The 212,828-nt window shown below is 43.4% G+C and overlaps 1 protein-coding gene across 5 annotated transcripts; it reads right to left on the bottom strand.

Moving 5' to 3' along the window:
- Positions 1-2,647: 2,647 nt before the first annotated feature.
- On the bottom strand, positions 2,648-174,257 carry RUNX1 (RUNX family transcription factor 1). 5 transcript variants are annotated; one of them, XM_031051404.2, is made up of 8 exons: positions 174,023-174,257; positions 172,713-172,826; positions 77,990-78,243; positions 72,804-72,960; positions 55,609-55,713; positions 38,055-38,246; positions 11,099-11,278; positions 2,648-7,371 (listed from the first exon to the last, which is right to left on the bottom strand). In XM_031051404.2, exons 2-8 carry the CDS (start codon positions 172,765-172,767, stop codon positions 6,878-6,880), a joined length of 1,437 nt encoding a protein of 478 aa, XP_030907264.1. In that variant the 5' UTR covers positions 172,768-172,826; positions 174,023-174,257; the 3' UTR covers positions 2,648-6,877. The 5 variants fall into 5 exon arrangements, with proteins under 5 accessions (XP_030907264.1, XP_030907266.1, XP_030907265.1 ...); XM_031051406.2 differs by having other exon boundaries at positions 11,099-11,260; XM_031051405.2 differs by lacking the exon at positions 174,023-174,257 and adding an exon at positions 173,014-173,112.
- Between the last annotated feature and the right edge of the window lie 38,571 nt (positions 174,258-212,828).

Raw genomic sequence — 212,828 nt, 5'->3', positions numbered from 1 at the left:
TACCACAACAAGTCAACAACCATTTGCATTCACCCTTACTAGCCTCTCCTTACAAACAGCAGCCTCCAGCCTAAGTCTTCATCACCTTCTTTGCCCTTTCCTCTTCCTCCCGCTCAGGCAGCCAGAGTGGGGGGATTGAGCTGGCCTTTCTCAGCTGCAAAGTGGCATGGTGGGGCCACCTCAAGTGCCCAGGGATCCCAGAGGTCTGCCTTCACTGTGAACTTCTTGCTAGTGAGCTCTCAGCTTCCCATGGCAGGGAGGAAGGCAGAAGGGCAGGAGAGGTCAGCTGCCCATGCTTCCTCCCTTGATCCTGTAGGAGTGGGTGCCGCTAGTCTGGAATGGCACAACCACTGTGAAAGCTGGCAGGCGTGGGGTTAGGAGCGACTCACCTCAGACCAGCTGGCCAGCACAAATGCCTGAACTGCTGCTGTCAAGAAAGAGACAGCCTTACTCACAAGGATATGCAGCCTCAGTGTCAGCAGGATACATGCATCCAGTTAAAATGGCCGTGAGAGTCTGATGCCTTACTCTCCTGTACAGTCTCTCTGCATAGTCTTCAGAATCTAGCAGCAAATACTTCTGTTGGAGATGTCCTTGGTTGGGTGATATGGTTTAGTGTGAGGTGTCCCTGCCCATGGCAAGGGGGTTGGAACTAGATGATCTTGAGGTCCTTTCCAATCCTAACTATTCTATGATTCTATGATTTTTGGTTTTGTTTTGACTGTCTCTATTTGTGGCTTCTTTTCCTGTTGTATTAAAGTAAGAAACTAATTGTGTGCTCTACTTCATCATCCATCTCTAAAGAAGTGCTCTTGGGGTGCTCAGGGCAAGGAGAAGAATCAGCAGGGTAGACCCTTGCAAAAGTGTAACTGCAATGTTGTTAGGATAACCTGAGATTGTGCCAGAAAGAAATGCTGGGTGGTCATGCTGTGCAGGGTAACCAGTAACCATGTCAGTGTGTGTTAGTATTTCTAATCTCTAAAGAGGTACCTGGAATTCAGCTAGTTAACTGATTTCTCTGAGTATGTTGGCCCTAATACTAGTTATCTTCTGAGAGATGGAGTGCCACCTGACAAGTTGTCAGGAAGAAAAACAACCCATCTTTAATAATTTGCTTTGTAACTTGTTTTTCACTTCATTGAGAGTATCTTTGCATATATACATTATTGTGTAGAAGGATGGTATTGAGAGCTTCTTCAATATAATGCAGTATGATGCGTAGGGCCAATACTTGAAGATTAGATATATATCTATATATGTATAGATACTTCTACATACATACAGATATATATATCTAGAGAGAGGCTTTCAGACTGAACTTTCAATATTGACCCTGGGTTGGTTTTTTTTTCTCATTTTGAAAGCCTTTTTCTCCCATATTAATGTTTCATTAACACTACTGTTTCATTATTTATTTAAAGAGAAAAACAACCAATGTATCTCATAAATAATATGACCTCAAACTATTTGTTTTGGTGATCCTGAGGTAAGGCTCAACTCATCAATATCAAAAAGGATCAAATCCAAGAGCCAAAAGATTAAGGAAGAAAAATAAAGATCTGTATATGACCTTGGAATATTGAAATTTAATCAAGAAAACAGATATAATGCTGTTACTAGGATTCTGTATCTGCAAAGTCTCATTTCAGTCATATTTTGATGGTCCTATTGGATTGCAGACCTTTTGCCAGGTCAGTCCACAGCAGGAAAACGTCATGTTGTTAAAAAAAATAAAACCAAAGCAACAAAAAAGTAGAAGTATTGAAACATATTTTTGGTGTGATACATATACCCTTTTTCTGATGGTTACTTTTTCTCTGAAAGAGTTGTTTTCTCCCTGATGAAAGAACATACTAGGCCAATGTGGATACTTGTCAAACATTTTATTTGTCATTCACACTAATTATGATACTGAATTTACAGAGGAAACTGTGGTACAAAGAAAGAAAGAAAGAAAGAAAAAAGAAAGTCTTCATTAGAACTAACGCAGCAGTCCAGCTGCTCTGTGTGCTAGTTGTAATGAATTCTCCCATGGCGCTGGACACAGCCATCCCTATGTACAGCAAGAGTCTACTCTGATGTGGTATCTAGAGACTTCCTGTAGTGGGGGAAAAAAATCTACCCTATTATTTTTTCCTATCTGGTTCCAAAAAAACAGCAGTCCTGTCCTGTTCCTCCCTCCCACCCTCCCAAAATTAAAATCCCCTGCAATCAAACAAAAAAAGCAAACTTCCAGAACCTGTTACTTTCCCCTTCTGGAAATGTTCAGCATGACAGTGTCAAGGGAAAATGTGACTCCTGCAGGATGCTGCAGCATCTGTTTTGTAAACATAGCCAGCAAATGCTGAACAAATGCACTTTGCTGCCATTCTGATAGGAGCACATCTCCTGCTGTGTCCTCCCCTCAGACTTACTACACAGCCGCCTCAGACTGAAAGTTTAGTTTTTGTTTTAAAGAAAGATGTAACTGTTGAGCCCAGAATACCACAAATAACCCACAGATTTTTGCACATTCATTTCTCCCCTACCACAAAAAAGTGAAGAATGTTGAATAGAGACCATGCTATAACTGTTTACAAAAGTGAATAAAATGTCGTTTATCTTGAAGCCTAAAATAATTGGGAAAGAAATAAGTCTCACTACAGTATTTAAGCAAACACAAAGTAAGTTCATTAAAAACACAGAAAAATGAAAAAAAATGCAGTGTAATTACAAGCACTAAATATTTTGCTATGAAGCTTTTGAAATCTATTTACATACATAAATACAAGTAACTCTGTTGATGCAACCCTTTTAGGACAAGGAGAAAAATGCCAAGTGATCGGTACTGACCAAGCAAGGTTAACAAAAATGAAATACAAAATGTTACAATGCAGGAAAACAAGCGTTTTGCTCAGCTAGAAAAAGGATCCACTTCTCCTGAATCTTCAAATACACCAATAGAAAAGGTCACCCAGAAAGCAGTAATGAATGTTTCAAGAGTGCAGGCAGTTCGGAACACTTTGGCAAAGGCTGTGGGCCATTTGGAGGAAAGGGGTTTTCTCTTTTCCAGCAGATAATTTGGCATAATTCTACAAATCAAATCCTTCATAGCAAGGATGCACTCTGCATCTGCTTCCTCCTTGCACTTAAGCTCCTGTGCATTGACCTGGAAGTGTAGCAGGAACTGTTGAAGGGGGTATAAATGTGGTTTGAGAGCAAAGTTATGGGCCTTACAGCACATAAGACCTGGGCCCTGTATTTGAAGTTGTTTGGTATGGCTGCATCTGGATGAGGAATTGTGTCTTGTGAAAGGAACACACAAGCTTATAGTAAGGATTGCCATTAACCGCATTTCTGTAGGGGGGAAGGTACCTATGGCACACTGCTGACTGCAACTTGTGAACAGAAGCACAATAGTTCTTTTTTGGTTCCATTCAGTTACTGGGATGATAAAACTATATAAATATTTATATTATATATAAATATAAAAATATATACTTATATACTATAATTTGGAGACGTGTGAATGGAGGAGATGCTTTATCCAAATGTCCTCTTTCTGCCTGCTAAGTGCTCTTAAGATACAAGAGGAGTGACACGAGAACATTTTCATAGCCTTGAAGATCTTTCTTTGCTCTCCGTAGTAGACAGGGGATGGCTACAAAAATATAGATTTGAGTAAACTGTGGTTTCTCCTAAGCACTTGTACGAATACACTGAAGCCCACAGTGATTAAACAGGCTAATTCCAGGGGATAATGAACTTAGTTTTTCCTCTGTAAAGAGGGCACTGCTTTGTGCTGTGCTTGTCATACACGTTGTGGTTAGACTCACAGGTTTAGTTGCTGGCAGTTACCACAAGTGACGCACTGGGAAATCCCAGGGGCTTTTTATATGTCAGTAAAGACACAGGGTAAGTGTGGCAACCTGTTCTGCAGTTTCTCATCCTGTTCACACTGGGAAGAGTAAAACTAAACTTCACTTTTAGGTCAAATGTAAAGAAAGTAGATGTGTAGACTTAAGAAACATTCAATGGAGGGTCTAATCTCCAGGGTGAGAGATGGCAACTCCTCATTCTTGTAAATCACTGATCTTTCTGTTTCAAAAATACTATGGGCTAGAAGGGGACAAAGGACTTTAGCAGAAAGCAGGCTCTGTTGACAGGCAGGCCTGGGACTGTACTGACCATATCAGCTGGGCTGGAGTCACCTATGCGATGAGGCATATGTCTCCTTGGATGTCCTCCTCTCTCCCTCCCTTTGGGGTTCACACTCACAGTACTATGCACTTGGGTGGTCCAGTCACAAGGCAGATGTGAGAGCTGTAGTAAATTATGATTTTAATTGCACAGAGACAGAGATGTACGAGATGCATTCTGCAACAGAGCTACTGTTTAGTGATGAAGGACTTTTTTTTAGGCTACAGAAGAGGTGAGATTCCAACTATGTAAATGTCACAAAAGGTAGGGTCTCTATTTCTGTATTCAGCAAGGTCTCCATACTTCCAAGATAGATCTTAAACTATTCTGATAAAATTTTGATGTTTTCTTCCTTTTTTGTTCAGAGCAAACTCTAGAAAATTACAAAAACTATTACACCAAATGAAAAGTAAAAGGCCATGCATGTATTTTAACAGGAACATTTTGAACTTTTGCTGAGATCTCTTGAAACACTCCATATTTTCTGCACAAAAATGACCTTATTGACAATGTAAATTCTTCAATTTGTAACTTTTCAATACCAAAGTGCTACTGCATCTGACTTAAACAAAGAAGCAAAATTATATATATATAAAAAAAAAGAAAACTTGAAAAACAAATGGTTTTAAATAAGTCCAGCTGTTTTGCTGCCTGCAGCCAAGGATCTTTTTAATTTGAATCCTTTAATTTTTTTTTTTAAACATCAAACACTGATCTGAAGTCCTGCTTTCAAATACTCTCTGAGTTGACCTGCAATTGTTTCACTCATTTAAAGAGGTACATTAAATAATAATCAGCTAATTTGGAACGCACACGTGTCAACATCAGCAGTTTGTAATTAATGAGTAGTACAACAACTGCCTTCAGACCAAACCCTCAAATAAAATAGTGCCATAAACTTTACAGTGACATCTGATATGTTTGTGCTGTAACGATGGGCAACGCTGACGACACTGTATTAAACATGCAGTTAGTATAAGCCTTGCATATTTGCTACAGGACAGAATATTGTATGCATCAGTCTTAAATACCCTTCCTCTTCTCTCAGAAGATGGTGACAGAAGAACCGTTAAGGCCCCTTCTTTGCTAGCCTGCTTTCCAGATGGGCTAGACACCCCTGTTCAGTTCAAGTTATTTTGTGATGCAGGAACTGATCTATTTTCCAGTGGAATGGAACATGGCTTTTGTACTCCGCAGAAATCTTGGCTCTGCTGAGCTGGGAGCAAATTCACTCATATTCCATCAGAGCCAGGACTTCACCCTTGCCATGCTAACTGCGTGTTGGCTTTCACCTTTGAAAGCCTCAGAGGCCTCCACTGGTGCTGTGAGGAAGCCTGGACAAGCTTTGGAGCAGAATGGGGCCATATGGCGATCTATTTAGTTAGGGAATATTGAGTCTGCCTTACAAAATATGTACATCTTGATTACTGATCCTGAGGGTCACCACTGGTGACAAAGGAAAAGCAAGGAAGGAGTAGGGAGAGATGACCTGACTGTATGGGAAGGCACAGAAATTCGCAGGGATTTTGGTGCCTAAATCGTTTCATTGGGAGTTGGGCACCTAAATGCCTTTGAGTATCTGAGCCCCGTTAGCTGAGTAAAATGAGAGGGAGATAATTGTAAACAATATTTCTAGGTCATTAGGAGGTCACTTTACCCATCGTTATTCCAGCTTTTTTCAATGTGATAAATTTGACTTTGGCTGCTACCAAAACAAAGGCAATTGCTGATCTTTTTTAATATAGGCATATTTAAATAATAATAGTATCAACAAATACGAAAAGTCTAAATATCAAGCATAAATATCAATGAACTCATCAAAGTAGTACAGTAGTTGAAAATGACCCAAGGCTGTAGCCGTTGTATTAAAAAAAAAAGTCCAAGAGAAAAAAAGTTAAATTAACTCATTGAAAAAGGGGCTGATTCTTTCAGTTGACAAAGCAAGAAAGAAGCAAGCATGATGGAAACAAAAAAAAGAACAAAATCTTTTTCTTTTTGCAATTTTTAAGGTGCCAAGAGAAATAAAACAAATTAGATGCAAAGCAGGATGAGCTGCATCCTAAAAAAATATATCCCAAAAAACAAACCCCAAACAAAACAAACCCCAGCAATAAAAAATTCCATATTCTTTGGAATATACAATGTGGTTAAAAAAAATTAAGAAAGAATGAAGTCCAACATATAAAACCTCTCATTCACAGCATTGCTAAAACAGAAGCGTTCACAGTTTCCCTCTGGGAATCTTCCTATACTTCCTTACAGTTAATATGTCCATAAGATGCAGTAAACTCACTAAGATCTTTTTAGGCTTTAAATCTTAAAAATAGAAGTGAACCATAACTCTCTTTAGGGTTGTGGAGACCTTCAAGCCCAGGCATGCTGGAAAGCCACAGGCCTGGAAACAGACTGGGTACCTTTCTACCCACCCTCACTACCTCTGGACCACCAGCTCAGGTGTCCTCCTTTCCAGAAGCTCAGTCCCCCGCAAGGGATGCTTTGCTTCAGCGACATCACTTCGACAGGGGCTGGCTAATACATGCCACTGCTCCTGGGAGCACTGACTTCTGGAGGGTTTGCTTCTGAAAGTGATGTATGAACCTGGCAGGGCCCATAAGCAAGATGGGTGTTTATGGGATACCTACGGGCACCGAGAAATGGAAAGTACATTAGTCCTGACCCATAACTACTTAAAATTCAATCAGTATGGTCGCCACACTGCTTCCTCTAGCCTTGCTGTGGTTGCCATGTTAGTGGGGGAGTTGCTGTGGCTCCCTTCTGCCTCGACCACATCGCTTTGGTTGGGGAGGTTGGGGTTGAGAAGTGTCGATCCTGTGGAGGCATTGGTGCAGGGTGGGTGGATGCGTGGGGGAGACCGATCTCCCCCCGAAATCATGGAAAACTGATAGGAGCCGGCGGAGGTTCCATAGTAGAGGTGGTAGGAGGGCGAGCTGGTCTGGAACGGGCTGCCCTGGGCCTGTGATGAGCCAGGGTAGGGAGGTGGGAGGTAAGTGTGGTATCTCGTGGCTGTGGACATGGCAGACATACCGATTCCTATCCCTGAACTGACAGGCGTTGGCGTGTAGGTGAATGCTCCCGGGTAATGCATTCGAGGGTCAGAGATGGAGGGGAGTGCAGAGAAGGAGCGGTCGATACCCACTCGGGGGTCACTGAACGCCGTAAGCTCAGAAGCACCTGGATGATGGGGAAGAGAGACAGAGAACTGTTGAGCTGGCATAATGGAGGCTCACGTGTTCAAAGAGATAACCAGCATCCAAACTCTGGCCTATGGCTAACCAAAGCAGCCAGAACAGAGTTATCCGTCAGCTGCTCTGGAGAGTCACTGTAATGTTTGTAGGTCTGGATGTTTTGGATTAATTTCTGTAAAGCAGCAATTAAAGAGGAGTGCCAAGCTCCTGCCCTGTTTTTTATGTGTATGTATTTACTCTTAGAGACCTTACAGCACATGGAATTATTTATACTTCCAGAATGTCCTCATCCTCAATGGGTGTGTGAGGAAGAGGGACACACATCTCAAGCTGCTTGCCCAGCCTCACTTGACTTATGGGGGACACTGATGAGACCTAATTATAAATTGTCCAGCTTCTGCATAGTCCCTCATTGCACCCAGTTTTATTTGCCAACTCAAATGGGAAGCTCAATGAAGCAGAGATTGTCCCTCAGGTACATGAGCATGCACAGGCAGCATTTACACACGAAGTTTCAGCCTACTTCTCAGCATTTAGAGGGACGCTTCCCCACTGACTCTCAACACTACCAAAGTCAAGATAAATCAGGTTCACTTAAGGTCTTCATATCTGGGTCCTCATATAATGTCTCTGTAATTGTTACTAACTTCTCCAAATACTGGCTCCAATGAGTAAGCAATAAAGAACAATAGTATTGCGTTTTTAAAGCAGAATGATGTATTTGAGGGTTGGCCTTTTTATTTCCTTTCCTTTGTGCTAGAAGCCTTTCCCACCCTGCCAAGTGAAATGTTTTCTAGGACAGTCAAATTCTGCTCCGTGCTGTCGGACATCAGTGGAAGTATGTCCAGTCCCACCATCTCCTTCCCTGGTGCGCAGGGATTAAACAAGCAGAGCACATAATGGCATCTTTAGGAAGGATCTTCATCATGACTCAGATAAATGGAAGGTGTCAGTCCCTGCAGCTGGCAGCTATGCACGATTAAAATAACAACAATAATAATTAAGAAAAAATCTTTCCAGAAGACAACTTCTTCTATCAGACAAGGCGTGGAGTCTGCAGAAGAGGAGCCATGTGCTGAAGGAAATACTCATGAGAAGAAGCAGAGAGAAAACAAAGCTCTTGGCTCTGACCGGATTTAAAGCTAGAGCAGACACACTGCAGCGCCAAGTTCTGAAAGCTCGTCAGCGACACAGCCAGCACAACTTGATGAATCCTTATAAATTTCTTAGAAAAGCTCTGACGCATGCTGTATGCTTCCTTTCTGACTTGGCCTCCCTTTTTTTTTCTGGAAGATTAATGGGACCCTGAACACATTTCCTTCCCCTAGACCCTAGCACCTTTAGATTTAACATGGCAAGACACACTATGGTATAGAATGGCAGGAGCTTCAGAGTAGCTAAGGTTGAAGGTAGCATCTGACAACCTGCCAGATTTTAAATGGTACTTCCACACCTCATTCCTGAGAAAGAAATGAAGCTTCTCAAAGTTGCCTGGACACATCACTTATCAGATGAGGGTTTTTTCTTCTCAGTTTGGCAAAAAGAGGAATAATGAGACTTAATGTCAAGATATTTCAAGCAGGTCCTATATTTTTGCTTTTTCTTGTGAGGCACTGTGTCTTTATATGGTAGGGCCTAGAAATTTGCCTTTTGTTCTGGAAGGAGAAATTTCTTCACTAGACAGCAAGGGGGTGTGACAGTAATTGGACTGGAGTTAAAATACTGTGACTTTTTTTCTATGACTATTGAATGACATTTGATAGAGATGTAACATTTTGGAAGCATTATAAAGAAGCACTTAAGATGTGTAGAGATGAACCCCCATGTACAGAATTCAGACAGGAAAGAAAAGGATACTGACATGAATGGAGCTCTTCTAGGTTCCTTCTCAAGTGTTGAAGAAAATATGCCTGCCACGAGGTAAATCACTTTGACACGGGCACAAAATGCACCTGTAAGCCCTAGTGCTCGTGCTCTACCTCCATGCTCACCTTGTACCACCAAAGAGACACAGAGTTCAGTTACTCCACGTTTCCATGGCTGTCTTCTGTCAGATTGTGCATTCCTGGGGCAGCTACCTTTGCTGCCTTTGGTGCTCATACTGCACATGGCACAACAAGAGCCCTGGTACAAAATGATGACATTTGGGTACTACAGCAATGCAAAAAATATTGCCTTTCAAAATTCAGTAAATTCACTTATTTGAGTGCAACCTCAGTCGCCACACTGGTAAAGGTAAAATGTGATTAACATCTCCATTCAGTCTGAGTCATGTATCCACACCTACCAGTACACATGCATCAGTCACCCCTGTAGAGGGTTTGAAAATCAAAATAGGTGGCTAACATTGATTTCAGAAAATTTTGTCTGTCAAGAAAAAATACTTCTCTAAGTAAAAAACTTGATGAAATTACTTGTTTTACTTTAAATTTTCTGGTTACTGTAGTAGAATCCCAGACTGGTTTGTGTTGGAAGGGACCTTAAAGCTCATCCAATTCCAATCCCCATGCCACAGGCAGGGACACCTTCCACTAGACGAGGCTGCTGAAAGACCTATCCAGCCTGGCCTTGAACACTACCAAGAATAGGGCAGCCACAATGTCTCTGGTTAACCTGTTCCCGTACCTCATCACCCTCATAGTGAAGAATTTCTATGAAGGAATTTCTATGAATTTCTGCGAAGATCGTCATTCATCCTTCTCTGATTTCTATGTTTTTGCATTTTGCCAGTGGAAAGGAGTGCAAAGGGAGGGAAACACAGGAGAGAAAATAAAAAAGGAGTCTTTTCATTTTGAAAGAAGAGTGTGTCAATAGAGAATTTTATAGACTTTTTTAAAACAAGAAAATTCCTACATTCAGCTGTTTCTAAGATGCAATTAGCACCCAGACCTAACAAATAATTTAATTTTGGTGGGCATCATTCCTGTCACTCTTTCAAAGCAGGCTGTGTATGACAACAATAGAACAGGCTGGAGCACATTCAAGTGATTCTCTCTGATCTTAGAAGAAGCTCTGAGTATTCAAATGAGAGCAATATGTGTAGCCAAAGAAGATACGCTTTCAAAAGCTGTATGCAAATCTGAATTATATGGCTCTCATTCCTGCTGTTAAACACACACATATTGGTTCAATATGTGTGGATTAGAGTCAGCAGATGGTCAGTTGAGTATGGTGGAAACCGGGGGTGTAGCTTTCACTTCCATGCTGTATTTTCACGTTAGCTTGTAAAGTTCTGCTGTACAATTTGATGAAAATGTGACAAAACAATCCAGTGCAACACTAAAAGTGTCAAACCCCACCATCCTGCAGTCAGTGTGTCCACCCATAACCTGCTGTGCTCTGGTCTGAATTTAGGGCGAGGGAAGAGAACAGAACTGAAATATCTGTGGCATTCATTTCTCGGTAGACAGAATAACTCTTCAGCACGCCAAATTATCTTTATAGTTCTATATATTTCCAAAGTGCTGCTTTCTCCTCTTTCCTGTTCTTTTTTGACAATGATATATTGGGTCCCAAACCGTATTTCTTCACTCTTTGCCCAAATCCCAGCAAAGTGCTAGAGAAGGCTTGCTGCAGGGATTGTGCAATAGGCTTCACTGCAACTGGGGGAAAGCTGTGGCAGCATCCTGGGACACTGCAACTGTTTTGCACTGGAGTCAGCCTCAGGGTCTTGGTGAGGCTCAGTGCAGAGGGACTATCTTTTAGGTACTTACTTGACAGCCGGCTGGAAAGCTCTGCGGTGAGGGATGTCATGCCGCTAGCCCTGCCAGGTGATATTGGTGTGGCGGGGTGCACGGAGGGGGTGGCAATGGAGCCCAGGTACTGGTAGGACTGGTCATAGGACCATGGTGGAGACGGCTGTACTTGCCTTGTATCTGTAATGAAAAAGAGACCTATAGGCTGTTTTGAATGACAAAACTTTGCAATCAAATATGTGAACCAAACCACATGGTGGAAATAGAAACTTAAATGCCAAGGTAATTACATTTCAGTTCCATAATCCTCTTTGTCAAGAGACCTTCAGATGAATTGCTTTCTAAAATACTATTTGTGCATCTGTGAGTTTTGGTGGGTTGTTGTTTTTTTTCTTGTGAAGCTTGTTGGTATTTCGCATTGATGGTAGGCAGGGAAAAGCGGTCAGGGAAAAGCAGATTAAGCTTTCCAATGTGAAAGACTATTCATTGCTGAGATGCATTAGTATTTTGGGCTGTGTATTTGCAGACCTATTAGCCAAAAAGGCATGTGGTGCATGGCACCAAGGAGACAAGAATACTGAACTGTGAGGGCTTCTGTGCAGATGTGTAGGTAGAGAATAACAAAATGAAAATATGTGTGTGTGAGAGAGACAGAGAAGGAGAGAGAAACTAGTGTCCTCCAGAAGACAGATGCCTAAGTGGATAATTAGGACTGGGGAATCGGACTTCCTCAATCTTCTGAAATTGCCAGGGTGAATAAAATGACCAGGTATTATGTACATCTATTTTGTATATGCTAAAACACAGAAATACAGTTCACAGTGATGGATACATCTACTAGTAGTGGCTGAACTTCAGAAACAGAAAGCCTTAAACAACCCCTATGGCTCTGCTAGGCTGAAAATGCAGACAACACGTAAGTACAGGCTTTCTGTAGAAACTGCTGCTTCTTGGAAGCAGCATCTCAAAATGCACAGATGCGTAAAACATTCACAGAAAAACACTAACCTATTATTTTCGAGCCACAAGCCTAGTTTGGCTGACGTTGGAAAACAGAGATGCACAGCAAGGAGTTTGCCCAAACCAGTTGCAAAAATGCAGAAACAACTCTTTTCTGCTTATTTCATCTTTGCATAGGAAGCTGGTGTTTTTCAGTGTATACAAATGACTAATTTTTGTATAAATCAAAGTGAGAAAGATTCCCCCCCCCACCTACCCAGAAATCTTTTCCTATTTATAGTAAATCTTTTCTAGTCTCTTCAGCTCTAAGAGCATTCTCCATCAGCTTCATTTAGCTAATTGCCTTTTTGAAAAAGAAGCAAATGTTGGATGAACTGCTTGCAGATAAAACTGATATCAGCATGGAAGGGAAATCTCCCAAGTCTGAGATGAAGGACTTTGATCTTCCATCAGAAAGCCCATCTGGAAATTATTATTTTGTTGTGCTTTATGGAGATGAGTTTTGCATTTTGTTTGTTTCATCTGTTTAGAAGGGAGGATTTATAAAGCTTTAAAAAAAATTACTACTAAAGTCACTTGCAGAATAAAGTAAAGTCTTGTAAAGAGTTTTCTGCTGAGTAATATATTCAAACTCAGATATTATTAATATTTAATTTTTTTCAGGCAGACTTCCTTAAAAATAAATTCAGTTGACTCATGCTCTTTTAAAAGCAACATCCAATTGCATTAAATGGACTTCAGTAGAAACAAACAAAAAGACAGAGGCACAAAGCCTGTCTTATTCTGACTTACAACATCATCTCATTGTTAATGTATGGTCAGTGTTTATTAAAGATGACAGGGAGACAGATGAGGGAATTCAGTCTCCAGGGTTAGCATTAGGATAAATACCACAAAGCATCGACAGAGTAAATGTTGTAATGGCATGACACTGTGTTTCAATTCTGAAATGGGGTTAATTAAATAATTACTCCCTTATTTCAGCACAAAATCCCGCTGATTTCATTTCAGCAGCACAGCCAAGTACTTGAATCCTGATACTGGAAATCCTGATCCCCCTTGTGGTAAAGAGACCCCAGCCCAAGGATGGAAACTCCCTTGGCTTGTCTTCCTGCCCTAGGAGACTAAATGTCCTCTGCCAAGGCCAATGCTTCACCTGACAGAGCCTCCCCTCTGTCACCTCCCTTGCAAGGGCTCTGTTTGACAACGTCACTGCAGAAGCCACAGAATCTCTTTGGCTGAAAATGTTTTATCCTCTGTTTTCAGATGCTCTGTCCTCAGATCCTAGCACTGCAGAGAAGAGGGGAGAAGTCTGTCCAGAGGGGTCTGGGTATGCTTGAAGGGGGTACTGCCATCAACCCCGTTTTTTATGATGAAAGGAGAGAATGTACTCTCTGTTTTCTCCTGTTACAAACTGTCATTACATGGCAGGGCAGCTCTTTCTGCCACTTCTCTCTCATTTCTTACATTGCTGGATCTTCAGGACAAGAGACGTGGTTTTGTCCTGTACCTTGCCCAGTACGTGTGGGATCCTGGTCCATAAAACAGACCCAAGTGCAATAAACACATGACCAACAAACAGTAAGAAGATGCAGAAAAAGCCGCAGCAGCCACTGCAGCAGCAGAAGAGGAAGCAAGACTTTGTCATGGGTTTACTGAACACTGACAAGGCTAAATTGAAATATAGTTTATTTCTGTTAGTGCTACCAGAATTGGCTTTGTGCTGTGTCCTGACTAGAAACTGCATAATGGGCCAAGTACACGTCTAGTAACATCCAGAAAAAGGCTACCAAGGTATTTGAGCTGCTTTATCCATTTGCTGCTATTACTGACCTCTGGGGTACTCAAAACAGTGACAGACAGCCCGAGAGACCCCCATTATTAATCTCCTCATCCCATTAAGTCTTCTTAAGTGAAAGTTCAAAATACCAATCAATTTTCCATCTCTGTACCTGTATTCTCAGTCCCTGTATTTGCTCTTAAAGATTGGCTTTTTGACATCAGACTGGTTAACCAATTGCAATCTATATAGTGATGTTAATAGAGAGCATTATATTATATACACATATTAAAGCAGGTTGTGCTTATATACACATATTAAAGCAGGTTGTGCTGACTAACCCCAGGCATCACCTTTGCTGTTTTTTAATAACAAGTGGAGGAAAGTATCACTGTAATAGCATTTTTATGGCACCATTTCAGTATCAAGAGGCAGACTCAGCTCCCAGTAAAGGCAAGGTTTGCATTTCCAGCAGCTTCAGTAGGATCTGGATCAAGGGCCTCAAATAGCATTTTATTTTTGTGATATCTGCTTTTCTTCAGCTTTCAGGTTAACTGAAATTAAACTGGAATGAGTTCAAATTTGCCACAGGACCAGGCTGCACAAAGAGTCAGCAAACACTTTCCGAATCCATCTCTTTTCTGCTTTGAAAATAACGAGGTGCACATCTCAGAAGTCAGTAGCTTGGCATGGGGAACTGAATGTGTGGCTTTGTGTGGCTGCAGTTGATTTGGAGAAAATATGCTGCAAATGAAAGGGAGCTGCTTCCCAACCCAGAATATCTGTGAAGAGATTTGCAGGGAGAGCTACTTCAACAAAGGGAAATAGCAGGGCTTTGGGTCCACAGTTTTAAAGCTGAAGAGGATTCCAAAATCGTTTTAAGAGCAGATCAAAATAGCACGAAACTAAAGAAGTTGCTGCAGTTGGTGATCCATGCCCAATCCTCCCAGTATTCCTCCCATTAGCAAGTACTTTCCATTTCTGCTTTTTATGGTGTGAGAAAATGTATTTAAAACATGAAAACAGTTATTAATTGCAATAAAACACTTCAGGGCGAGAATTATGGTGCAATAATTCACACCTTGCTGCGTAGTCACGAGCTCTGGGCCTCTAGCCTCATGCCTAACAAGCTATTAAGCAGAAAGTATTGAACCATCTTTCATGCCTCGTCATGTTTTATTGCTGCAAAAAGGCTGCGTTCGGCTTGTTGTTTTTTTGTAAAAAAAAAAAAAAGAAGTTGTAATTAAGCTGTACAAATGTTGCACAATGCTTAATAGTTTAATGAAACTGGCTTTGGTCAGAGACTCAGCGGAAAAAGAAATCAAGCAAAGATACGAAAAGAAGAAAGCTGGTGTCCCCACTCCGCGATGCTCCCCTGGTCCTCATGTCAGCGCCGTGCCCGTGTCAAACAGCTCCCGGCCGCAGGCGGTGAGCTGCTCCGCCGGCCGGGGTCGGTAGGTGGCGGCGGAGCCCGTGCGGGCGGCTGGCAGCCCCGCAGCGCACACCCGCCTGCCGGCCCCGCTGGGCACGGCTTCCCCCGCAGCCGCCGGAGCCTTCACACGACCACTGTGAGCGCCTGGTCTCCGTTCCCATCCGGGAAGCGGCACAGCCGCTGCGCTGCACTAGTATCTCTGGTAGGACCGGCCACGGGCGCCGTGGTTATCAGGGGGCACGGGAGACATGCCGACACCCAGACGCGGAGATAGCCTTGTAGGGCATGGTTAAGCAGGGTGAACAAACACCTGCCAGGCAGTGGAGCTGTCCTGGTATGGCATAGGGCATATTTTGGCTTCCAAAGTTGTTGATATTCGGGTGCAAAAAGATGCTCAGAGGACAAGATAAACTATGACAGTGGTGAAACACCGGCAGAAGTTGCCCTAAGAATCTGTGACTGCCCCATCCCTGGCAGTGCTCAAGGCCAGGCTGGATGGGGCTTTGAGCAACCTGCTTCAGTGGAAGATGTCCCTGCCCATGGCAGGGGGTTGGAACGATATGAAATTTAAGGTCGCTTCTAACCCAAACTGTTCTGTGATGGGTCAAGACCTTGATCAAACCCACAGCATATCTGCTGAGCTCATGCAGAACATCATTTTGTCTATAAAAATGATCCTGAGCCAAAGGGACATAGATATCACTGGGACATAATAAACATGAAGTCCTGGGATAACGTTTCTATGTGATTCTTTTTTCAGAGGATAACACACTTAAAAATGTAAAAAACAGCATCCCCCCTCTCCCTCCAAAAGAAAATGTGGTGCTGTCAGGCACTTGGAGGGTATAAATCAGCAAGTTTCAGTGGGACTGTGGTGATTTGCAGTACCAGGTTGTTCAGGATTTTACTTGACATGACACCTAAAATATCTGTCACCTCATAATTTCTGTAGAACAAATATAACAAATCTATACCAAGCTGTCTAAAAGAAAGATCCTGTAACATAGAATCATAGAGTCATAGAATAGCTAGGGTTGGAAAGGACCTTAAGACCACCTAGCTCCAACCTCCCTGCCAGGAGTAACATCTTACATTCTGATCAGAATATTATTCTTTTAACCATATTAAAAGCTTTAAGCTTAGAATTCAAATCTGATAACAGGTTCCACTGTACCTATGAGCTGAAAGGAAAAATGCTTATGCGGATGCACATGGCTTCCACTGGGCTGGATCCCACACACCTCTGAATGTGTTTTCTGCCCTTGGAGCACAGAGAGACTGTTCTCAATGTGTCACTGCAGGTCAGACATTGCTGCCTGCTCCCAGCCAAGAGGCGCTGCGTGGCCAAATCTCAGTATGATACAGCATGTTCCTGGAAGCTTCGGAAAGGAGCAGCAGGATGTGAGTCAGTACGCCGTGGCGCGAGCAGGATGGTTCCGGAGCCGGCAGCGGCCCGGGAGGGAGCAGGTATGGCTTTGACTCAGACAGGCTGCCCATCTTTCCACCTCCCCGTTTGTGCTGGGCTGCACTTGCACATGGGCTGCCTGCAAGTCCTGCCTCACCCCTCTGCCTCAGAAATGGCACCTGCCTGTTTGAGAAACTACCAAACTACCTTCTGCAAGCATTTGTTCCCAAGCCAGGGTAAGGGGAGACGGAGGAGTCAGCGCTGTGTACCGAGCAGCTAATTAACCACTATCTGTGTCAGTGAAAATCCCCCCATCCTCGGCACAGCGAGATGAATTGCGAAATAGCCACTGCTCCTGCTGCCAGACTTTTTTTCTCAAGTTGCAAAAATTTCTGTCAGTCAAAGCCCGAAAGTCGCATAGCATCGAGCTTTGCAATTCCTCCACCAGCCTGGCAAGCACTTTAAAAGCAGCAACTGGCAGAAGACGTGGGGTGAATGAAAGCTGGGATTAGTTTACTGGTGTCAAACTCGGAGGCAGACAAGGAGAGAGTCGGATCGTTAACTGCTTTGAAAGGCTTTTCTGAGTGTGGGATTTGTCCAACTCCCCCCCTCCCTGGCCTGATTTGCTAATCTTTCCAAAGGGAAACAGTTTTTATGGTGTGACTTTCCCTTCCTTTGAGTGTAAGGCAGGAATGGTCTTGATTAGACTTGTTCATTCAGAGAGGTGTCTTGCTTAATAGAGGAAATGGACTATGAGCACAGAAATACTCCATGCAGCTTTGTGCTCATGAGAAAGATGCCGCCTGCCTAAAAACTTCAGTTCAGCCTTTCCTCCTTCCCCTCTCTGCCAACATTTCTTACATGCCTGTCTCTGCCTTTTCATCCCACTAGCTGTCTTGCATTACCTCCTAGCTCCACCAGCTTCAGGTGAAATTGAGAGAAGTACAATGGACGGTGGTCCCGCATGAGTCTGACCTAGTCCCTCTCTGAAGCACAGAATCCGAAATGACTCAATCTCCCTCCCTCACTCACTCGGGACCCAGCAAATCCTCAGCCTAATGCAGCACTGTGAAAAGGTGTGTCATCTCCCGGCAGCTGAAGGAATTAGTCAGTAGCTTAAATAAGGGGGACTTTCCAAAGGACAAGTTCATCACTGGCAGTGGCAGCAGCCACACAAGGCTGGTATTCTCATACCTCTCGGTGCTGGAACATGAGGAGCTGGAAAATTACAGAGCAAACTGTAAAATTCCACCAACAGCCTCTTCACCCTGCAGGGTGGTTTTCCTGTGGGTGCCAGGCTGTGGAAGCCACTGTCACACCACAGAGCCACCTCCCAGCACAACAGCTGGGAGAGCGGCACGTTTCACAGAAGCGGATACAAGCTCTGATTTGCCCCTAGGGAAAGTTCTTTAAAGCTTCCTAATTCCCACTGGAAATTTATAGGAGATGAGCATTCAGTCCTCCCTGTGGCCTTGAAAAGTCCCCCCTAGATTGCTAACGGGTGACAGGACTTACTCTGATCGAGAACAACAGTGACAGAAATGTTGAGTGTCTGCAACTTTTCAAGTTGGGGGCGTGGAAGTACTACCTAAATCTACAGCTATTCTCTGGAAAAGAGATCTTTTGGCAGCAACCCCCTTTCTCAGCATTTGCATTCATTTTATTTCAGTATTAATCTGGTTTGGGGGAGTACTGCAAAGGCTAGAGAAGTCCTAGAGGCATTTGAGACTCTAAAAAAACTCTTGTGGGATAGGAGAATGAGGGGGTTTCTCCACACTCCTGAGAATAAAGAGGAAAAATACCAGCCTCAAGCAGAAAGCTTGCAAAAAACAGTTGCTGAGGCTGTTTGTCCTGCTGCGGTGCTTAATGTTGATGCAGAACTTCCCAAAGCATGCTAGGTGCTACATGGACATATAAGTGAGTACCAGCCCCTGAGAAGAATCGAGTGTATAGTAAAGATGATAATGGGAAAACAGAGACAAGGAGTGGTGTGATTAGATGCTGGTGAGCAGAGCACCAACTCTACTTTTCATTTTTTACTTTGCATTCAGTTTCTGTGTATCCTTTACCCCGCCTCATCTTCCACGCTAGCTCCTTGCTTTTCAGCACTACACTAGAAGGGGTCTTGAGGACAAAAAAAAGCAGATCTGCCAGCGCCTTTGAGGATATGTCTTTTAGTGTCTAATACAGTGAAAAACTGAAGTCTTGCATGAAGATTTTTTGCTAGCTTTTCTTTAGAAATAGATGACAGGAAAGGAAGAAAACCAAATGTTTGCATTTCCTTCGCTGTCTTCATGTCCATGGCAAGAAAATCAGTGCTCCAGTCATAGAATTACTTATAACAGTTTGGGTTGGAAGTGACTTAAAAAGGTCACATAATCCACTTCCCCTGCAGTGAGCATAGATATCTTCAACTATACCAGGTTGCTCAGAATGATAGTAAGACACCTGGAGATGATACCAAAGACAACAGGAGAAAGCACCTGTGCTAGCTGTATATATTTTGGGGCTAGAACATGAAGTCTGTATTCCTTCAATTTAAAGTTGTCTGAACGAGCTGCCTAGACTAGCAGAACTGTATATGCACAATGCACCTTAAAGAAACAAGTAGTGTTTCTGGTAACTGGCTATAGGGTGGGGGTCCCCTAAAAAGCTTCTCAGGTCTCATTGCTAGCTTGGTGCCTAAATAAGGAAGTGCAGACAACTCCAAATTCCAAACTGTGAAAACTCTGATTGCACAATCACCGTATGTGCTGCCCTAGCAGGTTAGTACATAAGCTGCTCAAATGAAATATAAAACATCTCTCTTCCTGAGTAAGCACACTCCTCCTGGGCTGGCGTCACTGCCGCTTTGAAGAACATGATGGCATTATGGGCAAACTGCAAAGTCTCTGGGTGCCAGTGACATGCAGAAGTTGGAAGGCTGAGTTTTGCAAATTAAGGATGCATTGTTCTTTGTCTTCGGAGGTATGAGTCACCCAGGAGAGCTGCAGTTATTTGTTCAAGAGGGAGACTCCATTCCACCACCTGTCCTTCTCTTCCCTCCCTCTCCGCATCAACAAGGAATGAAGTAAAAGAATTCAACCTTGACTTTCCACTCTTTTGGCTCCCCCGGCAGAGACATGCCACCAGACTCGATGTCACTGTAGTGTTCTCTCCTATTTCCAAGTGTACTGCTAAAGCACAGACTGAAACAGTGAGGAAATCAGGAACAGATATCACAGAGATGTTGGCAGCGAGTGGACTTCACTTTTTGTCCCATTGTGCCCAGCCTGGGAGGTAGCACAGTGCAGAAAGCTCCGTTGCTTTGGGTGGAAGGATGCCAGTACAAGCATATACATGTGTGTACATGCACATACACACGTGTGCATGCATATACACTTGTCAGCTTGCTGCATGGCTATGCAGTTTCCTCTAGCTTCAGCGGTACTAGGAAGAGAGCAGGTAGCGTGCTTCTGGGAGAGCATATTGATCTGTGGTGACTTGTACAGGGACTATGGGGTAGGATGTGCTGGGGAGTTACTGCTCGCTTTTCCTTCTCAGTAAGTCCACACCTGGAAATCACATCTACCCTGAGGCTGAAGGGAATCACATGGGGACTGTGGAAGCTTCCCCTGACCTACCGCCACAGTCTGTATGACGAACCCTGCAGGACAGTGGAGCACCTCTGTTTCTGTCCCACTTGTCCCTTCCTCAGCTTCTCCCTTCTGCTGCTCTAGGTCCCAAAGGTAAGTACCCTCCTCTTTACCTTTCCCTGAACCACTGTAGGTAGGTGAATGCCCCCCAGCTAATTCATTCCTTGATCCTCACACTGCCCCCTGAGGAAGGGTATGATTGCAATCCTCATTTTAGCAGGCGGAGAACTGATGCAGAAAGCAAAGCTTCAGTTCAGCAGAGAACTTGGGGCACAGCTCAGCACCTGGCTGAGCCAGAGCACATATGAATTACCTGATGTCACCCTGGCAGGGAAAGTTCACCTGTAAAAACAGCTTTGGGGAAAGATATCTACTTTGTGCTAGTTAGCTCACATCCTGAAAGCAGACTATCTGACGTGTTGGGGTCAGGTGGGGTACAATGCTCACTGAGAAGCAGGTCAATTAGCCCATCTCACTCCTGGTGAAAGTGGCTGCTTTCAGCCTGCCTTGGGCAGATATATCGTGCCCTGAAAACACAGACACAGAACTAGGCTGTTGATTGTGTAAAAAGTATAATGCTGACTCCTGGTGTCCTGGCTCTTGGGGAAGGATACATCCTACCTGAGAGATCTACAATGTAGGTGTCTACCTCTGAGCTACCTGTCTAGACTCTAGACTTTATAGCCAGCAGGGTAAAACAGATTCTTGTGAGGTGCAAGCAATTTCATCCTAAGGGAGACATCTAAGCCAAGTCAGGAGGGTGAATCACACCCAATGAACAGCTGTTTCTCTCTCCAGTTGCAAAGATACCAGATGACTGTGTCAGAGACACACAAAACATGGATGTCTAAAGTTAGGTGAAATGAATCACAACCTAGTTACACCTCCAAAGTTTCTCTTTCATAGGTTGGAGCAAGACCAAAGGAAGTTGAGAGATATGTCCTGGGCCACGAGCTGAAGTCACACTGAGTTTGCAGATACAAGATTAGCTGCACCTTCCTCTCTAGGGCAGTACCCTTCATATGTGTTTACCTGACCCTGCTGGTCCTGAGAGGGCATTGCTGATCATCAAATCATAGAATAGTTAGGGTTGGAAAGGACCTTAAGATCATCTAGTTCCAAACCCCTGGTGCTCAGCCATTGCCTGAGTGGGATTCTGCCTTAAGATTTTCAAGAAGGCAGTCATGAATGAGTTTATGTCATAGTGAAACATTTCCTATCTTTGTGTCTAAGTTTCAGGATAATTAGACATGAGGCTGGAAGTTCCCTGGATGGATTATTCCCACTGGAAAACCGAAAGAAAAGAGTTGAGTTGAATGAGGAAGTCTCTACAGTCCACTGCTAGACACAGTGACAAGGGATGACTGCAGTGTGGCCTCAGGTATCTTACAGGTTGCTCATGATGATGTGAACTAATTACTCCATTCTTTAGCCTACAGATAAACAAAAAGTCCTCATCAATCTCTTCTTTTACACTTCCAGTGCTTCCTCCTTTTTTTCAACACAAAAGCAGTGGAAGAAAAAACTCACTCTCTGGAGCTTACAGTCAGTCACTTTATCCACTGCAAAACACTGACCTTGATGTGAACTAATTAGGTTTGCAATAGATTATTAATACAAGTCAGTAAGGTGAAGTTTTGTCAGTATAAAAGAGGCCTTTGAAGATAACAGCCATTTACACTTTCATGATCTCATCCCAAGTGCTCAGAAAAAAGCCTATAAACTAATAAAGTAGGATTCATCCAGGGGCACTCTGCACACACAGCAGAGTGTCACCCTACAAACCCTTATTCAGGATGGCAAATGAGATTTGCTTGGATTCTTTTAAATTCCAGCACAAATCAGGATTAAAACATCTTTTGGTAATAAGCAGATCTCTGATGATCTAAAGACACACTGGTTCATTTTATTGACCTAGAGAAAGTAAGTGACATATCAAATGCAACCTTCATACTTAAACAACTGAGGTCACCTTGAGAAAAGTGATACTGAGCCCACTGGTATGAAACCTCCCTCCAGAGTGCAGCTTTGATTTACAAGGTGAAGTAAGGTCTTCAGTCTTCTTCATGCGAACATATATTTGTAAAGTCAGTTTGACTTAGAACGATGCATGGGTATTTTTAAAAAGGAGGTAACTAAGAAACTGTTGCTCATTATAGTACTGAACTAAAACAGACTTGTTGAAAACTCTATTAAATGATCTGCTCCTCTAAACTGTCAGGCTGGTTTTGAGGAGATCTGCAAAACCGAAATGGAAAATGAGTCAAGCCTAGAAGTATGTGCTGAAAGCCCCAACTCACTGGGTTGTCAGGAGCATTCAGCCCAGAAATACATTTAAAATACCATTTAAGAAATGCTTTGCTTCCTTTACAAAATCCCTTGGCACTTGCTGTGTAGCCTAGGAATGCAGCATCCTGCTGCGCTGTGGCCATCACTGATTCCACCCAACCTATGGCCTTGGCGGGTGGCAGCAGGACGTCTCTTCTAACTCCCCCCTGAACCAGAGAGGCTGGAGCAGTACAGCCAGGGAAGAAAGGTTAAAAGGCAGGTAAAGACTGATCTCCTTGTTCAACTTTTTGCCACAGTTACGGAAGCAGGAATGCTCAAGACATGCACTATGTCTCAGTAAGTTAGCACATTCACTCTGCTGGCTGTATTTAAATGTTATACTGACTTATCTCAGAGCAAGCCAGATCTAAATATGAAGGACAAAAGACAGAGGCAGCATGAGCCTTTAAGTTACAAGTGCTTCTCTGTTTACGGCTACCGAAGAAACCAAGAAGAAACTCAGCAAATCAATACGCAGATGTGTAGTACGTCTGAAGCATGGTGTCAAAAATTATATCCCTGAATAAGCAGGCACAGGGCTTTGAGCATACAGGACTCAGCCAGCAGTACCCTGGACACATGCTCTCCATCAGGGTGGTCAGGGAGGGGTCTGCCCCAGACAAGGAAGGCAAGATAACATGTGACACCCATCAGGGTAGCGAGACCTGAAGGAGACAGGGGGGCACATGCTGATACCCCAACTCCTGCACACCTCCCTTCCCCTTCTCCTGGTCCCTTCCTGGTGCAACCAGGCTGCCTGGAAACCGTGCACTGCAGCCCCAGACTTTGTGAACCTACGCCCCGATCATGATTTCTGGTTTGTGTGCAGGCAGGTGTTACCAGAATGGGTGGAGTGAGGAATAACAGTGTTGAAGGAAAGTTGTAATCCGGTATAGAAAAGAAGTGTCAACACATGTCAAATGTTGCAAAATGTCCCCTTGTGGAAGAAATAAAGTAATTCCCAGTATTAACCAACAAACAGCTGTTGTGCTGCCAGGCTGAGGAAGATTTCTTCTTGGAATAGGAAATGTGTGGTGTTTTATACAAAAACCAGTTTTGTTTCACTTTCTGCATTAAACATCTTAAAAATTAACCTTTAATGCATTAAACACTTCTGAACGGCTTGAAAAGTCTAACTTGCTATAACCTCTTTTCAGATTACCCCCTGTGACTGGCCTGCCTGCTCAGAAATACCATGTAAAGTTGTTGTTCCCTGTTAGCAATTACGAACCTATGGAACACTGGCACATCAAAAACTTTTTGGAAACTTAGCTAAACACAGCTAAACCCAGTGAATGTGCTGAACTGAGCAGTTTGAGACAACTGCGCCGTGGCAAGTAAGATCACAGGTCATCGTTATAAGCAAAAGGAACTTTTTCCCATTTAAGAAACTATCTCAAAGCTAAACATAATTGTGATGCGTAAACAAATACTGAATAATTATTTAAGTAAGACCAAACAAGGCGTTTACATAGAAATCCAATGGGAGGGCAAGAAACGAGGTACTTGTAGGTTATAGGTTGTTGGCTTGGTCAGGGAGAAAAACTTCCATAAATTGCCTTAATTGAAGTAATTTTTATGTCTACATTTTCAGTTTTAAAAATTGGCAACATTTTGAGACAATTCATTGAAATTCAACCAGAGATATGCATATTTGTTGCTGTTGTTTTTCAGTTGTTAATATTTAGGGCCTGCCAGAGAAGCAAAACAAAAAACCCCTTCATTTATTTGTGCAGCTCTTTAATCTGTTTAAATTAATATGCTGTGTTACTCATTTTTTCCCCACCGTGATCCTAAAATGATCACTTAGCTTCACTCACATTAGGCTCTCCTGCCAGTGAATTAAGTATGAAATGGTTTATTCCCCTGCTCTCCAGCAGCTCTTCCCCCATTCTCACATACTCATTTAGACAGTCTGAATTTAAAGATAAGCTGATGATGAGACACTAGAAGGCAAAAACAGACAATTACCTAGGCAAATGTTTGAAGGATTTGGGCCCTGCGGCAAAAATGCTGTTTACTGAAGACTGAAAGCGCCATTTCTACTTAGTACAAGCCAGTGTGTCTGAACTCAGCAGTTCTGGATAGTGGCCACCAGTGGACTCAGAGCAAGGTTTATAGGTGCAAGATAACATCATGCTCCCGTCTGCATTTCATCACCGCAGGGCCTTTTTCTGTATTCTTAAACAAAGGCATGCAAGTACCAACAGAAGAATACTTTACCATCTGTCTTTATATTCACTCATTACATAGTTAATCATTTATTTTTATGCTGAAGACCACCCCGACAAGGCACAAGGGCAAATCCTCAGCTGGCATAGTTAGTAGAGCAAGGCCAACTTACATTGGCTGAAGACCCTTTTGGTCTAATTCTGCACATTTCAAAACTCACTGCATTGGAGCAGGGTTGCTCCAATTCCAAACACTCACCTGTTTTCCTTCCTACTTTCCTCCTTGAAAGATGTTTTGAGGCAAAGAATGGAGCCTGCAGTAAGAATCAAGATGAGGAGGAACAAGAACACAATCCAGCCCTCCACCTACCCACTCCTACCTGCACAGCCCTGGCGATCCACAACCAGTGATGGTGCTGGCAAAAATGGACGAGATCACGCTAAAAAGCATAGAAAAAGGACATGGGAAAGCTGCTGAACTGCACAATATGACTTTCACTTGGACCCCTGGACTCAGACGCAAACAGCACCTCAGGAGCTCTGCCAGCTCCAGAGGCTTCACGAGCCTTGGCTGATACATGGCAAACAGGTAGGAGGGGACAGCCTGGAAGGCCACTCTGCATTTCCAGGCTGTTTCAGCAGTAGGGAGTGAACTCTGGCTCCAAGGCAATGCTCAGCCACGTGCCTCCTGGCTTAGCTGGTGAAAAACTGCCATTAACACAACAAATGGAAGGGAAACCTGCATGAGACAGGCCTGCAGCCCCTGCCTCCCTCTGCCACCCGCTCTCAGCAGGAAGCAGGGAACAGCAGAAGGGGCAGTAAAAGGTTCTAAAACATTACAGTTTCCACACAGAGGCACATTTAAAACATCTGTGCAGCAGACTGGAGGAGGAAGAGTGGATGGAGACTGCAAGGGCAAAGACGGATGATCAAGAAAAAGGTCAGACTCCTGCCTTCACCTTGGAACAGAATGGTGTCAGGAGGTAGGCTGATCCTCCACCCAAACTGAGCTACTTCAGTGCCAGGAGGTAGAGGATCTCTGTCATGCTGGCATCTGAGCCCAACATCTTTCACAATCTCTTGAGATCTCAAGAAATGACCCCAAAATGCTGGGTTAATGGCACAGGTGATAGGCATACTGATAAGAAGGTATTAATAGTGCTAACCCACTTGGAAGTAAGATTTCCAGTAAGATTGCCACAAACTAGGTGCCTATCTCCCATGCCTCACCTACCAGGCACAGTCCTACAACTAAGACCCTGGAGACCAAGCCTTGATCACATTTAGCTGCTGGGAGTAAGGTATATTTTCCATAAGCTCTCTATTGGCTTTGTTCTATAACTTTAATTTTCCCATAAATAAAAGAGGAGCATGATGTACCCACGCATGGGGAACATGTCTTGCGAGGAGACAGCATTTCCTCAGTCCTCCCTTTATTTTTTTTTCCTTCTTCAAATGTGAAAAATAAGTTGTATGACAGCCCTTGGTGGAGATGTGTGCAACAAGGCCTTCATTGTCTCAGACAGGTGTGAGATTGGAATTGACTCAGTGCCAACAGCCCCAGTATCAGAGCCAGCTCTGTGAGCTGAAAACATACACCAACCATCCAGTAATACCGCTGCAGCCAGCCAGAGACTCAACAATTTAAGGCTTAACACACACACAACATAAATCAGATGAGGATGTACCAGCCAACCGTCAGCTTCTTGGGCAGATGCCTGCAGACCGTCTGTGCAGATCAGACCTTGCCTGTTTCGGTTATTGGAAACACTTTTTTTTTTTTCTTTTTCATATAAAGATGAGAGGCTGGGTGGAGCAGCTGGCTCAGACACATTTACATTTGCCCTATCTTGCCCCAACAGCCCTCCTTTGCTTGCTGGTTGGAGGCAGTCCTTCTTGTAAAGTCACTTTATTCCAAGTGCAGGAGGGAAGGAATTACATCTTGGGGAAATGTTTAATGTACAAATACAAAAATCACATGGACATACACTCAATATGCACCACCCTCATGAAACAAAACTGTTCCTTTCCATGGGAGTTTAGGAGGCTCTGAACATGATCAAACAAGCACAAGAATTAGCACAGCTGTTTTTTCTTTCTTTCTTTAGTTCTTTTTTTCTTTTTTTTTTATCCATGGATACATTTCCTTCACTTTTCCAGGAAAACCTGTTTTTGCACTCTCCTCTCTGCCTTCACTTCTCTCACCTGCTTCAACCTAGTCCCTGCTCTACACCTGACCGTGTTAGTCACCCCAATGAGGGCAAGAGAGGGCAGTGCTGGTGGCCTCCTGCTCCTCCCCAAAGCTCTGGCACGTGCATAGAGAGATCCCATGTGGCACCCTGCCACCTCTGGCTTGATCACTCAAGGGTGACCCACAGATGTGCTGGTGATGGCCAGGCCCTCCGCTGCACCCAAGGCACCTGGCAGACCCCATTCCTCCTCGTTTCTCCCTGCACCCCAACAGCTCAGATTTAGCTGATCCCAGCTGAAAGCCCTTCTGCAGCTCCTCAGTGTCCAGGAGGCACATGGAGCTCTTGAAATTCATAGCACTGATGAGCAGCACTCACAGTCTGTTGCTGGGATGAGGGTGACCTGCAAGAGGCTTCCCTGGGACAGGGCTGACTCCTGTGGGTCCCAGGCAGTTTATCCCCTGCCACATCTACCCGTGCAGTGTATCTGCTAGCTGAGCAGCGGGAGAGTGCTCACAAGGGTGGAGGCCAGGGAGTGCCATCAGCACAAGTGCCTGGCACAAACACCCATGTATGTGTTTAAAAGCTGAAGGAAGCTGAAAGAGAGCTTTACAAAAAGTTATTTGCAGAGGAGAGGTAAAAATTACAATACACTAGCGATCCACTGCTATCTAGGTGAGTGTTAGCTGCCAATCTTGGTTTACACTCACTTGAAATGTCTCCCTCCCTTCTGCGTGGTTCCTTTTCAAGTTAACACAAATGTTTATTTTATAATGTATGTCAGAGCAGCATTGCTTTCTGGTAGATGCCTTCCCCCATGAAGTAATTAATACTGAGTTCAAATTTGCAACTGGTTTTACATGTAAAATTGCTCATGTATATATAGGTCTGAATGATATCAAAGAGACTACTCTGTCGAGCAGTTATTCATATACTTTACTGCAGAATGAAGATCATCATTTGGACTTGGGATTTTTAAAATTAAGTATACTTCAGTAGTATTATGCAATGAGAACTGAAATCATCATAAATGCCACACTTGCTTAGCTAGCTGTAAATCACCTCTACACTAATAAAACAAAGAAGAGCTTCTGACAAAATGTGGCCTTTCCCACATGCCAAAGGATAGAGCAGTCTACAGCAATTTCTCTGCATAGTGGAAACTTCTCAATGAATAAAGCTGTGAATATATAGCTTTTACCTGTGAAAAATATTTTTGGTTTCATTGTTTTTTTGTTGTTAACAACCACCTGAATTTGATCTGCCAGATGCTAAAGGAACCTGAACTGGACAAGTCATACCTAAAAGTTCTGATAATTGTAACTTTAAAATTGCAAAGGATGCAGACTACAATGGTTCATATTCTTAAAGCATGTCTAGTGATCCAGTTCCATTGTTGGGTACCTAATCAAAGGCATTCAAAACATCTCTTTTTGCAGATATCCAGGCTCCCTGAAAGGGCCTGGAGTTGAGCACCGGATCATGGAAGCTCCCCGAATCACTGATCTCGAACTGAGTATCTTGCCCAATGCAAATAAACCAAGTGAAACTCTGAAACAGACCTGGCTATTTTTTGTTGAAGATCGAGCCGAACCTGACAGCAAACCCACAAATTTTTAATAGATCTCTGTCATATGCTTTTGTTTTTCAATGCTTTTAAGAGAAGAGCTGTATAAATAGAATGAAAATGGTCAGATGGAGATGATCATCTATTTAACTATATAATGTGTACTTCTCCACATAATTGATTGAGTTACTGAGCACATCCAAGCCCATTGTTCTTTGCATGTGAACAACCTCCATTTGCTGGGGTCATCATATGCTGAATACACAGGGAAAACTTATTTATAAGTTTGCTAAGGGTGTACTGTGTACTCAGTTATGTAAAAGGAGCCCTGTGAACCCTCTAACCACGTGGGATCATTAGAGAAGATCTGGTTGATGCAACATCTTGTTAAAGGCATGGCAGCGGAAAAGATGAGGGCATGCCTGCACTTGATGCTTCGAAAGGAGCCCCCTGCCCCTCGGATAAATTGGGCTGGTGAAGAGAGCGAGATTTATCCACGTGCTGGTCCTCCAGACTCCAAAGCCTCTTGCTGCTCTGAGCATGTGTAGTTGCTGAGCCTCCAGTGGAGCTAGAGGGGTTGATTTCACACCATCCAAATCCAGCTGTCCACACCAACTCAGACCATGCGTGCTCTGTATGGTGAAGTGGGGCTTTCGCCTCAGCAACAAGCATTTGAATACTAGCTTATGTGCTAGTCTTGTTTCCTCCTTCTTTGTTTTCTAGATGGCAAATAGTATGGGTGTCTGTGGTCAGTCTGCTCTAACCCCTCAGCATTTCCAGTTTGGAGAGGCTCAGTTCAGTATTTGAGGGAAGAGAATATATTCAATTACAAAATCAAAGTGGTATCTTCTGGCATGTGGGCAGCATCTGCTGAATAATAAGCTGGTTTCAGTGGGTGTTTGTTTTTAGGGTAAGGAGCTCTTATTTATTTTTTGTTTGTTTTATTTACCATGGAAGGTAATTTGAGCTATGGTATCAAAACATGTCATGTTCTGCCAAGAGAGGATTAAAGAGGAGAATGCTATGGAAAGAAACTGGGTTTGTCAGTAAAGAACTGAAAGAGATTCTACTTACTGGAGTTTTGCAATCAGAACTTTTAATCTTTCTCAGAATTGGGCCATTCAAAGGCTGAGAATGTTGTTCAAGGGCCAGTGAAGAATAACCCCCAAAGAAGTAGCTGCCTCAAATACCAAAATGTTATCAAACACATGACCATGCATTGCCATCCAAAGTTCAGGAGAGTGGAAGCACCTACCTCTGGGGCAGGCAGGGATATTTGCTTTAGACATCTACAGCATACATGCCATGATCTCATATACATGTATATGAGATCTAACACCAGGCAAGATAACTGGTGAACCAGAATAAGGTGTTCCCATGGAAAAGTTAGAAAGCCCAGTGACACAGCTAATCTCAATGAAGATAGAGATGTCCCTTGAGGTAGAAAGTCTTTAAGCTGCCATCCTGAATGATGCTGAGCCTTCTCAGCTGCCCCAGAAACAAGAAAGAGAGAAGAGTGGGCAGATGGTCCACCTTGGAGGGGTTACTCCAGCACTCCTGTACCATGAGAGAGCTGAAGGACCAGGAAGTGAGGCTGAGTAAATCACCCTCTTCTCCAGCGATCACAGTGACCACCAAGAGCACTAACATGAGGCTGATAGCATCAGCGCAGGCACAGGATTCCTGCATTGGGTCAGAGAGCAGCTCCACTTTTGCAATGACATAACGGAGAAGGGACTTTGGCATACTAAGTGGCAGATGACAAAACCAAAACAAACCAGAGAGGATTGCTGTGCAAGTCAAAAATTGAACAGGGGATACTTGTCCCTACCTGCAAGCTCTGCTTCTCTTAGCAGCATCCATCACCTCAGTGTTGTTCTCATGTGGTAAAAGACATGGACTGATTAATGAAAAATAAAACAGTGTCTGGGCATGAGCTGCCAAATTTTATAACTGCCAAAAGTTTCAGCTAGACAGTGAGAGGGATTTCGAAGGGCATCTACATAGCTGTCACTGATTTCTTTGTGGCTTAGGTGGTTGGGCACTATCACAGATCTTGTTAAGACACCTTTCTGGTGTGCTAAGTTTTTCTAACTGCTCTGTAAAAAATCAAGATCTAAATAGCTTTCCAAAAGAATGACTTTGACAAAACTTATAATGAAATACAGCTCTGTAAAGTTCTTGATTTCTGCTTTAAAACCAAGATTTCCTTGTCTTTAGTTGAAGTCATCCTTTAGGATGCTCTGTGGGGATGACAAAAGGGGAATAAAATGCAGAAGAGAAGTCTGTGTAATTGGAGATGTTTCCTGGGGTCTAAAAACATATTTGTTGCCTTATCTACTGCTTTCTTAACCTCGGGAAGTGCCAGGCAACTGGAATATGAAGATTGGTATCTTTCAAATATATCGACACTTGGAAATCTTCTGGATTAAACAGCATTGCATAATTCTTTCCATTAGTGTCTTCAGCTGATGAAAAAGCTGAGCAATTTCAAGCCCTTTCTTTTTTTTCTAGAGCTGAATGTGAGGAGACAAGGAAGGCTCTTGAGCAAGGCTTATGCCCTGGAGCTGGGCATGCTGCCTGCAGTTGGGAAGGTGTTGAGGAACTGGCTTCCTCACCTTGCTCTGCCCCAAGTGGGAACAGACAGAGGAGGCACAAATCTGTGGCTGAAGGGGATGAATCCTTGATGTGTGTGGAGGGGGCAGCAGGACAAATTCCTGCCACCCTCAGATGGGAAAAGTCTTCCCTATAGCAAGCAAAGCATGAGGTCTCCAATGCTGGTGTTGTAGAGACTGAGCTTCTATCCCAGGTGGGATTTATAGAGAGAACTGCTGAAGACCTGGAGGTCCACATGGGAGTAAGGAGTGTCACTGGGATCCAACAGAGGAAAGATTTGAGAAGATCCCTGAGCATCCTCCTGCCTGTCCCAGAGAATGACACATCTCTTGTTTTGCCTCACTAAAGCCACAGGTGCAGAGAATTGGTTGAATGGAAGAAAATATGAGCCCAGAGAGTATCTCCTGAGTCCTGCAGCCCCGCCACATTTTGTGTTCTGCACTTGCATAACATGGCAAGATCTGGCTTATATTGCATCTTTCTGTCTCTGATAGCCCCCTGGAAGGCTGCCAGGGCTTCTCTGATACCTAGGAACCATCTTCTAATTTCCAGCCTAAATTCACTGATGGGCAGTTTACAGAACAACCACTTGTTCTCAAGCCAACACTATCCTTCAGCACAAATGGTCCTCTTCCCTCTCTGATGTTGAAACTCTCTGCTGTGTTTATTGACTGTAATTATCTTCCCTCTCAGCCTCTGTTTTGGTACACTGAAAAAACTCAGCTCTGCTAAGCTCTTCTTTAAAGGAAGGTAATTATTCCTCTGGTCATACTAACAGCCCCCTTTGCATGCACTGCCACTCCAGTTAAACTTTTCTTGAACACCAGATGACCATTACTTCTTCTGGACCTCAGATGAAATTTGTCTAAAACTTTCTCTACTGCTATTAATGCAGTATCACACCTATAGAATCCCAAAATGGCAAAACTGGAGGTCCACTTCTGGGAGGGGAGAAGGGAAGAGAGGAGATTTCTAAGTCTACACAGTGGGAATTCCTTGCAACCACTCTCATTCCTGGGCTGCTGCTGGCTATCACCAGCCCTCTCGTGTGTCTCAGCAGAACCAGCCCTGCAGATAAGCAAAGTCTTGGCAGAGATAATGTGTCACCGTAACAGAATTTTATCCCTGTCAAAATTACTATTTGGAGAGGACCCAAATGGCATTACAAACTTTACAAACCAAATGGAAGACATGCCTCTTGCTGTAAGGAGCCTATTTCCATGTGGGATGAAATGACTGTATAAAAAATGATGTTGAGAGCTGGAGCTGAGAAAAAATGGACACTATGTAGCTGTGGGTTATTTGGTTGTATTATGCGTATCCTGTGTATAAGTTTACCAGACTGATATTTTCCAGTCTATACAATATATTCTGTATATACTATAACCTCACAAACATTCTCCAAGATACACATATGGAAGGTGTTAGTTTCACAGCAAAACAAGAAGTCTCACTTGGCCAGAAATGCTAGACAACTTACTTTTGTGCTTCTGCGGTTGGCAAGAGTCACATTTCTGCTGCTCCTTTTTAGTTTATGCTTTAGAGCAAACTTCCTAAGACATGCTCCAGTGTGGTCAATATGAGAAACTCTCGAAAAAACGGGAGCATCTGTGCCTGCAGAGCTACAGGATGGATTCAGACAGCCTTAAATAGGAGGTTTATATAAATTTGTTAGTAGGGGGTTTGAAAGGGGAGGGATTTTTAACCAGAGTGGACTTTATTAGACTGAATGAAGAATTATTTTGTGTATTTTAATACGGTTCACGTGCTTTTGTACTTATCTTTTCAGATGCAAGCTGGCTTATGACATGATAAATAGACAACAGGGTGAGTCTGCCGCTAATGACACCATACCCCTTGAAAAGAAAAACTGCGGAGGGTTACCCATGGCATTATATAAAAGGTTTATCTGTGAATCAAAGAAACATACTGTACTTTCCATCAAAAAATATTTCTCTCTATAAAATTTCCTTTTTGATAGAGCCAGTTGGAACCCTTCCAGCTAAATAGATTTGTTTTGCAAACATTACTATTTCAACAAACTTCATGCAACCTCCCGGTGATTGTGGCACTTGAGCTCTGGTTCCACACCACTGGTGTGGCTTCAGCTCCTTTCTTTTCTCCACACAAGAGATGTTTGGTGGCATTGAGAGGAAGGCAAAGAAGAAAGACCATCTCTCTCCCAGCACACATTCACTGCGTAGGCTGCCCATCCCAGGAGAGGTGAGATGGAGGGGATCTCCATCAAAGGGGATCTCCCCTAGCTGCAAGCAAAACATGCGAAACCTGTCCCTTGGTGGGGAACCCACATGCAGGACTGGGGAGACGGGATCTGCACATCCAGGAGAAGCAGCAGAGCTTGGCAGCCCCGGCTGAGCTGATTGGAAATGATGTACGTGCTGCCATCTTCCGCACTGCCCGCACTGCCCACTGCCAGCACTGCCTACGCTGCCTGCACTGCCTATGCTACCGGCACTGCCTACGCTGCCTCCACTGCCTGCTGACGTGCTGGCGCGACTCACCCCTTGCTGCTCCGCCAGCCAGGGGGAGGCAGGAACGCTGCCGATAGGAAGGGTGCCAAGCTCAGACAGCACTTGCTTGACATGCCAGGGAGCGTATTTTGGGACGGAAAGGTCAGGTGGCTAATCAAGTGGAAACGGGATGATACGCTGTTAAAGCGCCATGTACTTGCTCTGCAAGCACGCTGGGTTACGGAAAGATGGGGAGACACAGACGTGTCCAAAGAGAACATAAACATATTGGCATTGAGCACACTGCACAACAGAAAGAGTTGGCAGGTCCCTGATCTTCAGAGCATGTTTAGCTCTTTTGGCAGGGAATTACAGGCACATCAATCCAGATTCTCAAAAGCACCTGAAAACTACATTTTGCAGCAGCAAAACACAGAGGCAGAATGACAGCCCTATTGAAGCCTGCTCTGAAACGCTGCTCTGTGAACAATTCTAACTCCATTAACCTAAGGCCTATTGAGCTGATTTAGAAATGGGAATATTATAAATCGAGACAGGATACCTCTGTAGTCAGAACCAAGCCATTTTAATTCCCCAGGCTTAAATGCCGTCCTTGACTCCACTCCTGTGTTTCACCTGCTCATGGGAACCCTGATAAACTTGGGCTGGTTTTGGCAGAACAAGATTATGATAGCAAGGACCTTGAAATGTCTCTTAAACAAAGTATCGTGCACCTGGAGGAAGACAAAAGGCTGGTAACAGAATAATCTCTCAGTCGTTACTTTTCATGCTAATTCAAAGAGCTGATCTTTAAATGATGTCACTTGCTTTGCTATCAGTGCTAATTCTGCTGCATTGCTTAAAGATCTGTCAGCAATTTTACCAGCTTCTTGTTTCCAGGGATTTTAGGCTTGGTCATAAAAGTGTGGTCCCAGCTGAAACTTAACATATACAGTTTCAAAATTTTAAAAGGAAGAAGAAAAAAAAAATGCAAGTGAGCTAACTGAGATATTTTTAAGGCAATAAAAGCATAAAAAGAACCAGAAGCGTGGAACACAAAGTGATTACAGTGATTATGTATTCTCCTGAGAGAGGAGAAATAGCTTTATTTCATTTATTTGTTTAACCTATGGGTAATCAATAAGTCACCAGTTAGAAGCATTGTTTGGGCTAATTTGGGGGAAAAAAATGAACCTATTTAATTGCACGTTTTTGCATGATATTCCTAAACCCACTAGTTAAACATTTATTTATGTAATTTATGAACTCAATATTAATGCCTCCAAAAGAACACCTTCTTGGCCCCATGATTTACGTGTCTAAAATATTTTTATTTGCCCTGAAAAAAATTGTACTCTAAAGGAAGCCTATAAATTCCTATTTATGTAAAACTCTTGAATTACAGATCTACCTACTCTGGTTAACAGCAACCACTGTAGAATTAGTAATTGTGGCTTTAGTATCTGATTCAGGCTGGTGTTAGAAGAAACTCAACCATAATACACAGATAGATAGATAGATTTATGGCTCTTCTCTATATAAACTTAAATGCTCATCGAGGGTTTTGCCTAAACTTTGCTAAACAACACCTCAGAGCAGCTCACATGTCTCTGTTTTCTTTTCTCCTCTGTACAAAGGAAGGGGTGAACTAAGGTTGCAGCACTGACCAGCTTTGGGGCTTTAACTGAATACCCTCACTCTGTGCCTGTGAGTCAAATCCTTTGACATTACATGCTTGGTACTGGCACAGCGTAATATTTCAACTTAAACCATGTGTGATGTGGTGGAAGCTTTTTCTCCCCCTCTGTTCCCCTTTGGTCTGTGAATTGGTTATGGTTAGATCTTTTAAAAGAACAGGTGTACTTTCTTCCCCCTTGTGATACGAAAGAAGCATAAAACTCGATTATAGCAATTTATGGTCTCTTAACTTGCTTGGACTTGTATCCATGACACAAGCAGCTTTATGCTCAAATTCAAGACTTAGTAGAATAGGAAGTTAAAATTAACCTCAATCCTTTTATAGATGAAAACCTCAACAAATAAACAGTGGTTTAGTGGCATGGCAACCTGCCCCTTTAAATCCAAGAACTAGTCTGAGATGTCTATTTTGAGTTAGTTTTACTTTTTAAAAAAAGATAATTGGACTTGGATGAATAGAAGAGTAGTCTGTGATTCATACTGGTGCGAGTTAAGCAAAGTTTAATGCTACTACTTGGAACTTAGCAACACATGGGGTTTGATGCTTCATTTTATGCCTATATAGAAAGCACTCTGTGGTTTCTTCAGTGAGTTTCCACACAAGTGTTCCAGGATGCAAAGATAGGTATAGCAATACTATGGAGCATGCCAGAAGTGTTTTGTTTTTAGAGACCTGTGTTCTGAAATGTAACACTGCTTATTAAAAACAGAAAAAAACAAAAGGAATATCCCAGCTCCCTAGAGTTCACACAGGAGATCAGTCTGAAAACCGATCATACTTTAAACACTGAGTTAAAAATTATGGTCTGGAGCCTAGTCCTTTTCCCCACTGTGATAGCATGACCCTGGAAAGACAAGCCCTAGAAATTAAAAGGTGTCTGCAGCAGAGACAGTCCCAAATGAGGGAGGTTTCAGTTTGGGGCTTATTTTACTGATAGTGACTGCAAGCCTCAACAAGTTGCTCAATGGATAACACACATGTTTCAGCGGCTGAGGGAAAGGGGAAGCAGGAGAAAGCAGCCTGAAGAGGAGCATATCAATGAGGGAACACTAGAAGTTCAATTGCTAGCATTTTCTGAGCTACGTCTACAGGTGAAACACATTAAAATCTGGTTTGCAAAGAGCAAACCAGAGCACTGTACTGAAACTATTTCTGGAGAGAGCAGCTGAATCCATGTCCGAGCGTGAAAAGCCTATCGCTCTGAAGTTGTACGAGCAAGGACTTTCACAGGGAACCAGGGAAGAGGCATACTAGACGTTAAACTTGATACCCTGCTAAGCATATAGTGTTCCCAAGAAGCTGAAGAATGCACGTCTGAGACCGATACCTCCACCCACGTAGCCACTGGCTGCTGAGTAGCCATAATAATATGTGTGTTTTCTCTTACAGGAACAGAGCTGTGCACACCAGATGCAAATCACAACACTAACTGAGGGGACTGCCAGGGCTGGGACTGGATCCTTCACCTGACCTGACCTGGCATGGCTCTGGAGGGGGAAGGAACTGGGTGGTCCTTCCAACTGTCTTTTTGCCCACCTCTGTCTACATTACAGCACATGACAGCATATTGATTTATTTCCCATGCTGTTCAAAAATGCCTGCTTCTGCTCACAGCAAAGTCAGCAGCCCACTTGCAGTAGATTCCACTTGAGCCTAAGTCCTTCTCAGCCTTGGGAATAACAGGATGTAACAAGTGTTTGCCTTAAGTAACAGATAACCTTTTCTGCATGCAATAAAGAGTACCCTGGTTTTAAAAATAAATACTGAAAAAAGAACTAATTCCAATTTGCGATAACTATTTCTTCCCAAAACCCCAGCAGAGAACCTCAGCTGAGGCCATTTCATTCCAGTTGGAAGAATAGAGGAAAACTCCAATAGGAAGTGTGTTCACTAAAACTAATACTGTTCTGCATCCTCCCTTTAGTTGCAATTCACTATGAAGCTTCGTTTTGATACATGTTTTGCAGAACACAAATCAGCTGATGGTTTAGTGACCTGATTCATTGCTCACCGAGTTTTAGTTGATCTTAGGGACAGAATAGCTTTTAGGAGAGACGGACTCAGCTCTAGTGGTGGCAGGAAAGATTTCAAGCTAGAAATCTTGGTTTCACTCCCATCATCCGAGCCTGAGCCTCGGAGGAAATGGTTCCTGAATCACTGTTCTGCACTTATCATTCAAACAACCACCAGCTACAGAAGTAAGTTCAAACCTGACTGCCAGTATTAAAGTCTTAGCACTAAGAGGCTGTCTTCAGGGGTCAAAGCACTTTGCAAAGCCTTCTTTACTGCTGCCTTCCTGGAAAAGGCCAAAGCAAGGAATTGACAGTATTTCTCTCTCATTCAAGCACACAATGTGATTGATAAATACCCATCAGGAAATACACCTATACATAGAAAAAGACCTGGCATGATGCATCTTTGCAAGAAAACAACAGCTTTCAAGTTATTCTGGTTCTAGCATAGATGAGGTTAACAAACACCATGAGCTGTACTGACACGAGGAAGATGAAGCAGTACAGACGCCTTAACACCTGTCAGGTCTTTAGAAAAACAGACATATGTTAGGAAGCCCCTCCTTTCACTTGTTAAAGGCTTTCACTCATTAAAGGTGGCCAAGGGGAGTCTAGCAGAGATGGAGGGGCTTGGGGGGCAGCGAGCCCCATGCTCCCCAGGCTTGTGGAGTGGAGATGGGCAAGTGGAGGGAGGATTTCAGGTACTTACCCTGAATCTGACTCTGAGGCTGAGGGTTAAAAGCAGTGGTGTGGTTCAAGGAGGCTCGTGGGTTGGGTGTGGGGGCTGGGTGGTGTGGGCTGACCCTCATGGCCGTACGACGCAACTGCTCCAGTTCACTCAGGCGCTCTGAAAAGGACAAGCTCCCGGGCTTTGTCTGATCATCTATTTTCTGACGATGTCCTATTGTGGGAGGGGGGGGAAAAAGATCAGAAAATCTCACTGACACATGAGGTCTGTTGACTTATTTTATCTTTTTTATATTTTTTTAATTTATTTTTGTCTGTTGTTTCTTTTCTTTTTTTTTTTTTTTTATGCCCCTCATCCATTGGCAAAGTACCTAACGGTTAGTGGCCATCCAAAATCAAACTGAAACCACCTCTCTGCAAGAACAGGAGACACAAGCAAGTCATGCATTATTACTGTATTGTGGAGTCTAATGTGAAGGACCAGATCCACTGAAAATTTCAGTGCCTTCTTGCACCTCACACTGGGAAAGGAGGTGCTCCTAAAAGGAGGATTGTCTGTGCAGATGCATAAAAGGAGGAAACATTGAGTGGCCCGTCTTCTAAACCTGCATTGGAATAACTCCTCTAAAAGTTCAGTCCCAGATTGTCATAAGGTGCCATAATTAGGTAAGTATTATGGGGCTATACAATAACAAACCCAAACAAGTCCAAGTTTTTGATCCTTTTGTAATGGATTTACAGACAGAAATACGAAAGAAACACCAGAAGCTGGCAGAATTGAAACTGGAGTAATGAAGTTTCTCTTAGTGGCATCAGGAGCTTCAGAAACGTGAGGTCCCACCAGATATCTGCCTATACAAGTGTAGATGCTGACATTACAGCACCGGCCAGTGCACAACAGACTTGGTCATGGCCATGCAGGAGTTACAGCACTCCCCTGGAGCACGGTCCCCATGAAGCTACACTGCTACGGCCCTGTGAGGCTGGTAAGGAATAGAGAAGGCACAGGAAAGGCCCAGCTCCAGTGCAGTACCAGGGCATGTCCAGGTTCAGCTGGAAGGGCAGAGACATCCCATCATGGGCAGGGTTGGTTTCTAGATAAGCCTTAGTTAGCCACAGTGAGCAGTGAGCAAGGACTAAGGTAATGCATTTCTAACTGTTGCCTGTGGCTGCTATCTACACTGGGATCTTTCATGTGTCAACCTGCAACCACAAAGACAGCACACAGAGTATGCAAGAAGGATGCCTTGTCTCCCCTCCCTTTCCTCCCAGAGAACACTGTTACCCTGACAGGAATTCCATGTCAGATCTGTAGCCCATAGATCAAAGACCTTTTTTTCTCCTCTTTCCCTTGAAGAAGGTGGCATCATGCTTGGTTTCTGCTGAATGCCATAGTTTACTGTCTATCTGCTCCCAATTTTCGTTTTCTTGGCATGAAGAGTTGCCTCCTGTAGCTTTCTTTGCATTTCCATCCCCCCCACAAGTACATGACCAGTGCTGTTCCTATGTTGAGTCCTCTCTCAACACATGGCTACAGCAGTGAAAGAGGATGCCACAAAATCCCTAAAATAATCCACCGTGCCATATTCCACACATCCCCACAGTGTTTAACACATAAACATTCATAAACATCCATGAACATCCAGCTTCCAATTTTGAGTATTGGTGAGTAAGCAGCAACAGATCACTGGAGAGATCTGTATGCCCCTTACTCTACAGAGCTCTCTTTCACGCTGCCCGAACAGCTCAGTCAAGACACAGGACCATTTTATGCACTAAAAGGAAAATGCACATTTAAAAGCAGTTCCCAGTAGCTGCATTTCTAAAATTAAATTTTATAACTTGTATTATGGTTCCAAATCGCAGTGGCTTGCGTTTCTTCCTGCTGCCAGGCCCTTTGGCACAGCTTCAACTGTCTCGGATTCCACACTGCGCTGTGAGTTATCCCAAGGGGGGAGGGGGGGAATTAAAATATAAAAAGACATATTATATAGTAGCAGTTTCGTCATTGAAGAGACCCATTAGGGCTTCCAAAAAGAAAAAAAAAAGGAAAAAAAGGAAGGGAGAAGTGAAGAAATATGAAAAAGACTTTTATCTGACATTCTGGTTGGTCAAGAGCAAACACTTCATCTATCAGCAATGCAAAGCTGGATTCTGCCTGAAGCCTTGGGCTCCTGACCCTGGGCTTGAACGCAAACACGCAGAGTCATACATGAAGTGTAAAATACCTCATACATTTGGATTATTTCAAACTTCAGCAGGCTGAACCCTGGCTTGCAGAGCCAAGAGCCAGATCCTTCCAAATCCTTCCCCCCAGTGTAATTTATTCCTAATTTCAAATTCCGCTCAAACATCTTCTGCTTTCAAGGGAGTGCATCAGCACCGAACTTGACCCCTGCTACCCTGCCTTCTCCTCCTACCTTCCTGGTGCTGCCCTCCTGGCATCTGGAGTAATGTCTGCCTGGCATGAAACCAAGCAACCCAGCAGCACAAACCTGTGTGCTTACAACCTCTCACAGAGGTGAGCGGTTCCTCCAGAAGCCAACAGGACAAGGGCTGCATTAAGGCTGCTGGGGCAGGATTAATTTTCCTGCTTTGAAACCAGCTCAGGCACTAAGTTTGTGTCGAGCTGGCACACGACGCTGGGCAGGGCAGGCAAACCCGAGCTCGCTCCCAACAAACCAAAGAGCAGGCGGCAAGCAGGGCACATTAACCCAGGCACAGCATCCTCCTGAGGTCACTGCAGGGCACCCTGTTCCCAGACCAGCTCCGTCTGGGCTGATGGGAGTATCTCTGCCTGTCTCTGCTCTGCTCAACCACAGAGTGAAACTCCTGGAGCCCCTCACCCAGCCCTGCTGGATTTTGGGCACTGAAGGGGGTGTCTCGGCTAGCCGCCTCTTGGACAGGGTGTTCTCCGTAGCCTGGGGGTACCAGTGATGCATCAGCACACTCAAGATCTGTCTCATCCCTAGGGCTTGTGGAAATTCCACTCACACCATTGCATTCAGGTAAGAAAGACCAGTGCCAACAGGTTCCTGCTCAGGGGAACTCTGTTGTTGTTTTTGTCCCGATATTGTAATTTTTGGAGGGAGCTACCTAGAATCAACGCCAGGCACTACTGTCACCTCAAGATGTAGCTCCAAAAGTGGCTCTTCCCACCACAATCAGTAGAGCTATTTAACCTTTTCTCCCTTGCTGACTGCTGCAGGTAGCAACACAGAACCTGTTTTGCATGAGGGTCTGCAGCAGGGAAGTGAAGAACTGTGTCAGAAAAATCTAACAAATATAAATGGGTTTCCCAAGCCACTATAAACTCACAGGCAGACCTGTGACTTGCATCTTTATGTTTATTAGCTTTACTTTGAAGTTACTTTCTAAACACCTTGCTTAAAGAGCAGGCAAGTTATCCTCAGTTCAGCCCAGTAAAGCCCAGGACTATTATTATCCCCATTTCACAGGTGGAAAACTGAATAACAAATAAAGGAGGTGACTTGCCCTTAGTCAGTCAGTGACCCTGTGGCAGACACTGGCCTCCCAACTCAGTGTGGTGACCACAAGCCCAGGCTTCCCCTGTCCAGGACAGCAGTGTGTTGCAGGATGAAGAAGAGTGGCAGGAAGGGCCTTGGGAACCAGTGTGGCTCTGCTGAGCCAGCAGTTTGGCCACAAGGATCTGCAGATCAGATGGTACTTTATGGAAGTCAATCAAACATCCAGCTGCTGAATGAAGAAGACCTTGTCCTACAGCTCCTAGAGAGAGCTTGCTTGCCCTGAGATGGTACCACTGTCTTCTTTCCCTCCCCATGGTTTTTGACAAGCATCAATCTGCAGTTACTAGCAGAGGAAAGAAAAGGGCAGTATTTTTTTCCCTTGTGCTGCAGGGACAGACAATGGAATAAACAGGACATCCAGCCTGCCTGGCTAAACCTCAGGGGTTGGGGGCTTTTGGACTTTTTTCTTTTATCCCTTTCAAATACTGCCTCAGTGAGGTCGGGCAGACTTTTTTACACTGAATATTAAACAAGGAGTGAAGAGGAAACATTAGCTTTTCCGATACTTTTACAGCAACGCCAACATGAAAGTACTTTCCTTCTTAATGGGAGGGAAACACAGTTTTATAGACTTTAAGAGACTGCGGAGCACTCAGCTTGGCCTGCAGCCATGTGGTTGGGCTTCTGGATGTGGAGATGACAAGAACAAAGTGCCTTGGCAGCCCCTGTTTTTGCATACATTGGGTTTTCACTGCGAATGGTTGCTTGGTCTGGGTTTCACCGTGGCTGGCCCCATGGAGAAAACAGCACCAGCGGACTGGGATGCCTCCAAGTGAGGAAAAAGAAACAGGTCTCCCATTACCTTAATTTTAACCTAGTTTGTAAGTGTCACTAGATACTCTTCAGATTCAGAGGGGGAGAAACAGGTAAAACAGAGGCTGAAGAAAGGCATTTTTGCTCTCATTCTGCCAGCTGAAGCTACCAAAATTCCTGTGGGTACCCAATGCCTTTCTACAAGTAAACACTACTGGAATGCATTAATCGACATTTTTCTTCTCTTTTCATCAATTCATAGGACAAGTACACTCTTCTATGCCTTGCTCTCATTCACTCACACATCTACTTATTTGAGCATCGGGAGGTACTAATGCTTGCAAAAGATTTGAGCTTGGAGTACCAGGTGTCTGATGGAGACTCATTGGCTCATGGCTGCTGAGCATCCCAGCTAGAGGTAGACCTGAACACAAACACCACAGGTTTCCATGTGCATTATCCATAAGTTTTCTTGCCAAAATCACCAGGGTGTACTTGTGTGGCATGTGTAAGGGGAGTTTAATTAAGTGGAGCCCTTTCTCCCAGAGAGGAGCAGAATACCTCTCCCTCTTTTCTCTGCCTCCCACCTCCCCTTTTTCCTGGGGGAAATGGAAACATTTCACACCCAAAAAATGGATCATACACAGGAAAATAACAGCATCTGGCAGACATTGTTGAAGTAGGGAGTGATTGATGAGACCCAACGTTTTGGTTTGATGAAAGCTGGTTGCTTTGAAATCATCTTTAATACAAGCATCTCCACTTTTCTGGGCTGTTTGTGCTAAGGGCTTTGGTTTGACTCCAGCTCTAGTGGGGTAGAAAATAAGCCATGTTTCATTGTGTCCAGTTAATAAAGTGGTACACATTGTTTTGTGCCATGGTGCTAAAATAAATCCAATTATTCTGTACATAGTGAAGAATGAGAAGAAAATATACTCTTTCATGTTACGGCAGGAAGTGAGCACACTATCTTTAGCGCAAAAAATTATCCATTCTTGCAAACAAAAGTGAATTAAAGTATAGTGCTTCTATATCACTACCAAGCTGGGAAATGCTTGAATATCAGCTATCCTGCTCACAAAATGGCTTTTTTTTTTCTTGCTGACAATAGAAATAGTGCTTTAAGGGCATAAACCAGTGCCAGATATCCCAGATATAAAATACTCTTTTCCCTTGATTTCCTACCTGCACAGAAAAACCAAGTAGTATAACTTTCCTAGGACTCTGTTTGCTGTCCTTTCAAACAGACCTGATCTGAACCTGATCCTTAGCATAATGCACCAAACGTTGCTACGTAGCAGCCCACCAGGCTCAAGGAAATCATGATTGAAAATAAAACTAATCTCTACAGTGGTTTCCTCTCTAGCTTCCATCAACTGAAAAAGACTTATACTGCACTCAGGCATTAGAAGGATCAGTACAGGACAGTATCAGAGCTCACCAACCTCTTGTATAGTGTTAAAAAGAGAGTAAGTAAAGAGATCCTAAAAATTAATTAGTCACACTGTAGGATATTTTCTCCTTCCTCAGCTAAAAATATTATTGCTGTGGTGAGGAAAACTAATGGCGATGGTAGTCAGAGCTTTGAGTAAACTCATCAGCAATTATATCTTTCTGCTGTTTTTCTTAAGTACTCCACAATGCAAACCTTCTTTCCAGACAGAAGGAACATTGTGGTAGACAGGATATTATGCTCAATGTTTTCATGCCATGTCTGTAATTACCAGCAGAATCAGTGTTGGTCATCAGACCTGACCTGACCATCAGCATGAGGTGCTGGGAAACGTATGATTGAGTCTGGATATTACGTGACTCGATGACCAGGCTGACATCCAGCTGTCCTTAAGAAGCAGAATGCCAAGCAACACCAAGCACAGACAGACTGAGACGGGAAGCTCTTCCACATGTGCTTCTCCTATCAGCTCCCTGGCAAACCTCACACTTTCAGTGTCTCTGTGGAAAAATCTGCTTGTTACTCTGAGTAGCTGCAGGCAGACTAGATGTTTCAGGTGCAGTCCTTTGCTGAGCATTTAATTTTTCCAGTAGGTGATCCAACTTGGCTGCATGTTGAACAAGTGTCCAGTGATACAGCAAAGTGAACAGTGAGTTACACGGCAGGGTCCCTGCTTTCAGATAACTCCCCACTTTTCCCAGGGGAAACCTCAGGTAGCTACTTGCACCTCTGTTGGGGTGTAGCTGCCCTACTGCAACAGTGTGCACCCTGAGCTGTTTGGTGCATATTTTCCTACACAATTTAACAGTAGTTAGACAAAATTTTGGAAAGATTTCCTTTTTTCTTTTTTTTTTTTTCCATAGCACTTGTTTTTTAAATCAGTGCTTCTTTAAAAACCCCACACAAACACGCTCTAGGTAGAGCGAAATTTGCAATGAGAGGGAGTCCTGCCCCAGAACAACCCCCCCTCTCCCAGCAGGCAGGAGAGTCTAGATCAAGCCCCTCTGGCCTGGCCTATATTAGAAAACAAACTTCAGTTTCCTATTTTCCAGGTGAGTGACCTAATTGCAAGAGGAGAGCCCTTTTCGTCACTGATTCACTATCCAGCTGTGTCAGTAGAGTGGGGAATGACCCCAGGAAAACGGACAAGCGGAGGCTGGCACGCTGACTACAAGACCCCAGGCTCCTCCGGGTTGGGTCCATCCAGCTCTCTCCCTGCCTCCTGATGAACATGTGAAAAGCCTCAAGTCTACCCTGAGGTACCACAGCCAGAAAAAGCAATCTCAACACTTTTTGCGAGGCAGGAAATAAGCTTCCTCTCCCCCAGCCCTGCTGCTGAGGCCTGTGCTGTACTAACAAACAGCAACGCACAAATACATTTCCACTTAAAACACTATTATTTTGCTTGCTGTGGGTCCACCAAAACTTCTGATGAATCCCACATATGTGTGTCTTCTATTTCTGTCTTGGAAGTGAAATTATTCTGTGGGTTAACCCCAGGAATTAGGTCATTGCAATGAAGTAAAAGTAAAGGAACCAAGTGTTACGAGTTTGGAGGGAAGAAGTTGTTCATGAAAGTTAAATTAGTCTGCAAAATTATACCCTTCGTTTTCTTCTCCCTTTCCCCCATGTCAATGTATATACTTTAAAAATCCCGACTCCTTAACAAAGTTTGAATGACTCCCAACTTAAGCATTACGTTGCCAAAAGCCTCTTTTGTTTCTTTATAGTTTGCATCTTCCCACACGTACAAACTGCCATAAGAATACCCTCCAGCCATGGGCTGAGACATCATTAGTCGAAGATATGTACGAAAGAGTAGGTGCAAAATGAGACACAACCAGGCAACCAACAGCTCAGCGAGCAACCAAGAAAAATACAGGCACAAAAAGACACCCCTGTCCAAAGAAAATCTGCAGAAACACAAGGCTCAGACAGCAAGGACTGAGACGCCATTTGAGCAGCCTTTGGGAGAAGGTTGTCTCTCTGTTGAATACCTGGGACCAGGGTCTTAATTCAGGCACCTTAATCAAATGTTAGCTTTGGTGGGATGAATCTGCACCCCTGCCCTCAGCCTGAGTGGGAAAAGATAGGGATGACACCTTTGCCACCTTTGCAGTGCCATGCAGAGGACATACAGGAAAGTGAGTTGCATAATCATGGTTTAGGAGGTCAGAGAAACAGCTTAGATAGAAACCTGTTTCATCAGGTGAATGAAATATCTCTAGACAGTAAAAGGTCTCCATCATTCAACCTCAGACAGAGTTGAAGAAAAGACCTGCAACTTAAAGGTCAGGTCAAGTGGCTCACTGTCTATGTAAACCAGGGGAATTTGGCAACACAAAAGTAAATTTACTCCCCATGGATGTTGACCATTCAGGCTTTGACGACTTGTAAAAAACTTTGCTCCTGTCTAAAAAGAGTCCATAGCTGCTCTACATACTTCCCTTGAACTAAAGACCTTTGCTTTTACCAAGTCTGGTGACTGGTGTTTTCACATAACAGCTGAAAATACCTGTTTTTTCGGAAGTAATGGGTTTGGATATTTTAATCTGTAGTTTCTAAGCAGTTCCTCCTCTGCACTAATCCTCCCTTGTGCCTACACAGGACTGCAGTTCACTGGAAGCTCATAAATTTCATGTGGTTCTGCTTAGTCTTTATTTTAGATTCTTGAATCATTTTTTGCTTTCCTCATTTTCTTTGCAGCTGCAGAGAGATATAGTAAGCTACTGTACAGCATTTTGAAAGCAGGGCCTCTGAGAAGTTTCCAAACTGCATACAAGCAGGTTATTCTTTGGCTTGTTTTCTTTGGCTTGGTGTTAGCAGTACAGAATGAGTCAAACAGTATTAACTTTCAAGAGGGAAGTGGTGTGGTCAACCAAAACTGTTTGCGGCTAGATTGCAAAGATAGGTAGAGCAGGTAATGAAGAACAGCCCATAATGCAGGGTGTAGGTAGGAGAGGCAGACGGACTCAGACAAACAGAATCCTTAATAATTAAATCAGCACTGTCGCCTTAATTTTTCTGCAGCTTTATGCACTAAGGTTATGACACAGCCTGGCTTTTCTGGACTGGTCAGCCTTGAGAAGGTGGCCTGGTGCATGTCGTGTTTAATGGACTCAAACAACACCACTCTTCAGAGGAAGAATAAAGGTCAGCTGCTATAAAAAAAGGAAAAAAGGAATATATCAGCTTCTCATTTACGGCTGCTTAAATCCTTTCTCGTGTCTCCTCCCAGTTTTACATGTTGTTCCTTATCTATTCCATGATTAAAGAAGGCAGAGGAGATGTTTCCATCCTTCCCTCTCTTTAGGATGTGCTTCAGTTATTAACAAGCACACTGTGCCCTCACACAACAGACAACTCCTTCTTTTACGATTCAGAAGCAGAATCGAAATGGCCTCTCTCAAGCACTGCTCTCCCTCATGTTTTGCACAGACCCGTCCAGCACTGACACAGGAACAGTCTGACCAGGATTTATCATTAGCACTAATAGAAAATGCATTTACTGATTACAATTCCCAATTGTTAGCAGACTAGCAAAGAGTGAGGGTACAAATGGAGATGCAGCGAAAAATCATTTCTGCATTCTTCACAACGGGTGGCAAAGGATGAAGCAAGAGCCTGCAGTGTTTTTGTATGGGTTTGCAAGGTGGAAACTGCTGCACCTTCTGATAATCATGGGCAGGAGAAGCTGGGAGGGACTGTAGCACAAATGGATTTTCACCTCTGCCAGTTATATTCCAAGAAGAAAATAGGGCTGCTCACTGAAAGTGCCACACAGCTTTATCCAGCCCTTCTCTTAGACAAGTGTTGGTTTGCTAAACCAGTAGGTAAGGCAACTCCTCAAAAGCAGAGGCTTCAGGAAAAGTCCTGCACTGCTAAAAGCTTGTTTAGCAAATGGGAGCACCTGATCACTCCACACAGGGGGAAAGTCTCTCTTCTTTCTCCCAGCTCCTTTAGGAACCTGAGGAAGAGAAGGCCCTCTCTCCCCCTCCTCTGGTGAGCAGGGGGAAGGAAGTGGGTTGCAGGGGCTGTCGTGTTCTGTTACCCTCCAGCACATTCCTGAAGGAAACTTGCACTGCAGAAGGCATTCGGTGGCCAATCCTGGAGGGACAGCGGGATTGCAAATCCAATGCTCCAACAGCCCAGCTTTGCTAGCTAACCTCCTTCTAGGGAGAGTAGGGGATATATGACCACAGAGACAGCTCCACTGTGGGATTTCAACTACAAGTTCATCCTTCCCTACGTCATGCAAAGCCCCAGCAGCCTCCTCAAACCTCTCATTTGTTCCATTTAATCTCTGCCATTCAAAAATCCTTCCTTGATGAAGGGACATGGTGGATGAAGGACTAGACTCAGAAATCTTTGATTCAGAGCACAAAGAGCTAACTACTGAAAAGATCATTGAACCAACTAGGTTGGTAAAGACCTTTAAGATAATCAAGTCCAACCATTACCCCAAGACTGCCAAGACCACCACTAAACCATGTCACTAAGGGCCTCATCTATGTGGTTTCTGAACATGTCAGTGAACTAGGGTCTTCCAGCACACAGTCACATCCCCTATGGCCAAAATACTTGCCAAGGTTCTTCATATTAATGTTTTTCTTTATACACACACACACAATTACAAGTGACATGTATGTATTCAGTCTTTTTTCATATTTCTATGGAAAACACCCCCACCCCCAAAGACTTGTTCACCAGTTTTAGCAGCTACAAATTCTTTGCAGGTAAGTGCAGTTGACAGGAGAAAGTCAGACCTACTGACTGCTTAGGAAGCATATTCAGAAGCAATATACATTCACTTAATTCTGCTTTTGCCATAGTTACAGACTACCTGCCCCCTGATTTCAGCAGAGCTGGACAGAGGCTGTATATCCCTTTAAAATCCCACCATAGGTAAATACTTAAAAATACTCATCACGGTCTTTGTAGTTGCCCAGCCAGTAGGCAATAAAGTAATGAATAAATGCAAAAGTAAAAGGTTGACAAAGACAGAAAAAGTGAAAGAAATGAAAAATAACTACCTACCTGTTTTCATTTTAAAATCACAGTAATTCAAGGCAGGTGGAAAAAGATCTGTGTGGGATTAAGTGACTCAAAAAAGGAGTTGAAATCACTTCTATAGGATTGGGCCAGTCTTACCACTGTTTCTAGCCCACTCCACAGCAACTCCGGTTTCCTGTTTACCTGCTTTATGCAAGGAAGGAGCCTATCCTGTCAACACTTCTGTGTATCTTCAAAAAAGCCCAGCCAAATAACTAGGTGAGCAAACATACATGAGCTACTGTGCTCCCAGAAAAGCAGTCTTGACACAAGATTTCATATTCCACATATTTGGCAATTTTATTGAACTAAAATGATGAATTCTCTGCCTCACATCACCCAACATCAACTCCCCTAAGTGACTCAGCAGTGAGAAACAGAAATGCCAGGGAAAATAATCCTGTTCCACCTTTTCCATATGGAAAAGAAGTGTCTGCACCATGAAACTTCAAGGATGCTGGTATTAAAAACTACTGACATCCCACCTGTTGAGTAGGACAAAAAGGATCCCCCCTATTGCTGTTACACAAGAGAGTGCTGAGCATTCATACAAATTGCACAATTCTTTGCACATCTGATTGACAGAGAACAGCCAGCACTGGTTTTAGGAGCTGTGGGTAGCTGCTAGCTATTTAAAATCCACATAAAATATGCCTTGCCTGGACCTTGTTTGCACTGAGGGATCTTTGCACTGTGGTAGTTACAGCAGCTACTGGTCTTTGCTTTTACTGTCTTTACAGCTCGTGGGCAGCATGCCTGCTGGTATATCTGTATGATTTCCAATCTGAAACCAACTGCTTGAGAGCATGGGCACTGTTTCAGGTTTCTGTGCCAGTGAAAGCCCTGGGGTGGTCAGGCAAGGGGACGTGGAGATCTCAGACAACAGGAAGGTGCTGTGCCAGCCCTGCCAGCCACTGTGAAGGGGCAAACCCCAGCACAGAGCTGCCTCTGCCCCAAGGGGCCTGCTCCACCTTCCCCTCATGGAGGAGAAGGAGCTTGCTGAGCAGCTGGGATTTGGGGTGCAGGGAGGTCTTTCTGGGATGCAGGGCACCCAAAGGCTGTGGAGGTGCGTGGGGATGCTCTGCAGAGCTGACTGCACCCAGACATGCGATCCCCGTCCTGTTCAGCAGGCAAACTTTTAACATCCAATTTCAGGTGGCCCTGTGCCATGTGGTGTTCCTGTGCTATACGGTCCTGTGCTAAGCCAGAAGGCCCAGTGCTCTGTCACTGGAGTAATTCAGGCTCGCTGTGTGAAACTGCATGCATTATGGAAACAGGCTGATTTCCCCCTCACTCTTCACTTTTCTTCAGAAAACACAAGTCATAAGGGGACAAACTGCTCTCTGCTCTTTCACTCTTTGTGTACTTTCAGTATGAAAAATGGGCTGGTGGCATGCACAGCTTTCCCAGCGTGGGGAGACGTGCCCAACCACAGGATATATGCTTCAGGCTGTTGTTTCCTTGCCACTCTGGGGGACTGTGGAGCTGGTCTGGCTGCCAGGGGCCCACTAGGACAGCCCTGCCTGTTTAGAAACAGCTCCTTTGGTCTGCAAGCATGCCCTTGCAATAATACACTGCTTTATGCTGTTTAAATTGATCTAGTTGCTCTGCTCCTTCCATCCTTCAATGAGACATACACGTTCTCAGGAAGGAAACCAAGAGCAATCCCTTACCTACTCATATCCATTTAGAGACAGCAACACATCAAGTCACATTGTGGGAACGGGAGCTAGTGATGTTTTGTAACCTTCCCCCTGCTGCTGCACTGCTGCATATAACCATTGCACAAGCCAACTACAAGTGTCCTCAGAGTGCACTCTTAATTTAAGCACTAGTCCACCCACATCAGTGTCACCCAGACAATAGGACACGGGGACACAATCCACAGGCACAGACCCAGCAGTCAGGCAGTGCACAACCCTTGGCTTTTCTTGCAGTCCATCCCTTTCTTTTGTCTGTACATGGTCTATTTAGGTTGGAAGCTCTTGGAGGTGAGTTCCTTAGCCAAGATATTTTAAAGGGTGATTAGCAAAGTTGGGTTGTGATACTGAGAGGGTGGCATGCTGTGGAGCATGCAGATAGTGCTAACAAAGGCAGAAAGGAGTCCCAGTTCATTCCTGTTATATGGGCAATCAACTTGTAAGAACCACCTTTACCTCTACACATTTTCTGCTAAGTAACCTTTAGGCACTGTAAGTCTTCAGGTGAATGGAAGGATCTGATAAGCCATCACTGAAATTTATATGGTGGGTCTCTTCCCATAACACAATGATTCATTTTCTCATGGTTTCTGAACTGTGTGTTGGTATAACAGTTTCCAACAGATGGAGGCACTTGCAGCAAGCAAGTGAAAGCAAGAAAGAAATTAAGGCGTTTAGTATTATTTCAGCTGAGATAAAGAAGTTTTTTTGAGAATAGCCTGGCTGTTCCTTGCATGAAAGGCTGAAGGTGGAAGCAATGTGAAATCCTCAGAAGAATCATTCCTTCCCAGCCTGACATGTGCAGTATTCCCTGCTTCTGCCACGGGACAGGGGATGCTGGCCCCTCACCTTCTCTGCTGACTCCTCTTCTAGAAGCTGCTATGGGAGTCTAAGTGTGTGGGCAAAGGTTGGACGGGGATAGCACTGGCAGATCAGGTGCACTTAACACCACCAGCCCTTGGGATTCCTTAAAAAGGACCTCAGGCCAGGCAAGGGGGTCTTTGAAGATCCACTTTGGAACAGCTACAGGTCATGGGCTTTTCTTGAACCTTACAAGTGATGAGATCACTTAAGATCAGGATCTGGGGGTGCTTTTAATTGTGCTTGACCAAAGGTGCACCTGCACTCCCTCCGGCTACCTTTCCCAGGAGGCAAAAGGAAATTTCCATTCCTAAAAGGGACTTCTTGGGCGAGCAGCTTTTTAAGCTCCTTCTCAAATCCTGCTCAGCAATATTATTCCCTCTCTGCTCCTCAGCATCCTGCCCTTTGACATATAAATGCCAAAAAAGTATTTGGGAAAACCAAGTATCCAATGCAGGATAATCACATTTAATGTCCAGTTTAACCTTCAACATCTCAGGCCCACTTGGTTTAAATCCATGTAGCCTTCTCATTCTGCACCATTTTCAGGCACCTGGTCCATTAGCAAATCTTTCAGAGCTATGTAGGTTAAAACAATTCAATGAGAAAAACAGAAAGAAGCAGTCAAAAGAAGAAAAACCTAATTTTTCAGCAGATGTACACAGTAGGTCAAATGGCCTAAGGGAGATATTTAATTTAAGAGTCATACTATTTCTACCAAGTTTCCTAACCAAAAGTATTTTCATCAGGAGCACTACTCTTGATCTGGTTACTGCTAATGATTTTCCCCATGGACTTAGCTCATAAAAACATAAATTGCTTTATGAATCATAGAATCATAGAAGTTGGAGAAGAAAATGATGGGTTAGGTCATCTTGCCCTTCTCACTGACAGTGCAGTATTATTTCTTTTTATATATATATAAAACATACATATATATATATATGAAAATAAGCATTTATTCAGAGCTGTGGAATAAAAATGCTAAGTTCAAAAGAGTTTTTAAAAATACATAATGAAAGCAGTGGAGGAAGAACCAGATTCTTAAGTACTTTGGCTCTCTGCAAGCCATGACAATTTGATGGGAAGTATAGTCTGGATTGGCACAGACAGAAATTCAGTGGCATAAAAAGGACAATGGTATAAGTCCTATGCACAAGTAATTATCACAATTGTAAATGCAAACCTGGTAGTTACATAGGAAAATATCCTGCGGGGCAAAAACCCAGCCTTCACAGTAACCCTGACCAAATGTTCAATGGGACATGCAAGAACCCAAAGTCTTCAGGCCTTTGTGCAGAGTGAAGGTGGCACATGTGGTCATACACACCATGTTACTGTCACCTACTGTGACATCTCCACACATCCCAATGAGCCAAAAAGCCTGTGCTTTGCATATTTGCTTTTGGAACCTTTGGTTTGAGTATTTTTCTGTTTTCCAAAAAATGGTTTCAAATCCTGCTTTTATTACTTTTTGAAGCTTTTTCCCCAAGCATACTTAGTTGAAAAGGCTGTCCTTGTGCATTAATAACCCCCTCCACTTTGAGAATCCATCTAATGCTGGCTCAGAAACTGCTCTTGATCTGACACTCTCTGAAGACAAAAGAAAATGTTTCTATTATTTCTTCATTTAATCAATCTTAGAGGTTTTTAAAAAAGGTATTTCTATGTCCTGTAAAGTTCATTAAAAACCGTCCTGGTGTGAAGGTCTGACTGTTGTCCCAGATGGCATCCATCCTCAAAACTGGCCCCTTACCTTCCAGCATTTTTCTCAGAGAATGCAGGCACTCAGGAGAACTCAGGCTACCTGAGAATGACTATAGACATGCAGTAAATGAATCAAAACTGCTGCTGGAGTTGGTTTTGGACTTCAGCATATTTCTTCTAGATCTCTGTGAGACAGCAGTGACTGATTTTGTTCCCATGACTCTCTTCCACAGATTTCGTTTGAATCAGGACACCTTAGAAAATACACCTCGGTATTTCTGTAACTTCTTCAGCTCAGGCAAATGAGTGAGGCATGGATTTGTAAGTATGAACATTCCCAAATACCGATTTCTGAAACTAGAAACACTCCAGCAGTTCTTATTCTGATTCTAGTCTCAATGCAAGAAGGCGGATAGCATTTGAAATCCCTTCAGTACACGGCATGCATGTTTTGATATGTCTAACCGCAAATCTTGTGTGTGAGTTGCGCAGGTTAACAGCCCTGTAATCTATTTCTGTACAGGTTACACGTGTAGCCTGTGATCTAATTGAACTGAAGCAAAATAGGATACACCCACCAATCTAGAGCATAGAAAAATAAATGAGCAGCCCCAACCCTCCAGAACTGCCTCAGAATGGAGAATACATTTCTTTTTTAACTTCACAGCCTATGCTGTGTCTTGTCAGGCCAGTCTGTCTCAGTCAGGTGTATGAAGAAGAGAGGAGATACCAGACAGATTGCAACAGCCACCGAGATTCAGAAACCCTTGGTGAGAACTCAGACTGAAGGAGTTTGCAGCCCACTTAAAAATGAATCCCTTCCATGCTGCATCACGAATGACTTGGTGATAATGGGAGCTGTGCATTCTTGCAGAGGGGGGAGCCTGACCTTTCCCTGATACGCCAAAAGCCTCCTCCACTATGCAGCTGGTTTGCCTACGACAAAGTGAAATCATTTACAAGGAAGCTTTCACATACATTTGAGTCGGGGAGATGTGTATGTTGCTTCAGTATGTATTGTATCTCTACTTCCTTTTTAAAATGTAGCATCTTATTAAATATTAACTATTACACCAACTGAAGAATTGATTTACAGCAGCAGCTATGCCTGGAGGAGGATTTTGTTTCTTACCATTCTAGCGACTCATATTAAAAAAAACTAAGGCTTGTTTGTTGTCTGCAAACTATGAACATGCTCAGGTTAATTGCATACGCAAATCTGGAACTTGCATATACAAATATCTTCTGCTATGTGTGTAGCTGCCTGGCTCAACAGAGATATTTTTTTAGGGACAACTCAGCCACAGTTTTCCAAGAAAATAAATTCAAACTAAATAAGAAGCCTTACCCTGGCAGCAGTATTTGTCTTAAATTCTGGCCTCAAATCCAAAGGTATAGGTCAGATATTTCCACCAAATGCATGCAATATCATGATGCAACTCAGACAAACAAAGGATAAAGAGCAAAATGCCCAGGCAAGATGTGAGTTTTCTAAGCTATTTTAGTTGAAGCTTCAGACCTTTTTTTTCTCCCCCACAAATCCCTTCCCAGTTAAGCAACCCCAAGCTGTGAGTCTCATTCTCTAGTGGGTGTTTGAATACTGCTGCTCTCTTCTCCAGGGATGATTCCACTTAAGCAACAGCCAGAACTTGTGCCAAACGTGAAGGAGGAGTGCAAGAAACTAACCACAAACCTCAATTTACATCAGGGCATTTTGATAAAAATATGAAAATGCCCCATTCAGGCTAATGACTGAGGTTAATGATTGCCTCTGGTAACAGGCAGTGCATATGCTGCAGAAGCACCTATACCTGCCCATCTACTCCACCCTCACTTCACCCCGCAGACAAAACAGCCTGCCCTCACCACCAGAACAAAACAACTGCCTGTGTGAGAGGTGCAGGCATTCCCATGGAGATATCAAACATGCACCTCCTCCTTGTACTTAAATCTTTAAAAAACTGAAGGAAAAACAAAGAGGAAAGATTGTCTGCCTGTGAAAAAGGGTGCTCCTAACCTATAGGACAGCTCAAGGTATACAGTGAACACAAGGCAGAAGCCAGGTGTCCTTTCTCAGGCATGTATTTATTTTTGCAGGGTGGCTCAGCTTGAAAAGTTAGATCAATGACATATTGGTTTCCAATGTTTTAAAATCCTCTTAACATCTGAAAGGCAAGACTAGCAAGAAATGATGCATAAGAAGGTATATGCTGCCCACCTTTCACCAGCATCCCTTCTGTCAGCTTTTGGGTATGATCCAAGGTACCAGTGGACAAATACTTTAGATATGCAGTGCAAATCATATTCTAGATCAGCTGGACACCCGTTAAAAACAAGGCTTTGGGAATGCATAATTAAAACCATTCATAGGACAGCCTTGGCTTAAAACATAGCCACTGCCCACATGCACTGGATATAGCTGCATTTCATGAGGCTGGTGATGAGCCCCTACACTAAACCATCAAGCTGGTCTTCTGCAAATGCCGTCATTAGCTCACTTACTTCTGGGTTCGCGAGGTCCGTCCACGGTTATCTTGATGGCTCTGTGGTATGTGGCTACTTGTGGTGGATTTGTGAAGACTGTGATAGTCAGCGTGAAGCTTTTCCCTGCAACAGGAAAGAAAACCATTACTGAGCATATGTGTAGGGAAAATGTGTACTCCCCATTTCAGATAGCACTCAAACACACCAAATGGCGCTAAAACACCTTAGCTGTCCATAATTTAAGACAGACATGTGCCCAGAAAGCCGGGTATATAACCCCACAGCTGCCTGGCACTGGATGCATTCCTTTTGTGGCAACTACTCAAGGCTTTCGGGAAAAAAAATTAATTTCTATTTAAATGATCTACACTTTGTTTGTAAAAAGGAGGTTACCCCCTACCAGTTAGAGTTTATCTGATCTACATGACTGCTGGTACGTTATCTGTACTTTGTACAGCATATTAGTTCAGAAAGGCTCAGAAATCATGTCTGACTCTTCCAAAACTGCCATGGGAATCTGATCAACAGTGCTTGTTAAAATTAAAGAGAACTGGGTGCTCAGATCCCCTAGGCAGATCGTAAAATCCCACGCCTTGTGGTTGGAGCTAGCATTAGATCAATTCCATATTGCAAACCAGAACCCTTTCAAAATAATCAGCTACTGCAATCCCAAGAAACAAGAGAATGGAAAAAAAAATAAATCCCTACAGCTTGTCCACAGAGAATTAAAACATTTTATGAGGACATAGCGGAGCATTATGCTTAGTTGCTTTATTATTCTGTAAGAAAACTGTGAAGGCCTTTCAAAATTGTTATGTGCATGCCACAGCTCTGAGTTTGGAAAAGTACTCATTTTGGTGGCTGCTGAGGAAGGTTTTGCATCCCCTTGTGACTCAATGTATTCAGATTCTGCTACTCCTGGATTTGCTTTTGGGAAATGTTAGCATTTACTTCAGGCCTTTTTAAACAACAAAAGTTAACATTCTGCAGCTCTGATAAGACCTCATACATGCATTCATTGTGGCTTTGGTCTGGACAACAATACAAACATTGCCTGTCAGCAGGTTTAGCACAGTTATCTGAGCATCATGGAGGACTCAGATACTGACAGGAATCTTAGTTATCAGTAAGAGACATCAAGGGACATCACCCCAAGTTAGATAACCAGGAACTATTGTAAGAAAATTAAGGCTCTCCTCCTTTGGGCAATGCTCTGTGAGCTTTCCCATACAGATCAGCCAGCTTCATTTTACCACTTGGTTCCAGCCCTCCTGAGTGCTGAGTTCCTTCCCTTTTAAGAGTTCACATTTTTATTGTTTGCTTCATTTATCTATATAAATAAATACAAACTTAAATATAAGTATAAATATAAATGCCTGCCTCTAGCAGCAATATTCCCCCTACCCCAACCCATGCACATTAACTTGCAATTCAATACGTCTCTTAATGCAGTTCCAGCTTTTGGTGCTAATGGTCTGCATCAACATCACAATGAACACACATACACAGCTGTTACTGGAAACTGTCCTCATCACATCCCTGTGAATTAAGGAGGTATTCTCCCCACTCTGTGGATGAAGAACTGTGGAGAGATAAAGTGTCTTGGCCACGATCTCACAGGAAGCCTGTGGCCAGCGATGCTAACCACTTTGGCTGCTGCAACTAAATACAGCTATAATCCTGAACCACAGCCCTGACAAAACAGAAGCTGAAACACAAGCATGGCAAATCCCAGGTCAGTCTCTTCCCACCTCCACGTCCTCACTAGAAAGCAGTCCCTGAGATGGAACAAACTGCAACAGAAGCAAAAACCATTTCAGATCCTTGTCTCAGGGCCTTTGGACCTCAGCTCATGGGTCCTACATCTACCCAGACCAAAGATGTCTGTGTCCTTGACAGTCTTTAAATACCAGAAATAGTTTATTTCCAGAAATAGTTTCCCTGTATCATTATATACAACATCCAGATCACTAAGACTGAAAGAGAATTTGAAAATATACTTTATTCTTTTTACTAATCTGAGGTATTTCCAGCTTGCTTCCCATTTGTGGTTTTGGCTTGTTTGTTTTTTTTTTTACAACTGCTGATGCATTAGGTAAGGTGTTTCTGCTGTTCTGCTAGACTATGTAGTCCATTTATTTCTTTAGATGTTGTGGATTGATTTTCCAGGTAGAAAAGAAATGTGCTATAAAATTGTAACAGTGGTGAAATGTAGTAAAATGTGGCCACAGTAGCAGTCTACAAGAATAAAGAAGAGGGAGGTGAAGTTGCTTTCAAGATTTTCTACAGAACAGACTAGATCTCAGAGACTGTATATGGTTGTGACACAAGCTGGCAAAAGCAGGAAGATACTTGGCTTACTTCTTGTTGACAGAAGACTATTCATTAACCACATACTGGTTAACCACAGGACTATATAACCATAAACCTATGTGTCACTCATTGCTGCTTACCAATAATTCTGGCTGTGTTTTTTCCCTGGTTATTGTGATTCATTTGCATTTAACTTTATTAAGTGGTTTTATCACTTTTATTCATAGCTTCTACATTATTCATCCTTTATGTGTCTGGTTGACAAAGGCAGATTAAAATTAGAGGTATTGTTAGTGAAATCTGTGTTTTATGGATATACCTGTTTTGGGATGACAGTAGGACTATAGACATCTCCTCTTTGCTTTTATGTATTATGATACAGCCATGATACAAATTTTTATTTTCAACACACTCTTGCATAATACACTGACACACAAGTGCAATGCATATACACACGCACATGCATATGCAATGTGCAGCAGACTAAACTGGTTGAAGTAATACCAGATTAGTCAGTGGAGGCTGTATTCAGCTTCTCTAGCACTTCAGCCTTTATTATATGCCATGATTTCTGATGCCTAAGAAGTGGACCTCATAACTGTTGGCAGAAGACCTACACTGAGCACTTAGTGTTTCTGCTCAACTCAGGAAGGGATGGATGCCACCAAAACAGCCTGAGTGATGGACTAACCTCTCTAGTAAAGTGGGACCAAACACCTCAAGAAGGCATTCTGAAACACTGGCCTGATTTGGATGCCTTCAGTAGTCATGATGACAATTTGATGATGCCCTAGCAGTCTCAGCAAGATGGCATGTAGCCCTTCATGAGCTAACATCAAAATCTGAGACCATCTGTGTTAAACAGCCCCATGAACCTACAGAAAGCCATGCACAAATTAGCTTGGGTTTGTGGTGCATCCCTCAGTATACTGAAGCAAATTGCTACTGTGTCATCATGGGAGTGTCTGCCAATGGTGTGAGGGCTGATAGGTGATGTCAATATCAATCTGTGCCTTGCTGGGGTGCAAGAGTCACTTCAGAGGCTGTTGCTGTCTCTGTAACTATCCCTGGCAGTTCCTAATATTAGGCACAAAACACCTCATGAGCACAAGGATTAAATTCTCCAGATGTGGGATAGGGCTCTGCCTTTGGAAACCCTTCCCACAGTCATCAAGCATACCATCATAAGTGTAAGGGCAGAGCACAAGACTCACTGCTGCCATCAAGTCTTCCCTCACAGAGTAGGAAAAATTGCTTGGTAATGTTTATTTTTGCAAGAGCATTAAGCCAGAACCATTCTAGAAAAAAAAAATAATGGAAACAGCAGCATTTCTGGTCAAAATACAATACTGACTTTTGAAATGATACGTGGAGACTCTGTTGATGGGCTTGCTAGAGGCTCTACTACCAAAAAATCCCTCAGAAGTCATTGCTGATTTGACAGCTGAAGTCAGATGGATTAAACAAGTTGTCCTGAGCTCATGACTTTACAGGATTGCTTATGAGATTCCCTGATGCTGTGCAAAGCTGCAAGAACTGAAGAGGAAGCACAAAGCATAATGTTGTCTGCCAGCACTTGCTCAGCAATACTGTTCCTGGACCAGCAAAGGTGAAGATCAGCATTTGATCCTTCAAGCATTTGGTCTTTCAAGGATTTGATCAACCATTGATACCTTCAAGTATTTGAAGGTATTGTGCCTGTGCACTATACTGCAATACAGGAACCTGAAGTATGTGTTCAGTCTGCATCCCATCTGACAGAGGCTGGAAGCAAAATGAGCAGTGAGCTCACATATAGCATGATAAGAGATTATTTAAGTGGTCCCCCAGAACAACACTGAAGGGCTCTAGAGGGAGCAATAGGCTTGTAAGTCGTGGTCCCTGGGAATGTTTGAAAGGAACCAAGGGGGAAAAATGAATCCCAAGTGACAACATGGTCACATGAAGCTCCTGTGTGCTGATTTAGTCATCCTGAGCAGTAGTTATGACCAGATGGATCTGGGGGAGGGAAGGCACACTTAAAAGTGGCTGCATGTGCAAATGCAAAGGGCAGTGAGAGTAGACACACTTTAGGGAAGGGAGGTCACAGCTTGAATTTACTACTTCATTTTAATCCACCTTTCTTGGGCAAAAAAAGAGACATTGATTCCATTTATGAAGGTTCATCCAAATGAGGGCAGAAAAAATGAATTAAAGCTCCCTAAGTTTGCTTGTGGAAGGGGAGAGGAAAGGGAGGCCAACAGATGATGTGGTTATTACAGTTACTATCTTTTGCTTTGGGGATTTATTCTGATGAAGTGTCATTAGACTTGTTTTGTTGGTTGGTTGGTTGGGTTTTTTTTTTAATTGTTACAGTAAATTATTAAATGAAAAGAAGAAGAAAAAGGAAAGGAGCCAAGAACGCTTGTGCTGACAAGGACAAAAGGTATAGCTGGAAAAATATGAAATGTAATACACAAATGCAATACAAATTATATTACAGACATTTCTATTATATTAGTGAGAGACTTCCAGGTTCTAGTAAGAAAGATTATGATACTTCTTTTTTTTTTTTAAGCCAGCTTCTACATTTTAGTGCTTATGTACTTACTTTTATTAAACCATGCTAAATGATCAATTTTATACATCTTTACAGTTTCTCACTACATCTTCCTGGGTATCTGCCAAAGTGAAGATGTCTACTGCATTTTAATAACATATCTGACTGTATCTCTGGGCAGGATTTAATACAAACACACACACATATTCATTCTTAAATGTCGACCGTTATACACTGGGGCAAAACTTTGCCATTCTTATCACTTAAGCCCCTAAATGCTCCAATGTAATCAATAGGACGAGAAGGGCCAACATAATTTGACCCTTCATTAGATAACTGCTGCTCACCATACAAGTGAAGTGTTTTTGTAGGTATCCAAGTTGCAAGTCCAATTACAAAATAGCTGTCCTAATTCTGCGCTCAGGTGGTGACCCTATTCTACTGCTCCCAAGACAGTTTCACACAGCCAGAATCTAACTTTGCCTGTTGTGCTTGGTCCAGTGGCTATTTCGTCAGAAAAAAAGCTGCCACTGAAGTAAGCTGCATCAAAAAATAACATCATTTGTTTACCATCAGCACCACAGATACCACAGAATTTAAATAGGAGAAAAAACTGTTATTCACCTCATCTGCTGCAAATGGTTTACAAAATCTAACTGCCACAAGCCAACGGTCCAAAGAGTGAAATGCGAACATGGGGAGAAGTCAGCAAATTCAGGTGATGGCCCAAAAAAGGCAAGGACTGCCATGCAAATCACTTGCACCTGTAATAGATCTGTTTATGTGTTTATATGAATGTTTTGTAGGTGCAAACATGTGTCAAGTTGGAGATTTGGGAAATACACATACTCGATTCCTGCCAAGCCAGCCTGGGTCAGCATAAATGGTATACTTTTGAACATTTCTGTCAAGTGTCTCACTCCAGGAAGTTCTTATACCTGTGTTTACATAGCCTCTACTTACCCAGAATGAAATCTCCATCATGTTAAATCAATAGGTGTTTTGTTCTGGATTTATATGGAGCCAAGTTGTCATGCAATGACCAGAAGCGGCCCTGCCGCAAACTTAGACCCAGCTATGAACTACTGAATTTGCTTTGCAGTAAATTTTGGATATGCAACTTGCCGCTGCAGGAGTGTGGTTAGCACTGGCTTCTCCCCTTCCCTTCCCAGCTCCCTGCAGCGTTACCAAATGCTTAAGCAAGACATACACTTCACTCTCTTCTCCTCCCTGCTCATTCTCCAAACATCTTTCCTGGCTAACAAGTAAATGCTATGGTAGAAAGCACCAGAAGAACCTGCTTCTCTTGCCATGGCTCTATGAATTCTGGAGCTAGAAGGCTAGAAGAAGGTTGTGTCTGGGGTGGAATCATTTCAAGGCATTATTTTGGTGAAGCACATGTACATTTAACCTAAGGCAACACAGGAACTATATTAAGCAACCAAAATTACATAACTGAAATCAAGTAACATTAATAGAGACGCTGCCAGCCCAAGAAGGCATTAAGACTGAATTTTACCTCAAGCCCATTATCTGGGTAGGGGTAGTCCCTGGCACTCTTCTGGAAACTGTGTCAAAAACATAACCCTATGTCCGCAAGCTGTGGACATGAAATAATTAAGTAGATGCAGAAGCTGGTTCTATACTCAGTGTAACTTAGAACTGCTAAAATCCAGCTGCCTGGGGTCCTCAGCAGCTATTCCAGTGGACACATACTGGTGACAAAGAGCAATGTTTCATGTATGCCCCCTGTCATTAGGTATACTAGGCAGCCTGTAAGACCTGTCACCAATGCTGCATGTTTCCCTATGCACTGGAGAATTCCTGAGCAGGTAGCAGGTCCAGAAGTTGCTTGCCCTGCCCTTTGCTGTGCTACAATGGTACCAATGTTCAAATCCCTATCCTCAGAAAAAAAAACATCCTCTTGTTGGAATGAACAAAAAATGACAGCACGCAGCATCCCAAAACCATGTCACTGTCAATTCCAAAGTCCTGTATTTGCTTGAATGCTGCTTTTTATCCATCATGGTAGCAACTAACACCTTTTGGATTTGATCTGAAGCCCTCTGAAGAGTGATTCTCCCTTGCACAAACATGCTCAAGAGTTGCAAGGGTGGAACTCGGCTCTCTAAACCGGCCACACTTTTTCTCTCTCCTTTTGGGCAGATGTTTACATTTTAATTTGACAAGAGTTTGTGTGCAGCCAGTTTCACTTCTGCACTGATGTGCGGTTTCACTTCCCAGTCCCATGTGCTGTCATGATGACACCCTCCAACACCTCCTCCCACCCCACAGGGGCCTCTGTGCTAATCCCTTCCCTGACAATGTGTGTAAAAGTGCAGCTGCCACTGCTTCTGCTGATCCACTGGTTGCCTCGAAGGCACCTGGTGGTGAGGCTCTACTTCAGAAACCCGGATTTAAAATGCACTCATTTGAAATGCTCATGTCTAAAATGTTAGGCACAAGGCACCAGTCTGAGCTGGATTCCTTCAGGTTCCTTCCCTCAGGTTACTACTTCTACTACCTTCACACTATCATTTCACTCTGCTGAAGTGAATGTGCTTCATCAGAGATGCCACAAATTAGCAATTTATTCTGTTTAGAGAAAAAAAAAAAGCAAAGTGCCAGTTGAGTAGCAGGAGATACCCAGTGTGGGTACTAAATGGTCATGGCCGTTTATCAGAAAGGGAGCTGCAGCAGAAGACAGGTAGGAGAATAAATTTGAGCCTATAGGAAAGGACATGAAATGAACTAACTGAGGAGAAGAGGCATAGGATTAAGAGATTTGGGATCGAGGTGGCAAGAAGGACATCTCCGAAGATAGGGTGTCCTACAATAGTCAGCTGAAGGTGACACCCAGTAAACATAGACATTAGTCACTTTTGGATGTCATCATCAACAGTCCGCAAACACACAAAACCACCAGGTATTCTGCCTATATTGTGATGTTGTCTAATTTCAGAAGAAATAATATTTTAAGCTGCGGTAGGAATTTGGCTGGCAGGAACATTATTTGTACTTTAGCATCATCAGGTCTAAATCCTATGTAAATATCAGCTTTTGAGCTTTCTGATGGAGATGGCATATGTATACATGTGTGTGAGTGTGTGCACCAGAGTTACAACAATGTCTGACAATATATAAAGAAAATGTGCTTTTCCATTCTGTCTGAAAGACAACCAGGTGACCTATTTTAATTGAATTTTTAGGGTGGGATGCCTTCTTAGACTGAAAGCCTGCAGATCAAGTTTGCAAAATGGATTAAGGCATTAAAAGACTGGGATGGGGGGGAAGACCTTTTAATGGAAAAGCCAAGCAGCCTCTAACTATAAGTGGAGTTGCTGCAGTAACCACTATAAAATTCTTATGAACTTGGGTGGAGACAATAATTACAGCAGAGGAAGAATGAGATGCTATGGGATGCCCAGCCTCTGTAGCAGAGTAGCAGTAGAAGGAGATTACAATTTGAGTCTTAAAATGCAATGCTTATTGTCTAAATATTTTTAAGAGGTACCATATACGTAATGTATACAAATGGCATGTCACTAATGTTTAAACACAGATCTTGAGAGTACAATTATTTCTTCCCCAGAAATGACGCTAATAGAAATCTCTTATGCCCCATGAGTAGGCTACCCCAAAAACTGAACCTCTGCTTTCAAGCCATGACCTATAGCATACCAAGGAATTTCACTGTGTTGGTGTTTTGTTTTTGTTTCACTTTCTCAGTGCAGTATCATTTTAGTTTTAAATGAACTGCTTCTCTATACCAGAGCTTGGGCTGTCTATGAATAAGTATTCAGGAATGACTTAGCCTCCATGAAGTGCGTCCAGCTCTAGGGCAGAAAGAAGAAACAATCATTCAGCAGACTGCTATGTCACTGCTGGATGGTTCAGGGAAGAGGAAAAAAAAACAAAACCAGGAACACCAGATGGAAAGGACAGTTCAAAATGAAGTGACTTAAATGCAAAGCTACCACCTTCTCACAGAAAATGCCTTGGGATTTTTAAGCCTAATAATAGTTCTTAACCCAGCTATAATTTCAAACCATTAATAAGCTTTTTGAGGCAGAAATTATCACCCACACTTTACAGGTGATGACAGAGACATGAAAAGGTTAAGGCCCAGATTCACAAGAGGATTTAGCTGCCTGAAGTGGGATTCAGGTTTGATTTAAATGCTTAAGTCCAAAATTACACCCCTCACACCTCCCACCCCACCATCCAGGTGGTGCCTAGCAACAGCCATGGTGGATACCTGAGGGGGCTTTCCCTGCTGAACATCCCCATGCCCTTAAGGCTACAAGATCAGCCTCCAGGAAGGAGCATCTCAGCATGGTCAGCAGGCCTAAACCCACAGTCTGAGCCTTTCTCTGACCCTTCTCCTCCGGGAGGTTTGCTTCAGGAGTTGCTGCTCGGGGCTCACCCACTGACAGCCTCTCATGGTGGCTGTTTTAAGCATTAATGGCATTTCCCCAGGGAAGGTCTCTCTTTTGTAGGCTGCACTTCAGATGTACATTTCGCACCTCCCTGAGGGACCATGGGCAGGTGGCTCTGGTGGGGTCAGAATCCTCAGCACTGGTGGCCCCAGTGGCTGGAGGTCCTCAGGAAGAAGAGGTCCTTCAGGCAGAGGGACGCTGCATGCATGGCTCTCAGGGCTGCTGGCTGCAGTGTTTGGGGTGAGGAGAGCACCTTGTTCCACTGTCTTCTCCAAGGACTTCTGTATTTGAACCCAGGATTTCTTCATCCTTCAAAGCCCTGTTCTCATCCTTTGCCTAACCATCAGACTAGGAAAACCTTGATGTAATGGGTGTTGTGGTTTTTGGCAGATCCTGTTCTGAGGCACCTTCATTTCGTGGTGCATTGTCCCGTGATCCTAGAAAATGTCCTTTGAGACCTGGATTTTGTCTCAGTTCCTCCCCCTTTTTCCAGCACTGGATTTCATTTGGGACCAGCCCAATTCTGGCTACCTGTCCAGCCAGGTGCTGGCATACCTCAGTGCTCTGGTACGGTGCAAGACCTGGGAACAAATGTGTTCCTTGCCCTAGGGAGCAATGAAGACCTCTCGGCATGGCTGCAGGCAGAGGCACCAGGTACAGGGAACAAGGAAGGTGTGGGTTCACTGGAAGAGCAACATGCTGCTCTGAATACAAAAGGCAAGGAGCACTTTCATGATCATCAGGGCCATTTTTGCAAGTGAGGGACTTCCGCCTGCAGTGGCCTAAAGCAAGTGAACACCAAAATACAACCTGACAAGTCACTTCTTCAGTAGCTAGCTGAGCATGGGAGTGTGCACTGGGACTGTTTACTCAGAGTTCATTTTCTTAGAGGAAGGACTCCTTGTGCTGTCATTACGCTAATGCAATGCACATTGATTTCATAGCTCGGAAGAGGTCTGGGGTCACTCGATGGATATCCATACAGTCAGTGATGGGGGAGATAACACTGCCATTATGAACTCGGAACCTGCCAAGTTCCACCAGAGACAACGTCCAAACATAGAGCAACCCCTGTGACCTCAGATACGGACGTGGTTTCACTGGAGTTGTGGTGTATGAAGTCTAGCCTGTGGAAACTTTGTGGCCTTGGCAAAGTGCTCTCTCCAGTTCCTCCCTAAACTTCAGGGAACTGATGTGCATACACACTGTGCCAAGCACTGCCTCACTGAAGAGCTCTTATGGCATCAAGGCTTCAAAGCAGCTGCTTCCCTTTGCTTCACCTCAGCCTCCAGAACCTCCTCCCCGTGCACTGCCTGCTCTCTCCCTGCACCACACGGCAGGTCGCTCCCCATCCCCAGAGGGAACATTAGGAAAGGGTGGGAAGAATTTAGGATAATTCCTAGTAGCACACTCTGAAGCCAAAACCTGCTCCTGTGATAAAGGCTCACAAAGGAATAGCAACCTGTACTGAGAGGCAACAGCTCTCAAAGGGGACAGGCAGGAACAACATCAATAGAGGAAAGAGGACAAGCGACAGATTGATGCGGGACAGAGATGAAGGGAATAAGGCCGACTAGGAGAGGCTGAGAAAACTGTTGAAATAATGATGGGAAATGGGAAAAGTAGGAGGGAAGCAAAAGAGTTGGACCATCACACAGTGTTAAGGTAAAAAAAAACAAGGCTATTTTTTCTCTGCTGTTAAAGGGTTTTTTAGAAGGGAACAGAGACTGATTCACACTGCTGAGGGTTTACGCACATGACTATCCTGGAAAAGATTCTCCTGACAGCAATTGTAAGCCCAAACAAATTTGTAAGCATCCTTGCTTCTGCTAATCCTGAATGAGCTGACAAGGACTGCATGCCTTAGGCCAGTCAGCTGAAGTTCACTAGCCAGCCCTGAAGCCAAGGCCCTAATTCATCTCTCAGAATGATTTTATTTTGGTGACAAAACAGCAGCTGTTATTTGAGCTGTATTACAGGTACATACATATACAGGTACATCAGTATGCACAAAAATAAGTATTTTTTTTTTACCAGAACTCATGCAGCCTCTGAGGAAGGCACAGCAAAATAAATAAAAAGAAGGAAAATAAACCCAAAGGAAAATAAAAAGGCAAACAGATCTCTTGAAACTATCTAGCCTTTTCATCTCGAGAGGTACTTCTTTTCCCATAAGTAGTATCCTCATAAACCCAATTCCTGTTCCTTTTAGCATAGAAAAACAAAAAAAAAGGAGAAAATGCTTGGAGGACAGTGTCTGCCTCATCCTCATCATTACCCGAGTTTCAAATATGTACAAGCAGAGCTCTGCAGAACCAAAAAATAGATTTATTGTTATTGGACTGAGGGCAGTGGTTCAGCACTTGGCATGGCCACTGTTTACAGCAGTAATGCTCCCGGAGACAGGAAGCTCTCCAAATCACTCTGCCATTATTTTTCTCCTGTTGACGCTTTCTGATCAAGAGTTTTTTCGCCCAGACGAAATCTGAAGTAACCCAGCGGAGAGTGTTTGGGAGCTGGCAAAGCCAGCCACAGTCATGCTCAGCCTCACAGACCACATGATGTTTTTCGAGTCAAACCCCCGTGCAGAGATGCATCATACTTATACTTTCTTACACAATCAGCAATTCATGCAAACCCGGCTGCACGTAGCAACTGTGTGCCGAAGACGACTCAGGCGACACTGCTGTAGTGAGAAAGTCTTCTTCCTTCCCCTCCTCCTGCTATTACGTCCCTGCCAAAGGCCAGCACAGAGGCAGTGTAGCTTTGAAGGGGCTGGGTTTGCTGATCAACCTAAAGCTGACACAGGCTATTTGGCCTGAAATAGCCATAAATTCCTCTGTACCAGTGCAGGGAGTCTGCACGGTGAATTCTTCCACAGCTACTTGGTTTACACAGAAATCTTGATTAAAACTAACAACACAACCAAGCAACCCTGAATCACTTACACATAAATCAGTGCTCCTGGCCTGATTGGTGGGGGGAGAACCCTGTGATAAACATCTACCCTCTAACACACACCAGGGGTGAGCACCAGTAGCATGGCCCCTTCTTTTGGTTGCTTCCCTTTCCCAAAGGCCATGCCAGCCTTGCCCGTGCCCAGCACAGTAGCAGGGTTGGAGGATGACTCAAAGGAGCTGACCATTTCCCTACAGCCAAACCACCTTCCTGCTGGTTGTAGCATCCTGATAGCACCACATAGAATCATAGAATAGTTAGGATTGGAAAGGACCTCAAGATCATCCAGTTCCAACCCCCTGCCATGGGCAGGGACACCTCACACTAAACCATATCACCCAAGGCCTCATCCAACCTGGTCTTGAACACTGCCAGGGATGGAGCATTCACTACCTCCCTGGGCCAAAGTATAAATAAGTGGTTGGTTTTAAACTCAACAAATTGACTCTTATTTCAGTTTTGATTGCTGCTGGATTTCTTCTATTTTTGTCCTGCCTGGCAAGAGCGGCTCATTGTTACTCCAGTATCTGATACTGCGTCCCCTGAAGCATTCCAATGGCTTGGACCAGAACCCAGAAGACTGCTTAATACTGATTTTTATGAGCCTGTTGAATAGCCTCCTCTTCTGTTTTGCACATACTTTTAACAATTTTGAACGCATTTAAGTAAAAAAAGAAACCAAATTTTAACAAAGTGCTCAAATAATGCAACCACAAGCTGAAGCTGCACAGAAGGAGCAAAATTCTGACTTCAGAAAGACTAATTAAAATAATTGGACTCAGAATCCAGGCCAGTGATTTCTGGAGTTTAAGTATTTTTGAGATCCCAGCCTAAAACTGATTTTATTTCCACAAAATGATATCCAGATGGAAGGTTCCTCATAGCAGAAGCTTCTGGTTATGCTTAGTAAACTCTGTCTCTCTCTCTCATGTTCTCCTACCAGCTACAACTGTGAAAAATGAGTATTTCTTTAGCTCTGTGGAAACTGAAAACTTTCACAGAACTTATTCATGACTCTAATCCCAATAGCGGGTAGGAAACATATACATAGGCTCAATTTTCAGTCCTTTCCAAGACACAGATTTTAAAAATGCCTTGCTGGAGGGCTATCATGAAGCTCCAGCTCTTAGCTTTAGATTGAGATCTCCTGCAGCAAGCCAAGACAGCTCCCCTTTTAGCTACTATTATGATAACCTATTAATAATAATTTTAATCTGGAAAATATGTTTATTTGTTAGGGTTTTCTTAATGTTATGTTCTACAAAGACGATAGTTACTGGGATTAATGATTCCATGAGGAAAATATGTAATGCCTACCAAGCCATGAAGCTTTCCCTCTCCAAAATAACTATTTATTTTTAATTTTATCCAATGAACCTCTATGGTGTCAGGCATTTTGCATCAGATTTATTTCATCAGAGTAACCTAAACTGGTTCATTATACACTAAGAAAACAGTAGTAGCATTTTGAAGTTTGAAGTGTTTATGAACAGAAGGAGAAAAATAAAGATTAGTTTATTTTAACCAGGCAATCAGGTGAGGGCGGCTGAGATTGGCTGAATTTTAAAACTACGTTTTTCTTTCAGAAAGTACTTACCAAGCTTACAAGCCAGACAGGCAGGTTTTCCCAGTAGCATTCTCAAACTAGGGTGAGGAATAGTAACTCTGGAGCTCAGCCAATTCCAGTGTAAATCTGTTTTGCTCAGGAAAGTGAGCCAAATTGCTTTTCTACAACATCTCAATGTCTTGGGTGACCTGTGATATTCTCAGCTCCCATTCTGGGTGTCAAGAAAATCAAGTGTCCTTTGTTTTTTCTGTAATTCTGAACAACAGTCACCAGCAGAGCAACACAGGGTAACCGCTGGCTGTTAGATGTGAAAGGAATGTTGGAACGCAGCTTGGTTCTCTAAGCTTTGGCCAGTGTTTTGGTGCATCTGCTCTGGCCAACAGGCAGGAGCAGACCCCCAAACGGGGAATCGCTGTAACTCTCTCACAGTCAGCGCAGAGCTACTTATGTGAAAATGTGGACAACAGTCTTACGTTTGAAACAGCCATCGGACTGTCTTGGTAGATTTCATGTAAAGCCCCCATAAGGAAATTTAAACTATTTATCAAGACTGTCAAGAATGACAATTTCCTACTTTCTTGTAAGGGAGAGAGTGGTGGCTTGCCATGAGTTCAGCAAGGCTTTTAATGGGGATGATGGTTGCATCTGCACGATAACTGATGCACAGGGAACTGTCACTGGTCAAAGCTGTTCCTTATTCTCCAGCAGGGATTTTAAATCACCTGAGATACATGCACAAAAAACATCCACTCTGACTGTAACCAACATGAACTTTCAATCACTGTTCACGTAATATCGCATTATCACTGGTGGCCACTGAACTTATTCAAACTCAAGTATTACACAGCAAACAAAGTTTCTGTTAATTTTCCTCTACTGAAGTATCAAAGGAAGCAATGCCCTTTGAAGCAGCTACCTTACGCTTTAGGTTTTATGCAAGTTCAACAGAACAGCACCTCAGAAATCCCGTGCCAAATGCACACAATCCCCACCTTTTGAAAACAAACCCCTGTTCCAGGAATAAACAAAAGCATACATTAGTCACTCGTTCCAAAGATGGGCAGCCAGTGGAGGTGATGAGATTTAACCTCGAAGACTGACTAATAGCAAGCAGCGTTCCTAAGTCACTCCATTGCTTAAAGGATCCCAAGTACCCGAATACGATACAACAAACAAGTTTTATGTCAGTGCACGAGTGATCAGCTACTAGCAACTACTTACAGCAGGGTAAGGGGCTCAGGGGTGCTCCTCACCAAGTGTTTCTGTACGAATAGGGACTGTTTAATCTCAGCCACTGGATTTTGACCTTGAAAATCACACAGTTCACTGTTATGATTTCTAGCTTCATTACCATGGTCAGGAACTGAACTACAGGTTTGTTTTTATTAGCTTCTCCACCACTTTGCCAGCTATTCATTTGAATCTTCTAAACAGTCATCTCTGAATCATAATGCAAATTCCATTTACTGAAAAGGTGGTACCTTTAATATAACAAATGAACATGTTTAATGACTGATACTTTTAGACATTACAGCATCTCTCATGTTTTCAGTAAATGGATATAATTTTCTCTGCATTACCCTATTATTATTCTTTGCTAGCATTATGAAGCTACGTTCTCAGCTGCGGGTGTTTTCCACCAAGTGCATTTTGAAGACAGCCCAAACAACATGATTTTAAAAGACATCTCCCTCTGCATCCTCAGCTAAAAATGCTGCAGGATACAGAGGGATGGGATTGGCATTTTATTCTTAAAATGTCTTTACTGCTTGCACCTATGTTTCAACAGGGCTGTGCTCTTCCATAATTGCTTACTGCATTTACATTGGAAGAATATCTACAGATGCATTTCACTTCAAAGGCAAATAAAGCCTATTGTGTATAATCAGGATAACTTCCTTGGTCTGAAGCCTGACCCATCTCCCATTTGGAATAAAACATTTTGAGAGTGAGTGAGCAGAAGTGGGTCACCTTTGTAACTCTCCTGAGGCATGCTCATAACTCTGTGCATGTTTGTAAGGACTGTGCATACAACCACACATCAGGATTTGGCTCAAATGCTCTCATGGGGAGAGAGGGAGCCCTTAGTACTCAGTCTGATTCACAGAGATAGCATCGCACAACTTGCTTAAAAAGGTAGCATATAGAAACTTACTTAAGTGCAGTAGACACTATCATTTTGATTTGTGAATGTACGGCACTGAATTGTCCCTAAATAACTGCTGTGTTTGGAACACCATAATGTTACATTCTGGTTTTACTTAAAGATACAAATGAAGCAGAAGAAAAATACGTAAATAAATATCATATGGAAGATGTGATAGTTTTTCATTCTTGAAGCTCACTGGCTTCTCTTCTGTGGGTTTGACCGAGCCCCCATGATCCATGCAAAGGACACCACTCACAGCAACAAGGGCAGTAACGCAAGAGAGTGCTTAAAATAATCTTGTAATAGAAAGGTAAACACAATTGCTCAGAATTTATGGGGTTTAAAATTATGGACTAGAGCCAGAGAGTGAAGCTGCAAAGGGTCCTTCTGTTGATTTTATGGGCTTTTGGATCAAGCTTTGTACACCTGCTCTCTCGTATGCGACATGAGACACACGTGTCAGGTACTGACTGCAGCTTCCTAAAACCATTTAATATAGTTCTAGCTTAAGTTAACTTTGACTCTTATTTGTTATTTATGCTTATAAGGCCTTTTTATTTACATGCTGGTAATTACTGGTTATTACAGAGATACAGAAAACCAGACACTAAACTCATCTGCTTTGTTTTGATTTATCCTATCCATTTTGCAGGAGCACATTAAATAACACAACTACTTCATATTGTTCTACATCTATTTCAGAAAACAAAAGCGCAGAAAAAAGTGTCTAGTGCTTTCATCAGGTGGTGATGAACCCGGAAAACTTTTAAATCTATGCAGAAATTACTTGTAATTTTAGGTTGAACTCACTTTCTTGCAGAGACCAGCTTTTGCAGAGAGTGTGTTGGAGCCCTGAAATGGTCACGAGTCTTTACACAAGCTGAAAATTCTCATTTTAAATTGAAAAACATGCTATTTAATCTTGAACATGGGTAATACTGTGCTATTCTAAATTTGATGGGCCAGCTTCTGGAGTCAGATGTGATTTTCTGTCTATGTGAGGTTTTTGTTTTTTTCCAAATGAGATTCCACTGTTTAAAAACTAAGGTAACGCAGAGGACAGGCTAGGATAAAACAAAGAAAAACATACAGCTAATTCTGTGCCTTTGGAACTGGCCTACACCAGATTCTGTGGCATTCCCTGCTGAAGAAAACTCCATAGACGGCATCTTCAAATTCCCTCCATGTAATCTGAACTTGACATAAATGGTGAACATGACCCAAGTGTAGCTGAGAACAAACACATACCTCTTCCACTTCTACCCACGAATCGGAGGTCATTGAACCTTGCTACTTGGTTTTTCATGGCAGCTGTGGCGTTTCTGAGCTCTGCAGAGTAGTTTTCATCGTTTCCAGCCATCACCGTTACGAGCGTCCCATCGGGCACATCTCCCAGGGCCACCACCTACAAAATCAAGGGGCACAGAAGCCTCAGCTTCCTCACGTGACATTTAATTTGGGGTGCAGAAGATCAACAAGCAACATGATAAATCAGAGAAAAACCAGCACCAACAAAAAATCTATGTAGACTAAGAAGCTGCTTGGGGAATCACTTCTGTTCCTGGTTTGCTAGGAACAGAAAATAGAGCTACAGAAAAGTTTTTACATTGATGCACCCCTGAGCCGCACAGTATAATGCATGTACACCGACACAGAAAATAAATGAAATAGAACTTCCCAGATATACTTCTGTAACTGTCAATAAATAAATTCAAGTAACAGGAGCCAATTCTGGTTTGATTTACATCACTAGCATCACTTCTAAGCTCCAGTGGAGTCAGCACAACGATGGAAATGTAAAACCCCAAAGAAAACAAAACCAAACAAACCATCTCACGGAGGCAGAGGGTCTGAGTCCCCACAGCTGCATTAGTTCCTATGTTTTTCTCCTGCTGCTCTGAACAGAGCTGCCCCAGCACAAATTCAGAGTGAGTCCAAGAAAAAGCAGGCCTCAGTCGAATGTTTAATCACAACTTTCTGAACAATTTCTTTTTTCCTATAGAAGCCTGAAAGCAAACCATTGACTTAAAACCTCACCCGCAACCTGATGGATGGAAACCGTGATCTGAACTAATGAAATCTGCCATCGCTCAGCCAAAGGTTTTCACCTGCTCTGAAATGTTTGTGCTGTAGCTCCTTGGTGCCATCATCTATCAAACAAATATTTAGGATCACAGGATTTGCTGCATTTTTGATGCAGTGTCCCAAGAGATACAGAGATTTCTAACCTTAAATTTTCTGACTTATGTCTATGATTTTAAATTATGAAAAATTTATCTTCTTGAGCAGGACTGAATTCTCAGAACAAGTTTACCCTGCTACAAGGGAATGGGTATCTGGTCCTTCTCTTGATTTACTGTGGCAAAAGTAAGAGCCTGAATTAGGTCCCCTACCATACTTTTTTTAGATCCCGTTTCTGTTCCCCCAATTAAGTCTATTGTAGGAATCTCAGAACTACTACCAAAAAAAAGAAAAAAAAATGAAAGAAAAGAAAAAGAAGAAAAAAAATCTCACTAGTTTTTATTTCCCCTTTTGCACATTCTAAGAGGAAGTAGTCCTCTGAGTTGCAGTTCGATATTTTTCCTTCCTCTTAGCATTTTTTAGCTTATGTCCATGCAGTTATAACTGGCTGAAACTTACCATAGCCCAATCTTATTTCTATTAGTTTCTAATTACACTTGTTCTTTCCACACAGGACCAGTGGCGTCTTTACTCAGTCTGTCTTTGATGCTTACTGCCCAGCCATAGCTACCTCCCATAATATGGGAAAGGTCTCCAGTCACAGGTATTTCACAGCCTTTCCTTCTATAGGAGGCTGCGTTTCTCACTTCCCTGCTCTCCCATTTGTCACCGATAACACTTATTTTCACTTCCACATGCAAACTTAAAATCACTGTGTCAAAATTCCCTCTTTACGTATCTATTTTAACTTCCTCTTTCCCATTCCTCTGCAGCCCAGTCTTTTGGGTTTTTGTTCTCTTCTGTATGCTGTAATGCATTTCTGTGGCCTGTGCTACACTCAGCGTGTTTTTCATGTTTCCCTGATCTTGGCATAAATGACTCCCTGCTTGAACACTTGAAGCTGGGAAGTCTTCTCTTTGCACCATGTTGTGTCGTAAGTCACACTGCCCGGTAAGATCAGCAACTGCAAACCAAACACACTCACCCAGTTCTTAACAGTTACCGTAAAGCCTTAATGCATGCACATATATTAAAGGCACAAGAAAGGGAAAGGGGAAAATCAGGGCATTACCCTCTCCTCCCTGCGATACAAATATTTGCATGTTTGTTTAAGGAAATATATGCTAGCATTTTAAGGGATGAAGAACCTTCATGAATCCAAGGGAGCTGTCTCTTACAGGACAAGGATTTTAAATCTCTGTTTTCAAATTACACTAAAGGCAACCTCAGCAATAAGACACATGAAGAAAACATTAGATACAAGTATAAAAACTACACAGCCCAGAAAAGAAACCAGACTTAGAAATCACAGACAATAGAAACAGAAATACAAACATTTACATTACAAAAAAGACTAAACAGATAAGCTGGGACTTGCTGACTGGAGTTATCTAGCACTTTGTTGTAGTCTTTAGCTCTTAAAAAAATGCATTTTCAGAGAAGCCAAAAGAGTATCACAGTTGCAGTGCTGCCGGGTATCTAAATTACCTACTTCTGCTGCATCAATCAAACAAAATTGGCCTTTAAAATAAAGATTTAGATTCTTTCTTAACAGCGTTTGGACAATTAATCTATATGGCACCTTATTAGAGTTATTATATATTATTTCCTAAGTTTCTCGGAATCATTATTTAAGAAAAAAAATGTGTGGAAATGATCACTTTGGTTTGAAATGACATCCTGATCCTAAACTCGTGAGTAAATTCATAGTGAGTGAATTTTTCTGAGGAAATGTGAACTCTTTTTCTTGACACAATGGGTGTTAGCAAGTACTTAATAAAACTCAGTACTTTTTTTTTTTTTTCTCAGACGCAAATAAGATACCAGCATAGGAATGATCTGAATTTTCCAGTTCGTGGTCCAAACGATCTTAAAAAATACACCTTTCAAAATGACTTTGCGAATACTCAGAGTTTCTAGCGAGATGGTTTTGTATGTGGCAAACTATTTCGGGACTCACTGCTCAGCGCTCCACAACGGAGTTTTGGCATAGGGGGTGAGAAGCAGGTACCTCCGAGCCCACCGCTTTAAGAAACGCTCTCCTGGGTTTTGGGGCTGCTTTTACAAGCGTATTTCTAGGTTAAGCTCTCCCAGTGTTACAAACGCTGGCTTTCCTCTGTTTGGAGAAGCTGACCCTTTCCTCTGTTTGCAGAAGCTGGGAGCGGGCTTGCGGCTGAGCGCGGAGGGCAGTGCCGGCCGCGGGCGGGGGAAAGGAGGAAGGACAGCAGCGTGGGCTCTCTATCAAAACCAGTTCCCCGCCTTTGTTTTTCACATAACCAGGGCAGCCGCCGCCGCTGGGTTTCCCCGTGCCCGGGGAGCCGAGAGGCATCGGGGCCCGGTCGCTGCCAGACCCTACGGCACCGGGGGAAGCCGGGACCTGGCGGCGGCACCCCTTGCGGTGAGCCACCTCCCGTCGTGTGTGTCCGCATCCCCTGCCCTGTTCCCCGCCGGGAGATGACAGGGGCATGGAAATGGCCACGCGTGGCCTAGCGGGAGATGCCGCGGTGGCCTCCGGCCTCAGGGAACCCCCTCGTAGAAACACCGTCCACGTTTTGGGGACTTCGCGTGTCTCCCTTCCCGACGGGGCGGAGCGGGTTTTCACGCCTGTTCCACACCGTAACTCTGCCTTCCAGGAGCAGAGCTTCCCGACTAATTAGCAGCAGTTGCCTAGTGCGTGGGTGACAGTGTAATAATTAATATAAATGTGTGAATTTAGGAACTGACCCTGACGATTAGTTCCTCCCGTTCCCCAGACTCATATATGCGTAAACCAAGAAGACTCTCTAGACACACTTCTCCCTAAAACTTTCCTCCCTAAAGACGCCTGTCTCCTCAGCGGGATTTCCCAAAGCTCTGGGAGGTGATCTGATTCCCTTCTCCCTCCTTTCTGTTCCCGCAAAACGCCATCTGAAAGACTGGGGTCTGCTCACCTCCGAAAAAGTTGTGCTGAAGCCGCTGGTGTTTAGCAATGACCGCAAAAGAAAGCGAGAAGTCAAATCCCGAACCTAAATTTAACCCCGGGGCTCCTAGGAGCTGCATGTCTCTGCGGCTCCCTCCTCGGAGGAAAGGATAACAAGAATAATTATATTTTCCTTTCCGTGCTCGGAAGCGTATCTACACCAGTAGCAAGAAACCCACTGCATTCAAGAAGCCTGAGACAGACCCAAGCCAAAAAAGAGTGTGATCAAAGGGGTGTGGAGGGGTGAATTTTACTTGAACCCTGCTAACGGGACAGCAGGCCGGGAGAGGGAGAAAAGAGCAGCAGTTATTCCTTTTCCTTCCCGCAGCCGGCCGGGGGGCACCGCTCGGCAGCCCCGGCCCCGCACCGCAGCACAGCCGGCGGCGGCCCGTGGCAGGGGTTGCCTGGTGTCTCTTCCCCCATCTTTGATTCCGTATTTACTTGGGCTACCAAGTACGGATTTAGCAAAGGGAACAAGGGACATCCAAGCGGTCGCAGGGTCCGTCCAGGCTAGGCCCTGAGATCTACTATTCTTTTAGAAACATCCAAAAGAAGCAACGTGTGTTTTCCGCAGAGCTCCTGGCAGCCTGGCCCCGACCGGGACCTGGTAGTGCGTCCGCGGTGGGGGGCGGGTGTCAACACCGGCGGGAGCCCCGGCAAGGCGTTGAGCCGCGGGGCTGCCCGCAAAAGGACCCGCCGCCACTGCGGGCGACTTCTGGGGGAGCCCGGGGCTCCTTCAGGTCCGGGACGCCTGCAGCCTCCTGCACCGTTCTGCGCCCTGGTCCCTAGGACACCCAAACTCGTCGGGCCTTGCCTTTCGCCTTATCATTTTTTCTCTCTCCAGCTGAGCCGCCTTTTACTACCAAAGTTATGAATGAGCAGCAGAGGGAGGCAGCAGAGGGGGAGCCCGCCCAGCCCACTACGTGCCCCCGCTGCCGCCGCTTGCTGCTGCCCGGAGCCCGGGTGAGAGCCGCGCCGCAACTGGCAGCGACCGCGGAAGGAAGAATGGGAAGGCAGAAGGAAAGACAGAAGGAAGGACAGAAGGAAGAACAGAAGGAAGGACAGAAGGCGGGAGATGCGGAGCCAGCTGCCACCCGCCGCCGTCCCCGACGTGTCCTCTCCGGCGCAGAGAGCCATCCCTCCCTGAACCCAGTTGGAATACGGGTTCAACCCGGGGGATGCGCGCCCTGTGCCCCCCAGCTTGCCTCTCCCTGCCCTCCCCGCCACTCCTGTCGTCCTGTCGTGTTCCCCCCCCCCCCCCTTGAATCGCGATTTTGGGAGCCGGAGAACGTACCTTGAAGGCGATGGGCAGCGTCTTGTTGCAGCGCCAGTGGGTGGGCAGCACGGAGCAGAGGAAGTTGGGGCTGTCGGTGCGCACCAGCTCTCCCGGGTGATCGGCCAGGACCTCCACCATACTGCGGTCGGCGCCGCGTAGCTTCCCCGGCAGCGCGCCGCTGTGCTCGGCGCCGGGCAGCGGCAGCGGCTCGGTCATCTTCCCCGGGCTCAGCGTGGTGGAGGGCGGCGTGAAGCGGCGGCTGGTGCTGGTATCTACGGGGATACGCATCACAACAAGCCTTTTGAGTAAAAGACCTCCACAGAGTTTTTACAAAACAGCGAAACGAGCGGAACTCTTCAGCGATCTGCTCTCTGGGGACCAACATAAACGGATACAGGCAGAGGACCCGGGGGAAACTTGTTTCTACGCCAGTCCCCAAAGTTAATTTTTTGCTGAAGGCGGCTGAGATAGCGAGCGCGCCGAGACTTAACTCTTGGCTTCCTGGCGCGGCAGAGCAGATCACATTAATCCGATAAGTGAAAGGGGGGTCGTCCTTGCGGGGCTCTACCGCAACGCCAGAGCATCTACTCTGTGGCCGTGGCGCAGAAAGTTATCGGGGGACAAGCTCCTTTCAAACTCCCAAGTACCGTGGAAAAACTTAGGCAAGTCACATACAAGACGTGGTCAGAAACACATGCAAAGCCTGGGCTTCCCAGGGAGTCAGTTGCCTATCAGTTTCTTCCAGGTGATTTCTCTGCAGTCCCAAGAGAAAACGAAATACATCAGCGTCTTCCGTAGGCAAAAGTTGCTCTTTAAGAGAGGGAATTTCGCGGTCAGTCTTCAGAGAAGGCGGTAGGCGAGCTAGACTGCCTGATCAAAGGTCAGCTGGCTACGACTGCATCTATATATTCACGTACACACACGCCCGCGCACACACATATACCGTACTTCATAAAATATTTACAATACAATCTGTAGAGAATTTAAACACAACAGGAATCCATTAATGTTCTCTGCGAGACTTTTTTTTTTCAAGCAGCCTTGAAAACGAGCTTCAGTAGTTTGGTTCGCGGTGCTCTAAGAGTAGTCGTGTCATGACCTTTCAATCATCTTTGCGCAAAAAAGAAAACAAAAACGGAAAGCTCAGTGCATGGTATTCAAGCTTTAAATCTGTCTTTGCACTTGTCTTTGGTGTAACGTCTTTCATCAATTTAAAGAAAGGTCGCAGCCGATCTCAAGCTCTGAGGCTGAAAGGTCCACAGCTGAAACGTGGGTTTGGGGATGTTGGTTAAATTGTGGGTTCTCTCTGTGGTTTTGTGTGTGCAACAGCGCTCTCTCTCTCCCACTCACGTCCTCCTCAGCAGTCAGACCAACAGTCTGCAACAACTTCGGCACTCATTGCCAATTCTTTTTTTTTTTTCGGTATCTGAGGCAGTCTTCCTCTAATTCGGCCACAGGAACCGGCTGCTTAACAATATTTTAACCGCAGCAGCAGGTGGAAGGCTGCTTTCGGAAGCATGGCTTTTCCATCGGCCGCCTCCGGCCAGCGGGACGGCTACTGCCAGCCTGCGTGGAGAGCCCCCGCGCACACACCGAAAACCAAGAGCAACCAACCAACAACAGCAGTAATAAAACCCCAACCCGATTAAGGGAAAAGAAAATAAAACAATACCAAAAACCCCAAAACCACTACTTTGAACGAGTGAAAGCTTTCCTTCCGCAAAAGAGGAGGTGGCGGCAGGCGGGCGGTGGAGGAGCCGCTCACCCTCACGGAGACGGAAAGAAGCGGGGAAGACCAAAGCCCCCGAAGTTGCCAGCCAGGGTTAGAAGTGACAGCCTCCAGCCGGGACGACAGCTCAGAGGAAGCCTATTTCCAACAGCGGAGAGGTCTCGGGTCTTCACGTGAGCCTCAGGGAACGCAGCCTTCCTGCCGCCCGCCCGGCCAACCACGGCGCCCGGAGCTCCGCCGGGCCGGGCCGAACCGGGCCGGGCTCTGCCGCTCCGCTTTAGGCCGGGCTGGGGACCGCCCCGTGCCCCGCTCCCGCCGCCACCGCCGCCGCCGGTATGAATGGAGGTGGCCGGGAGCGAGTCGGCTGCGGCGGGCGGAGTGCGGAGGAATGTCATTCCCCCGGCTGCTTTGCATACGGGGAGGGCGCCGGCCAATCACGGCTCTTTCCGGGAGCAGCCAGGGCGCGGCCGCGGCCAGGGTCTCCTGGAATTGGCGCGCCCGCCGCCGCCGCTACCGTGGGGCGCGGGGGGTGAGCGCCGGGTCGGCGGGACGCCGCGATCACCGCAACCAAGCCCGCGGGAGGGAGGGAGGGGGAGAGGCCGGCTGCGGCTCCCCGAGCCCACCGCAGCTCCCCGAGCCCACCGCAGCCAGGGCGCTGGCTGCGAAGCCCGACGAGGCCATGTGCAGGATGCTCCGCGACTGCGGTTTGCCAGAGGGGTGCTTAGGGGAGCCGGAGCGACCCGCGGCTCTGCCTGCTTCTGGTGCAGGTCTCGCTTGCTCTTCACTTGCGGACCACCAGTCCCTGAGGAGCGGCCCGTCCTGCAGCGCCGCAGACGCCGCACCCCGCCGGGTAGCCCCGCGCCCCCTCCGGGAGAACTCCCGGCAGCGTTTGCTCCGGGGCTTTTTCTCCCCGCTCAGGGGGAACACCAGGGCCAGCGGCCACAGAGGAGGCCGCCGCCGGGCTGGCGTCTCCCTCCCACCCTGATGCTTCCCGTCCCCGGACAAGGATGTGGCCCCGAGGAGCGCCCATCGCCGCTCTAGTTGTTGGGGCGGCCGCCGGGCCCTCAGCCCCTAGAAATTCCCCCCTCCCGACACAGCGCGGCAGAGGCCGGGCCGGCGGGCGGGCACCTCCGGGCTGGCGGCTCCTGCCCCACTAGCCAGCCTGGGCCCGCGGAGCCGGTAGCGAGGATGCTGGGTGGAGGCGTGGCTGTCCTTTCGGGCAGGGTTGGAGTTGGTTTGTTTTTTGGTTTTGGTGGTTTTCTTTCTTAGTTTTTCGTGTCGATCGCGGACGTCGTGGGCTCGCCTCTGGCGTAACCCAGGCTGGGAAAGGGGCGATCCCGACCCGGTGCCGCCGTCGCGGCATGCTCTTGGCCCGGGTTCAGGGTTCCCTCCGTCAAACTTCCCACCCCTCGCCCCCCCACGTGTTGCCTCCTCTCCCCGCTGCGGTCCCGCCGTGTGCCGGCACGGCCGCCCCTCCCCAAGGCCACCCGCAGGACGCCGCCTCCGCCAGCTCAGCAGCCGCGGCCGCCGCGCTCCCCCGGGGACAGCGGGCTTTGAAGGGGAGCGACAGCAGCTGCGGCGGGGCGGGGGCAGAGCGGCCGTGGGGTGGGAGCTGCTGCCGAGAGGATCGCACCCGGGGAGCCGGGCTGGGAAAGGACCGCGGAGAAGGCTGGGGCTGCTGCCCGCCGCTGCTGCTGCCCGCCGCCGGGCCTTGCGCAAGGGGGCTGCGGCCCCCGGGGAGGCCCTCGGTGCAGCTCTGCAGCGGGGCCGGTAGAGGGGGCCCGCCGCCCGCCGTCAGCACGGCGCAGGGCACCTGGGGGTTGAGAGAGGCCGTGGGGCGACCCCCGGGGAGGGCGGTCGTTGCCTGCTCGGCCCGCTGCGGCCAGCGCGGCCCTTCCCCTCCAGAGCCTAGCGGGCTCTGCCGTCCCGGCCCGTCGTATCCCTTGGGACGCCGCTCCGAGGAGAGAGCTGCTTTGAGCGGCTGCTGGCCGGGAGCCCCCGGCGGCTTCCCCACAGGGGTGCGCAGGGCTGGTCTAGGACAGGACGTCTGGAATCCTCGAGTTTGCCGACACACTTGCTTTGGAAACGCTCTGGAATTAGGGAAACCGCGTTTTGGCACACCGCGACCTGCGAGCTCCTGCATGTACGCTACAGGGCTGACACGCAATTACACCGCAAGCGGGCTGAGCGCCTGGGGTGCCTAGAACCTGGCTCTTGGCTCCCTGGAGCCGGCCGCAGGTAGAGGGATGCGCTGCCGACAGGGCTCCTTGCGCCTAGACCCGAGCAGCCAAACTGAGTTCGGGGAGCGGCGCTGCCGCTTCCCACCAAATTCTGGGTACAAGTGTGTGTCAGGTGTAAGGTTACTAGCACACCTTCAGTGCGGGTAAGGAGCGCCTGCCCCTCTGCGTGAGGGTGCAAGGCTTCTGCTGAACCTCCTCTGCCCCGGTTCCCTTGAGGCGGCGCCGAGTCCCGAGCTGCCCATCGCAGGGCTGTTATAGATTCATCCTTGCATCACCCTCGCGTCATCCCCCTTTCCCCTCTGCCAAAGGACGCGGGTTCTTAGTGCCGTCCCATCCCTCTCCCTAAATCGCGGCGGTGGCAGCGGCGGAGCCCGACGGAGCTCAGCCCGCTCTTGTACCCCGCTTGCAACGGGTCTCCGTCTTAAACAGCCGAGCTTCGTACAGAAAACTTTCTATTTAACACCAAATTTCTATGGTTTGTGTGCGGTTTTCTCTTTCTCTCTCTTTTTTTTTTTTTTTTAATTTCAGTCTCTTGTACTGTTCCTGCTTTCCTGCATGAAATTTATTCCGGAATTAAATTATTAGGGAGAAGTTTCTATTTTAAGGAAAAAAAATAATCATACAGACAAATGGGTGTTATAAACGACAGTTTAAAAGGCATCTGGGGTATATTAGTGGCCGATAACTTTTTACGGGCACTGTAGAGATAAGAAGAGTTACTTTACTGATGTACATACATCTATATACATCACCTAAAATGTGTAAATGCGCATATAGTCTTTGGTTGGTTTTGTTGTTTTTTTTTTTTAGTCAAGAAGTAGGGTTTAATTTATGTTTAAATTAGGGTATGTTGAGCCGAATTTCACTCGCTGTTTTTCATCCCGTCTTAATCTGAACTCCTTATTATAAATACAAAATAAACCTGTTTTATTACACACGTGGATAATCAGAAAGGTGCAAAATACCACGATTTAAGAGAAGACACAGAAAATACTACATCCTTCCAGTTCTCTGTAACTGAGCAGCATTATCAATGCTGAGATGAAGGACGTTCATGTAGACTAAAGGTGACAGTATTCTTTTTTAACTACACAGAAGGCAAGCTTTTGCAGGTAAGTAAGAGAGGCTGGACAAGGAAATACTGTGACGAGGATATTTTGATGCAGATCGAGCTAAATATTTTACATGCTTGTTAACATTAACTATACGTGGATTGTTGGTTTTGGGGGGGTTGCCTTTTCCCTCGCCAGCTCTATTTAGTTAGTTTAGCTAATTCAATTTATCGTCTTCCTCCTAATACTATTTTTGCATGACAAAGAGAGGAACTCTCATAGGATTTTACTGTCCCCTTACTACAATCGTGCAGGTACTCTGGAAGAATGGGAATGAATGAGTTAAGCAGGTTGCTGGAGTATCGGTGATAAGCCAAAGTAAGGAAACGAGGCAGGGTATTTAGAGCTGATGTTTCTTCTCACATGGCAAGGCTTTTTAACATCCCTGACTCTACAAGTTGCTCTCGAACAGTCATGCTTTTTTTGTAGGAATCCTTTTGGAGAGCGAATTGCAACCGGTGTTATAACTTCACCAATTCACATTCAGCACTGCTTACATTTGTATTTTGACATCAATTTATTACAGCCGTAAACAAACCACAAGTGAATCTCTATCTACCTTGTTTTGCCTCTGTCGTACAGGATTACTCGACCACAAAGCACCGACCTTTTTACATAATACAGTTAAGCAAAAGCTTCGGAAATATGAGAGGGAGCAGCAATTTAGGGATGAATTTTAAACAGCCTAAATTGCAAGGGTGAATTAGAGCCTGAACGCAATGCAAGTTCCCACTGCACAGGTAAATACACCCTGGCCAAGTAGCAGCAATGGACACTTGTTTACAAGGGTTTGGATTTGTGCAGGACAGGAGAAAACTTGCACAAGGCAAGCAACAAATCATTTTGCTAAAGGAGAAAAAAATGCAGACTGTAATAGTGATGGCATACGGACCATGTGAGCACAAACTGAGAGAATTGGCTACAGACCCTAATCTTGCCCGCACTTAGAAACATGCCCAACCCTATTCTTAGCAGCGTTTCTGCTGAATGCAATAGAAATCTCTTTGGGGAATGCACTTACACATACACTTAATTGTTTGGAGCATCTGGGCTTAAGGTGGCATTATTCAGTGGGTCAGCTCCTATCACTTGCACCTGAATTAATTGAATATATGTCCTAAAATGTTTATAGTGGTGTAAGTGTGCCTTGTTGCTACTGGTGATGAACCTGTGTTAATGCCTGTGAATGAAATTTGTATGATCAGGCTTCTGAATTGCACCTGCAAATATTTGTTGAATAGCATTTACCAATGTGGATAATGCCACTGACTGACCTTAAAAAAATTGCTAGAGTAAATTACTTTTGGACTACAGGAATAATGACATATTGCACAGAGAAAAGTAGTCAGTAAAGAAAACGGTAAGATTCTCCTTAATTCCTGCAGTGATCTTCCACACACAAAGAAATGTGCATATTTTAGCCTGGTGAGTAAAGTTCACGTATGCTGCCACCAAGAATGAGATGTGAGATGGCCAGTATGATGCAGCGGAAACGTGGCCAGGACTACACAGGTATTGGTGTCTTGACTTTCCTCTGTTTCAGGAAAACCCCTCCAGGGATCCCATCTTTGATCTCTGTTAACTGATAGAAGGTTATTTGCTCTGGAAGCAGGGAAACTGGCTGCAGCTCAGTTTATGCAAAGCAGAGGTGCTGTGAGGAAAGATGAAATAACATATTCATTTGATATCTTTAACCTGGGCATCTAATTACTTGTGACCCAACTTCACCACTGAAAAAAATCCCAAGGACTCTCCATCCTCTTTAGGACCTCTGGGTGATAACAGTGATCAAAAGCCTCTCTCATTTTTCCTGGCAGAAGCTGAGAGCCTTTTTCTTTTCAAATAGGCAAATCCATGCTCTTGTCACTCACAGTATTTTAGAAGGTAGACACAACTCCTGTTTTGAAGACATGGGGAATGATTTGCCTGAATAGTCAGCATGTTACCAGAAACATACATGCACATACATGGACCTACATATGAAAAAAGCTGTCTTTCACTGTTTTACCTGCCTCATCATTCAGAAACTGCAACCCAGAGAGCTGCATCTCTTGTGGCTCAAACTATCAACTGGTGGCAGCAATGGGCAGGAAGCAGGGTACACCTCAGGAGGAACAATTTGCAGGAGAGGCTAAACTGTGAATTTGCATCCAGCATTAACCCCAGCTGGTCCTCCTAGGGTTTGCTGGGTCAATGGAAAGAATGAGTCAAATCACCAGCCAGAGGATGAGCTCACAGTGGGACAGAGCCCTAATAAGATGAGCTGTGAAACACAATTCAGCTGACTCTTCCTAACAGCGTGAATGCAAACTCAATGCCCAGCAATACGATGTGCCCAACTATGTGAGTGATGCAGCACCTCACCAGTGCCACCACCTCTGGAGACATTTCTCCACAGCATCCTTCCTCCCCATTTCCCCAAGGGGGACATTCAATAATCATGAATTTACTGCAGCAGCAACCCCTGTTGATACTTCCCCCTCCCTTATTCCCCTTAGTCAGGCCAGCTCAGCTCTTCTGGGAGGTTTGTTAAGGGCCAAAGCCAAGGCTTGGCTCATTCTTTGCTCACCTGCTGTATGTGCCAGCATAAGGTGAGCAGTGTATGCTTGCTGCTAGCACACAGATCCAAGGGCAACTGGCCCAGACACAGGGAAGGGGGTGCCTCTCTCCTCCTCTACTTCACAGGGAGCATCCCAATCTGGCTTTAAAGATATTCATTAGAATATGTCCAGTAAGACAGCTTTCTCCATGGTCTTACACAGCTGTTGGTAAACTTGTGGGTAGGATTGGAGACTGGGTTAAAGTTTCCACTGTAAAATACCTGTCACTGGTCTGCCTTGTGTATGCTACCCACGAAAGGGGGCACTGTGCAGTCAGGGTAACATTTGGGTAAGCAGAATAGGCTATCTGGAGGTACAGAAGCAAAGGGTCCTGTCTAGAGCTGAGGAATCACCCAGTCTTGCTTTCTCAGCACTCAAATCCCAGGGGGAACAACAGATTTTGTCCTAGCCACTGTGTTTCTGGTTGTATATCAGTGAATGAGAGAGATTACAGAGGAGGGCAGCTATGGTGATTAAGGGTCTGAAAGGAACTACCTATATGGAAAGATTAAAGGAATTAAATGCATACATATAATTTGGAGCAAAAGGGAAGCCAAGGGGACAGCATGACTGTGGTTTACAAGTACATGAAAGACAACTATGAAGAGAAAGGGGAGGGAATGTTTTCATTAGCTAAAAATGATAAGACAAGAAATAACAGATGCCAACTGAAGTAAAATGAGTTCAGATTTAAGAGCAACGTTGATCCTAAGATCAAATAGGCAGGAGGATATGCTCCCAGGGAAGCTGCAGATTCAACATCACTTGAACTTTTCATGTCAGAGCTTGACAAGCACCTTGGAGGGGAAAGTTTAAGAAACAGTAGAAGCGAAGCCAAGAAGCACCAGGATGTACCGCATGACCTAGAAGCCCGGATGATTTTGAGGCCATTCTAGAGGGCTGCAGAACAGAGAGACACACAGACACTCAGAGGTTTTGGATGATTTCTTTCTCCACACAGATTAAAATTAAAAGCGGGGTGGGGGGAAAGCTAAGTGAGGAAAATTAGTCATTTAATATAATTCTGCTGTGGCTAATCCCTAGAGCAGAAGCCAATTACATGAAATACTTAGGAGTATGGGGTGGAGAAGGGAATTGTTGAAAAGCTGCCATCTGGTATAAGAACTTGCTGGTTTGGAGTCTTAAAAAATACGCATTGTGTGCCATTATACTATGCTCATTACATGCCTAGATTAGTGCAGATAACATCACCCACACCTAGTATTTTCTGTGGCATTTTAGGTACTCAGGTTCACATCATAACAACCTCCAGCACTAATTGTAACATTTGGGCTTTTGATCTTCTGTTCTGGTAGGAGCACTACAGATGCCTCATACCAGAAAAATGGGGAAAAAAGTTAGAAAAAGAAAGAACTCTGGCTCCTTTGGTTCAGGACATTTAAAAGAGGCTGCAAATCTGACCCACCTTGACAGCAGGAAAACACTGGCATGAGGAGGATTCTGCAGATAGCACAGAATTAATATAACTACTTATATATTAGTTATATGAATAGTTATTAATATAACTACTTATATACTTATATATCTATTAATATAACTATTAATATAGCTACTCCAGACCCTCGGAAGGTGAGGGCATGCCGGCAGATAGGAACCACAGCTCAGCTGTCAGCTGGCCCTGAGTGGTCTGGAGAGCTCAGTTCATACTGGAGAAACACTGATGGCATTTTGATTTATGCCAGTTGCTGTGCAGGTAGGCACAGACTTTGCTCCTGCAGTTAGTGGTGACAGACTTGACTGAGATTCAGGTCACTGAATGTACTCAGCCTAGCAAAAATAATTTACTATAGCTGTGGTGCCAATAGGCAGAATGTAGTGATAGCATTCACACTGTGTTTGATCCAAATTACTTAGTATGGGTTTGCCTTTTTTGGAGTCAGTTGGTTTGGTTTTCAGTCCAAATTAAGTATGAATTATAAATGATTGCAAAAGTTCCTACAGGGTCATAAACGGGAGATTGAAAGCCTTGGTGTACTCTTGGAACACAGCTCCTTCCCCAGGCACCCCCACTGCACTTTACTGCTGACCAGGGAAGTTCTGGGACATCATCCATGGCCTCTTGACTCTCATTCTGCCAGTAAAAAAAACCTCAATTACATGAGAGTTCTCTGACATAAACATTGGTTTTCTGCAAATAAATAAGAGATAGAAAAACTTTGTACAGAAGCCTAAATCACCACTAACTTTGGCCCAAATTTGAGACAGTGAAATTAAGACAGAAAGAGTTTTATATCACAAAGTGTACTTCCATTATCCTTCTGCACAAGGGATTTGTTGTTCAGGTCAACAAGTTGCAGAGATGCTTTGATTGTAAGGAAGAGGGGCTCCTGACAGCATAACAGAAAGGAAGAGAGATGGTTTCCACATGAGGCTTCCTCCCTCCCAGGCTTGGCAGAAGGAAAGTTGTAGTCTTGCAACACTGGATGCTAACTGCATCCTTTTTCTTGTTCCTATGCTATTTTCATCATTTAGAAACTGTGACATACTTGAATGATGAAACAAGAAGTTTCAGAAGGAAATGATAATCTTATTCCCAGTATGACACTGTGATGCTGAGATACTTCATTAGGAAATGCACTCTGTGAAGGGATGGCTTTTCTCTGCTCTTTCTGTCTCTTCCTGCCTTTCATCTCTTGTTTTTAGGGGTTAGGATGGGTTTTATTTCTCTCTGTTTCCCCTTGTTCCATCACCCATTGGTGATTGGTGGTGGGGTAAATGCTGGTAGCTCATTCACTGCTCATGTGGGAGTACTCCATGCAGTGAGTTTGTAGAGCAGTTCCAGTAGCTGCCCAACAAACTGATGGAAATGAAAGGACTGGGATCGCATTCCCAAGGGATGTAAGCATAGGGGTTTCTGTGAGAGGCTATTGCGGTTCAAGCTTCAAATTTCATTTGACTGGATGAGACAGAAACTGCCTTTCAGTCTCACATCCAGTTTGCTACTTCAAGTACAGCAGATGGTGTGAAATAGAACTAGTTTACTTTGATATTTTTGCAGCCCTCCAGGAAAGGGAGGCAGTAGCCTTGCCATGTGAGCTGCAGCAGGAGTTGCCATGTTTTAGAGAGGGATTCTCTGGGAGATAGATTGTTGTTCCAACCCAGAGAGTCTCCTAACACACAGCTAACATGAAACCTCTTGAACATGAATCTCAGTGTGATTAGGAGTAGTAAATCCCAGGTACCTTATTTCTGTAGGAGGCACAGACAGAGATTTGGTTAGAAGATGTTACTCATCCTGTACTAGGCTTCTCCTAACATGTCTCAGATGACACAGCTGGTCTCAGCTGCACGAGGCCCTGCGTGTGCCCCAGTCAGCAGCTGAGCCTGGTCCACATCTCTGTGCTCTGCACTGGCCAGCACATTTTACGTTTAACCCTCCTCAGCACAGCTATGACTTCATACACAAAACAATGACTTAATGCAGAAAAGGATTCTGTTTCTGAGCTGTCAGGGGGATCATGCCTGGGACTTGCACCGCAACATCCCTTCATTGAACCAGAGAAGGAAGAAGAAAAGCCTGACTGAGATGCGAAGGCACTATTAACCACACTCCGCACCACTAATGCATTCTTGCAGCCACAGACAAAGCCATAAGTTAATCTCCTAAATTGTTTCTTCTCCACTTAACATCCCACCTGCACCTGACTCTGCCTGTGCTTAGTTGGTCTGAGCTTGGGTTTGCTAGTGTCAGCCCTGTACCAGCTGCCCAGGACCCAGTGGGGAGCAGCTGTCCCATACTGGCCAGTTTATCAGCTGTAGGGTGCATGGGCTAGCAACTGGAAAAGGTTCATGTTGTCAGACACTCTTGATATAGACCTTATTGACAGAAATGCAAATAGAAAAATATTTAGATCATTTAGATCATTTTGATCCTGATTAATAATAAAAACTCCATCTGAAAAGCCTCTTACTTCTAAGGCAGCACCAGCATTTGCTACATAGACACATATAATCTTCTGCTGAACTCCTAGTAAAATGAGTTTTCAGTTTTAGAATGAACATGTGCTTATGAGACAAGGACTAGGAAAGAGCAGCATAGAATCATAGAATAGTTAGGGTTGGAAAGTACCTTAAATCTATTTCCCACTCCCCTGCCATGGGCAGGGATGTTTTCTGCTAGACCAGGCTGCTCTTATCGCTGTGTAAGGTTATAGTTTTTCTTTTGGTTTGATAATATAAATCTACTGGAAATATCTAGCACAGGTGTGTGTGTGACATGCTTTATGTAGGATGCACAGTCCCGGTGTTGCAAGACCTCTCTGTGTTAATGATGCTTCAATATCAGCTGCTCAGAACTATATGTAGATGCTGAATGTTACTTGTTTCTAACGACTAGTGAAAGGACATGATGCTCAGCTGGTCTCACTGGCAAAGCAATGCCTGTGCCAACCAGCTGATGGTGATGCCTGTGTATAATAAGTGAAACTCAGTCTTTGAATGTCTCTGTGTATCTCTTCCCTGGGTTGCCCTAGGGTTTATAAATGACAGCTACAGCTAGATATATCGCCCTTCACTAAAATCTTACATGATATCCTTGGTGGCACAAGCAGGGGAAGCGGGTCTGCAGGCCAAAATCTGTGTTCCTTTCAAGATGTGCCATCCCAGGGGTTTTATTTTTGTTAGTCTAAGGACTAATTTTTTTCCAAATTATTTCATTTCTTTTCCATTTTTTTTTTCAGTGTTACTTTCCTTCGGTACTGCAATTACAGTCTAACCATGAAACTGGTTTGCAATTTGATTATTTTAGGGGACACTTAAGCTGGTGTAAATGTTTGCAGGAACTGTCTGTGGCAGTCAGTTAAATGAAGACATTTCAAGACATTCATGCCCATGATAGGGTATTCGGAGCCCCTTTACAGACCTCTGTGAAGATCTTCTGGTGGCACTGGACCTATCCTTAAATTTCTAAGGATAACTCAAAACAGGTCTGGATACCCTAGTACAGCAGTACTAGGGATGGGCTCATTTTTAAGGTATAGGAAAGGCAGCTCATTCTTTAGTCTCAGCATCACTGTCTGTGTCACTCTCTGTCTCAGTGTCACGAAGATCAATCCCTTATCAGCATTGTCCCTCTTTAAGCTGCTGTTCCTTCAGCTCTCTGTAGCCTAAATCCTCATTTAAATCTAGTGTAAATTCCTGCTTCGAAAAGCAACCTCCAGGCAAGGTATGACAGTATGCCTCTGCTCAGATGGGTGGGCAAACCCCAGTCCATGTCCAGTGTTGATCAATACTTCACTCTGTGTGGACACCTTTTGTGGGGCACAGCAGATTAATGCCATTTGGATGGATGGGGCAAAATGACTGCTTAAATTGTACGGGAAAGTAAAGATCACCTCTCCACCAGTGAGTGCAGGGGAGGTGGGGAGAGGCTTCCTGGAGAAGTCATGGGGCTCCCTCCTTGCAAGTCCTAGGACGTGGTTGGATAGATGGCCTGGTTTCATCTGGGATAGAGTTAATTTTTTTCACAGTAGCTGTGTTTTGGCTTTAGTCTGAGAACAATGCTGATAACACACCAATGTTTTAGTTGTTGCCAAGTAGTACGTACCCTGATCAAGGTCTTTTCAATCTCTCATGCTCTGCCAGTGAGGAGGGAGCAGAGACAGGACAACTGACCTGCACTAGCCAAAGAGGTATTCTATACCCCTATGGAACATCATGCTTGGTATAGAAACAGGGGGGAGTTGACCAGGAGGGGCCAATTGTTGCTCAGAGATGGGCTAGACATCAGTCAGCAGGTGATGAGCAATTGTATTGTTCATCACTGTTGTTTGTTGGGGTTTTTTATTTTGCTTTCCCTCTCTCTTTCTCTTTCCTAATTCCCTTTTCTTTATTGTGAGTAGTAGTAGTAGTATATTATACCTTAATTTAATTATTAAACTTCTTATCTCAACCCATGGCTTATATCTTTTTCTGATTCTCTTCCCATCCCAGTATATGTGTGGGAAGTGAACAAGTGGCTGCATGGCACTTAGCTGCCAGTTGGGGTTAAACCATAACAACTATCTCTTGCATAGCTGGTGTAGGGCACATGGGCTCCACAAGGCACAGAGGGATGGCCTCTGTTCATTAATCATTGGGATCTTCCCTCTGGCAGCCACTAAGCCAGAGGGGGTGTCAAAGGCATCCCTGAACCTTATGACCTGCAAGCATGGCAGGTATGATGGGATGTGACAGGACATGAACAGCCTCCTTCTCTGTGCTTTGCCTTCCATTGGAAAGAAGACTGATGTGTGAGTGCCCAGTGGGAGGGCTGTGGGTGTCTGGACAGCCCAGCCACCCGTGTGACAGGCAGTAGGTCTGCCCTGAGCATCAGCTTTGGCAAAGCTGGACCTCCTGAGTCTGCCCTGCTACAGGACTTGTGGCCAGTTTGGGAGCAGACTGCTGCTCCCACGGAGGCTGAAGGCAGTGTTTCCAGGGCTGTCAGTCTGGCATCATTCACCACCAGTAATTGGACTTGAAACAGGTGCAAATAATTGCTTCAAAAGTGTCCCTTTGTTTTAATGGAAATCATCACTACTCTTCTTGGGTGGTTTTTCTCTTAAGCACTTTTAATTTACCAGGTATGACATCTGCTGCCTTTGATCTCAACCACAGATTTCCCCAGGTCATAATGAGGTGCAACTTGGTTATCAAAGCCTCCGCTCCCACTTGTCTGAGATGAAATCTGTGCTCCAGCAAGAGAACAGAGTGCGGTTTGGGGAGAGGGAAGGGAGCAGACAAGGTGAGTCAGGTCTCCCTGCCTGTCCCAGGTGGGGATGCTGAGGAAGCCTGCCACCCTTTGCCTCTTCCCTTTTGATGCCTCCTGGTCCCCTGGTAATGATGCTGGGCTTGGACCACCATAGGGCTGTCCCCCCATGTCCTGAAAGTGCCGTGCAGTAGGATGATATTTAGCAGGGTTTAAAAAAACCTGATGCCTCCCATGTTCCCTCAGCTACGAGGTCCTCCATGAGCCTGGTTTTCTGCTTACTCAATTCTATCTGTGGGGCCCTGATTTGTGTCGGGGTAGGTGAGAAGAAAAGCTGTATTTCCATATCTTTAACATCAGTCTTGTTACAAATGTGCCCTGAAATATACCCTAACCTTATGGAATATTCAAGAGCATGAAATATTCTTTCCAGCAAGTCATAATAAATGACTCCCTGAATACCAACTACAATGCACAACTCTTAAAAGGAAATTTGCTGTAGAGTGAACAAAGCTTAGCAAGATTAGCTTAAGATCTTATTTGTCTACTGCTTTACATTTACAGATGTTGCACATGATACCCAGTGGCACAATGTGCTGCCTATGAATTGGCAAGTTCTTTTTAAAGAGAACAGAATATTTTAATCTGTTTTTCCTCTAGTTCATTTGCACAGTTATGAAATTAGGGACTGTAAATGCCATAGCTTTAGCTTTGTTAGGCAACAGACATGTAGCAATATGTTTAAACCGTTCTTAGCCAACACAAAGCATTCTTGCATGATTTTTTAGGTGTGAATTACCACCACTAAATCAAATCTGCACATGACAATATTAAACAAAGGTAGTCTAGTCTATGCACTGCACAATAATGTCTCATAACGTTGATTTAACATTCTATTTGTCTACCACATCTTTGGTGGCCTGCCGACACCTGCATCTGTTAAAAGCGGAATCTAAAATACAGCAAATGTTTCTAACTTGAAGCTTATACTTGTCCTGGGTAGCCAGCTCTGGATGGCCCAGATTGAGCAGGGGAATTGGACCAGATGCCTTCCAGAGGTCCTTTCCAATCTCAGCCCTTCTGTGATACTGAGATCGTTCTGTAATTTGCTTCTTATTCCATGCTCTTAAGCAATTATGAAATTAAGATACTGATTTATCAGATGCTATGAAAAAGATAACCACCAAGAATCCCTGTGACTTACAAAGCAGAAAGCACCCTACAGACATCAAAATTTACCCTAAGCATGTGTCATAATACCCCAGACAGGTCAGAAAAATAATGTCTCACTGTTTTCCCTGCTTTTGAAAAGCCTAATAAATCACCCAGCCATGTGGCAGGCTTTTCCAGCACTTGCACTCTATGTGAAGCTCTACAGAAGCAAACCAGGGAAAAGCCAGACTTGTCCCATGGGCATGGCACTTGGCTGCTCCTCTGACAGTCACAGCCTGCACATCACTTCTCTCAGCACTGTTAAGACCTCAGTGTCAGGCTTTATCTAGTGCTTGTGTATATTGCAGAATGATTCAATGCCATCTTCCCAAGCTCTCCAGAACAGAAACAAGTGGTGATCCTCTCAACTTGACACTGATTTAGGAATTAGTGGAATTCAGAGTTCAAGTGGTTCATGGACTATAAATCAGATGAAAATTTGTCCCTTCACCTAACTGCAAATGGAAACATTGCTGCAGTTAACGTTAACAGCAGCTCCCTGAGGAAGGTGCCATGTCAACTTGCTAAAGGATGGGATAGGAGAAGAAAAGTGAAGGAATCCTTAAGTAGGAATGAAAAAGAATAGGTTTTCCTTTCTTCATTCCCAACTTTCATCCTTTTGCCTTCATTTAATCTTTTAAAATCAAAACCATAAAAAGACTCAAAACTTTTTTATAAAGCTCTTTTGCAGACAGATATCAATTTGTTCAGTTCAGTAAATATTTAGCAGAAAAAGAGTCACTACAAACAAAGCTTATCCCAGAATTATAGAACAGAAACAAATTTCAGAGTATGCCAAATATTAAAAAGAAAATAGGATGCATTTCTTTCTGCACAATGTGCAAGATGTGCCAGGGATGCTGGAAAAGGCAGTCCTGTTCTCTACAGATACACAGCAATTAATGAGTGTTCTGTTAAAATTCCTATTATTTTATCTAAATTACCATTGTGATAAAAAGTTATGTTTGGCATTCTCATGGGAAAATTTTTACTCCATGGTCATTTTTGAGGGATTAGAAACTCATCAAGCATAATAGACTGAGACTTTAGTTTGTATAAAAGAGCATCATTAGTTATCATAACCCTGGGACTCAGACCAATTGACAAAGACCATTTGCATTATCTGGTTCTCTGTGATCACTTTGCTATTGCAAAGCTGCAAACCGTCGAACATTAAGTGACATGGGAAGGGCATCTCCTTCCACCATCAAACTCAGCAGTGCGATTCACTCCAGCTTTGGTGGCACCCCCATCCCCTGTATTTGAAATAAAAACTGTTTTGGAGTATTTCCTCTGAAGAAACTGATTCAGTTAAGAACACTTGCAACACACTTATCAGGCTAGTGAAAGCCCCATACGTATTCAACTGTCTCATGGAAGTTAGTGCACACGTATGCACACAGTGAGAGATTTCCTTATTTTTCTCCAATAGAAATCTGTTCCTCTAAACAGGTTTTTTTTTTCACCCAATACTTTCTATTATTTTACAATCAAGATTTCTATTTCATTACAATGCAAAGAAAAACTTTTTTAAAGGAAGATAAAGAAGTCATTACCAAAAAAGCCAGTTGCTGCTCTGTTTTTCCTCATCAGGTACATGGTCCAGGATAGAGAAGACATACCAAACTGCCCGTGGTTCATGTTTAAGCTTATATGAGAGCCAAGCAGTGGATAGACACTGCAAAACACCAGCAGAAACTAAACAAGACAAGGGGAGAGCTCTTCCTTTTCACTTCACTCTTTCTCTGCCCTAGAGATCATTATTTAACATGAGCAAATTGAAAAATGACATGCAGCCATACTTAGTACGTGGTTTTTTTTCTTCCACTAACCAAACTCACATGAGACTTCCCATCTTTCTCTCTCTCCTCTCCCTCCCCTCCTTTCTCTCTCTCTTTTTTTTCCTTTGCCTCAGGCATTTATAGGCTAGTAATTTTCATTTAGCTTCTCAGATGATTTTTCTCTGCTCGATTAGAGTGGAAGTGGATGAAGATTTAAGTTCAGAGTTTTGCTGTTAGAACCCGGGTTGGGATTGCTCCTGTTGTTTCAGCTGATGCATTGCTTCAAAGGTGCAGGGGTCTACTACCAGTAAACAGAGTAATGATATGGAGAATGATTCTTTCTGCAGACTTGCCCTGCTCAGAGTATTTTGTAGACACTAACACCAGACAGTGGTATCATGAGAATGCCTCAGACTATAAGGAGGATATTTTTTTTTTCCAGTAAATACACGGGACAGTTCAAGCTCAGACTCTTTCCCCCTGTACATGGGAATAATTCCAGGGACATCCATGGGATGGGAATTTTGCATGCAAAACAGTAACAGAAGTTGGTCATTGTAAATATCAGTATCTGCAAAACTTGAAATGTCTTCTGTAGGGGAAGTGATATACACCTCAGTTCTCTGGCATTTAGGAGGAAATAACCCTTCCTAGAAGTGTGTGAGTGTACAAATACTATTTATGTATGAGCCTGTCACATTTGTCACCAAGTGTAAAATTCAGCAATTTCATAGGAATTCATAGGTCAATAGATACATGGATGAATGGAGAAAAGGAAGGATAGACAGGTAGAGAGATTTACAAAACTATTAAACCAAACTCCAGAGTTTAGTCCAGCTGTTTTACAAGGCATGCTGAATGCTGCAGTCACTGAACAAGCGCAAAAGGCAGCTGAAGGACAACCAGAACCTAGCTAGCAATGGAGATTTACAGAGCATCTCTTGTACCACAGCAGCGTAAAGGCTCTGTGCCCTCAATGGCCCACATGGTGATCACCTCCCTCTCTGTTTCTTTTTTTTTATTATAAGGACAGGAGTCTTTGCTGAGATATAAAAATTATTTCCTCTACTTTTGCACCTCTTCTTTTGTAATCCGTTTCTCCTCCTAGATTATGGAGAGATGGCTGTAGACAGTGGTAAAATGAAACAAAATCAAGTAAAAGCAGCTGCATCTGAGTAGACAAAAAGAAATATTGCCAAATGCATAGCTGATATGTGGGCTTAGTTTATTTTGGGTTTTGTTTTTTTGTTTGTTTTCTTTTGGTTTTTTTTTGGGGGGCGGGGTATTGTGTTTTCCAGATTCCTGGATGGGACGTTTTCTAGTGAGAACAGGGAATGATGCATGTGGAAATGAGAGACTGAGAGGTTTACTAAGGATTTGCTGCTGGCCAAATGTCACATTTCAAGTAAGGACCACTGGTAGCATTTTAAGTATTATATTATATAAAATGCAAAAATCTCACTTTTCAGCATATGGCTACAAACCTATAGTCCATACAAACACATCAACACATGCAACGTTGCCTATGAGGAAAATTTTGCATATATTTAATATGTTCCAGGAACGACTAAAGCTGGGATCACAGGGATTGTTGCACCACAGCCAGTATAAAAGGAACAATGAAATAAAATGGACTTCTGGGAACGGCTAATCCAGAAACTGTTTGGGGCTGTTAGAATGTTGTTCTTGTACCAAACAGGAAAACAATAAGTGATATGTTATTTCCCTTTCTTAACACTGATTGAGTAAAGGAGAGACCTGCACAAGAAATATACTCCTTTCCCCAAGGAAAAGAATGGAAAAAGAGAGAAAAAAAAAGCAACCAACAATAGGAAAAACCTACAGAAAGACCAGTGACATGAAATGAAACAGCACAATATCTCCTGCTCTAGCAACTCTTACACAATCCTGGGTTATGACATTATTCAACTGCCACAGGAGGACCTAAGGCAAATGTTTCATCAACTGCACAGCAAGATGTTTCCTGGGCTTTGCTGACAGTGGTTCAGCAGCAATGCAATAGCCCCTCTGTTACGGGGCAGATAAAGCACCCCCCACTAGCTGCTATCTACGGATGCTAACTCTACAGAAAAGGTTCCTTCTTTCCATTCCTCTATATAGTGTAATGTTTGAGCTTTTGAAATGTACAGATCTTTAGCCCTTGTCTCCCTCCTGTTTCTTTTTTTATTATCAGTTTTCACCTTCCTTTTCCTATTGCTTGTTGCCCATCTATCAGAGTGTGAGCAACTTCTGGGCATTTACATAAAGATAAGCAATGGTGGGGCTATGCAAGATACATGCATGTTATCGGAGAGGATGGATCTCCAGGGAAAACTGAACTGCAGACATAGGATGGATTTGGGTTTCATACTTTTCTTCCCTAATACAATACCTTAGTTGGCAAAGAATTGAAGAGATTGTTAAAGACTTTCTTTACCACTTTCTTCAATTTGCTTATTTTGGGATTCTAGGAAAAACCTATCTGTGCTTTCAGATGAATGCTTTTTACTCACAGTGCGTGTTGTGTGTTCAACAGTGCAAAGTCGGTCAAATGAGCATGCAAGTGAAACCCCAGCTAAATTTTTATTATATCAGCTGTATTCACTGTCCCATTGGCCACTTTTCAGCTGCATGCTACAGTCTTAGCCTGGAGGTGGTAGAGACAGAAAGGAGGTTATGAAAGCCAAGAAAAGCAATAATCATTGATTTGTACATATATACTGCAAATGTTGCTCCAGCAGTAAATTGTGACCCAGTACTTATGTAAGAAGAGGTACATTTTGGCAAGGAGTTAGCTTAAAACATGAAAATCTGTTTTTCTGGAGGTTCTAAAGACCTGCAGCTCTCATGGACTTCACTGAAGCTATCGGTGTACAGACCATTTGGCAGTCAGGGTTGTTATAACTTTTTAATCCCAGTAATCTGAGGCATTGCACAAATTTCAGGATTAGCCCTTGGGAAGGTTTACAATTGCTATTCAGTCTGAAATAAAATGGAAGTAGCTGAGAACACTGTGCCACTGATGGTGTCCCATTAGCAGGTAATATGAAAAGTGAAAGTGGATTAATGGCTTCTGTTTTCCAACTAAAGTGATGTTAGCCATACATCTTTCCAAAACTGTGAAAATAGCCCTCTTAACAACAGCAGGTTTCCTGAAGTTGTGCAGCTTCTTGTCTTATATATTGCTCTTAACATCCTCACGCATAACTGTAGGATACCCATCCAAATAGCTCCTTGTTAACAATAAAACCTTTACTTCACTGAATATGCAAGACAGAATCACTGTGAAATGACTGGGTGCCCACATGCATCCCTTTATGTACCCTACAGTAATCTTTACATTTCTCAAACACAAGGGTCTGGGCTGCTCATAGAAAATACGTGTTTCTGTGGGCTGTGCTATGCAAAAACATCACACGAAGAAAGAAATATAATCTGATGTTCCTTTCCTATCTTAGCATCCAGCCTATGTCAATCTTTTCTTAAAGACCATGCAGAGAGGTTATCCAATAGAGCACAGGGAATTTCACTTTATGAACAGAAATATGTTTAGGGTTCTCTGAACTGAGCTGAATGACTGACATATTTTAAAAAGCACAATGCAGACTAGATAAAAAACTGAAGAGGCAAGTAAGAGTGAAACAGGATGGAGCGCACGTCCTGTTTTCAACATGTAACACCACCTTTAACTAGCTTTGAAGCACTACATCCTCTTTGTAGAGCATTTAGCAACCACCTTCTGAAGCAGGTTGTTTTTCTGGAAGCGGGATGTCAGGGACATTTGCCTGTGTTCCTGAGGGGATTGCCAAACCTGTGGACAAGGGTGGATTTCATTGAAAAATACACATGGCTACTGGGAAAATACGAATGTCAGAGTTTTTTCGGACAAGGATAATATTTTTGTGCACTTTCACCATGCTGAAGCTGGATGCGTTCTCCAGTGAAACCAAACCCTGTGAGACGTTCGGAACAGCTAAGATTTCATTTGTTTTGGAGTTGCCTCCTAGACATTTGAAAGTGATCAAAAGCATGTTTATCTTTTTTTTTTTTTTTAATGACATGAGTTTTCCTTCCGTTACTGTCTCCTTTCAATAAAGTCAAAGCATTGTGAAATGGGTATTTCTAGAAAAGGAGGGAGCCTTGCAACCTGGGAACATGTTTGCTGACTTGCTGCTCTGGGAGCACAGTCGCTGGGCAGCTGCCTCCCTCTGCCAGCATCCACCGCTGCATCCCTCTGCGGCAGTATCAGAGGCGGTAGCAGCGCACACTCTACACAGCGCTTGGGATCCTTCTGCATTGTGTGGCCACCCCCGTGCTGAGCCCTGCGGCAGGTCTGCAGGCTCAGGGAATCACGTCTCGGGGCTGTGCTGACCAGGAGAGGGAGCTTTGCAAAGACCTGGTCAAGCAACGATGCCAGCCCAGCTAACCCGTGCCATAACCAAATACCGGTTCTCCGTCCACCCTGAGTGCCAGGGTCTCTGCCCTGCTGCCTTTGCAGTAGCTGTATCTACACCCACGAGCAGTTTGCATCTCTCTCTCTGATGCTGAGACTACTCCAGGCTTTAATTACACAGCCACAGGGAAGAGGTGAAAGTGCCCATTGCCTCCCCCACCACAAGCCCTGTGCTTTAGACAAAATCTGAGTCCTTTACATGGGACTTCCTCGGCCAGACTCAGCCAGAATGAATGCAGAATGAACACATTTGCTGTCAGCTCAGCTCCCTGACTCTGCCTGGCCTCACACCAGCACAGAAGTTAGCCCAGGAACTCAAGACTGGTGTCTAACCTAATTAGAAATATGGGACTGGCAAGAACACTGGGCACATGTGCCACAGTACAGCAAAAATGCTAAAGAAAACCACACCTAGAAGCAGGTATGAAGATCTTGCTCCTCTTGATTGCTTGAGGTTTGCCAAGAGACCTGAGACAGGGCTAGCTGAGAGCACATGTCCTGTCTGTGGTACTTTTGTGCTCCTGCGTGCAGCTTCAAACCTTCAACCTTCCCAGTGCACAGGGGCTTGCCTGGGTGGCCAGGACTAGCCATACCCAGGAGGTGAAGGTTGTGCAGTGCTAGCCACCAAGAGAGCAGCTGGTTCTCCCTGCCTCTCCTTCTGGAGTGGGTCCCATCTGCAGGAATAGCTGAGTACAACTGGAGCAGGGACAGGACTGCGGCTTCCCACATCCAGGCAGGGATGCAAAGGCTAGAGGCAGCCTCTAATTTGACCCAGCACCCTACCCCAGAAGCTGAAGGATGTTTTCCATTCAAATCTTGTACATACCTTTTTTTGTGAAAAGCTTTAGTTTTGAGGAATAGACATTTTCTGACAGGAAAAAAGAAAAAGAAAAAAGGGGTGTGTGTGTAAAATTACCTGCCATTTCTCATTTTAGCTGGAAGGACAAATGTGATCTGAGAGTGCATCAGAGAGTGCCCTGTCAAGTATGGATTATGAATTTGAGTAATTTATTAGACTTCTTCAGTGCCAGACATCTGCCTGGAAAGCACCAAACTCAGGACCTCTGTATCTGAACCCTGCAAAGCCAGAAATACTACAAACCATGAAGACAAGGAAAACCAGGCACCGCAGTTACACCATGACTCATTAGCTTTTGGAGAAAAATCTTTCCCAGATCTACATTTAGCCATCTGTCAGGTCTCAAATGCTGTTTGAGATTTGATGAGTAGTTCAAAGGCAGCTCTGAAACCCACAGGAAGCGAACCATGGTGTCTGTGCTGTAGCTGCTGCTGCATGAATGTGGAACCTGAACCCATTGTTTATTTGGGTAGTCGTAGCACCCTTGTGCTAGACACATTGCTGTGTCTTCTCCAGCGTGCCACCCAATGGGAGATCCCTGTCTAGGGTGATGGAGAGGACAAACCCCAGAAAACCTGCGATAAGCATAGGGTTGCTCTTAACTCCCAGTCCAATCCTTCCCACAGCTCCTGACAAAAGGAAGAGAGAGAAGGGTAGGAGAAAGAAGAGCGAGAGCCATATTTCACAGACTTGAATGAGACACTTTTGCTCTCGGCCAAGCTGAACCAAGAACATCCATCTTTTTCCAAATATGAAAGGAATACCATAACACATACCATCAGCTTTCCATTACCCCAGTGCACAAGCCCACCCTGCACAGCAGGGACCATGATACAGCCTGATGAGTCTCAGTACTGGCGGCACTGATGGGATAACCTTCCAGATGTGCTCCCTCTAAGAAGACCTACTTGAGGCCTCCAGACCCTACTCTGGAAAGCTTTACCATCACAAGAAGGGAAAAATCAGAAGCCCAAGCCAAATCGCACCTCACAGTCACCTCTACACTTTCACTGATTTCTTCACCCATGCAGCATCTCCAACAGACCAAGCTATGAAGAATGCAGAAAGCTTCATGATGATGATGTCCCATTAAGGCTCTTTCCCTTCAGCATGCCAGGGGACAGTCCCAGGCAAAAATCTATAACAGATGATGACAGGGGGTACAGAAAGTCTGAGCAGGTCCCTTGGTGGATACAGAAGGTCCTTTCTGCCCTTCTCACACTGCTTTGCTTGTACTTTCTTGGAGCTGTGTCTGCCATTATTCCCATTTTGGAGGTGGTTGTACCTTTGAAGAAGGGAGTTGTTATAATTCAGGCTTCTTAACAGCTGTAGCCCTTACAAATTGCTGCTGCCTTTGCTCTGGGAGGCAGCATCCTTCCCATTTTGTACCCTCCACCACTCTTTTGGTTCCTGTTTCCTGCCCAATAATGTTGATAAGGCTTCAGGGCAGAAGCAGCATTTTGCACTTTCTTCTAAGACAGAGTTTCAGTTGAGGAGAAAACTCAACCTTGCTTTCTTTAATAATTCACATGGCAGTACTGTGTGGATACTCTTAACTGCTACTTAAAAGTAATTAATTGATTTTCTGACATATCAGTTAACAATGTATTGCACTGACATGAAGTTGTGATTCTGCTGTTGATTGGCCTGGATGACTAGATGCATCATACTTGGTTCAGGAGCTGAGCTTAAAAGACTCTAAATATATTCTGCTATAAAAGGAAAGACATTTTACATGCAGTGTTGTCTAAAACTTGAATCCATATGCTGCCTCCAATGCTGTCAGAGTGAAGTATTTCATTGTTATTTACAGTAGACTGATAGTATTTAAATTTAGAACATCCGGTAGGTATGAAAACAGAGTTTCTGTCAGCTGGAGACAATTGTACATGTTGAACTGCAGAAAGGAGTCTGCAGAAAAGCTTTATGTGTGCATATATTAGCCAGTCTGGGAGACGTGGCTGGAGCATCTCCTTTCTCCATACTCAGTTGCCTAACCTGCCTGAAACGCAGCAGCACTACAGATATATAAATGGATGAGTCTGAAGCAGGAAGTCAAAAAGACAGAACCCGTTTCTGGAGATTAACAGGGGTTTATGCAGCTTTTTTATCTTTATCTTTATTTCTAATAAACTCCAGGGCTCGGTGGCAAGCAGGTTAAATAAATTACTGTGGTCAAAATGTTCAAACCAGCCATATTCTTTTTAAATAAAAGACCAGCTTTTTCTGGCTTTAATGAAATTGTGTGAGGAACTTAAGAGCATTTATTATGCTCCACAATCACAAATTCTGAAATCGACTGAAATGTTTAATTGCATAGACTTGGAAACTTTGACCTGGATAGATAGTATGTGGGGGATACTACTGGAGATATTTTCATTCTTTATAGAGGATATGAGCTTACTTGCTTGTGATCTCTGCTTTGATATAGGTAATCCCAGGATAACTTAGAAGATCAAATCCCTAACTTTTATGTGTTCCAGAATACTTCACATGTTGAGCACTTTTCTGCTTCTGTTCTCAGAGTCTTTTTCTCTCCTTCCTTCCCTTGCTCTGAAATACCACAGAAACAAAAGTTGAGGAAGAATTCTCCTCTAAAAGTGTTCTTTTAATAGATACTTTATAGATATTTTATGTTAAAGTGTTTGTAAGGAGAAGTAGTACTTTCATTGTATTAGCTGTAAAAATGGGGGAAAACCAAGAAGCTTTCTGGTGCACAAACCCTTCTTCAGCTATTTATATCCATATTTACCTCAAGAAAGCCTGCCATTTTTATCTTTTGTGTGTCAAGAATATAAGAACATTTCTTATACACGCTCAGCCTTGTCACAAGATCTAGAAGCTGCTACAGGAAATTAACTTCACCAAGACCATCCTGTTTATGCAATTACAGTATTAGCTGACTTGACTCTATGTATACGGCACAGAACAGAGTCTCACACTGCAAAACAATCTCCACCTTCAGAATTTATCACAGCCCTGTCCTGAGATTTGGTCATTAAAAATGCCTGCAACCCTGTTAAAACTTATTTTAACTTCAGAAGAATGATAGAACAACAGCAGATTCAGGAATGAGCATTTTGTGGGGAGCTTAGCTTCTGAATAAATGAGTTTTCAAGAAGAGCAGAGGTCATGAATTATTAACGGTAGATGGGAGAAAGTGTCAAGATTTTGCTGAAGTCATGGATTGATTTTCTGACACAACAATTGAAAAGATGTGAAAGCAGCCACTTGGACAGTAGTGTCAGATATACGATCCGCCAGTAAATGGGATTCCTCCTCTCACTTACCAGTGCTGCTCATGCGCCATTGATTATGCCATATTATATATAGAGAGCCCATAGTAATCCTTACAGGGAAGAAAGAGCGAGAAAAGTAGGCAACAAATTGTGGGGTGGATGGATAAGTAAAAGAAAATGGACTAAAGAAATGCTGCTGTACAGAGCTGGATAAAATGTTACAGCCAAAATATTATCTTGCCCACTGAGGTAATGCAGACTCAGGCAAAAATAATGTTTCATGATTTTTTGCCTATTTTTAAGCTACTTTGTTGGAAGAGGAGTGAAAAATATAAAAATAAAATATTTTACAACTGTTTTCAGAATGAAATTTTAAATTAAATGTTTTTTATTGAAAAATACTTTGCATTTAATTTTATTTTGAAATTGTTCAAAAAGCCCTGGCAGCTGAAACCTTAAATCTTAGGTTTTTTTCTTTGTTCTAGAAGAATTTTTAAAGTAATTTTCCTAAATTCTCAATTATTTGCTTTGAATCGACTCAAAGTATTTCCTGAGGTTTTCCATAATTATTATTTTTTTCCCCCACAGCTAGCACTGACAGAACAGCTACAGTCATTTTATCTAGAAACAATTCACCTTTCTGACTGTTCCTGTCAACCAGAACAGGGATGATGAACATCACTGGTCGCATCATTTCCAAATGCCATTTTCTTCTCTCCTCTTTATAAAAGTAGATGTGGAAGAAACAGCATAAACAGAAAGGCTTCCTTACCAGCCTGACCAAAAGTCAGAATGAAAACCAATTATCTTCCAAGCCTTTATCTCAGTTTAGTGATTTAAACCCCAAACTCACAGAAGAATGCAGAGAAATGTTATTACTGCAGCCCAGTGCAGGTAGCAAAGGCTTAGGAGCTTTTATATTATCTCACTTATTGGAGAAAAAAAGGCATATTCTTTTCTAGAAGTAATTGTAGGCTTGTGAGAAGAGCAAGCGGCCTCTAGCCTTTATGTGACTGCTGCCCTCCCCCTGCTCACAAATCACTTGCCCAAAGGAGGAAAATGAAATGTATTTTCTACTGGAGAGCTGGGGTTCCAAGCTCCTGTGTCAGTCTTGGGAACCTGAAGCAGCAAGCAGGATAAGTACAAGTCTGTCCTTCACAGATTTTTAAGTATACTACTCTGCAAGGCAGGAGGTAAACAGATTATGGAAACATCAGAAATTTGCTGAATGGTGTCAGATTTAAGGCAACAGACAGCATTCTGGAGCTGACACTTTCGTATCTTAATGACTCCAGTTTCATACATGTCTTCTTTAAAAAAGACTTAGTATTTGTTATCATCTTCTTTCTTTGTGATCTTCCATTTTATGATTTAGTAACAATCTGCTGTTACTCAGTGGATTCAGTGGAAATGATGATCCACAGTGGAGTCAGACATCAATTTTCCAATGCAATAGTTTTTACATGTTGATTTATCAAGTTCAATCTTTTAATGAGTAAAAGGACCTGATCCAGACAAGTTTCTTTGAAAACAGTCTGAAATTTTAATAGTTGACATCATGTTCCCTTATTTTTTATGGGAAAATAATACTTTCTGTTTTGAAATATTTTGAAATTAAGTTTGTGATGGTATTTCCAGTGGTTTTAGATTAAACACAGTATATAAATATGAGTGGCATTTTATATTTATTTTTGTTTTACGAAATACTTCACTGGGAATCTTGTTTCAGTGGAAACTATGCCCACGCATGTGTGTGGGGAGGAAGATCTTTTCACCCAGCTTTGCCCTAAACATCAAGACTGCCTTCAGAATCACTTTAAAATGGATCCTGGCATTAGGTGGTGCAAACCACTGTCATGATTCACTCTGAATTAGTTTAGGTGAGAGCAGCAAGGATTAGCATCCTTCTCTTATGCTGCAACTTCCCTTGAGGACTGATTACTGCTTTCCTTCCATCCATAGAGTGTGAAGAGGAAAATTACACCAGAAACTATATATGCTATCCTAGTAGCAATTCAGCACTACAGGCTTGGTGAAGAAGGATCCATAAATGTGGTAAACCTGTTTGCCATCAATGGTGAGAAGAAAATGGGATGTAAGGTGGCAACACATTGTGGCTAGCAGTGTGAAGGTGAAGCACTGGCCCCTACAGCCCAGGCCCCTGCCCATGCTAGGGATGAGCCCTGGGAAGTGGTTCCTCATACCAGCCAAGTACTAAGACTCCCTTCTGCAAAGCCTTAAGCAGGAACAGTGCTGACTGACCTCTTTGTGTAAAAAGGGATTTGCACAAGAGCCAGGCGCCAGGACAGAGGTTTAAAACAATGGTAAGCTTATCTGCAACACAGAAAGCCAATGACTTTAGCACAGTTCTGATGGCAGATAAAAGCAAGGCAGAACCCGGCAATAAAAGGGGACTGAAGAGACAGTCAAGAAAAACTTAGAGCACATTGGAAGGATAGATTAATGCTAATTTTGCAAGGAAATATGCTCCATAAGAGCAAGGCGATGATAGGTACTTTAGCACTGAGCAAAAGGTGAAGATCCCAGTGCAGAACTGTTCAAACTGTATTGCTGCATTCCAGCAACAGCTTTATGTTGCAGGCAAAGCAGCCTGCTTTGTGTTTTTGTATGTTGCTGAGGAGCTGCCTGTAGAAGAGTGTATTTGGTGGTCTTTGTTCAGTTCTTAGTGGTTTGTATCCCGCCACACATCTGGCTCCTTTCCAGTGGAGCCTCAGTACTGAACAAAATCATTTAACAATTAGCATGAAGATAGCAATATTTCCTTCTCCAATTGGGTGGTCTATTTCATAGCCAAAATGAAATTAGATCCAGGAAGTGACAGGTATTTCTGTGGCTAAAGCTTGATAGCGCTGAGCAGAAAGTTCAGAAACATGTGTAACACAATTCCCAGGAAGACAAAGGCTGAAAGTTTGCAAATGCATGCAAAGTAATGAAGGAAGTAGCACAGAGGAACACTGTAGCTCTGGAGAAAACACAGGGTGCTAATGCATATTTCCATAGCATTTTTGCCCATTTTAATTTGTCCAATACAAAGAGTAACCTGGACAGAAAAATATGTATTGTGCACATGCAGAAAGGATGTAAGGAAAACCTAATACCTGGATATGAAATGTTGGAATTTCAAATTAAGGCTTAACTACCTCCGTAACCATGAAACACACCATGATATCCACAGTCTCCCCGAACTGCACTTTAGGGTGAACTAGGCTACAAGTGCGCAGAACACATGATCCTTTCTTGTCAAACCAGTAATAATGGTATTAAAAAAATGATGACCAAGAGGGTGAACCACTTAGGCACAACCCTGCCTGCTTTTTGTATGCTGCATCTTGCTGCTGCTGTGACCAGCATTAAGGATTTAGTTCCCTCCAGTGAAGAAGGGCAGGCCATGTTCAATGGGCTCAGTTCTGGAGGGAAGCGCCTTCTTCTGCTGGTCCATGCAAATACCACTCAAATTTTCTGAGCTCCTTCCTTGCCAAGAGGCAGTGGGGTGTCCTGCAGAGCAGCAGCAGTAGGTAATGGTCACTGCACTGCCATGCAAATCTAGCAGGGGGGTTGCTTGGCTTCCTGTATGTGAAGCATTTCCACATGCCAGGTGTAAGCAGTCCAGAACTCTATGGCTACCAAACCAATAAGCCAGATACAACCTCCCTGTCATTACAATCAGTATGGCAGCAGGAAGATCCAACACAGCTCCTCCTCCACGCAGGGTTTTCAGATTATGTATCACAGTGAGCTTCCCAGTTTTCCACATGGATATTCCCCATTAATGTTTGCTGGTGGTTGGTGTGAAAAGTACTTAAAGTTTCGTAAAGAGAGCACTTGAGTTTCTGCTTCTTGAATGTAGTGGTCTGACCAGCAAGACAACAGTTCAAAGGGAGTGTAAGGAGGAAGAACTGTCAGCTTGATGGAGCTAGAGTAACAGGAGCCCACATTTCATTTGCCAAAAGTGATTGCTGTCCATTTCATCATCCTAGAGATGATGGGGGCATTACCTTGTATTCATACATAAAGGGAAAAGTGAAAACATACAGAACATGTAGTTTAAGATACAGATGCTGAATGTTTGGAAAAGCTGGTGACCTGTTTTAAGCACGCTCACTACAGACTGATTTCTCAGCAGTTTCTCATAAACAGACTTTATCTTTTGGTCTGACAGAAGTTGAGGTCCAGATAAGTAAGACTGATGGCATTCTTGGCAATATTTTATAAGTTTGTGCCTGCATTTCATGTCTGTCTGGTAAATGGGTATGTTTTGGCTGAAATCCTGACCCCACTCAAATGAATGGCAAAACTCCTCCCTTCCTTAGGTGATCTTCTGGCATGAGAGATGTGTTTTATACGTTCAGGATTCCTCTGCCTGCTCAGATTAGTGGCTCCCATCTCAGTATCACTGCTCGGAGCCCAGCAGCTACTGGGATAAGCTCCAGAGTGCTCACAAAGCATGCAAGTGGCTGCAGGGCAGCATCAAACCCTCACTACAGCAGATATCAGCTGTGCAATCTCCTGTACTGGACATCTCCATGGGCTAGTTATAAAGACAGTCCTCAGCAATAATATAGATGAGGCTGATCTTTCTAGCGACAGGAAATGGATGGAGTGACCTCTTGAGGTCTCTTCCAGACCTGCTCTTCGAATATATTACTTAATTTTCTCATAAATTCCTACCAGCTGGGTTGTGATCCCCCTCTTTGAGCTCACTGAATCAGGGACTGGTTGCTGACAGGAGCATACAAACCACTGCATCCATGCGTGTGCATGTCCATTTGTGTGACTGTGAGCACACTAGTACACATGTGTGTGTGTAGTGGGCTACTTGATCTCCATTTATAACAGTCTTTGCCTGTACTCATCAAAGACGGAGTGGTGAACAGAGATACGATGTAAAGGACACTGTGCTCACTTATTTTATACATTTGTAATCTCTACCCAGAATGCTTTTTTTAACAACACTGTCATTTCCACAAAATGTTTCAGATTAGAGAAGATCTTGGCTAAATTTAGCTTTTATGGAAGAAAGAATAAAACATAATTAACTGTTTAAAGAACAAAACACAAACCACATGAAGCAATGAAACTTGTTGGCGAGAAATCTAACAGTAGTGCTTGGTAGCAAACCCATCTCCTGTGGAACAGATGTTTGGGATTTTACACAAAAATAGAAACTACACTAATGTCAAATGGTTTATTGCCTGAAAAACTGACTAACATTTAAGGCTGGTTTTGGGCACCACAAATTTCCAGGTCGTACAGAGACACCACAGAAAGTGGAATGAAATTAAAGCAAAACAGCGGCAGAGAAATATTGACTTTTTTTTTTTCTAAAGCAGCTCCCCAAACTAGCAATGTCTCTTCGCCTTCAGGCAGCTTTTAGTGCAGTCTGAATGGCTAATTATTGCCAGCAGTGGTGGAAAAGCTGGTTTGCAGGCACTTTACCCTTGAAGTATTGGGCTCTGTTTTCAGCAGAGCTGTACACAACTTCCTATAAATTCTGCTTCAATAGGCTTGTTATGTCCCCACCCCCTGGTTTTATAAGCAAATATTGGGACTGTTACTATGATAAAAGTAGGAAAACCCAGCAAACGCCTTGGTTGGTTGTCTCATTTCTCATCAGGAGAAGAGAAAATCGGTGGCCTGATTTCCAGGGGTGACTCAAACTGTAAGACAGAAATGCCTCTGCCAGTCATGAATATTGTGGCTTTTGGTACCCTAGCAGGCTGGGGTAGGAAGCTACATGAGATGGAGCACCATCCATTCATGCCAGCTGTAATATTTTTCAGAGCCTGGATGAATTCATCATAAAGAAGCTTTAAAAATACCCCAGTTTTGGGCCATTAGTTCACAAGACATCACCAGTGTAGAGCTTTCCTAGACACTGTATTGACTGTGAAAAAGACTTTGTGCATGTAGCCCATGAGTTAAACCCACTAGAATAAAGAGAGATGAAATACCCAGCAGACTCTGCATGAGTTTTCTAAGTGGGTGTTCATGTTTTATATCACCATATGATACTGTGCAGCTTCATACAAAGAAAGACATCAGTTTCTGCCACACACACGCACACACACACGGACATGTACACGCTCCCCAGAGCTAAACAGATGTCACACCAAGCCCACATCTCACCAAAATTTTCCAATAGTCAAAATAGAAAACATCAGGCCAAACTTAGCCTCCTCCAATGCGTGCACACACACCACTTTCACTTTGATTCAGTCTTTTTGACATATGGTTTCCTCTCTCCTCCCTCCTCCCCTTTCCTTAGTATTTCAAACTTGAGAACATATAATAAATTGAATTTGAATACTGCGGTGCAGAGGACACTAAGGGAAGGTGGGAAAGCCAGAAGCAGAGTTGAAGTTTCAAAGGGTAGACCAAAACCCAGCTCCTACTGCTAAGGTGAGCAGGAGTTTCCCAGGGGTATGAGCCAAGTGCGGGAGCTGTGCCATGATCTGACACCAGACCTGGACAAGGAGAACAACGCTCAGACGCACACCTCTCTCCTGGGCAGTTCCTGCCTGCAGACAGATTAATTTAAGGAAGGCACTGGCTTGCTTATTCACATGACCAGGGTGCATTTATGGGTGCTATCACACACACTGATGTATTTTTGTTTGTTTACTTGGATGCCTAGAGCAGTGAGAGGGTGATAGGCATGATGACAGACACTCCAGAAATCCCCAAGACCTGCTTGTAGGGCAAATGTCGCATGCTTTCCAGGAGCCATTCAGCATTTTATCATCTTATATAGGATTAGACCATAGCAACTACACAAAAGGCTGAGGTGCTTTTGAAAGTAAATGCTTCTCGGATGTATGAAGGGAAGCAGGATTTGTTCAAATTGCAAAGATGAAACTCTGTTACTGCTGCTTTTGAACTAGGAGATGTTTATTGAAAAGCTTATGTATAGCACCATTTTCAGCTCTTTTTAAGTTTGGAGAAGAACAAGGCAAAAATTGGGAATTTGTTTCTCACTAGCTTGGTGCAGCTTTGCAGATTCACTCGACACCAGCTTTTAATATTATGATGGGGGAAAAAAAGTGCAGCCAAACCCAGCCCTTTCAGCAAGTAGGTAGAATTAATCAAGGCAAGTTTGTACATACCAAGGCTGAATCTGGTTCATGTTCTGTCTAATATCTAAGCAATTAGATTTCATTATTAAATTGTTTAGGATTAAATTTATGTTTGGAAAATTATTCTTATTTAGCTGTACAAGTGAAAAACCAACAACAAAAGTCCAGGAGCCACTATTCTATTTTGCACTCATATTCCACTTTGGATACAACAGAATTTTGCTGAATGGAGGGAAAAAAAGTGACGCTTTCATAGTCTGAGCTCTCACTTCCTGGGCCTGGAATGAAGCTGTACATGTCCATTTGCTTTTCCAAATTAATGAATAAATTAAAAAAAGCTGACAGTGCTGAACTCTACTTCTTTGGAACTGCATCTTATAATAATATTGGCTCCAAAACACTGCTGTAAATTCTTGCGTATTTTGTTCAACTTTACTTCTTCTCATTTGCAAATTTTATATCAGTACGTAAGTTTGTTATGGCTTTATATCCTACGAGCATTCAGCCAAAAGAAAAAACTCAGGCCAATACAAGTGGGATTTTCAATATCTTGTTATTTGCCTTTGCAAATGTGAAGATCCTTTGAACACTATTTGAGCAGTATACACAATACTAATTTTCTTTCACATATCTCTCTTCATCCCAAAGAATTTTGTTAAGCATTTCTGATCACAGAGGATTTGGAAGCATCAAATAGGTGCAACCACATCTGAGGTGGAACGCCCAAGCTTTTTAACCCAAAAAGAGATAAATTATTCAGCAGCCTGCAGGGAGAAGTCAGGGGAAGGGGTCCTACAAGCCCGGTGCAATGTTCTGATGCAAATGCATGGTTTCTTCAAGCTCTGTGTTGATGTACTAGCAAAACCTCGTGCCACACATCTAACCCACAGGATGCATCCATGAGCACAGCTTTTGCCTGGCTTATGCGAATGGATAGCATTTCAGCTACAGGTAACAAAACCATCTATCCACTGTGATGTGCATATGCTGAACCTTCTCATCCATGTTCATGTATGCCACTGCTTCTGCAGTGTGCTCTCAGATTAAAGTGGTGGGCAGTAGAGCATTCCCATCCAGGGAGTTCCCCCTAGCAGACTCCTCTTGGCTTTCACTGCTATCCCCCAACACCAAATAGCTGGCTGCACCCAAGGTAGCATGGGTGACTGGAAAGGATATCTGAGAAAGCCAGTGAATCAGGAGTGATGAATAGACTTTAATTATCTGGTATATAATTAATAATAGTAGGATCCACTCTAGCTTAGGCTCCAAATCCTTTAGATGAAAGGAAAACATAACATGTGGTCTCCCATGTGCTAAGTATTTGCCTGTCCTTGAATGTCCTTGTTAAATGTGTTCTGAATTAGAGATATCTAAACACCACAAATAACTGTATTTTATTGTACATATCCATTAGTAACCAAAAATAACCAGAAGCACCAAATAATAAAGTTAGAAATAAAAACAAGGGCAGCCCAGTGGAAGATGCTTGCACTAAATCCTGAGGCACCAATGTACCCTGCCTGGGGCTTTTCAGGAGTCTGTGAGTTATCCTCTTGCCCTTGGGCATGGGGATGGCACACCTGCCCCCTCCTCATCATCCCCCTGCTGCTCATCGGGCTCTCTTGGTCTTCCTGGAGGCCAGACACAGGTGATCACAAGGGAAGAGCCACCACAACAGCCATGTGGATTTTTAAAATTTACAGTTTTTTCGCAGCACAAGCTGCCCCTTTGGGGTTGCTGCTGGTGACAAGAGCTCATGCACAGGCTCTGTCTTACTCCCATCCTTTCCTTTGCTCCTTCGCCCCATTGCCATTGGATAAATGATTCCTCCTTCGCCACCCTGCAGCATCTCCAGGCGGAAGTAGCCCTTTGTTGCATTTAAACATTTTGTTTGGGAAAATCCTGAGAGCCTGTTTCTTGCAGGTGACTTGTGAAGAAATTATTTTTATTTACAGAACTGCCCTGAGGCTGACATGCCTCTACCTGTGTGCTCCTCACTAATCACTTTTGCCAATATGTTTTTATTCGGTGACTTGCCTGTCTTATGATGATCCCATACGCTTTCCCTTACAGTCCAGACATTTCCTTGAATGTTTTCAAGATCTTTACCCTGACTAATAGACCTTTTTATCTCCCAGACTTACTCTTAAAATCATTGCTTCTGCATGTGTGATGTTATGTTGATTACAGTAAAACTGGAGAATTCTCTTAAATGTCAGGCTGTCTGCTCTGCTGCAAATGACTCCCTGCTTTACTCACCCCAACTCTTTTTGAAGGTTGCTTTACTAAAACCAAATAGCAGTAAGATTAATGTAGGGATTCTTATTTTGTAATGGTCTGGAAAGCTAATGATAATTTTATTGTTTGATGTTTTGTTATAGACAGTATTTTTGGTGTTTTTTAATGAAGATCAGGGATTGGATTCTTTAATGAAAAACATATGGTTTAACTCAAGGTTAGTAAGCTAAGACTGTCTCTGTGTCCTACAAAACTATGCTAAATCCTTTGATTTATGTTTGGTATTTTGAACTACACAATACAAATATCTTATGCATTCTGGAGATACCAGAAGAGAGAGAGAATATCTTTAGAGTTCGTACATCAAATAATAGACACAAATATTTTCCTTGCAAGTATGACCAAGCCTTCACTCCTTGCATTATTGTTAGGGGGATTTACAAACTTTCCTTCTAAGGGTGACAAAAATGTGAACTAATTACCACAGTAACCACACTCCATTTATTTGTCCCTGATGCTTTTACCATAAATGAAGCAATTTCACCCTCATCATCTCATTCACTTGCTTTCTGTTTTAGTGAAGAGAAACTCCTCAGTATTGAAGACTCAGGGCCTAAACAGAGAAAGAAGTAGGGGCTTAAGGCTATGCAGGGAGTAAAAGCTGTGTAACCAGGACTGCTATTACAGAGAAAATACAGTAGGATTAAACTAGATGAGTTACGGTTGCAAATGAGTTTATTAAACTGATGTAGATGAGGTGTATACATATCAATGCAATTTTTTTTCAGGCACAGTTTTAGCTTAGTAATTTTAAATGCTGTGCATGTGGCATGCTTAGTGCATATACATTTTCTTGATAAAGTCTGGAGTGTCTGGCTGGATTCCACAATTCAGTCTAATCCGTAGGATGGTTTTTTTTCTGGCACCAAAAATCAACCAGATTTTTATTACATTACCTTTCCAAACAGAAACACTTCCTCTTTGTGTCTCTATCAAAATATATGTCAGTGTTAACATCACTGCTATTTGCAGAAAATTACAGATCGCAGAAAAATTGTGCAGAACTAAAAAGAACAGAATAAATAACTGAAGTAAAAGGAAATGTTTGAGGGAAAACCAGTAAATATGCTGTAATTATTCAATGCAAAAAAACCCTACCCAAGTCTTTAAAAATGGCAAATGCACCTACAATCAGAGCAGCATAAAAATGCTGAGTGCAGCAGAAAATGCACAAAACCACATTAGCCAAATTACTGCAAGTTCAAACTTCAGCTTTTGGCAAAAGCCTCACCCTCCAGTACCCTGGTTAGGAGAGTTTGCAGATGTCACTTGTGGAACATTTTTTCTTATTTTTAGGCTTGAGCCGAAGCACATTAACATCAATCAAATTTTCCTGTTTATGTCCATGGGTTTCTTTAGGCCATATTTAGCATACTGAAACACAAGACTCTGTTTTAAGCTGTTGCTTACAAGGATGACACCAAAGTGGCAAAGCATTAGCATTATATGTTCCCTATATTTCTGTGTATTTTGTTAAACCTAAAGCAGTAAGGACTTTTGATTACCTCCATCTGCAAAGTTACATTTTGTGATTACTTGCACCCAGGAATAATAATTATAGTCTAATAAATCCTCTCTTACGTAGAGTGTTTCATACAGTTGTGGTTCACATCTCAAAACTCACAGAGAAACTGGCAAGGGCTCTGGCTGAAACTCAGCAAAGCACTTACATGTGAAAATTAATAATGTGCTAAGGTTTTGTAGTGATGATATGGCTTAAAAACATGCTTAAGATCTGTAAAGCTCTTCAGTATTGTGCCGGAAGGTGCTGCCCTGTGAAGGGGAGCTCATGTCAGAATGAACATACATTATGCTACCCCCACATCGCTCTGGTTTCTAGCAGCTCCTCCATCATTTCAGTAGTGTGTACTGTTGAAAGCCAGGAGCACAGCACAGGGGCTTTGGGAAGAATAACTCACTGCTGGTGACCTTTCCTTTCAGGACACGTCACTGTGTGGGGGCCTCGACAGTGGCATTTGTAATGTCTGACACTGTAGCTATGTTTCCGCTCCATCTCCAAAAGCACGGTACCACTCTATAGCTGGGAAGCTGTGGGACTGTGTGACACATGAACCAGGGCCGTGCTCAGACCCTGACCAGAAGCTCTCCCTCTTTGATGTCTTCTTTTTTTTTTTCCTTTTTTTTCCCCTTCTTTTTTAAGTTCTGGTTTAGAAGGTGGTAAATTTCTAATGTTTGAAAAGCAATTGTCACACCGCCATGCACGTGAGAGGAAACAGTGCAGACCACCCGAATCCAATCCTTTATGTGGACATTTAATCTCCTCCACCAACATCAAAGCCCTTGCTCTGACATCCAGTTGCATTGCCTCATGTGAGCTTTCCAGTTTGTTTTCTCTCCCCTCTCCCCCCCTCCCACTCTTTTTTCTCCTCACTTGTTCCACTTAATAATGCTACTCAAAGGGGTAGCATTTCTCATTTCTCCTTCTGAAAGGGCAAATTTTTTTTCTCATTTCTCCTTCTGAAAGGGCAAATCCCCTCTTAGATGTACATATAGATATATATATATTTATATAGTACATACATGTATATGTATATATGGTGTGTGTGTGCATGTATATTTGTATACACTATATGTGTATAGTAGAGCAGTCTGAGCTGGGGTGAGCAGTAGCCTCCCCTAACCCAGTTGCTGTATCAGGGTAAGGAAGTGCAGGGGTACTGCAGGAGATGTGGAGGAACAGGGTGGCCAAGGAAGGGACATGGGGATGCCAGGACTGGAGGCCAGTGGTGTGCTGGCCTCCTTCTCCTGGGTTTCTTGAGAGCATCAGGCAGGAAGTGTGGGCAGCCAGAACAGGCATGTGCCCCCATGGTCCGTGTTTGGAGGTAGCCCAATGTGCCTGCCAGTTGAAAGGCAAAGATTAAAGTCACCTAAACTGGAATGGGCTTGGCTTGAAAGGGGTGAGCGGGTGAGTGAACTACAGAAAGCACTTCAAAGCATCGTACTGCAGGTTGCTTGAGAGAAGAGAGGTCTTCCCACACAGCTGTTGCCTGGAGAGGGGGACCAGATGGATGTAACAGAGCTGAATAGTGCTCACCAAAAGATCCTCAGCTTCAGAAACTGAGGGACTGTTCCTTCCACAAAATACCATCAATAAATGAAAAGTATTTTTTTTTTTTCACAAAAGGAATAGTTTTGCACCTTACAACCAGGTAAAGCTACCCCTTTGTGTAACATTATTAAGTGGAACAAGTGAGGAGAGAAAGAGCAGGGGGGAAGAGGGGAGAGAAAACAAATTGGAAAACTCACATTCCAGTAATTCTAATGCACCCTCACTGTGCTATTGCAATGTACAATACCTAGGTATGGGACTTGGAAAGTATCTCTTGTCATGTTGGCTAGCATGACACATTTCATACTTGCAAATTAAAATGGCTGAGAAAGTATGCAAGAGTGAGAGATATGAAATTCAGGCTCCTAAGCTTCCTCTTACATGATACAAGACTCTCCGAGACATTTCTGTTTTATCATTGCAGATGGAAAATGGATTGCATTTCTCATAGTTGCTTTTGTGTACACAAACTTATACAAGCACACATTGCATATTTCTACACACATTCATGTATGTGGATATGCAAACACCCAGAAAGACTTAAAAAGCAACAGTGAAGCCTATGATAACACTGTAGAACTTCTAAAAAGATTAGGAGGAAAAAATATTGCACAAACCTAAACTCTCCACTGGTTTCACGTGAAGTGTGGCACTCAGAGATGAATGCAAGATAGGAGCTTGGTATCATAAAAATCAATGTATGAGAGCAAACTCAGGGAAATTACTCATGCAAGTAAATTACTAGCAGGTACAGGAACTGGATGGATAAAAAGCCAGACACTTTGCTACTAATGCAGTGTCTGACCCTGGAGTATCAAATGTGAAGACTACTATCCAGTCTCAGCAGGCCACTTAGCTCACTGCAGTAGTATTTTGTAGCCAGAACTGCAATTACAAACATCCCTTTTCAAGAGAAATGAATGCTGTGTTAATTTGTTTGCAAACTACTACAAATATGCAGAAGTTTTCTCAGCTGCAGGTTGCAAGCATTACTGTTGTGTACATGTGTGCAAAGGCTGGATCCCAAAAATGTAAACAGCAAATACAGGATTGATTTTCCCTTTTGATCTGTGCTCAGGATCAGAAAAGAGAATTTTGCCTTTGGTACACTAAGTAGGAGAATGAAGAACACATCAAGGAAAGCACTTCTGGATTCTGTTTTTCCCCTTCAAATTCCTTTTGAAGTAAAATTAGAAAGCAACACCCGTGTGTGGTAAAGTAAGGGGTATGTTTGCTGGGCCACACCAGAGGCTGACTGGGGTTACGACGGTGGGGATTTTCCTTCTGTTCCAGGAGAGGGGATTTTGCCTTTTCAGGTGTAATGGTTGCACAACATCCCTCTCTGTCCCCAGAGCGGTGACACTGTCAGCATGTGGAATGCAACAGCACTGTTCCTGATTTCCTCAGGTCACACTGGGTCAGAACCCCATTTGCAATAATTCAGTCACTGATAAGGGAGAGGCAGGAGAACACAAAGCACAGGCAGAGAAGGCAGCTGTAATACCACTGTCTCTGCTGATGGATGCTGGCTTCCTGCATGTAGCTGTGTGCTATGCCCTACAGACTGTGCTAGCAAGTGTATCACTATGAGCAAGAGCCTTCTCGATTTTTCTGAAATGCATAAACTAGTCCTAAAGAGTTCCTAGCCAAAGCTAAACTCTATTGGTTTGGCCAAGAAAAGCTGTACTTGAGAAGGTTCTAAAAGGGAGCTGACTCAAAACCTTAACACCTGAGAGAGGCAGCAAAGGGAAAAAAGTTGGCATACTCGGTATTGATGTGCAGCAGGATACAGAAACAGCAAACACTCCAGTTCTGAAATCATCACGGAAAAGTTCTGAGTGGAGCTGGAAACATCTTTATCTAGTGAGAGCAGGTATTACATGGGGGTGAACTGCAATTCATGAATTTGAATAAAATTCATGTATAAATTTAGAAAAATGGGGAAACTGTTTTGAAGCAGTTAATTTTATTTTGACTGTTATAAATGACATTGATTTGTTTTTTTTTAATTTCATGAAGGTATTTTTAAAATTAATATTTTGACTCTTCATTGTGATAGTTTTTGTTTGCTTGTGTAAAGGCTGGTCCATGGTAAAGAAAGTAGAAATAAAATAAGAAAAGTATAAAACAATGCTAACCAAAACCAAACATTTCTATTCAGGTTGAACAAAAATATTTTGCACCAACCTAAATTAAAATTTTTTAGGTTTGGTTTTTTGGTTGGGTTTTTTTTTTTGAGAGTTTGCTTTTTACTTTTTTCTTTATATAAGAAATTAACCCCCACATTCATAAGTTATCCAGCTGCTCTGGATGAATGATTTCAGTCATGATAAATGTTCAGCAAGGTGGAGAGTTTGCAGCAAATCTGGCTATTTCCTCCCATATCATGTGACTCAGAGCTTGAGGAAAAACCTGCCTTTAATTCTGTCCCATCCTCTCAATAAATCCATGCATGGTGTATCTCTCAACCCAGGAACTAGCCCCCTAAAAGGAAGCATTATTATTTATACCATAAATGAGTTTAAAGACATCAACATAAGGCTAAGGATTGACAGTGTGGCAGACAATATTTATGTACAACAGAACACTATGAGTTCACACTTATAACTCTGAACACATGGTCAAGACATCTCTTTTAGTAACACAGACAGAATGTATTTATAAATATGACTCAAGAAAGACTGATGAATGAGGGAAACTATTCCATCTTTTATGGAAACAAAAATGCTCCTGCCTTTCAGGCCATAGGGAACACTGAACTGTGAACAGCCCCTTCTGACTATGAACTATTCAGCCCTGCCACCTTGTTGTTGTCTCCGAAGCTTAGTTTTAAGCAAAGGGATGTCACTGATTTAATGGGTGCATGGTTTTGTAAACACATGGGGTGTGAGTCTACATGGCAGAGATGACCTTAACCCTGGGGATACCAGCACCTAACACTTGTGCTGGACTGGGCTGCACACACTGTGAGAGAAAGAAAAATAAAGAACATTTTTGTTGTGGCCATTCCATACACTGCTCCAGCAGCTCTTTAACTTGGGGTGTGTGCACTCTGACTATGTTTGCATTACAAATAGTGCTGAGCAACAGGGGTAGGCCTGTAGGAAGAAACTGATGGTGCTGTAGCCTGACAGCCACACTAGTTGTGTTACAGAGGTGTTCACTTGAGGCTAGCCAGGGCCCATCAGAGGCCAGGGCATGCACCTGAACCCCTGGTACCTGTCTTTCCATTCTACTTTAGCAGAAAGGGACCCACCTCATGCTCACTGAGACCCCTCCTGATGGATGGCTGGGAGAAACCCTTCAGAAGTGCAATCCTGATCACAATAAAATGCCAGTTAAGGTCCATCTTTGCCCACTAACATTGTGAGGGATAAAAAGCTGTCTTTTGAGGATGGAGTCAGTTTTGCCCTCAGAACCAATTAAGAGAGCTGGAAATGGATCAGCATTGTGCCAGGAGCTGAGCGCAATGCCATCAGATCAACCATCACCTCTCCCTTAGTTCCTTGCTGCAACACTAGCTGCAGAAAAGACAAGTCCCTTTTTCTCTTGATAGAGTACATATTTTGTGCTATCACTTGGAGGTCTTGTAGCTCATTGATGGTGCTTTCTGAGACAGAAGTACCCCACTTACACATCAACACTCTAATGCAAAATGCAGACAAGGCTGTCTCAAAATAACATGGTAAGACTTAAATGGAGGATTGATGTAAAACATTATGATGGGCTGCATATTCAGTAATGAAAAACATCCTGGAAGCTGATGAAGGAAAAGGTCATTCGCATACTGCTGAAATCCCTTAAGAATCTTAAGGCTTTGCTGGGTGCATTGATGGATATGTGTTAATGACCATGCAAAGATGTGGTCTAAGGCTGACCACCAGCCCTCAGCCCTCACTGCAAAATTATTGACAGCTATATTGCTTATTCTTGTAGCGGTTAGAAAACGAAATGCCTTTCTCTAATCAAGTAATTGCATTAAGCAACTGCTGGGAACATTTTGCTGCTGTTGGTTAATAGCCTAGAAGTCAAGTGTATTTCATATTTGTTAACTGTCAGGAGTAGTTTTGTTCACATTTATTTTTGAACTAAAATAACATCGTTACTGCTTCTGCCCTTCCAAGTAAAACTTTAATGTTATCTTTTTTTTTTTTTTTTTTTAAATTCAACTAGTAAACACACTTAAGAGAAAAGTTTGGGCCATCTTCAGCCCGTCTGCAAGAAGGAGTCAAACAAAGGTATTTCTGGGTAGAATTAAATACTGAAACAGTGAGTCTGGAATAATAAAAGTAAAAATGATACAAACCCAAAACCAATGACACAAAACAGCTGTAACTGAAGCCATGCAGCTCCTGGCACACTTTGTATGGCTAAGAATTTTTATTGTCCCTCTTTCTCTCCCTGAGGCCACTGGGTGCAGCGTTTGCAGCCCAGCTGACTGCTGTTGGGTGGAAGGAGCCACAGCAACGTTTCCTTTCTGGGGTCTTGTCATTTCAGTGACTACCAGGAGACACTGTGGGCTCCAGTGATCGATGTCTGTGTGACAGAAGGGAGAAGCCACTGTCCTGTTCAGCTCATGGTGATCTCAAAGGCACCCTTCAGCCATAAAGACCCAGCCTGCAGCTGCAGGGAAAAAAGCAAGCAGCTGTTGCTAGGTACAGGTGACTCTGGGTGTCCCACACACCTCCTGTGGAGCTGTGCTCCAAAGAGAGGTGGGGCATGTCCTGAGGAAAGCAGACCTCAAAAGTGATGCTCTGGTCTACAGTGTTGTCCTTGGTGCTTGACAATCACCAGGATTGCTTGCCAGCTCTGGACAGTGATTTTCCTTGCCTATAAATGTGCTCTGCTGTTAGTATGGATCTGTTTGCTTTGGTAATATGCTCCTCTTCTTGCCAATAATGTTACAGCTGTATTAACCTGAAGTAGTTCTCTCCAAACTGAGGAGAGATTAATGATAGTGCAATAACCCCAAATGACAAAGACAAGATAATTATCAAAGACAAGGATGCAGAAATTTGCAAAGCAGCACAAGCATCTTCTGCTACCCTCACACATTCATTAATTTCTCATAGTGGCCTATTTGGAAATGCTCAGCCTATAAAATGACTAAAAATACATACTGCAAGACATCCTCTTATTATTGGTATATGCATGGCTCATCATCTAGACTGTACATTACTTTAGATAGGATATGAAGTAATTAATTACAATAACAGTAGGAGTGAAAACAACTTGGAGTGTAAAATGGGGCCAATAAGGACATGTAAAGTACATGACACCTGACCACCCGCCCATGTTCAGTGGTGTGCGAGGCTGAGGTTTGACAGTGGATCAACACAGCTGCCTGTCATGCTGATACATGAAGAAAATTGACACTGTAAGCTGGCCCCCAGCTCAGATATTCAAACCTGCAAAAGGTCTAAGTCATCACACAAAACGGACTAGGAGCCGAGCCCTCCCATGTCTGCCAAAAGTAAAAATAACCCAGAAGCCCTGCTGACAGTCCTTGCTTGTGTTCTTATCGCCTCGCTGTATAAGTTTGTTTAATCTTCTCCAAATGAGAAATGCAAGGAAAAAATGTTTTGAGAACAAGTAAAAACATCTCTGAGCCCCTTGCATTGTTATTGTGCTCTCTTATTTAACAACTGCAAAAGCTGGTGTTCTTCCTGAGTTCCACTTTCAGCACATATCTTAAGGATGTCGTACAGTTTTTGAATGTTATTTTTCTGCTCATGTGTTCTGTACTTGCTCTGAAGTTTTCTTCTGTGAAATTGCCCAGCTGCTTGAGTGTCCCTTCTACAGACCAAGATGCAGTATCTAAGGCTGAACTTGGAATGCACAGTGAAAATGTAGCACAGCTGATCTTTGCTAAAAATATCCGCTTCCAATATATATTATTTAGATGTGTTTTCTAAAGGATTTTTTTTTATTATTTGTGGGTTGTTTGTTGTTCTTTTCTTATCAGCTAAGTTTCTGTCCTGAGCAAGTTGTTATTTAGGCATTCTCAACCAGCAAGTCAATTTGGTTTGTAGGGACTCCGGCTGGGCAACTGCTCCCATAAATACAGCAGCCAAGATGCAGTTTTGAGAGCAAGCACAGCTGCACCCACAAAACCTCTCCTGCTTTGTACCTAACTGGCTAGAGAGAAATAGCTTCGGAGTGTTTTTCCTGTTTATAACTGGGGAGCTTCTGTCTTTGTGGTCAATATTTGAGGACCAAAATACCTACTTTGGTTCTTCACCAAACATCAAATCTGTTTTCTGTCTTTAAAGGAACTTCCAAGCCTCCCAGAGGGGAGATGTGAAGGAAAGTCACAGATCCAAGAGTGCAGTCAGTTGAATGAGAGATTGTGTTTTAGTAAAACTGATGATTATGATAGATCTGGAAGCCCTCCTGGGCTTCCTGTGTGCTAAGCCTGCTTTAGCTGGGGCTTAGCAATCAATTAAAGTGCTCTTACCCAGTCACTCCTGGCCAACAACCACCCGCTCCTGCAGCCCTTTCCTAAAAGCTCTTCTGTGGCAATCGTGCTGATGAGACTGATGGGAAGTGGCCACCCAGCAGATGAAGCTGCAGATACAGCCTCTCTGTGCTGGACTGCTGCTTCCTGCAGAGGTGGTGGGGCACAGGCTGCTCTGGAAGCCCAGGGGCTTTCTGCAAGTGTGTAGGTTGATTTTTCAAAATTCAAATTTCACATTTTTTGATTGAATTTATGCAAAATCACAGAGGGAAAGTACAGCCAATCTAATTACAGAGGCAACCCTGGAGTATCTAATTCCATTCATTAAACTGACCATGGAATGTTCCTGCTGTGCTATTCCTAGCAGAGAACAAAAGTGCTCTATTGCTACTTAAAAAAATCACTCAGCTGGGTGAGTTCTCAGGTCTCAGCTTCTTATATGATGGAGATGTTCAGCTTGCAGAGAAAGTTCAGTGTCAATTTGACTTGTGTATCCCCAGGAGTACAAACCTCTGCCTTTGTTAAAAACATCATTAAAGAGATTCCTAGATGAAAAAGAGATTCCTAGATGATTTTTGTTTTCCAAGAGGAAATGGCTCTGGAGAATGTTTACCACACATTCAGTGTTCCAGTTTTTGTGACGACTGAGACATTTCTGAGAAAACATTCGAAGCAAGCCCAGGAGAGCAAGTGAATCCCCTGGCAGGGCAGCCAAGAGAACAGCGTATGCTGAAGGATGAGAGACAGAAGGGGATTTTGGGGAGAGGATGAAATTCCATAAGCCGAGCTCCGCTGCTAACCCTTTTGCTAACAGCTGATTCCAACTTCTCAGACCAACCAAGAGAGAGAGAAAGAAAAGATGAAAAGAGGAAATATAGGAAAAGGAAATGAAAAGAGCTTTATTAGTAAGGTTCTTCTCCTGCCTGACCCAATTATCAGATTTTGCATTTAAGTTTAAGACAGTAGATCAAACAACAAGAGCCACTTTGTACTTTTGCCAGGAGACCATATGATATCTCTCAGTGACTCTCCTGCATGCCAGAAATAAGAAACTGTGCCTCCAAGTTAGTTTGTCTTACATATGGTGCAATGTGCAAAAAATAGCAAAATTCATAAATGACTGCACTCATGGATGATGTCCAGGATTTATGGCACTTTATCAGCTAGGGTAGGGGGAGAAGGAGGAAAAGGAAAATCTAATTATAAGTTTCCACAGATAAGCTAAAAAGGAATGAGAACTGAAAAAAAGTCGGAAGACTGGTGTCATGCTAAGTTAGCAAAAGCAATCCATTAGTTATTTTGAATGAGCAGCTTACAATGTTCAGATCCAAATCTGCTCTGAATATTTGTGTATTTTTGCATGGATGAACAATCTGTTATAGAAATTAATCTGAAAACACCCAGAATTAATTATAGCAGCTATAGTACTGTGATACCTTATAAATGCTGAGGTCTGTATCTCCTTGAAACCCTTTCTCTAGGTTGCAGCATTTCATGTTCTGGGTATTTCAAGGCCTGAGTAGGATTTGTGCGCTGAATGAGATAGGGTACACCTCGAAAAGTGGCTGTCATTTTTTCAGCAGTACTTTTGGTAATGCTGGCAAGAGCTGAAACCCCTTCCACTCTGCACCGGGGGGGGAGTGCTCATTGCTCTGCCATGATGTCTGGCAGTTCATAAAATAACATATGCTGCTTTCACTTGTGCAAACAAAAGCAAAGAACTGCAAGTTAACAGTGCTTAAGCATATCCCTTTAAACAAAACCAGAGGCAAATATTTCTGAGAGATTTTATGATAGGTTCTTCTGAAGATGAGGTTACTCACCTCCCTCAAAAGATGCACTTGGTTTTAATGCCTGTACTTATTTTCACCAGCTGATTGTGACACTATGGCACATTTGTTTCCAAGGTATTTTTAGTTTTGATGCATTTCATTAACACCTGTGTTTCTGAGAACAGTTCCAGCTTTGTTTTCAGGAGACAACTGTAATCTTGCATTTACTATCCCCTTTGGGCTGGAAGCCACTTCTAATGGACTTTATTATTACCCACCACATTCCTCAGTAGGAAACATCTAGTCTGAACTTGGCTGTCTTGGTTCTAAACTTGTTCTACAGCTAGCCTTTTTGGAAACAAAGGCTACAACTTTTTGTCCTCCTGTTTTGCCTACTAAGTCTCACTGGAGTTTAAACATATAGTTTCTTTGCTCTGTCTGCATTAACCAACAAAGATAACAAAGCCTTCTTGTTTTTATAATTTCCCTTTACACAGATGTGTACACAAATAGTTATGGACAACCATCTTGCTTTAACTAGATTGCATGTAGCCACTTGTATTCCAGATGTTTTTGCATTCTGTTTTCTCCTGTTGGTGAACAGAAAAGACTCTGCATGTGTTTGTTTTGATAGAAGAAGAATGAAGGAGTTCTATAGAAGTATATAAATTCATAAATACAGTGAAGAAGGTGAAGGAAAAGATAATTCACTGTTTCTCACTGCACATGAACAAAAAGTTATCAGGTAGCTTTTTTGTAATGACCTAAAGCAGGACATTTTCATATGATTTTAATCATAGAACTTCTGCCACAGGATGCTGTAAAGGCCAAATTAGAAATTAATTCAAAGGGGTTTAAGCATCTTCACAAAGAACATGCTTGATGGACCCATGGAAGAAAAGGTATGTTACTGTCTACTAAGCACAATAATCTATGTGCAATTTTCATCCCAAGAAATCCCTACACTGCTGACTGCTGGAAGTTGTGAAGGGCCATGAGTGCCAAGTCCTACATATCTTCCATAACCGTATACTGCTGACCATTGATGACCCTTTGGTGTCATCCCACATATTTATTTTTATGACTTTGGATAGTAGGAAGGGGCAAGACAGCCATGATGTATGGGGTGAGACAACCTCTCATGCATCAGTGGAGCTATAAAGAGCAGTTCCACTCTTTAGCTTAGAGTCAGAGGTTGCCCAGGGAGGGAAAATCTTTATTTTCCTTCTCAGTAATCAAAAAGACTTCCTCTGCCCATTGGATTTTGCATGAAATCCTTTAGTTTTGCCCTTGCTGGAACAAAGATGACCATCACATCACAGCTGGGAAACTTTCCCCTTAGCTCACATCACCTAAACTAATGGGGAGAAGTTTTGTCTCCCAATGACTGATCTTGAAGGAGTCTTTTGGAGGGGTATTCACACCTTGGCAGATGAGTTGGTGTCAGCCTTGATGGGAAATGGCACGTGGACACTGGTGGCTGAGATGATGTTCACCCATTCTTACCACTGCTTTCCTGAGCTGGAAGCAGATGTCTGGGAGGTGTGTGCATGCATGGGTGAGAGTACTACAAATAACTCCCTTGAAAACAAGCACAGCTCTACAGCTGAGGTCTGGGAGCTGCTCCTTATAGATTAAGGTATCCTGGAATGATGTGGAAAGCTATTCCTCTCCATTCACCCTGTGGGTATCATTATGTGGGACAGTTACTTCACTGTCAGGATGACTGGTAACTAACAATGTTTGATTCCTTGCAAGTCAGTATAGATTACAGACTTTGCTCTTAATCCAGTACCAGTCCTCTCTGTTTTCTTTCCACCTCATCCATAGTGGCATCAACACTGACGTGGGTCTGAGAAGGAAATAATTTTTCTTGGAAAGATTTTGGCTAGTCCATGACAGCTTCTTGTGTTGCAGAGTTTTGTGTTTCTTGGTTAAAAGCATGCTCATCATTTGCTTTTTTTTTTCCCTCCTTTTCTCATAAGCCACGTTTGAATAAAGAAACACAAATATATAAAAAACAGCTGTTGAAATGTAATTAAAGAACAGACAGGGCCTTCTGCCAGGCCTTCTGAAAGAAATGAGAGCTTGCTCATTACTTGAACCTTCTTCTGTACCACGCCCAAGCACCAGGATGCCGCTACTGAAAGCAATCTCTGCTTGCCTACTGGGAATAGACAAAAGCAGATACACAGCGTGCATTAGCAGCACTCCTGTCATGTGACTGGCTTCAGTTTGATCAAAGGAGAAGTAAATTACATTTTCATTTATACTAAACAACAAGGCTGTTTTCTTCCAAAGCAAATGTTGAGGAATCCGTAGCATAAAGGAAGCCATACAGTGCCCTCTCAATGTTGTTTGATGTTTCACAGTGACTTCAGAGCTGCAGAGAGAAAAGCGTGAAATGTCCCATGGTATCTGGAGAAGTAAGGATAGCTGGCATCTTTCTATACCATAAACCCAATTCTCGGGTGGTTAACCACAGGCATATTCCTTCACTTGAGGATAGTTCTTTCTCTGAATCTTGTGTCTCTAGAAAGTCTGTGTGAGAGCAGATAATTGTGTTGGACTACTAGGAATCGATTTGGATATTCCCACTAGCTATCTAGTGCCCTCTGAGATGCCTTAAGGAGTCCAGGATGTCCACCTGGTGACAGCAGACAGTGACCCATTGGGGGACCCTTGCCACAGGGCAGCCATCCTAAGCAGCAACTGGAGGCCAGCTGGAAAACACTATGGAACCTCAAATAGCACCAGATGCCTATGAGAGGGCAACAGAATCAAGACCGTGGTGGCATTAGGAAATATTTATTTAGGGACACCCCTCACTAAGAGTAATTCATAACCCTGTTAGTCCTTGCAAGAAGAATCTAGGCTTCGGCATTTACTCAATTAGACAGCATGGAGCCACTGACAGCTACATATCACTGCCTGTTGATCAGAACTGAAACTTTTTGCCTACAGAGATCAAAGAAACGAAGGTTAGCCTCAAGAAAGATCAGAATACAATTTGCAGAATCAATGAAAAGAAATCTGAAAGAACTAGCCTATGCCTGAACTGCACATTGTGGATGTAAGAGGAGACTTCAGGAGCTGTAAGGAAAAGGTAGGCTCATCTAAACCATGGAAGTGGCAGAGAACTTACATAAAACTTTTCTAAATATGTCTCAAATTATCTGCAAAACAACTTTCTGCAAGAATCCCCAATCCTCTCTTGGGCAAAGCAAAACAGCTGAGAGGGAAAGCCCGTGTTACAACATTTCATGATTGCTTTGCATTTATAGCAGTGCAACACAAAGTTTTATGTTATGTATAATACACACGTGTATATTTATCTATTGACAGATGCTGTACATTTCTCTGGCCTGCTCCAAAAGTCTTGGCTGCTACAGTCAATGCACTGAACTTGAAAAGGCCAAGGAAATTCAAAAAACAAGGTGATTTCTGGAAACAATAACCCCTCCAAAGAAACGGGGCTGAAATTCAAAATGAAGCAATCTGGAATTTTATTTCTGTTTAATGTTGTCTTCCAGGCTTACCTCTAATATTCCAGAGGGAACAGTTTTTCTCATGACTGATGGAAATTTAAGTCTCCTCATAGGAAGGGTTTCCCTTCCAGATTTTTTTTTTTTTTTAGAAAAGGCATCAGACAACACAACACTGTGCCAAAGAACAGATTTTTCCAAAGATTTGTATGGAATAATCACTTTGTTTTACATGGCAGACAAAATCTCCACTGAAAGGAAAACACAAAGATGTGGAAAATGCGCAAACTGGACTTACAGGTTTAAGAGCCAACTGACGTTACATCTGCAGAGTTGGAAAGCTAGAATTATTCATATGCTAATAACTGAAGACTCAAATATAGGCAGTGAAATGTGAATACATCAGAAACCTCAGGATTAAATGTAACCAAAAGGTTAAACAGTATGGTGTGGGTGTCATTAGAAAGATGCAAAGGTGAATGTTGCTGGGAAATGTCAATGGCTCATGAGATCACACAGAGGCAATGTCCTCCTTCCAACACCATTTTCAAAATATAAGCCATAGGTAGTTTTGCCTTTTACCTAAAATATTTACAATTAAATGTGAAGAGCCAGGTCCTTAGCAAGGACAAGTCAACAGGTTTCCATCCTAGCAGCTGGAACATGTCACAATGTCATCCTGCCTCATTCAGCAAAGGTATGAAATAAGTTCAGCTACTTCCAAGCCACCAGGAAATCCAGATTTTATGTGCAGAGCTCTGCCTCCAAGAGTGGCAGGAGTATTATGACTTTTATGATTTATCTCTCCTAGGAAAAGCATGAAAGTTTCCCCTTTACACCAAGGCTAAATTTTGCTGCTTAGGCACCTTGTAATAGCCTTCCCATGAATGCACACAGGGAAGTGAGAACCTTTTCCCCTAAGGCCGTGACTCTTGCACTAAAAGGTACACTACAAAACTTTGGTCTGTCTCTTTTGTCTTCCCATGAAAAGATTGCCTATAGCTGGAAGCTGGCAACTGTGTAAAACCAAAAAATACCTTCCCAGCCCCTATTCTGCATTCACTGGTGTGTGACTGTGTTAATATTGATTCATTCAGAGCCACATATAGAACTTTCTCTTATGGAGTGAATTCACAGTAGATCTTTAAGTGTTCTGCAAACAAGGCAAGTATCTCTACACATGGGAAATTGAGTTATAGGAAGGGGGATCTTATCTGCCCAAAGTTATCCACCAGCTGATTAAAACCAGACTATCTGTGAATATATGTTATTCCACAGTAGCAGAACTTGATCCTTTAGAATGTGTTTTGAAGAATGGATTTATGGAGGCAAGAGAAGAGAATTATTATGGGCTTGCTCCTGCAAATATGTTGAGCTCTCTAACTCCAGCCCTCAACAGTGCTTAAGAACAAACCTGACTTTAAGAAAGTGAGTTGTCCCTTTGACTTCTGTGGCACATAATGATGTGCTGAAAGTTAAACATGTGCTTGCACATGTGCTTTTGCAGGACTGAGCCCTTTATTAGTCACCAGTGCACTGCTACACATTCTGCAGATTGAGAAAAAACCCAGTTCAAACCACAGAAAGCTCACTGATGGATGGATGGGCTTGAGGGGTTCTCACAGCCACTGAATGAATAATGAAATCCAAACTGGCAGGGTGTTAAGCTGCACACATCAGAGCTCAATTCAGAGGCTAGTCCAGTGTACAAAATAATTTCAAAGCGCGATTGCTACCTGCCTTGTCAGATACAGTGAGACCTGAAACCACAAGGAAGAGCAAGAATTAAGAAGGTATTAAGAAAACCCTCGTTCCAAGGACTTGGAGCTCCCGTTTTTTTGTGGCAGAGACACAGGGCTTAAATTAGGTTACTTCCGGCACAGATGTGCTAAGAGGGGGAGAACGAGGCAGGAAACTCAGCCTCTCCAGCGTATTTATTTAGACCAGACATCATCTGCCCTGGACATGATTTGGAGAGTTAGGTGAGGACAAAGAGCAATGCTGGCAGAATTAATGTTCGCAGATGTGTGGCTGCACAGCCCAGAGCCTCCAGGACCCAGCACTCATGGGCATCCCCACCACTCAGTTATGGCAGGAGTGTCCCCTCCATCACCGTGACCATGTGCTCTGCAGAGCCCCAGCCAGCTTGATGCAATCCTTTCCCAAGCACGGCCTGAGTCACAGAGGATACCGAACTGGAACTGTATGGGATATGTTGAACGTTGACCCAACACCCAAAATAAAATACCTCCCTCCCACTGCTTGCTGTCTCTCCTTCCCCCAGTCTGGAGGAGGGCTGTGAGAGGGAGTGGGTCCTGCAGCACAACCCCAGGCCAGCACATCTGGGCTGGGGAATCACACTGTCAATGGCACTAGCCAGGACTCCTAGCTGGGATGGGATTATGCTCTAATCAAGCACAGACAACGCTTTTGCACATTAATAGCACTCCAGCAGCAAGTGCTGACACCATTATTAGTGTGCATAATTCTCTCCAGTGTGGTTGTTGCCTTTCATTTAGTTTTATTTTCTCTCGTGACTGACTGCCTGACTGCTTAAATGCTCTTAACGAGGCTCACATGTGATGCAGCTTGGGTGGGGAGGATTCAAAATTCAGTTTGGCTACTTATCCCAATGATGTGGGGCGGCACAACATTTAAACAGGGGCTAGCTAATGTCTTAAATTTCATATATTCCATAGCACAAGGCTAAGATTCATGCATAGAATAAACTTACTCTGATTTGCAGGGAAAGAAATATGTATTTCTATGCCACAGATTAGTCTTTTCTACCAAGAGCATGTGTGTCAAAACAATGTCAGCTACCAGCTGGAAGTGAGTACTGAGCCTCAGATTTTGGGTAGAAAAGCCCTGGCTCCAGAGGACCCTTTTGACCATCTTACTGCAAGGCAGCCACAATGCATTCATAGAAAGGAGAAGGAAAAAAAGCAGGAAGAGAAGGAAAAGCCTAAAGAGAGGAAAAAATTACAGGCGTAGCTTTGTACTAACAGAGTTTATTTGCTCTTCTACCTTGTAAGTACAAGTAAGCTCTGTGCAGAAGTCTGCATGGAAAGACTCCTATGGGGCACCCCATCCAGAGGGAGAGGTTTGAAAACCAGTGTAGACTTATCACAGCCTGAGCAGGGTGATGGGAAAATCAGAACTGGCTGGAATGCTTTCGTGGCCATATCAAAGGTGCACAGATTCCTTTCTCCTCCTGCCCCTAGCAGTGTTCCCAGCATGCAGAAGAGGTACTCGGAGGCAATAGAAAATGATGGGCACAAAGTGCCCCAGACCTTGCTCCTCTTTGCTTTTTGCTGTTTTTTCCCAGAGAAATGGGATCAGCACTCTTGGGTGGGAAAAATGCCATTCTCCTGGTGGGAGAAGAGAAACCCTGAAAGCTATCCGAAATCACAAAAAAACTAAATAATTCTTTTTAAAAAAGAAAAAAAATCCACAATCCCTCCCTATAAGCCCCTTAGAATACTGTCACAGGTAAGATGCACTGAAGGCAGTGAAAACAAACAGATTGATGTGTTGACAGATGATGGGTGATTTCTTAGTCTGAGAATAACCTGCAATAAGCTGCAAGCTACTTGCCACTGTTTTGGATGGTCAAGTGTGCTTAGATGAGATGCAATTATTCCCACAGCATTACCATTTTCTGAAGCACACTTCCAACAGCAGGTAAAAGAGGCTCACTGGCAGAGGTCTCACAGCATTTGCCTTGATGCCCCACTATAGCAGAGTGACCCTGCCTGCTGCTGCTGGCCTTCATCAGGCTTTGAACTTGAGTCAGTGCCAGACTGACAAGTTTTGTTTAGTCCAGGTTGGCTGTCCCGCAGGTTCCCTGCTGAGCGAGGGCCAGGCCAGACACAGTCAGGTCTTTGTTTGATGAACTGCTACCTAAAGATGGAGTTAAGTCCCATTTAGTCTGCTCTATGGTCACAGCCTGTGCCTCTACTGTTTCAGAGGGCAGCCATGTACAGGACAGAGAGGGCTGGTGTGCTGCATGGCAGCCCCTGTGACCTTCTGGCCAGCTGAGCTGCACCCAAGGTTGTCCTGCTGGGGGATCCCAAGGGAAAGAGTAAAGGACAGTAAATCTGCCTCCCAAAAGGCAAAAAAGCAACACTGAAACCAACCCTCATCTCAAATTTCTGTTAAACCTTGGGAATATGGAAGTTGCAGAGAGGGGATGGGGAGAAAGCTGGAGGTTGAAGTTGCTGTGGTTTAGTTATGGGTTTTGAGGTTATCCTCCCAGAAAACAAGCACACCAAGCACCTCTGCTCTCACCAGTCCCACCACCGTCACTTATGCCAGGCTGCACAATGCGATGCTGCTCAGATGACACCCCTGTGTCACAGTCCTTCCCTGTGCTTCATTGGTAAGTTGTAAATGGTGTGCTTTGTCAGGCCAGCGAGGTGGAAGGTGCTGATTTGATGCTATAGGAATGTGCTTTGGATAAAAGTCAATATAAATGTTTACTTCTGGATGTGGGAGCTCAGGTTAGTAGCTGGCTCCTTCCAGAAAAATACTAAGTCCTGACTTCTAGGCTGGCGGATGCATCACTGGTTGATGACCAGGGGGTGGGGGATTGCCTTTGGAAACTCCCACACCAGAGGAGGGAATCCCCACTTCCTTTCAAGTGAATCTAAAAAACATTTGGGGACCCAGCTCGGCTGAGAACATGTTGCTTCAGCAGCAAGCTGAAAGTTTCTGCTTTATGCTCCCACTGGAACAAATCAAAACCAAATCAAAGCAAGGAGTGCTTGCACTCCAACACATGCTGCAGCCACTGCTCCCATCTGCTTATAAACCCGTGGATTTTTGCTAGAATTTTGTTCTGGATTTCATCTTCCCACTACACTTTGGATTTTTGCTTTCCAACTTGTTATGGTCTTGCTAATCTCAAATCTGTATCAAAGCCTGTGGAAGAGTCTCTCGCACAAGCCCTAGCTGAACGCATTCTTTCTGAGTCACTTCTTGCTGCTTTTAATGCTAGCAGTGGCTGCCACCAGCGAATGTTACTTGACACAAATGACACTGCATTTTCTCTGCTAGGTAATGGAAAAAACCATAACCACAACCTCTAGGAGATTTTTCTACTGTGGGTTTCCTAGACACGAGTAGGTGGCACTCTAATTAGGCATTTCATTTCAAAAACCAGCATGGAGCATAGGTGAGATTCACCTCCAGTACCTGCTCAAACCATGAGCTCAGCATCAGGCTTGTAAAGAGCTACCAATTAAAGACAATGTCAGGGGATAACTGACATGGGAATAATGTCTGATTCCCAAACAGACTCTTGGTACCTCAGCAGCTCCTGAGAGCAGTACAATGAGATGCTGGGTGGAAGATCCACCTTCAGATTTCTGAAGGAAAATATATCCTTCAGGGATCACTAGGGGACCTTTCTGGTGCTGAACCAAGACCAGGTTTCAGTCTGGCATGCAATCTTAAGGAAAAGCAACAGAGAAGAGGGAAAACCAGCCACGCTGCAGAAGGATTAGGGCTTGTTCACATAATATAATAATAGTAATAATAATGTGTGGCTCTACATCAGGATGGCCATTCAGTTTTTGTTCTCCAAACCTAGATCAGCTTGCAAAGTTTCTGCTATAGTGCTTGGATGGGGAAAGAAAAGCTTTTTGGACAATAAATGACTGTCTCACAAGGAACACAGTGTGCAGTACATGTGCAGGCACTCGAACAAAAATGCAAATACAACTCTACAGTCTCCAGCTATTCCGGTCTGAAATAATTGCCAGAAAATAACTCCGTTTAGTGAAAACAAAAAAGATGCTGCTGCTCAAGACATTCTCTTAACAAGCTGTTTGCAAAATCAGTTGCTTTTTGCATAACTGAGAACATCTACATGACCTTCATGCAAACAGACCCCAGTCCCCTGCCCCTGCTCAGGGCAGCCTGGACATAAACCTCTTCTAGCCTGGCAAGGTCTGAGGGGCATCCTCAGATACTGGTGAGCCATACAGCTCCAGGCCAATTAATGTGGACTTATGGCTACCCTGTCCAGAGCTGAATTCAGCCAGCTGAGAGCAGGGAAAAGTCAACATGGGGTTGTGCAGCAGCAGGTCTGAGCAGGGCGTTGCAACCCAGCAGTGCGAGAGCTTTGTTCCCCAAAGAGCTTGGGAGCAACCTTTACTTCATGATAAATGTGAAGACAGCAGTCAGTTCCTTTAGGGTTGAAATAAGAAGATCCCAAAGCCAACAGAGGAGGGACTATGAGAGACGAGTGATAGCAGGATGCTGCAAAGAAAAAAAACACAGCAGCTTTTAACATGGATTGGGCTGAGAGAAGCTTGGAGCCACCTTCAAAGAAACCATTGTCTGTTTGATCCTTGCTAGGTTCAGGGAAACAAGGCTTTGCACAGTGTTTGTAAACAAACAGGATTACAGCAAACAAATATTGGGCTCCAACACCAGCATCTACTCTTACCAGAAACCCGCTCAAGCCCCCTGGCTGCCATTCTTCCCACCCAGTTAGGAAAGACGGGAAGGAAATCCTTGCACCACCAATGTCAGCTCTGTTGTGCTCAGCAAGAATGATTCTCATCAGGTGAACAGCCATAAGGACCAAGGTCCTTCTTAGTAGTGAAGCCACAGAGCTGACTATATATCACTACCCCTCTTACCCACCACCAAAACCTCCTGCAGAGTCTTCTCCTAGTCTGCAAAGCTGCATTAAAGCACTAAGCTAAGATGTCTCAGAAGGGAGCCTGTTTCCCGACCAAGAAACTCAATATCTCCAGCCCACACATGCCTCTGCCCCTACACACTTCTCTACTCATGGCAAGACTGGCCAAATAGGCAGGCTTGCTTATAAATCAGGATGTCCAGCAGCTGTCAGAGACAGGAGTCCTTCACTGAAAGCTTTCTCCTGACAGCATTTAATTCAGGAAGCAGCTAGTCTGAGTGTTTCACCTCTCTTTAGCTGCTAGGATATCATGTAAGGACAGAGGTATCAGCTAAGGGAGAGAGATTTAGCTTGTAAAGGCACAGCAAAACCCTTCAGCTTGACCTGGAAAGCAAGTGGAACTTCAGCCAAAATCTTGTTCCAATGTATCTGGGTAAAAGCTGAATAAACTCTGCTAATTTCCTATAACAAAAAAGGGTGCATCCAAAAGCATTTTCATAATTTTTGAAAGTATTAAGAAAACTTTATCTACTCTCATTAAGCATTAAAGGATTTTTTTAATTTTTATTTTTATAAATACAAAGAAAATTAAAATCATCTGGAGTCTAAAATAGCTCTTTAACACAGACTGTTTTGGGTATGAAATCCATAAGCTTTACAAAACTCATCCTGTACTACTCACTGAGATGGACTGATCAAAGAAGTCCAGATGACTCAGACTTCTTCCTTTCCTTCAAAAGAAATGGCTGGCTGCAAAATATCTTCTGTTTTCTATGAACAATTGGTTGGTCATCCTCCCTGGTAGTCAGTAGGCTATTAATATATATACTGCAGTCACCCTGCTAATGAGCTTGCACTAGTGGAAATGCATTTTGGGTCTGGTTTATGAGATCATATCGCAAAGCACAAGGGTAAACTGGAAAGCACCAAAAAATTGTAGATAACTGCCAGCATCTTTGTAAATCTCTGCCACTGGCTTGCATTAAACATGTCTCAGACTTGGTATAAGAACCTCAATGTAATCAAGAATGTGAACTTCAAAGTGCACAAGTTATTTCAGACCAATTTCTTCTTGTGGATACTTTCAGTGGACATCAGGGCAAGGCAGTTTGCTTCATTTTCAAAGCGTGGTGCAATTAATTCTTTAGTTACCCCTCTGATAATTCCTCTACAAACAAGATCTGGCATGGGAGTAGAGAGGCTAAAGCTATTACAGGATAAGAGACTGAATAAAACAACTAGGCAGTTTCCAGGTCAGCTCTGCTCATACCTACGTTACTGGAGAAAACATGGTAATTTTGAACCATACTTTGTAGCAAACAGATGACTCCTCAAATAGCTACCACAATCACCTCAACACACACATAAAAATAAATTCAAGTTCACTCTGTATCTCTTCCTATTTCAGTGTAAAAGTTGAGAGAACAGCTACCAGCAAACTATGGAAATAAGTTAAAAAATTTTAGGCAGAAAATACAGTTTCCAGTGTGGCTAATTGCTGTAGTCCACCATACTTAGTTATATAGATATGGCTAATTGACTAAGACATTTTTATAGTCTGCTGATTAATTGATAGTAAATTCATTCCTTTTTTTCTAGGGTTTCCTAAAACTACCCTCTTGAAAATAAGAATGCTTTTTTATGAGAATGCAGATAATACTACTTACTGATACTTTGTACATATATTTCATTGCTAGAAAAGCTGTCATCTCCTTAATAGTTCAGAACTTTCTTTGATCTAAAAAATCCTACAATTCCCACCATGCAACAGAAGTTTTGTTTTGTTCTGTAACATTTAAAAAATAGCAAGTGCAGAGAAATTATTTTCTAACTATGTGTGTATTTTTAACTATTGCGCTAAGCTATGGAAATAAGTTCTACTAAAACTAAGTGAACTAAGACTTATAAGTTGATCATACTGTTTGCACAGTTTTAGATGGGGTGTTCTGGCCAGGGTTTAAGATGGAGGTGCCAAATCTTTTCACACAGGCCGTTCACATGGCAGGTCTAGCCCTCCTGATAGGGGGAGTACTGGGGAGCTCATGGGCAATCCCAGTCTGTGACAACTTGAGCCCAGTTCTGTTTCAGATACAGATTTTGGCAAACATGGATGACAAGATGCTGACAGCTCACTTGTCATCTACCAGTGATGCTCCTGTTGGTGTTAGCTAATTTAAGAAAGCGGGGGGGGGAGGGGGGAAATGTATCCCAAACAAGATGCTCTCTAGAACTGCTGGCACTGAACAGGACATATTTCTAATGTCACTTTTTTTATTTGTAAGAAAACTGCCTGAACTGTAACCAAAGTTGAATGCTGACAGCAATTCTGCAGTTCAGAAGGGCACCAATCCAAAAGATAATAGCCAGTAATGAGGGGATAAAAGTCAGAAAGCCAAACAGTGGACAGAGATAGGTTTCTTGGAAGCACATTTACAGAAACTGGAAAGTTTTTGCTGCCCAGCTGTACACTCTTTGGGGTTTAGCACTCCAACTCTGTCTCCTTGGAGTAGTGGAAGTGAGTCAATTATGAAGTGATTGGGATAATTAAGTACTTTCCTAGAACTAAGAGGAACTGTCAGCCTGTGGAATCCCATACATTTCACCTGCAGGGCAGAAGAGGTAGATTAGATAAGAGAGAAAGAAGGTGGACCCATCTTCAAGGGTTTTACATCCTTGCCAAAGTTTCCTTTTTTTTAAAGCCAAGGGAATGCACTGCTAAGAATCCTTATGATCATCCTTTTCAAATCCTGTTTTCCCACATTTCATAGTTTTCTCGGTTGAAAGAACACTTACATGTGTAACTTATCAAGGAGCACCATAAGCTTGGTCTAGATTTAGCAAAGACTCCTGTGACCCCATGGGGTAGGGCTTTCTCTCTAAAAGGGCAAGATGGTAGTCCAAGGATAACAGAGCATGGAAAATAAATGGTCAGCAATCCTAATCTACTGGTCTCAGATTCCCCAGTCATGCTGTTGTACAGCAATTTGCCTGGGTGCAAAGCTTAGGGTGGGATATGTCTCACCTAATTTTAGCTTTGTCTTGTCTAAGCCAGTCTAAACTATGCTCCCTTTATAGTCACTGGAGGTTAGAAAGGCACTGCCAGAGGGTGATTCAACCTACTTATCTTAGAGACTTATCCTGTGATGGGAACAAACCCTATATGGAGGTGCACCTTTCCCTCTCTCTCCCCCCATTAGTCAAAGAAGAGAGAAAAGACTAACTTGAGCTGGGTAGGTGAGATGAGCCCCATCCATACATCTTGCTATTTTACAAGTCTCCCAGAGCAGCAGTCAACTTTTCCTGTGCATTTTTTTGAACTTGCAGTCTTCTGGCATGCAGATCCATAGCACAACTTCCAGACATGCAGGACCGACATAAATCTGAAATAGTTATTATCTATTGTACATGCAAAGTTCTTTTCAGCAGCTGTACAAACTGATCTAACAGCATTAGTGTAATGACTAGGAGACATTTGTTTTCTGACCTTCCTTTTCTAAGGCTTAACTTCATTATGATGATTATGGCTACCAGTGAAACAATAACACAGCCTCTCAAACAGTAGACAATGTAATAAATTCCCCTAAAACTTCCAAAGCAATTGCACAAGGCTTTAGATATGAACCCTCCATTAGAGTCAATACGAATTGCATGGCTAATGCTCCACACACTTCTTTGAAAATGTGTCCTAATTGTTTTTCCTGTCTGCAAAAGAACTTACTGCACCCAAGTTTAATATTAAAAAGAATGACATGTCTATGGGGGCTGAGGTGTATCCTAGGTTATGTACACAATGCCAAAATGGCAGTGAGATAGATATCTAATTCAGGGAATATATACATATGTCCCATTTTAGACCTTTTGGAGCAGTGAGACAGCTGGTAGTGAAATCATTGGTACACATGCAAGTGAGTCAGAGAGGAGAAAGGGTAATGGGAGACTCCCACAAGTGGGAAACTCAGTGGATCTAGACATAACTATGCCAAACCAATTTACAATTGCACATAGTTAAGCCATGATTTGCACTTTGATGATGAGTGAAAAAGAAGGGAAAGGGCTGCCTGTAAGACATGACTCATCCATTTCTTCTGCTTGAAAAAAAATAGGGGGAAAGAAAAAACCCACCCTTGTGAAAGAGTGCTGCTGCATGATATCACCCATGGTAGGAATATACATGGCAATGTTTCCTGTAAGTCCCAGGGCCACAGCTCTGCCGTTATCTGCACCCAAAGGAGCATGGCCAGCTGGGGAGTGAAACTGTTGGATGCTGAACTCCAGGCACATCCTATTTATGGGACGTAGATGGACATGGAAATAACTGAGGGCCTAATTTGGTATGTTAACATACCTGAGAAGAAATCAAACCTTTTTTTGTTTTTTGACATGTGTGGAAAGAATGTCCTAAAGTGTTCAGGAAATCCTCCCTAGATTTGCTTTGGACAATGTTTCTGCCCTAAATAATCTGAAAGCCTTGGAAAAGTGACTGCAAAGGGGAAAGCACATCTTTCTCCTGAAAGCACAAGCAGTGTTTCAGAGAGTAACTGCAAAGCCAGAAGAGATGTCCTGCACTGAAACAGAGGAACTGACAAGTTCATCTTGAAATACCCTAAGTGGCTGCACTTACTTAAACAAGTACTTAGGGACAGACTCATAAATACAGCTGAAATACCAAAAAAAATCCTTGGGACAGTTTCCTAAATGCCTTTATAAACTCAGGGGTTAGGTGCCAGCAAGTTCAGCTGGGCGATTTCAGGCTGCTGCTGCTCCTTGCTATGAGGCTTTCTGAACTGGAGGTTTCTACCAGGTTCTATCGCTGGACATGAGCATGTGCACTGTGGCCAGTTACATACCAGGCAGCCACTGTGGCCACCTGGGAAATGTCCTCTTTTTGGCAGCAATGGGGCATCCCATGGGGTATCCCATCCATCCCTTGCACGGTGGTAGCCTGTTCCACCACCCTTAGGCTGCCTGTTTCCTTTCCTGGTACCACACACCAGAGGGCAGGAGGTGACCACACAGCCCAGGGCCAGGGCTTCTGCCCTCCTTGTCCCCTTCTCAGGTTTAGCATGGATTTGTAAGGGAGGCAGCCTGTACCTCCCTGCACTTTTACCTCCTGCATCCTTGATTCAGCTTGTAAAAAGACTCACAACTGATGGAGGCTACAGGGGTGACCCAGGTCCTCTGCTACAGCAGCAACCACAGGGACTCCAGGGAACTAACTCCTTTTCTGTCTTTTTTCCCCAAACCTTCTGATCTTGAGTGAAAGCTGCCAGCCAGCCACTCCTATGCCCCGGACTGAACAAGGTACACCACCTTAGGCAAGATATGCCATACCACACTTACAGAGTGTGCCCAAGCCCATACGAACAATGCCAGCAGTGACCTTGTGATCACTCTCCATACCCTACGCCATACCCTACATGTGATTTGCAGCATCAGTTGGGCAGAGTTTGGTGAAAGCAGAGCAAACAGGGGTTCTGGTTTACCTACAGTTATTTTCCATCCCCCAGCCTCATGGTGGTGGCCTTTTTCTTCTACAGGGTTTTATGCTGTCAGACTGCATGGTAATGAGATCTTTTTAGCAGGGGTAATTTAAACTGGAAACTAAAATGAATTTTATGACAGGTCCACATCCTTGTGTATAGTCTATTCTTCTCTAAATGTGTTCTCCCTTGCCAAAGAGTGGTGTACTGTATTCAAGAAAGTAAAATGAAACTCCTTACAGTATGGTTGGGATTTCTATTTCCAGGCACAAAACCAAGGCAAGCCGCACTTGACACTTGATACCCTGACACTGTAGGTACTGTAAGAGATGTGTGTATAATCAGACCAGACCTGCTGGATAATCACTGTGGACTAAAAGGGAGGAGGGTATGGGGTGGTGGTGAAAGGGTAAGAGGGAGGTCGAGAAAACACCATGGGCCAGAGACCCAGCACCATGGTGTAACAGGCAACACATGGGTGGGGAGAAGTAGAGATAGCCTTGTTGGGGAGCCAGCTGCAAGGTTTACAGATCCCCTTATGCCACACAATACACATCAGAGCAAGAGACAGAACAAAGATGTTGCTTTGGAGCATCCTCCATGGACTAAATTCTTACCATAATCTTACGGAGAAAGCATGTGACATAGCTGAAATCAGAATAAGGGGGTAGGTTACTTCTACATCACAGAGACACCTTCTCCCTCACACGCACTTGGAGTTTAATTATGATGACCAGTAAAGAATTATTGCAAAGAACAAAGACCAAATCTGCTTCAAAAAATATAGGTAAGTCAGAGGTGTAAGATAATTGACCTAGAGCTAGCTTTTTTGGTCGATGCTTTTCTGTTTTAATTAAAGATGGAGCCTCTGGGTTCTTCCTGGCAATTTTTTTCTTCTTCTTATCTTAAATATTTTCCATCAATTGTCTTGGAAGCTCCCATGTTAATAAGAATGTTTGTGGTGTTGGCACAGGTTAGAGTAAGAAATCATCAACAATGGCACCAAAGCATTAATATAAAGCAGCATTTTTGTGGCTGTGTGAATTTAGTGCTTGTGAAGAGTGACTCACTGATAGCTGTGGAGACTAAGATCCTCAGTTAATCCATAACAGAGAGAAAGTAAACAGTTCTCCCATTTGCCATTGCACACAATGCATCTCCTTTTGCAAGGACCAGTTTCAGACATGAGAGGAGATGCTGCAGAACACAGACAACCCAGTCTCTGCTGGAACTGCCAGCAAACAGATCCACAATTAGGATATGAATCTGTGCATCCATTCCACAGAGGAGCTCCCTGATCTAGAGGAGAGCTTGTGGCACTTGGTCATTCCTAAAACGTTTGCTGGATTGGCTTTGCATGCCTTATACCATTCACACCAGAGCCATGGTGGCTTCTCCGTGTCCAGTGTGGGCTCACTATTTATCTGGGAATGGCTGCTGGGCATATGAGTAGCAATCACCTTCTCTCTGTTGCTGAAAAGCTTCTGGTAGAGTGAGCCAGATTAGAGTACAGGGATGTTTTGCTTGGTTATACTGCTACGTGCACAAGCAAATGTGCAAGGGCTTGCGTGCTTTGCAGTGGCAGCTAATTCCATCAGTCCCTCAGGAAATAACATCTTTATTTTTAAGCACGCTGCAGGCTTACACTGAAGTTGGGTCTGCTGTTGGGCTTCCCCGGATGCAAACCCACTGTTATTATCATGTAGCTTCTGTTTTTGCACATCACCAGAGCTTTCTCTTTGCTCATTTCATGTAAAGATGGAGGCTCCCAGGGGCAGGATCTGTACCTTTGAAGTGACTCTCACGGGACATTACAAATCTCCCTGGAAATCTGCCACAAACTGGTTTATTTTTAAAGGTTTTACTTTTTGTCTTAAGAGCAACAGCTTGTCTGCAGTCCTGGAAACACCATTAGGGGTCTGTGTGACTCAATTTATGACTCAGGAAACTGCTTATTCTGTCTTTCAAAGCACCACATTTTTAGATCCAGACTTCAGTCAAATTGAAGTCAGATCAAGCTGATATTTTCCCCCTTCTCTGAGTAATCTAATTAGTCTGCACATCTGGAAAAAAAAAAGGAATAAAATAAAATAAATCCTCACATTATACAATAAATAACTACTGGGTTACTTACTGAACACTCAGATAACATGCTTATTTATCCCACGTCTCACTTTGAAAAGGCAGTTCCTCTTCACACTGATTGTCCAGTACTTGCAGGCATTTTAGAGGTTAATGTGTCCACAGATATGATGTGCTATGTCCTGACATTATACTCAGTAGTCCTGCCTTAACACTGGCAGCACCTCCTGAAGTGAAGCTACCACAACCTCAGCATTTCGAGCTGTGTAAGTCCTTCCCTAGACCAGACTACACAATACAACGAACTCACTTTGGTACAAGAAACATGTCATTGCACAGCCTCCAGTTTGCAAAGCATCTTAAGAAACGTGGTTTTGTTTTAGCAGGTTACTCTCTCTCCCTTCCACCCACATTGTCCCTTCAACGCAGCTGAACTAGTCGAACTAGTTGAACACAACTTTGTAGCTTTCATCTTTCTGTTTCTACCTAAGACAATTTTCACAATGTTAAGTTCTCAAAACAGAATACTCCTCTCAAGATGAAGATGCCCAAAGTTAAAATCCTGTTTCTACAGCCTGTTCTAGCTTCAGCTTTGCACTGAGTCTCTCACCAGCTTCCAGGATGACCTCTTTTCTCTTGTGAGTACAAGGGCAGAACGGTTTCTCATGCTCTGTGCCCTCCTTGGTCCAATTCCATGTTCTTGCAAAAAGAAATAAAAAATAAAGACAGAAAAACAAAAGCCCATTTGTTCACCTAGTGATTTAGTAGGATTCCAGAAAACCCCTATCAATTCTAGGCTCTCCTCCATGTTCCTCTGCAAGGGGCTGCAGCCTCTGTGCCAGGGCTGGGGAGATGGGCAGGCACCAGGAGCCACAGCAGTGTGGTTTCTGTGATGGTCGGTGCTGCACGAGGTGGGGCACGCAGGCGGGGGCAGTTACACCATAGCACAAAGCTGTAGACAGCCAGCAGTGCAGTTACCCAAACCACAAACGCGTATGTGAGCATACACTGTGAAAGGTGGACCTCATTCTTTCCTCACAGTGGGGGATCTCAGCAACAAGAAGCTCGCTCTGCAGGGTGCGTGCTCCCCTGTAGGGTGATTTGCAAAGACCTATGTGAAGTGTTTACATAGGTCCCTTGGGGTCTCTATGTAAGCCCCTCAGAGGGGACCCATAGGGCTGTAGCTCTCCTGGCAGCCTCTCAGTCATGGAAGCTCAAGACTGTATGATCTGTCTGCAGCCATGTACCTATGCAGTCCCCTTCCTTCCAGCCCCATGGCTGCTGGGTTTTGTCTGTCACCAGCACCTGGAAAACCAGGTCTGAAAGTTTAAGGTAGTGGTAGGGGGTTGTAGCTGCTTTCCTTGCTATGTAATAGGAATATGTAAATATAATATATGCATACAAATTCTAATATAGTACATCCAAAATTAAATTAACTGCTGATTGTTGAAAAACTTGCATTACTCACGAGTGGCAAAACCATTGACTGAGGTCATTGCCATCCAATACCAATAACACCTTTATACCACACCGACACGCTTTCCGCACAGAACACACAATTTGCTGGAAGCCTACTTTAAAACTACTGGTTTTAGAACCACCTCTAGGCAAGATTTTCCCCTCCCCCTTTCAGTTCAGACAGCTTCTCTGTCTTTTTTTTTAACCAGAAATCTGCCAAGTGCAGATATGAAGGAAGACAAACCCTTTCCTTTCCCCTCCCCCTGGATAAAATATCACAGAAACCTGCACAAGTGACCTGGACTAACTTTTTTTTCTATTACTAAAGCAGAGTGCCCAGTTTAGGGAAGGGATTAGGTGATGTGCTTGCTAGGACAGAGGACAGGGTGATGGTGTGCTTGAAACAGTGAGGAGTGAGAAAACTTTTTGCCGTCAGAAGGCAATTTGAAAGAGGAGTCAATGCACACCATAGGTCTGAAGTTGTTGCCCTTTGCCTGACTAAGGAAAAGAAACCTCTGGAAGGAGAGGAAATAAGACTGTGGTAGGGAAAGCCCTGGCTTCCCTCCATATTACTTTTTTACAGTGGTGCTGGAGAGGGTAGCAGAGGGGTTTGGCTTTTGCTGGCTCTCCAGTACTCAGTCCCAGCCCTCAGTAGCCAGGAGCAGCCCAGGACCTATCATCACACCCAAGTAATGCACCTGTGTTACGAAAAGCAGTCACAATTTCCATCACTGAGGGGTGCTGACGTGAGTCCTGCCAGCTCCTCTGGCTGCTTCCCTCTGCTTCAACAACATTGCCTCTGTCTGGAATAGGCATTACGGGATGAAACTGAGGGGAACAAAATTGAGCTGAATAGGAGGAAAATTTGCTACCATATAGCCTATTTAGACTGCAAACTTGTCTCCCAAGGGAAGTGGTAGGAAGCACCGTAGCTTGAGTCATTTAAAACTACACAGGACAAAATGATCAAGAAGGCAGAGTAGGAAACTATCCCTCTTTGGCAGCAGGGGAGCTTGGATCTCTGCAGATGATGCTAGTGCTGAGTTTCCAAGTGGCTATGAAAACATGACGAGGCCAAGAGGAAAACATCCACTCTGGGCCTTTAAAAACAGAGCAGCTGAAGTCTCTTGATAATTCCCAATGATTAATTTTTTTTTCTGGCTAACCTTGCATATGCAGTCTGCTGCCTACACCTCAGCTGCTCGTTGGAAAACCAAACAAAAACACAAGTGTGAAGTACTGAGCTGTACACTTAATTCCTGGCAGTGCAAGAGTCATCCAGCCTGGGTTTGCAAAAAGTATTTTCCGGGTCTTGTGCATGAGTCTGCAGCCCTGGCCTCCGGAGGACAGACCCCGTATCACCCCCTGCTCTAGGGTCCTGGTAATGCTTTGTGTCACTGAAAATATGGGGGGAGGTTTGGGATCCAGTTAAACGTTTAATTCAAGGCCAAGTTTTTTTTGCTTTGGTGGAAATAAGTAAATATTATAAACTGTATATAAAATACATGGGATTTTGTTACAGTTTGGATTAACCTGAAATGGAATTAAAAAAAAAAGAGTTGGACTCGACCGCTTATGCTGTTTCCTCAGAGATCCCTCCTCAGCCAGCTTGGCTTTAACTCTCTGCTTTGCACGAACTTCCTGTATGATTTTGCACGAGACGGTTATTCCCTCTGTCTCACTTCCCCTTCAGAGAAATGGGAGGTGGCAGGTCCACACTTGCCACTCTTTGTCTGTCCATCTTGCTTGGGGTTACCAACACCATAAGGTAGGACCTGCCTTACAGTCCTTTTAAACGCTTTCAAGTTACGTAAGGTCCAGTCTCTTAAGCTCATCAGTACCCATCTACAAGGCAGCCAGGGGAAAGGCAGTAAAATTCCTTGTGCAGATATAAGTGGATCCTTGGCTGTTTCTCAACTGGCTCCAGCATTCACCTCCACCATGTCTCTTCTAGACTTCCTTGCCCACAGACCCAGCTGCCACGAGCCAGCAGTGCTTTACCACAGCCTTTGCAATCCCTACCCCTCCTGCACTTCACCCTTTCCCTAGCATCCCCTTGGAGACCCAGCACAGACTCACTCCATCCAACCCAGTACTTGCTCTTGATGAAGTAATAACATAATTAGTGTATACTCTAAATAGTGAGTAAGCACATGCTGTTAAATCAAATGAACAGGCTCTAGTGATTATGGCATGATAATTAATGGTTTGAACAGGACAGGCTTAGAGGGCAAGATGAAATTTCACTGTCATAGAACATCAAACAGACATGTACATAAAAAGAGCCACTGGCCCAAAAAATATAAATCTCATGATGGTAATAGAGATGCAGATGCATGGCTCTTAGAGGGAAAGCTGGTCGTGTGTGCATTGAATAACAGGCAATTATCGGTGGTTTTACTGTTTGCCTTAAAGAATGTAGAAGAGCGTCAAATGGAAACCTGATCTGCAGGAGGCAAAATTGTACGGCATCCTTAACCCTGTACCAGTTTGACTGGACCAGAGTCCTGTTTATTTCCACTGTCAAATTTGCAGTTACCTAGTGCAGAACCATTTGACTGATCAGAAACTGACGAAACATACGCTGAAACTACGGTACCTGTGAAAGAAGCATCTGCACATCCTTGCTCACAAAACTGCTGTCCCCAGCAGGACTTGTTGGCATGGTAGGGAACAACATGTCCTGGCCTGGCCAGGAGAAAGCACAGAAGCATTTTTCAGTCAGACCTTTTCACCTCTTCTGGTGGGTCCCACACTGATACGGTGTTGTTACCTTACAGTCTGAGCAAAAAACCCTCAAGCCGTGAGATGTGAATTTATTTGCCATATTTGGCAACTGTGCTCTCTACCCTAGAGAAAGACCAAGGTATGAAAGACACGATTATTCATGTTTAAGCATTGGCCTGTGAACTAAATGTTAAGTGTGTTTACCATGAAGTGTTACAACAAATAAAATATTTAGAGAAACATATTTCTCAGCCAAGTAATTTTGTTGCTCTCTATGGTATTTACGGTACTAACTTTTGAAGTTGAGATTAATATTTATATTCAAGATACAAGCACAAATGGAAATCAATCCATCTTTTCCTGTGTTTCCTACAGGATATGGTGGTGTTCTGCTGACCCTATATCTGGCTGGAGTTATCATTCCTTTTAAAGTTACCAGGTGCCCAGTGATGGCAAATACAGACTGAAATGGTGCCTCTACTAAAAAATCCAAGGAGAACACATACTGGGATTAATTTGCTTATAACCTCAGGCAAACCGTTTTCATTGGGATGTTTCAGTATTGTTTCCTTGAAGTTTTCCCTCCTTCTCTATGGTGCCATCAGTAGATTAGATTTATTATTACTTTTTTTTAAACATAGCTCAAGTGGTTTAAATTGGGTGTATCCTTTCACTAAAGAATGCACTGATTTTCAGGGGATTACAAGTGGTCAAAACCAGACAAGTTTCACAAAACATCTGAAATACGTTGAAACAGAACATCTGGGTACTCTCAATGCTAGCTTAAAAAACAATTTCTATCTTGAAGCTTTACTTTCCCCTTTCATTTTTTTCCCTCTCTGTAGAGTGAGATATACTGAAAGAATTCCTCATTACTTCTTTCTCCCATTTGTCTTTTTTTTTCTTTTGCTATTCTGCCAGTTTGCTAAATTTCCTTTATTTTGAAGGTAACAGATTCATTGAAAGAAACACACATCTCTGTCTCTGGAGCTACAGCTTTTAAACTTCAGTGTAAAGTCTGAGACAAAAAGGAGAAAATGAAAAGCTGGCAACTCCAATCATTGAATTCAATGTGTGTGTATGAGAAAGGAATTAAGTGGAAGAAAAACAGTTATTTAGAATTCCATGAAAAATTGTAAGAACACCCCCTTAGGCTTATGACTTGTCATTTCTCTTTTAAAAAGAACACTTCATTAAAGACATATAATGAAAAAATTGGATAGATACATTCAGTGTATTTTTAGCATTATGTTTTCACGGAAAAGAGTTACATGTTTATTTGAAGCTAGAGAGTCTTTAGGATCCTTAAAGCCTTCATTTCTTATGCAGTTACCATTTCTAGGCAGCTGGTCTCTAGTAGGAAGGCTTGTCTACTAAACAAATGGGTTACTTTTTTTCATTGTCTCAAATAAAAATCCATTATATATTCATAACTCCATATATCCAAGACCTTTTCAATTTATTTGAGGAATAAAACCGTAAGTAATTTAAGAAACATTGTGGAAGACTGAAAGAGCTGAATAATCCTGCCACCTATTTATTCTACCCATGTAAATCCTGAGCACCACCTATCACAGGGGTCTCTATTTTTCACACGATGCATAATTAAAGTTACAGTCAGGTGGGAATGTCAAAAGTTTTGAAAGCCGTTTATGGCTGAAGAAGCCCCTATCCAAGTCAGGGAAAACATATCAAGCTTGCTACATTTCTTACATGTTTTCTTCAAGTACCTGCAGGTTGCCTTTCTGGGGGAGAAGATATGGGAACGGAGAGATTTTTGGCTGGGTGTGGTTATGCTTCCACCTTATGAGGCTCTCATTTTTTTTTAAATCAGAGACTGCACAAGATGCTTCCATCTCTGTTGTATCTGCAGCTGTGGCCAAATTCTGAAGCAGTCAAAGCCACACTTATTTCAAGCTGAGATCTGACAAGAATAAGGGATTTTTCTCCAAAACTCATCTTCTGCTCTCCTTCCACAGCACTTCCATAGATATAGTGTGGGGTGGCTCCTCTGCAGGCAGCAGCTCAGGGTCTTTCTGGAGCCAAGGCCCCTTCCCAGCCTTGGATTCAGAAAGGACATGGAGCAAGCTTGGCACCTTAAATACCTTTAAAAGTAAGCAGAAAATGGACTCCTAATTCCAGCGGGAACCTCTGGAAATGTGAAGTTGTGCTCCTAAGTAGATCAATTGTTAAATACCACTTCAGAGCTGCACCATAACCTCCTGCTGCAGTCACCTGTAGCCTGTTCCCTATGGAAGGACAAATCGTGCCTGGTGACTAAGTATTACCTAACATTTAAAACCTCATGTTAACACCAGTGATCAAGATGCATAAAATCAAAGCCTTGGCACTCTTCTCAGCTTGCTTATAAACTAGCTCTTCTTCTTCGGCAGTGACACACAAAGTTTCTGCCCCACACCCCAGCTTTTAAATAAACTGTTGAAAGCCACAAAAGTGACCTGAACTCTTTTTCCTTCAGAAGCCTAACGATCCTAGGGAGCAGCTGGCCTGAAACATGAGTCCTGCACCCCACGCTCTCTTTTGTGTGAGCCCTCCCAGCTAAAGAGTGGGTTATTGGATGTCCTGTGGCAGGTGCTACTGGATTAAAGGGGCCAGGAGCAAACTCTGAACTGTGGCTTTTTTGCACTACTTAAGTAAACATTGTTGGCTGTGTAACTCCTCTTATCTCCTACGAGGGATTTGGGATTTTGTAGCAGAGTGGGTTTGGTTTTGTACAACAGTTTTGTTTTATTCAATGCAACTGAGAAATAACATACCTTCATTCTGAATACCTTCTGTGACACTACACTGTCAATTCACCCATGAAGAATGAACAAAAACATCCCCAGACTTGAACCAGCCCAACAGTTGCTTTTGACAAGAGTCACTCCAACCTGCTCTCAAAGTGGTATTACAGTAAGGGCAAGAGGACAGCCTTATTTCTCCTGCCTTGTGCCCTGGGAAATAGAATTGGAGCTGTAGCTAATCCCTTTATCAAATGAGATGCTATGTTTTTGTACTGAGTAGGGGACCATGGCATCAGAGCAGTAGAATAATAGGAACTGGTCTCCTGACCAGTGGACATGCAAATCCCATAGCTGGACTCACCGGGTCATGTATTTACAGAAAAGACCAAACTTTCCATGCAGCAACAGGGCTGCTGCAAGTAAAAGGAAATTTCTGGGAGCCCATTTCTTTGCTGTTGAGGAGCACATGAACTTGCTTTGCACTTCAAGGGAGCTAAAGCCTAGAGAGGCATTTTTATGTTGGAGATACAGAGAGGAAAAGTGTGCTCCAACTCCTTCCCTGTCCCAAGGGATTTTTCTTCAGCAGCTTCTTCTCTCCTTTCCTCCTCACCTTTTTCATTTCTATTTCCCCTCTCCTGCTGATATTTCCTCTCAGCTAAAACTGATCGCCTTTTTTTCCTCCTGGCCCTTGTGGTTCTTCCTCACCCCTACAAAACCCTCTCTGACGCTCTTTGCATTTTTCCTTCCCCATGAGCATCTCTGCTGCATGTTCCCCAAGTGGGAACTCACCCAGAGGAGAAGCTTTGCTCAAGCCTTCTTGTCCAGACACTATTGCTTACTTTTCTATAGCTCTGGTTACACAGCTTGCTTTTTTTCTGCTCTAAATGCAGAATCTGAAGAGCCGAATTAGAAAACATGACCTGAAGAGGCAGGGGCAAATTCATAAGGAGAAGAGTCATGTCAGTATTGCTGATCCTCCAGAAATTTCTCCAGTGTGAGCTTCACAACTATTGCTGTTCTTATAACAAGCATATTGTTTGCATTAAGGAGGGAATTATTTCATACTGATAAGAAAAGATAGCTAATTCAGCATAGTGGGAAAACTGTTTCATAGAGGTCAGAGAGATCTTTTGTGTGTTTTAAACTAGGAATAATAGCATTTAGTTAAACAGCTCTCTGTGTTCACATCTTTTATGTCTTTTTTCCATCTACAGCTGATCCATCTCTGCATCAGCTGCATCGTTTGGCTTTGGAACCAAGGTACATGAAAAGGGGAGCTTGCAACAGCATCTCCTGCCCAAAGCAAACGCACCTGTCCTCAAGGCAAATGAGGCTGCTCCCTGGCAGCTTCCTCTTAGACAAAAGGAGAAACTTTCATCTAATCAAGCGGTGCCATCATATCAACATATCAATGCCTCCCCACCCCCTGCTCCTAACCCTCTGTAAGGCATACCCGGAGAGCAGCAGGGATTGCCCTGAAATCCCCTTGGCAGAGTTGCACTCAGTGCCCATGTTAGTTGCTTGCAGCCTACCACAAAGCCCAAAGTACACAAACAGTCTGTGCAACACCATGCGTTTCCTGATTTACTTCATAGCAATCCTACCTGGGCTGATTCATGGTAATTCATAGAATTCAGGTCCTTGCATTTCAAGGACTTTTCAAAATACATGCTCTAGCACTGAACTGAAAACTCCTGACTACCCAGAGGCATTCACCAAGCACACAACAAGAGCCTTTGCCTTATGGGATCTAGGAAGCCTTGGATCCAGGCCACCAGCACCAACCACATAATGCACCTGGAAGAAGCAACCCCGCTTTGCAAACCAGAGGACAGCATAAGCAGCACTCTCTATACCTTCCTGTTGCACTGACAGCTGACAAGGATGGGAGCTTAGTACATTAGTTGACCATAGGTTTGCTGTGCCTAATGGGCAGCTCATCTCAAGATTTATCCAGCAACTGCTTCCCCTCTAGCAAGATCCTTCCTGGCTCCTTTCTCACCCATGGCCTGCTCCTAAAATAACACAGAATATGTACATGAATTGCCCTCTCTCCTTTAAAGACATTTGAGGTATTAGCCAGGCTCTCTGGGAAGGGATGTATGCCTGCTGCTTCTGCTTCATCTCATCAGCTCACAGAAGGTCTGGACTTCCAGGTTTGCCTTCATGGCTTCACAAGCAATGCAATGAGCTTCAATATTGTTAATTAAAAATAAGGGTTAATTAAAAATAAGGGTACATTCGTTTGAGACCTGGTCTTTATGGAAAGAGCTGATTTAGAAGAGCTGACTGTAGCAGCTGCCAAATAGACTTCATCCAAAGTACTGTCTTTTAGAGGTGGTTTTGCACCTAGAAAACCAGGGATGCCCACAAATAGCCTAGGAGGGATCCATCTTCATTTAAAGGGATGGTCTGAAACTGCTGCAAAGGCTTTGTGACAAATTCTCCAGAAGAGGTGTGTTACTTCTCAGGTTCTAATGAAATCCTTGTGGAATGGCTTTGTCAGGCCCATTGTTAATACAAGCCATCTTCTGTATGGCTTTCTGTTAGGAAAACAAAATATTCTGAGACAGCAACACATTACAGATGTCTTTAATAATGACATTTCTCCTTTTGGTAGTCCTGTGTAGGAAATGGACTTATTTTTGACAGTACCTTGAGTTAACAAATAATGGCTTTTGTGGTTACCTGAGTGGAAGACCATTATCAGGAGAAAGCCATTTGTATTGCAAATTAGCTTGTAGGGAATAGACAATGAACCACCATACAGTCTGTTCTAAAACCTACTGATCTAAGTTCATGGTTTGTGCCTAAGCAACTCTTCTATTGAGGGTCAGAAATGTAAAGCAGAAACTGTAAGTTTTTCCCTATGGCATAAAGTGGAAGCTCTGAACCAAGCTTGCCAGCTTGAAATCCTGAATCTGAGCTTTATTCTTCACACTGTGGGGGTTTGTGCTGAATCAGGAGAGGCAGATCTTTGCAGAGACCTCTGAGTGAGGATGCTGGAGGCAAAGCCCCTCAGGAAACTGCCGATACCTGGTTAAATCTGGTAATCCTTTTATGATGATATTTTAATATGAAATAAAACTTCAGTCTGAACTGTGCATCTTGGGCAAAGCAATGGATGGCCATCTCAGGCTTACAGCAGGCTTTGGTTGAACTCAACTTCGACTTTAAGATTTATCATGCTTCTTTCCATCCCCGTCTCTGTTCCTGCATTCTAATAAAGAAATGCTTTCTAGGAAGAAGAGTAAAAAAATGAAATAAAACCCCAGAAGTGCTCCTTCCAGGGAAGGCCAATCTACAAGGGCGGATGCAAGCTTTTCCCCACACAACGTCAGTTTTCTAGTCCAGCGTCCTGCACCATGCTGCTCTCCCACAGCATGGCCGCTAATTTTGGGAGGTGAAGGGTAGCACTATTGCCCTTCTCTGCTCTTCTGTTAAATGCAAAAAGGACATGTTGGGAAGTAAGGAAAATAAATGTGAAATGCTGGTGGAAAAAATGAGATCAGCCTGCCCTATCTGTGGCCAGGCAGAGTACCCCATTTACCTCCAGCTTGCCTATTGTCAGCAACCAAGTAATGGTTGTGGTGGAATTAGTGGTGTACGTGGCTTTTGTCTTCCCACAAGAAAAAACCTAATACTTCTTGCAGCTTCACTTTCTATGAAACTCACTGGGGCCAATGGCATTGCATTCACACTTCTAGTAACTAGAAAATGAAATCAAAGCTAATCACAGCACCATAAAATCAAAGCAGCTGTCTATGTTTGTCTTCCAAGGAACAGCTTCTCCCACTTATAAAAGAGAAGGGGTAAATAAAAGCAAAGGGCTTTATTTGGGCTAGATAATGGTGGTTCTTCCCAGATGGTAGCCCTCTATGAGCACTCTGTGCCCTATCTTAGCTCATCTCAGATCTTTTCTTCTCACCTCTCCCTTCTCCCTCTCATGCACACTCCCTCCCAGTGCTGGAGCAGATGCTCCAGACATATCTTTCTCCATTCATGTCCACCTATCAGATCCACAGAGAGGAGTAAGTGCCTGAAACAGAGGGGTCATAGCACTTTGGAAGATGCTCTTAGGCAGCCCAGTGGAGAACATCTTCCCCAGAGCAGTTCTCTTTTACAGCTTTATGAAGACAACTGCCAGCTGGCTTTGTTACAGGCTGATTTTGGCCAGTCTTCAAGGTCCCTATGGTGATGTAAAATATCAGTGTCAAGGCTGACACAAGGCTCCTGGCTCAAGTAGCCGTCATCAAGGACCTACGGAAGGTGCCACTTCGGCCCCCCAGCTCCCTTGCCACAGCCATATACTGTAAAACCACTGCCCCCCTGCACAGAGAAGTGTGCAGCTAGTAGGCTCAAGGAGCAGGTTTATAAGGACAACTTGGAGAGCTAGTCCTTGAACAAGTAATGAGTATCTGGCATAGTCAGGACATCCTGCAAACACTCAGAGTGTGCAAAACACAGAAGAGGTATTATTTAGGGTGTAAAGTAAATAAAATACAACATGTATACACATAGTGTATGGACATACATATAACATACACACGTGTATATATGTCTATATTGTATACTATAAACACACATCCATAAACTGTAATAGTCTACAGTAACTAGGCGACTTAGATGAAAAGAAGAGAAATTTGCTGAATGCGAAGGAAAAATTCCTAACCATAAATTCTCCCAGTGAATGACCTAAGGGAAGGGATGGAAAAAATCCTTATGACTACAGCACTCAAAACCCATAAGCGCAAATACCCTGAAACCCTTAAACTCTGCCTTGTAAAAGTTTTGTCTGTATAACCTGGAAGTTTCTCCACTCTTGGACTTTGAGGGGGCATAAAAGGCTTGATCAAAAGCAAGCCATGCACCAAAAAGCCATCTTTTTGTGCCAGCAAAATAAAAAGTTACTACAAGTTATAAAACAGCAGTGACTCAGTACTGAGGGCAACAGTGCTGTAACACTGGTTGCTGGCTGGGCCTGGGATTGGGGCCCAGTACACTCACAGCATCTGGGTGCAGGTCCCTATGGGACCCTGGTCTCTGGGGGGGGATCCTCCATCACCTCTGGGTACATGGGATGGGAAGGGGGATGATGCAGTGAGTTACCGTCTTGTTTTCACCTCCTGACTCAATATTCAGAGGTAAAAACAAACCCTGGAAAACCACCATGCTATCTAGAGGAGCTGTTTGTAGCAGCTTTTACTAATTGGCTCCAACAGCTAATGAGTCAGCTCACTATTTGCCCTGTTCTCCAGCTAAGCTCTGTGGCAAGGAAAACCTGAAAAAGAAGATTTTGTACCCTAAATCAATCTTTTAAAAAAAGAAACCAATGCACACAGGTTACTAAAGACAGAAGTTCATGTATGCTTCCTGTACTTACCAATAAATGACATAAGAAAGTACACTTCATTTTCTGGTACTTAAAAATAACCCCTGAAGCACCAAACAAATAAGCTGGAGTTGGTAGGTTTGATCCAGCAGCAGTCTTTCGTGAATCACAATTCCACCGTCTCATCACAGCTTGCTATGCTGAGAGACACCACAGCAAGCCCTGACACTTAGAGTGACTGAGGAAGCAGGGTATGCAAGTTACTCTGAAGCCTGTCGGTAGGGCTTGCCTAGATTCCTTTGAAGATCCCAGCCTAAATGCTTGCTAGCATGTGGATATTGACTCCCTTCTAATTTCTGAGCCCCGCAGAAAGATTTCTTGGGGGTTTCCCACTTACAAGGCAAAGAAAAATTGCAGGCATTCCCGTGGTCCAGGCAGGAAGATAGGGAATACTCAGCTCCAGAAAACATGTAACCAGAAGAGAGGGAGAGGTGAATTGATCAAAGGGCAGCTCTTGCAAGAAGCTGGGGCCAGGAAAGGTTTTGTGCTGGGAAGGAGCAGAAGGAGAAGAACATGCACGTGTCTTGGGAGGGAACCCATACAGTACAGCTAGGGACCCAACACCTCAGCTCTTTTGTTGCAACTAGGAGGGGAGTAAAAGCCTGGGCAGGGAGGAATTTGTGGAGAGTGAGGTGACTTCAGAGAGCCTTACAGAGGGCTCTCCAGCTCCCCCCCCCCCCCACCGACTTGTGTGGCTGACATTAGCCCTTGCCAAAACCATTTCTATCTTTTTGTTTCATTTCATGCATCTCACAAACCAAGTTTCAACAGTACCGCATCAGTGAGCCTTGGCCTATCTTTGGTTTTGTTTTCTTGGTTGTAAATTCTTCAGGGTGCTTTCCTGTTCATTTGTATGGCTCCTAGCACAGCAGTGGAGAGTGTCAGTTAAAAGAAAGAGGGCAGAGTCATAGGGAAAAACATGAAACTCAAAAGCTAGTGGTTTTGGCAGCATTTGAAATTAAAATTCTGTCCACATTTTTATTATTATTCTTTTAGAAGAACAAAGTGAATCAGCATTTTATTGAAACAATTTTCCAACTTATCTTTTTCCTGACAATTGAATTCTTTACTAGAAGCCTATCTTTTAGCAAATGAAGAAAACATTACCAGGATGATGTAATGGAGGTTGATAAGAATGCTGGTCAAGCTGCTTTAAACAAACATTTCCTGAGATATCTTTCTGAAGAAAGAGCGATCTGATAATACTGATGAATTTTATGCAAAGCTCAAGAAAAGTGACATCCTTGGTTGAAGACAGAAATCCCCTTTTCTTCTAGTCCCAGCATTGCGATCAGAGAGAAAGAATGGAAAGCTATTTATGTTAACACATGGTTGAACCTCAAAGCAAGGCAAGTAAACCTGAGTCATGAGAAGTCCAGCGAACGTCCCAGCTTCCTGCAGAGGGAGATACAAGTGTCCAAGACCTTTGCAGCCCATGCATCTGTGAGCTTGAACTTTCTAAGCCTTGCCCATGTGCTTAGCTTTGAGGAGCTAAGTAGCATCCTTTACATGTTGTAGACAAAGTCAAGGCTCCTTATGCTGCAGACAGAAACCACACACACACACACACACACACACTTCACCACCACAAAAGGGTTCCCATCAGGCCCAAAGGAGCCAGTGATGGTCACGGAAATAAAGTCACGCACAAATGCAGGTGTAAGTCCGCAATGCCCTGAGATTTAAATACAGGTCTACGTGCCTAACCACAGGTCTCTGAGCCTGAAAATGCTTCTCCCTTTGTATTACCAGTTCTGGCCTCCTCCAGAAGTGTGGGCTTAACCAAAGCCTCATGAAGTGCTTTGAGATCTCTGAGCACTGAGGAGTGCTGGAAGGGGGTAGGCATGGATACAAACTGATGAAACCCCAAGCTGTGACAGGTACACACTTTTAAGAGCACGTGTTTGCAGCCTCCTTCTTGAACACTGGGACCTATCCTCTCGCTCAGCCCCACGGATGCTGCTGTTCTCCCGTTGCAGGGAAGGGAGCAGGTGCCCGGGTGCCCTTGCCATGCTGTTTATAGCAGGGGACGGCCCTTTGGAGAAACGGGCGAGTAACTGAAAAAACGTGGCAAGCTCAACAGCAAGAAACAGCGGCGGGAAAAGGCACGAAACAGGAAAGCGCCGGCAGGGCTCACGCCATCCCCCCGCCGGTGCTCGGCGGGGACGGAACTGCTGCAGAAGCGGCGCAGGGCTGTTATCAGCCCCGCGCAGGGGCTGCGGTTTGCTCGCTCTTGTAACCCTTCTTCAACTGTCACTTGTTTTTCAACAAACAGGATGCCTCTGCTCAGGCTGACAGCTTCCCTGTGACTCCGGAGCAAGCGCTGCCGTGCGTCCTCCTCATCGCCCTGAGGCCACTCATCTCACTCCGCTGGCTTGGGTGGCTTCAGGTGCACCCCAGGCAGAGTGCTGAGGAGGGGGCAGACCTATCTCCTTCCTGCAGCCCGCTGCTGATGAGCAAAACAAGAAGCATGTGGTACAGGCTTGGCTGCATTGGAGAGGAAAAGCTGAGCTTCCATCTTGCTCGCTTTTTATTATTCCACCTAAAAGCAGTTATTAAGGAAGTGGTTGTGCTATGTTTAGGAACCAGGGGCACCTCGAAGCTGCTCACCTTCTCCCTGGTCTGTGCAGCAGCCCTGATGTGCCATGGCATGATGGCCATAAAGGGATGTGGATAGAATGATTGCTTTGCTATGCAGTCCCTCTGGAGTGAAGGCACAGGGCAGGACTGGCTGAATGGAGATGCTACCAGAAGAGGTAAAGGAGCAACTGCCCTCACAGCCAGCAGCACCAGAGCCTGTGCCAGAGATAAGGTTCATGGTACCACTGCTGGGCAGCTCCTACTGCCCATTTTCACTTCAGTGTTAGCAAAACCCCTGCACCAACCTTTGCTGCTTCTGCTGTTTGAGAAGCACCTTCTGTTTTTCAAGATCATGGGTTATCCTACAAAGAAGCCTGCTGTGTCTGCCAGCAAGCAAAGTACCAGCCTGCAGTTCTACTCAGGAGTTAGATATGGGAAAAGCAAAACACACTTTGTCTCTGGTTTGATAATTGCCTGGCCAAAGCTTAGCATCCGTCAGTAGAGGCGGAGACCATGCCAACAGCAGCACAGGCTTTGCAGCAGAGCTCTCTAACCTTCACGTTTTTATGGCACTGCCCGGTGCTGTGGTAGAGCAACACTAGAGAAAGCAGGAAAAAAGAGAAATATTTTCTAAGGAAGAAAAAAACAAAAAAAAAAGAAAAAAAGAAAAAAAAACCACTTTTAAATGGATGCATAGTTTTTTTCTCATATCTCCCTGTGCTGCTTTGCTGAACCCTGGAAGGTTTTTGGGGAGTCTCCAAGCAGATATGCTTCCAGCTGTGTTGGTGGGGACTGAACTCTACCATACTCCTGCTCTTCTTCTCCTACACTGCTGCTCTGCTGACAAAGGGAGGCACAAGGCATCATCTACTGCCAAGACTGTGTTAAGCCAGGTTGGAGAAAAACCTAGGGCATTGCTCCTCCTGGATCTGGAATTCTGAAGAGCTGAACAAGTCTTACATCACAAATTGTCAGGTAGTTGTTATTCTTTTCCTGTTCCCATATTGTCCACACACAACTCGTAATATTTTCAAATTTGCTTGTTGCTCAAAAGTTATTGGAAAATATTCTTTCCTGGATTTTCTTTATGGTTTGCTATTTGAACTGGACTGCCCAGTTGCAGCTGGAGATGTACAACATCTGGGTCCTGAAATGGTGAATGTAAGGTAAAATTCCAATGAAAACATTAACTTGATCAGATTTGAAATTCAAAGTAACAAGAGACCATTTTGTAGATAGCTGGGCTCAGAACTGTTATTAAAAAAATGAAGGTTCTATTCCACTTGTCTCTCCCTTGGAATCTGATATGATCACTCTTCCCTCATTCTTCAGCCATGAAGATGAGGAACATGCTATTCGCAGAGCAGTTTAAGCAGCTTCCGAATATACTCAACTGTCTTTGTGTATCACTTTGGCCCAGCATACTCCAAACAGAACCACTAAGCTCCTTTATCAGCCTGCTTTTCTGTGGAGGTAGTGCTTATGTGGTTGCTCCCATTCTCTCTGTACTTCCCCTAGTTTTTCTAGTTTGTGGGCCAACTTTAACTATATTTAACAGAGCAGAAGTGGTCTTAAGTTCCTACAGCTTTCACGAAACATGGCAGTAACTTGGAAGGGCACTCAAGAGAGATTGCAGAGATTCCTCAAGAAAGGAAAAATCTTTGCTCAGATTAAAGACTTACTGGATGTTAAGAGAATACAACCACAAAACCCATCTCTGTAGGAAATTAACATTCAGTAGTTCTGCCTGGGACACCATATCTTGGCTTTTTAAAGCCATCAAATTAGACTTGCCTTGGATTCAGACTGCTGCTTCCATCTAAAACTTTGTCATAAGCCCAGCATTTCCACGGAGAAGATTTTCAGTGGGTTTGCAAACTTTCAATCAAATGACCCAAATTAGCACTAAAAGGTAACGCTACCATAGGACTGAAAAGGAAAAGAATCCTGCAGGTATAATCTTTAGTACTTGAACTAGTCCTTTAGCATAATATCTTCATCACTTTTTATCTACCACATTATAACTTGCATCAGAAATCTGACACAAGCTGCCTACCAAGTTTCACATCTATTAGTGAATGCTAAACATGAAAATGTAAGAGACTAATAAATTAGTCTAGAAATACCTCTCTTTTCCCTATTCCCTCCTGCCTGCAGCACACAACACCTTCAAGCTTTGCATTGATGTCATTGCATTAACAAAATTAAGCTAACAAGCCGAGTCTCATACAAAAACCTTGTAGGAGAGGCTGGAAAACAGGAAGGCAAGAGCCCACAGAAACACACACCTGTTGATGCCATGGCACCCTGTGCACAATGTATGAAACTTGAGATTTGGGGGAAAAAATCAGAAACCTTGTAAGTGTACTCACCATTTACACAGAAAGGACCAAATATACAACCTGTTGTCTCAGGACTATCCGCAAGCTTAGAAATTAAAGGGCAGGATTACATACCAGCACCACAAGAAGGCAGCCCTTCCATCCCTTTCTGACTTTCCAGAATCAGCTGGAAAGTGATAAGGCTACAGATGTCATGATCAGAGGGAGTGGTACCAGGTGCTAAGCACCGAGCGTGGTTTCCTTTGGCCACCTGTATCCATCTAATTCTAGCCAAAGTGGGAAGATACCAGTGAAGAAAAGGTCAACAATTCAATAAGATGGTAAGATGACGTTATGAACAACAGGGGATCTAGTTCAAACACCAAGCTTCAAAAAAACACAAACAAATGCTAGTGGATTATTCTCAGAACACAACCTGTGGGAGTTGCCTATATTGCATTATTGCTGGCTCCTGGCAAAGGCAGCTCCAAGCACCTGTGTCTCAAATGTCAGCAGCTGGGCCTATGCCTCCATCACCTACTGATCCCCTGAAACTGTGTCAGCTACAATTGGTTAGGAGTATGCCCTATTCAAGCTGGAAAATGCTATATCCCTGGGGCCTGCTAAGGAGAAGTATCTTTGCTAATTGAAGAGCTAAATCAGGCATGCCACTTCTGTCATGCAATAAAATAGTTCTTCCCTTTTTTGCTCTCTTCTTGACTTCCACATCCTCCCTTCTTTTCTGGGTTCTGGTAACACATATTTGGTATAGATTGTTTCCATATATACTCCTTGGCAGGCAAATATGTGATTCTTTGTTTTTTTTTTCTTTTTCCTTCATTATGTGATAACCAAAAGTGTTTTGTTCTCCAATACAGAAATGAAAACTAGCAGCAAAATTAGCAATGTAAGTCATGCACTAGAAATGTTTGGGTTAATTTGTTTGTGGCAAATGTTGCAAACAACAGCATTTTATGAAAACCTCAATGACAAGGTAGCTCGTTTTCTCAACAAGGAAAAATAAGTGAGGGAAACTTTGCTACAGCTAATTATCTCCTAAAATAGGACAGCTAATGTTTTTATATAGGTTATTTTTCTAATTCTCGTTTCATTCCTTCTTTGAACTGCAGTTTCAAATAAGGGGATTAATGTTGCCTGCATTTTCTGCAGGGAAAAAAAGAATAAATCCAGTAATGCACTGCAAGGAAAAGTGTACAAGATCTTAACAAGTGAGTATCTTCAGAGAGAAAGCAGTTTAGGGAACAGTGAAAAGATTTTCCTTAAAACCAGGTTGTAATCTGACAACAGATTTCTGTTAAATCATGTTTTCGCTGGGTTTTTTTTACCAGAGCCTTTGTGTGAGCAAGTTGTATTAGCATGAACCTTTAGAGAAGGCTACAGTTTTAGTTAGGAGTGCTTAATTGCTGGCTTAAGTCATATGGTGGGAGAAAACCTACTGAGCTGGCACCTCAGATTGCCTTGGTTAGCTGTGCATGCCGCTCAGTCAGCAGCTGTGTGACTCATGTGGGGAAGTCTCTCCTGTGGGGACTGTGGTGTATACCAGGGTTTGTTCATGAACAAGCTGGAGACCAAGCAGTATTTGCTGAAGAAATTAGCAATGAATAAATGAGAGCACATCTGACAGAGAGAGAATAATTCATAAGCTGAAGATGAAAATGGTGTTGAAAAACTTTGCTGAGGAAGAACCTTTCACCTCCCTCTACTTATTTTAGGTGGCCCACGGCTGTGAAGCCAAACCCCACTGCTGCCATGAAGGAGTTCCTATTTATCCATAAGTACTGTGGAGCAAAACGTGAAATTTCTCTTACTTCTGGCTAGAGTGGGGGACAGGGTAGAGATAACCAGGGGTAAGCTGTCTCCTGTCCATACATCAGGACACACTGCCTGGGTTCAGTTTCGGGCTCTCCGTTACAAGAGAGACACTGAGTTGCTGGAGCAGGTCCAGAGAAGGGCAGTGAAACTGGTGAAGGGTCTGGAGAACAAGTATGATGAGGATCAGATGAGAGAACTGGGGTGTTTAGTCTGGAGAAGAGAAGTCTCAGGGGTTCCATATCTTTCTCTACAGCTACCTGAATGGAGGTTATAGTGAGGTGGGTGTCGGTCTCTTCTCCCAAGTAACAAGTGATACGACAAGAAGTAATGGTCTCAAGATGCATCAGGGGAAGTTTTTGATTGGTTGTTAGGAAAAATTTCTTCAACAAAAGGGTGCTCAGGCATTGGAACAGGGCAGTGGTGGAATCACTGTCCTTGGAAGTGTTAAAAAACTGTGTAGGTGAGGCCCACAGTGACATGGTTTAGTGGTGGACTTGGTAGCGCTAGGGTAATCGTTGGACCTGATGATCTTACAGGGCTTTTTTTACATAGGTGATTCTATGATTCCGTGCCTTTGCAGGAATTCACTAAAGCAGGATGTATACCGAAGGCACTCTTGTTGTCCAGCTGCTGCCCAGAGCTGGTATCACACCAGCTAGTCCCCTCAGACACAGCCAGTATTTCCTAATCCCTCTGGCTAGAGTGGGTTTTTCTGAAGGCTGAAAGCGGAGATGAGGCATCTTGAAAAGCCTCCAACCGCTTCTGTTTAGGTAGTGCTTTTGATCTTCAACTGGTGTGGTTTAGTCAAAGCAGTAACATACCGAAACCTGGAGGACGCGGCTACAGGAGCTGATTTGCCTGTCTCTACGTGGGTCAGGGACATGCCCAAAGCATGGACACATAAAGGGAGGGAGGTAGCTGGAGAGACTGCCCTAATGAGCCTGCAAAGAGGAGCCAGCACATCAGTGAGCAGCTGGAAATGTGATCTCTAACTTGCATAAATGACATTTTTTATTCAGCAGCTCTTGTGAGCATGAAGAAATGGGGCAGAAAGGGCTGGGACACCACTATGAAGCAAAAGGCAAGAGGTGGCACAGAAGCAGAGTCAGCCTTACCCTCCTGTATTTCATGTGTGTGAGGGTGTAAGGACAGCCATGTGAAAAGTGACTGCTGACCTGGGCTGTTAGCGACACAACTTCAGGCTGTTAACACCTTGATCTGGAGGATAACAGGTCTCATCCAATGCCCAAAGATGTCAGCCAGGTCTTTCCACTGGTTTCATTGGGATCAGATACTGTGTACACAAAATATTGGGTTGCTTTAATTGCCCCAGTAAGATGTGAACCTAAATAATCTCTCCCCATATAGGCATTTGTCTAACAACACAACTTCACCCCACAGAGGAACTGTAAATCCCTATTCATGTTGGTACATGTCTAGTTTCAGCAGAGCACTCTTCTGAATGCATATGGACTTCTGTAGGTATACAAGTGCTCATACTGGTAAAGATTATACCTGCATAGTAAAAGAAAGAAGAAAAGCATGTAGCTTTTCTGCCTCATAGTGTAAAATAGATGCACCTAAAAATATCAGTACAAAATAATATCACTCTTCAAAAGTAGTACTCAAAGTTGTTTGGATTATGTATGAAACTAAAAAAATTACTATTTACATTGCATTACCTATTAGGAGGAAAAAAATTCCAAACAAGGCAATAAAAGTTCTGATTGTTACACTAAAATGTAAGCGGTTCATAGTTTTTGAGCTCAAGAAGTTTAACCTATTACTTTTGCCTATTACTTAAGCAAGTCATTCACATTCTTTTGTTTCCACAATAGCCCAACATATTATGGAAACATACTGTGCTTGAAACACTCTGTTTCATTTAGAAAAGCAAATCATTGTCTCCAGTGCAGTGAGGTACAGCCAGAATAAGTTCCTGTTAGTATATGAGACCTGAATCTTGCTTTCAAAAAACAAGTTATTTTATGCTTAATGTAAGAAATGTGTGGGTGTTTAGCACTGTACGTTATCACTTTTTACAGATAAAAAGTGCAGAAGATAAAGAAAGAATTGGTGCAGAGACTAAGGTGTCTTTTTTTCCTTTCAGAGGTGGCTGTCTCTCCAGGCTGCATGAGGGGAGGTCCTTAGAAAGCACGTGGGGGGCAAACCATATGGCAGCTCTCTGTGCAGTCCTTTCTCTAGTGAGAGAGCAACCCCTGAAAAGTCTCCATGCTCACCCTGATACCCTAGCTGGAGTCATAACCAGAATGCTTTCCAGATGTTATCTCCATCCCAAGCTTGGGTTCCAGTGACACTGTGGCAGCAAAACAGGAATCCAGTTGGTGTGGAAGCATGCTCAATGATCTGGTGGAAATAGGTTTGCAGCTCCATGCCTCTGAGTCCAGAGATGCAATGGACAAAGTGGTACTGAATTTGTTTGCAAAGCATTTGGATGCATATAAGAGCACTGAAATCAGCCTGAACTGTAGTAACTGGTTTGATGGGCCCTGTGCATATGGGGTTAACAAAGGCTTGAATGCATCTTCCAGATATGAGTTTGGTTACACCCGATCTATGCAAAACCCAAAGCTCATTTACATTTAGGTCCTGAAAAACAGAAGCATTTTACAGAGGTCTGATATTATCTAGTAACTGTATTATAGAAAAAATTGCAGTTCCTACGAACTGGGCTTAATGTGTAATCTCATAACAGTACCTGCTCTGAATGATGTGCAACATGGATGGCCAGCAGCCATGGCACCTTTGCCATGTGGAGCTTGACAGCACATGTGAGGCCTCCTCCTCATTGCCTTTTACTTGTAAAGGGCTTTTAGGGTTGCTTTCCAAAGTTGCCATTGTTCTCACAGAAGTCCTGTCCCCTCTGCCTTTCTGTATAAGACCAGGAGATGGTACACACTAAAGAGTGCTTCTTTTAGTCTCTCATTACTGCTTAGTTGGGAAATACACCTCACCTGTCTACTAGGTGAAGTATATAACTTTGATGTGTAAGTTAAGTACAAATCAATAACTACCAAACAAAGAAAAAACCCCAGCCAACTCAAAGCTCTTTCTACAGCCATGCATAATATGCCATAATAATTCCATACCAATATCTCCTATGTAAAAGAGACAAAACCATTCTCAAGCCATAGTTCTGCTACTTGGCACTACATGATAATACTTCCACTTTAACGGTATGTTTCTTTCAGCCCCTGTGTCGACATTGGCATTCAGAGTTCACCTCCTGTCTTATTCACAACTTTGTATCTTTCTCGCAGGTTTCTTTGTTCTTAAAGGACAGATGCATCCCTGCTGCAGTTGATAGCCATCGCTTTCTGGATGGAGCCAGGATATTACCCTAAGAACTGGCTCTGGATATGCTTTTCTGCTCCTGGTCATGGCTGTAGAGCAAAGGGGACGCGTGCCTGCAGGCATGTATGAGCAAAGCTGTGACAGCTTAAATCTACCCAGCCAGTATAATAACAGTAGTGAAAACCCAGAGTTATGTCTCCCACCCCCGCTCACCACCATGGTGTGTACTGACGTCTACCAGGGGTTGGGTGGTGGTGGCTTACACCCATGTGATTGCATCTACGTTATCCTTGCTAGATAGATGAAAGCCTTCTCTTTGCTGTGCTAGCTCGCCTTCTACTACCCTTTGATACTGCAGCAAGTATAAATAGATACCCAAACACTGACAGAAATGAAGGTTGGTCTGCCCACTGCAGAGGCTGTGACACCCAACTTTAACACGCCCTCAGCAAGCCCACAGTGCTTGCCTTCACCAAAGAGGCAACTGTAGGATGCTTTAGCAACACTTATGGAGCTTGGCATCCTTTGCTGCCTGTTCAAGACTTCTGTAAATGGCACGATACTTCTGAGGCACGCTTCTGGCACAGATATATGCCATAAAGCCAGCTGCAAAATGGACTTACGAGAGAAGCAGGCGGTGCTGGGCCTGAGAAGGTGCAAGCCATTTGTCACAAAGGAAGCAGATGCTGGGCCCCATGCTGTGCCACTCTGTCCTGAGCGCACCATGTATTTCACAAAAGGTCATCTTTTAAAGACCACAAAAAGGCACTTGAAGGACTGTTTCAATGCCTTCTCATGCTGCTGATTCGACATAATCGCAAGGCTTTCCCTAAGTACAGCCAAGTGAAATGTTTGTAGCAAATCACATAAAACTTGTCAGATTTCAAGTCTTCTTGCATTGCACTCACAAAAAATGCAGTAAGAGAGGTAAACCTTTCAACTAACAGTCAAAACCTTGGGGCAGCATCTAAACACATCTCAAAATCACAACTTCAGTGTGAAACCAGACAACAGACAACAGATTGCATGTCAAAATACTCAGAAGGCAAAAGAAAAAGCCCCAACCCCCAGACTCGGTCTGCTTCTGGGATCAGAAACAAAAAGCATAGGCTGGGGAACAAAAAACAACCCCAATCAAAAACCGAACTAAAACCAACAGATAGATCAAAGCTGGAGAAAATGTTCTCACAGATCTTCATGAAGTGAAACTACCTAATTTCACAGTTTCACTCGCAAGCAGAAGTGATGAGCCCTGCAAACAGTATTAAGGATGAACTGGAAACTCTACCAGGTAGCAGCTACTGTCACTTTCTGCTTCCATGCTTTCACAGTCAGCTCTTCTATACTTTTTGTTTGGTTGTTTTGTTTTGGGTTTTTTTTTTTTCCAAATTCAGTTGTCTGAATACACCTTTATAGAGAATTTTATGTTTTGGACTAAAATGTATCTTCATCATAAGCCCAGGACTTTCTTCTCTGGGCCCAGGACTTTCTTCGCTGGGACCTAAGTGAAAGAAAAGGCATTTCTTTTGAGAGCTGATTACACTGGGAATCTGTATATAGAATTTCTAGCCTCTTTTCCACTGACAGCAAGAATGATGTGTCTTGCATTCACTGTGGATATGCTGATGCATGTATGGACTTCACCAATGTACTGTAGACCTCTGTAGGTGCTCTACTGCTCCAAACACCACCACTGTTGTCAGCCCTGTTATAGTTCATTAATACACTTCAGAGAGGAGATATTCCTTCTATTCATCTACTATTTGGAAAGCTGACTCAAGTCTATACAAATATTATCCATTCTCTTAAGATGACAGAAGAGGTAATGAGGTAGTGTAATGTTTTCTTGTCCTTCTCTCAGACTAGTGATTCACCTAGCCAGTGGTCTGTCTCTGCGGCCAGATGTCATGGAGGAAGCCACAATTCACTTTGCAGATGACAGACGTGCTTACATGGGAAGCTTTCTTTCCAAGCTTTAACAGAGATTGGTTTGTGCTGTGAAATATGGCAGTGAGAGACCAAGAGAGAACTTAACCCTTCCAAATCTTCCTATTTCTTTACATGGGTGGTACATAATAATAAACTGTTATGTATATACAGACCCAGCTGTTTTAAAGATTCTGCTAAACTCTTGGATTCAATGGTATTGTATGGCAATGTGTTCTAGTCTGTAATCACACACTGTTTAAAAAAAATTCCACCATACCTTGTCCCATGTACTAAACACAGAGAAAACAATAGGAGTGAAAGAGTGACTACACAAGTTGTTTTAAGGGAAAACCCAAGCAAATAGAAAACACAAGTAAATACATAAAAATTGAATAAAATCTGAGCAAACATATCCTTAAACACTGCAGTCTTGGGGAACACAGAAAATCTAACAGACACATGCAGGCTCACCCCCTGTGGTGAAGGGGACCTGTCCTGAGCTCCCCCAAGAAGCTGGAGTGTCTTGTCTCTGTTCACAGAATGATGCTCATGGTGGCCACTCTACCTGAAACACCATACACCCCAATTTAAACTCACATCCAGCATTCAGGAGGCCTGGGCTGGCACAGGGAAGACAGAGATGCCAAGTTGGGTTTGGATTCAAAGAGCAGGTATTCCCTTTCCAGCCAGCCTTCATCTGTCCTCTTACCCAGAGCAAGAGCTACTTCTTTCTTGCCCTAATGCTGGCACTGCTGGATCTGTACTGCCCAGCTGCCCATCAGGCACCCATGAGTTTCAGCACAAGCAGCCCCAGCCTCTGACAGAGGTTGTCACGGCTGCATGGTGCAGCCCTCCTCTTCCTCCTCCACTGGGCAGCCAGGTACTCTGGGGCAGACTCCTGCATGCAATCACAAGCCCCACGCACACAGGAAGCAGACAGGTTTCCTTGTCACAGGGCTGAGCAACCTCAAATTATCCCTTAGTGAGGCACTGCAGCTGGCAGTTTTTGCAGAGCACCACCCACCCTGACTTCTTCCTTCCAGTGGCATGCCCCCTTAGCTCCCAAGCCCACTCTGCATTTCATCCTTGCTCTCCATGACTGCATAATAGGACCTCATGCTACCTCCTATGCCCAGTCCTCCTGGCATGTGCAGCAGAGACCACTGGGACCGAGTTCATCCCTTATGCATGCAGAAGGCTGTCAAATTTAGATCAACTTCTTCTGTTGGGGAAACAACTTCATAGTTTTACAGAGAAATGCTCTTGCTGTTTCCTTAGGATAGCTTCTGCTTAGCTTCTTAAAACAAACATGTCTATTTCTAAATCCAAGAACAATAATTTCTTTGCCACTCTTGGTTTAGCTATAGACTCTCCCCTTTTGAATAACAAGATGATGCCGATACTCATTCTGTGTTCTGAAGTAAAATTCTTCCAGAGCTCATAAATTACTTTCATAAACTTGCCAATATCACTATCCTTCACATGTGTTTAAAGATAAGCAGACTGTTCATTTGGGGTCATGCCTTAGCAGTCAAGTTAAACCATGATTACCTTCTAGTCATGAAAAAATGCAGTTTATTTTCTATTCATATTGCATACACTGGTTGAGTGGGGAAGATATTTCTATTTCCCACTAGAGAGCTACCTCAGAACTGGAGTTTGGCTATTGTGGTAAAACTTGGTCCAAGGCAGAGCTGCCATCCAACAATCTCTTATCAATGGCCACATGATAAAGGGCAAGACAGTCTGGGGGATCTGCAAGACAGCCATAACCTTAAATCTTTGCTCAGACTGTCATCATGACATCACTATGTTAAGTATGACTGGTTAAATACCCAGTATAGTATTTTGGCCTAGGATAAAATCTCTTGATTTTACCAAAGCAGTGTATTCATCTCTGTAGGAAACTTTACCCCTTGCTTCACAGGAATTCCTGTGTTCAGGTTTTGCAATGTGTCTCAAGACTTTTCAATGAAAGAAAAAATCTCAGAGAGAAGACTGTGCAAATCAGACACTGTGCAGTTTTTTTTCCCTCCTAGTAATCCATGGTTTCTATGAGCTTTAGTTCAATTTCCTATTTGCAAGGTACAGTTATTATTTTATAATGCTGATGCAAATTATCTCTTTGTTACAATTCAGGCAGCCTGCAAAAGTGTCAGAAATATTTCTCTCACCCCTACATAGTGACAATGGAATTTATGTTATTGTGAAAAGATAGTTTTCTTCTATTTGGTGAGCAAATGAAAATATGTGGCAGTGTTAGGTACTGTGCATCTCCCAGAGGAACGTGTCTTTGGCTGAGTTACTTCCAGAATACGATTCTGCTCACATGCAGCGCCAGGGATTTTAGGATCCTACCAATGTAAATCCCATCATAAGGCAGGTCAGAGCCACTAACTTTCAATTAGAAGCTTTCAGTGAGTGCTTTCAATGGCTCTGAACCTTAGGTATGTGTGTCCACGGGTCCAGGGAAGCAAGCCCTTCAGAGCAGGAAGCCCTTCTTGCTACAGTTTTATTTAGCATTTGCAAAGGAAGAAACCCACAGTGAGGCTGGGCACTACTTTGCACACTGGAACTAAGAAGAAAGTAGGCAAAGTGTATTTTTCCATGTTGTAAAAGTGCTCTGCTAGAGTTCCTTTCCATTTGATAAGGAACCAACAAAATTGCACCACAATCCTTCATTGCCATGATTAATTAATAAAAAATACAGCAAAAGCAAAACCAAGAGTAATCATCTTTGCATACTGAAATAATTAGACCTCCCAGCAAAAGGAGAAATGAAGAAAAAGTGCCCTTCTGGAAAATGTTATGTTCCATGCTATTTAGAGCTCCATAAACCCCTGCAAATAGATTTGTTATTCTGTCTTCCTTTGTAGGCAAAATTATTAGGAAACCTTACAAGATAGTCTAATGTCCTTAGTAAGTTAAAAGAAGTTATAGGGTGGGGCATGTAGCTATCTAGACACCCTTTAAAAACTGTGTGCTTACTGTTTAATACAAGACTCTCACCCACCGCACCCACCGGTCCCATTTTGGCCCCCCTGCCCAAAAGGTATCACTGTGTTTACCTGGACAGTACACATGGGCTCTCAATAAAACCAGCAAATCCATCTTTAAACTATGAATCTTGCTAGAATAAAAGCTTAAACTTGTTGATGCAGTCCTAGATTTGAGAAAGAGATGAGTCTACGTTTTTCTGCAGGCTGCACTGCAGCAAGACAGTTACAAATGGTCCTACCCCATAGTCCTAACACCAAGCTGAGACTTTAAACTGAGAGAGGCCATTAGGAAAATGAGGCCATCATTAAAAGCAGAGTCATCAAACGTTTGAATGTGTTCAGCATGCAGAGCACACTGCTGGAGGTTTCAGTGTAATCCTCATTTCTTTACCTAGTGGCAGAAGTGAGGACCTGGTGTGGTGTGATAGAAAAAGGGCCATATCCTTTGTGGTGTACCACATTCAATTAATATGTCAGGCTTTCTATGTCTGTCACTGCTCACAGGGGCTGGAACAATGGTTCTGCTTCCCCACTCCCCTCTTTTTTTCCCAATTTTCACATAGTATCAGGCTAAAAAAGAGTTATGGATTTCCTTCTCAGAGAACTGCATGGACTGATAAAGTGAAATCCATGGCAGAAAACAACTTGTTATTTTTCCCTTTACTTCACGATTTCAGTTAAGAGAGAGAGTGCAATAAATTTTGGCGGGAAAAAAAGAAGAGACAGTTTGGGACATTTCGAATGACTGGTCTATGTAAACACCATTGAGAAACAGGGCTGAGAACAACCAGCCCTAGGGATGATTTATTTTTCTTGCTCTGAGGCCCGAGCGTCATTTTTGCTGCACCCAGGATTTTGAAACTGTGTGAAGTTCGAGTAAAGAAAGGAATAAAAAGGGAACTGCTGGAAAACCGTCACAAGCTTCCATGTTCAAACACAGTATTCTTTTGCAATAATGAAACGTTCACTTTATAACTCAACTGAAGAACTGTTGCCCAAGCTTTTCTATCGCTGTACAATGGGAGTTTGGTCTTGCTTGTGCTGGGCACGCACCAGAATCTGTACCTGGATTGCCCAAACTGGATGAATATCTTAAGGTAACTAGTGTGACTTCTAGCCTAGCAAGATTCCAGCCTAGTTCATGAGGAAGCACAAAGTACTGGTGTTATTGTAATATTAACATCAAAAATGAGAACAGTAATAAGGAGGATATTAAACCCCATTCTGGAGTGCTGACCTAAATCACTTGCTGGATTAACCAGCTTTAATGAAACTCATCCTTTTCTGGACAAATCAGTCCTTGGTCTCCAACCAGCTGCTCTCAAGCTCTCTAGGCTCCTGCCTGCAATATAGTCTCTGCCATCCCATCTCATCTCATCTCATGGACTGGCTGTGCCCTGGCACTTGCTGCAAGCACTGCCCATGAGGTTCACTCTTGTTCTTTTATCAGAAGCACAAAATTTCCTCAGCAAGCCTTCCTGTGCTACAGATTAAACAGTAAACAGTTGGGTGAGCTAAAAAAAAAAAAAAAAAAAAAAAAAAACACAAAAAAAAAACGAAAAAAAAAAGGCTGACGAAATGCAGGAAGATCCTTCTTGTTATTCTAGCAGTATTGCTTCCTTTGCTCGTAGGGGTGCTGAGGAAACGTCAGCTGCAAGTGCTGCAGAGCAGTTAGCCACTTCTTGCTCAGCCTCCAGCATCTCCCCTTGCCCAGGCTAGAAGGTGCTGTGAGGCTGAGTGACTCACGCAGCTCGCTGCGATTCCACCCTCCGCCGGTGCCAGGAAAGACAGATGCAGAGGAACTTTTGACATGGAGGGGGGGGAGAAAAAAGAACCGATGCAAGGCTGGAGAGCAGCTAGCATTTCGGCAGGCTGCCCTGCGCTCGCGTTCCTCTCGGGGAGCGCTGATCTGCAGGAGCTGCAGGGTGCCGGCGGAGCTGCTGCTTCTTGTGACACAGCAGCTGGGATGAGCCTTCCGCATTCCCCAGCCCGCTTATTAATACGAATAACTCATGACTCACACCGACACCGCCAGCGAGGCCGGGAAGCCTTAGTCTGTAACTATAAAGAGTTATGAAGTGCTGCTCTCTGGCAGCACCCGGCCAAGCTTGATGAGCGGTCTGCGACGGGCTTTGTGTGCCTTGTCATCCGCACAAGAACAGCCCTGCTGCAGAAAGGGCTTGAGCGGTCAGAGGGTTTGCGTGGAAAGGGGAAAAGTTCAGCTGTAGCATGAGCTATTTAGGAAGGCAGTTACGAGGAAACGGAGAAGTTTCTCGTGCCAGTCGCTGGCTTACTTGTCTGAATAACGCATGACTAAATCATTAGCTCCACGGGGGGTTGTGAGAACGTTAGAAGGAGTCTCTGAGTGCTCTTGATCACTGGTGAAAAAGTCGTATTGCTGGGTGAAGCCCTTTAATCCCCCTCTCAGCCCTTACAGGACTGCTTCATTTCTCTAAGGGTGGCTTCTGCTGATAATTTGCAGTCATCTGAGACCTGCGTGGCATCAACAGGATCTCTGAGTTTATCCACACTGCTCCTTTTCTTGAGCCACGTGAGTTGCAGCTAACTTTAAGCAGGTTTCTAAGCTTTTCCTGACTTCTCCCCTGTGAACATGCCTTTACCCAGGCTGATGGTCTAGCATAAATGAAACAGTATCACGCTCTGCTGGCTGTATGCACCAGCTTGCTACTCGCTCCCGGTGCTTCAAGCCTGTAATATGCGTTGTATGCTGTTGGCTGTCATTTTTCATGGCAGTGGCTCAAAAAGTCTTAATTCTGCCAAAAAGAATCAAAAGAGACTTGTGCTACTGCTTTTGTATCTGCAGTAATGCTTGTGAGTTATTCTAGCACATTTTGATTTATGAAGAGAAAATTCACAAGCATGCAATGGTTGTTTGAACAGCTTAAATGAGTCCTTGTTATAATCTCTTTAATGGACTGATAAGTAATGAGATGATATTCCTGAAAGCTCAGATATTAGCTTCCATGAGAGTGCCTCAAAGAAAACTGAAGTGGGAAAAAGCATGTACTACAAGAATGTCCCCAGATACTCTCCAAACATGCATTTTCTTAAGTATGGGAAAGTAAAAAGTATATTTAGAAAGTCTGAATGGTACTTACCTCTCAAGAAGTGCTGGTAAGAAGGAAGTGACTCAAATAAGTTGCTTGAAGCCATTGTTTCCTCTTTAAAACTCACTCTTTCTTTACGGTGAAGGAATATATGATTTCTTCTACCTTGGGGAGTGAAAATTGGAGAATTGTCATTGCTACCACCCTCCTCCCAGCCATCACACTCTGTTTTATCCCGGTGCCTCAGGAGCAGCACAAAGCAGATTATAAGGTTCTTTTGCTAAAAGAACTCTGAAATTGTTTCTTAAAAAGAAAAAAAAGTAGCGGATCGGTTGTGGTTGATGATGCTTACCACTCTATGAAACCCTGTGGTTTGCAGTCAAAACGATTCGCCCTGCCTGCTGACCAATATCCCGGACCCGCTCTTGTGTGACTGCCTCTGTACCCAACTTGTGGTTCTGTGGTTGTTTATGAGGCCCAAAGAAGTGTTTCACACAACCAAAATTACAAATTTAACTGTTCCCCTTTCCAGAACCTGCCTCCATTGGTCCATTTGCATCACATGACCTGAGTGATGTCGACTTTCTTTTTCTTTCTTTCCTTTTTTTTTAGCTTTCTGAAGTCATGCCCTACCCACTCCACCTGCCCTCCCCGGGGCTGCGCGAGGCACCAGTGCTGTCTGCTGAGGGAGGGAAAAGCAGAGTGACTCACAGCCCCTGATGCTACAAATGGTCTTGCTGAGTTAGTTCGACTCCCCTTGTTTTGTTGTGTGTGGTTTTTGGAACTACTGATTATTTTGATAGAGATTTCATCGCTGCTTATTCAATAGTAATCCAAGCCCGAGCATTAGTCTGCTGCTCAGGCAGGATGTGCAGCTAGTCTTGTAAAACACCAGCATCAGCTGTAGGAAAGACCACTGGCTGGGCAAAGAACACTGTGAAGAAGTTTATTAAAAATAATAAAATAAATAGAAAAATAAACTGTCAGTGGAGACAAAAAGCCCCCAACATTGTTTGGTGACACCTTTTAAGGTATGCTTGAAGGTCACTAGTCTCTAAGTCCACAGAAAAGGTTTGTTAGTTAATTCCATAAGGTCAAATTCAGTAGTATTTCTTCAGCACAGCTCCTGTTCCCATCAGAAGGATCCCTATCCACGAGAAAACCTGAGTAAAATCCTCAAGATTTAGCTCAGTGTCTTGCCAGGGCATAACAAGTCTGCCCTCACCAAAATGATTCAATTTCCTTCTCCCTTCCAAAAGAATCAAAAATAAGAGGAAAAAAAAGTTCCTAAACCTAAGAATCAATTGGAAGTTCTGGCTCTGGCTGTGACAATGCAAAAAGAGGGGAGAAAAGTCACTTACTACAGCATAGAGAAGTGGCTGCTGTGCCACCTTTTGTCTCCTTTTCCTCTCTTCTGAACAGCGAGGAGCAGCCCTTTTCCGCCTCGCTGCAAAGCACGGGACGCCTCACACCTGTACAGCCTGGGGTTCAGCACACTGAAACCCATGAATCCTTTGCCAAGAAACACGTGGTGATAAAAGGACTGCACCGACAGTGGGGCTGAAGCCAAGTGAGGCTTCCCCTGCACCCTCTGAGTGACTACCAGGGTGAAGGAGCTCCCTTGGAAGAACAGCAAGAAGCCTTTGCAATACTATCAAAAATACTGGTAGGTGGAGCACCAATACGTAACAACACACGGCTCCTCCTGCAAGAAACTCACAGTCAAACCCCCTGGCACACAGGTACCGCTGGCACAGACTGATGCCAGGCTTCTGTGCGGTTCTGCAGAAGCACCTCCCGCACTGAGAAGCAAGGATACCCAGACCAAATTAGATGCTTGATGTACTTGGATTTTTTTTGCTTATTGCAGCTGTGGAGGTAGAATGACTTTTCCTCACACAGACTGCATTTCTAGTGCAAATGCAATCTACCTGGACATCCTGGCTTCCTTTTAGGGTTAGTGTGGAGCTGCCTAGGGGAGTGCAGTAGGTTTTCCTCAGAAAAAGTCAATATGTTGAAACAGAAGCTTCTTATGGTGCAGAAGGATGTGACAGGTCTAGTGACACATATTACCTAGGAAACTAACTTCCAGAAAATAAAAGATCAATTCTCAGCAGCAAGTACAGGAAGGTTAGAACACTTTGCTACTTTATGCTGAATCTGGCTCGAACCCCTGCTGCACTTGAATCAGGCCGGTAACTCAAAGCTTGGCTTTTTTTGCTTACAAGCTCTTCCAGAGCCTACCACAACCAGATCAGCTTTTTGGCTGGTCTGGGATAAACCTCTCCCCACTCCCAGCGCTGTACTCCTTCCACTCCCGTGTAAACAATTCAACAAGCATCCGCCAAAGATGAAACCTGTCAGCAACCCTGACTCCTGTAGGGCGCTTGCCTGGGAGCCGAGATGCTCCAGGAGAGCACTGCGCTGCCAAGCAGTGCCCTGGGGGATGCTTGCCCCTGGGCGCTGCTGGGCTAGGGCCGGCAGAGGGAGCTCGGTCCGGCAGGACGAGCCTGCAGCCACGCAGAGGAGCGTCTTTGCAAGGGAGAAAGCCCCAGGCCGGGCCAAGTTTGGAGTCTAAGTGACACAGCGACCTATCCGCGTGTGGCCGAGGTGGGAGTGATCGTTGGCTCTGTTTTTCCCTACCTGGCTAGGTTGCTCCACACAATACGACACAGCTGGAAGTCAAGCAACCTGTTGTACATGCATCCAGCACATAAGCTAGTTTCAGCTTTACTTTCTCAGGTGCCCCAGAAACTAATTGCAACTGTCCCAGAAACCAAACTGTACAAGCTTAACTTAGCTGCTCAGAGAGCAGAACGAAGACCTTAAGGCACATTCACCTGAGGGTAAGGCAGGCTCCCAGTTTTCACAGAATCATAGAATCATAGGATGGTTAGTGTTAGAAAGGACCTTAAGATCACCTAGTTCCAACCCCCCTGCCAATGGGTAAGGACTTCTCACAGATCCATCACTATATAAAAAGCAGATTTTAAAATCAGGGACACAGAAAAGATATATAATGTGCCGAGTTGCCTGTGACTATGTATCTGCTCTGTCCTAGAGGCATGATGTATTATGAAGATTTAAAATTACATCAGATGTTTGACATGAGGCCAACAGGAATGTATTTGAGAAAGTGCGAGGAACAAGGCTGCTGCAGGGGTGCAATTGGGCAAGCTCACTGTTGTGGCAGGGAGACGTCAGACTCCTTATTTCTGACCATCTGTCTTAGCATCAGGTAAAAAGACCCTTCCTGCAGGAGCCCTAGTCCCTGTCTGCTTCAGAAGGCAGCACCAGTCAGAGACTTTAAATCACTATTTGTGCTGCATTTTATTTCTTTTTTCTAATACTCAACAGGCTAGGGCAGAAGAGCTGCCAGGGCTGGGAAGGACACCCAGACAGCTACAGCATGTGCCACGAGCATCCACAGCGCTCTGGGCAGCACCCGGCAGCGCAGCGTGCCAGTGCACTGCAAATGTCAGCTATGTTAATACCTTCACCTCAGTCATTTGCCATGAGGGCCAGAGCATAGCTATGCTATGCAACAAGCAACAGTTGGGCTGGTTTTGTCATCTCATAGCTAGGGCAGATGATGCAAGAGAAAAGCCTGAGTGTTTCGACATGTAGCTTGCCACTTCAGTCAGTTCTCTGCCAACAGTCAGCTGTAAATAGTGCGCAGGAATATGCTTTATTAAGGTCTAACCATCTTGAATTTTCAAAGAAAGGACAGTACTATGTGGGTCTGAGCTACACTCAAGCAGGATGATGGATGATTCTTCTCCCAAATCACTGCTACACACAGCAGAGCCATGAATCCTAAAAAAGTGGTCAAGGGCTGCTGGCAATACTCACTACCATTTTATGCTGGGTGCACATCAGCTGTTCCTGCAGGCTTACAATAAATCTATGTCAAATGTACTGTTAGCATAGCTGGCATTGTTCAGAGGAGAGGAATAAGCTGGATCATTTCACAATTCATGCCCCAAGGAGGGCATCCAAATGTTGCTATGTGAGCTGTGTCACCATTAATGCCACTCTCAATTTTCTTTAAAAGCTGTCCTGTAGAGGCCCTTAAAAACCTCATGTCACTGGTACTTAGGCATCTTCTGCTTTCTAATGAGTAAGTGTAAGATAATGATTAACTTTCAGGGAGTAATATCTGCTTTAGATCATAAAGCTGACACATTGTGAAACAAATCAACAAGTGATCACACTACAATGGAAAGATCAAATTATCATGCCAGTAATGTTTAATTTGACGTATGGGGTAGGATTTAGGTGTACTGTATTTGCTGCATTAGTACTGCAGAGCATGGCCCTGTTGTCTGCGGTTGTTGTCTGGGATTGTTGGCTGGAACATGACCTCCAGTAAACAAGCCCTGACACCAGGCATGTACATACTCTGAAGTCTTGGTCAATGGATCCCATTTGAGTCTCATGAGGTTGCCAAAATTTGAAAAAAGCCCATCACCGCTCCTTCCCTCAAGCCCTCAACAGAAGTCAGTTTTTTAAAGAGCAAATACTTCAGCTCTCACCAGTCTGAACAATAAATTAACACAGGGAAAGCTTTGAGCGCTAAGATTTATTGGTCCCTACATCTAAACTGACTTTCTCCCATCCCAGAGCACAGTAATGACCTGACCCCACCAAGGTATGCCCCAGAGGCCAGCCACCCTGCAGGCTGCAAAATCCCACAAAGTACTGAAAGGTCCAAACCAGAATGATTTAGGGATTATTTTGGCTGCTCTCAGGAGGTGTTGGGAGGTCAGGTTTACAGTTTGAGGTCTGACACAACAATATAGGGAGGTGCATAGTCTCTCCATCTGCCCTACAAGTGACCGGCTGTACATAAACAATGGCTTCCTTCCCTTTGCTGATAGCAGCCTCTCAGTTTTCATCCTCTTTTCAATTTAGACTGGCTTTAATCCCTTGAGATCTACCAGATAGGCACCATATGTCTCAATGCAGCAGGATGTGTTTGACCCTGGGGCATAATCTGCATATTAGATGCACTCCCTTGCTCTTCTCTATAACAAGCAAAGCCTTGACTTCACAGACTGAAATGTGAGGTGGGCCTGGCCTCACTCACACAAATCAGGTTGGGTTCTAGCACAGGCAGGATGGACAAGTGCTAAATGGACCGAGGTGAGTCAGAGCAGAATACAAGGAGAATGACATTCTCTTACATCCACTTGTCTATTCCATGAGTCAGAGCAAGATTAAAGGAAAGCAAATGCTCACACTGAGAGGACAAAAAATCTCCTTGAGATTGGTGTGGAAGGGCAATTCCAAACCTTGAGCACTTCAGTTTGCGTAAAGGCCCTATTCAGCCAAGGCACACCACACTACTCTTCACAGCACCCTCTCACCAACTCCAAAGTAGTCAAAATAAAGATCACTCAGGCTCTTCCTGTCAGAACTTTGCACGCTAGGACTCTTGGCATAGATCTTGCAGAGAGGAAACAGAGTGAAGTTTAGAAGCTGCCTGTGTATTTTGCTCAACACATAATTTATACTTTGCCTCAACACTCTCCCTTGCTTCTTACTTTTCTGGAAGCCAACACCTGCATGATTCTCCCTCTATCCAGCCGTGTCAGAAAGAAACCTCAAGTTTTCATCCTTTCTAAAAGGAAAAAACATCAGCTTCCCATCTACACTCTTGCCATGTGTCAACGGTGAATGTTATCGCAGTGTGCCACCGGTGAATGAATGGCAGCGTTAAGAAGCCTTGAGTCTGAATCACTTGTTGAGTTAGCACTGAGATGCTGGAAATGCCACAGGACAGGCAGTCCTGCAAAGCCACCATGGAATAGCAGTGTATGAGTTACAGCAAACTGGTATTGTAGTAAGCTGTTGCTGCTGGCACTTCCTTACCATCAGCAGAGATGAGTCTTACAATGGCCTCTCATAAACTTGTGAATGAGGTGTAAGAGTTATGAAAATAGTAATTAAAACAAATGCGGAGGATAAAATTCACCAAAAGATGTAATTTCCGAGGGACTGGATCAGCCTGTGAATCGAGGCTGTCAGTCAACACAGCAGAGGAGAGCATGGAAGCATTTCAAAACAACACCCGGACGTTTCATTCTGGCAGTTGCAAAATAAAATGCTTTAGGTTTTCATTTCAAAATTGACCCAGATTAAATAACTGTGCTAAAAAAAGGACTTGACCTAAATGAACTGCTTCCTTCTGGTCTTCCTGTTTTGCAGCCATACCAAAAATGCTACATCACTGCTGCTGCAAAGTGCCCTGGTACAGAGAAACCTGACCACTACCACTCCACCACTTTTGGTCCTTTTTCTCCCTGGATACAAGAGCTGTTTTATTTATGTTCGATAGCTTATTTTCAGTAATAAAGTTTGGAGGGGTTTTCATCAGTCTTTTGCTGGTGAATTGAAATGAGTGTATTGCTTGTGGCCAGTCAGGGGAAAGGCAGAAAAATAAAGGAATAATGAGAATCTTGAGGGGAAGGAGGGGAAAAGGAAGGGTCTCAAAACTCCATAAAAGTACCTGAAGAGGTTTGCTCATAGTAGCTCACATAGAAATTCCGTTCATTTTTAATTTTCTGGCAAATATTGCACAGGCTGCAGGCCAGCCCCAACCAGAGGTGTCCTGCATGTCCCTAAACTCTGTGTGAAAATCAGTGTCTGTCAGGAATGTGCTGCTTCCTGGGGACTGACACAGTTGTGTCCGATTAGAGGTGATGCACACTGATAAAAACAAGCAACTCTCCACCCTGCTGACTTTTATTTCTCTGCTTTTCTCACCTACTGGGGAGCAAATTCCAGCCTGAGTCCCAGCGCACCCTGTACACTGACAAGTGCCACCACTTCACGCTCTCTCAATATCTGCACCAGCAAAACCCCATTCGGCTGAAAATAAAATAGAGAAACAGCTTGGGGCTGCAAAACAATGTCCTGATGCTAACCACTGGTAAGAACTGAAGTTGGATTAAATCCGCAAGGACTCAGTCTGAACTTTTGTCAGCAAAGTCACAAAGTAAACAGTGAAACAGCAAATGCATGCTTACATTTCTTCATGTGAGTGGTTTTACTGGACTCAGTGGGATTACTAACAAGTGGAGACTTTTTTTTTGGGGTTTGTCATCTTTTTTGTTTTGTGTTTTTAGTCACACCAGTAAGATTGTCTGGGTATTGTAGTGAGCTGGTTTTCCACTGGTTACTTTTTAGGATGTACTTGGTGATATTTTTCAAAGCAACACATTGTTTTCCCATAGAAATGAGAAATTAGATATCTCCTTAATAAGAAGTAACTGTGTTAGAAAGATAAGTAATCCAGGTAATTTAGTGATAAAACTTCAAGTTACTTATCTGCTACTTCACTCTGGGCTTAGAGAATAGTGCTGGCATTTCACAAGGGATTTTAGCAAAACTACCTTATTTTGTGTAATTGCTCAGAAAAATCTTTAACATTTATAAGAGGAGTCTCTCACTGTAAGAATAACAGCACGTTGTGAGTGATGGATGCATTAAATTCAAAGCTGGTTACAGGTTCTCAGCGAAGGCTGCTGTTTTTATAGCTATGCCAGCCTCTTGTCAGTATGGTGCCATGACATGAGCTGGCTCAACTAGCTGGTGGCCTGGGAGTTGCACCTGGTTACTGTCCTTTTGCAAAGTAGCCTGTGACTGCCTCTGCAGTCAAGTGTGAAAGATGGATGGATGGATGCCCACCAAGGTTAAACAGCAAACAGATTTCTGGGGAAGATTTTTAGAAGTCTGTAAAAATGATTCAGGTACCTATCTGCTAAAGGAACATGCCCACCAAGTTTCTCTATATGTGGTTGGCAAAAGTCACTCTTAACAAGTTTTAACTGTTCCTCCTGCCCTATCTGATCACGATTACTAGACTTGTTTTGCACAGTCATGATTAGCAGCAGGGAAGATGCTTAATAAGCAGGAACTGGGAAGACCTTTTGGGTGTAAGAGGCAGCATAAAGGAAAGATGGCTGTGATGTGAAAGGGTGAACAAGAGATTGAGTATCATCCATTTGCAGTAACAATTTCACAACACGAGAAAACTCAAGAGGAGAAGGAAAGAGAGAAAGGGAGAAGCTAAAAGAGAATGGAAAGTCAGAGATGTCTTTGAAGAGGGAATAATCTGATCAGAGAAATGGACAAGTCTTGCAGGAATTTCAGTGAAGGCAGGTGGACTGTTAGAGAAAATAGAGAAAGATGTTTATGAAAATGGAATGTAGCATCATATAAATAAACCTTTGCCACAAAATAAAACAGAGGAATGCTGTTTTATTTTGTATTTATTTTATATTTCATTTAATACCTTAAATGAAAGAGAGTGGAAGTAACAATTGAACCAGTGGAAAAAAGTTACTGTCATAGACTTTTTGAAGGAAAGGTTTAATGCTATGACTGCATCCTGAGAAACAGCTTAAAAAAAGAAAGTGTGGTCAAATAGTAGTTTACCTTTTTTTTCCATGCTGGATTTACTTGCCTTGTCTTCCATACACTCTTCTCATGGTACTGCCTGGGTTTCTCCCCCTTTCCTCAACATGAAATGCTTGGATGTCCTACTTACTTGTTTGGAGATGTGCTAAATTGAAGTGGAGGGCAGCTATGAGTTGGACACATCCTGCAAGACAATGTTTGAGTTTCTCTTGCTGTCAGCCACAGCACACCTCCACCATTACATCTGCTACAAATATCCTGGTGAGCCCCATCAGGGCAATGGCTGGGGAAAAAGAAATCCCAAACCTCACCTTCTTTTGTTTACAATAAAATCTGTGGTGGCTATAAGAGTATCTGTATCTTATGACCTTTGCTTACAGGCCAGCAAACAGCCTGACCCCTACACTTTGTGGGTCTGTTCAGTGACAGGCACAACTGGGTCTGATCCAGCCCCCACTGGAAGTGACTGAAGGCTTTTCTCAGTGGCCAGTGGCTGCCTGCATTTGGCACATTCTTGTGATGAGAAAAATCTCTTGAGCAGGCAAAGAATGCATTTGTTTTCCCAGAGACGACAGTCTTCCTGCCCACGAAACCTCCACACCTTTACTTATATAACAGATAAAAGGGCTGAAAGCAGGATGGGGTGTAGTCAGGTTGCTTCATAGAGAAGAGCTTCAGTCTTGCTTTTTGTGTAGATCATCCTATGTTGGGCCACTGTTTCACTCAGTATAAGTGTATCTGATAATGCAGATATACTGGTGGGACCAAAACCAACATAATATTCTTCTTAGTGTTTAAAAATATGTGTTAAATGTATGCACATTTGTCAGTGGGAGGACATACTCTGCAGAAGGGTACTGACAGTTATCTGTAAAGTGTCTCTAATTTAAGGCTTGTTCCTAAAGGAAAGAAGTGCTGGTGAACCATAGAATGGGAGTGTGAGTTGATGAGAGGTCCAGTCATTAGCAGCCAGTGCTGTTCACGTCACTTCATCAGCTTGTCATGTGTTGGCCAACATTCAAACTGCAATGACAGCTGCACAAGATTCCCTGTAGCCTCAAGGTAGCGTGTAGCAATAAAGAGGCAGTCACAAGAACGGGAGGAGAACTAGCAAATGTAAAGAGTTCATTCAGTTTTTACAAGCACTGAATGATGCTCAGCCCTCTCAGTTAAATTTTCCTCTTTGTTCAGTAGCTAAGTACAGGAAAATGCCAAAGTTTTCAGCGTAATTGCATTGTTAATAAGCTTAGAGTTACTGAGAACAGAATTTAAACTTTGAATCTGCAACCTTTTATGCAGTAGCCCTAGAAATTATGAAGAAAACCTTCCCCTAAATACCATACTAGAGCACACTTACCTCAAGCTGCGAGCATACGCGTAAAAAGTATCATATCACAACACAGAAAGCAGCAATATACCAAACTGCTTTTTGTGTTGACAGAGGTTTAATGCTGTGAACTTAGTACACCTGTAGGAAAAACGAGCAGCTCTGTTTGGTTTGGGAGGGAAGGCAGTATTACTGAAATAATCCTTCAGTAGACTTGATGGTAGCAGCTAATGGATTTCCATACTCCTACCATGAGCTTGTGGAAGATTTTAGCAATAGGAAATCCATCTCTTTCTGAAAATTAAGATGCCTTAATTTTGTTATAGAAGCTATCAGAGGGCAGAGGCACTCTGCACCATTAGCTGCTTCTGAAACTCTTGGTGTTAGTGCATACTCATCTATCAAACCTTTTTGAAGTCCCTGTTCCCAAAGTTTAAATGCCCAATAGCATTGAAATAGAAATCATGGCAACAATGTGTGCTTTCCCAATAACTACTGTAGATACATCTATTTAATAAGTAGTCCCTCTTGGTTCAGATTCAGTGAACATTCAAGGCAATCAGGGAGAGTTGCTGCAGGTTTCCATTTTGCTGGAAAGATTATGATGCCTCGCAGCCTGCCAGAACCTAACTGAAAAAAGTGATGTGGAACAAAGACCTGGAATGAAAGATGGGATCCCTGGGGAAGAAATCTTTCCAAATCCCGCTCGACTAGTGGAAACCTTCAGATACCTTACAGCTCTGTTTCTCTTTTCTCCTTTTTACTCACCATCAACAGCAGAGTGATCTTGCTCTTTCCCAGAGCAAATCTCTTTGAAACAAGCTGGACCAACTTGCCAGTGGATCAATGATAACAGCATTTCACTGCCAGTTCATATCATATGAGTTTTTTACCTCACAGTGCAAGAAAGAACAGCCCTTAGCTGGAGGTGGGGTGTCTGTTTGAGAAACTGCTGTGGATAGGGCAGAGATATCTCTCCCACTCTGAACTGCTGAATGCTACTTTCTGCCTCATTTGCTGCCTGTTCATCTCTGAAAACATGCAACTGAACAGTGTTCAAAGGTGCTTCTTCCCTGGCAAAGCCAAGTGCCAAGTGCCCTCTAGGGAAAGTATTTGGGGAATCCTTGGATCTCCTCTGATTTCAGAAGCATGGCATATCCAACTTCAGAATAGACCACACAGATGGATAAAATGCCAGCAGAAGGAAACCCATGAAAGGAGACTGCTTATTGAGATACTGACAGAAAGCATTGTTTCAAACATCTAAAGGCCTGCTCTAATGCCTACTGGAAGGGAGCCCCTGGTTTTTGAACCATAGTCTTAAAATAAGCACATTTTTTTAGGTTTATTTATTTTGTCTTTGAGAGCTGGCAACCGCTTATTTGCTTAAAGTTAGCTATGTAGGGTTTGTGAGATTATACGAAGCTTTAGGCATGCTGGGGCTGTAACCTAATCCCCTCACAGAACTGTCCTGCTGGAGAGTACATTACATGTCCTTTATTTTGCTCCATCCCTTTAAAAACCAGAACAATCTCCTTATCTGTACATTTATCTCACTTTAAGGTCTTAAGACTGTGAACACTGATAAAAATAAAAATAATGTTAACATGCACATTCAAAGGAAGGGAGCCTTTGTGTCTTACAGTGAATCCAAGTACTTCCACTGAAAGGGGTTACAACTTATTCTATTCCTTTAAAATCTGAAGAGCTTCTGTCACCTGGTTTGGTTTCTTTTCTTACTCTGTGGAGTCTGAGAAGGGGTAACGTGCTAGCTAATTAGGAGTGCATCAGCTCTTGGATACTATTTCCCCCGTGCTCATTTGGGTCAGTTAATGGAAAACCACAGAGAAATTGTCTCAATAACCTGTCTTACTGGGGGCACTAGAAATCTTCCATTTACCCAGGCAGGCCAAGAACAGGGCAATCTCTGGATGTTGCAGGTTAAGTAGTATTGTAGTTAATGTTCCCCTCTGAGCTCTCTGAAAGCCCTTCCTTGTACTCATCACAAAGCTTTGTATATAAAGTCTATTCTAACTGGCTTACTGGAGGTGCAAAGGCTGGCTTTTACTGTTTGATAAATTCCATCAGAGTTACATAAAGTTACAAAGGTTTTCTATCTATCTATCTATCTTACACACATATATATATATTCTTGCTCAGCAAATACATAACTTGCTGTTCAAACCCATCACTGTTCAGGAGACCAGTAAAAGAAGCTGCTCCAGGGGTGGCACCCATTCCCAGTGTGGGATCTCTGATGTTTCCAACCACTTTTGAGCTCCTGGAACAATTTAGCAACTCCAAATGCATATGAAGGTATGACTTTATGAGATGGAGACTACGTATCTTCAACACAAAAGCCACACTTCTTCTAGGAGGAAAGCATGCGACAGAGTGGTTAGTGATGCCTTCTGATCTACACGTGATAGAGTGCAGAAAAAAGTGTCAAGGCATGTAGAAATGTACACTTATGCACCTGCAAGTGGTGACAGGAGGGGGACAACAAAGATGTAGAGATAAAGGAACACTTCTCAGAGCCAGACTAGGTAAAGGGGTAAAAATGGGGAAGCATTAGCAAAGTGCAGCGATGCATTTCTGTAACTATTTGTTCCTAGAAACTGTATTGCCAATCTCTGGGGTTTATGCACTCTGCAATTGTTCAGCAAGTTTTTGCTACTGATCTGAACAGTTTACAGTTTAAATGGTATATTTTATACCACTATTTTTTCACATCTTTAAGGCCAGATTGAATGGGGCTTTGAGCAACCTGGTCTAGTGGAAGGCATCACTCTCTGTGGCAGGAGGTTGGAACTGGATGGTCCCTAAGGTCCCTTCCAACCCAAAGCATTCTATGATTCTATGATAGACATTATTGATCCTCCTTTCAGGCTTGGACAATGACACAGAAGTGGCAGTAATTTGCTGAGGAAGCTTTCAAGAGAGAAGAGAACTCAACATTAAAGCAGCTAAACTCTATCTGCTCTGAGAATAAACCAGCTTTTAGAGCATGACATTTTGTGCCTCAATGCAGCAAGTATATGCCAGCCCTTTTCCTTTAAGTTTGCTTTCTCTGCCCGCTCTTAAGAAATGTCTGAGTTTATTTGCTTTTCTATTCAGACTTTTTGAGACTTTTATGATTTTAAGCTAAAAGGCACTTCAATTCTCTCTTCTTTCAAAGGCAGTACAGGATGAACTGATGTACACCCCTGAAGATCAGATGTGTGCCCTTGGTTCCCCGGCAGCCAGCAGAGTAAAGAATGACTACAAAGGTTTTCCCCAAATGCAAATTGATCTGTGGCACTACCAAGTAGGAGACAATTACTGTAAAAGACTGGAATTGTATCTATTAATTTACTTTTGTTTGCTTGTACAAAGTAGGTTGTTTCTTTATTCACTTTTATTCCTCTTCAAGCCAGAGAACAAATTTATTGTGAGGTTGAACAAGCCTTTGAAAAAAGCCCTTGTACCTAACAAAACACAACTGTACCTTATACACACATGAAAAATATAAGATATTCCATTACTTTAGCTTCATTTTTCTTTTGTTCAGACTTTCTGTGGCATTCAGTGGAAAGACAGCTGTTGTATGGGAGGCACAGTAAATGCTAATTAAATAAAATATTAAAACAATCTACATCAAAGTTGAGTAGAAATGATCAGCAACAGATTTCCTTCTGTATTAAACATCGTGCATTTCTGTATCATTTGGTAATAGCACACAATGCACATACTTTTTGTGGTATTGAAATATTATGCCATGCGAAATGACATAATATCATAAGAAAACCTCAAATAGCATTTCCAGAGAGTAGCAGTTAGCTGGTTATGTCTTGATATCAAAGCCTGGACAGCAGCCCTGAAATTGTCTAAGTTGAGGAATATGTGAGAAAACCCACTTTGGTCAGTATCTTAGATAAAATTCAATATCAATTTATGCATTTTTAGTCAGTTATGGTCTGCTTTGAGTTACCTGCTCAGCCTGCCTGCTTCAACACTGTTTAACATTAATCACCAGATGAGAACTTCCCTGGGAATGGAGGTGCGGTTTTAACAAGCCTATGCTCACTTCTACGTCAGTGCAGGAAAGATATTTTTGTCCTTTCTGAATCCTTTAAGCCACATGTGTGAACAATGACTCTTTCAGACACATTCAGACTCACTGCATTTAATGGTGGAAGGAGGAAAGAAGGGATTTTTCATAGTGTTAAACTACCTTAATCACAGTCAGATGCATGGCTGCAGTGGGTGTTCCAGAGAAGTGGTACCCCATGGGTGTTTTCATAGTTGCTTGAAGATTGTACACACGTGCATGTATGGGTTGAACAAGCAGTAATCTAACACTCATCCTCCAAGGAAGGAGACAATCTGTTGTTCACTAGGGAGAGAAACCTGAGAACAGATCCTGAGGAAACCACAAGGTGTATTGCATCTTTCATGTAAGTCTTTGTGGAAATGGTCAGCTACAAGGAGCTGACTTACACAGTCCTGGTGTTGACCGGGAGGCAAATGTTAAAGCTTTTATAGAAAACAATTGCAAGAAATAATAATGCCAGGGAGCGGCTGGTGCTGAGGACTTGACCTTTGCATCATAGGTATATCAGGCAGATTCATCTCAAAGTAGCAACAGTCTGGTCCATATGCTGGCTGGGGACAGAGTACACCTTGTATCTTAGTTTCATCTAAAAGTCACGCTGTGCATGTGTCTTGTGAGTGCTCCACAGCATGAGCCAAAGCTTCACTGGGGGAACAGGCAGGAGGTTTGCTTCAAAAGCACACTCTTTATTCACACTGAAGTACTAGTGAGGATGTGTCCTTGGGCATTTTGACATCAGTTACACTGGATGGAACTGAGCCCTAGGAGAGTTTGGCAACCGGCTGAAACTAACTCAGGGCTGTTAGCAAATACTCTTGGGAACCTGAAGCAACAAACAAATTCTCAGAGGTCTAGAAAAGAGGAAAGACAGCTTCAGGATCTCTGATGTTTTCCTGGTCCACTCACCTATAAGCAGGTAGAAGTTAAGATGTCCTGAAGGAGCAGCTAGCAAGGACAAAGAAAACAAGTACCAGATGTGATCACCCTGTATTAAGTCCTTGGGAAAGGAAAGATGCAGCACTCTTACTGATGCTACTGGAACAGCAGAAACCACAAACACTTTGGAAGACAAGCCTAAAATCCTAAAAGCTCTTGGCCCGATGAGTGTGAATAAAGAGGGTGAATTTCAGCCAATCCAAGCTCAAGGCTGCATATCTAGCAATTGTTAGGTATACAAATACTGGTTGGAGAAACACTGGCTCAGCAAAAGTTCTGCAGAGGAAGACATAGGGTTTGAAGTCAACACGGTGTAAACATGTTATGTGGATAAAGAAAGAGCAAGTGATGAGTGTCATGGGCAAGTCATACAACACACTCCTTCTGTTCAAGTCAGTACTGACAAAAATCCCAGTGGGAGCACTATGCCCTCCACAGTTCACCATAGCTCAATAATGGGGGCAAACTGAAGAAGTGTTTAAAAAATGTGTTCTGTTGGACAGATTCAGATGGGGTTGTTTCCCAGTCTCTCAAGGGAGAGCTAAGTCTGGTCTTCAAACCTGTCACAGGCTAACAAGTAGGAAGGGAGTAAGCTGTGTTCTGTATTCACTGTAGGTAGAAAGGAGTGATGGTCTTCAACTGCAGGTAGGGAGACATCGGCTAAACTTGAATCAAAAAAACTTCTACAGTTTAGCATCACCAAGCACTAGAAGAAACTGTCCAGGGAAGCTACAAACTCACCACCACTGGAAGTTCTGAAGAGCAGGAATGTTTGAAATAGTGGTCTTGCTAGTTGATATAGGTGGTCCTGCTTACATTTAACTGATGACCTCCTAGGTTTCTTCCAACTTCCTAGTTCTATGTTTCTATCAGGAGGCACAACCTAGCCAGCCCTTCCCTCCACTGTGGGTGTCCTGGCTTCAAGAAAGAAAAGGTCATTCTTCACTTTGGAAGGCAGGATGATGCTCTACAGATCATGTCAGACTGCAGCTCTTGCTGTAGTGTTGGTGCCCTATCTGATAGAATTTATTTATGTATCACAAGACAGCCACAAAAAGCCACAAGACAGGTTTCAAAGCATGCCAGGAGAAAAAAAACTTTTAAATCCATCCTCCATCGTGATGCAATAAAAATAGATCATTGACCATTCTTTTTAAAAATAATTCCTCTTCATAGCATGGTGCTTCCGATGGAACATGGAACACTGCTACTATTACAACAGGGTCACAAAACCTGGAATGCTGTGTCAGCTATGTAGCATTGAATGAAAAAAGAAATAAAAAAGTGAATTACAAGCTATCTGTACCTTACAAAAAGTAACTTACTGTGTCTGGAGTTGTGATTGTGCTTGCATCTCTCAACAATGCTGAGATGATACTCCTGGCAAGGTGCAGCAACTTAGAAGGAACCTTTGATAATCTAATCTCTCTCCTTCCCTGCACACCACAGTCTTGCACATGCACACTGTGTGGTGCAATTTAATTGCTCCTGCATCAGCACCCACCTCCACAAGCAACTGGCATGACAACTTGCCACAATATTTTATCCATTTAATATGTCCACTTCACCCATTACATTTTTATTCATCTGCTCAATGCTCACAAGGCTTTCAAAGGGAAAAAAGTTTGATGGGAATTATTTCTACAAACTTCAGCTCAGGTGGTGGTTCAGGAAAGGCCAAAAGTATGCTGTGCTCATGGGTCCAAGCAAACAGTAACTTATCAAAATATCTGACATGTCAAAAAACCATAATGGATAGATCATGGTGGCAATTTTTCATGACATTTTTTCACATTTATTTTCTCCTTACAGAAGAAGATGTGGCCTTTTTAAAGGTTGCTTTTAGGGCATAGTATTCTTGTATTGAGTTGTATTCAGCCTGACATGACAAGCAGCACACTCCTCAAAACAGAGCCAAACCAAACACTCCCCATAGTAAAAACTGAAAGAATATGTAAGGAAGGACCATTGCCAAATACTCAGGAAACCTTTCCAATGAGCACCTGCACACAGAGTTTGTGTGACAAGCTGGGTGCTCCTGCGAGATGAGAGCAGCATGCAGGTTGTCGTACCACTCCTAGTAATGACTTCTATTCCTGTTCCCCTGGCAATGCCAAAGTAAGTGCTCAGATCTGCTGGGAGCCGAGTCTGTTTTTTTTCCAGGGACTGACCAAGTTGCAGCAGACTGTGCCTGCAAGTTATTTTCCTCCTTCCCACTTTCCCCTTTCCCTTTGCTCCCTCCCAGGTGCAGCAGCTCACAGGCACAGGTTACATTCCTGTACCTGCAATCACTTACCTCTCCCTGGGCACTAACCTTTGTAACCTGGTGGGAAGGCAGGGCTATGCATTCCTCCATGGCACCACCAGCTCCGTAGCTGTGCCAGAGACCATGTCAGGATATAAGCAGCAACCGGCTTTTCCAACATGACACGCAGCTATGCTGGCTGCAGCCACACAAGGCTGGGAAGGGTAGAGCTATCCCTTTTTTCATTAAGCATATTTATAAACATAAAGTACACAAGCATTTTTCCTTTCTTCACAGTGATGGATGATTATATGTCTATGAAATGTTTTCATTTATTTGGCGCCAGAGTAATCAAAATCAGTTGAAACTGTGGCGATGAAGGGAAGGAAAACAAGTAGGCGTGGGATTGACTGTGCCTCTCACTCCCTGGGCCGTCCAAGGGTAGTAGCTGGCAAAAGAGCACCCCTTGCAGATGAACATCTTATTCAGCTGGTAATTGTTCCCAGTCGTGCTCATGGCCTCTGTCCATTAAGGATGTAGCCCTGCATAACTTTAAAAGGAATTGACTCTGCTCTGGAAACACTGTGGGAGCATCTGAGCCAGCATGTGCGTGACTCCGCTTAGGCAGAAGAGAACCGGTCCCAGAAAACCTTTGTGAATGAAATTTTCCTGCTTTCATGTTTGCCCCAGTGCAGATTCTGGGTCAGTCCTTCTGATCTCAAACATCCGGTTTAAATGGGTGTTTTCCACTACATAGATACAAAGATATTTCCATTGTAAGCCGTTAATGGCTCTGCATAAGCAAGCAAGGGGGATGAGGTAGGACAAGGGAGCTCAGGTGACTGAGTCAAAGATGCCAATGTAAAAATTAAAACAAACCCTTAGAAAACAAACAAACAAAAAAAACCAAAAAACCCAAGCCCAAGCTTCTCTGCTTGTCAGTTTAAACCCCAACAACATTGCATGCTCATCTTCTCAAAGCCAGATGGTAAAGATTTCAGAACGATGTTTTTGTTTGTGTTTCTCCCTTCCTCCTTCTCTATGTTTTCCCAGTCAGCAAGGACCAGAGCCATCTGCATGGCCGCAGATGGCTGCAGAGGTGGCCCATGCTGCTTCTTCCACAAGAGCTTCTCAGGGCATTCCTCTCTTCCTGCAAAAAAAGGCACCATCCAAGCACTCCACCTCTGATACTAGGCACAAGCTGGTCACTGGCCGTGTTTCCAAATAACATGCCTGCAAACCGCAGGTTTGATTTAACACCAGAGTATGTCTGCTCTGTCTGGTGTGCGGGGCATGCATGAAGATGTGTAGAGCAAGCAGCAGGGCACAATGGCTGGTTGCAATGTGATGGGGGGCTAAAGAGAGCTGCAGGTACCTCTTGCCTTTTCTCCCACCAGAGGCTGAGCAGTCTATCACTTCTGAAATGTGCCTGTTTTTCACCAGTCAGAAGTGAAAGCTAAGCAGCAGCTTCACAGACAACATCATGATTACTTGAACCACATGGGATCAGTACAGAAATTCATGGTTCTCCTACATTAAAAATGAAACAAACCAAAACCAGCAATCCCACCACTGAGGTCAGAAAGGTTTGAGGAAAATACCTGTTCTCTCACTCCCACTCAGGTTTTAATTTTGATTTTGGTATTTCTTTTAATAGGCTCCATGGGGCAGCTTGAAAAGAACTCCAACTTTCCCCCATTCAAAACAGTCATTCCTCTCCTTATTAAAATTATATATGTATATATTATATATATATAAATGTTATTTATATGTATATATATATATATATAAACCAAGTCCCCAACCCTACCAAAATGTCTCCTGTCTACTGTGCTCACACCTCACTCCACATGAGTAGACATAATTGAGAATTTCCATATTTCTTTGTGAATGGAACAGACCCACATCCCTGAGAAGCAGCAACAGCCTGGTGTTCACAGCCACTGCTGACAATGGAAATGGTCCTGCTGGACAGATCAGCTGCTCTGAGGCAATTCCCTGAATGAGCCCAGCAGCCTTCACAGCAGACAAGTCTCCGAGATCATCCACAGGGCAGAGAGATGGACCCACTGCACGACCCGCTACTGGCTCAGCAAGGTGGCTGGGAGGCAGGTTCCCCTCAGGGTTGCTGTGTGAGTCAGAATCCAGAAAGCTGTAGAGTTTCCTCTCTCTGAAGATACCTGCTTACAAAACATTACAGAGAAATCACAAAAATTACAGAACGGGAGAATGGAGAGAGTCAGTAAAAAAGCTTTTGAGACCAGCTGTCTTCTCACTTCAAGAGAATTCAGTAAGCAATCATAATTTCTGGGTAAAACTTGCTTTCCTGGAACATGTCATGTTGTCTCACTGTGGCCACAGCACTGCTTAAGGCTGATTATGTGGGCACTGCTGTTGTTGCTCAGGGAAACTTGTTGAAACAGCTGGCAAACATCCTGCTGTTTCACTTGCCAGTCTAAGATACGGCTAGATAATCCAGGATAATTTATATGGAGAGACTTTTTCAGCACCTGATATTATTGGCTAGTAGGATGGTTGACCATTTGCAGAGAATTGACTATACTTCCTCCTCAAGGGTATATTCGACAGCATATACATTCCAGAGGCTCCAGCCCAATATGTTTTTCCTTTTCATAGCCTGTCTCTTGCCATACAAGGAGGAGAAAGACAAGCTTCTGGGGACTCCAACTGCTTTCAAAATGTACTCAGGGTGACAAAGCTGTAGGACACACAGGCAGCATCCTTACTGGCTCCGCTTGTGACCCTCTTGTCAGTCTGCAAGACTGAGTTATTTGCGGATGTCAAAAGAAATTGAATGTTACCCATCTCGTAACCTACCAGTAAATTATCTGTCTATCTACCTGCCTATCCATGCAAGAGTAACTAGTTAACTTAAGGTGCTCAAGACATAAAGGAAGCTTCAGTTTATCTGTTGTACAGGCAAATATAGTGCCTGCCTGCTTAGATCAGTTTTAAAATGTGAATAAATCTTTATGTGTGTATGAGGCAGAGAAAGACAGAAAGTTAAGAGTGGGAAAGCAGGCAGGCTCCTAAATCTGTCAAAATACAGTATGGTCATGTCAACACATTTACCAGACCACTTGACAGGGGACTGCCAATTTTGTTCCTATGTTTACAGACATACATTCCACTTATTTACATTCCTCTAAATCCCTTCTCTGACTAAATGTAGATGGAATAAAAAAGACCACAACAGTAAAAATTAAGACATGGGAAAGAAGAGTCCTCTGGAGAATCTGGTATTCAAAACACCAAGATTTCAGTCTTTACCAGTACATGCTAAAGCACAGAAACATCTGTTTCATTCTCCCCATGTTGCAGCTGAAGCAATTACTTGGAGAAGTTTCCCACATGGCTAAGGACAGAGGAGATGGACTCTCCCAATGCCTATGCCAAAGCCTTCCCTGCTCCCCAGAAATTGACCAGGCTTGCTTGTCTGATGGAAGTTTGAGACCTATGAAGTCAAGTGGCATTTATTCCTAGGCACTGGTGAAGAGGAAGACGAATAAAGCCTGCATGACTTTACCGCAGAGTTCTAAAGGACTCGAGGGCTAGACTTCAGGCAGACTGCAGGCAGAAAACATGCCACAAACGCTGCATGCGACTTGTTTTGACTATCACTAAAACTTTGTGCTCTCTGTTTCTGCTTTTTGATGTGCTCTGCATTTCCTTACATGGCCTGTGAACAGGCCAGCTCTCCACCAGCTGCCATCCCCCAGAGCCCTTGGCAAACTTTGGGGTAAACCCAGAAGGATGCCTGTGCACAAAGCAGTGGTTAAAATCTGGGGGTTTGTGTCTCATCTCCACTTTTTACCAGGCAGACAGAAAACAGCACCTGCTGTGCTGACTCGCAAGCCTTTTAACCTCTCTGCCTTGGTTCCTCCACAACATAGATAAGCACAGGAAAATGCTCTTGCCTTGTACAGAAAATACATTCGTGTTCACATGGTGTTCACCTGGAAAGTGCTACAGGTTTCAAGGATTACCTGTCAAGTAATTAATTTTGAATGTTACATATGTAAAGTTCACAACAGAAGAAAGTACTGTGGAGGCAAAGTTAAGTGCAAAGAGTTATTACAACTCTATTGGCAGTATAACGAATTATTTCAGCTATGGAGCTGCATGGATATGTGTTTTCTGTAGCACACAAGAAATCTGTAATCTGTAAAGTCACCTTAAAAGAGCACAGATTATCCTTGATAGTTTCAGTATTTAATTAAAACCTGCGTTTATAAGCATCTAATTAAAACCTTACCTTCCATATGTTCCATAAGTATTATGGACATTAATTACTTCTAACCCTAACCTTTCTTCTCATGCAGGTCTATGTTGAAGAGCCAAGAACATCTACTGTTGGGAGACCTGGAACATTTTAATATTTACAGATAATTCTCTGTGTATCAGAAGACAAATGGCTCCCAACCTGATGGTCTGTGTGTATGTCTGAGGGAATGCCAATACAGTCAGCTTAACTTTCAGGACACTGACTAGTAGGGTAAGGATGAAATCTGAGCCAGAACTTTAAAACTGCCATGTCTTACGGACTTAGTCAGATATTAATGTTATTTAGACACGGCTACAACTAAACTCCTGGTTGTGCATCCAGGTGAGCATCTCCTGCAGCACTGCCTGCTCTCGAACACAGAAAGCTGGGTGTCCAAAGATGGCGACAGACAGCACTCAACAACCCCAACATCTGATAATTGTGTGTGACTTCGAATGTTTTACAAAATGATTAAGTAACCCTCTCTGCATCTTTGTGAGATATGTAAAAATTATCTTGCCTGGAGTAAAAAAAGTGATTAGCTGAAGGCCAGAGGGAGGCTCGTGTTTGAACTCTTTAAGCAATTACTGGAATTAAGGCAACTTCCTAAGTGCTAAAATTTTCTTTTAGATGCCTGGAGCTCCTGGGAAACCATGTGTGTCTCACATAGAGCAGCTTTATGAAAGCTGTCACTAGTGTGGAGTAGTCCTTGCTGAAATGGTGTTAAAGATAATTATTTTGAACAATTCTTGTTTTGCCTTTATTCTAAGGCAATTGTCATGTTACTTTTAAACTGCAGGCAGGAAGCAGTGTTGCTGTAAACAACTTCTATTTCCCTGCAATTATAAGCTACAAAGACTCTTCCTTTGCATTTCTATAACCCTCTAGTCACTCTCCAGGACTGCATCTCATTGCACCCTTCTCCTAGCCTGGGAGATTTCTTCTAGCTGTGTAAAAGACAAAACCACTAGCATGCTGTTATCATCACTAGTGTTTAGTTGGTGTCATATCTGTGCACTCAGCATCATCTTCTGGTAAAATACTCTTTATATTATTTGCTTTTTTGACCTTGTTTGTATTTCTTCTTTCACCTGGTCTCTGTCTTACTTTTAGACTCCTTTCCCCATGTGGTCCCCCAGATATATCCGTTTGACTGAGCACTGCAGATTGATTACAGAATGTGCAACTTTTTTACTTTCGTGAGGCTTTGCTTCACATTATCCACGAACTCCAGACAACCTCATTGCTGTACCTTGCCTTTGAAAGATCTGTTCTGCAATCAGAAAGCTATTTACATAAAAAAGGAAGGTTGTCTTCTACAAAGCCCAACTTTATCACTTCTATACCAATACACACTGCAAGTGCTAGAGAAGGGCCAGAAACCACATATCTGAAATCTCTGCAGCAGAGGAGTGTTCCCATCTCTGTGCCTGCTCCAGGGGTGAATTCTTGCTTCTGGAATTTGCTTCCTCCAAGAGTTCACCAGAGCTAGCCTTAGGGGGATTGGAGGGCACCACAATGAGGAGGCTTGCTTTGGCAAGCCCCTGTGTTCTGCTTAGCAGATTGTTATGGGGAGACACACAAAATTAAGAAAAGAAAGGCAGTTGTCGGCCAAAGTGGAAGTGGCTGGGTGTTATTCACTTAAATTGCCAGAACGTATTTTTTAATATGGAAAAGTGCCCAGAAATGGTCTGCTCTGTGCAACATAAAGGTCCTACCATGAGTATATATGTGTACATATAAATGTACATTCACACATGTATATCCTCTCCTGCTCCCTGCCCACCTTCTCCAAAAATTACTAAGAGTGCATGAGGAGAAAACATTCTTGTCTGGTGCCAGTTGATCCATGTTAATTTGATACAAATCTCTAAGATCAGAGCTCTCATACAGAGAAGTATGCTCTGCCCTCTGAGTCACCTCTTGGTTCTCAGCACCAGCTTTGTGCCTTGTGGGCTGATGTTCTTCACTTTCTTCAAATACTTGAACTTTTCAGTCTGTACCCTTCCTCACTTCCATGCCCACCAAGTTCTTCATAGTTTTCTCTGTCTGGCAAATCTTTCAGATACTGCCAGAGTCATATCCTTCATTTTGTGTTACTAGGATCCTTCTAATGGTTAGCTGTATTTCACAAGGTCCTGTGTCCTGTTTCTCCAAACTCTGCCTTTATTGGTGACATTACTTCTTTCTCTGTCTTTAGACGGAGAGGAGCATATTCAACATGAATTGAGTCAAAAGAACTGGGACAAGTTATAGCACCAATTAATATGTGTCCTTTCTGTTTGCAGGTTCATTTTCAGGGCTCATGTCTCTTTTCTCTACCTCCATCATTTCTTCCCTGCTTATTTGCTACAACAGCAGGAGCCAACATCCTCAGGTGCAATCTGGAGTCCAGTGTCTACAGGAAGAGAAACAAAGCTGAACCTGTACTGTCACTGTATGACACAAATTAAAGGATTAGAAAGAAGGAAGCTATCACCCTCATTTTAAGGAGGGAATGGAGGTAAAAAGAGAGGAAATTACTTTTCCAAGGCTGAATGGGAAGCAGCCCAACAAGACTTTTTGCCAGCCATCAGTGAAGCAGATTTCTGCCCATCTTGCTTCGCTTCCTGTTCCTCCCTAAAGCTTAGACAGACTCCCTGGGTTACCACCATGCCTCAGCTCCATCCATCCCCCAGGCTTGGACTGGAAAGCTTCCCATCAGATGCATTCTTCTTATCCTAACTGCCTTTTGTTGGTGTTTCTGATGCTGCTGCTCTGCTTTGTGTACGAATAGGGTTTGTGCAGCCTGTTCCCTTCTGTGTCCTTGCTGAATGAATTAAGATGCAAACACAAATACAATAAAGATCAGATTTTCACAACCAAACTCCACCAAAGAAGAAGGTATTATTAGAAAGCAGGATGTTTACACACATTTGCATGGTCATGATGCAAATTACCTTGAGCATTTTGCTTAAGGAAATTACGAATTTCTAGTATTGACTAAACCAACACAGTAGTCAGGGAGAAAAAAGAGAAAGAATAATGGATAGATGCAATTCTTTTTAACTAACTACAATAGCACATATACCCAGGGAGCCACCTTTACAAAAATGGTGTAAACAATTGCAGGCTAAACCCATTCTGGTGGGACAGGTGGTGCTCCCCTGACTCACTTCTGGGAAGGTAAAAGGACACCCTGCTCACATCTGAGCAACATCTTGAACAGAGTGAAGAATCTGCTCATCATGAGCTACAGCAACAGTAATCTGTTTTAAATCTGCTTTCCGTCCCACTAATTGAATGTGTGGGAATCTATTACAGCTCCCCAAAGGAGGACCTCTGCCTCATCCTTCTCCTTCCCATTCCCATCTCATGGAAACATCCAGCTCCAGCTTGAAAATTTCATTCAAGCCCTCTGACTACAATAGGCCAAACCTCAACCTTCCTCCCACCCCCAGCTTGATCCAGGACTTAATATGATTCCCTAGATCTATTTCTAAAATGAGGATTCCTTGTCTCAAAGAAGCTTAGGGGGCTCTAGTGTTTCTAATGGTAGCAACAAAACAAAATAGCTGTTTTCAGCCACCCATGGGGCATACATTTGACCTCTGCAGCACTGTGCCTTATTCCTCAACTCACTAGAGACGTACAGACTGGATGCTCTGCACCTGAGAGTGGAGGTGCTTCAGCAGTTGCCCTTCTAGATGACTCAGCCTGGAAAGCAGCCAGACCTTCCCATCAAACACACCGCAGTCATGAGGCAAGTTCTCAAGAGAAACAGGAGGGAAAGAAACAGGTAGCAGCTGTATGAGATGGCCTGAAACTGTAAAGATGAGAGAGGGAATGAAAGGGAAGGCCAATATCTTTGTGGCTTCTGCTTCCACAGGGTTTGTGGTCTAGACAAATTTTCTTTTCCTACACCTCTGGAGTTACCCAACACAACAGGTCTGACTTTTCATTTGGCAATTTTCTCACACCAAATTTTACAAACCTCCGTGGCTGGATGGAATTGATGGGAGAATTCCTTGTAGTGGCTTCTATTCCTTTTCTTCAGCTGGATTTAGATGGTGCTGATATTAAGGTGTCAGGGGCACCTCTGACCATGGAGCTTCAGAGGTACCACTGTAGATAAGACTGGGATGTGATGGAAGGGTGTCATTCTGGGTGGGACCTGAGAAGGAAGAGGATAAAATAATACTGCAAAGGGGTTTTGGTGTTTGCCCAAAGCAATGTGGATAGTGATGTAAGAGATACCCTCTACTTGGAACACTCATACCTGGCTGAGGCAGTGAGTGACGAATTCTTGTGGTCTTGCCATGTTCAGTCAACAGGAGGACTTTGGGCCTATACCACTATAAAATCTACCACTGCTGGATGAAATCTTTACTTTTCCATTTGTCTTCACATATCCTGGCTGCCTCTACTGTGTCTTCATTCTAACCCTGCCCTAATTTCTTTCAAAATTACCACAATCCATAGAGTTTCCTCTTCACCCTTGCTTGGCAGGTAAGGAACATCTCCATTTCATTTCCTTCCTCTAACATGCTCTTTCCTCCAGAGCTAACTTCTAACCACTGGGGAGATAACTGAGAGTGCAGCTACATGGTTTTTTGAAGGAAAAGGAAACCATGCCTTGCCTGCAAGTTGTACCAGATGCATGCCAGGCAGACATTAAGGTGGCAGTCAGCCCAACTTAATATATCCTGCCTCAGAGCCCAGTTTATTAGCTTGGGCACAGTGCTACACTAATCATGGCCATGTGGTTTCCGGTGCACAGTTGGCTTGTGTGTACATAGTTCAGAGCATGGACAAACCAAACTGTGCCTGTCTGCAAAAGACATAAACCAAGAAAAGAGGAAAAATACATTAAAACCGCTGCCACGACTGTATCAAAGACTCTATTTGTCTTCCTAGTACATTTTACTCCCTTGCAGGATGTTCAGGCTATACTACTGAGGTATCATTTATATGGAAAATTTAGTGGAGCTGGGGCTACATCTTCCACTTCCATGTAACAAATGAAGATAAGTGGAGGCTCAAGACCACCACAGTGTTGTCATGTTGGGTTGGTGTTTAGATGTCACATTCACCCAGAGAGGGACAGGACAAGGAACTCACTCTTTCTGCACCTTCACCAAAGGTGTTACAACAAACACGTGGCGTGTCCATGTCTCTGTGGCTGCTCCACTTTGAGACCTTAATGCACTTTATACATTGCTCACCTTCCCTCTCTCAGACATCATCTCAGAAATAAAAGGGAATATCCCTTATTCTCATTATAAAGCATAGAGGATGGAGAAAGCTTCCTGAATCGGTAGATTTTTCAAAGTTATCAAAGTTGGATGCAAGATCTTCTGGGGGTAGCACAGATCAAAGGATACAAGGAGGCAGGATGTACCTATGTCAGTGGCAGGCTCAATTTTGAATTTGAAAATTCAAAACAAGAAATAACAGACTTTACTGAGTGTCAGGAGGCTCCCACTCAGGCTGGAATCATTCTGGGGAGCAATCAGCTCAAAGCTGGTGATGAGTTTCTCCTTCCATGTGCCTCAGAAAAACTGGTAACCTGCCAGCTGGAAAAATAAAGGGAAGATTTTCAAACTGAGGTCATTCCCACAAATGGTTGTCCAGGCACGTTGCAGTGGCTCTGCCCTTATGTAAGGTATATCCCAGAGAGTCCATTTCCCAGAAAGTGAGGTGTTAATTAAAATAGATTCAGGAGGGCTAAGTCTCTACCCTCCTCCCGGCAGCATCTCTTACATTTCAAGAGAAGAAATTTGGCTGTTCAGCAAAATCCTAAAGGCACCATTTTTTACCTTAACCTTGAACCTCCTCTCATGCCTGCCTCAGGAACTGCTCTTAAGAAGCTCCATGCTAGGCTCATTGTTGTCTGCTGGCAGGTTCTCCAGGTCCTCGAGGAGAATCTTTACTGGGGAGTAAAGCTCACTGCTGGAAAGAGGTTTCCATCACTGCTGCCCGTGTCAGAAATGTGTGTGATCTCCCGCACACGCAGGGTCTTGGCACCCCTCGCATGTTTGCTATTGCCCTGTAACATTCCCACAAGCCCAGTTGTCCCACCTGAAGGGTCTCCAACAGTTTTCCCTGCTGTTCACTTTCACCTGCCAGATCATCATTTTAGTGAATATAACGAGTCACAGTAAATAAAAACCAGACACAATGTTATTTAGAATGACTTCTGATGAAAGAGGACCATGGCTAATAAATTGCAGATTGCCAAATGCCAGTGTTGGCTGGTATGCTTTACTAAATAAAAGACACAGTTTAACACTTCAAGAAAAGATACGCGATATCGTCAAATGCTGTAATAAAGTGTGACCCATTTTTCACTCCATTATTTATTTTGTTACCATGGGCGTCTTCAACTTCCTCTGAGAACAACATCCTAATCATTTAAAGTAGGCATTTTCTTTTTCAGACATATGAAAAGGTTTTGTACAGAATACATTAAAACAGAAAACACAGCTGTAAAGAGGAGTCTCTGTCTTAACCTTTTCAAATACTGGATCTGTGCATTTGTGTTTTATAGGGAAACCTAATGTCTGCATTGTCCATCAAAATATAAGCTAGATTCTGATTAGAGCTTTATTTTTGCATACCAAGGACAGGCTACAGGCTGCTGCCTTCCTGCAGCAGACCTTGTCCAAACCCCAAGTTTTGTTGAGTTAATGTTTGTGACCTGGATCCTGTCAGTTAGCTACAGGGTTGTCGCCCATCTTCTGATAAAATACCAGAAATGTGGCAGTCTCATGCATCCATTTTGTGCAGAGAGAGTAAAACCAATCTACTCCAGCACTCAACATGAGTAGTCAATGCCCTAGTGGTAGCAGTAATTGTCTAAATAGGCAGCTTTGTTTTGTAGCTTGTTTGTGTTTTCCACTCATTTTAAGTGTCTTCTGTTCATTTTGAAAATTGGAACTTTCCTGGAATTCTAGAATTTCAACATTTTGTAGATGGTTTCCTAAAATTTAAAAAAATATCTTTTTCTGAGCTACTGTAAATCTGTTCCACCCTAGACATGTCTTCTGAATGAAGCATGCTCAATCTTTATGCATTTGTCACAAGGCACTCTTTTTGGGAAAAAAAATGGAGCCAGAGCAAATATTCTGGACAGAACTGGTATTGTGTCACCATTCAGTGTGACTCCCCATATGGATGGTACCCCAGAATAAACATGCCCTCATTCCAGAATAGAACTTCCATTTTGTGAGTACAAGTGTTTTTAAGAAGTAAAATGATTTTTTATTCCAGAATAGAGTCCACAAAGGAAGTTATCCTGGTGTAGCTGCTAGGGCAAAATTTCCCATGCAAGCTAGCCTTAAACAGTGAATCTACACCACCTGTTAACACATAAATATTAAAGACCTATTCTGCCATCTCAGCTGTAACGGATCAAGGTTGGGGTGTATATAAACATCCTATTGATATTCTCTCTCTTGGACTCTGGACATATACTGCCTCTTATACATTGAGTGCTTCTTATATATACTATTCCTTTTTCAAAGTATGTAACAACTGCTTCCGTAGCCACAGCCTCTAATCTGAAATACAACAGTGGACTTGCAGTGCTCCTAGTTAGGAAACAGGCAATAGCTGCTGAAAGCCATGTGTTATTCACAATGTCTTAGTAAAGGGTACTAGCAGAAACACTGTGGACAACTTTAGCTTTTTAGTGAGCTGATTTTGACTCCTTGTGGTTCGCTAGAACGTTACAGGATTTGTGTCGCTTGGTGATGTATTTTTCTGTGAGTCTAAATGAATAAAATTTACCTGATTATCCTCTCCAGGGTTAGGGATAGCAAGATGGTACCAAAAGGCCTGGAAGTGAAGGAAGGCAGCAAGATTCACAGCACTTAATGAATTTGTTCACCCCTAGGTACCCTATCATTTATCAGTGGATAAAGAGCTGGCTGGGTGGCCGCACTCAAAGAGTTGTGGTCAATGGCTCAGTGTCCAGCTGGAGACCAGTAATGAGTGGTGTCCCTCAAGGATTGGTGTTGGGACCAGACTTGTTCAACATCTTTGTCAGTGACATGGACAATGGGATTGAGTGTGCCCTCAGCAAGTATGCTCATGACACCAAGCTGTGTGGTTTGGTTTATACACTGGAGGGAAGGAATGCCATCCAGAGGGACCTTGACAGGCTTGTGAGGTGGGCTGATGCCAACCTCATGAAGTTTAACCATGAAAAGTGCAAGGTCCTACACCTGTGTCAGAGCAATCCCAGGCACAGCTACAGGTTGGGCAGAGAAGATATTCAGAGCAGCCCTGTGAAGAAGTACTTGGGAGTGCTGGTCGATGAGAAAATGAACATGAGCCAGCTTCAGTGTGCGCTTACAGCCCAGAAAGCCAACCGTATCCTGGGCTGCATCAAAAGGAACGTGACCAGTAGGTCAAAGGAGGTGATCCTGCCCCTCTACTCTGCTCTCGTGAGACCTCACTTGGAGTATTGTGTGCAGTTCTGGTGTCCTCAACATAAAAAGGACAGGGAACTGTTAGAACAAGTCCAGAGGAGGGCCACGAGGATGATCAGGGGACTGGAGCACCTCTCATATGAAGACAGGCTGAGAAAGTTGGGGCTGTTCAGCCTGGAGAAGAGAAGGCTGCATGGAGACCTCATAGCAGCCTTCCAGTATCTGAAGGGGGCCTACAGGGATTCTGGGGATGGACTCTTCATTAGGGCCTGCAGTGATAGGACAAGGGGTAACGGGTTCAAACTTAAAGAGGGGAAGTTTAGATTGGATATGAGGAAGAAGTTCGTTACGGTGAGGGTGGTGAGGTACTGGAATGGGTTGCTCAGGGAAGTTGTGAATGCTCCATCCCTGGCAGTGTTCAAGGCCAGGTTGGACAGAGCCTTGGGTGATATGGTTTAGTGTGAGGCAGGGGGGTTGGAACCGGATGATCTTAAGGTCGTTTCCAACCCTAACTATTCCATGATTCTAACTATTCTATCTTCAGTGCTGCCAGAGCCCTTCTCACCAAAGCTGGTCTGTGTTTAATCATAGCTCTGTACATGGAAACTTTTAGAGGCTTCTTTGCCCTTTTCCTGCTGAAAATACTTCTGAGGTAGAGAAGTCCCATATGAGAGGTGTCTATCCTGAGCCAGTGCTTGCAGAAGTTTATACATCAGTTTTGTGAAACTCTAGTTATTCTGAGACATCACAGTATGAGGATGACTTAGGGAGGGCTTTTCCCTCACTCACACAAATCCCTGATTTAGGATCATTTTAGAACTTAAAAATATTTGTCAGCTTTCTGTGACTTTCCTTCCTCTCTAGACAATTGCAATAAGTTTGTCCAAGCTTTCCACATCTGCTGCATGGCTCCTGTAGTTCAGCTTTACCTGAGATCAAACTCTCATCACATTCTGATAACAAGTAAATCCCCAGTTTGTAGTACCTTCACAAGTGGGACAGGAGTGTTCAGTGCTTCTGACAACCTTGTTCCTGTAAAACTTATAGACGAACATGAACTTCCAAGAACAGAACACACCATGCCTCTTGTGAGTAATATAATACATTATTTCCTTACTGCTGGAAATAGTTTCATACTGTCACTCACTATAGGGATATCATCAGTTGCAAATCTCAGCTGTAAGGGAAAACCACCGTAGGAAAAGCAAACAAGTGATTTTTAGCTTTAGACTGAATCTGTGATAACTATTGAAAATATGCATCTGTAATACATCTATTTTCTCCAAATCCCCCTGGCAAGGAGTTCCAAATTTAGCTCTCTGCCATTTATTGGAGGGTGTAGGGATATAGGTGTATTTGACTGCAAGTAAAATACTGTGTGGTATGAAGTTGCTTACTCAGTCACTGCATCTAAGTATTTCAAGATGCATATGAGTGTAAGGCAGAAAAATTCCTGCAAAGCAACCTGCTCTGAGAGCTCCATAGGAGCTTTTTATGATGTTACTTAGGCATTAATGGTCACAGGCACCTGCCTGCATTGGGCAGATTTCTCTTCTACATGCACTTTGCTAACGCTGTCTTTACAACACAGCTTGAAAAGTCTCATACACTTGATCTCCACACACTCAAGGTTGTGATTTTTTAATTCTCCATCCACATTCATTAGACAGTGCTTAACCTCCACAAGGAGGAAGGTCTGAGACAGAGAGTAATTAACTGAGTGTCTCAGAGGCTGCGGTGGGTCTGGGTTCCCAGCGTTTGACAGGAGGTGAACTGAACATACAACAGCTAGGAAGTTCTTAAATTTTTTTTCTACTATCCTTCCCAATTACATGACCAAATCTGCTAATGAACTATCCCATTAAAGATGAGAGGTAATCCACTCTTGCTTGGGGCTCTCTGCCAAAAAGTTTGAGTTGCTAGGAAAAATGAAGTGATGCAGCACTCTACACAATTAATGTGCCAAAACGACAACAACAAAAACCTTTTCTCATGGTCCAGAATATTAAACAGACACAAATAACTTTCATTAAAAACCACATTTTCTGCACGGAGTTTTCCCTGGAGAGAGCAACATTTCTTGTCACAAATAGGGTGAATTTTGCACTTCATTAAATGCCTTGATCTTTTCATCACATTAGCCTTTAATGTGACAACATAATCTTTAGTTAGTCTGGATTGAGGATTAAAGGAAATGCATGTGCTTGTGTGCGCATGTGCATGTCAGCGGATGCTTACAAAATCCTTCACTAGTCTTTAAACATGAAATGTGATGAAAACACCCAGTGTTCTTACCAAAGGTATTGGTTTGAAACAGGTATGAGAGCACTTTTTTAGTTGCAAGATTAGTAGCTAATTTTTAAAGGCCTTTGTTTCTCCCTTGCGATGATCTCTACATGGAAGGGTGGTTATCTGTCCACATGCTCCAGTTGCCTTCCTCCCTTTAATACCCAACTGCTTTACATGCCCAGCTGGTGGGCTTGTGTTAATGTCTGAACACTGTTGCTTTCAGGCAGAAATGCAGCTCCACAACAAGACTGGTACAGCTCTGTTAGCTGATGCTGCACTGATGGGCAAGAGCGTGGGCTTAGCCCAAGACATCTGTCAGGGCTGATGTTTCCAGCTCTCCCTCACTCCTACTGCATGGATGCCGGGGAGGCTAGGGAGCCAGCTACCACTATCAGGAAAAGCAAAGCTGATGAGGACTCATCTGAATCCATCACACCATGAATTGTGCTGCTTCTGGTGCTGAGTCACCAGGAGTGCAGCTGTCCCTATGGTGGGCAGGAGGTACAGCTGTGTGTGGCAGCTGTGAATCAGGGAGGGCAGGGTGCCAAGAATAAAAAGGCAGGAGCTGTGGGGACCAAATATATGACTGCATAGTGTCTTTTTGGTTAAGGGTGAAATAAATAATTTTCCCTTCAGTGGTGATATACTGAATGGCAATTGTATGCCCAGAAAATTTGCGGGAGAGATTTTGGTGTGAACAAGTAAAACTATGTATTTTGGATAATAAACTCTCTCACCTGACCTAGAAATAGAAAACTCGTATGTAGGTAAAGACCTTTAGAATCTTATTTTTACAGTATTTTTAAATATAATGGGAGGACATGATAATGTAGTCATCTCCAAGAGAATTTGTCAGAGTTATGCAGCCTGTAAATACCTCTTTGATATAAGCAATGTGGCAAAACTGACATAAGCAGCCCAGAAGTCTTTATAATTTTAAAATCTTTGTTTTCTTCAGTCAGAAATTTTCAGCTCATTTTTTGACTTGCCTGGTATATCTGGAAGCTCTATTACTCCAGTGTCTGTGTTCACACCCACTGTTAAATGTCTGTCCACTTTTTAGTGATGGTCAATGAACCAGGATAAAATCTGACAGGAGTTTCTTCTTCCTTTTTTTCTTTCCCTGGATGTTTTCAAAACAAAGCTCTGGATGACATATGGAGCTGAATACCCATCTGCTTCAGAGACAGCATCAAACTATCAAAGCCAAAACTTAATGCAGAAATTGCTGTCTTGTCTTACAAACATGGGAATACCAAATTTCAGAAACTCACAGAACAGATCTGACAGTAACATATGCCCCAAATAATCCTTGCAATGTGTTTCTAATCTGGATATTGCAGCGAAATAAAGATATAGTAGAAGCTGAAGGGTCCCAGTGCTTAGGGCACTGCAGTCTAAGGATTCGCCCAAGGAAGCTTTAATTTCATCCAGTTTCAGCTGTATGAAGCAAGACTCGTAGCCTCAGCTAATTACCTCTGCTCCCTGGACAGTGAAGGGAGGGAAGCACCTACCTCTGGAGGGAGGCTGCAGAAGAGCTGCCAAAACTGAGAGGCAGAACCACACACCTCTCTCACTGTTAGAGGGCCAAATTAGGCAAGGGGAGTCTTATCACAGCTGTTACAGCAGGATGAAGAGAAGCTCCTGCACAATTAAAATGTTCAGCTGGGGTTAGCTCTAGCAGGCAATGCACAACTCCCTGGCACTCAGAAGTGCACTTCAGAAGTGTTAAGTATCTCATCAAACCTTACATTGTGGCAAAACTGTTCCACCATGCAAGCTCACTGCTTGAAAGCTCATTTGGGCCTCTGTAGCCGGCTTTTGCTACTTGAAGCCACAACCAAGCCCGCCTCCCCAAGAGACAGAGCTGTTTCCACTGATTTAAAGTAATGCAGGCAAGTAAACAGAATCAATCTGATGCCTTGGAAAACAGTGTTGGTGAGGGTGGAAATCTACATTCCTGAAATCTTCCTGTTCCCAATGTCTTCGTTCTGCCAGCTACTTGCAGTAAAGCGCACAGCTACAGCAATGGTTTTTAAGGCAGAGAAAGTAAACCCCAAACAGTTCCATTTCCAATGAGATGCAAAAAAGTGCTGAATTCCTGATGCACTCAGGCTTCCGAGTAGTAGGCATTTTCCTGAAGACTTGTCATGTGAAACATTCTTGGAAAGTGCTGCTTGAATGGGTATCTTATTTTACAATTTGAGATTGAGGAGTTTAGAAAAAGCATTTGAAATTTTCCTGTTGTAGCATGCACGAATAAATCAGAGAAGAGATTTCTACAGAACTGCATTATGTCTTTGTGACTTGAAACACATTGCCCAGCTGAAGGAAGCTGAATGACATAATACTAATATTTGAACATATACAACTCTTTACAAAAGGGAAAGACTTCTATTTTTTCTTTCAACCTCATAGCACAGGGCAGAGAGTTTCCCTAGTACAGATGTGCACTTGGCTCCCTACATTTTTAATTTTAATAAACTGTTCTGTGGTCCTGATCTGCCACAGAAACTTTACAGTAGAGGGGAGCAACAGCTCCTACTATAGATGCAATGGGTTTTGTGGTATAGCTCAGTTCACACATTATACTGGTATAAAAATGCATATGCAAGCTCACAGCTCCAAACTGTGTTGCTGCACTGTCAGAGGTTTATGGTACATGCTCTGGCCCAAGATTATAACACAAAATTGGGGAATCTGAGAAGGAGGGACGTGGCTCTCAGCGTCATTAGCTAACCACATAGACCCTGATACTGCCAGGTGTTTAAACCCCCACTTGAAGCACGAAAATAGCTGCATTTTGATGTCTTCTGCTGAATGAGAGCTATTTTGGGGCATTTCTCACCATCTAGACCCAGATCTAAAGCTCACTGGGTTAAACTGGCTTTAGATCAGACTTTAAAACATCCTCCCATGTAGCAAAGCCAGCACATGTTTTGCCAGCAGTATTAGGCACTCAGTGAGTGCATTAGGCAGCTAGACTAATTTATAATACTTCAGGGTGTGTGTTTGTACAGGTATGTCTGCTGGCAACTGCTGTGAGTCATCTAGACAGACCTAGTTTACAGCATGCAAACTCATGGTGTGAGCTGTGCTCTCTGAATGAAAACTCGCCTTTTAGGAAATGGGACTGCTTTTTCCTCTTTTTCAATTAATATTAAAAGCACTGTTGGTGCAGGGGTTTATGCACCAAATAAATGGGAGGCCACAAAACAAATGTTATTGAGAGAGCAGCAGGAGGCATGGTGAGAGGAAGGAGACCTAATAGAGCAAACAATAAATTCATGTCACTGCTGTTCAAGGGCTGGAGCTGAACATACCCCATTGGCTCCTTCACTGGGGTACTTCTAGGACGATGACATATCTTGCAGTCAGGCAAGAAAACAGAATGTCCCCTAAAGAAACAGCCCTCACCACACAGGGATGCCTGGGAGAAATAGTAGTGAATAAATGCATACTGTTGCTGTGTTCACCTCCCCCTATGCCTCTGCTCCTCAAAAGCCTTCTGCTTGATCTTTCTCCAGATCTCCAGAGGGTTGTGAACCAACCTAAGAGGACATGTCTGATGTCTGATAAACCACCAAATTCTTCCATAGAATCATATAATCACAGAATAGTTTGAGTTGTAAGGGTCCTTAAAGACCAAATAGTTCTAACCCCGCTGCCATGGGAAGGGACACCTTCCACTAGACCAGCTTGCTCAAAGCCCCATCATACAGTAGGTTTTATAGACATGGAGGAGAACATGAAATGTTCAGTTCCCTGGGGAGAACCATTCTTGTCTCTCCACAGTGAACTGCCTGTAATCACCCACTACACAGCATTCACAGAAAAAGCAGAGCACACGAGAGGTTAAAGATGAATTGTCATCTAAAGATGACTTCTTCTCCTTTGCCCTCATGTCTTTGTTTTTTAAAAGTGTCTGAAATGGAAGCATCTATTTTAATAATATTAAGTACCTTGAAAGCAATACTCACATAAAAATTCAGTTGGTGACATGGCTGATAAATAAGTAGCAAACTTTTTCCAGTTTGGTAGGATTTTCTGCCACAGTTGTGAGATTTTTAGCTCCTAAAAGTGACAGAGAAAAAAAAATAAATTGGCATTTGGAATAATTTCTGGCAGTATTCACAAAACTTTAATCTAGGAACAATTATTTTGTAAGAATTTAATGTTTTTTTTAACATGTTCAAGCAAACAGTTTCAGCCTAATGGAATGGTTCAAATATCCTCTAGAATAAAAGTTTGGGGTTTTTACTAGCAGGCTAGAAGCAGCATGACACATGGAAAACAGCTTTTCCCTCACCTGCCATTTCTTGTCACACTCCCATGATTTCTCCTTCAGGTGCTCTGGCAAGCAGGAGGACCAAACCCCAGCAGAACAGCCCCTTGATTTTATTTGCTCTTTACCAATTCCTTATCCCTTGCTTGCATTCAGGGCACAGGCTGGGATCACCATTTCCTTCACCTTGTCTTCTCCAGTTCCTTGATTTCGGGTTTATCTGAAAGCCTTTTGTTTGGGCCCATAACTCGGCAGTGAGTCAGTAACCCACAAGTACCCCATGTGGAGCCAGCCGTGATCCACAGGCTCCGCTGACCACCTGCTCCAAGCTGTTTCCTGTGGGGGCAGCCAAGTTCAGAGACATAGAAAACATGAGTTACGGTAAATGTTGTTCAACCTCGTGTGCGCGCTGCAGGCACTCGGGGTGGTTAAAACTGGACGACACCAAGCTTGATTTCTCAGCCCCACTTGGCTTTGCTGTAAACCCAGCTGAACTTTGCTGACTATAGCAAAGAAAGGCAGGAATCTGGCCCTGACTGTTTGGTGCAGCCACATTTAATCATCGTTTCTTGCACATGCCATTACTTGCTCACTGGAGCCTCTGTTCCCATCTTCCTGAGGTTGCCCACAGCTGGCACATCAGCTTTCCCTCCCTCCTTGTGACCAAGCAATGCTTCTCTGGCCATTGCCCATCAGTCCTGAGATGAGTTAGGATGCTTCTGTTCTCCCTTCAAGATTTTCAGCAGTAATTGTAAGTTAGCACCCCTTGGAGATACAGTGCCCCAATCAAAATAAAAACCCAAAACAGCCAACCAAACTCAGCTAAGAAAACTGAATTTGGACATGAGAAAAGAGAGGCAGACTTGGTATCTTCATCCAGAAATGCTGCCAATGCTTTAATAAATATGTATCAAGTGTGTAGGTCCAGGCAGGAGCAGTTGTAGACACATCTCCTCTTCTGTCCCAAGCTCTTTTCCCTCCAGCTAGCCTCATCACACAGTTGTACTTTGGGGTTTCTTGGTATACCTCCCTTATCACACCAGCCTTTACCATCAGCCAGCATTCCCTTGCTGTGCAGCTCTGTCCCCCAGCTTTATATCTCATGCTGTGTCCATGGTACTGCTCTGCTTTCCCCCCGAGACTCAAACACAAAATGGAAGCCAGACTGGAAGCAAGGACAGGTATTCCTGGGAGGAATACAGAGAAATTATCCAAGCAACCAGCCAAAGATGAGGTTAGGAAAGCTTAGGCCCTGACAGAATTAAATCTGGCATTGGATGTCAAGGGCAACAAGGAAAGCTTCTGCAGGTACGTCAGTGATAAAAGAAAGACTAAGGAAAAAGTGGGCCCTCTCCAGAAGGGAACAGGAGACCTCATTACTTGAGACATGGAGAAGGCTGAGGTACTCAACAGCAATTTTTGGCTTGGTCTTCACTGGTAAATGCTCCAGCCACACTGACCAAGTCACAGAAGGCAAAGGCAGGGACTGGGAGAATGAAGAATCACCTACCATAGGAGCAGATCAGGTCTGAGAACATTTGAGGAACCTGAAGGTCCACAGAAGGAGACCATATAGCAGCCTTCCAGTACCTAAAGGTGGACTACAAGAGAGTGGAGAAGGAGTTTTTACAAGGGCATGTAGTGATAGGAACAAGCTGGTAAAAACCTGAATTTGGTGTGTGCCTAGCATGGCTCCCCATCCTGCTCACTGTGCTTTAGGAGCAGGACTGAATCCATCAAAGTAAGATTTCAAAAGCAGGTTTGCTTATTTGGTTTGAAATTAAAGGTTCTGTTCAGTTTTTCTTCTTTTTCAAGGAAAATATTTGTGCAGGCTTTGAAAGTCTTGATATTTGTAAGTGGCATGTTCATCTCTTTTAACTGCTATTTATCTTTCATTTTGTAATAATAGCACTGGAACCAGTTTCTTGATCACACATAGATCTTTGGGAGAAAAAAGATAATATCCCTCATTTATCTCCAAGTAAAAGATAGACCATGAAATACTTCTGCAGTTGATTATTTTGATGCATCTTCTCCATTTCCCTTAGCAAAAGGGAGCTCCAATTTCCTCACTCACTGAACTTTGTCCTTCTGCTGAAGAATCTCTGATATTTTGCTTTGAAAAACTCCTCACCTTGATCTTCACCCCATCCATCATCACACAAACAATTTGCGAGCAATGACTTTGGCCTATTTTTACTCATCACTGCTCTAAATTGCTTTCAATTCTTCTGCACCTTCATTCCATGATGCCTCTTGGGTAGGCTGAGAACCTTTTAACATGTAGTTTTGACGTAAGTAACAGCGATTTTCTATAGAGGAAAAAACTGTCACTTGCAATTTAAAATGCATTATTATTTCCCCCCTTATTGGATACACAGTTAACAGAAAAATTCCAAAATTTGAAATAGTATTTTTAAAATGTAAATTAAAATAAAAATCACATGAAAGAGAAAGATGTGAAAAAATATTTAAAAAGTATTAATGCAATTATACCCCTTTTTTCAAAATGGTCTAATGAGCCTGAGAATTCTGGAGTGATTTTTTTCCCTGTGCACATGTTTCCAAAGCAGAAGAAAATGGTGTGCTGTGGATAATTTGCTTTGCTCACAGGCAGAGAGCTGGGATGGCATCAATTGCTTTTAATTATTTGCTTTTCTTCCACAGTTCTCAAATGGTCATTGGTGAGGTTTCTTTTAATTCTTACTTTGAAAGTAGTATACTTCTTTGCATTTGATGTTAGGCAATAGAAGGGATTAATTATAATACTACAAATTCATTACTACCAGCCCATTTCTAAAGTTGTTTACGAGCATCATGGTGAACACTGTTGCATCCTAAGACACAGAAACTCATTCATACTTTGCAGAAGGAAATTAAGCTGAAGATAAGAATGGCAGATGAATTTCAACATTGTAAAATGATATCACCCTGGGTAAAAAAAAGATCATAACTTTAAGTATGCAGTAGCACTGGGCTCTGAGTCACCTGTGAACATCCAGGAATGGAGTCCTGGGGCTAGAATGCTATGGATGTATCAGCTCTGACCCCAGGGAAAGGAAAAACAAAACCATTGTCACTCCTACCAGGTAGAAAACCCTGCTGTGTCCTTGTCTTGAATGCTGTGTGCAGCCAGTCGTGCTGCCCCCTTCAAAAAGGCCATGTGCCCCTTTCAAAAAGGCAATACTGGAACAAGAAAGGATACATAGAAGGCCAGCAAACAGCTTCTATGTTAAGAATGAGTGGTTAGTTTAGGACCCTTTAGCGTAGCAAAGACCAATGATGTTGAGCATACAGAAACTAGGAACCTCCAGGTGGGTTTGACAGGATGTGGGTGCAAGGCAGACAGTGGCAGGTCCTTACACAACTCTGGGGAAGTACACCACTGCAGGACTTGGTGGGAACAGAGAGAAGACTTTATGAGGAGAAGCTCAAAGTGTGAATGTGCCAAACACGTCTCCCACAGGCAGGAGCACTGCCTCTAGCTGACCATCTGTGAGGATTAATTGATTAGAAGAAGTCTGGGATGACTATTTCTAGAACTCAAATATTTCTTCCCTGGAACTAAATCTGCAAAAATGGGACCTCGATCAAAAAATGACTGATTTGTACAGATGAGTCAGAGCAAACTGTTGTGCAATGTAGAAACTGTAAACCTAGTAAGGGAGGTTTTCTCAGTCTGAGAAAGTACGTGATAAACTTGAGGCTGAAAATAAAGGAATTTAGTTTGCTTTCCCAGGGAGGGAGTCTAGCCAGCAGTTTTCTTAGATCCAGCTAAGCACTTTCCCTCATTTCCATTTTGTGATTTAGGGCTACTTCATTCATTGGTTAAATTAAGAAAAATAAGCATGCTGAAATGTAAAGGTGAT

Source organism: Melopsittacus undulatus, chromosome 2, assembly GCF_012275295.1.
Source record: "Melopsittacus undulatus isolate bMelUnd1 chromosome 2, bMelUnd1.mat.Z, whole genome shotgun sequence".
NCBI lineage: Eukaryota > Metazoa > Chordata > Aves > Psittaciformes > Psittaculidae > Melopsittacus > Melopsittacus undulatus.
Note: the sequence above shows the minus strand (reverse complement) of the source record. Positions and strands in the feature narration are given on the sequence as shown.

Coding starts and splice junctions, on each gene's coding strand:
- RUNX1 (XM_031051404.2), bottom strand. CDS start 172,767: ATGGCTTCAAGCAACTTATTTGAGTCACTTCCTTCTTACCAGCACTTC. Junction 78,244..172,712: donor TTACCAGCACTTCTTGAGAG/GTAAGTACCATT, acceptor GTATCCCCGTAG/ATACCAGCACCAGCCGCCGC. Junction 55,714..72,803: donor CGTGGGTAGAAGTGGAAGAG/GTATGTGTTTGT, acceptor TTCCTGTTGCAG/GGAAAAGCTTCACGCTGACT.